Source organism: Coenobita brevimanus, chromosome 66 (genome assembly GCF_032717465.1).
Source record: "Coenobita brevimanus isolate Jiangsu-jjx chromosome 66, ASM3271746v2, whole genome shotgun sequence".
NCBI lineage: Eukaryota > Metazoa > Arthropoda > Malacostraca > Decapoda > Coenobitidae > Coenobita > Coenobita brevimanus.
This window is the reverse complement of record NC_137019.1, coordinates 21407377-21695734: the sequence shown is the minus strand read 5'-3', so window position 1 is coordinate 21695734 and position 288358 is coordinate 21407377. Positions and strand designations below refer to the sequence as shown.

Sequence of the window (288358 nt, the reverse complement as noted above, 5' to 3'; positions counted from 1 at the left end):
TTTATTATTATTATTATTTTCTATTATTTGTAATTTGCGCAAGTGCAATGTCGCAAAGCACTAGTGCAAATCATTTGCATATATTTGTGGGAATTACTGTAAAATATATATTGGTATAATTAAATAAATTACTAAATCAGCAACCTGCTCACCACCCGCAGCGACTGAGGTACAGTAGGTCATTGTCCAGGAAAAACAGCCTATATTTACCAAGGCACTGGCAAAGATCACTTGATTATTGCATCATCAACTTTCTCTCTCTCTCTCTCTGACAGAGGAGGGAGGGAATGGAGAATAAAAGAGACAGGAGGGAAGGAATGGAGAATAAGAGAGAGAAGAGGGACGAAGGTTATGCCTTATCTCCTCACTCAAAGGCATGCTCCTTTGCCATTCCCGTATTTATTCTCTCTCTCTCTCAGAATAATGCTCTTTATCTCTCTCTCTCTCTCTCAGAATAATGCTCTTTATCTCTCTCTCTCTCTCTTGTCTTGTCAAGACAGTTTATTTAATAATTCAGTACAGATATACAATAGCATATGTAATTCATTACAAAAAATAAAAAATCATGAAAACAGAATATTTAAATCAAATATTCACAGCCTAATAAATTATTAGGCTGTGGATATTTGATTTAAATAATGTTTTAATGGTTTTTGTAAGGAATTGCATATGCTAATCTTAATAAATAATGTATATTTATTATTATTTACTAATAATAATAATTTAAAAAATATTAAAAATACATTATCTCTGTTGAAGCATATTAAGAAATGCTACTACCCCCTTCCCTCTCGCCTCCCCCCACCAACCCACCCTCGCAACCCGCCCCAGCCTCCCCCATCCATTGTCCAGCCATGCGGGAAGCTCCCAAGACCATGTGTCCCCTGGAAGACCATGTGTCCCCTGGAAGACCACGTGTCCCTTGGATTGCGCAGTGCGCAATCCACAGGGCAGGTGCACAAGGCAGGTGCGCAAGCGCAAATTTAGCTGTGCAAGCACAATTAAGTTTGCACTTGCGTACCTGCCTTTACATGTGCGCAAGCACAAAATTGCACATATATATATGTATATATATATATATATATATATATATATATATATATATACTGTACAGTAATCCCTGTACTTTCCGGACTCCCCATTTACCGGACATTGTGGGTCTGGACCTTCAGGGGGGGGAAAAAAAAAAAAAAAAAAATCCAATTTTTTTTCCCACCCATAATTTGAAATTGCCAAGCACAAAGCAGCACCAAGCAGCTGTTTACACCACGGCCCCTTCAACCCTTCCTTCCTCCCCCCTCCCCAGTCATGGTTGCCATTTGGTATTTTTCATTACCAAATGTGGGCCAATTTGGTACTGAAAAGTTCGTTTGGTAGTGAATCAGCATGATCCATTACCAAACAGATTTTTCACATGTATGAAGATATAGAGACTGGAGACAGTGGACTGTCTGCTTTCATTGATTAACCCCTTAACCGCAGGGTTGTTGGGAGTGTGCCATGCGTGTCCCGCGGAGATATTCGCGCTCCGACCGACTTTTTAAAAATACAGTAATCCCGCATATTTCGCAGTAGTTACGTTCTTGTAACCCCTGCGAAGAGCCAAATTCGCGAATACTCTATTAACAATTGAATCTTGCACTTGTTCCACCATGCTACCCATCACACAGTCCATGTCCATACTGGTTGCGAGACAATTCGCCATCAGACAATTCCCTTTCAAAACATGGACGATTCCCCGCCATTCAATAAATATACTTATTATTAATTAATCAATACTTTAATAACTATATTTCAGGGGGATCCAGCAAAGTCTATGTTCAATAGCGTAGGCTCTGGATATTATTTATTAGTTGCACCTTTAGTCAATAATTGTTTCTTCCACGCTGTAGTTGCCTTTGAATTATATTCTAGCGTCATCCATAGCTATCTTCATTAATGAAGGCGAATTGTCTTGTTTTTGTTGTGACGGCGATTTGACTTGACAGCAAATTGTCCCAAAACCTCCATACTCATCCCGAAATACCTTCTTACAAGATTGAAAGTACATACTCCATCATATCCTTTGACTAACGCAAGAAAGCCTTGGTTTAATCACGCTTGTTCTAATGCTGTCCGCAACAAGGAGAAGGCCTACAAAAGGTACCGGAGCCAACCCACCCCTGAATCACATCATCTTTACGTTTCTGCCCGGAATCGTGCTAAGTCTGTTCTTCGCTCTACTAAAAATAATTTCATCCATACTAAATGCTCTCAACTCTCCAACTCGAATTCTTCCCGCTCCTTCTGGCACCTTGCCAAAAATCTTTCTAACAACTTTACCTCATCATCCTTCCCTCCTCTTTTCTACTCTGATGGTTCTGTAGCTATTTCTTCTACTGATAAAGCAGATCTCTTCGCACAGTCTTTCTCCTCCAATTCCACCTTAGACGATTCCGGTGCTGTTCCTCCATCACTTCTCCCCTCTGACTTCCTCATGGCTGACATTAAAATTTCTTCAGTTGATGTATTTTCTGCCATCACTGGCCTCAGTACTAACAAGGCATATGGGCCTGATAGGGTCCCTCCTGTTGTTCTCAAGAACTGTGCTTCTGTGCTTACACCCTGCCTAGGCAAACTCTTTCGCCTTTGTCTGTCAACTTGTACCTTTCCTTCTTGCTGGAAGTTTGCTCTCATTCAGCCAGTCCCAAAGAAGGGCGACCACTCCCAACCCTCCAACTATCGTCCAATTGCTTTGACGTCCTGTATTTCAAAAGTTTTCGAGTCAATTCTTAATAGAAAAATTTTAAGGCATCTTTCCTATCACAACCTTCTTTCCGATCGTCAGTATGGGTTCCGTCAGGGACGCTCCACTGGCGATCTTCTCACCTACCTTTCAGACTCCTGGTCATCCTCCTTTCGGGACTTTGGCGAAAGCTTTGCCATTGCACTTGACATCTCAAAGGCTTTCGATCGAGTCTGGCATAAATCTTTAATTTCCAAACTGCCCTCCTACGGTTTCTATCCTTCTATCTGTGCCTTCATCGCTAGCTTCCTTTCTGGTCGTTCTATAGCTGCTGTTGTAGACGGCCATCGTTCTTCTCCTAGATCTATCAACAGTGGTGTTCCTCAGGGCTCTGTCCTATCACCAACTCTCTTCCTTTTATTCATCAATGATCTTCTAAGCTGTACATCTAACCCTATCCACTCATACGCTGATGACTCCACCCTTCACCTTTCCATTCGGTTCCCGCAACACCCATCTCAACAGTTACTTCAACAAACAAGGGATGAGGCTATGGCACACCTAATGTCTGACTTGGCTCGTATCGCTGACTGGGGTAAAAATAATATGGTTGTCTTTAATGCATCTAAGACTCAGTTCTTACACCTATCAACCCGACAAAATCTTCCACAGGTATACCCATTAATGTTTAATAATATTCAGCTTAATCCTGCATCATCCTTGAACATGCTTGGGGTTTCATTTACTCGGGACTTAACTTGGAAAGACCATATTACATCTCTTGTAAAATCTGCTTCCAAGAGATTGGGTGTGCTAAGCCGACTCCGCTCTTTCTTTACCCCTGCACAATTGTTGACTCTATACAGAGGTTTTATCCGCCCCTGTGTGGAGTACAACTCTCATGTGTGGGGAGGCTCCCCACATGCAGCTCTTCTCAATAGGGTGGAGTCAAAGGCTTTTCGTCTCATTAACTCTCCTCCTCTTACTGACTCCCTTCAACCTCTGTCTCTTCGCCGCACTGTTGCATCTTTATCTCTTTTCTATCGCTACTTTAATGGTCACTGCTCCTCTGAACTGTCTGCTTGCATTCCTCCACCTCTACGACGGGCGCGTAGCACCCATCTGGCAGCAAACTCTCATCCCTTTTCTGTCCAGCTCTCTAATGCAAGAGTTAACCGTTACTCCCAGTCTTTCATTTATGCAACAGGTCAGCTCTGGAACTGTCTCCCTCTATCTGTATTTCCTGCTGCCTATGATCTCCAGTCTTTCAAACGCAGTGTGTCCAGGCATCTCAAAATGATCGGATCTTGAATTTGGCTCTCTTTTGTATTTTGTTTTTCTCTTGGAGGGAACTGTTACTGCGGGCCATGGCCTTTGGTTCCTTCTTCCTCGCATAAAAAAAAAAAAATAAAGGAAAAACGTAAACACCGTACTGTAATACACAATTATCTACACATTTATTCACAAAACAGTACAAAATACAATGATGCAGTAACTGGTGATAGCAAACACTCGCATGGTCTCATGTCCCCCCACTCACACAGTCGCACCTTCCCCGACCACTGCCAGCCATTTACTGTATGCTGCCAGCCACCAACGCCACTCAAAGACACACAATCTGACAAAATAATTTTTCAATCATTACACCACAAGTTAAGTTGAAATTATTAAACTTGTTACCTAACAAATATATTTTTTGCTCAGTATCACGTACTGTATGTAGTATTTCTTTTTTTTTTTTTTTTAAAGGTATGCACCACATAAAACTTTAATTCACGTCTATAAGTACGGTAATATTTTTAGTTAATGTCTGTTTGTTATCACTTAACATACCTTTAGTTACAGATGAGTTTCATTCAGAGACATCAAACGAGGCAGGGGAGTTAGGAGAGGGATCATCAGCTAACTCGTCCTCCATGCGTGAATCATCCATGCGTGGTGAGGCAGGAGAGGATAAGTTGCCATATGTAGATGGCAGGGCAGATGCAGGGCTGCGTTGGTTTTTCTTCGAGAAAAACATAGTTATTAGAAGTTGCTCCCTTTCACGCTTCATCTCCTTCATTATTTCACGGTAGGGAGCAAACACAGCTTCCGTCCCATTTTTTACTTTTATTGCCCTGTCCAGTGATGGGTGATACGACATTGGCAGGGAGATGGTATGCCTCATACTGCGAGTGATTTCCCCAAGCTTTTCTAGTGTTCACGCCTGTGGTAAATCATTTCTACCAGATTCCTCTTCCTCTTCATCTTTCTCTTCTTCAATGAGCAGTTCTTCCAATTCTTGTGTTGTTAGTTCTTCTCCTGCATTCCCCAGCAGTTCCTCCCGAATTTCATTTTCTCGCAGGTCAGAAAACCCTTCACCTCCGACAGGCCTCAAGAGATTTTTTATTCTGACAAGTTCAGCATCAACAGTTGGGAATCCTGCAAAGTCATTCACGACTGAAGGCCACAATTTCTTCCAACAGGAGTTGATGCAGCTAGCAGAGAGTTCTTCATGGCACTATTGAATTAACATGATGCAGTTGACTATGTTGAATTTCTTCCACCACATTTTGATGTTATCTCCTTCTTCTATGGCTTGTCTAATCATAGCAAAGCTTCATGCCACGTATTTTGCCTTGAAAACAGCAATGATGCCCTGATCAAGTGGCTGAATGAGTGATGTGGTGTTCTTTGGTAGAAAAACTACCTCGATGTTAGGGTGTGCAAATTTAATTGATTCAGGGTGACCTGGGCAGTTATCTATTATCAGCAGCACTTTAAAGTCTATCTCCTTTGCCTTCAAGTATCTTTCAACCTTGGGAACAAAACAGTTATGGAACCAGTCACTGAACAATGCTGCTGTCATCCACGCTTTCTTGTTACAGTAAAACACTGGCAGCTGACTTAAGTCTTTCCCTTTAAGTGCACGTGGTTTTTTAGCCCTGTATAGCAGCATAGGCTTGATCATATGACCAGCTGTGTTCCCATAGAATAGCAGCGATACTCTGTCCTTCTGAGCTTTAAATCCAGGTGCCTGTCTCTCCTCTCGAGATATAAAAGTTCTGCTGGGCATTTTTTTCCACCACAGCCCAGTCTCATCGGCATTGAAAACTTGTTCCAGCAGATACCCTTTGTCCTTCACTAATTTTTCAAATTCTGCTGGATAAGTTTCTGCTGCCACATGATCAGCAGAGGCTGATTCGCCAGTAATCCTGAGATTATGGAGTGATAATCTCTTCTTAATGTTCTCAAACCAGCCTTTGCTAGCCATAAATGTGTGCTTCCCATCTCTCTCTCCATCACTGAAATGATTGTACAAATCCTTGGCCTTTTCTCTTATCGAATTTGTGTCAACAGGAATATCTCGGTGGTTCAAATCGTCAATCCATATGTTCAGCGCCTTTTCCATTTTAATCAGAGCATTATCACGAACATCTTGTGACACCTTTGGTGACATTGATGCACAGCTAGCAACTGCATGTCTTATTTCTTTTTCACTTTTCTTAAAGTAATGCACTGTCGACTCATTCACTCCATACTCACGACTACATGCAGCGTAGCTCATGCCACTTCTTAGCTTGTCCAGTAACACAATTTTCTCTGTTAAGTTCATAACTTTTCTTGATCATTTTGTCACTTTGGAGTTCTTACTGATTGTATTATTAGCTTTCAGTGAGGCTGGCTTAAGTCCTGGGGCCATGTGGAAAGCACGTGGGAGGCAAGTGGCTTGAATCACAGCACGGTTACAAGTGCACCAGGCAGGTGAGACAGACAGGCGTGGACTAAGGGATGCGGGGCAGAGGGGCCGCAGGAAAGGGATAGAGGGTGGCGTGAGTTTACCGCACTACAATTGGAAGCGGCGGGAATTTCAAATTTTTTGTTTTCCGTATATTCAAGGATATTTTAGTTGAACTTGTTAATGCTAAGAAAATCCATGAGGGCAAAACCGTAAAAAAAAAATCCATGAAACATACGGGATTACTGTATTTGCCAAAAATCAGTTAATAGTCCTACCATTCCATTCCTCCTCTAAACCTCACCTTCTTTTTCTAACGGAGACTCAGCTGTCTGAGGCAACTGACAGCAAACCCTTTTCTGTATCCTCCTACTTTCTCTATACTCATTTCAAAGCCAAAGGTGGCTGTTGTGTATACATACGCAACGACTTATCTTGCTCTCGTGTTCCTGAACTTGATTCTTCTGAATTCTCCACTCTCTGGCTTCGGCTTTCCTGTCATTCTCTGACTAAATATATCTGTGCTGTTTACTTATCCCCTAATTCTACTGACTATCAAAAATTCTTCGACTATCTTACTTCTACGATGGAACACATTCTGTCCATTTCTCCTTTCTCTGAAATCTCCATTCTCGGAGATTTCAATGTTCACCACCACCTTTGGCTCTCCTCTCCTTTCACGGATCCACCTGGTGAACAAGCCTACATCTTTTCTATCCTTAATGACCTAGAGCAGCTTGTACAGCACCCTACCCGTATCCCTGACCGCCTTGGAGAGAGCTCCAACATACTTGACCTCTTCCTCACAACCAATCCTTCTGCTTACTCTGTTAATCTTTTCTCTCCGTTGGGCTCCTCCGATCACAACCTTATTACCTTAACCTGTCCTATCGCTCCAGTACGGCCTGCGGACCCTCCAGGGAAACGATCGTCTCTGGCATTTTGGAGCTGCGAACTGGGAGGCCCTCAGGCAGTACTTCTTTGATTTTCCCTGGAATGATTATTGCTTCCATGGCCGTGAGACATCTGAGTGTGCCTTGCGCATTACGGAGGTTATTCTCTCGGGCATGGAAGCATACATTCCTTTCTCATATCCTTTGACTAACGCAAGAAAGCCTTGGTTTAATCACGCTTGTTCTAATGCTGTCCGCAACAAGGAGAGGGCCTACAAAAGGTACCGGAGCCAACCCACCCCTGAATCACATAATCTTTACGTTTCTGCCCGGAATCGTGCTAAGTCTGTTCTTCGCTCTACTAAAAATAATTTCATCCATACTAAATGCTCTCAACTCTCCAACTCGAATTCTTCGCTCCTTCTGGCACCTTGCCAAAATCTTTCTAACAACTTTACCTCATCATCCTTCCCTCCTCTTTTCTACTCTGATGGTTCTGTAGCTATTTCTTCTACTGATAAAGCAGATCTCTTCGCACACCACTTTCTCCTCCAATTCCACCTTAGACGATTCCGGTGCTGTTCCTCCATCACTTCCCCCCTCTGACTTCCTCATGGCTGACATTAAAATTTCTTCAGTTGATGTATTTTCTGCCATTACTGGCCTCAGTACTAACAAGGCATATGGGCCTGATGGAGTCCCTCCTGTTGTTCTCAAAAACTGTGCTTCTGTGCTTACACCCTGCCTAGGCAAGCTATTTCGCCTTTGTCTGTCAACTTGTACCTTTCCTTCTTGCTGGAAGTTTGCTCTCATTCAGCCAGTCCCAAAGAAGGGTGACCACTCCCAACCCTCCAACTATCGTCCAATTGCTTTAACGTCCTGTATTTCAAAAGTTTTCGAGTCAATTCTTAATAAAAAAATTTTAAGGCATCTTTCCTATCACAACCTTCTTTCCGATCGTCAGTATGGGTTCCGTCAGGGACGCTCCACTGGCGATCTTCTCACCTACCTTTCAGACTCCTGGTCATCCTCCTTTCGGGACTTTGGCGAAAGCTTTGCCATTGCACTTGACATCTCAAAGGCTTTCGATCGAGTCTGGCATAAATCTTTAATTTCCAAACTGCCCTCCTACGGTTTCTATCCTTCTATCTGTGCCTTCATCGCTAGCTTCCTTTCTGGTCGTTTCTATAGCCGCTGTCGTAGACGGCCAATACGTTCTTCTCCTAGATCTATCAATAGTGGTGTTCCTCAGGGCTCTGTCCTATCACCAACTCTCTTCCTTTTATTCATCAATGATCTTCTAAGCTGTACATCTAACCCTATCCACTCATACGCTGATGACTCCACCCTTCATCTTTCCATTCGGTTCCCGCAACGCCCATCTCAACAGTTACTTCAAGAAACAAGGGATGAGGCTATGGCACACCTAATGTCTGACTTGGCTCATATCTCTGACTGGGGTAAAAATAATATGGTTGTCTTTAATGCATCTAAGACTCAGTTCTTACACCTATCAACCCGACAAAATCTTCCACAGGTATACCCACTAATGTTTAATAATATTCAGATTAATCCTGCATCATCCTTGAACATGCTTGGGGTTTCATTTACTCGGGACTTATCTTGGAAAGATCATATTACATCTCTTGTAAAATCTGCTTCCAAGAGATTGGGTGTGCTAAGCCGACTCCGCTCTTTCTTTACCCCTGCACAATTGTTGACTCTATACAGAGGTTTTATCCGCCCCTGTGTGAAGTACAACTCTCATGTGTGGGGAGGCTCCCACATACAGCTCTTCTCAATAGGGTGGAGTCAAAGGCTTTTCGTCTCATTAACTCTCCTCCTCTTACTGACTCCCTTCAACCTCTGTCTCTTCGCCGCACTGTTGCATCTTTATCTCTTTTCTATCGCTACTTTAATGGTCACTGCTCCTCTGAACTGTCTGCTTGCATTCCTCCACCTCTACGACGGGCGCGTAGCACCCGTCTGGCAGCAAACTCTCATCCCTTTTCTGTCCAACTCTCTAATGCAAGAGTTAACCGTTACTCCCAGTCTTTCATTTATGCAACAGGTCAGCTCTGGAACTGTCTCCCTCTGTCTGTATTTCCTCCTGCCTATGATCTCCAGTCTTTCAAACGTAGTGTGTCCAGGCATCTCAAAATGATCGGATCTTGAATTTGGCTCTCTATTGTATTTTGTTTTTCTCTTGGAGGGAACTGTTACTGCGGGCTCATGGCCTTTGGTTCCTTCTTCCTCGCATAAAAAAAAAAAAAAAAAAAAAAAATTCCATTCCATCATCCAATCCTACGCTGCCCCATGAGGAGCGTAGGAACCCGGGGCTAGGCAGTTGGTCCTGACATTTAAGATGAGAGTGACCAACCTCACTCATCCCTGAGTGGCATTCCTACAATATAATTAAATAAGCTTATGACACATACCTTCAGCTTTATCCTGGGATGTTTGTTGAGCCTTCATCGTCTACCGTAGGACTTGTGGAGATTTCTGAAGTTGGGTAACGAAGTCTTCACTTTACACTTTCCGATACTCCGTAGTATGGTTATCACTGCCTGATACTATTACAACAAACACTATTCTATGAATTTCAAGTAGTTTGGAATCCATATTAAAAAAAAAAAAAAAAAAAAAAAAAAAAAAAAAAAACTGTGAAAGCAATGTAAATTATGAGAGCATACGAGCTTTCCTCCCGTGCTCGTTCCTCGATGGTATTCTGAGGCGGAGCTGTCATTTACTATTTATAAACACATACACACTTTATATTCCTAGTACTTCATTACACTTATTTATATATACAATATTTAACTACAAGTTTCTTTCAGTACTAGTAGTTTATTTTCACTCCAGGTATTCACTTTCTTGTTCCGTAAACTAGCGTAGAAAGCGAACCTGTCACTTCCACTTTCATTACTCCCAGTATTTATACATGCTAGAGCGAAGCTTACACTTTCACTTTCATTACTCCTAGTATTTATACTCGTGCAGTGCGTGCGGATGGTGAACTAAGTGAATTTTTCTCTTTGAAAGTTGGTTTGAAACAGGGATGTGTCATGTCTCCATGGTTGTTCAATCTGTACATGGAAGGGGTAATAAAAGAGGTACAAGGTAGGGTAGTGGATGTTGGAGTGGCCCTGGTGAGAGAGGATAGTGTTTGGAAACTCCCTGTACTGTTGTTTGCAGATGATACGGTGTTGTTGAGTGAAGACGAAGGGGAGCTGCAAGGCTTGGTGGATGAGTTTGAGAGAGTGTGTAAGAAACGGAATCTAAAGGTGAATGTAGGGAAGAGTAAAGTGATGGTCTTTGAGAGAGGTGAAGTTAGTGAATGTACAGCAAGGTTGGATGGTGAGGAATTGGAAAATGTGAGTACATTTAAGTACTTGGGTAGTGTGATGAGTAAGGATGGAGGTTTAGAGGGTGAAGTGCTTGAAAGGGTACAGCAGGGAAGAAAGGTTGCTGGTTCTTTGAAAGCAGTGATAAGAAACAGGGAAGTGAGCATGGAAGTGAAAAAGTTACTACATGACAGTATTGTGATACCAACTCTAACATACGGAAGTGAAGCTTGGACACTGTTGGAAGGACACAAGTCAAGAGTGAGAGCCGTGGAAATGAGTTATTTAAGAGGAGCCTGTGGAGTCACGTGGAGAGACAGGCTGACGAATGAGGATATAAAGAAGCGTTGTGGTGTTGATGTGGATGTGATAGGAAGCGTTATGAGGAACACACTGAGGTGGTTTGGCCATGTGGAGAGGATGGAGGATGAAAGGCTGATGAAGAGAGTGTATGTGAGTGAGGTGGAGGGGGAAGAGGGAGGGGGAGGCCGAGGATGAGATGGAGGGATGGGGTGGAGAGGTATATGAGAGAGGGGGGTGTGAGTTGGGAGCAGAGCAGTGAAATGGCAGGGGACAGAGCGACTTGGAGGCGATTTGTTCGTGGCCACCCCAAACGGGATTGAGGCGTCTGGCAATAGATAGATAGATAGATTTATACTCGTATTCTTATATTACTACTACTTTACATTTCTATTTACATTCTCTATTATATTTACATTATTTACATTTCTATTATATTTACACTATGTTAAGCACTGTCACTTGCAGTAACTCATAAAACTTTTTTCCACTGTTCAGATATACTTAAATTCATTGCTTTCACTTGCTGTTTACACATTATTTACATTTCCACTTGCACTGTTTTAGAGTCATCAGAAAGATTGTAGTCACTGTCCATCATTATCATTGATAAATTAGCCAGTTCATGTTCCACAACAGAGTCACTTAGCCCTTTACCCCTTCCCACATGAGGTTTAGTAGGGTTAGAGGTCACGGGGCCCTTTGCAGGGGGCTAAAAAGTGGCGGAATTGGACAGGCGCGAATCCGACGTGATTTCACCTTGAAAGATGACAGTAAACTGAATGCTGTGGCCTATGGGCAGTGAAGAGTTGACAATGTCAGGGTGGTGACAGCTGTTAATTTATACACTATGAAATGATTGGCAGGAAATCTAGACAATACATAATAAATTAGGTATTTCCAGGTGAATGTAAATATCACTTAGGCTTCTCCCTTCCATTCTTACATATATTTTTATTATGAAACAGGTCATACGGCATATTTCAAGGGGAAATAAACAGGGAAAATTAGCAAACAAGTGCACGTGAGGTGTTGCCAGGTGATAGTTAGCCCATTCCAGATGTATGGCAGTATCAATTACCTTTTCTCTTTCTTTTATATATTATTTTGTATAAGAATAGGGCACAGGGCACATTTCAATGGATAAAATGAGTGGAAATATTCTTCCAGGATTTGTGTAGCGCAGCGCAGCTGGTCAGGATGGGAGGAGAGGGTAATGGAGGGGAGGTAAGGAGGGGAGTCAAGGACAGGAGAAAAATGGCTGAATTGTCAACAGTGGATGGGAGTACACATGACATTAGCAGAACTGAGTACAACTGGACTCTGGCAGGACTGGTAGATGATACAAGCCACCACTTGAAAGCCCGGGCGAATTCAAAATAACACAGAATCACAAAAGTGACGCCCCGCGGTATGATCCCTTGTTCCCAAGTGTTATGAAAGTGACGCCCCGCGGTATGATCCCTTGTTCCCGAGCGTTATGAAAGTGACGCCCCGCGGTAAAGGGGCTAATCTGCTAGCATACATAAAGCAAAAATAAACATGCTGCTGATCATAAGGAGAGTGATTATTTCCATTTGTACATATAATTAGTGAAGAATAAATGCTTCCATTAAGAATTTGGTAATGAAAAATTAAATTTGGTACCGGTAATGAAAATTGAGGAGTTTCGTAATGTGGCCGAGTTCAGATCTGGCAACCCTATCCCCAGTTACTGCCTAACCTTCGTTCAGGGAAGATGTCCTTTGCAGAGGATGCCACATGTGCTTGTTTTTTATGAATAAACAGTGAATAAACTGCAATACCTCGCCACTAGAGTACATGGGATTTTTACAGTGTTGTGCAGTGTTAAGAAATAAGAATTTAGAGTGCAAAGGATTAAGTGTGGCGTGAGTGTGGAGAGCAAAGTGGCGGTTGAAACTGGCGTGGTGCAATTAAGAAGAATGTGTAGTGTTAAACAATTATAACTAACAGTGCAAAGAATTAAGCGTAGCACAACACTGGATTACTATATGTGCTTCAAGAACATATTCAAAACTACCAGAGCATTAGAGACTTAGAGGAGGCGGCCACAGACGTGCTGTAAGTACAGTACCCTATACACTGCTAGGCCTACATATTTTCCATACTCACTTCAAATTCTCTGGTTCCCTTCCATTTATATCATGCTTTATGTCCATTATTGGTGTGAATAGGGTCTAAAATAGGTTTAAATAAGTGCTATGCATGCACAGTAGGGAGTTATTTAGGTAGCTTTCAAAGTTAGGCTGGGTTAGGGTCCTTAAGTACCAGACCAGGAGCCAGGGGCCCACTTTCCGAACATGCCTTTGGCTCTATTACATCGGATAGTGATGGGATTACTGTACAGTAATCCCTCTAATATCCGAACACCCAATATCCGAACATCCCCACTAACCGGACATAATCGTCCCGGAACCAATATTCCCAAAATGGGCCAAAAACTGCAAAAAATTCGAAAAAAATCTGTCTTTTTTTCCCACCCGTACTTTGAAATTGCCGCGTGGTGCCGAACAGCTGTTACACCATAGTCCCTTCACCCCCTCCTTCCTCCCCCCTCCCCTGTCAGGTTGCCATTTGGTATTTTTCATTACCCAGTGTGGGCCAATTTGGTAATGAAAAATTCGTTTGGTAATGAATCAGAATAATGCATTACCAAATGGATTTTTCACATGTATGAGGATACACAGGATGGAGATGGTGGATTGTTTGCTCTCTCTGATTAATTTGGTAGCCTATATAGCATGATAATAATCAACATGCTGTTAATTATAAGAAGAGTGATTACATGTATTTCCACTTGTGTATATAATTAGTGAAGAACAGACGCTAGCTTTACGAATTTGGTAATGAAAATTAAAAATGGTAATGAAAATTGAGGAGTTTGGTCATGTGGTCGTTGCGATCTGGCAACTCTGTTACCCCGCCATCATCAACAGTCACAGCCTAACTCCAATTGAGAGCAGATGCTTATAGCAGTGCAAGCCACAGGTGCTTGCTTTTTGTGAATAAACAGTGAATAAACTGCAATACCTCGCCACTAGAACACACGGGAATTTACAGTGTTGTGCAGTGTTAAGAAATTAGAATTTAGAGTGCAGAGGATTAACTGTGAACTGCAAACTGGCGGTTCAAACCAGTCCAGGAGCCAGGGACTTGTAAGTACCCAGAATGTTTAATATTGTATAAACTCACCTCTAAAACCTCATTTTATGGTTCTTTTGCATTTATTTCAGTCTTTTATGTCCCTTATTGGTGTGATTTGGGTCTTAAATAGTGCAATGCATGTCCAGAGGGAGTTGTATAGGTGTTTTTCTGAGTTAGGGTCCATAAGTACAAGTCCAGGAGGCTGGGGCCCAATATCCGGACAGGATCATTATCCGGACATGCCTTTGGCTCTATTACATTGGATATTGGAGGGATTACTGTATATATATATATATATATATATATAGTCATCCCTTAACATACGCGGGGGTTAGGTTACAAAGACACTTGTGAATGTTAAAAATCCACTGATATCTGCGGCCCCCCCTTAAAAACACCTCTGGACCCCTCATTTCCTTATATAACTAAAGAAAAACCCTATGTGCATGTTTACAACCACTTTATTTAATACAAGACACTAAACAACTAGTTTATTTAATACAAGAATGCTAAAAGTTATAAATAATGAATACTGCACTCCTGCCTGGCCTCTTCTGATTACTGTGCTCATCCCAGCTCCCTCCAAAAGGAAGAGTGTTACAGTATATTTCACTCAATGGATAATGCCATTACTGTAATAAAACAGCCACAAACTGTGCCTGGGATAATGTTACAGAGTCAGCAGAGTTCAACAAGATTTTTTTTTTTTTTTTTTTTTTTTTTTTTTTTAGCCATCCACGGATACTCAAAACTGTGTATGTTAAAACCACGGATGTTAAGGGATGACTGTACATACAGTGGGCTCGCATAGCAAGCGAGTGGATGGGCAGTCCATGACCTCACGCAATGTGATTTTGCATACTGTGAATACATAATCTTAAGGGAAAAATAAAATATGGGTGGGACCCCCTCAAACGTGGATATAATTTTAACCTTACAGATATAATAAAGGGAAAATTTTTAACCCCTTAACTGCGGGGCATCACTTTCGTGATGCTCGGGAGCAAGGTATCATACCACGGGGCGTCACTTTTGTGATTCTGTGTTATTTTGAATTCGCCCGGGAATTCTAGTGGTGGCTTGTATCATCTATCAGTACTACCAGTGTCCAGCTATACTCAGTTCTGCTAATGTCACCTGTACTCCCATCCACTGTTGACAATTTAGCCATTTTTCCCCTGTCCTTGACTCCCCTCCTTAGCTCCCCTCCATTACCATCTCCTCCAGCCTGCCAAGCCGTGCTATGCTACGCAAAACCTGGACAGATTTTTCCACTCAGTTTATCCATTGACATGTGCCCTATGCCCTATTCTTATACATAATAATATATAAAAGAAAGAGAAAAGGTAACTGATACTGCCATACATCTGGAATGGGCTAACTATCACCTGGCAACACCCCATATGCACTCGTTCGCTAATTTTCCCTGTTTATTTCCCCTTGAAATATGCTGCATGACCTATACTTGTAATAAAATATATATAAGAAAGGCAGGGAGAAGCCTAAGTGTAGTTACATTCACCTGGAACTACCTAATTTATTATGTATTGTCTAGATTTCCTGCCAATCATTTCATAGCATATAAATTAGCAGCTGTCACCATCAACCATTCACTGCCCATTGGCCACACCATTCAGTTTACTGTCGCCTTTCAAAGTGAAACCATGTCGGATTCGCGCCTGTCCTATTCCACCGCTTCTGAGCCCCCTGCAAAGGGCCGTGACCTCTATCCCTACTAAACCTCATGTGGGAAGGGGTAAAGGGCTAAGTGACTCTGTTGTGGAACATGAACTGGCTAATTTATCAATGATAATGATGGACAGTGACTACGATATTTCTGATGACTCTAAGACAGCGCAAGTGGAAATGTAAATAATGTGTAAATAGCGATTGAAAGCGATGAATGTAAATACAACTGAACAGTGGAAAATAGTTTTATAAGCTACTGCAAGTGACAGTGCATAATATAGTGTAAATAAATAGAAATGTAAATAATGTAAATAAAATAGAGAATGTAAATAGAAATGTAAATAATTAGTATAAGAATACAAGTATTAATACTTGAAGTAATGAAAGTGAAAGTGAAAACTTCACTCTAGCATGTATAAATACTTGGTGTAATGGACCTGGAGCAGTGGCGTCTTCGTTGTGGGTCTACCCCCAGAGGCTGTCGAAGAGAATAGGAGGACAGCATGGGGGCCAAACCACTGCAAACCCCCCCTGGCCCCTCACAGGGCTCGAGTACCTGGGAGTGGCTTCGGTCTCCCAGGCAAGTACCACATCTCCCAACACAGCACACAACAACACCGTTTTTTCTACACAGAGAAATGACTCCCCGGCTGTCATTTCTTGACGACTTCTTCTAGCTGGGGACATTGAAAGCAATCCAGGACCCACCAACAAATACATATGTCCAACATGCTCAAAACCTATCACGTTGAGCCAACAGACAAAGGGTTCAGTTCAGTGCAATTCCTGCAAGAAATGGACCCATTACACCTGTACAACACTTGCATCCAGAAAACATTACACAAACACCTGGACCTGCTCCTTATGGTCCTTCCCCCCACCCACCAACCCCACTACCAATCCTACTCCTACTTCCTTCACACCTCCACAGCCAAATCCACCGATCCTTCCCACACTATCCAGTCCCCCAACTCCTCCCATTATAACCCATCCTAATCCACCTCAACCCTTACCTCCATCATAACCTCCTCCTACCCCTTCCACTCCACCCACACCACCTCCCCCCCATGCTGCAGCAGCCAACACACATCACACAAACAACATAAACATCCTTCAGTTAAACATAGATGATATAAACACCAAAAAACAAAAACTCACACAACTCATCAAACAACAGAACATACACATTGCCATCTTACAAGAAACAAAACTACATAGAGCACAGAAAACACCGACATTTCATAACTTCACAACCATATGACAAGACCGGGCCGACGGCGGTGCAGATGGACTCATCACCCTGGTACACAAATCCATCAACTTTGCAGATACTAGTGCACACACAAAGTCACTTCTCCCCCCACATGACACCACAACAGAAATACAATCAATTAAAATACGCACTGGTAACAAATCACACATAACAATCGCTAACACGTACATTCCCCCCCAATCGTCCCCCACAGTACCACACAATTACTCTCCATAGATACACCACATCACTAACATACCCAACATCGTCGTAGGTGGTGATTCAACGCCAAGTCGTCGGCCTGGCATGTCAACAACCCTGACAGACAGAGGGCTGGTACTACAAACCCAGACAGATCACCTTTTCATACTGAACAATCTAGACCAACATACCCATATCCCACACCAAGCCCTCTTCCTCCCATCATCTCCAGACATCGCCTTCTGCTCCCCAAACCTTGTCCCCACTACATCATGGAGAGTGGTCAAAACCCTAGGTTCTGATCACCTCCCAATCATCATCACTACCAAAACCAGAATCACCCCAGCTGGTCACAAACACACAGACACTAATTATAAGAGAGCCAACAGGAAGGCCTTTGTAATTGAAACAGAACAACGTTTTGAAACGCTAAACAGTACACCCATCACAAACATCAACACTAATGTGCACACTTTCAATACAATTATACAAAATACAGCGAGAGACATCCCTAGAGGCAACAGAAAGAGACACACCCCAACTTCACAGCAGAAATTCAAGGCCTCATCAGACAACGGGACACACTGCGACACTCCCCAACACCCCATACACAAGACACCGTACAACAAATACAAGAACTCAACACTCAAATAAACAATAAAATATCAGAACAGCAAACACTGAACTGGAAAAATTACCTCCAAACACATGACTACAAAACAAACATCAGCAAACTCTACAAAACACTAAACAGCATCATACTTTCCAACAGCAACAGCACACAATCACACGCTGCCATCACAACAACAGACACCATACCCTCAAACAAACAACAAGCAAACTCTCTCATCAATCACTTTTCACAAGTCAGCCATCTAAACCCCCATCCCGAAGACCGATTTATCATCTGTTGTAAGAGACAGTTCCGCACAGACCCAGACCACGCACCTTTCACTTACAACCAGATGAAGCACATCATTAACAACCTCAAGCACTCATCCGCCTATGGATGAGACAACATAAGCAACACTCACCTTAAACACGTAGGACCACAAGGCCTCACACCACTCCATCACACTCCTCTGCATCCCGTCTAAAGTCACTGAATGACTGGTACTACAACTAGTCACACCTCACATTCCCCTAGCCCAGTCACAACATGGCTTTAGGCCACTACACTCCACAAACACCCTTCTTACAGACCTTACACAGAGAGTTTTTGATGGCATGAATTCAGCTAGGCCACCACACAGAACACTACTAATCACACTAGACATTAGCAAAGCTTTTGATGCCATTCCCCGCCACAACCTCACAAACAAAATACTCAACACAAACATGCACAATAACACAAAAAGATGGCTGGCAAACTACTTAGCAGGCAGATGTGCACACGTAGCACTTGCCGCTCAGTCGTCTAACATCAGAAACTTCAGAAACGGTGTCCCCAAAGATCTGTTTTGTCCCCTACACTCTTTAACCTATACATGCACAACATACCCACACCACACACACCACAGATACACATAGCTTCCTATGCAGATGATATAACATTTACATGTATGCACCAAAATGCAAACACAGCTGCACACATCATTCAACCTTACCTCAACACACTACATAAATGGTTCACCACAAACAGGCTCAAAATAGCCCCAGCCAAATCTGCAGTAACCCTTCTCACAAACTGGACAGCAGAACACAGTCACATCCCACACCTCACCATAAACAACACTCCCCTACCACACACACACACACACACACACAAAATCCTTAGTGTAACATACATCAATGTCATTTAAACAACACATCACAAACATTAAAAATAAAATAACACCAAGACTAAATGCTTTGAGGTAACTCGCCCATACAACATTCGAACACAACAAAGAAACCACCACCACAGTACATGTATACAAACAATATACAGTAAGAGTCCTATTATTCGGCAGCTGATTGTTCGGTAGATCCGACATTTCGGCAGTTTTGAGAAAAAGTCCCATTTACGAAAATCATTGATTGTTCGGCAGATGTCCGGAATCATCTCGGCAGTCTAGGAAGTGTTATCTGTGGCTTGTAGGCCTAATGTTTCATTACACTTCTGTATGTTCACTAATTTCTATATGTTTATTCAGATTCAGGTATAGTACTGTATTGATTACAATATTGCACAGTATCATACACTACAGTAACCACCCCCACCAAATTAGCGAGGGTTACGTTCCAAGCCCCCAAGCTAATTCTTGAAATTCTTTCATTCTTGATGCCTTCCTGAAAATGACACCGGTAATTGAGTAGCCCATGAACCACGGACACTGTAATGCATTACCTATAAATAATTGTTGCTTGTTAAATCAGTTTCCCCGTTGTTTTTAGCTGTACGGTTGTGACAGCTCTAGTATTTTTATTCCTCAGCATAATGGTGGAAGGGTCTGTCCTATTTAACTGAATCAAACCTTACCGAGTTTAACTGTACCTTATAATTTAACCAAACCTAACCTAACCTAAAGTCAGAAAAATAGTTAAAAATAAACTGGAGGAATATGAATTGCTAAGGTCTCTCTGATGAAAGTTAAACGTACATTTAGTGCTCATTCTTTTGTTTGTTTTTGTGCTTAACGTGAAAGAGAGAGCAGTGATGCAAACAGTAATATATCCCATTAATCCTTTAATAACCTCCGGCACTTAACAACCTTTTACAGTACCGATGTCAGTGATGTTAAGTTAGTGTGAGCTATAAAGAAAACTGAACAATTATGGGGAGGGAACGAAGGTCAGTGGTATGTTTACATGACTACGCTACGATTCCAAGCAGTTAGGCGGTCGGTTAATCTCAGATGTTTTCGCCCATTTGGTAAATACACCGTAACTTTATCAATCTTTCCGTGACTCATAGCGAATCATAGCATGGGTTTAGGAAGCTAAATAACACATTGCTAGTTGAGCCAGACGATTATCTTCCCATCTTTAAGAAAAATAAATTGATTTCAGAAGAATGGAAGAACTTTACGTACTCAGAAAGGGATTTAATTTCTTCCATTTTCTTATAAGATGTGAGGATAATCGTCTGGCGCACCTAGAAATGTGTTATTTAGCTCCCTAAACCCATGCTATGATTCGGTATGATTGATTGGAGAATTGATAAAGTTACGGTGCATTTACCAAATTGGCGAAAACATCTGAGATTAACTGACCCCCTGACTGCTTGGAATCGTAGCATAGAGTCGTGTAAACATACCAGTGACCTTCGTTCCATCCCCATAATTGTTCACAGTTTTTCCATAGCTCACTAACTCGACATCGGTACTTTAAAGGGTTGTTCAATGTCGGAGGTTATTAAGGGGTTCATGGAATACATTAATGTTTCCATCAGTACTCTCCTTTCACATGTAAAAAAAAAAAACGAACAAAAGAGTGAGTGATAAATGTAATTTATGACTTTCATAAGAAAGACCTTACCAGTTCAGATCCCTTTATTTTATGCAATTTTCCGACTATTTTATTTTGTTTGGAAAAAGTACTGTATACAGTACTCACTCCAAACATATTTGTAATAATATACGTAGTGATGAGTTCGCCAATACAAGTGATGTACTGAGCTGGTATGTAATATTCCGTATCATTTCGGCCATCCAGGAAGTGTTATCTAACTTGTAGGCCTACTGTGTCATTACCCTTGTATATGTTCACTAATATATATATATATTTCAGATTCAGGTATAGTACTGTATTGATTGCAGTATTGTACAGTATACAGTACTCTCTCCAAACACAGTTGTAATACCGTACCATAAGTGGTGATAAGTGTTCACCAATATATTTAAGGTACTGAGTGGGTAGATTTTTTATTATTCGGCAAATCTAATTTCTCGGCATCATCCTGGTCCCATAGATGCCGAATAATGGGACTTGTACTGTATATGTTCATTGATGAATTATGCAAGCCCTGCCTGGGCTTCTAACCTCACCAAAACACACTACAACACTCTACAGACCATACAGAACAAGGTCCTAAAAATTATCACAGGCTGCACAGCTACTACACCCACAGAACACCTACACCAAGAAACCAGAGTCCTCAAAGTCAAGGATCATATAGACATGAGAGGCACCCAGTTTCTTGCTGCAGCCTCCACAAACCCACAACATCCACTATATTACATGGCAGCACATTCTCCCACACCAAGGAACATCAAAACAACACCCAGCACATGATACCATACACAAATACTGTCATCTCTCCCCCCTCCCCCACCTCAGACCAGCTTCCAGAAGCATATCCACACTCAGATCACTCGCCGCTCCATTCAGTCATTTAAAGACAACACACAGCTGCATGCACAGCCTCCTGACATCCACCCTTCTGAATCCTATCTCCCTCGTGAGGACAGGATCCATCTAGGCAGGCTGAGATGCGGGCACCATCCAGCCCTCTTAAGCTACCAGAAGAGACTGGATGACTCTGTCGCTAATGCCTGTCCAGGATGCAACACAGCACCCCATACTATTATGCACATTATGGAAGACTGCATTGCACACAATCACCTACACCACCAACACAACATACACTCTTTGCGAGCTCTGGGGAAAAATCCCGGTCTCGGCCATGGCCTTCCTAAGGGACTTGGAGCTGTTCGGCCAGACTGCCTAGGGAACAACTACTACTACTACTTGGAGTAATGAAAGTGAAAGTGAAAGTTTCGCTCTCTACGCTAGTTTACGGAACAAGAAAGTGAATACCTGGAGTGAAAATAAACTATTAGTACTGAAAGAAACTTATGGATAAATATTGTTTATATAAATAAGTGTAATAAAGTACTAGGAATATAAAGTGTGAGAGTGTTTATAAATAATAAATGACAGCTCCGCCTCAGAATACCATCAGGGAATGACCACGGGTGGAAAGCTTGTATGCGCTTGTAATTTACATTGTTTTCACGTTTTTTTTTTGGGGGGGGAATATGGATTCCAAACTACCTGAAATTCATAGAATAGTGTTTGCAGTTATAATATCAGGCAGTGGTAACCATATTATGGGGTACCGGGAAGTGTAAAGTGGAGACTTCGTTACCCAACTTCAGAAGTCTCCGCAAGCCCTACAGTAGTCGACAAAGTCTCAACAAACATCCTAGGAAAAAGCTGAAGGTATGTGCCATAAGCTTATGTAATTATAATACTCTAGGACTAATAACTGATTTCTGGCAAATATTTTTAAAAGGTCAGTCGGAGCGCGATTTTCACCACAGGACACGCACAGCACACTCCCGACATCCCTGCGGTTAAGGGGTCAAGACATATACTACAGATATAGTTAAAATAACAAAAATATGGTCAGTCACCTTAAAAACAGTAGACAACAGGCCTGATGGACTTAAATAGCAGGGGTTATGAAGAGCGGCAACACAATTAGAATGTACCCGCCACACCACCCGTGTTTAAAGGTTGCCGATATTGTATTATTCCAGGCATTGACGAAGAAATTTACAGTCTGACAAATGTTATATTTCTTCCAGAACACAGCAACAGTCATCATGGTGGGGCTTGCAGGTATACCAGGTGGGTCAAGTGGAGCTGTGGAGGTCGAGGGGGAGGCGGCTGGTGAGTCAGGTAGGGCAGTGGTGGTGGAAGGGATGGCGGCAGGCGAGTCAGGGGAGGCTGTGGGTGTAGGATCCTCCTCCTCGCTACTGCTCACATTTTTGGCAATTTCCTTTATCTCTTCTTGTTTGTCTGTTGTATTATTCCAGGCATTGACGAAGAAATTTACAGTCTGACAAATGTTATATTTCTTCCAGAACACAGCAACAGTCATCATGGTGGGGCTTGCAGGTATACCAGGTGGGTCAAGTGGAGCTGTGGAGGTCGAGGGGGAGGCGGCTGGTGAGTCAGGTAGGGCAGAGGTGGTGGAAGGGATGGCGGCAGGCGAGTCAGGGGAGGCTGTGGGTGTAGGATCCTCCTCCTCGCTACTGCTCACATTTTTGGCAATTTCCTTTATCTCTTCTTGTTTGTCTGTTTCACTCCTCATTTTGTTATGGACATATTTGCAGTATAACAACTTGGCATTCACAAAATAGCTGTTATTTCAAGTGAATCCAAACATTATTATAGAAATTGGGTATCTATTCTAACTTACCATTACTGCCTTAACCCTTTAACCACGGGTGTCATCCCAGAATGACATTCCAAAAACTGGACCAAACCGCGGGTGTCACTCGAATGTTTGTGAATATTTTGAATACCGCGCGTTTTTTCCGCGCGCCAATTGTTTCAAGGGAGAGTAGCTATTAAGTTCTTTCACTCCAGCCGACCTCCACCTCCCTCCTCCCACCCCCCGGGCCCCCACCTCCCTCCTCCCACCCCCCGGGCCCCCACCTCCCACCCCCCCACCCCCACCCCACCCCTGACCAAACACGCATCAGTATCTGTCCAGCTGTGTGAATGACAACACCGCTGATGTGGCAATGAAGTGCAGGCAATTGCAGTGCCTTTTACCTGCCTCAGTGAACACAGAGTGGGTGTTTATCGTATGTGCAGTGTTCATATATGTTTATAGTATTATTATCAGAATGAGGTTGGCATTTGGTAATGGTGTGTGAGCGAAAAATAGTGATTTTAGATCGCTCACTTCTAATGCCACTGCCCATCCAGTGATAGTCAACAAAATCATGAAACCTACATCATTGCAAAGCCGAAGGTTAGTACTTTCTAATAGTACCTTATTTTTCGCTCTAGATTTATTCTGTGCAGAGTTATAAAGGTTTAAAGTTTGTTTACATTTTGGCTGGAACCCCCGTGGGGGGGGGGGAGTCGGGTCAAAACAATGCCTGCGGTTAAAGGGTTAAACGTTACTGTCAAAGTTATTTTTTGGCAAGATCTTACTGTAGACTCCTCTTAACCCCTACACTGCAGGCTTGTTTACCAATGACTTGCATGTGCCGCGGGGTTATTTGGGCTCCGACAGACTCTCAAAAAATATTTGCCAAAAATCAGTTATTAGTCCTAGAATAATAAAATTACATATGCTTATGGCACATACCTTCAGCTTTCTCCTGGAATGATTGTTGAGCCTTCGTCAGTTACCGTAGTACTTGTGGAGACCTCTGAAGTAGGGTAACGAAGTCTCCACTTTACACTTCCCGACAACCCATAATATGATTACCACAGCCAGATACAAACACTATAAACACTATTCTACAATTTTCAAGTAGTTTGGGATCCATACTAAAAAAAAAAAAAAAACACTGTGAAAGCAATGGAAATTACGAGCGCGTCTGATCGTCGCACTGGCACTAGTTCGTTCTTAGTAGTCTGTCATTTATTATTCATAAAACCCCTCACACTTTATATTTCTATTACTATGTAACACTTATATATATCTACAGTCTTTATTCATAAGTTTCCTTCAGTAGTATTAGTTTATTGTCACTGTAGGGATTCAATTTCTTTCAGTAAAATACGTAGCATTCACTTTCTCGTCCTGTATACTGGCATTGAGAGTGAATGTCACTTTCATCTTCACTCTCATAACTCATAGCATTCAGACATGCTAGAGTGAAACTTTCACTTTCATTACTCCTAGGGTATATACTCGTATTCTTATAATACTACTCATTTACATTTCTATTTACGTTCTCTATTTTATTTACGTTATTTACATTTCTATTTTATTTACACTGTGTTGTGCACTGTCACTTGAAATAACTTATAAAACTGTTTTCCATTGTTCACGTATATTTACATTCATTACTTTCACTTGCTGTTTACACATTATTTACACATTATTTACAATTCCACTTGCACTGTTTTACTCAATAGAAAGATCGTAGTCACTCTTTTATCAATTGTCAGCCCTTTACCTCTTTCCACACGAGGTTTAGTAGGGAGTAAAGGTCACAGGGCCATTTGCATGGGGGTGAAAAAAAGGCCTTGAAGTCAGCATGAAGAAACATACGTACTCTCACTTCGGAAGTTGAGAGTAACCTGATAACGGAGGGCTAGCGTGGAGGCCTGCTAAGGGGTTATTCAGGGTTACCAATATTACTTCTTGAAACAGCTAAGTCTAGCACTGATATGATTGGCAGGAAATCTAGACAATACATTATAAATTTGGTAGTTCCAGGTGAATGTAAATATCACTTAGGCTTCTCCCTTCCCTCCTTACATGTATATTTATTTCGAAAATAGATTAGAGGCCTACTTAGGAGATATATTTTCAGAGCTACCAATGTTAGATCTTGAAACATCTTTGTTTAGCACTGATATGATTGGCAGGAAATCTAGACAATACATTATAAATTAGGTAGTTCCAGGTGAATGTAAATATCACTTAGGCTTCTCCCTTCTCTCCTTACATGTATATTTATTACGAAAATAGATTATAGGGCATATTCAAGGGGAAAAAAACAGCGAAAATTAGCGAACGAGTGCACGTGAGGTGTTGTCAGGTGATAATTAGCCAATTCCAGGTGTTTGGCACTCTCACTTACCTTATTTCTTTCTTGTATATATTACTTGGTATAAGAATAGGACATAGGGCTTATTTCAATGGATGAAATCAGTGAAAAATTCCAGGGAAGATTTACTTAGCGTAGCACGGCCGGGCAGGCGAGAGGATAGGGTAATGGAGGGGGGGTAGGGAGGGGAGTCAAGAACGGGGAGAAATGGCTAAATTGTCAACAATAGATGGGAGTACAGATGAGATTAGGAGTGCTGACTAGTGTTGGACATTGACAGTACTGATAGATGATACAAGCCCCCACTTGGAAGCCCGGGTGAATTCAAAATAACACAGAATCACAAAAGCGACGCCCCGCGGTATGATCCCTTGCTCCCAAGCGTCATGAAAGTGACGCCCCGCGGTTAAGGGGTTAAGCACCTTCCCTACAAACCCCTAATGTCACAATTGGGGGGGGTCGTCACGAAGTCTGGGAAAACAGCGGTTTTGGGTCACTCCTTGCCTCTGCCTCCTGTACTGTGGGCTAAACTCATGCATTCAAAGTTTAATAGTTATGCTTTTTGATCACTCGTGTAATATGCGATTCGCGCACTGTGATCACGGGTACAGTGCACCCTCACACAATGCGAGTTTATGGGCAGCATAAACCCTCGCATTCTACAATTTCGCAATCTGTGAACCAAAGAACTTATGGGAAAAATGGTATACGGTGGACAGCCTACCCAGGGCTTAGTCTTTAGGTCCCCTTCCAGCCTAATCTACCCCGCTAATACTTTGTCTAATAGTATTTCTGGATGGACCAACAAATAAAACAACAAACAGAACACCATGTACCTTCAATGAAGTGACTTCTGGGCTTGTTAAGGTGGGAGGGGGGTTGGTATCTGAGGCTAGGGGCGTCTAATCTTGCCCTGTGGGGCTGGGCGCCCCGTTGTCACTCTCAGTCACTGCTGAGGTCTCCTGGAGGTGCAATAAAGCCTTCAAAGTCGACAGCCGAGACCATGATGAAAGATGGGTACTGCTATGATGCTAAAACGGACTACAAGATGCGAGGTACAGCATGTGTTCTTCCGGCAATATGGAGGAGAAGTGTCTGTTTACCCAAGAAAGTCAGTGGATGTCATGCAGATAGCTGGCCAGCTGCCCATCATTTTGAATCTAGCTCATTGCCAGCCACCTGCCTTCATGTGACTATACTCGCATTGTCCAGCCAGACACTCGTAGTAGTGGCGAGAAGTTCATTTTTCCCTTGGAATCATACAGCCTCTTTGCACGTTAGGTGGTTCAATTCGGAGATTTCACATTCAATAAAAATAAGCATTTTCTGGGTTGACCTCGCACTGTTGGTGTATCTCACCGTGTGAGTTCGCATTGTGTGGGGGTGCAATGTACTATGCAAGCCCACTGTGTGTGTGTATTTACCTATTTGTAGTATACAGGAATTGAGCAATGCTTGTGTTGTCCTGTCTCCATATCCACATTTATCAAGTCTACCTTTACACACATGAATGTTTTTCTCATGCACCACCTCTTTGTCTAAGTCGTTCCAAGTATTTAAGTATTTACCTAATATACCTAATTGTGATATACACGGAATGTACTATGCTCGTGGGTTTCCGTCGCTGTTTCTCAATAAGTCGAATTTAGCTTTAAACTCGTTTAAGTTTTTAGATTGGACGATCACTTTGTCCAGGCTATTCCATAAGTCTATACTTCTGTAAGGAAAGCTATATTTCTTGATATCCTTCAAGCAGCTTGACTTTTTCAATTTCATTACGTGTCCTCTTGTTGCTCTCTTATCCCATACAAACAGATCTTCTTTGTCAATTTTATCTACTCCCACCATGGTTCTGAACACCGCAATCATGTCTCCCCTCTTTCTCCTTTCCTCTAACGAAGGCAAATCCAGTTTTTCCAGCCTCTCTCTGTATGACAAGTCTGTCAGACTGGGGACCATCTTGGTTGCTGTTCTTTGTATTCTCTCAATCTTGTTTATATCTTTCTTTCTGTGTGGGGACCACACTACCGCTGCATATTCTAACCTGGGGCGGATCATGGCCACTATCAATTTTTTCATCATTTCCTCATCCATATAATGAAATGCTACTCTTATGTTATTCAAGAGTTTTTAAGTCTCTCCAACTATCTTGTTAATGTGCTTTTCTGGTGACAAGCTATCTTGGACCAGCACTCCCAAATCTTTCTCTTCTCTCCTTTTTGTGATTAATTCATTACCCAAAAAATAATTCAGTGATGGTCTCCTGGTACTTTTACCCATTTCCAATATTTTACATTTCTTTAAATTAACTTTCATTTCCCACGTCCGGCTCCAATTGTGTACCCTATCCAATTCCTCCTGCAGTATTTTACAATCCTCCTCAACCTCTATCTTCCTCAAGATCTTTACATCATCAGCAAACAGACTCGCATAACTGTTCACTCCATCTACCATATCATTTACGTAAATCAGGAACATTACTGGCGCCAACACTGAGCCTTGAGGGACTCCACTTGTTACTTCCCTCCATCCAGACATCTTTTCCTTTATTACTGTCCTCATTTGTCTGTCTCTCAAAAAGTCTCTCATCCATTCCAGAAGTTTCCCCTTTAGTCCTCCTATATATTCTAGTTTCCACATTAGTCTCTTATGAGGTACCTTGTCAAAGGCCTTCTCTAAGTCTAAGTACACACAATCCACCCAACCATCTCTCTCCTGTACCACATCAATCGCTCTTGAGTAAAAGCTCAACAAGTTAGAAACCCATGACCTTCCACTTCTGAATCCAAACTGACATTCAGCCAAAATATTCATCTCTTCCAGATATTTTATCCGTCTGTCTTTCAGGATTCTCTCACACAATTTTGCGACCATGCTGGTTAGAGACACTGGCCTATAATTCAGGGGTTCTTCCCTGTTTCCTCCCTTGTAAATTGGTACCACATTTGCCCTCTTCCATTCTTTTGGCACTTTCCCCTCTTCCAGTGAGCATACAATTAAGCTGTGAATTTTATCCGCCAGTTGTTCTCTGCATTCCTTCAGTACCCAATTAGAAATTCCATCAGGTCCTGGGGCCTTCCTTACATCTTGAGTTTCCAGTAATTTATACACTTCCTGTAACTCCACTTTTATATCTTTCATCACCGGAACATTTCTAATCACTCCCTCCCCTTCCACAAGCTCCTTTTCTTTAGTGAAAACTGACTGTAAACGTTTGTTCATTATTTCTGCTTGCATTGCCGCATCCTTAAAGACCTCTCTTTCTACTTTCAGCTTGGTGATTCCTTCCTTTTGTTTCAGTTTGCCATTAACAAATCTATAAAACAGTTTGGGTTCATCCTTGCATTTGTCAATTATACCTTTTTCAAAATTCCTTTCTTCTTCTCTACGTATTCTTGTGTATTCATTTCTTGTTCTTTTATATTCTTCCTTTGTTCTGTCGTTACCTCTCTTTCTCCAATTGTTCCACGCCTTATCTCTCTCTTTTTTTGCTATCATACACCTTCTATTAAACCACTCCTTTTTCCTGTTTTCTTTCCCTCTTACTCTTGGTACAAATTTTTCCACTCCCAAATTATAGAGGTCTAGAAAGATATCCCACTTCCTCTGTATCTCTCTTGTTTCTCTGAATTTTCTCCAATCCGCATTTTCAAAAAAGTTTCTCAATCCTGTAAAATTTGCTTTGCCAAAGTTGTATCTTCCCTGTCTATGAAGCTCGTCTCTTGGCTCGACGTTTCCTATTAACATCTGGAACTCAATGACCACGTGATCACTTTTTCCCAAAGGACAGAGATATTTCAATGATTCTATTACATCGGGTTCTTTGGTGAACAGTAAATCTAACCTTGCTGGTGTGTCCTCACCTCGAAACCGTGTCTCTTCTTTGACCCATTGTCATCACATTATTCATTATTATATGTAATAACATAGTGCCTCACGAATCCTCGCCGCCTCCCGAGTACCATTCCTCCCAGTTCACCTCTTTACAATTAAAGTCACCCACCAAAATTATATTATTGCTTTTCTCAATTATTTTTTGCAAGTAGCTAGCCATATCTGACAACATCTCATGGTATTCGTCATCCTTCCATGCTCTCGTCTTTGGGGGAACATACACTACCGCCATATCTCTCTTAACATTCTCTCCAGTTTCTAATTTCATATATATCACTTCAGCCCTGCCTTCTCCCATTTCCACAGTATCTACATTTATGTTGTTCTTCACTGCTATCATCACTCCTCCTCCCTTTTTTTCTTTTCTGTCTTTTCTCCACAGTTTGTATTTACCATCTCCCAAATGAACATCAATATCTTCTCTTAATTTGGTCTCTACAAAGCACATGACATCAGGTTCATGTTCTCTCAAGAAATCATTAATTTCGATCCTTGTCGATATGAAACCATCAACATTAGTATATATCACCTTCAAATCATTTTTGACATTATTATTACCCTCTTCTCTCCTACTCTCTGTCCGTACCACTTCCTCAACTTCTGATCTTTCACAACCATCCCCCTTAGTTTCCTTCACTTCTATTTCCTTAAATACCATTTCCTTACTTTCATATCCAATACTCTCCAAAAAAAAGTATTACATTCTTCCTCTGTCCTCTTATCATTTTTTTCCTTTACTTCTTCCTTTAATGATTTTAAAACTTCTCTTTCTTCTTCATTCAAATCTTTTCTTATTATAATATTTTCCATCCCCGTCTCTTTGCTTAATTTCCAGGTCACTTTAAGTATCTCATTTATTACACTTTCTGATGTAAACTTGACTCTCATTGGTCTTGTTTCCCCTTTCTTGTAAGGCCCTATCCTCCTTACTTCCTCAATTTCTTTTACCCACTTGTCTCCTTCGGGGTCAATCTTGCCTAATATTCCTCTCACCAGGTTCGTGTCTCTCTCGAGTCTTACGAACCTAATCTTTTCTTCCTCTTCCCTGTTTCCAAATACTACCACACATCTGTTGCTTTCTACAGTTTCTCTCACTATTTTCTCTTTTTTCTTCAGTATTTTCACTACATTTTCTTCCATTTCTTTCTTGTTCATTTCCCTTTCTTCCTGGATGATCTCTCTTAAGCTGACCACTTCTTTCTGTTCTTCTTCTACGTGTGCCCACTTTGCCTTATGTTCTTCTAATACATTATTCACCTTCTCCGTTTTATTAGTACAGGTAACTCGCACGGAACACGTGGGTTTCATTCCTACCGTGCCGTGTTCCGTGCGAAATCGCGTATATTTAAACTACTCCGTATTTTGCTCCCTAGACCCCCCAAATGTGTTGTTTTGCTGTTATCTGTCACTGGTAATCACTAGAAAGCACTTTAAGTGGTTAGAAGGTTTATTTAATGTTATAATTCACAAATACAGTACTCCAGAGCAAAACTTCAACACACAAATACTGTACGTAAACACAACGAAACATTCCGACGCCGATCGTAGGTAATCATATAAATCAGGTTAACTGGTACCAGTGCTTTAACTTACAAGTACATACCAGAACAGTACATATTTAACTTAGAAGTGCAGTACTGTGATATCGAATGATTTCAGTACATAATCTGTTAGGAATGGCTGAAAAAAAAAAAAAAATTATGAGTACATTTTCACTTTTTAGATATATATTTATGGTAGTTTCGAGTTATTTTTTTATGTTATCGTTGTGCCCATGCTTGGAAAAGGGAGCGAAAGAGTTGAATTTTCAGTCCTAAATGAGAAAACTGCACGTCTTCCAAGGCTAGACTCTGCCACGGGAGAATAAAGTGGAGGGTCAGTCCGATTAGCAATAAGGAAGTTGTGTCACAACTTCCAGCTCCCACACCACGAGAATGGCTAAAAATAGAATCGTAATGCAGTTTCAGAACTAACAATAAGTCTAATTATTACGAATACAGATACAAAGCAGAAATAAATACATTTACAGACGGGGAAAACGTACTTCTTCCGTCATAACATGTTCATCTTTCTCTATCATTTTACGTTCATCTTTATCATTTTACCTTGTTATTTTCGCAATATATATTGCTGTCTCGTAAACAGGGTGGTTGTTTGTGTTTTGCAAGAGAGGAAAAAGATTGTATTTTCTGTCTGGGTCGAGATAATGGGTGTACCTGTGTGTGGTTAGGCATGGCCACGAGCGAAAAAATCGTACATCCACTCATCACGATAGCAGGTGGTCAACTGACAGATGATACATGAGAGGCCCGAGGGTGAAGTCAAGGTCAGTCTCATGTCCCAGATTTTCGTTCACTTTCCGAAAGTTTATTCACAGTTTTCTACAAGTTGCATTGCATCAAATGATCCAAACTATTAAAGCAAACCTGAGCAAATAGGTAAAGATACCAAGACAAAAATGTATTTTTCTTTTATTATAAGTCTTTAACGAACAAACAAAAAAGGCAATAATCCGACCCCGATCATGGGTAATCATATAAATCAGGTTAACTGGCTACAAGGCTTTATTTAATGCTTTAATTGCTTACAAGTACATACCAGAACAGTAAATATTTAACTTACAAATACAGTACTGTAGAAAAGCAGTACAGTAAGAGTTTAACGAACAAACAAAAAAGGCAATATTCCGACGCCGATCATGGGTAATCATATAATTCGGGTTAACTGGTTACAAGGCTTTATTTAATGATTTAACTTTATTTAAGTGCTTACAAGTACAGTACATACGAGAACAGTAAATATTTAACTTACAAATACTGTACAGTATTGTGGAAAAAACGAACAAATAAAAAAGGCAATATTCTGACGCCTATCAGGTAAACTGGTTATAAGACTTTATTTCTTGCTTTAACGTTATTTAATAGCACTTTAAGTTGCACATAAACTTACCAAAACAGTGCAGTACTGTAAATATTTAACTTACAAATACTGTGCTACTGTACTCGGGAATGTCTCACTCACTGAATAATTTCCCGCCTAGATCGTCACGTAATCAAAACAAACCGCGCGCTGCAGTGACGTTCGAGGATTTGATCTTTCAAAGGCCTCTCCTGCGTTAATTTGTAGTTTTCATAATGGTTTTTTAATCTTACGTTGTCTTATATGTATCCCAGCCCTTACCGTGTATAATTGCGAGCGCGTTCCGTGAGATCGTGTTCCGTGAGAGTTACCTGTACTCTCTTCTAGTTTCCTCCTCAGTTCAACATTTTCCCGCTTCAAATTCTTAATCTCTTCATTGGCTGTTTCATTGGACTGGATCAGACTCTGTATGGTAGTTTCCGTATTTACTGACACATCCTTTATCACTAGATTCTCTACTTTCTTTTCGAGTTCACTAATCCTCATAATTAGTGTTTTAACCCCTTAACCGCGGGGCGTCACTTTCGTGACGCTTGGGAGCAAGGGATCATACCGCGGGGCGTCGCTTTTGTGATTCTGTGTTATTTTGAATTCACCCGGGCTTTCAAGTGGGGGTTTGTATCATCTATCAGTACTGACAATGTCCAACACTCGTCAGCACTCCTAATCTCATCTGTACTCCCATCCATTGTTGACAATTTAGCCATTTCTCCCCGTTCTTGACTCCCCTCCCTACCCCCCCTCCATTACCGTATCCTCTCGCCTGCCCGGCCATGCTACGCTAAGTAAATCTTCCCTGGAATTTTTCACTGATTTCATCCATTGAAATAAGCCCTATGTCGTATTCTTATACCAAATAATATATACAAGAAAGAAATCATGTAAGTGAGAGTGCCATACACCTGGAATTGGCTAATTATCACCTGACAACACCTCACGTGCACTCGTTCGCTAATTTTCGCTGTTTTTTTCCCCTTGAAATATGCCGTATAATCTATTTTCGTAATAAATATACATGTAAAGAGAGAAGGGAGAAGCCTAAGTGATATTTACATTCACCTGGAACTACCTAATTTATAATGTATTGTCTAGATTTCCTGCCAATCATACCAGTGCTACACAAAGCTGTTTCAAGATTTAACATTGGTAGCTCTGATTATATATCTCCTAAGTAGGCCTCTAATCTATTTTCGTAATAAATATACATGTAAGGAGGGAAGGGAGAAGCCTAAATGATATTTACATTCACCTGGATCTACCAAATTTATAATGTATTGTCTAGATTTCCTGCCAATCATATCAGTGCTAGACTTAGCTGTTTCAAGAGGTAATATTGGTAACTCTGAATAACCCCTAAAGCAGGCCTCTAGGCTGACTGGCCTGGCCCCTGTGTTATCAGTGTACTCTCATCTTCCGAAGTGAGAGGACGTATGTTTCATCTTGCTGACTTCAAGGCCTTTTTTCACCCCCATGCAAATGGCTCTGTGACCTTTACCCCCTACTAAACCTCGTGTGGAAAGAGGTAAAGGGCTGACAATTGATAAAAGAGTGACTACGATCTTTCTATTGAGTAAAACAGTGCAAGTGGAATTGTAAATAATGTGTAAATAATGTGTAAACAGCAAGTGAAAGTAATGAATGTAAATATACGTGAACAATGGAAAATAGTTTTATAAGTTATTTCAAGTGACAGTGCATAACACTGTAAATAAAATAGAAATGTAAATAACGTAAATAAAATAGAGAACGTAAATAGAAATGTAAATGAGTAGTATTATAAGAATACGAGTATATACCCTAGGAGTAATGAAACTGAAAGTTTCACTCTAGCATGTCTGAATGCTATGAGTTATGAGAGTGAAGATGAAAGTGACATTCACTCTCAATGCCAGTATACAGGACGAGAAAGTGAATGCTACGTATTTTACTGAAAGAAATTGAATCCCTACAGTGACAATAAACTAATACTACTGAAGGAAACTTATGAATAAAGACTGTAGATATATATAAGTGTTATATAGTAATAGAAATATAAAGTGTGAGGGGTTTTATGAATAATAAATGACAGACTACCATGAGCGAACTAGTGCCAGTGCGACGATCAGACGCGCTCGTAATTTCCATTGCTTTCACTGTGTTTTTTTTTTTGAGTATGGATCCCAAACTACTTGAAAATTGTAGAATAGTGTTTATAGTGTTTGTATCTGGCTGTGGTAATCATATTACGGGTTGTCGGGAAGTGTAAAGTGGAGACTTCGTTACCCTACTTCAGAGGTCTCCACAAGTCCTACGGTAACCGACGAAGGCTCAACAATCATTCCAGGAGAAAGCTGAAGGTATGTGCCATAAGCATATGTAATTTTATTATTCTAGGACTAATAACTGATTTTTGGCAAATATTTTTTGAGAGTCTGTCGGAGCCCAAATAACCCCGCGGCACACGCAAGTCATTGGTAAACAAGCCCGCGGTGTAGGGGTTAACTAGGTCCATGACATTGGTATTAGCATCAAATCCTTGAAATTCTAGTCCCTCATTGTTTATATTTTCGGCCATGTTTGATGTTGGTTAATTACAAAACAGCTGTTACTGAAAAAAAAAACTACAAACATTCATGTACAATCTAGTCAATAAATCTTTACATTTTTGGTAGTCTATTAACTTTCATTATTTTGAATTTAAAACAAGACCTTAGGAGACAGGACAGACAAAATTCCTGAAACTACTTAAGGTTAGCGCGATGGCTGGGACGTGTGCTCTCTCCGGCTGTTCGTTTGTGTGTGTGTGTGTGTACAGTAAAAGTCCAATTCTTCGGCATCCAATTCCCCGGCAAATCTGACATTTCGGCAGTTTTGAGAAATAGTCCCATTTACGATAATCTCTGATCGTTCGGCAGATTTTCCGATTTTTTTCGTCAGTCTTGAAATTCTCCATGAGTCCTTAGAGCCTATTGCAGGACCTTCTGCTGCTGGGGACTTCTTCCAGCAGTAGCAGACTCCAATCAACCCCTTCTATTGTACATATGGAAAAAAGGAACCTACTATAAGTTTAGGTAAGTGCATGTGAACTTGTAGGCCTACTGTACCATTACATTTATATACAGTATATTCACTAATTTCTTTATTTTTCATATTCATGTATAGTACTGTATTCATTACAGTATTGTACAGTATCAAACAGTATACAGTACTCTCTCCAAACACATTTGTAATGATATGAATGGTGATGATAGAGTTCACCGAAACATATAAGGTACTGAGTGGGTAGGGTTTTTGATAATTCGGCAATTTTGATTTTTCGGCACTTGCCTGGTCCCATAGATGCCGAAAAATCGGACTTCTACTGTAGATAGATACATAGATAGATAGAGATAGACAAATAGATGTATGTAGATAGATAGATATATAGATATACTCTGTACATAGATATAGATATAAATATACAGTACAAGTATATATATATATATATATATAGATAGATAGATAGATAGATAGATAGATAGAAAGACAGATGGATATATAGATATATATATAGATAAAGATATAGATATAGATATAAATAAATACAGATAGACAGATATAAAAATAAATATATATATATATCAATTCTCTCTCATCAGCCATTTGAGTGTCCACTGCAGGACTGGCCAATCCCAACCGAAGTGGTATGTATATATATATACTGTATATATATATATATATAAATATATATATACAGTAATCCCTGTACTTTCTGGACGCCCACTTTCCGGACATCCCTACTTACCGGACATTGTGGGCCTGGACCATCAGAAACGAAAAATGGCCAAAAAAAGAAATAAATCCCCCTAAAATTCGAATTTTTTCCCATCCGTAATTTTACATTGCCACGCGACGCCAAACAGCTGGCTTACACAATGGCCCCTTCACCCCTTCCTTCCTCCCCTCTCCCACCTTCCCTGTCACGGTTGCCATTTGTTATTTTTCATTACCAAATGTGGGCCAGTTTGGTAATGAATAATTCATTGGGTAATGAAACAGAATAATGCATTACCAAAAGGATTTTTCACATGTATGAGGATACACAGGATGGAGATGGTGGATTGTTTGCTCTCTCTGATTCATCTGCTACCCTACATAGCATGAAAATAATCAACATGCTGTTAATTATAAGGAGAGTGATTACATGTATTTCCACTACCCTTGGGGGTAGTGGGGTTTCAAGAATACTCCCCCAGTATCCCTGCTTGTCGTACGAGGCAACGAAAAGGGTTGGTGGTGGGTTAGTGCCCCACCCCGTAAAAAGAACTAACTAAAAAAGCAAATAAAGCGCCTCGGACCCGGACGGACCATACGTTGACGACTAAGAAACAGACAAAGGACATTCTGAGGATGGGAACATGGAATGTGAGAGGAGTGAATGATGAAGTGAAAGAGAGAGAGATTGTCCAGGTGCTTGAGGATGCAAAAGTGGATATATGTGGAGTGACTGAAACTAAATGGAAAGGTGAAAGGATGAGAGAATGGGAATATGGTGTAGGTATATGTGCGAGAGTCAGTGAGAATGAGAGGGCAGGAGAGGGAGTATGTCTGATGATAAGCAAGAAGTGGAAGGAGAATATAAGAGAGTATGGAACAGTGGGTGCAAGGATTGTATGGGTGAGGATGAAAGTAGGTATACAAGCATGGGCGATTGTATGTGTGTATGCTCCAACAGAGGATCAAGTGGCAAGAGTGAAAGATGAGTTTTGGGCGAGAGTAGAAGCATGTATGGACAAGTTTGAGAGGAGCGAGAGAGTGCTGTTGATTGGAGACATGAATGGCAAAGTTGGGAATGTACGAGTGGATGGAGTGGTTGGTCAGTGGGGTGTGCCAGCTGAAGTAGATGGGAATGGTAGTGCTTTGGTGGACATCTGTGCTGGTAAGGGGTTGGCAATAGCCAACACCTACTTTCGTCATAAGATGATCCACCGGTATACATGGAGAGTAATGAGGAGGATGGATGGTGAACTTGTTGAACGAAAGGCAATGATAGATTACGTGTGTGTGGATGAGCAAATGAGAAGACAAGTGTTGGATGCAAGAGTGTGGAGAGGGTGGGGGAATGGAGTCTCGGACCATCACTTGGTGATGGCCAATGTAGAGCTGCAAAGAAAGTGGTTGAGGAGACGAAGGGGAAGACATGAGGAAGCAGCTCCTGTGAGAAGTGGAGAAATTGCAAGATAGTGAGAAAATGACAGAGTATAAGAGCATAGTGGAAGAAAGATTGGGAAGGTATGAGCTAGAGCAGATGGAAGGGGTGGAAGACGTATGTAAGATATTCACGGAAGAGATAAGCGCAGTGTGTGAGGCGGTTTGTTGAGTGAGGAGGAGATGCAAGGGTGTGCAAGGGACAGCGTGGTGGAATGATGAGGTGAAACGAGCTGTGGAACAAAAGAAGAATGCATATGATGAATGGTTGGCGAGTAGAGGTAGGGGAGAAGATGAGAGAGAGAAGAGAGAGGTATATGTGAGCAGGAGAAGGGAGGTTAAGAGACTGGTGAAGGAGAGTAAGAAGAAAGTGGATGAAGAGTTTGGGAGGAATCTGAGTGTGAAATGGAGGGAGAGTAAGAAGTTGTTTTGGAAAGAGGTAAAGAAAGTAAGGCAGTGTGAAAGGGGAAATAGTAGGGGAGTGAAAGATAGGAATAATAGATTGTTGGTGGAGAAGAGAGAGAAATTGAGGAGATGGAAGGAGCACTTTGAGGATTTGTTGAATGTAGAGAGTGAGAGCAGTGTGAGTATAAGTGGTTGGGGAATGGCTGGGAGAAGAAGAGATGAGAGGAGGGAGGAAGAGATCAATAGGTCGGAAGTAGTGGAAGCGATGAAGAAGATTAAGTTGGGAAAGACCCCAGGAATTGATAGAGTGTGTGGTGAAATGCTTAGGTATGGGGGTGAGATTGTTGTGGAGTGGATATGGAAGTTGTGTAGATTGGCTTGGGAAGAGGGAAGGGTTCCAGAGGACTGGAAATCAGGTGTAATTGTTCCTCTGTACAAAGGAAAAGGGGAGAGAGAAATATGTGGTAACCATAGGGGTATTTGCCTTCTTAGTGTGACTGGTAAAATATATGATAGAATACTCAATGACAGGGTTAGGCATATGACAGAGGAGCTAGTTGGAGAAGAACAAGAGGGATTTAGGAAGGGAAAAGGGTGTGTAGATCAGATATTTGTTCTAAGATGTTTAGTGGAGAAGTATCTAGAGAAGGGAAGGAAAGTGTATGCTGCCTTCATGGACTTGGAGAAAGCTTATGACAGAATAGATAGGAAAGGTATGTGGAAGGTATTAAGAATATATGGAGTGGAGGGGAAATTGTTGAGTGCTGTGAAGAGTATGTACGAGGGAGCTAGGGCTACGGTGCGAGTGGATGGTGAGCTGAGTGAGTTCTTTGATCTCAATGTGGGACTGAAACAGGGGTGTGTGATGTCTCCATGGCTGTTTAATATATATATGGATGGGGTTGTAAAGGAGGTGCAAGGTAGGGCAGTGGATGTGGGGGTGGCCCTAATGAATGAGGGTGAGATTTGGAAGCTTCCGGTGTTGCTGTTTGCTGATGATACAGTACCGTTGAGTGAAGATGAATGGGAATTGCAAGGTTTGGTGAATGAATTTGGGACAGTGTGTAGGAGGAGGAAGCTGAAAGTTAATGTAAACAAAAGTAAAGTTATGGTGTTTGAGAGGAATGAAGCCACAGAGTGTGCAGTGAGGTTGGATGGTGAGGATATGGAGAATGTGAGTGCATTCAAGTACTTGGGTAGTGTGATGAGTAAGGATGGAACTTTGGGGGATGAAGTACGTGAAAGGGTACAGCAGGGAAGAAAGGTTGTTGGTACACTGAAAGCAGTGATGAGAAATAGGGAGGTGAGTATGGAAGTTAAGAAGTCACTGCATGATGGTATTGTGATCCCTACCCTGACGTATGGAAGCGAGGCGTGGACCTTGCAAGAGGGGAACAAGTCAAGAGTGAGAGCAGTGGAAATGAGTTACTTGAGAGGAGCATGTGGAGTGACGTGGAGGGACAGGTTGACGAATGAAAAAGTGAAGGAACGTTGTGGGGTAGATGTGGATGTGGTTGAAAAGATTAGGAGAAATACACTGAGGTGGTTTGGACATGTGGAGAGAATGGAGAATGAAAGACTGACTAAGAGGGTGTATGTAGGTAGGTGGAGGGAGGGAGAGGGAGGGGTAGACCGAGGATGAGGTGGAGGGATGGAGTTGAGAGGTATATGAGGGAGGGGGGGGTGAGTTGGGGGGAGGGTAGTCGAATGGTGGGTGACAGAGTGACTTGGAGGAGTTTTGTCTGCGGCCACCCTTTGCGGGATTACGGCGTCGGGCTATAGATAGATATATAATTAGTGAAGAATAAATGCTACCTTTACGAATTTGGTGATGAAAAGTTAAATTTGGTAATGAAAGTTGAGGAGATTGGTAATGTGGCCATTGCAATCTGGCAACTCTGTTTCTCCGACATCAACAGTTACTCCCTAACTTCGATTGTGAATAGATGCTTATCACACTGGAAGCCACAAGTGCTCGTTTTTTGTGAATAAACTGTGAATATACTGCAATACCTCGACTCTAGACCACATGGGAATTTACAGTGTTGTGCAGTGTTAAGAAATTTGAACTTAGAGTGCAAAGGATCAACTGTGGAGTGCAAATTGGCAGTTTAAACTGGCGGTTAGAACTACAGTGGTGCATTTAAGAACGATGTGCAGTGTTAAAAAATTATAACTCGCATTGCAAAAAATTAAGTGCAGCACAACACTGGATTACTGTACGTGCTTCAAGAGCGTTTTCACCACTGCCAAAACCTTAGAAAGCCAGCCACAAACGTGATGTAAGTACCCTGGCTGAGGTACAGTTACTTCTAATTCCTCATTCTTTGGTTCCTTTTCATTTATTTCATCCTTTATGTCCATTCTTGGTGTGAATAGGGTCTTAAATAGGTTTAAATAGGTGCAATGCATGTCCAGTAGGGAGTTATTTAGGAGGCTTTCAAAGTTAGGCTGGTTAGGGTCCATAAGTACCAGTCCAGGATGCCGGTGCCCATTGTCCGGACAGGACCACTTTCCGGACATGACTTTGGCTCTATTACGTCGGAGAGTGGAGGGATTACTTATATATATATATATATATATATATATATATATATATATATATATTTATATACTGTATATATACCCGGTATATACTATATATAAATATATATATATATATATATATATAGTATATACCGGGTATATATACAGTACATATATATATATACTGTACATATACCCGGTATATACTATATATATATATATATAAGTAATCCCTCTGCTATCCAATGTAACAGAGCCAAAGGCATGTCCGGAAAGTGGGCCTCTGCCTGCTGGACTGGTACTTAACCCTTAACCCAGCCTAACTTTGAAAGCCACCTAAATAACTCCCTATCGGAATGCATAGCACCTATTTAAACCTATTTCAGACCCTATTCACACCAATAATGGACATATAAGCATGAAATAAATGAAAAGGAAGAGAGAATGAGGAATTACAAGTGAGTATGGAAAATATTTAGCAGTGTACAGGGTACTTACAGCACGTCTGTGGCTGCCTCCACTTAGGCTCTGATAGTTGTGAAAATGCTCTTGAAGCACGTACAGTAATCCAGTGTTGTTCTATACTAATTCTTTGCACTGAGTTATAATTGTTTAACACTGCACATTCTGTTCTTAACTGCACCATGCCAGTTTCAATTGCCAGTTTCTACAGCCACTTTGCACTCCACACTTAATCATTGACACTCTAAATTCTAATTTCTTAACACCGCACAACACTGTAAAATCCCATGTGGTCTACTGGCAAGGTATTGCAGTTTATTCACTGTTTATTCACAAAAATGAGCAATTGCGGTATCCACTGCAATGAACGACTTCCCTGGACAATAGTTAGGCGGTAACTGGGGACAGGGTTGCCAGATCTGAGCTCGGCCACATTACCAAACTCCTCAATTTTCATTACCAAATTCGTAAAGCTAGCATTTATTCTTCACTAATTATATATATAAGTGGAAATTCATATAATCACTCTTCTTATAATTAACCACGTTTATTATTTTCACGCTATATAGGCTAGCAGATTAATCAGAGAGAGCAAAACAATCCACCATCTCCATCCTGTGTATCCTCACACGTGTGAAAAATCCGTTTGGTATTGCATTATTCTGATTCATTACCAAAACTAAACACATTTTTCATTACGAAATTGGCCCACATTTGGAAATGAAAACTACCAAATGGCAACCCTGACAGGGGAGGGGGGAGGGGGGAGGAAGGAAGGGGTGAAGGGTCCGTGGTGTAACAGATGTTCGGCGCCGCGCGGCAATTTCAAATTACTGTTGGGAAAAAAATCGGATTTTGGGGGGATTTTTTAATTTTTTTTGGCCATTTTTGGGATCTGAAGGTCCAGGTCCACAATGTCCGGTAAGTGGGGTGTCCAGACAGTGGGTGTCCGGATAATATGGGAATTATTGTACTGGAAATGGGTAAGAGAATTAAGAGGCCACCACTGAATTACTCAATAGGAAAGGAACCTATCACAAAAGCGAGAAGAGAAGGATCTGAGAGTGTCGGTCCAGGATAATTTGTCATCCGAAAAACATGTTAACCCCTAAAGTACTAACAGGATGGATTGATCCTTTTTCAGGATTATGCTAGATGCCAAATGTGATCGATAGAGGAGCCTTTGTAAAAAAAAAACCCCCCGACGCTAAGCTTCAGCCCGATTGTGACGTATATCAATGCAAACCAATGAGAACTAAGTCCTGAGTAGGGAGGGGGGAGGATCCGGGCCCCTTCCCATGACGGGGGGAGAGATTCCCCCACCGTCCTCTCGCCATCTTCCTCTACCCCAAATACCTTTGTTCCTCTCCCCCTCCCACAACCTTGACCACCTCCTGCTCCCTCCCTCCCCCTCCCTCACCATCCTCCACCAAGCCACCGTGGTTCCCCCCCATTTCCCCCCCTCCCTGTCTCCCTCAGGAGGGTTATTTCCCCGCTACCCACCCTCCACACCCCTGTACTCCCTCTGCCTGTCCTCTTTGTCTTGTGGTGTGTCTCACACCTCTATACTCCAGAACCACCCTTCCAGGCCTCTCTTTGTCCAATCTCCACCCCCCCCCCCAGTAATACGCTGTCCGCTTACCGCTCCCCTCGCCTAGAATATCATACGTCATTGTTACTATTTATGTCGTGTGATTTCATTCAATACCAGATTATTGTATGTGTAATTGCATACACCAATACACACACACACACACACACACACAGTTTTTTTTATTTTGACAGCAACACAGCTGAGGGAAGGGGACAGGGGGAGGGAAGGTGAAAAGGGGAAAAGTGTTGGGAGTGAGTGAGGAACAAGGACATTATTATTTTGCATGCTACTGTTTGGGGGGGGGGGGGAGCTGGCAAGTTCTGAAGGGGGGTAGGGGTGGAGGGGGGATGGCTTTAGCATTTTTTTCCGTTTAAAATGCTTGTGATGTGGTGTGTGGGATGAAGAAAAGACGGAGGGGGGTGCAAGGAACAGCGTGGTGGAATGAAGAGGTGAGACAGGCTGTGGCGCAAAAGAAGAAAGCAAACGATGAATGGATGAGAAATAGGGGTGTGGAAGAAGTTGAGAGGCAGAAGAGAGAGATACATGTTGAAAGAAAGAGAGAGGTGAAAAGATTTGTAAGAGAGAGTAAGAAGAGAGTGGATGAGGATTTTCGAAGGAATTTGAGTGTAAAGTGGAGGGACTGTAAGAAAATGTTCTGGAAAGAGGTGAAGAGAGTACGACAGGGCGGAAGTGTAGTTAGCAGGGGAGTGAAATATAAAAATAGTAGATTACTAGTGGAGAAGGGAGAAAAAGTGAGCAGATGGAGAGAACACTTTAAGGAATTGTTGAACATAGAGGATGGAAGTAATCCGCGTATATGTGGCTGGGGAATGGCTGGGAGAAAGAGGGAGGTGAGAAGACAAGAAGAAATCAGTAGGATAAAAGTTGTGGAAGCAATGAAGAAAGTTAAAATGGGGAAAGCCCCAGGAATTGATGGCATGTGTGGTGCCATGCTGAAGCATGGGGGAGAGATAGTAGTAGAATGGATGTGGAAGATGTGCAGATTGGCCTGGGAGGAAGGTAGAGTCCCGAAGGATTGGAAGTCAGGTATAATTATTCCCTTGTACAAAGGAAAAGGGGAAAAAGAAGTGTGTGGTAATCATAGGGGCATTTGTCTTCTTAGTATAATAGGAAAAGTGTATGGTAGGATACTTATTGACAGAGTTAGAGAAAGAACAGAGGAATTACTTGGAGAAGAACAGGGAGGCTTTAGGAAGGGAAGAGGTTGTGTAGATCAGATATTCATTCTTAGATCTTTAGTGGAAAAATTTCTAGAGAAGGGAAAGAAGTTGTATGCAGTTTTCATGGATTTGGAGAATGCATATGACAGGGTGGATAGACAAGGATTGTGGAAAGTATTAAGAATATAAGGAGTAGATGGGAAGTTGTTGAATGCTGTGAAGAATATGTATGATGGTGCTAAGGCTGCAGTGCATGTGGATGGTGAACTGAGTGAATTTTTCTCTTTGAAGGTTGGGTTGAAACAGGGATGTGTCATGTCTCCATGGTTGTTCAATCTGTACATGGATGGGGTAATAAAAGAGGTACAAGGTAGGGTAGTGGATGTTGGAGTGGCCCTGGTGAGAGAGGGGAGCATTTGGAAACTCCCCGTACTGTTGTTTGCAGATGATACTGTGTTGTTGAGTGAAGACGAAGGGGAGCTGCAGGGCTTGGTGGATAAGTTTGGGAGAGTGTGTAAGAAACGGAATCTAAAGGTGAATGTAGGGAAGAGTAAAGTGATGGTCTTTGGGAAAGGTGAAGTCAGTGAATGTACAGCGAGGTTGGATGGTGAGGAATTGGAAAATGTGAGTACGTTTAAGTACTTGGGTAGTGTGATGAGTAAGGATGGAGGTTTGGAGGGCGAAGTGCTTGAAAGGGTACAGCAGGGAAGAAAGGTTGCTGGTTCCTTGAAAGCAGTGATAAGAAACAGGGAAGTGAGCATGGAAGTGAAAAAGTTACTACATGACAGTATTGTGATACCAACTCTAATGTATAGAAGTGAAGCTTGGACATTGTTGGAAGGACAAGTCAAGAGTGATAGCAGTGAAAGTGAGTTATTAAAGTGGAGCCTGTGGAGTCACATGGAGAGACAGGCTTACAAATGAGGATATAAAGGAGCTTTGTGGTGTGCATGTGGATGTGATAGGAAGCATTAGGAGGAATACACTGAGGTGGTTTGGCCACGTGGAGAGGATGGAGGGTGAAAGAGTGACGAAGAGAGTGTATGTGAGTGAGGTGGAGGAGGGGAGAGAGAGAGGGAGTCCGAGGATGAGATGGAGGGATGGGGTGGAGAGGTATATGAGAGAGGGGGGTGTAAGTTGGGAGCAGGGCAGTGAAATGGCGAGGGACAGGCCGACATGGAGGTGATTTGTTTGTGGCCACCCCGAACATGATTGAGGAGTCTGGCAAAAAATAGATAGATAAAATGCTTACAGCTACTTGTTTTGACAGCCCTGAGGAGAGAGGATGGGGTGGAAGGGGTGAGGGGTGAGGGGAGAGGGGATGGTGGAGTGTGTAACACCAAGAAAAAGATTTTGCATGCTTTTGCTCTCCCCCCCCCCCCAGCTACACAGCTATGAGGGTAGGGGATGGGGGGAGGGAAGAATTGTTGGGGGGGATAGGTGCTGGGAGTGAGTGAGGAACACCAACATAAATATTGTGCATGTTACTGTTTGGGAAAAAAAAAAAAAAAAAAAAAAAAAAAAGAGCTGGAAAATTCTGAAGGGTGGGGGTAGCTCTAGCTTTTTTCCCACTTGAAATTCTTACAGCTACTTGATTTGACAGCTCTGAGGGAAGAGAATGGAGGGGAAAGGGTGAGGGGAGAGGGTGTTGGAGTCTGTAACACCAAGAAAAAGATTTAGCATGCTTTTGCTCAATTTTTTTTTTTATTTGGACAGCTACACAGCTATGTGGGAAGGGGAGAAGTGTTAGGGGGGAAGGGTGTTGGGAGTGAGTGAGGAACACCGACATAATTACTGTGCATGCTATTGTTGGGGGGGGGGGGGGAGCTGGAAAATTCTGAACGGTGGGGATAGGGGGTTCATGGGGTAGGAGGAATGGGAGAAAGAGAGGGGATGATGGGAGTGGGTAAGGAAGGTCATGGGATGGGAGGAATAAGGGACGGAGCGCATAGAAAACTAGAGTCGCCCCCCTCTCCCCCCTGAAAGGGTAACTTTTCAACTTTGATGGGCTATAGCTCATGAACCAATTGGTCTAAAATACTCCGGTTCTGGCATAAGGTGTGTCAATTCAAGCTCTAAACCTTGTGCATAAAACTTTTTACTTCTGTAAGAGTCGAAAAATGGCTCCATATATAGGTTTTCAGGGAAGTTCGGTCGATCGAATTGCGTATCCTAGGGGTTAACAAGATTGTCAGAGAGACGTATAAACTGTTGACAAACATATGAGTAGCATTTCAATACATGGACAAGATGATGGAAAAATTGAAAGTGGCTCTGACCTGCCCCAGGTTCGAATATGCAGCAGTGGTGTGGTCCCCACATAAAAAGAAAGATATAAACAACATCAAGAGAATACAAAGAGCAGTAAGCAAGATGGTCCCCAGTTTGACAAAAGGAAGGACAAAAAAAAAGCTGAATCTGCATTCCTTCGAAGAAAGAATAGAGAGGGGTGACATGATTGCAGTGTTCAGGACCATGGAAGAAGACAAAATTGACAGAGAAGATCTGCTTGTATGGGATAGGCAAGCAACTAGAGGACATGGAAAATGAAAATGGCAAGTTGCTTGTAGGACATCAAGAAATACAGTTTTCCATACAGATGCAATGACCTGTGGAATAACCTGGACTAAGACATCGTCCAGTCCAAAAACTTAAATAAGTTTAAAGCAAAATTTGACTTGCTGAGACGTGGAGACGGGACCCCATGAGAGTAGCTCATTTCCTGTATATCACAACTAGGTAAACACACACACACACACACACACACACACACACACACACAGATTTTCCAACATGCTAGTATGGTGTTAGTACATTAATGAGCACTTGGACTCTCATGCCCAGTGATGTTATATGCAAACGAATGTTTTAGCTGGCCACTGCATGTTCTTGGCTGTGGCATCTCTCCCAGGACTCTACCAGAACTTCCCCAAATAACAACTCCCCCACCCCCTCAATCCACCCCCTCCCTAAATCAAATAAATAAATAAATAAATAAATAAAATAAAATAAAATAAAATAACTCATGCACATCTATGAAAGCAAACCACACTAATGTAAGTGTTCTGTGCCAAACCAATTTCCTGTTGTACTGCATATTTTGAATGTCTACTGTATTAACCCCTCTGTGGCCGCCGGCGTCGAATGATGTTTAGCCGATAAATGGCTGCAGGCGTCGTTTGAGTGCGGCCTATAAAAAAATGCAAAAATTTTTGGGAAATGAATGAACATTCTGAACGTCTTCACACTGACCTACACTACACTCCCATACACCTCATCAAACAGTTCAGAGCCTGCTGCTGTGACAAGTGGATTTTCGATTTTTTCGCTCCTGGCCATGCCTTAACAAGCACAACTACACCCATTATCTCAACCCAGGCAGAACATATCATCCTTGTCCTCTCTTGCAAAACACACACAGCCACCTATTTATGTTTATGAAATAATACAGGCACATACAAAAAAGACATGATAATAAGTGAAAAGTACATTTTTGACTTGGTATCTTTACCTGTTCAGGTTTGCTGTAATGGTTTGGATCATTAGATGCAGCGCAACTTGTAGAAAACTGTGAAAACCTTCGGGAAGTGAATAAAAATATGGGACATGATTCTGACCTTGACTTCACCCTCTCACATATCTGTCAGTTCACCACCTGCTGTCGTGACGAGTGGATGTATGATTTTTTCACTCGTGGCCATGCCTAAAAACACATAGTTACACCTATTATCTCGACCCAGACAGAAAAAAAAATTTTTTTCCTCCCTTGCAAAACACACACAACCACCCTGTTTACGAGACAGCAATATATGTTGCGAAAATAAGAAGGTAAAATGAGAAAGATGAACGTAAAATGATAAAGATGAACGTAAAATGATAAAGATGAACATGTTATTACGGAAAAAGGACGTTTTCCCCCGTCTGTAAATGTATTTATTTCTGCTTTGTAGCTGTATTCGTAATAATTAGACTTATTCTTAGGTCTGAAACTGAATTACGATTCTGTTTTTAGCCATGCTCGTGGTGTGAAAGCTTGAAGTTGCGACTCAACTTCCGTATTGCTAATCAAATCTGACCCTCCACTTTATTCTCCCGTGGCAGAGTCTAGCCTTGGAAGACATGCAATTTTCTCATATAGGACCGAAAATTCAACTCTTTCGCTCCCTTTTCCAAGCATGAGCACAATGGTAACGTAAAAAATAACTCGAAACTACCATAAACATATTTTATATCAAAAAAGTGAAAAAGCATTCATAACATTTTTTTTTCCAGCCATTCCTAACAGATTACGTACTGAAATCATTCGATATCATCATATCTCATATATGCACAACATTTCAGCACCATTTGCATTGTTTGGGAGGTAAACAAAAAAAATAACAACACCTGCCCAGTTGTGTTGCGGCATCGCCCCTGGGTGGCGATATCGGTTGCTGATATTTCTGCAACTTCCGCGCTCCATTGCAAGCCACAAAATGCATCTAGGAAGCTGGGATTTGCACTGTTAGCCTACGTGCATCCGAACTTTCTCTTCAATATGGCAAGAAAAAAAAATCAATTTTCGAAACTTCAAAAAATGGCCCCGGCGTCGGCCTGGCGTGCACTGAAAATTCTGGGCCTTCGGCCATGGAGGGGTTAAAGCTGATTAGTGTTAATGAAATTTGTCTGGACACAAGGTCACTCCCCTCCCTCATCTTTAGTTGTTATGGGAAAATTATGTTTAAATTATATGAAACTCACATTACATGACTGTTAGAGAACACAACCTTCATGCAAACTGAGAGGTCACTGTATATTTTTAAATAAAAGCTTGCAACAACTGTACATGCTACCGAAAACACTTTTTATAAAGTAAATGAAATCAGAACAAATAATCTACTCACTTGTTTATAATGACTCTTTGTGAGGACACATGGACACACTGTATCCCCCCACCACTATCACCAACAATGAGAAAGTCACCCTGGGGGATCCAAAATACCAAATCTATCTGAGCTTCAAGGGAAAGCTGCATAACCATTGATGAACATCCTTCATTGAACACAAACAGTGTGCAGTCCAAGGCCACAGCAACTCGACTCCAAGCTGCACTGGCACACAGCTGAGGTAACTTCATCAACTGGAAGAATGGGAGTGTTGAATTAATTATGATGGCAATGGAGATGCACTTGATGGATGATATACACTCAAACCTCGATTTAAGAGACCTCCATTTAAGGGATTTCGGATTAAAGGGACTCCATATTCTAGCTGACAAGCGGACAAGGCCATTAAAAAATTATACATAATGTCTAGGTTATACACATTAATAGGTTTCTTTATACAGTAACCGTAAAATAATACTCATAATCATATAAATTTGTAAGATTAGTGAAACAATCATTGTATTTCATAATAAGATTGTCTTTATATGTGGTAAAACAATGGACATTTTTAAGTAAGGGACATGTTGATTTCCCATTTAGTCCCTTAAATCGAGGTTTGAGTGTATTTCCATTTATACAGTAATCATGTGCTTATGAAGACTAGCTTTGATGAGACATACATACTGTACTTACAACTACCATAGATTACTGTCATAACTTATGATCCATAACCATCAAATCAAGATGCATGTGCATCATGTATAGGTTTGAAATGTGAAAAATGGTTCTAATTAATGCATATTCCCCTTTCAATGGGAGGAACACGGGAGAGAAGGCGAGACCAACTGATCAAGTACATACAAGAGAATTACTGTATACAGTGTTTGTGAAGAGAAATATCAATGAAAGAACTGATACAAGTCCTATAAATGATGTACAGTACTAGATAATTCTGGTAGGCATGGGTAAAACAATAATGCACATCAACTGAAATGTGTTACAAAAGAAACACAGGTTTGCAAGGTCAAAAACCCATATTTAACTTCCAGAATATGAAACTGGAGGCACCTTCAGAAGGTGGTGTCAAGCCACTTGCAATGCCACACAGATATTAAAAAGGGTGATGGAAGGCATCATCCCAGACTTGGACAGCTGAGGAGAGGGTGCAATGTATGTCTCCTTATTTAATTTCTCATGAAGCATCATGGCCTTCCTCCAAAGTCATCACTCCATCAGACACTACTTCTGTGCTCACCAAGTGCAGAAGCATCAAAATGCACACTCTTGCAGGATGTCAATTACTGCTTTAAGCCTACTAGAGCTAAAAGCATCCTTGCTTAGAGTATTTTTAGTAGTTAATGCATGAAACAAGAAGCATCTTTGTTACTGTAATGCTAGAACCCTGTACAGCTGGTAGCAGTACGGGTGTTCAACCTAAGAGAATCTAATACTCTGGAGGCAGTAAATAGCTGAGAGAGCATGTTGTTCATGAGGTGAGGGTTGGATTGAATTTTACAGAACACAGATTATTAACAGCATGATGATAATCAAAGTCACGTAATGCTTCGCTTCCACAAAAGATTTTTTGTGCTAAAGACTGTCGAGTACTATGAAATGAGAAGGAACACAAGAGAACAATACAACTCAAGTTGTTGTTGCCGTTGCTCAACCCCTGTCTGCCTGGCCTATCAACTACTCCTATGGGGCTGTTTCATAGGTTCCCTATACCACTGATGTGTCCGCATGTTAGTGTGGGATGTGCTGTGCATTATCAGTAATATGTTGTGTGGGCCTATTCTACAAGTGAGGCAACTGTCATCTGTAACTCCACCAAATCCAAATTTAATCCTAGCTAAGTGAACCTGATTAGCTCTATTTAAGGATACTATACCTCTGATACGTAGACATCAAGGGGGAAAGGGGGGGGGAAGGTATGACGTATAGTGTTCTGACTGAGGTACTATACTGCCATATGCATGAAGTGAATATGAAGGTGTTTCTTCTTTCCTAGTCTTCATATATCTTGTGGTGGGATGATGTTGAAAAGAGTTTGGTAATGCTGCTGTGTATAACTGTGTGTGTCTCACATCAAGATATACTAAGACTGGGAAGACTTTCATTAGAACATATAAGTGAGCTGTGGGAGTGTTATTAGCGCAGCCAGTGATGATGCACAGAGTGTTGTTCTGAACGGCCTGCAAGGTGTTGAGGTGGGTGTTAGATACGATGGGAATCGATGCTGGAGAAGCATAGGCCATTACAAATCTGATACTCTGCTTAAAGAAGAGGATGAGTGTTATATTTGCTGACCAAAGTCTGTTTCTATAAGTTCTGAGTGCAATGAGTCTAGGAGTGAACTGCCTCGATGTCTTGTGTTTGGTCCTTTAAAGCGAATCCAGTTATATCAATCCAAGGATCTTAGTGGAAGGTGTCTGGCACTGGTACATTGTGAAGTGTGATGTTAGGGGCGTACTTGTGCTTACATTTGCTAATAATGATAAGCACAGTGGAGGATTTGGCTGGAGCAATCAGCAGCCTGTCAGCCTCGATCTATGCCTGAAGTGTGTTGAGGTAGCTCTACTTCAATATACCGTACAGGTAAAGATAAAGGTGGGAGCAGACCCCATGAAGCAATTACCTGCAGTGCTCATCTCCGTAACCTTGGCCTCTGAGCACGTGGCAGGTTTTTCACCAAATATCCTAGGATACAAGCCCATTGCATCATCCAGGTTACCACAGTTACCTCCCCTAGGTATTCATTTTACCTGCCAACCCACAAAAGAGCAGGTGGACACCTGAGCCAAGTGATGCCAGCTGCCCACACCAGGATTCAAACCCTGGCACTAACAGGCTGGCAGCTTCACTGTCAGTGACACTGACCACTCAGTCACCACAGCTACATCTGCATTTTGGTGTGTGGATGTTCTGGTAATGTCAACTACATACAAGGTTTGTCCAAAAAGAAAAACCTGAAAAAAAAAAAAAAAAAAAATTATTGCTTACTTACAACTTAATCAGACTTGTCTCCTTCAAAATACTCCCCTCCACTGTTCATAAAATGTTCCCAATGATTTTTCCAGTTCTGGAACACATTCTCAGGATAGTGTGCAATTCTTGTAGTGAATTTTCTTTATCTATTCTATTGTCTGAAATCTACAACCTTTCAGGGTGAATTTCTAATTTGGGGGATGAGGAGGAGTCCACCAGGTGAATGACAGTCATCTCATGCTTCACCAATAGGTCACGGATACGGAGTGACACATAAGCAGGTGCACTGTCATGGTGCAGCATCCAGGTTATGTTGTCCATGCCTCAGGCCTCTTCCTCCACACTGCCTCCCTCAAATTCTTCAGGATGTCCAGGTAAAACTTTTTATTAACTGTCTGCACAGCCTTTCTCAAATGCTTCAGGACGTCCAAGTAAAATTCTTAACTGACTCTTTGTACTGGCTTCCTCAAACACTGAAGGACATCTAAGTAAGGTTCGTTTTTACTGACCGTCTGCACTGAATCCCTAAATGGATTCAATGCATCCAAATAAAACTCTTTACTTACTGTCTGACCATATGGAACAAATGCATAATGAATGAGAGCCTTCCTATAAAACAAGATGATCAACATTACCTTCACATTTGAGTGACTGATGTGCTTTTTTGGGGGGGTCACAGAGACTATGTTCCAACCAACTGCAATGACTGCCTTTTTGCTTCAACATCGTAGCCCTATACCCACACTTCACCACCTATTACGACATTTTTCAGAAACTTCTCATCAGCATTCAAACAATCAAATGGCTCCTGACTGATTGTGTCACAGTTCTATTTTTGCTCATCTGTCAGCAAACATGGCACAAACATTTTGCCAAAGGATATATCTTCAGTTTTTTGGTTAAAATTGTTTGGCATGAGCTTTTACAGATGGCCATTCAACTGGAAACTTTGTGGACAGTCACGCAATGATTTTCGTAGATCACAGCACACATTGTCTCAACATGACTGTCATTTGTTGACGTGGAAGGCTGTCCTGATTTGACAATGTCCTAGGTGGATGTTCTTCCTGACTCGAGCCACTGGAACCAATTGTGACATTGTGTATGGCTCAAACAATCCTATCCTTAAGCCTGTTGCAACATTTGAAACACTGTAAAAGTGTTCCCCAACCTGAAACAGAATTTCACGCAAACACATTGCTCTTCAAGGTTCTTCATTGTTCGATTTACAACAAATCACAGAGTGCACTAAACACACTTTCACTCAAGGGCATGTACACCCATACCCTGTTATCTGGTGCAACGATAACTGGCGCTTCGCCAGACCGAACACAAGAAATTGGGGAACATTCTCACAATCTGAACAATCTGAATGTCCATCGCCTCACTAGTCCAACACCCGGCCTCTCCCTAGGTTTGAAACGAGACTTTCCTGTTCCTCCCACCCTCCCCCTATCCCCTCTCTTCTCCCCCCTCCCCCTGTCCCTCCTCCATCCCCCACCACACTCAGCACTGCCAAGCATGTCTCTCTCCCTGTCCCCTTCCCCTCCCCAACCCCTGGTTGTCTCCCTCTCCATCCCCTCACCCTCCCCCACCCTGCTTGTCTCCCGTGTGTGTGTGTGTTCTTACCTAATTGTATCTTTACAGGAATGAGTCAAGCTCGTACTGTCCCGTGTCTTAAACCATATTTATCGTACATATCCTTAAATTTGTGAATTGTTTTGGCACACACTATTTCATTCGGTAGTGCATTCCATTGATCAATTGCTCTGTTTGGGAAACTGAATTTCCTTATGTCTTTATCACCTCTCTTCTTATGCAGTTTTTTGCAGTGTCCTCTTGCTGATGCTTCTCCATATGTTAAGTAATCATTTATGTCTATTTTCTCCTTTCCTGATATGCACTTATATAGCATTATCATGTCACCTCTTTTCCTTCTCTCCTGTAGTGTTGGTAGATTCAGTTTATTTAGTCTTTCTTCGTAGCTTAGGTCCCTTAAGCTTGGTATCCATCTTGTAGCGGCCCTTTGAACTTTTTCAATCTTGTCTATATGCTTTTTGAGATGAGGACTCCAGACTACTGATGCATATTCCAGGGTTGGTCTAATGAATGATGTTATTATTCTTCTTAGCATGTCTTCATTTATGTATGTGAATGCTATTCTCATATTTGCAAGCAGTGTATACATGTTCCGTACCTTCTCGCTGATGTGGTCAGCCGGAGATAGTCTGTTATTGATAATCACATCTAGGTCTTTCTCCCTTTCTGATGTGTATAGGGTTTTATTTCCTAACTTATAATCCCAATCAGGTCTTTTTCCACTTTTACCAAACTTGATTACATGACACTTGTCGACATTGAATTCCATTTGCCATGTACTACTCCATTCATGAAGTTTATTTAATTCTTCTTGTAGCTCTTTACAAGAGTCTGTGTTAGTAATTCCCCTTTGTATTTTTGCATCATCTGCAAACATATTCAGATAGCTCTCATTTCCAGTGTTACTGTTTATATCATTTATATACACTAAAAACATGATTGGTGCCAGCACTGAACTCTGTGGTACTCCACTAGTCACTTCTTTCCATGATGAGTAGTTTCCTCTTAGTACTGTCCTCATTTCTCTTTTTATGAGAAAGTCTTGCATCCAACAAAACAGTTTGCCTCGAATTCCTCCTTGATGGTACAGTTTCCATAAAAGTCTTTGGTGTGGTACTGTGTCAAAAGCTTTCTTGAAATCTAAATAGATACTGTCCACCCATCCTTCCCTTTCCTGTACTGTGTTTGTTACTCTGTCATAGTAGCTCAACAGATTAGTAACACATGATTTTCCTTTTCTAAAACCAAACTGTCTTTCTGTTATCATACTGTGTTCTTCTAGATGATTTACCCAAGCTTTTCTTATAAGTTTTTCTAATACCTTGCTTACAACACTGGTCAGTGATACTGGTCGGTAGTTGAGTGGATTTTGTCTATTTCCTTTCTTGAATAAGGGGACAGTATTTGCTTTTTTCCAAATATCAGGTAGTTTACCTTGACTCAAGGATTTCTTGAAAATTAAAAATAATGGTTTACTTAACTCCTTTGCACATTCTCGTAATACCCAACATGAAATTTCATCAGGACCACTTGCTTTTCCTCTGTCTAATCTACTTAACTCCTCCTGTATTACTTTTTATGCTATTTGTATATCTGGTAGTATGTGTGGACATGTGTGTTCCACATAGTCCCTCTCAAAATTTTTTTTTTCTGTAAAAACTAATTGGAAACTCTTATTTAGTGCTTCACAAATATCTTTCTCTTGTGTATAAGTGATTCCCTCGTCCGTAATGGATTGTATTATATCTTTTACTTTAGTTTTGCTTCTGATATAGCTGTAAAACAGCTTTGGTTGATCACTACTTTTATTTATGATATCCTCCTCAAACTGTTTTTGGGCTTCCCTCCTTATTCTTGTACTGTATAGTCATTTCTTGCCTGTTTGTAATTATTATATGCCCTTTCACTATTGTGTCTTCTGTATCTATTCCACAACAAATCTCTTCTTTCTTTTGATTTTTTACACTCTGTATTGAACCATTTCTGTATTTTCTTATCTGCTTCTTTGTGCTGTGGGATGTACTTCTGGACTCCTATTTCATAAAATTCACAAAATTTTTTATATACAGCATTTAAATCTTGTCCTCTAAGCTCATTTTCCCAATCAACTTCTAAGAAATACTTCTTTAGGTCTTGATAATTTCCCTTTTTATAGTTTAGGCTCTTTTTGTAACTATCATTGCTGTTTACTATGTCATATGCTATCCTGAAGTTATAATTTAGTACTGCATGATCGCTTTTGCCGAGTGGAGGGTGATATATTAAACTGTCAATGTCATTTTCTTGCCTTGTAAATATTAGATCTAGCACTGAAGGTACATCAAGTCCTCTTTTTCTGGTGGTTTCTGGTGGTGTGTGTGTGTGTGTGTGTGTGTGTGTGTGTGAATGAGAGTGAGTAAGTAAGAACTGTGAGTGAGTGGAGAGAGAGAGAGAGAGAGACTAAGGGGGGGTTCTTGTCTCCTTCCCTGTTCCCCCAGCCCAACTTCTCCCCCTCCTCCACCCCTGCTTGTCTCATGAGAATAACACCCATCTCTGCTACTTTGCTAGATATAATTGTAACCAACAAGCCTGACTTTGTAGTTCATGCAAACACAGTTCCCTGTCCTGTAGCTGATCACGACCCCATCAGAGTTGCAGTAGATTTATGTAAACCTAAACGACAACCTTCAGTTAAAACTTACCGACATAAGAGAGTCCCAGTCTAAATAAGATACTTGCAACTGACGATACTGACACGCAGGTTATAATACTCAACTACGTTTTTAATAAAAATCTAGACGTGTGCACCAATGGTGACAAAAGAAGTTAAACGACCCTTCTGCCTTTGGATAACAGGTGACATAAGAGCTTTGATGAAAGAGAGACAATGTACGATATAATCTTAAAACTGATAGAAATAATGTAGACTTGCATGACAAAAACACCAAAAAAGCAGGTTAGAGGGCAGGTTCGCAGAGCTAAATCAGAGTATTACAATAATAGATTAGAGGAAACCAAAGGTAATACTGTAGCCACCTGGAGAACCTTAAGAGAGTTGGTTCCTAAAGCTAAGAAAAATAACCGTAAGCTTCTCACTAATGGCAATGCTGAAATTGTACTCAAGGTGAATGAGTTTAACAGATACTTTGCAAATGTGTGAAAAAACACTTTTGAGAAATCTCAACAATATTTAGGAAATCATAACAGCATGCCACAACTCAGTAATAATGAATCACACAGCCCTACCAATGCGAATCATATGTTTCGACCTGAACCCGTAAATACTAATACAATTATTCTTGTGATAAAGCATCTAAAAAATACTGATCCCTGCGGCTCAGATGGTTTTCAGTTGCACTTCTTGGGAGATTCCCTCCCTGTGATCATCCCATATCTCAGTTGCATAAAAAACACCTCAATTGTAACAGGAGTTTTCCCAACAGCGTGGAAACAATCCAGAGTGGTCCCGGTTTTTAAATCAGGAAATGTGGATGAAGCTTCCAACTATCATCTAATATCTTTGTTACCTATACTTTCCAAAATACTGGAAAAGATTGTAGCATCGCAACTTATGGATCACTTAGAAGGGAATCATCTCCTCAGTAATTCTCAGCATGTCTTTAGACATAATCTTTCTACTGAAACTGCTCTTTTAACACTCTCTTGTAAGCTATATGAAAACCTAGACAATAGAAAAGTATCTCTGATTGCGCTCTGTGATCTTTCCATGGCATTTGCTAGTGTTTGTCACAGTGTATTACGTAACAAATGTCTAAAAGTATATGTACATTCCTTCTGGTTTAAAAGCTACTTAAGTAAGAGAATTCAATCTGTCTGAATTGGCAATTTTGTCTCAAACTTGAAATCTCGTATGGAGTACCCCAGGGATCGGTGCTTGGCCCTATTCTATTTTTTTTTTTTTTTTTTTTGGGGGGGGGGGGGGGGAACCAAAGGCAATGAGCCCATATTTTTTTTTTTCTAATGTGGGGAAGAAGGAACCAAAGGCAATGAGCCCATAAAACTGTTCCTTCCAAGAGAAAAACAAAATACAAGAGAGAGCCAAATTCAAGATCCATTCATTTTGAGATGCCTTGACACACTGCGTTTGAAAGACTGGAGATCATAGGAAGCAGGAAATACAGACAGAGGGAGACAGTTCCAGAGTTGACCTGTTGCATAAATGAAGGACTGGGAGTAACGGTTAACTCTTGCATTAGAGAGTTGGACAGAAAAGGGGTGAGAGTTTGCTGCTAGACGGGTGCAACACGCCCGTCGTAGAAGTGGAGGAATGCATGCAGACAGTTCAGAGGAACAGTGACCATTGAAGTAGTGATAGAAAAGAGATAAAGATGCAACACTGTGGCGAAGAGACAGAGGTTGAAGGGAGTCAGTAAGACAGGGAGAGTTAATGAGACGAAAAGCTTTTCACTCCACCCTATTGAGATGAGCTGTATGTGGGGAGCCTCCCCACACATGAGAGTTGTACTCCACACAGGGGCGGATAAAAACCCCTGTATAGAGTCAACAATTGTGCAGGGGCAAAGAAGGAACAGAGTCGGCTTAACACACCCAATCTCTTGGAGGCAGATTTTACAAGAGATGTAATATGATCTTTCCAAGAGAAGTCCCAAGCAAATGAAACCCCAAGCATGTTCAACGATGATGCAGGATTGAGTTGAGTATTATTAAACATAAGTGGGTATACCTGTGGAAGACTTTGTCGGGTTGATAAGTGCAAAAACTGAGTCTTTGATGCATTAAAAACAACCAGATTATTTTTACCCCAGTCAGAGATACGAGCCAAGTCAGACATTAGGTGTGCCATAGCCTCATCCCTCAGCAGTAACTGCTGAGATGGACGTTGTGGGAATCGAATGGATAGGTGAAGGGTGGAGTCATCAGTGTATGAGTGGATAGGGTTAGATGTACAGCTTAGAAGGTCATTGATGAATAAAAGGAAGAGAGTTGGTGATAGGACAGAGCCCTGAGGAACACCACTGTTAATAGATCTAGGAGAAGAACGATAGCTGTCTACAACAGCTGCTACAGAATGACCAGAAAGGAAGCTAGAGATGAAGGCACAGATAGAAGGACAGAAACCGTAAGAGAGCAGTTTGGAAATTAAAGATTTATGCCTGACTCGATCGAAAGCCTTTGAGATGTCAAGTGCAATGGCAAAGCTTTCGCCAAACTCCCGAAAGGAGGATGACCAGGAGTCTGAAAGGTAGGTGAGAAGATCGCCAGTGGAGCGTCCCTGACGGAACCCATACTGACTATCAGAAAGAAGGTTGTGATAGGAAAGATGCTTTAAAATATTTCTATTAAGAATAGACTCAAAAACTTTTGAAATACAGGATGTTAAAGCAATTGGACGATAGTTAGAGGGTTGGGAATGATCACCCTTCTTTGGGACCAGCTGAATGAGAGCAAACTTCCAGCAAGAAGGAAAGGTACAAGTTGACAGACAAAGGTGAAAGAGTTTGCCTAGGCAGGGTGTAAGCACAGAAGCACAGTTCTTGAGTACAACAGGAGGGACTCCATCAGGCCCATATGCCTTATTAGTAGAGGCCAGCAATGGCAGAAAATACATCAGCTGAAGAAATTTTAATGTTAGCCATGAGGAAGTCAGAGGGGGGAAGTGATGGAGGAACAGCACCGGAATCGTCTAAGGTGGAATTGGAGGAGAAAGTCTGAGCAAAGAGATCTGCTTTATCAGTAGAAATGACCTCTCACAATTAATAACTGACTGTCAAATAATACAATAAGCAGAAGACACTCAATTTATCCACACTGGCAGCACTGATGATAAAAGTGAATTAATTCATAGATGTTAGTCAACCTTATCGCGTGCTGAAGAATACTTTCACACTAATGGTTTAATGTTAAACACCAATAAAACCCAATGTATGTTCATAGGCACAAGAGGACTATTGTCACGGATTCCACCAGACACTCACATGCAGAACATGCAGATTGATGGCACCCAAATCTTTCCCAGCAGTTCCTTTAAAAATTTAGGTGTGTACTTTGATAATACTATGACATTCAACACCTACTGACGAAATGAGTAAAGTGGTTTTTAATATTCTAATGTACATTAATCGCATAATTGATAACTTTGATAAGACCAAAAGAATAACTGTAGTACAGTCACTAGCATTAAGTATTATCAATTATGGCTTTATGATATGGGGTGCGACAAACTTAACACAACTAGAACGGGTATAAAAATTCAAAACTTCGCCGCTAAAGTAGCAGTAGGCGGTATCACTAAATACGACCTTGTTACACCCTGTATAAAAGAACTAAGATGGCTAAGACTTCATCAGAGATGTTAGCATGCTTTAGGAATAACAGTTTGCAACATAATAAACAAAACAGCTCCAAACTGGCAATTCTCGCTCCCTAAAGTACAAGAAATCAATACTGCTAATACAAGACAACAACAGATGTACGTCCCCAAAACAAACACTAGCATCGGAGCAAAGTCCTTTAACCCATCATGTCCCGAGCTATTTTGCACCTCCGACACCCCCCAATCCTGAGGTATTTTCGAAAAAAAATTTTTTTGGCTAAAACCTCCACTTTTGGTGAGAAACATCGAAAATTCATAGAGAAATCGCTCACCTGAGGTTTAAAATACTCGATCCAGGTAGCAGTACCTCCTTACCTTATTGGGTTTTCTAACAGGCTGGCACCAAAGAAAACGAGTTCTATGGGACGGTAACTATTTCATACCACTCATAAACGGTATTTATTTATTTACTTGGTACGAATTTATATGTAGTACAAGGGTATATTGGTTTTCAAACAGTAATATAGGCATTATAAGCATTGTTTCACTCACTAACTCATCACCATACCTGACCTTTTTTTGCCACATTACTTGATCATCATTTCTGACTGTTTCTTCCTCTAATGCTATGTAAACTTTGTCCTCCACATTGTCATCGATTGGGGAATCACTCTGGCCCTGAATGTCTTTATTGGTCAGGTCACTGGTAACACGTGAATTGCTGAGACAATGGCGTGCAGGGGGGGGGGGGAGGTTATGCGGTGTAAGGCATTATCCCTGCTTGGCATCTTGTAGAGGAATAGAGGAAGGTGTCCCGTGTATACGTATGAAAAATCACCCGCGAAAATTGAAAATTGTGCAAATTATGAACCTAGCAATTGCGCAACATACCAGTACGTCGTCAGGACTGGCAAATGCAAAATGTTGCACCGTATCCATACATCAACGGGACGGCTCGGGTTAAAGTGGCTGGACCTAAATTCTGGAACAGTCTCCCATCTAATGTTTCCAGTACCCACACAATATATTCCTTTAGAAAACAACTGAAAATTTTTCTTTTAAACACCCAGTTTAAATAGTAACATTTCCAATAATATGCCCCTTGCTACGACAACATGCATGTAAATACTGTAGGCCTATATATATGTACAGATGTCTATGTGTGTACATGTATGTACATGTGTGTATGCATATGTGTATATATGTACCTGTATATGTATGTATGTACATGTGTCTATAGGTGCATGTGTATGTGTGTATAACTAAGTATAGGTATATATGGGTATACAGTAATCCCTCCACTATCAGATGTAATAGACCCAAAGGCATGTCCGAAAAGTGGGCCCCTGGCTCCTGGTCTGGTACTTAAGGACCCTAACCCAGCCTAACTTTGCATGCCACCTAAATAACTCCCTACCAGACATGCATAGCACCTATTTAAACCTATTTAAGACTCTATTCACACCAATAATGGACATAAGGCATGAAATAAATGAAAGGAAACCAGAGAATGAAGAGTCAGAAGTGAGTATGGAAAATACTTACCAGTGTACAGGGTACTTACAGCACGTCTGTGGCTGCCTCCTCTAAGGCTCTGGTAGTGGTGAAAATGCTCTTGAAGCACATATAGTAATCCAGTGTTGTGCTACACTTAATTCTTTGCACTGTGAGTTATACCTGTTTAACACCGCACATTCTGTTCTTAACCCTTACACGTACCAATGACGTGCTAACCCGCCATGCATTTGTCAATCTTTGATGTTAATATGGCAACTTTGCCCACCATCCAATGTAATCTCAACGCAAATATTCAGGGAGTCGTCATTTTTGTTGGATGACAGGCAAAAGTAGGCGAAGCTATGCCTGCCAAGCTAGTGCGTGCGTTCTCACTTGTTTTCGTCCGCTCAGTGCTGTGTGAGGTTCCTCACAGGTTGGACATACCCCTCTTGATCTCCCACAGTAAGTGCCCATTTCTCTGGATCTACTGCATTTATTTCCCAGAAAATTTCTGTGAATATAGTTGAAAGCTTGTGGTAGGTGGTGGCGACCATCATCCACTCACTTGATGTAGTGCTGCCTACTTCTTCCTTAGCCTTTATCATTCTTTTTCTGTGCCTGCCCTCCTCTCTTCCTATTTCTCCCATCATTCCTGTCACTTCTTATTGCTTTTCTTTCCCTTACGGGTGGCTTTACATCGAGTGACAAGCCAAATGGTTTCATGTAAGCCAAGAAACCATTTACAATGCTGGGTGGTGACCATATAACCAAACCATACGTGCTCCCTACGTGTCAACAAGTGGGTTGGTGGAGGGTTAGTGCCCCTCCCCATAAAACAAATAACTCAAAGTCAAATGACCACCCCTTACGGGAGTATGGCATTTAGCAATAGATAGAAAGATAGTTGAAAGCAAGTGTGTGAAAGCTAGCAAAATGCCTAAGGCAAAGAAGTCGTTGTTTAAAGGCAAAGGTCCCACTAATATTTGTGGTGAGGAAGAGCCTGGCACCTCTGATTCAAGTGTGCATGTATGAAGCCTTTCACACTGGGAAAAGAAAACTCTTACACCTAGAGAAAAATATGGATTACCTAGCATTGTGAGTGATGTAAGTGAAAGTGATGATGATTACCATCCCACTGATGTTAAAAGTGATGACTCTTCAGTGGAAAGTACGATACTGACACTGATAAACATGTCTTTTATTTACCTTACCATGGTGAACATTGCTGAAGTGGTCAGGCAGTCCGGACTATTTCTGCCTTTATTGGATGTTTTCCAATTTAAAAGAATCCTGTCTGCTCCTCGAGTCTGACAAAAACAAATTTCAGTATTTTGCCGTCTGTTATATCGAGGTTATACTGTATTGTAATGTTATGGGTCTGTACAAAGAAGGGTGTGTTGGCTCCTTGTTTGGTTGGAGTATCTATCTATTGCGAGACACCTTAAAGTAATCCCATACAGGGTGGCCACAATCCAATCACCTCCACGTCGCCCTGTCCCCCGCTATTTCAATGCCTTTCTCCCAGCTCACACCCCCCTCTCTCATATACCTCTCCACTCCATCCATCTCATCCTTGGCCTCCCCCTCCACCTCACTCACATACACTCTCCTCGTCAGTCTCTCACTCTCCATCCTCTCCACATGGCCAAACCACCTCAATGTGTTTCTCCTAATGCTTCCTATCACATCCACATCCACACCACAATGCTCCTTCACATCCTCATTTGTCAGTCTGTCTCTCCAGGTGACTCCACATACTCCTCTCAAATAACTCATTTCCACTCCTCTCACTCTTGACTTGTGTCCCTCCAACAAAGTCCAAGCTTCACTTCCATACATAGAGCTGGTATCACATTACTGTCATGTAATAACTTTTTCATTTCCATACTCACATTCCTGTTTCTTGTCACTGCTTTCAAGGAACCAGCGATCTTTTTTCCTTGTACTCTTTCAAGCACTTCACCCTCCAAACTTCCATCCTTACTCATCACACTACCCAAGTACAGTACTTAAACATACTCACATTTTCCATTTTCTCCTCGTCCACCCTCAATGTACATTCACTGACTTCATTTCTCTCGAAAACCATAACTTTACTCTTCCCTACATTCACTTTTAGATTCCGTTTCTTACTCTCCCAAACTCATCCACCAAGCCTTGCAGCTCCCCTTCGTCTTCATTTAACAACACAGTATCATCTGCAAACAACAGTACAAGGAGTTTCCAAATACTGCCCTCTCTCATTAGGGCCACTCCAACATCCACTGCCCTACCGTGTATCTCTTTTATAAGATATACTGATGAATATTCCATGTTTCCAAATACTGGTAATGTTATAATATGTGTATGAGTAGTAGCTGATATATTTCATGGCCTGGATGCTGCATGGTTCTAAATGTTAAGATGCTGGTTCCTGATACCCTCCATTCCCGTGTTAATAAAAATGCTTGCTTTCTTAATGATGTTATGTCTCTCTTTTGGACTGAAGAGGGTTATGTTATGGTCAAGTGCAAAAGAACTTATAAAGAGAAAGTTGATTTTTTGAGTCAGTGCATGTTGGTGTAGGGTCAATATGGATGCTTAGTGCTTTACGACTGCCTGTGTGTTCTACATAAGAAGAAATGTGTTGAGAGTTGGAGGTGTTGGTGGCATGAGTCTTAAGCCCCGTCTACACTTGGGGTCTTGGTATATGCTCTATTGTGTGTTGTGTTGCTCAGCTCAGGTTTTCATGCCATGCGATTCTTGCAGATCTTGGCTGAAGGGTATTTCATGGTGACAGCGCATGCCACAATGAGGCAATGCCCTCAGTAGCTGACTGGCTTCCGTTGAGAGGAGTTGTATTGTTTGTTATTTTTGATCCAGTACAATGCAATGAAGAGTTTGGGAGGAATCTGAGTGTGAAATGGAGGGAGAGTAAGAAATTGTTTTGGAAGGAGGTAAAGAAAGTAAGGCAGTGTGAAAGGGGAAATAGTAGGGGAGTGAAAGATAGGAATAATAGATTGTTGGTGGAGAAGAGAGAGAATTGAGGAGATGGAAGGAGCACTTTGAGGATTTGTTGAATGTAGAGAGTGAGAGCAGTGTGAGTATAAGTGGTTGGGGAATGGCTGGGAGAAGAAGAGATGAGAGGAGGGAGGAAGAGATCAGTAGGTCGGAAGTAGTGGAAGCGATGAAGAAGATTAAGCTGGGAAAGGCCCCAGGAATTGATGAAGTGTGTGGTGAAATGCTTAGGTATGGGGGTGAGATTGTTGTGGAGTGGATATGGAAGTTGTGTAGATTGGCTTGGGAAGAGGGAAGGGTTCCAGAGGACTGGAAATCAGGTATAATTGTTCCTCTGTACAAAGGAAACAGGGGAGAGAGAAGTATGTGGTAACCATAAGGGTATTTGCCTTCTTAGTGTGACTGGTAAAATATATGGTAGAATACTCATTGATAGGGTTAGGCATGTGACAGAGGAGCTAGTTGGAGAAGAACAAGGGGGATTTAGGAAGGGAAAAGGGTGTGTAGATCAGATATTTGTTCTAAGATGTTTAGTGGAGAAGTATCTAGAGAAGGGAAGGAAAGTGTACGCTGCCTTCATGGACTTGGAGAAAGCTTATGACAGAAAAAACAGGAAAGGTATGTGGAAGGTATTAAGAATATATGGAGTGGAGGGGAAATTGTTGAGTGCTGTGAAGAGTATGTACGAGGGAGCTAGGGCTACGGTGCGAGTGGATGGTGAGCTGAGTGAGTTCTTTGATCTCAATGTGGGACTGAAACAGGGGTGTATAATGTCTCCATGGCTGTTTAATATATATATGGATGGGGTCGTAAAGGAGGTACAAGGTAGGGCAGTGGATGTGGGGGTGGCCCTAATGAATGAGGGTGAGATTTGGAAGTTTCCGGTGTTGCTGTTTGCTGATGATACAGTATTCTTGAGTGAAGATGAATGGGAGTTGCAAGGTTTGGTGAATGAATTTGGGACAGTGTGTAGGAGGAGGAAGCTGAAAGTTAATGTAAACAAAAGTAAAGTTATGGTGTTTGAGAGGAATGAAGTCACAGAGTGTGCAGTGAGGTTGGATGGTGAGGATATGGAGAATGTGAGTCCATTCAAGTACTTGGGTAGTGTGATGAGTAATGATGGAACTTTGGGGGATGAAGTACGTGAAAGGGTACAGCAGGGAAGGAAGGTTGTTGGCACACTGAAAGCAGAGATGAGAAATAGGGGGGTGAGTATGGAAGTTAAGAAGTCACTGCATGATGGTATTGTGATCCCTACCCTGACGAATGGAAGAGAGGCGTGGACCTTGCAAGAGGGGAACAAGTCAAGAGTGAGAGCAGTGGAAATGAGTTACTTGAGAGGAGCATGTGGAGTGACATGGAGGGACAGGTTGACGAATGAAGAAGTGAAGGAACGTTGTGGGGTAGATGTGGATGTGGTTGAAAAGATTAGGAGAAATACACTTAGGTGATTTGGACATGTGGAGAGGATGGAGAGTGAAAGACTGACTAAGAGGGTGTATGTGGGTGAGGTGGAGGGAGGGAGAGGGAGGGGTAGACCAAGGATGTGGTGGAGGGATGGAGTTGAGAGGTATATGAGGGAGGGGGGGGGGTGATTTGGGGGGAGGGGAGTCAAATGGTGGGTGACAGAGTGACTTGGAGGCGTTTTGTCTGTGGCCACCCTTTGCGGGATTAGGGCGTCGGGCTATAGATAGATAGATAGACAATGCAATAACAAAAGAAAGTCTATCTATCTATCTATCTATAGCCCGACGCCGTAATCCCGCAAAGGGTGGCCGCAGACAAAACGCCTCCAAGTCACTCTGTCACCCACCATTTGACTCCCCTCCCCCCAACTCACCACCCCCCTCCCTCATATACCTCTCAACTTCATACCTCCACCTCATCCTCGGTCTACCCCTCCCTCTCCCTCCCTCCACCTCACCTACATACACCCTCCTGGTCAGTCTTTCATTCTCCATTCTCTCCACATGTCCAAACCACCTCAGTGTATTTCTCCTAATCTTTTCAACCACATCCACATCTACCCCACAACGTTCCCTCATTTCTTCATTCGTCAACCTGTCCCTCCACGTCACTCCACATGCTCCTCTCAAGTAACTCATTTCCACTGCTCTCACTCTTGACTTGTTCCCCTCTTGCAAGGTCCACGCCTCGCTTCCATACGTCAGGGTAGGGATCACAATACCATCATGCAGTGACTTCTTAACTTCCATACTCACCTCCCTATTTCTCATCACTGCTTTCAGTGTACCAACAACCTTTCTTCCCTGCTGTACCCTTTCACGTACTTCATCCCCCAAAGTTCCATCCTTACTCATCACACTACCCAAGTACTTGAATACACTCACATTCTCCATATCCTCACCATCCAACCTCACTGCACACTCTGTGACTTCATTCCTCTCAAACACCATAACTTTACTTTTGTTTACATTAACTTTCAGATTCCTCCTCCTACACACTGTCCCAAATTCATTCACCAAACCTTGCAACTCCCATTCATCTTCACTCAACAATACTGTATCATCAGCAAACAGCAACACCGGAAGCTTCCAAATCTCACCCTCATTCATTAGGGCCACCCCCACATCCACTGCCCTACCTTGCAACTCCTTTACAATCCCATCCATATATATATTAAACAGCCATGGAGACATCACACACCCCTGTTTCAGTCCCACACTGAGATCAAAGAACTCACTCAGCTCACCATCCACTCGCACCGTAGCCCTAGCTCCCTCGTACATACTCTTCACAGCACTCAACAATTTCCCCTCCACTCCATATATTCGTAATACCTTCCACATACCTTGCCTATCTATTCTGTCATAAGCTTTCTCCAAGTCCATGAAGGCAGCATACACTTTCCTTCCCTTCTCTAGATACTTCTCCACTAAACATCTTAGAACAAATATTTGATCTACACACCCTTTTCCCTTCCTAAATCCCCCTTGTTCTTCTCCAACGAGCCCCTCTGTCATATGCCTAACCCTATCAATGAGTATTCTACCATATATTTTACCAGTCACACTAAGAAGGCAAATACCCTTATGGTTACCACATACTTCTCTCTCTCCTTTTCCTTTGTACAGAGGAACAATTATACCTGATTTCCAGTCCTCTGGAACCCTTCCCTCTTCCCAAGCCAATCTACACAACTTCCATATCCACTCCACAACAATCTCACCCCCATACCTATGCATTTCACCACACACTCCATCAATTCCTGGGGCCTTTCCCAGCTTAATCTTCTTCATCGCTTCCACTACTTCCGACCTACTGATCTCTTCCTCCCTCCTCTCATCTCTTCTTCTCCCAGCCATTCCCCAACCACATATATTCACACTGCTCTCACTCTCTACATTCAACAAATCCTCAAAGTGCTCCTTCCATCTCCTCAATTTCTCTCTCTTCTCCACCAACAATCTATTATTCCTATCTTTCACTCCCCTACTATTTCCCCTTTCACACTGCCTTACTTTCTTTACCTCCTTCCAAAACAATTTCTTACTCTCCCTCCATTTCACATTCAGATTCCTCCCAAACTCTTCATCCACTTTCTTCTTACTCTCCTTCACCAGTCTCTTAACCTCCCTTCTCCTGCTCACATATACCTCTCTCTTCTCTCTCTCATCTTCTCCCCTACCTCTACTCGCCAACCATTCACCATATGCCTTCTTCTTTTGTTCCACAGCTTGTTTCACCTCATCATTCCACTATGCTGTCCCTTGCACACCCTTGCATCTCCTCCTCACTCCACAAACCGCCTCACACGCTGCGCCTATCTCTTCCGTGAATATCTTACATACGTCTTCCACCCCTTCCATCTGCTCTAGCTCATACCTTCCCAATCTTTCTTCCACTATGCTCTTATACTCTGTCCTTTTCTCACTATCTTGCAATTTCTCCACTCTTCTCACAGGAACTGCTTCCTCCTGTCTTCCCCTTCGTCTCCTCAACCACTTTCTCTGCAGCTCTACCTTGGCCATCACCAAGTGATGGTCCGAGACTCCATTCCCCCACCCTCTCCACACCCTTGCATCCAACACTTGTCTTCTCATTCGCTCATCCACACACAGGTACCTATCATTGCCTTTCGTTCAACAAGTTCACCATCCATTCTCCTCATTACTCTCCATGTATACCGGTGGATCATCTTATGACGAAAGTAGGTGTTGGCTATTGCCAACCCCTTACCAGCACAGATGTCCACCAAAGCACTACCATTCCCATCTACTTCAGCTGGCACACCCCACTGACCAACCACTCCATCCACTCGTACATTCCCAACTTTGCCATTCATGTCTCCAATCAACAGCACTCTCTCGCTCCTCTCAAACTTGTCCATACATGCTTCTACTCTCGCCCAAAACTCATCTTTCACTCTTGCCACTCGATCCTCTGTTGGAGCATACACACATACAATCGCCCATGCTTGTATACCTACTTTCATCCTCACCCATACAATCCTTGCACCCACTGTTCCATACTCTCTTATATTCTCCTCCCAAAAGAAAGTACAGGTACTAAATGGTAAAGGGGCAATGCCCTACACTTTTACAGAACTGCTGAAGATGCATCCATATATCTGGCAGGCGAAAAACAAGCAATACAAGGATAAGAATGTAAGAAGTGCAAGCATAAAAGTACACTTGCACCACATCTTGTTCTTCCTATTCTTTTTTTTCTTTTTAGCAGAACATAGTGTCACAATGCTCCAGATTGCAGTCTCTTGAACTGCTGCAGTGTTGGTATCCATCCCCCCGCTTTCCTAACTGGTGCATGCTGCCCGCTGTACTAGCAAAGACATCACTGGCCTCAGCAACATGATTTAAGAAACACAACACGCAACAGAACACGTGCCATGACCACTAATATGAAAGGGGCTTTAGAGGTGCTTGCTTGTGAATTTATGATATTAAAAAGCATTCTGTAGAGCCAAGAGTGGTCTGTGGAGTGGCTAAGTGTTGGCACAAAAGCTTTCCAGTGTTCTATTTTCTTTGTGTAAATGTTGAACATAGCCAGACGCTGTAATCCCATAAGGGACGACCACAAAGAAATTGTTTCCATGTCGCCCTGTCCCCCACCATTTCACTGCCTTGCTCCCAGCTCACACACCGCTCTCTCATATACCTCTCCACTCCATCCCTTCATCTCATCCTTGGCCTCCCCTTTTCTCTCCCCCTCCTCCACCTCACCCATATACACTCTCCACGTCAGTCTATCTCTCTCCATCCTCTCTACATGGCCAAACCACCTCATTGTGTCTCGTAATGCTTCCTATCACATCCACACCACAATGCTCCTTCACATCCTCATTTGTCAGTCTGTCTCTCCATGTGACTCTACAGGCTCCTCTCAAATAACTAATTTCCACTGCTCTCACTCTTGACTTGTGTCCCTCCAACAAGGTCCAACCTTCACCCCCATATGTTAGAGTTGTTATCACAATACTGTCATGCTGTAACTTTTTCACTTCCATGCTCACTTCCCTGTTTCTTATTCACTGCTTTCAAAGAAGTCAATTTCATTTATTAACAGATGAAGCCTTCTGATGGTGTCGTGTGTGTGTGTGTGTGTGTGTGTGTGTGTGTGTGTGTGTGTGTGTGTGTGTGTGTGTGTGTGTGTGTGTGTGTGTGTGTGTGTGTGTGTGTGTGTGTGTGTGATATGAGAACCAAGTTTAAGCCACACTGCTTTATGAGGTCAGCAGACTCTGGTGAAAAGCTTGGGTTTTACCATCTCCTGCTTGTCTGCATTTAGAATGATGTTAAATTTTGTAATGTGGGTATCAATGTTAGCGATGGGTGTGTTGTTTAGTATGCTGAAGTTATTATCAAGTGTGTTAGTGAATTTTGTCCAGTCTGCTTTTATTTAGTATGTGTATGTGATGTGCAACTGCTATGGTTGCACATCACATACACTGCTACTTTTGTACGAGTAGTGATAATGATAAGATGGTGATCCACAGGGAGTCTGGGTTCTACCTGCCGGGTGGCGGTGTAAAAGTGTGGGCAAACACAATGTGATATCTAAGGAAGAGTGGGGAGTGGTATGCTTGGTATGGAATGTGGGTGTATTCTGTGATGTTACTGAGGATGTACAGACAAAGACAAAAGTATAGATGAATAAACAGCAGAAAAATTGAGCCATCCGAAATACCCGCTAGCAGAGACAGGGTTTTCATTGTATTTCGCCTGTTGTAAATTTGCTTCAAATGGAACTGGGAAGATACTTGTGTCTTTGACTGTACGCGTTGAGCAGTTATAGAATGTCAAGACCTTGGGAACTGCTTTCACTGTGTTCATGCCAGGCAGCAGTTTTTTAGCATGCTATGGGATTCTTGTATGCAGCATGTTTTAAGAGTGTAATGCTGTATGGTAGTGAGACCTGAGCAGTAAAGGAAGAGGATATTTGTGAGCTCAAATATACAGAAATGACAATGATTAGACAGATGTGTTGTGCTCCCTTGAATGCGAGATCTGGGAGGCCATTGTGATTGAAGAGTTGAGGCAATGGATGGGATTAGAATGTATTGGTGTTGTGATGATAAAGGGTAGACTGAGATGGTTTGGGCACGTTGAGAAGATGGATGACAACAGGGTGCAGAAGGTGAGAGGTGAGAACATTGAGTGTTGGGTTGCAAGAAGCAGACCAAAAAAGACCTGGGATGAGGTGACAGTGTGACCTCAGAGATAAGGGACTGAAGAGGGAAGTTGTCAGAGACTGAGCAGCATGGACAGCTGCCATTAGGTGACCAAGGCTGATGCATGCAAGCATATTGGAACCCTTATAAACAATACAAAAATCCTCAGGAATGACAGAATTAAATGTCTGTGTATGATGGAGGAGATGAGGGTTGTACTGCACTGTATGGTATGAGAGGCGTTATGGGAAACGGTGAATGTTGAGGTTAATAATGTTAATTTTGTTGTGTGTGACCACAACTGACATGTGGTGACTGTATTTACAATGTGGTGTTAGAAGAGTGATTGTGTTGTCTGTTTTGTGCCTTGTACAGGATGGATGTGTGGCTGTAACTGATGAGACATTCTCCATGGGCATCAGCTCTGTGTGCATGGATGCATGAGTAGTATCTGACATGTCATCCTGTGTGTGCATGTGAGCTGTTTTCTGCAAGAGTACAATATACTCAACCCCCAGGGGGTAGGGGGGTTTCAAGAATAATCCCCCAGTATCCCTGCTTGTCGTATGAGGTGACTAAAAGGGTTGGTGGTGGGCTAGTGCCCGACCCCGTAAAAAGAACTAACTAAACAAGCAAACAAAGCACCTTGGACCAGGACGGACCATACACTGACAACCAAGAAACGGACAAAGGACATTCTAAAGATGGGAACGTGGAATGTGAAAGGAGTGAATGATGATGTGAAAGAGAGAGAGATTGTTCAGGTGCTTGAAGAAGCAAGAGTGGATGTATGTGGACTGAGTGAAAGTAAATGGAGAGGTGAAAGGGTGACAGAATAGGAGTATGGTTTAGGAATATGTGGGGGAGTTAATGAGAATGAGAGGGTAAGAGAGGGAGTACCAGGTATGTCTGATGATAAACAAGAAGTGCAGGGAGAATATAAAGAGTAAGGAGCTGTGGGTGCAAGGATTGTATGGGTGAGGATGAAAGTAGGTATACAAGCTTGGGCAATTGTGCGTGTGTATGCACCGACAGAGGACCAACTGGCAAGAGTGAAAGATGAGTTTTGGGCAAATGTAAAAGCATGTATGGACAAGTTTGCAAGGAGCGAGAGAGTGTTTTTGACTGGAGACATGATTGGCAAAGTTGGGAATGTACGAGTGGATAGATTGGTTGGTCAGTGGGGTGTGCCAGCTGAAGTAGATGGGAATGGTAGTGCTTTGGTGGACATCTGTGGTAGTAAGGGGGTAGGCAACAGCCAACACCTTCTTCTCGCATAAGATAATCTACAGGCATACATGGAAAGCCATGAGGAGGAAGGACAGTGAAATTGTTGAACGAAAGGCAATGATAGATTACGTGTGTGTGTGGATGAACGAATGAGAAGACAAGTGTTGGATGCAAGAGTGTGGAGAGGGTGGGGGAATGGAGTCTCGGACCATCACTTAGTGATGGCCAAGGTAAGGCTGCAAAGAAAATGGGTGAAAAGACGAAGGGGAAGACAGGAGGAAACAGCTCCTTTGAAAAGAGTAGAAAAGTTGCAAGAGAATGAGAAAATGGCCGAATATAAGAGCATGGCAGAAGAATGATTGGGAGGGTATAAGTCAGAGTGATGGAAGGGGAGGAGGAAGTATGCAAGATAATCACGAAAGAGATACGGGCAGCGTGAGAGAGAGAGGGTTTGTGGAGTAGGGAGGAAATGCAGGGGTGTGCAAGGGACAGCATGGTGGAGTGATGAGGTGAATTGAGCTGTGGAACAAAAGAAGAATTCATATAGTGACTGGCTCGTGAGTATAGGTAGGGAAGATGAGATAGAGAAGAGAGAGGTATATGTAAGCTGAAGAAGGGAGGTGAAGAGATTGGTGAAGGACAGTAAGAAGAGTAGATGAAGAGTTTGGGAGGAATCTAAGTGTGAAATGGAGGGAGAGTAAGAAATTGTTTAGGAAGGAGGAAAAGAAAGTAAGACAGTGTAAAAGGTGAAATACTAGGGGAGTGAAAGATGGGAATAATAGATTGTTGGTGGAGAAGAAAGAGAAATTGAGGAGATGGATGGAGCACTTTGAGGATTTGTTGAATGCAGAGAGTGAGCAGTGCAAGTATAAGTGGCTGCAAGAAGAGATGAGAGGAGGGAGGAAGAGATCAGTAGGGCAGAAGTAGTGGAAGCAATGACGAAGATCAAGATGAGAAAGGCCTCAGGAATTGATGGAGTGTGTGGTGAAATGCTGAAGTATGGGGGTGAGATTGTTGTGAAGTGGATATGGAAGTTGTGTAGATTGGCTTGGGAAAAGGGAAGGGTTCCAGAGGACTGGAAATCAGGTATAACTGTTCCTTTATAGAAAGGAAAAGGGGAGAGAGAAGTATATGGTAACCATAGGGGTATTTGCCTTCTTAGTGTGATTGCAAAAATATATGGTGGAATACTCATTGATACGGTTAGGCATATAACAAAGGAGCTAGTTGAGAAGAACAAGAGGGATTTAGGATGGGAAAAGGGAGTGTAGATCAGATATTTGTACTAAGATGTTTAGCAGAGAAGTATCTAGAGAAGGGAAATAAAGTGTATGCTACCTTCATGGACTTGGAGAAAGCTTATGACAGAATAGATAGGCAAGGTATGTAGAAGGTATTAAGAATATAAGGAAAGGATGGGAAATTGTTGAGCGCTGTGAAGAGTATGTACGGGGGAGCTAGGGCTACGGTGTGAGTGGAAGGTGAGCTGAGTGAGTTCTCTTATCTAAATGTGGGACTGAAACAGGGATGTGTGACATCACCATGACTGTTTAATATATTCATGGATGGGGCTGTAAAGAAGGTGCAAGGTAGGGCAGTGGATGTGGGGATGGCTCTAATGAATGAGGGTCAGATGTGGAAGATTCCAGTGTTGCTGGTTGCTGATGATACAGTATTGTTGAGTGAAGGTGAAGACGAATGGGAGTTGCAAGGTTTGGTGAATGAATTTGGGACAGTGTGTAGGAAGAGGAATCTGAAAGTGAATGTAAACAAGAGTAAAGTTATGGTGTTTGTGAGGATGAAGTCACAGAATGCACAGTAAGGTTGGATGGTGAGGATATGGAGAATGTGAGTGCATTCAAGTTCCTGGGTAGTGTGATGAGTAAGGATGGAAGTTTTGGGGATGAAGTGCTTGAAAGGGTACAGCAGGGAAGGAAGGTTGTTGGTTCACTGAAAGCGGTGATGAGAAATGGGAAGGTGAGTATGGATGTTAAGAAGTCACTGTATGATTGTATTGTGATCCCTACCCTGATGTATGGGAGTGAGGCATGGACCTTGCTAGAAGGGAACAAGTCAAGAGAGAGAGCAGTGGAAATGAGTTGCCTGAGAGAAGCATGTGGAGGTAACATGGAGAGGCAGGTTGATGAAAGAAGAAGTGAAAGAAGGTTGTGGTGTGGATGTGGATGTGGATGTGACTGAGAAAATTAGGGGAAATACACTGAGGTGGGTTGCACATGTGTAGAGAATAGAGAATGAAAGATTGGCTAAGATGGTGTATGTAGGTGAATTGGAGGAAGGGAGAGGGAGGAGGAGACCAAGGATGAGGTGGAGGGATGGAGCTGAGAGGTATATGAGGGAGGGGAGAGTGAGTTGAGGGGATGGCAGTCAAATGGTGGGTGACAGAGTGACTTGGATGTGTTTTGTCTGCGGCAACCCTTTGTGGAATTAGGGCGTCGGACAGTAGATAGATAGACAGACAATGTGTCTGCTGTGCTCGTGAAGATCCTTCAATTTAAGATGCTTTGGAGTGAATGCCATCAACATTCAGGTGCAATATATTTATGCTCTGTGTCTGGGACAGTGTGCCTCGAGTGTGGGTATATTAAGTCAGTGTACTGCTTGTATACAAGCATTCAGCTGCAGTGGTAGTGGTTGTGTGTGTAGGGGGTATTATGGGGGGGTAGGGTGATGGGAGTAATGTCTGTGGTGCTGCTGCACCTGTTGCATACACATGCATTATGGTGTTGTCTGATAATTATTTGTAACTGTAGGACACGTATGAGTCCATTCTCTGCAAAAATCCAGTGAACTGATCCATGTGTTCATTTAGCACTTGTGATGTGTAAGAAGCAAATTGGGGAAAAAATGCACTATCGTCTTTGGGACCTGCAATTCCTCTCAATGTGTGGAGGAGAGAAATGACTGCCAGAGTCATTACTCTTTAGCAAAAAATGGCACAGGGAGTAGCTGCCCCATGTGGGAGATAGCATTCCACCAAGCTAACTAAGGTCAATCCTCTTAGCAGGATGCTGGGCAGACTGGACAGGTTCTACTCTCAGGATGAAGTTGCTGCTGCTACAGTTCACCTTGGGTGCACAGCATCACCACGAGTAGGCTCCTCTCCAGCACCACTCAAGGAGGTAAGACCGAGCAATGAAAACACATAGCTACTGAAAACAGCCAGGTCTCAAAAACCTTGTACAGTACAGTACTATGTCTTCTTTATTTTTCAAAGCATTAAGCAATTATTGTAACTATGCAAAAAATGCATGTTTCAAAAGCAACCTTGGAAAAACAAATACAGGCCCAACTAAAATGTCTATCCATCCATCCATCATCCAGTCTGATTCTCTGAAAATGATGCCATCAAGATAAATTTTTTCACAATAAGTATAACTTGAATTAAATCGGCTAACATCCACTACCTGTATTTAAATTTTGGACAAATTCAGTTTCATGTACCAGGCATTAGACTACACCAAAAATGTTAACAAAGTCTGCATCTGTAGTGCCAAACAATGCCTTATAAACAATGAGAAGATACAATGGACAAGTGTCACAGCATCAGCATATCAGAATACTGTACTGTACAGTAATTCCTCATTTATCGGCCATAATTAAGTCAAGGCCCTGCTGAATAAGGTATTATTCCTATGCGGTTCATGGTGTTTAAGACAATTTTACAGCTCTGTTCCCTTCGTGAGTAGGGGTGAAGGGGAGGGTCCTGGTGACAGGGCAAGCAACATAAGCCCCTGTAAAAGCTTTCGTACATTAACAAAGGCCCATCATAAACTTAACACGCATCAATACTGGATAGCTTACTCTCTGTGACTGAATTCGAGAGGTAGTGGCCTGTGTTTTGGTGGGGCATCGTCAGTGGTGGGTGGGTAGGAGGAGTGTTATGAGAAGCTGTATGTGGTTTGAAAATTTTCAGTTTCCAAGCGTGTGCATGCAGGGGTGCAGATGGGGTGTGGGGTGGACGCTTAACTGTAATTCAACCAGATTTCTTGCTTTGTCGGATAATGACATATGTAGAGTAATGCTCCACTGAGTAAACAAGGAACTACTGAAGTCCACTGCTAACAACACTTAACATATCACTACTGTAATGTATAGTGGCAGTGACTGAACAAATTAAACTCACAGTAAAGTCAAAACAGCTACTTACCACATCATCAGGCTGAAAATAAGCTAGCTTGACGACCTCGTACAGTGAGATGAGAGAGCCCTCATCTCCAGCCTGCCTTGTTTCCTCATCGCATTCCGCATCCAACACCTCCCATCGAACCATCCTACCGAGAAAAAGTGTACACCTCTGAAGCAATTTCAGTAAAGGAGTGACAACACCACCCCCTAATGCCGTACCAGTACCCTATTTTAGCCAGACATGCACTTTGATACCAAATGTTGCTTTTCAACACAACTTCCACTTATAGTTATCACCCTTAGCCACATATGACGCTGATATGCACTTACGTTCTTGGTCTTATCCTAAAAGAATACTTCACTTTTAAACTTTACACAACTCCCACTACTACTAACCTACAATGCTCACCTATACAAGGCATGTTCCTCCTCTCATGACATACTATCACTCCAACTAATCACATCGTTTCGTTTCAATTTTAAAGGCTCCAACATGCTTGCATGCGTCAGCCTTGGTCACCTAATGGCACCTCTCCATGATCCACGATCCATTGCAGCCTCCCTGTTCAGTCCCTTAACTCTGAGGTCACACTTAATGACCTCGTCCCATGTCTTTCTCGGTCTACCCCTCATAACCCCACCCCCAATACTAACACTTCTCACTTTCCTCACCCAATTATCATCCCACATCGTCTCCATATGTCCAAACCATCTCAATCTACCTCTCCTCATCACAACACCAATACACTCCAGTCCCATCCTACCTCTCAACTCTTCCATCGTAAACCCAGCCCTCCCAGACCTTGCACATAGGGACGCACTACACATCCACCTAATCATTGTCATTTCTGTACGTCTGAGCCGGCGAATATCCTCCTCCTTTACTGCCCAGGTCTCACTACCATACAGCATTATACTCCTAACACATGTTGCATACAAAGACCACTTAGCACGTAGGGAAAGTCCTCTCAATGTCAGGAGAGGCAACAGCTCCCTGAACTTCTTCCAACCACTTCTCACCCTAGCCACAGAGCTAGCTCCAGCCCAAGCACACAACATGTCTCCCAAATAACAAAACTCTTCCACACACAAAGAGATTCACCAGCAAGTTCAATCCTGACAATCTCCATCTGCTCTCCCTGACACGCCATACACATAAAATCAGCATTATCTCGCAGTCTACCTCTGATACCACTACATATCTTGTGCACCCATTTATCACAAACACCGCACAAGATGGAATTACTTCCCACTCTTATTTGTTAATGTCATTTATTTCTGCTGGCTCTCTCTCTCTCTCAACGTTCTTGAGTCTGTTCACTGCCAGTACTGCCATACATACATGGTAATTATCACATGTTCCTAATGCCCTGCCTCACCACTTTCCACTATTCCATCCCACCCTGCTTCCTATATTTATCAATCTGTTAAATAACATTCCTAAGTTGCCCACAATACTGAAAGCTCTATGTGTATATGTGTGTGTGGGAATAACTATGGGATACACATGTATATGTGGGAATAACTGCAGAATGCACCATGAAAGTGTGGAAATACCGGTAATTGTAGGATGCACTATTTTCGTGTGGGAATAACTGTTAAATGCAATGGTTTAGGGTTGGTGAGAACTTCAGTATTCTCCATGACCCAAGCTACACTTCTACACAAATCCTGTTCCTCCTCTATGACCTGAGATTCCCCAGTGACGTGATGTATACTCCCATCTAAATCCTGTCCCTCATCCATGGCATGAGCTACCCTAGGGACCACAGTGACCTGTCATTTTCCAGCCATAATCCTGTCACTCACTTATGACCTGAACTTCCTCAGTGACATGATGTACATTCCCACCCATTTCCTGTCCCTCATTTATGACCTGAGCTTCCCCTGTGGCCTGACTCTCCCTAAAGTACCCATTCTGCCCATGGATTATGAATCTGAAATAAGCTCTTAATCCATCAAAACCTACTAGACGAAAATTAGGAATGAATGAGTGGCATTTAGTAGAACCAACATCCCAACTATAGTTGAACTTTATTTATTCATGACTGCTATCACCAAGTCATCTGCCAACTTCTATACCACTAATGACATATTCTCTATTAGATAAAGCCAAATCAAGCATATTATTACCTAAAGTGGGCTCCCTGATATATCAGAGAAAGTTATATTGTACTACCTCCACAAATTCTTCTAACTTGGCCTGTACTATTCCTGTACTGATCTTGATTAAGTCAGGCACCAGTGACTGGCTTTAGTTACAAGGCAAATATTTAAAAACAGACGAAATAAGGCTCTTTGATAATAGCAATAAATGCTCTCACTAGGAAAGCCTTTAATGCATCAGGTCTTATCAAGCTGTATTGCAACTTTTGGGAAATAAATGTCTATCTATCTATCTATCCATTGACAGACGCCTTAATCCCGTTCAGGGTGGCCCCAAACAAATCGCCTCCACGTCACTGTCCCCCGCCATTTCACTGCCCCGCTCCCAACTCACACCCCCCTATATCATATACCTCTCCACCCCATCCCTCCATCTCATCCTCGGCCTCCCCCTCCCTCTTCCGCCCTCAACCTCACTCACATACACACTCTTCGTCACTCTATCACCCTCCATCCTCTCCACATGGCCAAACCACCTCAGTGTATTCCTCCTAAAGCTTCCTATCCCATCCACATCCACACCACAATGCTCCTTTAGATCCTCATTAGTCAGCCTGTCTCTCCATGTGACTCCACAGGCTCCTCTTAAATAACTCATTTCCACTGCTCTCACTCTTGACTTGTGTCCTTCCAGCAACGTCCAAGCTTCATTTCCATACATTAGAGTTGGTATCACAATACGGTCATGTAGTAACTTTCTCACTTCCATGCTCATTTCCTTGCTTCTTTTCACTGCTTTCAAGAAACCAGCAACCTTTCTTCCCTGCTGTACCCTATCAAGCACTTCACCCTCCAAACCTCCATCCTTACTCATCACACTACAAAAACACTTAAACGTACTTACATTTTCCAATTCATAACCATCCAATCTCGTTCTACATTCACTGACTTCACCTCTCTCAAGGAATATCACTTTACTCTTCACTACATTCACCTTTAGATTCCGTTTCTTACACACTCTCCCAAACTCATCCACCAAGCCTTGCAGCTCTCCTTCGTCTTCACTCAACAACACAGTATCATCTGCAAACAACAGTACAGGAAGTTTCCAAACACTACCCTCTCTCACCAGGGCCACTCCAACATCCAAAACCATACCTTGTAACTCTTTTATTACCCCAACCATGTACAGATTGAACAACCAAGGAGACATGACACATCCCTGTTTCAACTCATCTTTCAAAGAGAAAAATTCACTCAGTTCACCATCCACATGCACTGCAGCCTTAGCACCATCATACATACTTTTCACAGCATTCAACAACTTCCCATTTACTCCATATATTCTTAATACTTTCCACAATCCTTGTCTATCCACCCTGTCATATGCTTTCTCCAAATCCATGAAAGCCACATACAACTTCTTTCCGTTTTCTAGAAACTTTTCTACTAAAGATCTAAGAATGAATATCTGATCTACACAACCTCTTCCCTTCCAAAAGCCTCCCTGTTCTTCTCCAACTAATTCCTCTGTTCTTTCTCTAACTCTGTCAATAAGGATCCTACCATACACTTTTCCTATTGTATTAAGAAGACAATAATAAATGTCTATCTATCTATCTATTCCTAGACGCCTCAATCAAGTTAGGGGTGGCCACAAACAAATCGCCTCCACGTCACCGTCCCCCGCCATTTCACTGCTCTGCTCCCAACTCACACCCTCCTCTCTCATATACCTCTCCACCCCATCCCTCCATCTCATCCTCGGCCTCCCCCTCCCTCTTCCCCCCTCCACCTCACTCACATATACTCTCTTCGTCAGTCTTTCACCCTCCATCCTTTCCACATGGCCAAACAACCTCAGTGTGTTCCTCATAACGCTTCCTATCACATCCACATCCACACCACAATGCTCCTTTATATCCTCATTTGTCAGTCTGTCTCTCCATGTGACTTAACAGGCTCCTCTTAAATAACTAATTTCCACTGCTCTCACTCTTGACTTGTGTCCTTCCAACAACGTCCAAGCTTCACTTCCATACGTTAGAGTTAGTATCACAATATTGTCATGTAGTAACTTTATCACTTCCATGCTCACTTCCCTGTTTCTTATCACTGCTTTCAAAGAACCAACAACCTTTCTTCCCTGCTGTACCCTTTCAAGCACTTCACCCTCCAAACCTCCATCCTTACTCATCACACAACCCAAGTACTTAAATGTACTCACATTTTCCAATTCCTCACCATCCAACCTCGCTGTACACTCACTGACTTCACCTCTCTCAAATACCATCACTGAACTCTTCCTTACATTCACCTTTAGATTCCGTTTCTTACACACTCTCCCAAACTCATCCACCAAGCCTTGCAGCTCCCCTTCGTCTTCACTCAACAACACAGTATCATCTGCAAACAACAGTATAGGGAGTTTCCAAACACTATCCTCTCTCACCAGGGCCACTCCAACATCCACTACCCTACCTTGTACCTCTTTAATTACCAAATCCATGTACAGATTGAACAACCATGAAGACATGACACATCCCTGTTTCAACCCAAATTTTAAAGAGAAAAATTCACTTAGTTCACCATCCACACGCACTGCAGCCTTAGCACCATCATACATACTCTTCACAGCATTCAACAATTTTCCATCTATTCCATATATTCTTAATACTTGCCACAATCCTTGTCTATCCACCCTGTCATATGCTTTCTCCATATCCATGAAAGCCGCATACAACTTCTTTCCCTTCTCTAGAAACTTTTCCACTAAAGATCTAAGAATGAATATCTGATCTACAAAACCTCTTCCCTTCCTAAAGCCTCCCTGTTCTTCTCCAACTAATTCCTCTGTTCTTTCTCTAACTCTGTCAATAAGTATCCTACCATACACTTTATTATATTAAGAAGACAAATGCCCCTATGATTACCACACACTTCTTTTTCCCCTTTTCCTTTGTACAAGGGAATAATTATACCTGACTTCCAATCCTCCGGGACTCTACCTTCCTCCCAGGCCAATCTGCACATCTTCCACATCCATTCTACTACTATCTCTCCCCCATGCTTCAGCATTTCACCACACACTCCATCAATTCCTGGGACTTTCCCCAATTTAACTTTCTTCATTGCTTCCACAACTTCTATCCTACTGATTTCTTCCTCTCTTCTCACCTCCCTTCTTCTCTCGTCATTCCCCAGCCACTTATACTCGCATTACTTCCATCCTCTATGTTCAACAATTCCTTAAAGTGTTCTCTCCATTTCCTCACTTTTTCTCCCTTCTCCACTAGTAATCTACCATTTTCATCTTTCACTCCCCTGCTAACCTGACTTCCACTCTGTCTTACTCTCTTCACCTCTTTCCAGAACATTTTCTTACAGTCCCACCACTTTACACTCAAATTCCTTCCAAATTCCTCATCCACTCTCTTCTTACTCTCTCTTACTAATCTTTTCACCTCTCTCTTACTCTCTACATATAACTCTCTCTTCCGCCTCTCAACTTCTTCCACGCCCCTATTTCTCATCCATTCATTATACGCTTTCTTCTTTTGTGCTACAGTCTGTCTCACCTCTTCAGTCCACCATGTTGTTCCTTGCACACCCCTCCGTCTTCTCTTCCTCCCACACACCACATCACATGCTGCACATATTTCTTCTGTAAATATCCTGCACACACCTTCCACATCCCCCATCTGCTCCAATTCATATTTGCCCAATCGTTCCTCCACTTCTCTCTTATACCCTGCCTTTTTCTCATCCTCTTGTAATCTTTCCACTCTCCTTGCAACTACTCCTTCCTCTCGTCTTTCCCTTCTTCTATTCCTCCATCTTACTTGGATCCTAATTCTGGCCACCACCAAGTAGTGGTCAGAAAGTCCACTCCCCCAACCTCCATAAGCTCTTGCATCCATTGCACATCTTCGCATCCTTTCATCCACACACACATAATCAATCATTGCCTTCCTTTCATTCAGTTCACCACCCACCCTTCTCATCACTCGCCATGTATACCTTTGGATCATTTTGTGCCTGAAGAGGGTATTGGCTATCACCAACCCCCTCCCAGCACAAATGTCCACTAACGCACTGCCAATCTCATCTATCTCACCAGTCACACCCCACTCACCGACTATTCCATCCACCTTCACATTCCCTACTTTACCATTTATATCACAGATCAAAAATACTCTCATTCCTTCCAAGCTTTTCCATGCAATGGAAGAAAAATGAATGCGAACTGCTCTGAAAATAGAAAGTAATTGTGGAAAGAGGTGCGGAAATGTAGAAGTGAAAGCGGAAAGAAATGGGATGGTGTGAAGGATGCAGGTAGTAGATTATTAACCCATGGAGATGAAGTAAGGACCAGATGGAAAGAATATTTTGAAAGCCTGATGAATGGGGATAGAGAGAGCAGAGCAGCTGTAAACATAATTGGTTTTGGGGGTGTGCAGAGAAGGAATGCAGTGCCAGGAGATGTGACACTCGCATAGGTGAAGAGTGCTGTGAAGCGGCTGAAAAATGGGAAAGCAGCTGGGGTTGATGAGGTGTATGCAAAGATCCTTAATTGTAGTGGAGAGAATAAAATGAAGTGCTTGTTGGAGATATATAAGAAGGCATGGATGAATGAAACTGTGACTGCAGAGTGTACCCCTGTACAAAAATAAAGGTGAACGAAGTGAGTGTAAGAATTATCGTGGCATATGCTTACTGAGTGTGGTAAGGAAGGTAGATGGAAGAATTATTATAGAAAAAGTAAGAGAGATATCAGAAGTCCTAGTGAGTGATGAACAGGGTGGCTATAGGAGTGGCAGAGGACGGGTGGACCAAATATTTGCAGTGAGACAGATAGTAGAGAAGGCTTGTGAGAAGGACCATAAGGAGTTTATGGCATTCATGGATCTGGACAAAGCATATGACAAAGTGGACAGAGAAGGATTGTGGAAAATTTTGCGCATGTATGGTGTAGAGGGTAAGCTGCTAGGTGCCGTCAAGAGTTTTTATGATGGTAGTGAAGCATGTGTCAGGGTTAATGGGCATCTAAATGAATGGTTCACGATCAGTGTGGGCGTGCGACAAGATTGTGTGATGTCCCCATGGTTGTTCAATGTATATATGGATGGGGTGATGAGAGAAGTGAAAACACAAGTAATGGAGAGAGGGATGGCACTGGTAATCAATGGTGATGGATGGAATATCTCATATTTGTTGTACGATGATGATGCAGTACTGCTTGCAAGTACCGGACAAGAACTTGGTAGGCTAGTGCAGAGATTTGCTGATGTCTGTAAGCGTTGTTACTTGAGAGTAAACGTGGAAAAGAGTAAAGTGATGGTTATTGAGAGAGAAGGTGACTCCCAGTGCAATGTAAGTGAATGGAGAGAGACTGGTATTGGTGAGAGAGTTCAAATACCTGGGTACAATGATAGAAAAGAGAGGAAAATGTGCAAAAGAAGTTGAAAGTGAGTGACACAAGGAAGAAAAGTAGCTGTTGCAATGAAAGCCTTGATAAGATACAGAGGCTTGAGTGTTGCAGCTGCACGAGGCTTACATGAAGGAGTGTTAGTGCCAACTTTAACTATGGTGTGGCATGAAAATGAAAAGTCAAGAGTAAGAGCAGTGGAGATGGGACTGCTGAGCAATGTATGTGGAGTACAGAGGGTGGATAGGATACGAAATAATGTGATCCGTGAAAGGTGCTGAGTGAGGAAGTCGGTGGACACCAAAATTGAAGAGTGTACTGAGATGGTATGGTCATGTGGAGAGAATGGATAACAACAGAGTGGTGAAGAAGGTATATCGGAGCTAATTCGAAGGAGGGTGGAGGTGAGGTAGGCTTAGGAGAAGGTGAAGAGATATGGTGGATGAATGTGTGAGGAAGAGAGGTTTGGAAGTCGGTGAGGCTAGGGAACTGACAGGAGATCAAGCTGGCTGGATGAATTTTGTGAGGAGAAGTGCATGATCAGGGATTTTTGGCACCCCTTATTAACGTGGCAGCGTCCGGATTGACTCTGACGGATATGATTATGTGAAGCTACAGAACGTGGTGAATGTTTTTGGCATATCCGATAGAGCCAGGATTCCGGGGGCTTGAATGATGAGTGAATGGAAGCATGGCCCATTGGATTGGGCAATTTGTGGGCTGTCTGGACATTGCTACTCCTCACCCTGCACTTGGGTGGGAAAGGAGGTCCAGATGATGATGATGATGATGATGATGATGATATATATATGTATATGCATATGTATATACAGTAATCCCCCCAGTATCCGATGTAATAGAGCCAAAAGAACGTCCAGAAAGTGGTCCTGTCTGGATAGTGGGCCCCAGCCTCCTGGACTTGTACTTATGGACCCTAACTCAGAAAAACACCTATACAACTCCCTTTGGACATGCATTGCGCCTATTTAAGACCCAAATCACACCAATAAGGGACATAAAAGACTGAAATAAATGCAAAACAACCATAAAATGAGGTTTTTCAGGTGAGTTTATACAATATTAACCCCTACACCGCGGGCATGTATACCAATGTTTTGCGTGTGCCGTGGGGTTATTCGGGATCCGACAGACTCTCAAAAAATATTTGCCAAAAATCAGTTATTAGTCCTAGAATATTAAAATTACATATGCTTATGGCACATACCAAGCTTTCTCCTGGAATGTTTGTTGAGCCTTCGTCGGTTACCGTAGGACTTGTGGAGACCTCTTAAGTTGGGTAACGAAGTCTCCACTTTACACTTACCGACAAACCATAATATGATTACCACAGCCAGATATTAACACTATAAACACTACTCTATGATTTTCAAGTAGTTTGGGATCCATACTCCAAAAAAAAAAAAACCACTATGAAAGCAATGAAAATTACGAGCGAGTCTGACCGTCGCACTTGCGCTAGTTCGCTCTTGGTACTCTGTCATTTATTATTCATAAAACCCCTCACACTTTATATTTCTATTACTATATAACACTTATATATATCTACAGTCTTTATCCATAAATTTCCTTCAGTAGTATTAGTTTATTGTCACTGTAGGGATTCAATTCTTTCAGTAAAATACGTACCATTCACTTTCTCGTCCTGTATACTAGCATTGAGAGTGAATCTGTCACTTTCAGTTTCACTCTCATAACTCATAGTATTCAGACATGCTAGAGTGAAACTTTCACTTTCATTACTCCTAGGGTATATACTCGTATTCTTATACTACTACTCATTTACATTTCTATTTACGTTCTCTATTTCATTTACGTTATTTACATTTCTATTTTATTTACACTGTGTTATGCACTGTCAACTGAAGTAACTTATAAAACTATTTTCCATTGTTCACGTATATTTACATTCATTACTTTCACTTGCTGTTTACACGTTATTTACACATTATTTACAATTCCACTTGCACTGTTTTACTCAACAGAAAGATCGTAGTCACTCTTTTATCAATTGTCAGCCCTTTTCCTCTTTCCACACGAGGTTTAGTAGGGGGTAAAGGTCACAGGGCCCTTTGCATGGGGGTGAAAAGTCCCTGAAGCTAGAAAGAGCGAAAAGACGTACCCCCACACTGGAAGATGAGAGTGAACTGATAAGGGTGGGCCGGGGTGGTGGCCTACCTAGGGAAAGCAGTACTCCAAACGTTAGCCTCTTGACACAGCTAATTTATAGCAGTGAAATGATTGGCAGGAAATCTAGACAATACATTATAAATTAGGTAGTTCCAGGTGAATGTAAATATCACTTAGGCTTCTCCCTTCCCTCCTTATATGTATATTTATTACGAAAATAGATTATATGGCATATTTCAAGGGGAAATCTATCTGTCGATCTATCTATAGCCCGAAGCCCTGATCCCGCAAAGGGTGGCCGCAGACAAAACGCCTCCAAGTCGCTCTGTCACCCACCATTTGACTACCCTCCCCCCAACTCACCCCCCCCTCCCTCCTATACCTCTCAACTCCATCCCTCCACCTCATCCTCGCTCTACCTCTCCCTCTCCCTCCCTCCACCTCACCTACATACACCCTCTTAGTCAGTCTTTCATTCTCCATTCTCTCCACATGTCCAAACCACCTCAGTGTATTTCTCCTAATCTTCTCAACCACATCCACATCTACCCCACAACGTTCCTTCACTTCTTCATTCGTCAACCTGTCCCTCCACGTCACTCCACATGCTCCTCTCAAGTAATTCATTTCCACTGCTCTCATTCTTGACTTGTTCCCCTCTTGCAAGGTCCATGCCTCGCTTCCATACGTCAGGGTAGGGATCACAATACTATCATGCAGTGACTTCTTAACTTCCATACTCACCTCCCTATTTCTCATCACTGCTTTCAGTGTACCAACAACCTTCCTTCCCTGCTGTACCCTTTCATGCACTTCATCCCCCAAAGTTCCACCCTTACTCATCACACTACCCAAGTACTTGAATGCACTCACATTCTCCATATCCTCACCATCCAACCTCACTGCACACTCTGTGACTTCATTCCTCTCAAACACCATAACTTTACTTTTGTTTACATTAACTTTCAGATTCCTCCTCCTACACACTGTCCCAAATTCATTCACCAAACCTTGCAACTCCCATTCATCTTCACTCAAAGATACTGTATCATCAGCAAACAGCAACACCGGAAGCTTCCAAATCTCACCCTCATTCATTAGAGCCACCCCCACATCCACTGCCCTACCCTGCACCTCCTTTACAACCCATCCATGTATATATTAAACAGCCATGGAGACATCACACAACCCTGTTTCAGTCCCACATTGATATCAAAGAACTCACTCAGCTCACCATCCACTCGAACCGTAACCCTAGCTCCCTCGTACATACTCTTCACAGCACTCAACAATTTCCCCTCCACTCCATATATTCTTAATACCTTCCACATACCTTGCCTATCTATTCTGTCATAAGCTTTCTCCAAGTCCATGAAGGCAGCATACAATTTCCTTCCCTTCTCTAGATACTTCTCCACTAAACATCTTAAAACAAATATCAGATCAACACACCCTTTTCCCTCCCTAAATCCCCCTTGTTCTTCTCCAACTAGCTCCTCTGTCATATGCCTAACCCTATCAATGAGTATTCTACCATATATTTTACCAGTCACACTAAGTAGGCAAATACCCCTATGGTTACCACATACTTCTCTCTCTCCTTTTCCTTTGTATAAAGGAACAATTATACCTGATTTCCAGTCCTCTGAAACCCTTCCCTCTTCCCAAGCCAATCTACACAACTTCCATATCCACTCCACAACAATCTCACCCCCATACCTAAGCATTTCACCACACACTCCATCAATTCCTGGGGCCTTTCCTAACTTAATCTTCTTCATCGCTTCCACTACTTCCGCCCTACTGATCTCTTCCTCCATCCTCTCATCTCTTCTTCTCCCAGCCATTCCCCAACCACTTATACTTGCATTGCTCTCACTCTCCACATTCAACAAATCCTCAAAGTTCTCCTTCCATCTCCTCAGTTTCTCTCACTTCTCCACCAACAATCTATTATTCCTAACTTTCACTCCCCTACTATTTCCCCTTTCAACTGCCTTACTTTCTTTACCTCCTTCCAAAACAATTTCTTACTCTCCCTCCATTTCACACTCAGACTCCTCCCAAACTCCTCATCCACTTTCTTTCTACTCTCCTTCACCAGTCTCTTAACCTCCCTTCTCCTGCTTACATATACCTCTCTCTTCTCTCTCTCATCTTTTCCCCTACCTCTACTCGCTAACCATTCATTATATGCCTTCTTCTTTTGTTCCACAGCTCGTTTCACCTCATCATTCCACCATGCTGTCCCTTGCACACCCTTGCATCTCCTCCTCACTGCACAAACTGCCTCACACGCTGCGCCTATCTCTTCCGTGAATATCTTACATACGTCTTCCACCCCTTCCATCTGCTCTAGCTCATACCTTCCCAGTCTCTCTTCCACTATGCTCTTATACTCTGTCATTTTCTCACTATCTTGCAATTTCACCACTCTTCTCACAGGAGTTGCTTCCTACTGTCTTCCCCTTCGTCTCCTCAACCACTTTCTTTGCAGCTCTACCTTGGCCATCACCAAGTGATAGTCCGAGACTCCATTCCCCCACCCTCTCCACACTCTTGCATCCAACACTTGTCTTCTCATTCGCTCATCCACACACACGTAGTCTATTATTGCCTTTCGTTCAACAAGTTCACCATCCATCCTCCTCATTACTCTCCATGTATACCGGTGGATCATCTTATGCCGAAAGTAGGTGCTGGCTATTGCCAACCCCTTACAAGCACAGATGTCCACCAAAGCACTTCCATTCCCATCTACGTCAGCTGGCACACCCCACTGACCAACCACTCCATCCACTCGTACATTCCCAACTTTGCCATTCATGTCTCCAATCAACAGCACTCTCTCGCTCCTCTCAAACTTGTCCATACACGCTTCTACACTCGCCCAAAACTCATCTTTCACTCTTGCCACTCGATCTTCTGTCGGGGCATACACACATACAATCGCCTACGTTTGTATACCTACTTTCATCCTCACCCATACAATCCTTGCACCCACTGTTCCAAACTCTCTTATATTCTCCTTCCACTTCTTGCTTATCATTAGACATACTCCCTCTCTTGCCCTCTCATTTTCATTGACTCCCGCACATATACCTAAACCATATTCCCATTCTCTCACCCTTTCACCTTCCCATTTAGTTTCAGTCAATCCACATAAATCCACTTTTGCATCCTCAAGCACCTGAACAATCTCTCTCTCTTTCACTTCATCATTCACTCCTCTCACATTCCACGTTCCCACCCTAAGAATGTCCTTCGTCCGTTCCTTAGTCGTCAACGTATGGTCCGTCCGGGTCCGAGGCACTTTGTTCGCTTTTTTAGTTAGTTCTTCTTACGGGGTGGGGCACTAACCCACCACCAACCCTTTTAGTCGCCTCATACGACAAGCAGGGATACTGGGGGAGTATTCTTGAAACCCCCCTATCCCCAGGGGGTAGTGGAACGCGAGACACCTTTGTTAGAATCCCAGGCGGCTCACGGGGAAATAAACAGCGAAAATTAGCGAACGAGTGCACGTGAGGTGTTGTCAGGTGATAATTAGCCAATTCCAGGTGTATGGCATTATCATGTTATTTCTTTTTTGTATATATTATTTGGTATAAGAATAGGGCATAGGGCTTATTTCAATGGATGAAATCAGTGGAAAATTCCAGGGAAGATTTACTTAGCGTAGAATACAGTGTGGTGGCCTGCAATAATTAGGTAGTTCCAGGTGAATGTAAATATCACTTAGGCTTCTCCCTTCCTTTCTTATATATATTTTTATTACAAAAATAGATTATACAGCATATTTCAAGGGGAAATAAACAGCGAAAATTAGCAAACGAGTGCACGTGAGGTGTTGTCAGGTGATAATTAGCCAATTCCAGGTGTATGGCACTCTCACTTACCTTATTTCTTTGTTGTATATATTATTTGGTATAAGAATAGGGCATAGGGCTTATTTCAATGGATGAAATCAGTGAAAAATTCAAGGGAAGATTTACTTAGCGTAGCACGGCCGGGCAGGCGAGAGGATAGGGTAATGGAGGGGGGGGTAGGGAGGGGAGTCAAGAACGGGGAGAAATGGCTAAATTGTCAACAATGGATGGGAGTACAAATGAGATTAGGAGTGCTGACTAGTGTTGGACATTGGCAGTACTGATAGATGATACAAGCCACCACTTGAAAGCCCGGGTGAATTCAAAATAACACAGAATCACAAAAGTGACGCCCCGCAGTATGATCCCTTGCTCCTAAGCGTCACGAAAGTGACGCCCCATGGTTAAGGGGTTAAAAACGCCATTTTCCATCGGAACGCAACCCTCACCCCCACACAATGTGCCAATAGTGACCTAGAGGCTCGTGAGGAAGGTGCTCAAGAGGAGTCTACAGTAAGATCTCGCCAATAACAGTAAGTTAGAATGGATACCCAGTTTACATTTATTTCGAGAATACCAAGATGTTATACTGCCAATACATCCATAAAAAGATGAGGAATGAAACAAATAAGCAAGAAGAGATAAAAGAAATTGCCGAAAATGTGAGCAGTAGCGAGGATCCTCCCCTCACCACCTCCGAGACTCGCCCGCAGCCGTCCCCTCCTCCTCCATTGCCCCACCTGACTTACCAGCCGCCTCCCCCTCCATCTACACAGCCCCACTTGACTCACCTGCTTCACCTGGCATCCCTGCAATCCTCACCATAATGACTGTTGCTGTATTCTGGAAGAAATGTAACATTCGACAGGCCGTAAAATTTTTCATCAAAGCCTGGAATAATACAACATTGGTACCGGTAACTGTTAAACAAGTGTGGTGTGGCCACGGTGGCAGCAGGGGCACTCTAAGAGTGTTGCCATGCCTCAGAATCCCTGTTGTTTAAGGCTCGCTTCACACGAGCGTTTTTTTCTCGCTCGGTAGTATGGCCGCGCAGGTGGGTGTACAAGAGGCATGTCTTCACACGAGCGTTTTTTTCCCGCGCGGTTCGCATGCAGCAGTGCACAGAATACCTCTCAGTTTGTCGGTGTTTGCTGGAGATGGAGGACGTAAAGAAGAGAGTGATTTATGTGTACTTAATGAACAAGATGTTAAAAAAGAAGAGACAACATAAATGGTGGACCCACCCAATAAACAGCTCTAGGCTCCTTCAAGGAGCATTCTACACAATATATTCTGAGCTGAAAGCTGATGAAGCAAAGTTCTTCAATTATTTTCGCATGTCATCTCCTACATTTGAAGAACTTGAGCAAACTGAAAGATGGTATTATAAGGCAAGACACAGTTATGAGATCATCCACTTCTCCTGAAGAAGCTGTTGCACTGACTGTGAGGTAAGTGTAAGTGTAAGGTAAATGAAAAAGTAATATGTAGCACAGTAACTTTATTTGCCTTTATATAGGTAAACGGGAAGTGGAACTGATTTGCAATGGTTATGCATGAGAAAGTAATTCCGTTGAACATGGACATGAACACCTCTGCCACAGATGAACCACGACTGCCGCTTGGGGAAAAACCGCCCGTCTGAAGGGCTCCATAGACTTCTAGAGTATTCCAAACCGCCTGCCGCCGCACGGGTTGGCAGTGCGCGCGGCTGGTAAATCATTGCCGCGCGGGCAGCATGTGAAGGGCCTCATTGAACTTCATTGATTTCTAAACCGCGCGGGAAAAAACCGCTCGTGTGAAGCTAGCCTTAGTCCATCAGGCCTGTTGTCTACTGTTGTTAAGGTGACTGCCCATATTTTTGTTATTGTAGCTATATCTGTAGTACAATGTCTGAAAAATTTGACCTTTATTATGTCTCTAAGGGCTCAAAAATGTCCTGGTATTAGGGGCTACTGCCCATATGTAATTTTTCCCATAAAATTATGTATTCTCAGTGAGCAAATTCACAATGCGCGAGGTCGTGGACCACCTAATCTCTCGCGCACTGTGCGAGCCTACTGTGTGTATATACAGTATATATATATATATATATATATATATATATATATATATATATATATACATGTATACAGTACTGTATATACTTACAGTTATATATGTGTACAGTATACACACTCACACACACATTTTTTAAGCCCTCCAGCTAGGACCAATGGACCATACACCTCTGCAGGGTAAGGAGAGATCCTTGATGAAACTGCTAAATCTCTAACCATAGATAAACCCTGGTGCTAGCTCGAGCTGCCAACCCTACAGGAGGGGGAAAAAAAAAAAGAGGGGGGGGGGGGCAATTCTTTACCAAATGGGCACGGTGATTCCACCTTTATTAAAATGAACTCACAATCTCAAGGGAAGTAATTTTGGTACATAAGCAACACAGATAGTCAACTTTTCCAATGTGACTGAAAGAAGTGATTGGAAAAAGACAAAATACAGGGCCTACATATTTGGGGTATTTAAGGAAGCAACCAGGTCACCCATGGCACAGTTTACCAACTATCTCTCTGACTGGCTACATTGTTGTTATTGGTGCCTACTCCCATCTGGGAGTTCCTGTCTTTAAACAAGAGCCTTTTTTTTTTTTTTTTTTTTTGTTCATTTCTATGTTGCTCCTTATATTCATACGGTAAATACTTCTCTTCAGTATTCTGCCCACTGTATTTGCTACCACCTGTAATTCATTTTGTTTTAGTATTTCTATCATTGATTCTTTTCCCTTGATTTCTCGTTACCATATCTTCGTATGCTGCTTTCTTTACCAACCATTGTTCCAACTGGACATGTCAGTGAATCCCACATCACAGCAATGGGAAATTTAGTAATCTAAACAAATCTAACTTAGCCAAACCAAACCTAAACCAACCTAACCTCACTTGCATTTGACAGCCAACTTTCACATTTAAAAATACCCATTAGGAACATAAAATACAGCCAGCTCCTGATAAACAGTGGAAATTTTACACATTCTAAATCCTCATCTATAGCTTCCAGAGGATAGTTTATGAAAATCCCCAGTAGCTGTGGTAATCCTGAAATAATAACAAGTAACCTGTGACTCATTTCAATAGAAAATATGGAAAGGCTGCGCCCATTTGATAAAGAAAAAAAAAAACGAAAATGGCAAGTTCTGTGGGAGCAAAATAATAAATCTGACACATCATTTGATGAAATACACCTCTTCATATCTGCCGGCACTTGTGAATACTGCTGCACAAGCTGCGTGGATACAAACCGAAAATATCTGCCGATTACCCAATCAGCGAGTGTCAGCTGTTACCAAAATCAGACAATTTAAATACACCGCGATATTCTGATAACCTTACCTTCTCAAGTTATTGAGTATGCGTATGCACACCAGTGACTAAGGGGAATTTCGACTGTCAATCTCAGACATCAGTCAGAACAACCATTTGCACAATAACGTTCACTCGTACAGCGATGATCTCCCGCCAAAATCGTTTGTTTATATTTTGACGTAGTTGATAGATGGCACTGTTGTCCTGGTCTAGCCATAACTCTGAAGCAAAAATGTCGCCATATTGTTTTACTAAGTTTGACGAGCATACAATTTTATATTTATATTTATTTAAATCCAAATACACGCTTCATACATCACTTGATGAGTCATCATAGTGTCGAACTAATAATGTAATCACTGGATGTAATATCTTGTATATAGGCTACTATACCTTCTAAAGATATATTACTACATCTCTATTTGCTGAAAGTGTGGCAAGACCTCCTCCCCCTCCTTTTTTGTACATTATGCACAAATTTGTACCATTGACTCTATAACTTTTTGCTGAAAGAGGTATGTAACAAGACCACCTCCTTTTGTTGTTCTTACCTAATTGTACCTAATTGTTCTTACCTAATTGTATCTTTACAGGAATGAGTAAAGCTCGTACTGTCCCGTGTCTTAAACCATATTTATCGTACATATCCTTAAATTTGTGAATTGTTTTGGCACACACTATTTCATTCGGTAGTGCATTCCATTGATCAATTGCTCTGTTTGGGAAACTGAATTTCCTTACGTCTTTATCACCTCACTTCTTATGCAGTTTTTTGCAGTGTCCTCTTGCTGATGCTTCTCCATATGTTAAGTAATCATTTATGTCTATTTTCTCCTTTCCTGATATGCACTTATATAGCATTATCATGTCACCTCTTTTCCTTCTCTCCTGTAGTGTTGGTAGATTCAGTTTATTTAGTCTTTCTTCGTAGCTTAGGTGTATGTATATCTATGTATATCTATGCTTGTGCCCTTGTAAAGATGGTAATATTCATTCATTCATTCATTGCCAGACGCCATGTATCCCAAACGGGGTGGCCAAGGGCTTGGAGTTAATTGTTTTACAGGGAGGGGCACTAATACTCCACCAACCCCACTTGACACGTAGGGAGAACGTTATGCCAACAGCATCTGGTGTTCCCAGGCGGTCACCCATCCAAGTACTAACCAGACCCAACGTTGCAGATGGTAATATAATTCTAATATTAAACACCTGTGAAGAAGGATTTATATTTTACAGTTTGAGAGGAGCGAGAGAGTGCTGTTGATTGGAGACATGAACTGCAAAGTTGGGAATGTACGAGTGGATGGAGTGGTTGGTCAGTGGGGTGTGCCAGCTGAAGTAGACGGGAATGGTAGTGCTTTGGTGGACATCTGTGCTTGTAAGGGTAAAATGCCCGCCGCCGGACCTCCCACCTCGCCACCCCCCACCCCACCACTGGGCTCCTACCACACCACCACCCCAGGAGGAGACAACGGTGGGGCTAGTGACCCAGGTCAAGAGGGCCACCGGGACACTACTGTCCTGAGCCCCTGTTCCCCGCAAGCGCCCCAACACCAGGTGACCGGAGAAAATCAATTACCTTGCAGGCGGGACAACCATCGTCAGAATTGGGGTGGGACTGAACAAGATTCAGTCCCAGGTAACACCGTGTTGATGGCTATTGTTACACCTTCAAGGGCAGGAGGCCCAAGGCTACGGCCTATAGAGTGTACCAGGGTAAAGAGACCCTCGGCTACGGCCTTAGTACACTCCGGAGAGAGAGTTGCCCCAGTGCATCCCTCTCCTGCTGTTCTATCCTACGGGAGCAACACCACACCGACGGCCCCTATACGTGGCGGGGAAGGAGCGGCCACTGTACACCCTTCAGTTGCTTCTGGTCGGGAAGATCAGCTCCCGGCTACGGCCAAAGTACGTACCAGGGTAGAGAGGCCCTTGGCTAACGTAAGTGCAGCTTTTCCCTACTACGGGAGCAACACTGTGCCGACGGCCCCTATACGTGGCGGGGAAGGACCGGCCATTGTATGCCCTTCAGTTGCTCCTTGTAAGGCGGGTAGATTTACGGCCCCGGCCAAAGCACGTACCAGGGTAGAGAGACCCTTGAAGATCGCATCAGTATGTACCGGAGAGAGTGTGGCCCCTGTGCCCCCTACTCTTGCTTTTCCCTACTACGGGAGCAACACGGCGCCGACGGCCCCTATACATGGCGGGGAAGGAGCGGCCACTGTACGCCCTTCAGTTGCTCTTTGTACGACGGGTAGGCTCACGGCCACTGCCAAAGTACGTGCCAGGGTAAGGCGACCCAAGGCTCCGGTCTCAGGACGTACCGGAGAGGACACGGGCTACGTGAATCCTTCTCCTGCCTCTTCCCCCTGTGGGAGCCCTTCATCACCACCTGGGAGTGTTGCCCCGGAGGTGTCACTAGAGTGATGGCAAGGCCCGATACCGGACCTACCTCCTATGCCTGGGAGATCCTTGTTCCTGCCCAAGACCCGACAAAGAAGTTGCCGCAGCCCAGCCCTGTCGGTGCCTCTCCCCATAGGTGACCGCAGTCCCAGGACCCCCAGGCCAGACCCACAGGCTCCCGACAAGGGCAACCCAGGCTCCCTCACCCCACGGAGCCAGAGACGACAGGCCCGACTCCTCCAGCTGTTCGGCCCCAGTCACAAGGGCCACCTCTCAGGTCGAGGTCCCCAGACAGGAGGGCCTCCCTGCACCCCACCGACGTCGAGGCTCCGACTCGAGGGCCACCTCTCAGGTCGAGGCCCCCAGACAGGAGGGCCTCCCTGCACCTCACCGATGAGCGGGACCCGGGCAGTGACTCCCCTACGGTTAGTATATTGCCCTCTGGAGGCCGGGTCCCCCTAGGGTTCTCCCCTCACGCCCCTGCTACGGAGTGAACATTACCCAGGAGATACAGGTAAATAGTGACGCCCCTTGTGCCGAGAACAAACCAGGGGAAATAACAGTGAACAGTGACCGAGTGAAGACCAGTGTAAAACCAGTGACAGTTACTATTAGTCCAAAAGAACTCAGTGCCCGGCAGGAGAGACAGTGAACATTAACGTAATTGTATGAGTCCCCCAGTAAAAGAACTTTCTGTGACTGAATAGAGACTAGGGTGCACGGGCAAACCAAAAGCCTGTGTGTAAGTGTCGCCGTGACTAAGTGACTGTGTCAAGTGTCGCGATCCGCACCCTGCCTTATTTATAGTAGTATTTCCCCCACGGACTATTAATCTTGTTTATTCCCTTTGTTTTCGGCTAAGTGTATATCCTGCCTAAAAGTGACATACGGGTATTAACATATATAATTCAGGACATCAATGTATGTGCATTGTATTGTGTACTAAGCGTGACTGTATCTTGTGGTGTTGAAGGTTAACTCTGTGTCCCTGTCTCCTGTAACTCAAATATCACCCTGTGTTTTATTGTAACGGTTAGAATTAAGGCAATAGATGTGTTAAGGTATACTGCCTGGTTTTTATGTCCTGTTCCTTTGTGGGTGCTTTACTTCCGGTCCGGAAAGAGGACCCCGCTTCAGTCGCTAGTGTTTTTGGGACGAGAAGTCGACCTAAAAACACCAGCATAACACTGGTGGCAAGCGGTGGTTCTGGATCCGAGTAAAAGCACGGAGGAACGATAAAAGGAAACTTGCACAATGGCAGCCAAACCGCACATTCAGTTGCCGAAATTCAACCCGGACCAATGTGACATTGAAGTGTATTTAGATATGGTCAAACCCTTCTTAGACATAGGGTTCGACTCGGACAAAGAAAAGATTGCAGTCACATTGCCTAACCTGGGTAAAATAATCGCCACTGTCGCACCAAAAATCGTCCCAGAACTGACATGGGACCAATTCTCACAAATTGTGAGACAGGCTTTCATGCCTTCCATAGCCAGAGTTGTCGCTCTCTCTCAACTCGACGTCCTCACCTACGATGGTAACCTAGATGACACATTTGTCCAGGCTTGGTCCCTCATCAGCGCCGCTTATCCCGAGTCAACCACAAATACTCGGGGTATACACACATTCAATGCCCTGCTGAGGATTCTCCCTAGCACTGTCAGGGAGCATTTCTCCATCTATGATCCCTCGGGGAACATGGACCAGGACCTGCAACTCGTCGACGTCTCCTCGTCGCCCGTCCCATACCACAACCACTGCACGCGGTGACAAGATTCCCCACAAACCAGAACCCCCCACCAAAACCAAAACTGGCGCCTCACCAGTCACCCACGGAGCCGCCTCCTTCTACGGCCAGGGCTTACCCGCAGAAGAAACGCCCCAACCCCAGGGATCAAGGCAACCTCATCACGATAAATCCTTGGGAGTTTACGGCTTGCAGTCGCACCTGCCCCCTGCACGACATGAGAGAGCAGCTCAAGGCAAGCAGGCGCAGGAGTTTTAACCAAGGGCGTAAGAAAGTCTCCTCCTAGGACGACGACGCCCTGGAAGACGACCCGCCGCCACTAGCCCAGGACCCATATACATACATACATATGTATATGGGTCCTGCACTAGCCTACCCAGGACCGGACGACGAGGAACTCGACGACCACGCCCAACCTCAGCGGATGGATTTTTAGGCCCACCCCCGCACCTCCCCACGGTGGCGGGGGCCACCTCACACAGCTACAGACCCCCAGTTTACAACAAAATTTGGCTGAACGGTGTCAAGGCACGACTACTGGTAGACACGGGAGCAGCCAGGTCATGCCTCTACTCCCACTTCTACTCCCGCCACACCTCTGCCTTCTGCCCTCTTCTTCCCACCTCAGCCAACCTCGTAGACGCGGGGGATGGCCCCCTACCCATCCGTGGGGAAACACGGGCCCTTCAAACCAACACTCACCAACGAGTATCCACCAACCACCCATTCATCATATTTGATTCCACCTGTAATCAATATGATGGATATCTTGGGCTGGACCTCCTCCAAAAACTCCACGCGACCATTGACTGTCATCAGCGCCGCCTCCACTTCAGTCCAGCCCGCCCCAACCAAGCATCAATTAACAAGAAAAAAAAATCTGGAAGAAAAAAGAACAACACCACCTCCCCCACACCACCCAGACACACACACTCCCCGGACACTCACCTGCCCCAACCCACCTGTACATATGACCCCAACCCAACCTCACTCATCACCTCACTTTATCCCCCTCCATCCCCACCCCCCACTCCACGTCTTCTGGACCCCTCCCCATCTTTTCCTGCCACTATCGCTTCCCTATTCACCATTCCACCCCACACCGAAGCTTGGGTAAAACTTAACAGACCCTCAGGTACCTCCGTCCTTTTTTCACCATCTATACCCACTGGACCACTCTCCTCCTGTTTGGTGTCCCCCACCTTCCTTCCCCCACATGCCCATGAGATCTTATCGCAAACCTCGCCACAACACCACTAACTCTACCGCGAGGACTCATCACTGGTGACACGGAAGAAGCCGAACCATGCCAAGCACCACTCCCTGATCATCCCACTCTCCCCGACTTACCATCACATCTATCCCCTTCCCAAACCAACAGCCTCCGACAACTCCTCCTGGAATTTCAGGACCTATTCTCCTCTGGCCTAACAGACCTTGGCCACACTACTTATCTCAGCCACGAGATACGACTGGACCTCCCATTCGCCAACTATCACGCCGAAAAAATCCGAAACAACGGGCAGAAGAAGACCGGCAGGTCCAGGATATGCTTGATGCCGGTGTTATCTCCAACTCCACTAGCCCATGGTCCTCAACTGTTGTACTCGTGCGAAAGAAAGACGGGACCATGCGCTTTTGCGTCGATTACTGCAGAGTGAACGACGTTACTATCAAAGACGCTACGCCCCTACCCAGGATTGACGACTTGCTTGACTCCCTGCACGGATCGACTTGGTTCTCTACCCTAGATCAGCAATCAGGCTATTGGCAAGTCCCCGTCCACCCAGACGACAAGCACAAAACCGCCTTCCCAACATCGAACGGGAAGCATTACGAATTCAATGTTCTTCCCTTTGGACTCTGCAACGCCCCCGCCACATTTTCCTGCCTAATGGAGTCTGTTCTGAGCGGGCTAACCTGGGAGACTTGTTTGGCGTACCTAGACGACGTCATCGTTTTCAGTCACACCTGGGCCGACCACCTCCACAGCCTCAAACAGGTTTTCCAACGCATATGCCAGGCTGAGCTCAAACTGAAACCCACAAAGTGCGTCTTGGCCGAAAGATCAGTCTCCTTCCTTGGACACCTAATTACCGCTGAAGGCATCTCCCCTGACCCAGACAAACTACGTGCGATCGCCAACATCCCCCTACCTCGCGACGTACATGAAACTAGAGCCTTCCTAGGCCTAACTTCATACTACAGGCGGTTCGTAAAAGGATTTGCAGACATCGCCAAACCCCTACACGACCTAACAAAGAAAGGCGAACCATTCATATGGACAGAACCATGGAAAACTGCATTCACCACCCTCAAGTCCAAGCTGACCTCTACCCCCATCATCACTTTCCCAGATTACAACCTCCCGTTCCGTCTATATACCGATGTCTCGCTCATTGCCGTAGGGGCTGTCCTTGCCCAAGTGCAAAACGGCCGCGAGCATATCATCGCCTGTGCCAGCCGCACCTTAAACCCTGCAGAAAGAAATTACGCGGTCACCAAATCGAGTGCCTCGGAATCATCTGTTCCCTCGATTACTTCCGTTCCTATATCTCAGGTACCCATGTGATAGTCATTACAGACCACCAATCCCTACAGTGGTTACGCCAGTCCAACACCACCAACGCGCAACTCATACAATGGCGAGAAGCACTCGAGGAGTACGATTTTGAGATTTCATACCGACCAGGCAAGCTCCACACAAACGCCGACGCCCTGTCCCATCTACCCATCAATGCAATTTCTGCAGAGCCAGACCTGATCCAAATGTGGCACAACAAACAACGCCCGACCTGGATCCCACCGAACACATTCGCCAAACTCCACCCTCACGGCGAGCACCTGTTCAATCCCAACGGACACATCGTCCTAAGCCCTACCACCGCCCACGACACTATGCTGCACCTCCACGCCAACAATGGCATCCACCTGGGGACTAAGAAACTCCTACAAGTCTTTAGTGACATGTACTGGACCCCTAACCCATCTACCATTGCCAAGAACATCATACAATCCTACCGCGCCTGTGCTTTGGGGAAGGACATCACTCGCACACCCGGCCCTTCAGGAAAATTAACAGCACAGAAACCTTGGCAATTGCTTTCCCTAGACGTCGTCGGCCCCCTCACACCCAAAGCAGGGTACAAATACATTATCACATTCGTGGATGTGTATTCAAAGTTTATCATCGCATGCCCCGCCAAAGATCACAGTGCAGTATCAGTCACCGACGCCCTCATTCGCCATGTCTTCCCTTATTTTGGCACTCCCCAAGCACTGCAATCGGATAATGCCCCAGAATTCACTGGCAAAGTCTGGGAAGAACTGGCGAATATATTTGGATACCATATCTCCCACTCATCCCCCTACTGGCCCCAAGGTAACAGCATCTGCGAGAGGAGCCATCGCTCCCTCATGAATCAGGTCCGCACACGCATTATGCAAACAGGGAACGACGATTGGCCTGCCCACGTCAAGATTATCCAATGGGACCTAAATACATGCCCATGAGAAGACGGGATAACACCACATGAGCGAGTTTTCGAGGAAACCCCGCTCCTCCTACCCCTCCGCCACCACCTCCACCCACCCACCCCTCCCTCCACTACCGACCCTCTCCACCACCTCAAACGCCGCCTCCACCACCTACACACCCAACAGGACCTGGCGCCCGACACCAACCACTCCAACCCAGTCCGTCGTCGTAGTGCACCTTCCCGCCCCCACCAAGACCTCCCCACGGTTCAATGGCCCCTTCAGAATTATTCGAGTCCCCAACCCCTACCAAGTAATCATTGACCAACAAGGACAACACCGCACATACCGAAATTGCCACATACGACCCTTCCACCCACCCAACAATGACCACCCCGCACCCTCGTGTCCCGCACCTCTTCCCACACACCTGTCCACACCGAGCCTTCCGAGAATTACCCCCCAGACTCCTACTCCTACTCCTTCTCACCCCCACCCTCCACCTCACCAATGGCCAGCCCACCCCCCAACACACCCAATCCCGACACATCACCACCACCGTCTACACCACCGCCACCTCCTCACAGCTCACAACTCACCTCCCTACCACCTGTCCACCCACCACCTCCCGCACCACACCGCCTCCACTGCCTACATCACCACCACCGCCCAAAGCCACCACCTTCTCACAGCTCACCACTCACCACCCTACCACCTGTACACCCACCACCCCCTTCCCCCATGACCATTCTCATTATACGCGCCACACCGCATCCCCACTCGCCTCCCCCCCTAACGGCCGCACGCCCTCACCACCGCCACAACCACCCTCACCACCCACACCCACACTCACTGCCACCACCACCAGATCAGGATGCCTTTCATGCCCACCCTCCAGGTACACTCCAACACCACCTCCCATTGCATGCCCATCCCGCCATCCACCACCACGAACCCCCCCTACCCCAAACACCTTCCCCATAACCCTCCCCCTCCACCAAGCATGATGGAATCCTCCCAAGTCCCAATTCCCCAAGGTACAACGCTCCTCCCTCCGACCCATCCCCCATAAAGCCACCAATCTCCTGTCACTCTCCAGCATTCAACTTCTATCTCCTTACCAGGCACCATTCCCCGAGATGAAAGTCACCAGGGTGCACTGGTTACCCCACGACCGCCCACATGTCAGAATCCGAGGGACCCCCCCCACCTTCTCCGCCTCCTACGCCGGACCGACCACCAATCCTCCCTCCGGCTCACTCTCAACCCCCACCAGGAGCCTAACACCTTCACCTACCACTGGGTCAGCCTCCTACAGCACCTCACCCCGGCCCACCAGACATCCACCTCCACGACATACCACCTCCAGTCACGGAGTCGTGACTTTTCCACAACGGAGGGTGGTAAAATGCCTCGCCACCCCCCACCCCACCACCGGGCCGCTACCACACCACCACCCCAGGAGGACACAACGGTGGGGCTAGTGACCCAGGTCAAGAGGGCCACCGGGACACTACTGTCCTGAGCCCCTGTTCCCTGCAAGTGCCCCAACACCAGGTGACAGGAGGAAGTCAACTACCTTGCGGGCGGGACAACCATCGTCAGAATTGGGGTGGGACTGAACAAGACTCAGTCCCAGGTAACACCGTGTTGACAGCTATTGTTACACCCTCAAGAGCAGGTGGCCCAAGGGCAGGAGGCCCAAGTCTACGGCCTAAAGAGTGTACCACGGTAGAGAGACCCTCGGTTATGGCTTTAGTACACTCCGGAGAGAGACTTGCCCCTGTGCATCCCTCTCCTGCTGCTCTATCCTACAGGAGCAACACCGCGCCGACGGCCCCTATACGTGGCAGGGAAGGAGCGGCCACTGTACGCCCTTCAGTTGCTTCTAGTCGGGAAGATCAGCTCCCGGCTGCGGCCAAAGTATGTACCAGGGTAGAAAGGACCTTGACTATCGTACGTGCAGCTTTTCCCTACTATGGGAGCAACACTGCGCCGACGGCCCCTATATGTGGCGGGAAAGGAGCAGCCACTGTATGTCCTTTAGTTGCTCCTTGTAAGGCGGGTAGGTTTACGGCCCCGGCCAAAGCACGTACCAGGGTAGAGAGGCCCTTGAAGATAGCATCAGTACGTATCGGAGAGAGTGTGGCCCCTATGCCCCCTGCTCTTGCTTTCCCCTACTACGGGAGCAACACCACGCCGATGGCCCCTATACGTGGCGGGGAAGGAGCGGCCACTGTATGCCCTTCAGTTGCTCCTTCTATGACGGGTAGGCTCACGGCCACTGCCAAAGTACATACCAGGGTAAGGCGACCCAAGGCTCCGGCCTCAGGACGTACCAGAGAGGACACGGGCTACGTGAATCCTTGTCCTGCCTCTTCCCCCTGTGGGAGCCCTTCGTCACCATCCGGGAGTGTTGCCCCGGAGGTGTCGCTAGAGTGATGGCAAGGCCCGATACCGGACCTACCTCCTATGCCTGGGAGATCCTTGTTCCTGTCCAAGACCCGACGGAGAAGTTGCCGCAGCCCAGCCCTGTTGGCGCCTCTCCCCATAGGCGCCCGTGGTCCCAGGACCCCCAGGCCAGACCCACAGGCTCCCAACAAGGGCAACCCAGGCTCCCTCACCCCACGGAGCCAGAGATGACAGGCCCGACTCCTCCAGCTGTTCGGCCCCAGTCCTGAGGGCCACCTCTCAGATCAAGGCCCCCAGAGAGGAGGGCCTCCCTGCACCTCACCAACGAGTGGGACCCGGGCAGTGACTCCCCTGCAGGTAGTATATTGCCCTCTGCAGGCCGGGTCTCCCTAGGGTTCTCCCCTCACGCCCCTGCTATGGAGTGAACATTACCCAGGAGATACAGGTAAATAGTGACGCCCCTTGTGCCGAGAACAAACCAGGGGAAATAACAGTGAACAGTGACTGGGTGAAGACCAGTGTAAAACAAGTGACAGTTACTATTAGTCCAAAAGAACTCAGTGCCCAGCAGGACAGAGAATGAACATTAACGTAATTGTATGAGTCCCCCAGTAAAAGAACTTTCTGTGACTGAATAGAGACTAGGGTGCATGGGTAAATCAAAAGCCTGTGTGTAAGTGTCGCCACGACTAAGTGACTGCGCCAAGTGTCGCGATCCGCACCCTGCCTTATTTATAGTAGTATTTCCCCCAGGGACTTTTAATCTTGTTTATTCCCTTTGTTTTTTGCTAAGTGTATATTCTGCCTAAAAGTGACATACGGGTATTAACATATATAATTCATCAGGACATCAATGTATGTGCATTGTATTGTGTACTAAGCGTGACTGTATCTTGTGGTGTTGATGGTTAACTCTGTGTTCCTGTCTCCTGTAACTCAAATATCACTCTGTGTTTTATTGTAACGGTTAGAATTAAGGCAATAGATATGTTAAGGTATACTGCCTGGTTTTTATGTCTTGTTCCTTTGTGAGTGCTTTACTTCCGGTCCGGAAAGAGGACTCCGCTTCAGTTGCTAGTGTTTTTGGGACGAGAAGTCGACCTAAAAACACCAGGATAACAAAGGGGTTAGCAATAGCCAACACCTACTAAAATACCCGCCGCTGGACCACCCACCCCGCCACCCCCCAGCTCACCACCGAGCCGCTACCACACCACCACCCCAGGAGGACACAACGGTGGGGCTAGTGACCCAGGTCAAGAGGGTCACCAGGACACTACTGTCCTGAGTCCTTTTTCCCCGCAACTACCCCAACACCAGGTGACCGGAAAAAGGCAATGACCTTGCGGGCGGGACAGCCATCACCAGAATCGGGGTGGGACTGAACAGGATTCAGTCCCAGGTAACACCGCATCGACGGCCACTGTACATGACGGGGAAGGAGCGGCCACTGTACGCCCCAAGGGCAGGAGGCCCAAGGCTACGGCCAGAAGTGTACACCAGGGTAAGGGGACCCTCGGCTACGGCCTTAGTGTGCACCGGGGAGGGCGCTGCCTCTGTGCATCCCTCTCCTGCTGTTCTCTCCTACGGGAGCAACACCGTGTCGACGGCCAGTGTACGTGATGGGGAAGGAGCGGACACTGTACGCCCTTCAGTTGCTTCCCAAAGGGCAGGCAGGCTTATGGCTACGGCCGAAGTACACACCAGGGTAAGGGGACCCTCGGCTACGGCCTTAGTGTGTACCCGAGAGGGCACGGCCTCTGTGCACCCCTCTCCTGCTTTTCTCTTCTCCGAGAGCAACACCGCGTCGATGGCCACTGTACATGACGGGGAAGGAGCGGCCACTGTATGCCCTTCAGTTGCTTCTCTAAGGGAAGATCAGCTACCAGCTACGGCCAAAGTACGTACCAGGGTAGACAGGCCCTTGGCTACAGCCTCAGCACGTACCGGAGACGGTGCGGCCTCTGCGCACCCCTCTCCTGCTTTTCCCTACTACGGGAGCAACACTGCATCGACGGCCACTGTACGTGACGGGGAAGGAGTGGCCACTGTACGCCCTTCAGTTGCTTCTCGTAAGATGGGTAGGCTTACGGCTACGGCCGCAGTACATACCAGGGTAAGGCGACCCGAAGCTACGGCTTTAGTGTGTACTGGAGAGGACATGGACTCCGTGTACCTTTCTCCTGCCTTTTCCTCCTGTGGGAGCCCTTTGTCACCATCCGGGAGTGTTGCCCCGGAGGTGTTGCCAGAGTGGTGGCAAGACCTGATACCGGCCCTACCTCCTACCCCTGGGAAATCTCTGTTCCTGTCGGACACCAGACGGAGACGGTGCCGCAGCCCAAACCTGTCGGCGCCTTTCCCTACAAGGGACCGCAGTCCCAGGACTCTCAGGCCCGATTAGCAGCCTCCAGACGAGGGCAACCCAGGCTCACTCACCCCACGGAGCCAGAGGCGACAGGCCCGCCTCCTCCAGCTGTTTGGCCCCAGTCCTTGAGGGCCACCTGTCAGGTCGAGGCCCCCGGACCGGAGGGCCACCTGTCAGGTCGAGGCCCCCAGACCGGAGGGCCTCCCTGCACCCCACCAACGAGGCTCCAGTACGAGGGCCTCATCTCAGGTCGAGGTCCCCAGACAGGAGGGCCTCCCTGCACCTCACCGACGACCAGGACCCGGGCAGTGACTCCCCTGCGGGCAGTGTATTGCCCCTTGCAGGAAGGCTCCCCCTAGGGCCTTCCCCTCACGCCCGTACTCCAGAGTGATCTATACCCAGGATACACGGGTAAATAGTGACGCCCAGGGGAAATAACAGTGAACAGTGACCAAGTCAAGTCCAGTGTAAAGCCAGTGACAGTTACCATTAGTCTATAAGAACCCGATACCCGGCAGAACAGATAATAACGTGAACTAAATAAGAGAACTCATAGTGATTGTGTGAGTCCTAAATAAGAGAACTTTCAGTAACTGTGAACGGAGACTAGGGTGCGCGGGCGAATCAAAAGTCTGTGTATAAGTGCCGCCGCGACTATAGTCGGATTCCCGCCTGTTTGCGGCGGGGGTGTGGCCAGCACCTGTGGGCAATGGTGCCACGTTTCCCCAACTTGCGATGTGAAACGGAAGCTATTTATGTACAAGGCATCACAAATTCGATAAATTCAGATGAATAAAACTTACACTTGTGTATTTTGATGGATGAATCAACAGTAATCTTATTATGCATAAAATATTTATACAGTAACACAGAAACATGGCACACATATTGTACGGTGTTGCTAAAAGATATTGTAGTCACTTTTAATGGTTTTTAGCGTAGTTTTAGGGTGGGTAATAATATCACAGTTATGGATATAAGATAATGAGCCTGAAAAAAGAAGAAATATGCCAATATCCAAAGTAAAAGAAATAATTCATGTAATTCTTGTGAGTGGCAATACTTACACATCCATCTGGCCTAAAATAAATGTCCCAAGGGAGAATGAGGAGATTCAATGTCCCAAGAGAGAGAGAGAGAGAGAGAGGGAGAGGGAGAGAGAGAGAGGCATGCATTGAATGCATTGTCGGCATCACTTAATATAACAAAACCAAATTAACAAATGAAAGCACAATTATAAATAACTTATAAAAGAATCAAAAGTACTCAGGGTGGCTCACATTTCCCGCCAGGAGAGAGAGAGAGAGAGAGAGAGAGAGAGAGAGAGAGAGAGAGAGAGGGGGGGAGGGGGGAGAGAGAGAGAGAGAGGTCTGTCACTGCCTTCTTTGTATTCATTTGTTCCTTTGTACATACTGCACACACTGATATACATTGTTCCTATTGATGCACATATCTCTATACACGTAATTTCTCTCTCTCTCTCTCTCTCTCTCTCTTCTAATACTGACCACGTGGTAGGTGAATCCAGCCCCCCCTTACCCTCTCCTCCCTTCTTAATCCCTCCTGGGTGTCTCAGGTCAAATCCCCCTTCACACTTCCCCTCCCCCCTGGACCACTACGTCGGGGTGTATGAATCAGTAACGTAACAAACCTCTCAGCAGACAGTAACTTTGACACTCCATCTACTACTAAATATGACAAAACCAAATTAACAAATGAAAGCACAATTATAAATAACTTATAAAAGAATCAAAAGTACTCAGGGTGGCTCACATTTCCCGCCAGGAGAGAGAGAGAGAGAGAGAGAGAGAGAGAGAGAGAGAGAGAGAGAGAGAGATAACGGTATAGAAAACGTGGCAACACTGTACACAGGTGCGGGCCGCGCCACGGCCGCGAGCGCGCGCGAGTCCTACTATAAGTGACTACATCAAGTGTCGCGATCCGCACCCTGTCTAATTATAGTAGTATTCACCCCACGGACCTTAATCTTGTCCATTCCCATTGCATCCCATTTAATATATATTCTGCCTAAAGATAAAATATGGGTATCGATACATATAACTAATAACATAAGTGTACATGCATTATACTGTATGTTAAGTGTAACTGTGCATTGTGGTGTCTAAGGCTAACTCTGTGTCCCTGTCTCCTGTATATCAAATATCACTCTGTATTATATTGTAACGGTGTAGAAATTAAGGCAATAGATGTGTTAAGGTATACTGCCTGGTTTTTATGTCCTGTTCCTTTGTGGGTGCTTTACTTCCGGTCCGGAAAGAGGACCCCGCTCAGTCGCTGGTGTTCTTAGGACGAGAAGTCGACCTAAAAACACCCAGCATAACACCTACTTTCGTCATAAGATGATCCACCGGTATACATGGAGAGTAATGAGGAGGATGGATGGTGAACTTGTTGAACGAAAGGCAATGATACACTACGTGTGTGTTGATGAGCGAATGAGAAGACAAGTGTTGGATGCAAGAGTGTGGAGAGGGTGGGGGAATGGAGTCTCGGACCATCACTTAGTGATCGCCAAGGTAGAGATGCAAAGAAAGGGTTGAGGAGACGAAGGGGAAGACAGGAGGAAGCAGCTCCTGGGAGAAGAGTGGAGAATTTGCAAGATAGTGAGAAAATGACAGAGTATAAGAGCATAGTGGAAGAAAGATTGGGAAGGTATGAGCTAGAGCAGATGGAAGGGGTGGAAGACATATGTAAGATATTCACGGAAGAGATAGGCACAGCGTGTGAGGCGGTTTGTGGAGTGAGGAGGAGATGCAAGGGTGTGGAAGGGACAGCATGGTGGAATGATGAGATTAAACGAGCTGTGGAACAAAAGAAGGCATATAGTGAATGGTTAGCGAGTAGAGGTAGGGGAGATGAGAGAGAGAAGAGAGAGGTATATGTGAGCAGGAGAAAGGAGGTTAAGAGACTGGTGAAGGAGGGTAAGAAGAAAGTGGATGAAGAGTTTGGGAGAAATCTGAATGTGAAATGGAGGGAGAGTAAGAAATTGTTTTGGAAGGAGGTAAAGAAAGTAAGGCAGTTGAAAGGGGAAATAGTAGGGGAGTGAAAGATAGGAATAATAGATTGTTGGTGGAGAAGAGAGAGAAATTGAGGAGATGGAAGGAGCACTTTGAGGATTTGTTGAATGTAGGGAGTGAGAGCAGTGTGAGTATAAGTGGTTGGGGAATGGCTGGGAGAAGAGATGAGAGGATGGAGGAAGAGATCAGTAGGGCGGAAGTAGTGGAAGCGATGAAGAAGATTAAGTTGGGAAAGGACCCAGGAATTGATGAAGCCTGTAGTGAAGTGCTTAGATATGGGGGTGAGATTGTTGTGGAGTGGATATGGAAGTTGTGTAGATTGGCTTGGGAAGAGGGAAGGGTTCCAGAGGACTGGAAATCAGGTGTAATTGTTCCTTTATGCAAAGAAAAAAGGGAGAGAGAAGTATGTGGTAACCATAGGGGTTTTTGCCTTCTTAGTGTGACTGGTAAATTATATGGTAGGATACGCATTGATAGGGTTAGGCATATGACAGAGGAGCTAGTTGGAGAAGAACAAGGGGTATTTAGGAAGGGAAAAGGGTGTGTAGATCAGATATTTGTTCTAAGATGTTTAGTGGAGAAGTATCTAAAGAAGGGAAAGAAAGTGTATGCTGCCTTCATGGACTTCGAGAAAGCTTATGACAGAATAGATAGGCAAGGTATGTGGAAGGTATTAAGAATATATGGAGTGGAGGGGAAATTGTTGAGTGCTGTGAAGAGTATGTACGAAGGAGCTAAGGCTACGGTGCGAGTGGATGGTGAGCTGAGTGAGTTCTTTGATCTCAATATGGGACTGAAACAGGGTTGTGTGATGTCTCCATGGCTGTTTAATATATACATGGATGGGGTTGTAAAGGAGGTGCAAGGTAGGGCAGTGGATGTGGGGCTGGCCCTAATGAATGAGGGTGAGATTTGGAAGCTTCCGGTGTTGCTGTTTGCTGATGATACAGTATTTTTGAGTGAAGAATGGGAGTTGCAAGGTTTGGTGAATGAATTTGGGACAGTGTGTAGGAGGAGGAATCTGAAAGGTAATGTAAACAAAAGTAAAGTTATGGTGTTTGAGAGGAATGAAGTCACAGAGTGTGCAGTGAGGTTGGATGGTGAGGATATGGAGACTGTGAGTGCATTCAAGTACTTGGGTAGTGTGATGAGTAAGGATGGAACTTTGGGGGATGAAGTGTGTGAAAGGGTACAGCAGGGAAGGAAGGTTGTTGGTACACTGAAAGCAGTGATGAGAAATAGGGAGGTGAATATGGAAGTTAAGAAGTCACTGCATGATAGTATTGTGATCCCTACCCTGACGTATGGAAGCGAGGCGTGGACCTTGCAAGAGGGGAACAAGTCAAGAGTGAGAGCAGTGGAAATGAGTTACTTGAGAGGAACATGTGGAGTGACAGGTTGACGAATGAAGAAGTGAAGGAACGTTGTGGGGTAGATGTGGATGTGGTTGAGAAGATTAAGAGAAATACACTGAGGTGGTTTGGACATGTGGAGAGAATGGAGAATGAAAGACTGACTATTATAAGAGGGTGTATGTGGGTGAGGTGGAGGGAGGGAGAGGGAGGGGTAGACCGAGGATGAAGTGGAGGGATGGAGTTGAGAGGTATATGAGGGAGGGGGGGTGAGTTGGGGGGAGAGTAGTCATATGGTAGGTGACAGCGACTTGGAGGCGTTTTGTCTGCGGCCACCCTTTGCGGGATTAGGGCTTCGGGCTATAGATAGATAGATAGATAGACTTTAGAAGAGAAACCATACAGTGAACCTGAAATTTTCTATTTATTCAGTTTTTACTTCCACACAATCCACTATGCCTTGTAGAAAAGTATGTTCTAACTACTATGGATTTAAAGTAATGGATATTAAACATTTCATTGAGTATAAATAATGGAAACAATAACAAAAATTTATAAGCTTAACAAATGAAGAAGTGGTACATGACCAGAACAAAAATTGATATTTGTTCATAATGAAGATGTTAAAGGGTGCGGACATGAAAAGTTTATGACTATAAGCTAGTTCTGTCTCCATACTTTATTCTTTATGAATGCGTCTGTGCGCAGTGCGGCTCGCGTGAGTATCAGCTGATGTTGGTCTACGCTGTGTGGTGCTTGGGCAAGTTCTAACTTATGAGAGCTAATTTTAAGGTATGACAGTGTACTTCACTCTCGTTCTGTGTAATCAGCTATATATCTTATCCGTGAGCTGTACTGGTAGGTAACGTGAAAAGAGTGGTATGCGTATAGTTGGATTATCGTTGAGAACCTGAGAGGCTTCGACAAGAAACCGATATACAGGTAGCTCAGTATGATACTAATAAGCTAATGGCACTATTACCCTCAAAACAACGTAGTTGATTTATATAGAGTTCACGGTGTTTGAGTGATGTTAGATTGATGATGGGAAGTGAAACAATGTATTTGATGAAGAGGGTAGAATATAATAGCCCAGTGAAACTTATGAAAGTTTATGGGAAAAGCATATGAAAATGTAAAAGTAGCCGTCATATACGAGACCCAGAAGTGCTGTGTGGATCACACTTAGAAATTAAATTTTTAGAAGTAACCAACGTTTTCTTTTATTATCATTTTTATGGTTTCCAATGCAAAATAGTGTATTTTAGTTAATTTTGAACTTCATTTGGGTGGAATATCCCCCCTTTTGAAATACTTAGTAATATTTCCAAAAGTGTGTTTATCCCCCAAAATCAAGCTCAGAATTATTTAAAAACACACTATTTTGCATTGTACTAACATAACCAAACCCAACCTAACCTATGGTCTGACATAGACCGAGTGCACACGGCTGCGCCAGCCAATATGTTGCGACATTCATCCGCTACCAAGTGATGGCCTAAGCCACTACATGACCACCCCTACAAAATTTGCTCCCCCAGCTCTTACTAGGCTTTAAAGGTAAGTCTTAGTTAGAATAGTTCAGTGACGTAATACAATGAAAATCGGTAATGTTGGTTACAACTATAGTTCAATCTATCTATCTACTGCCAGACGCCGTAATCCTTTAAACGGGGTGGTCACGAACAAATCACCTCTATGTCACCCTGTCCCCCACCATTTCACTGTCCTGCTCCCAGTTCACACACCCCTCTCTCATATACCTCTCCACCCCATCCCTCCATCTCATCCTTGGCCTTCCCCTCCCTCTTTCCCCCTCCAGCTCACTCACACTTACACTTACAGTATTATAGGTTTTGATGTTAGACTCCAGGTCTAGTTGAGTACCCATGTCCCATACTTTTCCCAAATTTGTCAAGTCTGTTCTTGAAAACAGTAATGGATTCAACTTGGACAATGTATTCAGGAAGCCTGTTCCAGTCATTCACTACTCGTTGAGTAAAAAAGTCTGATCTTACTCATTTTCTTAATCTTGAAACTGACCTCTTGTTGTCCCTCCTGTTTCATATGAAAAAAGTTGATCTCTGTTTATGTTCTCCAGCTTCTTGGTTATTTTAAAGGCTTCTATTAGGTCTCCTCTCTTTCTCCTCATAAAATGCGAATACAAGTTAAGAAACTTCAGCCTCTCTTCATATGTAAGATGACTACATTCCCCTACAGCCTTTGTAGCTCTTCTCTGAACTTGCTCTAAGATGTCTACATCCTTGGCAAAGTAGGGACTCCAAGCCTGGACTGAAGTTTCCATGTGTGCTCTCACATACCCTGGATATATTTTCATGAATATGCCTGCATCCATATGCTTCAAGCTATTCTTCACTCTCCTCATTGCAGATGTTGCCTTCGCTGCTGCTACTTGGCACTGTCTGGATGGCCTCAGGTCATTTGTTATATAGATCCCCAGATCTTTTTCCTCTGTCGTTGTTGTTATTTCATGCAGGACTTCATCACCTTTATATTCTTTCATTTGATATACTTTACTTTCATTCTGTCTGCCAATATGCATTACTTTACACTTATCCACATTAAACTTCATATGCCACTTATCTGACCATTTACATAATTGAAATATATCTTCTTGTAACATGTCTTGGTCTTCCTTTGTTGTGGTTCTACTGTACACTTTTGTGCCATCGGAAAAATCTTGATTTGTGACTATTTGTTGTGGCAGATCATTGACAAATAATATGAAAAGTAATGGACCCAATACAGACCCCTGTGGAACACTGCTCTTGACCGGTGCCCAGGATGACATTGCACCACTGACCACAAGTCTCTGTGTTCTGTTGCTTAGAAAGTTCTCAATCCAGTTTATCACCTTTCCTTTGATACCATAACCTTGTAGTTTAATGCATAGTCTTTTGTGTGGGACTGTATCAAAGGCTTTCTGGTAGTCCAAATATACAACGTCTACTGCATCCCCTTCATCTACTGCCTTTGTCCAGTCCTCCCGAGTCTCCATCAGGTTTGTCAAGCACGACTTCCCTTTAATGAAGCCATGCTGATTACAAATTACTAGCCTGTTCTTCTCTATGTGTTTCCACAGGTGATCTTTTATGCAGGCCTCCATTGTCTTACTTGTGACATCAAGCTTACTGGTCTATAGTTTTGAGGTAACCTGTTGCTGCAGGAATGCATGGCTTTATGTTAAAAAACCAATAGACTACATAAAGTTTCTTCTTAAAACTCGTTTGTACTGGTAGGATATGGGATTTTTATGTACAGTACAAGCTAATAATACTTGCCTCCCATTACCCTGCGAAGCTCCCACCAAATGACACATACCGTACAAGCCACAGAACTTTTACACATAAACAGTCCAATGCTGGGTACTGAACTGGGGGTGCAGAGAGTATATGTTTATAGAGCAAAATATACTCAAAATTGCATGATAGATCATTGATGTAAGTTACTGTCATACATCACATTATTTATATATATATATATATATATATATATATATATATATATACAGTAGAACCTCGGTCCTCGAACACAATCCGTTCTGGAAGGCTGTTCCAGGACCGAATTGGTTGAGGACCGAACTAATTTTCCCCATAAGAAATAATGTAAATCATTTTAATCCGTTCCAAGACCCCAGATGCTTACCTATTTAAGTTTCAGCACTGGTACCAGTGCTTTCCTTTACGAGGTGACTGTATATTTCTCTTGCCTTTTCACAAATTATATACTCACTAACACTGTCTCCTGCTAACTGTTTCTCATTGATGAAGTTAAGCAATAATTTTTCCACTTCTTCAATTATTTTCCGCACTACTTTCCTCTTTTCACTGCCAGTAGCCGTACTGGATGAACTTGCTTTCTTTGGAGCCATTATTAGGGGCTAATACTGCACTGAATCAAGAAAAATGTGAAGCACAGCAGGACGACCACGTTGACGAACAACAAAGGTGGACATGTGACTGTCGGTCGGCCAGCTTCCCTTCGTTTGGCTACGTTCAGGTTGGTCGAGGTCCAATATTTTGGTCGACCTCTGGAGCAAAAATTTCTTGAATTTTTTGGTCGAGGTCTGATTTGTTCGACATGTGAGACGTTCGAGGACCGAGGTTCCACTGTATATATATATATATATATATATACAGTATATATTGTATATGGCACCTGGTGGTTTAGTGGGTAATTACAGAGCTCCAGTCGGATTGAGCTGGTGAAGGTTTATATCCAAGGGATGGTTGGGGTTTATTGCTCACATAATGCCACTGAGGGATGAGTGAGACTGGTCACTCTCATCTTAAATGTCAGGACCAATTTGCCTAGCCCCGGGCTCCTACGCTCCTCGTGGGGCAATGTAGGATTGGATGATGAATGAATGAAGGAATATATATACAGTAATCACTCCAATATCCGGATCAATAGAGCCATCGGTAGGTTCGGATATTGGTTTTGTCCGGATATTGGGCCCCAGCTTATGGACTTGTACTTACGGACCCTAACACAGAGAAACACCTATACAACTCCCTCCGGACATGCATAGCACCTATTTAACACCCAAATCACACCAATAAGGCACATAAATGACTGAAATAAATGCAATAGACACATAAAATGTGGGTTTAGAAGTATGTTCATACATTAATAAACATTCTGGTACTTATGGACTCTAACCGAACCTAACCTAACCGAACCTAACCGAACTCTGAAAAACACATTCCTACTGCACATGCATGAGGTAAGTTTAGTATGGAAAGAAGTACAGTATGACACTTTCTGGTAAGTATAGTATGGGAAAAAATACAATATGAAACATTCTGGTAAATATAGTATGGAAAATAGTACAACATGAAACATTTTGGCTACTTACAGCAAGTCCCTGGCCACCTCGATGAATAACCGCCTCCTCTCGGACTCTGACAGTAAGAACGATTTCCTGAAGCACTTGCACTACACTCTTCCTGAAGTCTTGCACTGAACTTAGTCACTAACACACAGAAGTCCGTTCTTTTCACAGTGTTCACTTTAGTCCAAATAATGTTCCATTAAATAAAAGTGTAGCAAATTAAATATACACAATTTTTAATAAGTTTCCAAAGCCAAAACAAAGAAGGTAAGAAACGTAAAAATTCTTTACTACTTAGTCTTTTCTCCCAACATGAAAACCTAAACACAACACACCGATTTATTCACTGCACAACACTCAAAATTCCCGTGTGGTCTAGTGGAGAAGTTCTTGCTGTTTATTCACTGTCAGAGCCCGAGAGTATCACTGGCAGGCGTCCAAGGGGTGCATCGGTGGGTAGTGGTGATGGCGTACCGACTACAGAAGACTCTGAAGACAGCCGCAAACTCACGTCGAGCGGTGACTCCACTGTAGCTGATGTGCTGGGCTGTGGCTCGGAGCATGAGGGCCTGTCTTGGGGAGGCAACGGAGTGGAACCAGGGCTTGGCACAGCGGGGGTCACGGGCCTGAAAAAACTGTCAATCGTTGACTGACGCAAGGACCGACGATTCTGGCGATTGATGATGCGCTGCCGGAAAGCACGCACTTCCTCCACGAGTCCCAAGGGCCCCATCTCCCTGTCGCAGTCCGGGTGTTCCAGGTAGTCTAGGACGAACTCTAGATGTTCCCGGAGTGCGCTCAGCTTGGGGATGGCTGGAGTAGTGTCCTGCTGGGCGGAGTCTGCATCATCATCGCCTTCGTCGTCGGAATCTTCAAGTTCGGGACTGACACCAGCAACCGAAGACGCGATCTCGATATCAGACAACGTCTGATACCCAGGATCGCCCTCGTCGTCGTCCAACCACTCACGAACATCGTCCACATCAACATCGTCGCCGTGCGTACGTAGCCGTGCATGGAAGTCATCCACGTCAAACCCTAGGAAATCGTACTCCACATCTGTTCCGAGAAGCAGACGAGACCAACCATTTTCAAGAGTTTTCACAGGGACTTCCTTCCATGCACTAGCCCAGTTGTACAGCGCAGACTTGATGTTGTAGCGGCGAAGGTTTTCCAAAGTCCGCTTGCCTCGAGTGTCACGTCCTTCCCTGCGCTCGTCCTCGTCCTCGAGAACCACCATCACCTCGTCCAGGAACTTCCGACGGTACAGGCGCTTTGTTGCCACGATCACTCCTTGGTCCATTGGTTGAATGAGAGCAGTCGTATTAGGTGGCAGAAACATGCACCTAATACGGCCATTCTCAGCAACCAAGTCCTTGTCGCACGGGTGGGCAGGTGCATTGTCGAGGAGAAGGAGAGCCTTTACCTGGTCGCGAGGAATTCCCAGTGTCTTCGTCTGGTAATGTATGACCTCCTTGACGAAGTGATGGTGAAACCAGTCTTTGAAAATCACAGCTGTGAACCATGCTTTCAAAGAATGGTACCATACGACAGGAAGGACATCCATCACCCCACGAAGGCACCGAGGCTGCTTTGCACGGCCAACAATAACGGGCTTAAGCCGGTGCATGCCGTTAGCATTGGCACAACACAAAGCAGATATCCGTTCCTTAGAAAGCTTGCGGCCAGGTACACGCTTCTCCGTCTCATCGGTGAGAGTGTTCGTTGGCACCGAGCGATAGAATAGGCCAGTTTCGTCAGTGTTATAGACTTGACCGAGAGTGAGGCCCTCCCTGTCGATCAAGCCTTTCACCTTGTGCCGAAACTCGTCCACTCCATCCTCGTTAGCGTCCAATGCTTCGCCATGTGCTTTACGGTTAGTAAGGCCATGTCGCAACTTGAACGCGAAGAGCCAACCCTCGGATGCCTTGAAGTCTAGGGCGTCGTGAAGCCTTGCAAACTTCTCAGCAGCAGCCTTCAGCTCCGTTCCACGTACCATCACACCAGCTGCACGTTGCTGTCGATACCAAATCAACGTGGAGCGGTCGATCTCTGCATACTTGGGAGTAAACATAACCTTCCTCTCCACGTTGCGTTTGCTTCTCGACGAGAAGTCAGCCGTGTACTGCATGAGCTTGTCTCGGGAACGCTTGATATCAAACAAAGTCGACCGGGCCAGGTTGAACTCGCGGAGTATGCGAGAGGAAGACCAACCCGCATCAACCTTCTCCAATATCTCCCGTTTCTTCTCCAGAGTCAACACCACTCTCTTCCTTTTCTCAGGAGGCGGGGCCATCATCACACACACTAAGAGTAGGGCAGAGAGCAGCAGGAGGCCTTGCAGCAAGTACGGCACCACCACAAAAGCGAGCACGTGGGCAGCCATTACGAAGAGCGCAGGTCCAGTCGCGGTGAGAGACAGGCGGGAAGTGGGGAGGATGCAGCGGCGCTCTATCGGACGTCGGAGGAATGACGAACCAAAACAATGCTCTCACGCGGCGCGCGCGGCAAGTTCAAATTACGGACGGCAAAAAATCGTTTTTTTTTCCAATTTTTTTGGATTTTCGGACCATTTTGGGAATGTTTGATCCCAGGACGATAAGGTTCGGTTAGTGGGGATGTTCGGTTATTGGGCGTCCGGATATTAGAGTGATTACTGTATCTATCTATATATATATAGATAGACAGACAGATACAGATATACAGTAATCCCTCCACTTCCGATGTAATAGAGCCAAAGGCATGTCCGGAAAGTGGTCCTGTCCGGATAGTGGGCCCCAGCCTCCTGGACTTGTACTTATGGACCCTAACTCAGAAAAACATCTATACAACTCCCTCTGGACATGCATAGCATCTATGTAAGACCCAAATCATACCAATAAGGGACATAAAAAGACTGAAATAAATGCAATAGAACCAGAGAATGTGGTTTTAGAGGTGAGTTTATACAATATTAAACATTCTGGGTACTTAAAACAAGTCCCTGGCTCCTGGACTTGTACTTATGGACCCTAACCCAGCCTAATTTTGAAAGCCACCTAAATAACTCCCTACTGTACATGCATAGCACATATTTAAACCTATTTAAGACCCTATTCACACCAATTATGGACATCCATCCATCCATCCATTGCCAGACGCCATGTATCCCAAATGGGGTGGCCAATGGCTTAGAGTTAAATGTTTTACAGGGAGGGGCACTAATCCTCCACCAACCCCACTTGACGTAGGGATGCCAACAGCATCTGGTGTTCCCAGGCGGTCACCCATCCAAGTACTAACCAGACCCAACGTTGCTTAACTTCGCTGATCGGATGGGAAGCGGTGTACTCAACGTGGCATGGCCGTCTGGAAATAAATGAAAAGGAACCAAAGAATGAGAAAGTAGAAATGACTGTACCTCATCCAGGGTAATTACAGCACGTTTGTGGCCGCCTTTTGTAAGGTTTTGGCAGTGGTGAAAATGCTCTTGAAGCACATATAGTAATCCAGTGTTGTGCTGGACTTATAGTAATTCTTTGCACTGTGAGTTATACCTGTTTAACACTGCACATTGTTAATTGCACCAGGCCAGTTTCAGCCACCATTTGCACTCCACAGTTAATCCTTTGCGCTCTAAATTCTAATTTCTTAACACTGCACAACATTGTAAATTCCCGTGTGGTCTAGTGGTGAGGTATTGCAGTTTATTCACTGTTTATTCACAAAAAAATGAGCATTTGTGGCTCCCATTATGATATGCTACCACTCGTGATCGAAGTTAGGCAATAACTGATTGGTGTGAGGGGGAAACAGAGTTGCCAGATCGCAATGGCCACATTACCAAACTCCTCAATTTTCATTACCAAATTTAACTTTTCATTACCCAATTTGAAAAGCTAGCATTTATTCTTCACTAATTATATAAAGTGGAAATACATGTAATCTATCTATCTATAACCCGACGCCCTAATCCCGCAAAGGGTGGCCGCAGACTAAACGCCTCCAAGTCGCTCTGTCACCCACCATTTGACTACCCTCCCCCCAACTCACCCACCCATCCCTCATATACATCTCAACTCCATCCCTCCACCTCATCCTCGGTCTACCTCTCCCTCTCCCTCCCTCCACCTCACCTACATACACCCTCTTAGTCAGTCTTTCATTCTCCATTCTCATCACATGTCCAAACCACCTCAGTGTATTTCTCCTAATCTTCTCAACCACATCCACATCCACGCCACAGCGTTCCTTCACTTCTTCATTCGTCAACCTGTCCCTCCACGTCACTCCACATGCTCCTCTCAAGTAACTCATTTCCACTACTCTCACTCTTGACTTGTTTCCCTCTTGCAAGGTCCATGCCTCGCTTCCATACGTCAGGGTAGGGATCACAATACTATCATGCAGTGACTTCTTAACTTCCATACTCATCTCCCTATTTCTCATCACTGCTTTCAGTGTACCAACAACCTTCCTTCCCTGCTGTACTGTTTCACGCACTTCATCCCCCAATGTTCCATCCTTACTCATCACACTACCCAAGTACTTGAATGCACTCACATTCTCCATATCCTCACCATCCAACCTCACTGCACACTCTGTAACTTCATTCCTCTCAAACATCATAACTTTACTTTTGTTTACATTAACTTTCAGATTCCTCCTCCTACAGACTGTCCCAAATTCATTCACCAAACCTTGCAACTCCCATTCATCTTCACTCAACAGTACTGTATCATCAGCAAACAGCAACACCGGAAGCTTCCAAATCTCACCCTCATTCATTAGAGCCACCCCCACATCCACTGCCCTACCCTTCACTTCCTTTACAACCCCATCCATGTATATATTAAACAGCCATGGAGACATCACACAACAGTGTTTCAGTCCCACATTGAGATCAAAGAACTCACTCAGCTCAACATCCACTCGCACCGTAGCCCTAGCTCCCTCGTACATACTCTTCACAGCACTCAACAATTTCCTCTCCACTCCATATATTTTTAATACCTTCCACATACCTTGCCTATCTATTCTGTCATAAACTTTCTCCAAGTCCATGAAGGCAGCATACACTTTCCTTCCCTTCTCTAGATACTTCTCCACTAAACATCTTAGAACAAATATCTGATCTACACACCTTTTCCCTTCCTATATCCCCCTTGTTCTTCTCTCTGTCATATGCCTAACGCTATCAATGAGTATTCTACCATATATTTTACCAGTCACACTAAGTAGGCAAAGTGGTGACATGTAGAGGTGTATGGTATGTAGGAGGACTGCTGGGCCTTGATAGCTGGCTGTGAAGCCTATGCCCAGAGTCAGACACATAAAAAAAAAAAAAAAAAAAAAAAAAATACCCCAATGGTTACTACATACTTCTCTCTCCCCTTTTCCTTTGTATAAAGGAACAATTATACCTGATTTCCAGTCCTCTGGAACCCTTCCCTCTTCCCAAGCCAATCTACACAACTTCCATATCCACTCCACAACAATCTCACCCCCATACCTAAGCATTTCACCACACACTCCATCAATTCCTGGGGCCTTTCCCAACTTAATCTTCTTCATCGCTTCCACTACTTCCGCCCTACTGATCTCTTCCTCCCTCCTCTCATCTCTTCTTCCCCCAGCCATTCCCCAACCACTTATACTCGCACTGCTCTCACTCTCTACATTCAACAAATCCTCAAAGTGCTCCTTCCATCTCCTCAGTTTCTCTCTCTTCTCCACCAACAACCTGTTATTCCTATCTTTCACTCCCCTACTATTTCCCCTTTCACACTGCCTTACTTTCTTTACCTCCTTCCAAAACAATTTCTTACTCTCCCTCCATTTCACACTCGGATTCCTCCCAAACTCTTCATCCACTTTCTTTTTACACTCCTTCACCAGTCTCTTAACCTCCCTTCGTATAATCACTTCGTATAATTAACAGCTTGTTGGTTATTTTCATGTACGTTAGCAGATTAAGAGAGAGAGCAAACCATCCACCATCTCCATCCTGTGTATCCTCATACATGTGAAAAATCCGTTTGGTAATGCATTACTCTGATTCATTAGCAAACAAATTTTCTATCTATCTATCTATCTATTCTATCTATTGCCAGACGCCTCAATCTCGTTTGGGGTGGCCACAAACAAATCGCCTCCAAGTCGCCCTGTCCCACGCCATTTCACTCCCCTGCTCCCAACTCACACCCCCCTCTCTCATATACTTCTCCACCCCATCTCTCCATCTCATCCTCGGCCTCCCCCTCCCTCTTTCCCCCTCCACCTCACTCACATACACTCTTTTCGTCAGTCTTTCACCCTCCATCCTCTCCACATGGCCAAACCACCTCAGTGTGTTCCTCATAACGCTTCCTATCACATCCACATCAACACCACAACGCTTCTTTATATCCTCATTCGTCAGCCTGTCTCTCCATGTGACTCCACAGGCTCCTCTTAAATAACTCATTTCCACGGCTCTCACTCTTGACTTGTGTCCTTCCAACAACGTCCAAGCTTCACTTCCGTACGTTAGAGTTGGTATCACAATACTGTCATGTAGTAACTTTTTCACTTCCATGCTCACTTCCCTGTTTCTTATCACTGCTTTCAAAGAACCAGCAACCTTTCTTCCCTGCTGTACCCTTTCAAGCACTTCACCCTCCAAACCTCCATCCTTACTCATCACACTACCCAAGTACTTAAACGTACTCACATTTTCCAATTCCTCACCATCCAATCTCGCTGTATATTCACTGACTTCACCTCTCTCAAAGACCATCACTTTACTCTTCCCTACATTCACCTTTAGATTCCGTTTCTTACACACTCTCTCGAATTTTTCATGACCAAATTGGCCCACATTTGGTAATGAAAAATACCAAATGACAACCCTGACAGGGGAGGGGGGAGGAAGGAAGGGGTGAGGTCCGTGGTGTAACAGCTGTTTGGCACCGCGCAGCAATTTCAAATTACGGGTGGGAAAAAATTTGGATTTTGGGGGGATTTTTTCTTTTTTTGGCCATTTTTGGGTTCCGAAGGTCCAGGCCCACAATGTCCAGTAAGTGGGGATGTCTGGAAAGTTGGCGTCCGCATAGTACGGGGATTACTGTATCTATGTATAGATATATATATACATATACAGTATATCCATATGTGTATACATATATATATATATATATATACATATATATATACGGATATATATGTATACGTATACATATACAGTAATCCCTCCAGTGTCTGACGTAATAGAGCCATAGGCAGGTCCGGATATTGGGCCCCAGCTTATGGACTTGTACTTATGGACCCTAACTCAGAGAAACACCTATACAACTCCCTCTGGACATGCATAGCACCTATTTAAGACCCAAATCATACTAATAATGCACATAAAAGATTGAAATAAATGCAAAAGAAGCATAAAATGAGGTTTTTGAGGTAGGTTCATACAATATTCAACATTCTGGGTACTTACAAGTGCCTGGCTCCTGGACTGGTACTTATGGACCCTAACCTAGCCTAACTCAGAAAAACACCTTCCTACTGCACATGCATAGCTCCTAACACCCTATTCACACCAATAAAGGACATTAAAGAGTGAAATGAGGTGTTTGAGGTAAGTATAGTATGGAAAAAAGTACAGTATGAAACATTCTACCTACTTACAGCAAGTCCATGGCCATCTCGATGAATAACCGCCTCCTCTCGGACTCTGACAGTAAGAAGGACTTCCTGAAGCACATGCAGTACACTGTTCATGAAGTCTTGCACTGAACTTAGTCAATTGCACTCAGAAGTCCGTTCTCTTCACAGTGCACATTCTTGTCTAACTTATGCTCCATTGTAACTTACTAAGTGTTGCACTCTGCACTTTAACTTTTCCCACTCTTCTAACAATTTTCTAAAGCAAAAACAAACAAGTCTATTTACGTTAAATGTTGTTCCGAAATTGTATTCTCACTCACAACTGTAAATCCTTAACACAACACACTGTTTTTTTCACTGCACAACACTGTAAATTCCCGTGTGGTCTAGTGGAGAAGTTCTTGCTGTTTAATCATTGTCAGAGTCCGAGAGTATCACTGGCAGGTGACCTAGGGGTGCGTCGCTGGGTCGTGGTGATGACATACCCACTGCAGACAACTCTGAAGACAGATGCAAACTCACGTCGAGTGGTGACTTCCGTGGCTGATGTGCTGGGCTGTGGCTCGGAGCATGAGGGCCTGTCTTGGGGAGGCAACGGAGTGGAGCCAGGGCTGGGCACAGCGGGGGTCACGGGCCTGAAAAAACTGTCAATCGTTGATTGACGCAAGGACCGATGATTCTGACAATTGATGATGCGCTGCCTGAAACCATGCACTTCCTCCACAAGTCCCAAGGGCCCCATCTCCCTGTCGCAGTCCGGGTGTTCCAGGTAGTCAAGAACGAACTCTAGGTGTTCCCGGAATGCGCTCAGCTTCGGGATGGCTGGAGTAGTGTCATGCTGAGAGGAGTCCGCATCATTGTTGCCGTCCTCGTCGGAATCTTCAAGGTGGGTACTGACACCTGCAACTGATGATGCGATCTCGATATCAATGTCTGATACCCAGGATCGCCCTCGTCGTCATCCAATCACTCACACACATCGTCCACATCAACATCGTCGCCATGCGTATGTAGCCGTGCATGGAAGTCATCCACATCAAAACCTAGAAAATCGTACTCCACATCCGTTCGGAGAAGCAGACAAGACCAACCATTTTCTAGGGTCTTGACAGGGACTTCCTTCCATGCACTGGCCCAGTTGTAGGTTGCAGACTTGATGTTGTAGCGGCGAAGGTTTTCCAAAGTCCGCTTGCCTCGTGTGTCCCGTCCCTCCCTGGCTCGTCCTCGTCCTCGAGAACAACCATCACCTCGTCCAGGAACTTCCTTCAGTTTAGGCGCTTTGTTGCCACGATCACTCCTTGGTCCATTGGTTGGATGAGAGCAGTTTTATTAGGTGGCAGAAACATGCACCTAATCCGGCCATTCTCAGCCACCAAGTCCTTGTCGCACGGGTGGGCAGGTGCATTGTCGAGGAGAAGGAGGGCCTTTACCTGGTCACGCGGGATTCCCAGTGTCTTCGTCTGGTAATTGATGACCTCCTTGACGAAGTGGCGGTGGAACCAGTCTTTGAAGATCTGGGCTGTAAACCATGCCTTCAAAGAATGGTACCAGACAACAGGAAGGACATCCATCACCCCACGAAGACACCGAGGCTGCTTTGCACGACCAACAATAATGGGCTTAAGCCGGTGCATGCCGTTAGCATTGGCACAACACAAAGCAGATATCCGTTGCTTGGAGAGGTTGCGGCCAGATACACGCTTCTCCGTCTCCTCGGCTGGAGTGTTCGTTGGCAAAGAGCGATAGAATAAACCAGTTTCATCAGCATTGTAGACTTGACCGAGAGTGAGGCCCTCCCTGTCGATCAAGCCCTTCACCTTGTGCCGAAACTCGTCAACTCCATCCTCGTTAGTGTCCAAAGCTTCGCCATGAGCTTTACGGTTGGTAAGGCCATGCCATAACTTGAACGCGAAGAGCCAACCCGCAGATACCTTGAAGTCTAGGGCGTCGTGAAGCCTGGTGAACATCTCAGCAGCAGCCTTTAGCTCCGTTCCATGTACCATCACACCAGCAGCACGTTGCTGTCGATACCAAATCAACGTGGAGCGGTCGATTTCAGCAAACTTGGGAGTAAACATCACCCTCCTCTCCACATTGCGTCTGCTTCTCGACGAGAAGTCAGCCGTGTACTGCATGAGTTTGTCTTGGGATCTCTTGATATCGAACAAAGTAGATCGGGCCAGGTTGCACTCGCGGAGGATGCAGGAAGAAGACCACCCCGCATCTACTTTCTCCAATATCTCCCGTTTCTTCTCCAGAGTCAACACCACTCTCTTCCTCTTCTCAGGCGGCGGAGCTATCATCACACACACTATTAAGAGGCCCGAGAGCAGCAGGAGTGCCTGCAGCAGGTAAGGAACCACCACAAAAGCAAGCACGTAGGCAGCCATGACGACGAGCGTGTGCTCGCGACGAGAGACAGGCGGAAAGTGGGGAGGATACAGCGACGCTCTATCGGACGTCGGAGGAATGACATGCCACAACAAAGGTGTCCCGCGCCGCACGCGCAAAGTTCAAATTACAGGCTGGAAAAATTCAGTTTTTTTTTTTTTTAATTTTTTGCGGTTTTCGGACCATTTTGGGAATATTGGATCCCGGGACGATTATGTCCGGTTAGTGAGGATGTTCGGATATTGGGCATTCGGATATTAGAGGGATTACTATATATATATATATATATATATATATATATATAGTTACATAGCCTATGATTTCATCATCCTTTGTGTAATTTTAACGCACAGTTGCTGCATGTTTGATCACGAGCGTGTTCTGCCTCAGTCCCCCCCTTCTACCGTTATAGTAGAGTAAGTCGTTCTCTCTGTTATACAGTGCGGGATTTTCATCTCTTTGTCCCCGTGGCTTCATTTGCGCGTCCTTCTTACAAGTTGTATCAGGCTCTCCTGGCCCCTATATAATGAGCTCAGTCTCTGCATCATTGCCACTTAGATCTGCTCCTCATTTTGTTCACATCTCTGTCCTCCCCTGTACAGATATTATTATTGTGAGTGCTCAAGAAATCTCCAAACATCTAGCAGCTGTGTGTAATTTGAGTATTACTGTTATTGCATTTTTTCTTGTGCTGTGTAGCATAGGGTTAGTTCTTAGGCCTAGTGAGGTCTTTGTGATTAATGTTGGGTTTTATGTCAGTCATTTTTGATAATAGTTTGTATCTGTAATTATTTATCTGGCATTCACTGAGTATTATCTGGTATCTCATTTTATCAGGGCTGACTTAGATAAATTTACTCTTGCTAATTTCGTGTTAATAGAGGCTATTGCAGTTAACCATATATTTAACCTGTTTATTTGCCATTACATTATCCTTATGAGTCCTGAATGTTTTGTTGTTAGTTTGTGCATTAAACTTTAACTTGTAATTTTATCTAACTCTTTTGTTTTGAACCTGGAACTTTACGGGACAGTAGTGATTTTTTAGTATTCTCACTTAAAGTGTACATTATCTTTCTCTGTTCCATAACATAAATTTGGCGACCTCATATCAGGATATTCAGGATATTATCATAAGGATATTGTTTGATATTTTGTGACTGTTTCTTATTAATTATGTCTACTATTACTACACTCGATGAAGCCAAGGACTTTTTGTCAAATGTGCAAACAGTGTGTGATATAGAAAACAGAACAAAGAATGAACTTAAGCTTGTTGCTCAACAATTGGGAATTGTTGTTCGCTCTCATCATTCTAAAGATCAGATTGTTGACATGATTAATGAAAGCTTGTTTAATGTAACTCCTCCAAATGAGCAAACGCAGATTGAATTAGCTAAGTTACAGCTAGCCCTGCAGGAGGCTCGTGTTAATGAGGCAAATGCTCGTATTCAAGAGGCAGAGGTACAGGCTCAGGCACAAATTGAACTTGCCAGGATTCAGGCAGACCATGAGTATCGCATGAAACAAGGTGGAACTGGATCATCTAGCTCTGATGATTTTGATGTGGCTAAAAATGTTAAACTTGTCCCTCCTTTTAATGAATCTGATTTAACAAAGTATTTTCAGTTGTTTGAGAGGGTAGCTACAGGTTTTAATTGGCCTAAGGAGTATTGGCCAGTACTCCTTCAAACTGTTCTCACCGGTAAAGCTCAAGTAACTTATGCATCTTTGCCTCAGAATCAGTCTGATAATTATGATGTAGTTAAGAGCTTGATTCTTAAGGCCTATGAGCTTGTTCCTGAAGCCTATAGAGTAAAATTTAGGACAACTTACAAGCAAGATAAGCAATCCCATGTTGAGTATGCAAAAATCAAAGAAGATCTGTTAGAGCAGTGGTTAAATTCTAAGAATGTGGATTCTGATTTTGATAAATTTAAGCAGATGATTTTGCTGGAGGACTTCAAAAGGTGTATTTATAAAGATGTAAGCCTATATCTTGATGAGAAAAGAATAGATAATTTGTCTGATGCTGCAGTTTTAGCTGATGAGTATGTTCTCACTCACAAGAGATATTCTAGAGACAAAGGGAAAGCTGAGAGTAAGTACGTTGCCTCTACTCAGAGTACAGGTAACAGGAAAGAGAATAAAGATGATGTTTCTCAGGAAGTAAATACCAGCTTCACCTCTAGATTTCAGAAAAGTAAATGTACTTATTGTAGTAAGCTTGGTCATACTACGGAGAGATGTTTCAGGAGACAGCGTGATGTGAACAAAAAGGAGTCTTTAAATATTCAGTCAATTGGTCTAGTGTCCACTCTTGAGAGTTCCCAGAATTCTTTAACTGAGTTAACTGAACCTGCTTTGAGGGGTAACTTAAATTCTCATGATGGAGCTCCTCTTTTGAGCAGTAACGTGGGTGACACTCTCAAGAGTTCATGTGCTAATTTCCTGTCTGATGGTTTTGTCAGTCCTCTGGACAGTAATGACAGGAAATCAGTTAAAATATATCGTGATACAGGTGCTTGCCAATCCCTTATGCTGACCAGTGTTCTAGGCTCTAATGTTAATTCCTCTGATGAAACTGTAATCTTACAAGGTGTAGGGAAATAATTACTTCTCTGTCCCTCTGTGTAGAGTGAATTTAGAGTCTGGTTTTGTTAATGGTTCCGTTATGGTTGGGTTGGTTGAGACACTCCCAATGTCAGGTGTAACTTTCTTACTTGGAAATGATATTGGTGGAAGTCAAGTGTGTCCAGCTCCTCAGTTGTCTAGTGAGCCAGTGGCTGCGTCCCAGGATTGTGATGTCCCTGATGTGTTCCCTGCATGTGCTGTCACTAGGGCTAAGTCTAAAGTTACTGGTGATTTAGAGGATAATGATGATGATGATGTTATCCTAGCTGACACTTTTCTTGCTAATTTGGACCACTCACCAGATGAGGCAGTACCCCGTAGTGTTGATAATTTGTCTCGTCAAGAGTTGGTTGAGTTGCAGGTTGCTGACCCTGAGTTGAAAGGTCTAGCTAACTCTGCTTACAGTGAAGAAGAGTCAGCCGGTGCTTCTACTTGTTATTATGTAAAGTCAGGAGTACTTATGAGGAAGTGGAGACCCCCAACAGCATCAGCCGACTGTGAATGGGAGGTTGTACATCAAGTTGTCATCCCTCGTGTTTGTAGGCAGGATATCATTCGAGTGGCTCATGATTCCAGTTTGGCAGGACACCTTGGAGTGAGGAAGACTGTGGCACGCATTTTGAAACACTTCTACTGGCCAGGTATCTTCAGGGATGTTTCCTGGTATTGTAAGTCTTGTCACACCTGTCAAGTTGTGGGGAAGTGTAATCAGACCGAAAAGGTTGCACCTCTAGTTCCCATTCCTACTTTTGAGGCGCCTTTCACCCGTGTGTTGGTGGATATTGTGGGCCCTCTTCCTAAGACTTCTTCAGGATTTTCTTATGTGTTGACCATGATTGATATGGCTACTCGTTATCCTGAAGCCATTCCACTTAGAAACATCTCAGCAAAGAACGTGGTTAAGGAAATGCTAGGGTTCTTCACAAAGTTTGGTCTGCCCAAGGAGGTACAGTCAGACCGGGGAAGTAATTTCATGTCAAACGTTTTCAAGCAGTCTCTGAAAGAGTTGGGCATCACCCAGATCACGTCTTCAGCTTACCATCCCCAGACCCAAGGAGCGTTGGAGAGATATCATCAAACACTCAAATCGATGCTCAAGAAATACTGTTTGGAACATCAGAAAGACTGGGATAAAGGTCTTCCATTTGTTGTATTTGCCGCAAGAGAATCTCCAAATGAATCACTGGGCTTCTCACCTTTTGAACTACTGTTTGGCCATGAAGTAAGAGGACCCCTTAAGTTACTCAAGGAATGCTGGCTGTCGGAGGAAGATGACGTCAACCTGCTGGAGTATGTGATGAAGTTCAAAGAACGGCTGTCCACTGCTTTACAGCTAGCGAGAGAGAATTTAGGAGCTGCTCAGGAGAAGATGAAGACTTGGTATGATGGGAAGTCCAGGTTACGCCACTTTCAGCCAGGAGATCAGGTTTTGATTCTGCTACCAGTTCATGGGCAACCTCTTCAAGCCAAGTTTAGTGGCCCTTATTTCGTGGAGAAGAAACTCAGTGATGTCAACTATGTCATCGCCACACCAGATCGTAGAAAGAACAAGCAACTATGTCACATCAACATGTTAAAGTTATATCACAGGCGGGACGAAAATAATCCAGTCTGCACTGTAGCTGTTCCACCCGAGTCTGCAAGTGAAGCTCTCCCATGCAGTATGAATCTGAGTGATAGTTTGGGGAAGAATCCTGATATCATGAATGATCTCCAGACTAAGCTTTCTCATCTACCTCCCAAGGAAAGGCAGGAGTTTTCGGCATTACTGCAGGAGTACCCGCAAGTGTTCCGTGCTACTCCAGGAAGAACCACTGTGTTGATGCATGATGTCGATGTTGGAGACGCAAAGCCAATTAAATTGCCTCCTTACCGTGTGAACCCAGTGAAAGTTCCTCTCATCCAGAAGGAGCTTGGCTGCCTGTTGGACCACAAGATGATTGAGCCCTGTCAGAGCGAGTGGAGTTCTCCTGTCACTCTAGTCCCTAAGCCAGGTGGGTCACAGAGGCTTTGCATTGACTACAGACGTGTTAATCAGATAACCAAAACAGACACTTACCCTCTCCCTCGCGTGGAAGATTGCATAGACAAGATCGGAAAGGCTAGGTACATAAGTAAGTTTGATTTGTTAAAGGGATACTGGCAAGTACCTATGACTGAACGTGCTAGGGAGATCTCATGTTTTGTAACACTAGGAAAGGCTTTTGCATGTTCGGTAATGCCATATGGTATGAAAAATGCACCAGCCACATTTCAGAAGCTCATGAATGTTGTAACAGAGGGTTTGGCAGGGTGTGTTGTTTATATTGATGATGTATTAATCTTCAGTGACAACTGGAAAGATCACCTATGCCATGTCAGTAAATTTCTTGACCGTTTAGTTCAGGCTAATCTTGTAGCTAATTTATCAAAGTGTGAGTTTGGTCAAGCTAAAGTTCAGTACCTTGGGTATGTAATTGGTGATGGACATGTTGCACCACCAGGAGCTAAGGTTCAGATTATAAGTGATCTTCCCAGACCTAAAAGTAGGAAAGAGCTACAAAGATTTTTGGGAATGGTAGGTTATTACAGGAGATTTGTTCTTAACTTTTCTATTCTTGTATCACCACTTACAGACCTACTGAAAAAGGGAGTTAAATTTGTCTGGACCGATAACTGTGAATCCTCTTTCAACAAACTTAAAGCTATTCTATTAAGTCAGCCAGTGCTCGCTACTCCAAATTTTGCTAAGCCTTTTAAGATGGCTGTTGATGCAAGTGATACAGGAGCTGGGGCTGTTTTGCTGCAAGTGGATGATCAGGGTATTGAACATCCTGTATCTTATTACAGTAAGAAGTTCACTCCACCTCAAAAGAACTACTCAACTATTGAGAAAGAGCTTTTGGCCTTGATTTTGGGTTTACAGCATTTTTCATTTTATTTGTGTTCTGGTTTTGACCCCATAGTCATTTATACTGATCATAACCCACTGAAATTCCTTAGTAAGTTTAAAGATAAAAATCAGAGATTGACAAGATGGAGTCTACTTCTTCAGGAGTATTCATTAGACATACAACATGTCAAGGGGAAAGAAAATGTTATTGCAGATTGCTTATCTAGACTTTAGACAGATTGTTTTAGAGTAATAAGAAATTTCCTTTGTAAATTTCTTTTTCTTTGTGGGGAGGTGTTACATAGCCTATGATTTCATCATCCTTTGTGTAATTTTAACGCACAGTTGCTGCATGTTTGATCACGAGCGTGTTCTGCCTCAGTCCCCCCCTTCTACCGTTATAGTAGAGTAAGTCGTTCTCTCTGTTATACAGTGCGGGATTTTCATCTCTTTGTCCCCGTGGCTTCATTTGCGCGTCCTTCTTACAAGTTGTATCAGGCTCTCCTGGCCCCTATATAATGAGCTCAGTCTCTGCATTATTGCCACTTAGATCTGCTCCTCATTTTGTTCACATCTCTGTCCTCCCCTGTACAGATATTATTATTGTGAGTGCTCAAGAAATCTCCAAACATCTAGCAGCTGTGTGTAATTTGAGTATTACTGTTATTGCATTTTTTCTTGTGCTGTGTAGCATAGGGTTAGTTCTTAGGCCTAGTGAGGTCTTTGTGATTAATGTTGGGTTTTATGTCAGTCATTTTTGATAATAGTTTGTATCTGTAATTATTTATCTGGCATTCACTGAGTATTATCTGGTATCTCATTTTATCAGGGCTGACTTAGATAAATTTACTCTTGCTAATTTCGTGTTAATAGAGGCTATTGCAGTTAACCATATATTTAACCTGTTTATTTGCCATTACATTATCCTTATGAGTCCTGAATGTTTTGTTGTTAGTTTGTGCATTAAACTTTAACTTGTAATTTTATCTAACTCTTTTGTTTTGAACCTGGAACTTTACGGGACAGTAGTGATTTTTTAGTATTCTCACTTAAAGTGTACATTATCTTTCTCTGTTCCGTAACAATATATATATATATATACACACACACATACATCCATACTATATTCATGGATCTTTATTAATATATTTACAGTATAGAGAGGGGGGGGTCTGCAAGGCTTGGTGGATAAGTTTGGGAGGAAGTGTGTAAGAAACGAAATTTAAAGGTAAATGTAGGGAAGAGTAAAGTTATGGTCTTTGAGAGAAGTGAAGTCAGTGAATGTACAGTAAAGTTGGATGAGGGAATGGAAAATGTGAGTGCATTTCAGTACGGTACTCTGGTAGTGCGACGAATAAGGATGGAGGTTTAGAGGGTGAAGTGCTTGAAAGGGTACAGCAGGGAAGAAAGGTTGCTGGTTCCTTGAAAATGGTGATAAGAAACAGGGAAGTGAGCATGGAAGTGAAAAAGCAACTACTGTACATGACAGTATTGTGATACCAACTCCAAAATATGGAAGTGAAGCTTGGACCTTGTTGGAGGGAGTGAAGTCAAAAGTGAGAGCAGTGGAAATGAGTTATTTGAGAGGAGCATGTGGAGTCACATGGAGAGAAAGACTGAAGGAGCGTTGTTATGTGGATGTGATAATATGCTTTAAGAGAAACACATTGAGGTGGTTTGGCCATGTGGAGAGGATGGAGAGTGAGAGACTGACAGGAAAGTGTATGTCAGTGAGGTGGAGGGGGAGAGAGGGAGGGGGAGGCCAAGGATGAGATAGAGGGATGGAGTGGAGAGGTATATGAGAGAGGGGGTTGTGAGCTGGGAGCATGGCAGTGAAGTGGCGGGGGACAGGGTGACATGGAGGCGATTTGTTTGTGGCCATCCCTCGTGGGATTAAGGCATCTGGCAATAGATAGATAGATATACAGTATATATATATATATATATATATATATATATATATATATATATATGAGGCCCCGCGTGCAAGAGTATACCCATGCACCATTTTTTAAAAGTGGCAGAAATCGTATTTAAAGTTTTTACAACTTTGAAAAACGATACCGCAAAAACTATTATACTTAGGATAATGGCGTTTACATCATTTTAAAGCTAATTGTCTCTACTGAAAAACTTTTTGGTAAAGATATTATTGTTTTTACCCCCCCCCAAAAAAAAAAAATCAACATATTAGCATACTATACAATGCTGCTACTTTTATTCATAAACTAGTACCGCAGGCCAATAGCTAGTGAGTTCCTTTATTTTGTAAGATGAAGTTGAATGTCTGTAGAGTGGTTGGATATGAATTTGCCTGGTTATTGTTATAAAAAGTACCGGGTAAGTTTTTTAAATTTTTCAAAGTAATTATCAATACACAGCATTTTTTTTTTTTTTTTGGTCCTCGTTTTCATGTGAACAGTAGACACTTTACATCTACTAAATCCAATAAAACAAAATAACACCAGTAATACTATGAATAATGATGTTTTACATTAATAATCTTATTAATGAATACAGTGGTTGCACTTGATAAAGGGTGGCGATGTAAACCCGATTTTATTTCTATGGGTGTTTGCCCTTATGTCTTGGGTCATACATCACATCCACCAAGTCTACATGAAAGTACATACTCTGAGGGACCATGAGATAGCATTATTTTAATTTTCGAGAAGGTGGTGCATGGGTATACTCTTGCATGCAGGGCCTCATATATATATATATATATATATATACATATATGTGTGTGTGTGTGTGTATGTAGTATATGTATTTATGTATATTAGGGTTATGACTAGAAAAAAAATAGTTAGCCTGCAGTGGGAATCGATGAGCATTTTGGTACATAATACTGTTAGGACTCCATATTATAATTACAAATCATAAGCAACGTTGGGTCTGGTTAGTACTTGGATGGGTGACCGTCTGGGAACACCAGATGCTGTTGGCATCCCTACATGTCAAGTGGGGTTGGAGGAGGATTAGTGCCCCTCCCTGTAAAACAATTAACTCTAAGCCCTTGGCCACCCCGTTTGGGATGCATGGCGTCTGGCAATGAATGAAAAAAATGAATAATAGATAGATAGATAAATAGATAGATAGAGAGACAGATAGAAGCAGGAAGTCGGATGATGAGAAGGTACTGTGTCTGCAAGCATCGAGCAATGCTAAACATGCTTACACACTCTTAACTCAAGGAATGCTTTATAGGCACACGACAGCACCTAGTGACCATGCACACACATACACACATACTCACACACAGGCTTCTAGAACTTTCCAACCACAGGGAACACACGTGACACAACTCCTGCTACACCAGAATTTAGGAAAGAGAGCTCAGATGGAGGCTAGCCATAGAACAGGCAGGTCGTAGGGAGAAGGGCTTAGCAACATGGAGGAAGAGTGAGAGAGAGAGCGAGACAGGGAGATAGCTCCCGGGACTCTACCTAACTTCACTCGTGTGTGAGAGACTTGTTAATATTTCCAAGACAAATAAAAATAGTCCCATACTATTCTTTACCTCTCCTTGTATTTTGCTTCATTCCATCAAAAGATCCCCCACACTAAGTCAAACTGTTTCCCAAAAAACACAAAAATCATAAAACGTAGGATGCACACTAAATAATTACAGTGTATTGGTTGCCACAAACTTCACATCTAAGTATGTCCTTCATTTTCCACTCAACTCCTCCATCAGTTTTATTGCTCTTTCAACAATGATGTTGGTCCATGGTATGCTCAGAGTAGATCTTTCCTTGCACCAGTGGGTTTCAAGGCACTTGAGTGCACTAGGGCACTAGAGTTCTTTATTGCTTGTCAGTAGGTTTTCATAGGACATCTCTTTGAATTTCTGATCAGAAAACCATGCCTTTTGCCATCGATAGGCAATAAAGTGTGCTGGTATCTCCAATGTGCCTCTCGAGTTTGGAAGCAGAAAATACACAGTTAGGGTGTAAGTTGCCCTTGAATTCCAGTGGGCACAATGTAATGATGGTAGTTTCCTCCTTTTGATTTCTGGAAAGGCCCCTTGTTCCCTGTAGCGGCCATGATCTGCCCCATTTTGGAATATGCGGCAGTAGTGTGGTCCCCACACATGATGAAAGATACAGAGATAGCCCGGTTATCCGGGCTATATGGTGTTAAGGGGTGCCCGATTGGTCCGAAAACACGATTAATCTGGCGGAACCAAAACACAAGTACTGTACTGTTAGACTGATTTATTTACCGGTAAATGTACATTTTAAGTACCAGAAAGACTTTTCCAGTACAGTGTATATTCCTCCAGCTTGTTTCAGTATTTTTCAGACTATATTCAGTTCTTTAAATCACGTTTTCTTACGGAAAGATTTCCTCCTTGTTATTATCGTCACGTTCTAAAGCTGTACCTATGATTGTTTCCAGCACAATGGACGAAACTCATCGAACTCAAATGTGGACTTCGTTTCCCAACTGAAGATTAGGTTAGGTTAAATTATTAGGTGCAGTTAAGCTAGGTTAGGCCAGGTTTAAACACTTAGATTAGAACTGTGTCTTCTGGCAATAAGTTAACGAATCAAAGAGTCGTCACACCAGAACAGTTAAAAATATCGGGGAAACAGATTTAACAAGAAATGTTTTTTTACCAACCCAGAAATAATCAGAAAAATGTATTAGACTATCAGGATGAACTGATTTGGTAAGGTGCTTTTACTGCTTACAGCAAAGCGGATGTTTTCTCCCCTCAAATCCTCAATGTTCATGAGTTCAGAAATTTGTATGCTCCCGTGGAAGACCTTGAAACCATTTTTTCAAAGTTATAAAGTCAGTTTCTTTTTCTTAGATGTGAAAAGACTCGGCTGGTAAACCTGGCTTTTTCCCCTCCTCCCTAAACCCATCTTGTGATTTGCTATGATTCATGAAAGAATTAATAAAATTAGGGGGCATGGTACATTAGCATTTAAACATAATATTAACCTAACCTAATCTTCAGTTGGGAAACGAAGTCCACATTTGAGTACGATGAGTTTCGTCCATTGTGCTGGAAACAATCGTAGGTACAGCTTTAGAACGTGACGATAATAACAGGGAGGAAATCTTTCCGTAAGAAAACGTGATTTAAAGAACTGAATATAGTCTGAAAAATACTGAAACAAGCTGGAGGAATATACACTGTACTGGAAAAGTCTTTCTGGTACTTAAAATGTACATTTACCGGTAAATAAATCAGTCTAACAGTACAGTACTTGTGTTTTGGTTCCGCCAGATTAATCGTGTTTTCGGACCTATCGGGCACCCCTTAACACCATATAGCCCGGATAACCGGGCTATCTCTGTATCTTTCATCTTGTGTGGGGACCACACTACTGCCGCATATTCCAAAATGGGGCAGATCATGGCCGCTACAGGGAACAAGGGGCCTTTCCAGAAATTTGGAGAAAGCATATGACAGGGTGGATAGACAAGGATTGTGGAAAGTGTTAAGAATATATGGAGTAGATGGAAAGTTGTTGAATGCTGTGAAGAGTATGTACGATGGTGCGAAGGCTGCAGTGCGTGTGGATGGTGATCTAAGTGAATTTTTCTCTCTGAAGGTTGGGTTGAAACAGGGATGTGTCATGTCTCCATGGTTGTTCAATCTGTACATGGATGGGGTAATAAAAGAGGTACAAGGTAGGGTAGTGGATGTTGGAGTGGCCATGGTGAGAGAGGATAGTGTTTGGAAACTCCCTGTACTTTTGTTTGCAGATGATACTGTGTTGTTGAGTGAAGACGAAGGAGAGCTGCAAGGCTTGGTGGATGAGTTTGGGAGAGTGTGTAAGAAACGGAATCTAAAGGTGAATGTAGGGAAGAGTAAAGTGATGGTCTTTGAGAGAGGTGAAGTTAGTGAATGTACAGCGAGGTTGGATGGTGAGGAATTGGAAAGTGTGAGTACGTTTAAGTACTTGGGTAGTGTGATGAGTAAGGATGGAGGTTTGGAGGGTGAAGTGCTTGAAAGGGTACAGCAGGGAAGAAAGGTTGCTGGTTCCTTGAAAGCAGTGATAAGAAACAGGGAAGTGAGCATGGAAGTGAAAAAGTTACTACATGACAGTATTGTGATACCAACTCTAACGTACGGAAGTGAAGCTTGGACGCTGTTGGAAGGACACAAGTCAAGAGTGAGAGCAGTGGAAATGAGTTATTTAAGAGGAGCCTGTGGAGTCACATGGAGAGACAGGCTGACGAATGAGGATATAAAGGAGCGTTGTGGTGTTGATGTGGATGTGATAGGAAGCGTTATGAGGAACACACTGAGGTGGTTTGGCCATGTGGAGAGGATGGAGGGTGAAAGACTGACGAAGAGAGTGTATGTGAGTGAGAGGGAGGGGGAGGCCGAGGATGAGATGGAGGGATGGGGTGGAGAGGTATATGAGAGAGGGGGGTGTGAGCTGGGAGCAGGGGAGTGAAATGGCGGGGGACAGGGCGACTTGGAGGCGATTTGTTTGTGGCCACCCCAAACGGGATTGAGGCGTCTGGCAATAGATAGATAGATAGATGTTACTTTACCATTTAAACATATCGGCGAAAACTTCTGGGATGAAAGGACCGCCTAGCTGTTTGGGATGGTAGAGTTGGGTCGTGTAAACATACCAGTGACCTTCGTTCCCTTCCCAAAACTGTTCACAGTTTTTATGGCTCTCCCTAACTCAACGTCACTGACACCGGTACAGTAAAGCATTGTTCAAGGCTGGCAGCCATGAAGGGGTTAATGGAATACATATCAATACTCTCTCTTTCACACATACACGAATGAACAAAAGAATGTGCAATAAATGTACACTTAACTGTAAGGAGCAGAAATAACTGTATGCTCTGTCGGTCCAAAATGTGTTGGGAAGCAACATCGAACAAAGAATGTGGAACTGAATGCCACCTTACGAGAACACGTGAGATGAAAGTATTTTTTCTTATTAGTAAACATGTTTGTTCCATTTCGTCCCCTATAATTGTGAAACTCATAAATTTTCCTCCAAGCATACAGCCTAATAACCTTACCAAATCAATTCATATTGCTCTAGTTTGTTTTCTGTATTTTTCTGCCTATTTTGTGGGTGGTAAATTACGTTTGGCTGAAAGATTTCCCCTCTTATTATCATAACATTCCTTAAGCCTTGCTTACGATTGTTTCAGGCATAATGGAAGAAACTTACTCATAATTAGGGTGCATGTTACATTAGCATTTAAACATATAGGCGAAAACATCTGAAATGAAGGGGCAGACCACCTGACTGTTTGAGATGGTAGAGGAGGGTCGTGAAAACATACCAGTGACCTTCGTGCCCTTCCCACAATTGTGCGCAGTTTTTATAGCTCTCCCTAACCCAACATCCCTGACACCGGTACAGTAAAGCATTGTTCGAGGCTTGCAGCTATGATGGGGCTAATGGAATGCATTATTGTTTGTATTAATACTCTCTTTCAAACATACAGTACACCTAAGAACGAACAAAAGAATGAACAGTAAATGTAAGAGGAAGAAATAACTATGCTCTGTCGGTCCGAAATGTGATTGGAAGCGCGACATCTAACGAAGAATGCAGAACTGAATGCTAACTTACGAGAACACATGAGTAATTTTTTTTTTTTTTTTTTTTTTTTATGATTAGCAGACATTCTTGTTCCATTTCGTTTCCTAAAATTGGGAAACCTATTACTTTTTGTCTAAGCATACAGCCTAAAGACTTCACCAATTCACATCATATTCCTCCAGTTTGTTTTCTGTGTTTTTATATTTTGAGGGTAGTAAATTGCCTTCTCTTGCTGAAAGATTTTCTCTTTTATTATCACGTTCTTTAAGCCGTACCTACGATTGCTTCGGGCATAATGGAAGAAACTCATCGTACACAAAAGTGGATTAAGTTTCCCAATTTCCCAATTGGAGCCCAGGTTAGGTTGAATTATTTAAAATTATTATGTAGTTAAGCAAGGTTAGGCTAGGTTAGGAGTATCAGTTGCCTCACCAAACTCCACCCTACCACCCTTGTGATCGAGTTGTGAGAGGAGGTGTGGGTGGGGGCAGGGTGAGCAGACTCTCTCTGGTTTACCCATGCCTCGCTTCCTAGCAACTGGATGCTTCCTGTTTAAACCGGAGCTATCGTACGGATAATTCTATGTATTACTGTACCACTGAACCATTCGGTCACGGCCCGGATTTACCGAAAGCTGGATAATCCGAGCCTGGATAATCGAGCTTCCACTGTATAAATAAGATCGAGAGAATGCAAAGAACAACAACCAAGATGGTCCCCAGCCTGGCAGATCTGTCTTACGGAGAAAGGCTGGAAAAGCTGGACCTCCCTACACTAAAAGAAAGGAGAGAAAGGGGCGACGTGATTGCAGTGTTCAGGGCCATGTTGGGTCTAGATAAAATTGATAAAAATGATCTGTTTGTATGGGATGGGAGAGTAACAAGAGGACATGGTATGAAACTGAAAAGCCAAGTTGTTTGAAGGGTATCAAGAAATATAGCTTTCCATATAGATTCATAGACCTGTGGAACAGCTTGGACAAAGAGATCGTCCAGTCTAAAATTTTAAATGAGTTCAAAGCAAAATTTGACTTAATGAGAATAAGAGATGGGACCCCATGAGTTTAGCTCATATTCTGTATATCACAACTAGGTAAATACTATCTATCTATCTGTAGCCCGACGCCCTAATCCTGCAAAGGGTGGGCGCAGACAAAAATCCTCCAAGTGGCTCTGTCACCCACCATTTGACTACCCTCCCCCCAACTCACTCCCCCCTCCCTCATAGATCTCTCAACTCCATCCCTCCACCTCATCCTTGGTCTACCTCTCCCTCTCCCTCCCTCCACCTCACCTACATACACTCTCTTAGTCAGTCTTTCATTCTCCATTCTCTCCACATGTCCGAATCACATTAGTGTATTTCTCCTAATCTTCTCAACCACATCCACATCCACCCCACAACATTCCTTCACCTCTTCATTCGTCAACCTGTCCCTCCATGTCACTCCACATGCTCCTTTCAGTTAACTCATTTCCACTGCTCTCACTCCTGACTTGTTCCCCTCTTGCAAGGTCCACGCCTTGCCTCCATACGTCAGGGTAGGGATCACAGTACTGTCATGCATTGACTTCTTCACTTCCGTACTCACCTCTCTATTTCTCATCACTGCTTTCAGTGAACCAACAACCTTCCTTCCCTGCTGTACCCTTTCACGCACTTCATCCCCCAACGTTCCATCCTTACTCATCACACTACCCAAGTACTTGAATGCACTCACATTCTCCATATCCTCACCATTCAACCTTACTGTACATTCTGTGACTTCATTGCTCTCAAACACCATAACTTTACTTTTCTTTACATTAACTTTCAGATTCCTCTTCCTACACACTGTCCCAAATTCATTCATTAAACCTTGCAGCTCCAATTGATCTTCACTCAACAATACTGTATCATCAGCTAACAGCAACACCAGAATCTTCCAAATATCACCCTCATTCATTAGAGCCACCTCCACATCCACTGCCCTACCTTGCACCTCCTTCACAACCCCATCCATGTATATATTAAACAGCCATGGAGACATCACACAACCCTGTTTCAGTCCCACACTGAGATCAAAGAACTCACTCAGCTCACCATCCTCTCGCACCGTAGCCTTAGCTCCTTCGTACATACTCTTCACAGCACTCAACAATTTCCCCTCCACTCCATATATTCTCAATACCTTCCACATACCTTGTCTATCTATTCTGTCATAAGCTTTCTCCAAGTCCATGAAGGCAGCATACACTTTCTTTCCCTTCTCTAGATACTTCTCCACTAAACATCTTAGAACAAATATCTGATCTACGCACCCTTTTCCCTTCCTAAACCCCCTTTGTTCTTCTCCAACTAGCTCCACTGTTATATGCCTAACCGTATCAATGAGTATTCTACCATATATTTTTGCAGTCACACTAAGAAGGCATATACCCCTTTGGTTACGACATACTTCTCTCTCTCCTTTTCCTTTGTATAAAGGAACAATTATGCCTGATTTCCAGTGCTCCGGATCCCTTCCCTCTTCCCAAGCCAATCTACACAACTTCCATATCCACTCCACTACAATCTCACCCCCATACCTAAGCATTTCACCACACACTCCACCAATTCCTGGGACCTTTCCCATCTTGATCTTCTTCATTGCTTCCACTATTTCTGCCCTACTGATTTCTTCCTCCCTCCTCTCATCTCTCCTTCTCCCAGCCATTCCCCTGTCACTTATACTCTCACTCCTCTCACTCTCTGCATTCAATAAATCCTCAAAGTGATCCTTCCATCTCCTCAATTTTTCTCTCTTCTCCACCAACAATCTATTATTCCCATCTTTCACTTCTCTACTATTTCACCTTTCACACTGCCTTACTTTCTTGACCTTCCAAAACAATTTCTTACTCTCCCTCCATTTCACACTCAGATTCCTCCCAATTTCTTCATCCACTATCTTCTTACTCTCCATCACCAATCTGTTCACCTCCCTTCTCCTGCTCACATATACATCTCTCTTTTCTCTCTCTCATCTTCTCCCCTACCTCTGCTCGCTAGCCTTTCACTATATGTCTTCTTCTTTTGTTCCGTAGCTCGTTTCACCTCATCATTCCACCATGCTGTCCCTTGCACACCCCTGCATTTCCTCCTCACTCCACAAACCAGCTCACACGCTGCACCTATCTCTTCCGTGAATATCTTACATATGTCTTCCACCCCTTCCATCTGTTCTAACTCATACCTTCCCAATCTTTCTTCCACTATGCTCTTATACTCTGCCATTCTCTCACTGTCTTGCAATTTCTCCACTCTTCTCACAGGAGCTGTTTCCTCCTGTCTTCCCCTTCGTCCCTTCAACATTTTCGTTGCGGCTTTACCTTGGCCATCACTAAGTGATGGTCCGAGACTCCATTCCCCCACCCTCTCCACACTCTTGCATCCAACACTTGTCTTCTCATTCACCCATCCACACACGTAGTCTATTATTGCCTTTCGTTCAACAAGTTCACCATCCATCCTCCTCATAACCCTCCATGTATACTTGTGGATCATCTTATGCTGAAAATAGATGTCAGCTATTGCTAACCCCTTACCAGCACAGATGTCCAACAAAGCACTACCATTCCCATCTACTTCAGCTGGGACACCCCACTGACCAACCACTCCATCCACTCGTACATTCCCGACTTTGCCATTCATGTCTGCAATTAAAAATGCTCTCTCTCTCATCTCAGACTTGTCCATACATGCTTCTACACTCGTCCAAAACTCATCTTTCACTCTTGCCACTCGGTCCTCTGTCAGCAGATACGCACACACAATCGCTTGTATACCTACTTTCATCCTTACCCATACAATCCTTGCTCCCACTCTTCCATACTCTCTTATATTCCCCTTCCACTTCTTGCTTATCGTCAGACATACTCCCTCTCATTCTCATTTACTCCTGCACATATTCCTAAACCATATTCCCATTCTCTCACCCTTTCACCTTTCCATTTAGCTTCAGTCAGTCCACATATATCCACTCTTGCATCCTCAAGCACCTGCACAATTTCTTTCTCTTTAACTTCATCATTCACTCCTCTCATATTTCACGTTCCCACCCTAAGAATATCCTTTTTCCGTTCCTTAGTCATCAACGTATGGTCCGTCCTGGTCCAAGGCGCTTTATTTGCTTGTTTAGTTAGTTCTTTTTACGGGGTTGGACACTAACCCACCACCAACCCTTTTAGTCGCCTCATACAACAAGCAGGGAGCTACCGGACTAAATTCCTATATATCGGAAAAAGTCTGATGAAGCCAGAAGCAGTCCGGACTGCCTGACCACTTCAGCCATGTTGACCACAATAAGGCTAATAAAAGACATGTTTGTCAGTGTACAGCATAGTATTATTATATATATTATACTATTTGATGTATGTAGTGAAGTTATAACATAGTACAGTATCGCATTGATACTCAAAACAGTTTAAAAATCATTCATGCTATCCGGGTTTATGTCTGATATATCGGAAAAAGTCCGAGTTAGCAGTGGGAAGTCTGGATGTCGCTTTTATTGGAATTTCGCATTTTTCGGAGTGGCTTGGGCCCCAATTAGTCTGTTATAATGAGGTCTTATTGTAAGTGGATATACATATATATATATATATATATATATATACATACTCTGTATAATTATACAGTATATGTGTGTGTGTGTGTGTGTGTGTGTACAGTAAATCCTTGTTTTTTGCTGCTAAGATGTTCCACCAAAACCTCGCGAACTGTGAAACATCGAAGTGTGAAGTTAAGAATCAATGGGAAATATAGAGGAGAAATCCTATAGGATACATACCTACCCTATCAGAAAGTACAGTGGGGCACCAATTTTCGCGCCTAATTGGGTCCAAAAATAATGCGCGAAAGTGGAATTAGCGAAAGTTGGGGCATTGTCTTTATGGCAAAAAGGCTAATTGGTTCCCGGTTATCCTAAAGTAACATCAGATTTTCATTTTCACTTGCAATACAGTACATCAAATCACTATTGTATATAGCATTGTGAGATACAAACAATAAAAACTGTACAGTACACATTATATGAGGAGAAACATAGCACAGAGACCAGATTGAGGTGTTTAATGGATGTTGGGGGTAAGTATCCGAGGCGCGTGGCGGGCTTATTTAGCCACGCCAGACGTATTGGCGCCACCTCTTGCTGCCTCGCTACCACTCTCTCTCTCTGCCTCCTCAGATGCAACTTGATGCACTGTCGATTCTGGGATGTTAAATATACGGCAGATTTCACTGTTTTTTGCGCCCTTGTCCATGTGCTCAACTATCTTCCTTTTCATTTCATTATTATACTGCCGTTTCTTCACTCCAACACGATACTCTCTTTTAGCCTTGGCCTTTCCTTCCGACTTTGAATGTCCCGGCCACTTTTTATCATCACCACTGCCTCCCGGCCCTCCCCCCACACCACCAGGCTCTCCCCCCACACCACCAGGCCCTTTCCCCACACTACCAGGTATAGTAGAGGCCATTGAACCATGAGAATCCAACACAATGGAGCTAGCACGCTCGTACACAATGGCGGGAATGGGTGGACAGAGTGTTGACATCACGTCATTCAAGATGGCGGTGGGTTGCGGGCGGGCGGTGCAGGAAATTCAAAGTTCAAAATATTGTCCCAAACCCAAAATTTGTGCGCAAAAATCGATTTTTTTCAAGCGAAAGTGGAAGTTAGGGAATATTTGGTGCATGCCGCGAAAGTGGATTCCGCGAATCCTGCTGTAGCGAAAGTTGGTGCACTACTGTACTGTAACACCAAACAGGCCCTACCCAAAATTAAATGAAGAGTGTTTGCCACTGTTAAAACAGCATAACGCAATAAATGTGTGCCTGAAAAGACATTAAAACTGTTATAATGATCTGCAACACCAAAACTCCTTACCAGAAATAAAGTGAAGACTGGCTTGAGTGGCAAGTGAAGGTGTGTTGAGAGTGGACGGGCTAGTTCCCAATGTCACCAACCAAGGAAAAGCTGCCATTTTTCACCAGATTATTTAATTTTCAACATCAAAGTAGGTCAACTAAACCTTAGTCATTTTATGTCCCCTCTTTTTCACTAAAAGGAAGGGAGAAATTATAACAATATTATTTTACGCACTACTACAAGGAAGAGAGGCTGTAATATAGTCAAATAGAATAAAAAATTGGTGGGGTGAGTCTACTATCTCTGTATTGGGACAGTCATTATTCTTTCCTTCCTTAACCCCTACACCGCGGGCATGTTTACCGATGTTTTGCGTGTGAAGCGGGGTTATTCGGGCTCCGACAGACTCTCAAAAAATATTTGCCAAAAATCAGTTATTAGTCCTAGAATATTAAAATTATATATGCTTATGGCACATACCTTCAGCCTTCTCCTGGAATGTTTGTTGAGCCTTCGTCAGTTACCGTAGGACTTGTGGAGACCTCTGAAGTTGGGTAACGAAGTCTCCACTTTACACTTCCCGACAACCCGTAATATGATTACCACAGCCAGATATTAACACTATAAACACTACTCTATGATTTTCAAGTAGTTTGGGATCCATACTCCAAAAAAATACCCACTGTGAAAGCAATGAAAATTATGAGCGCGTCTGACCGCTGCACTTGCACTAGTTCGCTCTTGGTACTCTGTCATTTATTATTCATAAAACCCCTCACACTTTATATTTCTATTACTATATAACACTTATATATATCTACAGTCTTTATCCATAAGTTTCCTTCAGTAGTATTAGTTTATTGTCACTGTAGGGATTCAATTTCTTTTAGTAAAATACGTAGCATTCACTTTCTCGTCCTGTATACTAGCATTGAGAGTGAATGTCACATTCAGTTTCACTCTCATAACTCATAGTATTCAGACATGCTAGAGTGAAACTTTCACTTTCATTACTTCTAGGGTATATACTCGTATTCTTATAATACTACTCATTTACATTTCTATTTATGTTCTCTATTTTATTTACGTTATTTACATTTCTATTTTATTTACACTGTGTTATGCACTGTCACTTGAAGTAACTTATAAAACTATTTTCCATTGTTCACGTATATTTACATTCATCATTTTCACTTGCTGTTTACACATTATTTACAATTCCACTTGCACTGTTTTACTCAATAGAAAGATCGTAGTCACTCTTTTATCAATTGTCAGCCCTTTACCTCTTTCCACACAAGGTTTAGTAGGGGGTAAAGGTCACAGGGCCCTTTGCATGGGGGTGAAAAAGGCCCTGAGGTCAGCGAGAGGAACAGGCGTACCTCCTCTTGGGAAGATGAGAGAGAACTGATAAGGGAGGGCCAGCCCGGGTAGAGGCCTACTTAGGGGATATTCAGTACTACCAACGTAGCTCTTGAAACAGCTATGTATTTCACTGAAATGATTGGCAGGAAATCTAGACAATACATTATAAATTAGGTAGTTCCATGTGAATGTAAATATCACTTAGGCTTCTCCCTTCACTCCTTATATGTATATTTATTACGAAAATAGATTATATGGCATATTTCAAGGGGAAAAAAACAGCGAAAATTAGCGAACGAGTGCACGTGAAGTGTTGTCAGGTGATAATTAGCCAATTCCAGGTGTATGGCACTCTCACTTACCTTATTTCTTTGTTGTATATATTATTTGGTATAAGAATAGGGCATAGGGCTTATTTCAATGGATGAAATCAGTGAAAAATTCCAGGGAAGATTTACTTAGCGTAGCACGGCCGGGCAGGCGAGAGGATAGGGTAATGGAGGGGTGGTAGGGAGGGGAGTCAAGAACGGGGAGAAATGGCTAAATTGTCAACAATGGATGGAAGTACAGATGAGATTAGGAGTGCTGACTAGTGTTGGACATTGGCAGTACTGATAGATGAAAAAAGCCCCCACTTGGAAGCCCGGGTGAATTCAAAATAACACAGAATCACAAAAGAAACGCCCCGCGGTATGATCCCTTGCTCCCAAGCGTCACGAAAGTGACGCCCCGCGTTTAAGAGGTTAAATATCGATAGACTTTATTTTACATCCATTTCAGGTATTTGTCCATCAAAACAAAAACAGTGTTACAAGAAAAATGTAACGATTCTTTGTTAACTCCTAAAACGCGGCCATGGACAGCCGACCCCCTCCCGGGTGGCGGGGTTGAATCACGGTCTGAGTACCTGTAGGAAGATATTAGCCAAAAATCAGAGATTAACCCTAGAACATTATACTTGGTATGGCAGATAGTACTTACATTCAGCTTTCTCCAGAGACAGATGTTGAGCCTTCGTGGACTACCCAAGGACTTGTGGAGACTTGCAAAGTTGGGTAACCAAATCTTCACTTTCACACCTCCAGCAACCCGGTTTCCCCTCTACCACAGCCTCATTCTGTCACAGTAAACTTTATACTACAACGTACAGGTAGTTTGGAATCCGTATTTGTACAATAAGCACTGAAAATAAGGCTAAAATCAATGAAGCGTATGGCTGACATGCAGCGCGGCGGCGGTCTTCCCGTCACTCAACAAACATTTCCATTTTCACAGCTAAAAACACGTATACTACATTATTTTCAATCATATTACTTCCCAAAAGATCACCGCGGCGCGCTTTTATTCTGCCTTACACCCGTCACTTTATTCTCGTTCCTGTCGGCCGCTCGCACTGACTCGGAAGAGCTAGAACTCACCATAATGTCACTTTGAAAGCCTGTGGTAAACTGACGCTAAACAGGGGCAAACCGCGTGAAAAAAAGCTAGTGTGACAACTGGGGAAACAAGCGTTTCCTATTAGCATAAACTGCTTGTGAGAGGAGAGCGCGATTTACAGTTCTGAGCAGTCAGAGCGCTGCCATATATCACAGCCAGGCTGGCTGGGCTGTGGTGGGGGGGAGGGGGGAAAAAACGCGATACTTGGCAACAAGGGAGGTCAGTAGTACAAAGGTCAGGTATGCTAATTGTAGCTAAAGGGTGGTGGTACTGATAGACAATACCAGCTGGAACATCCTTGCCCGCATTTATTCAAAATTAACTCGAATCGCAAACGTGACGATCTGCCATTATGTCCTTTTTGGCGATCGTCGCAAAAGCGACGATCCGCGTTTAAAGGGTTAAGAAATACAGGTCTCCTTCGTTTTACGTTTGGTATGCGTTCCTAGAGAGGCAATCGTAAACCGAAATATCATGAAGTGAAATTAAGGATTAATGGGAAAAATAGGGATGCGTTCCTGGACTCATGTATGAGGAACCGAAGACCCATACAAGTGATCTAATATGCAATAATAAAGATGATGTTTTATGTATTGTAGTGCATCTGAATCACATATGTATGTACATTTGCAAACATAAAGACATGAAATAGCAAAAACAACATGAGATACAGCTGTACTGTACTGTAGCTCCGTCCACCCTTAGTCGGTCCCCCCCGAGGCTGGAGGACGTAATGCCTTAATGTCTCTTCCGAGGCTAGGAGACATCCTGGGCCATAGCCCATCACTCGTCAACACAAGAGGTGGAGAGGGAGGAAGCAGGGGTGGTGGAGGTTTGGATGGCAGGGGTGGATGACTCAGGAGAATGAGAGGTGGTGGAGGTTTGGGTGGCAGGGCTGGATGACTCAGTGGTAGCAGAGGCAGATGGACTAGCAGTGGGTTTGAAGAAGCTGGAAATTGTTGTTTGCTTTGCCAGCCTCCTCCTGGCCTCGCGGGATTTGCACATGCCCAGTCGTAAATGCGAGGGAGCTCAATCGTAAAATGAACACTTGGTACTAAAGAAGAAGGATCGTAAATGCGAAATATCATAAAACGATACAGCGTAAAACGAGGGAGACCTGTAGTAGCACGACACTTCTGAAGATCGTATGTTACAGTCACAAACAATAACAAACTCACGTGTGTCTACTGCTCCACTGGACCTGCTGAATAAAGATAATGGAAAACTGTTTCTTGGAAAAATGGACAGTGCCTAGACTGAGCATCGGTACGCATCGTCTATTGAGTGTCGGCTGCTGGCTGGGAGCGTCGAATCATGGGGAAATTCGCGAATTGTGAGACAACTCGGAAAGTTTTTTCTTGTGCGAAAAATGAGGCGTTGAAGTAAAATGCGTCCAAATATGAGGATTTACTGTATATATACTGTTTATATATACACTGTATACACACACACACACACAACAGGTATACCTTGATTTATGATACCCGTAGATGCGATTCACCTGCTTAACCATGCCCTGCCCAATGATGGCTAAACCCCGGTTTACGGCTGAGTTTTTATTTTATTTTTTTTTACCGATTTTGATATTTTAGACTAAAATTGTGTGTTTAGGTTAATTTATAAACTGTTTTTAGACTTAGATTAATGTGTTTTAGCCATCGGTGGGGTGAACATTGTCATTTTGGGGTACAGTTTACTAATCTTGATTTTTTTCCAGACTTATATTTGATGATTTTCAGATTATATTTGTTGGTTTTAGTGAGTTATTTACAGGTGTTAGGCTTCAGCTAGCTTCATTTATGGCTATTAGGCCATTTAGATTGGCTTCAAACTTGTTTTTGGGCTAATTTGGTGGGTTTAGGACTTGATTGCAGGGGAAACCCAAGGTTCAAAAATGCATCCCTATACTTTACATGTTAAATTTACCATGATTTGCTTAATGAGTTGCATCATTAAACTGCAGTATACCTGTACTGTATATAATATACAGTATACCCTTGCTCTTCTGTAACCCACTAGACTGGGTATTTTCTTGTAAATCACATGTGTGTAAGTGGATTGGCAGAGGGTTAGTACCTCTCCCCGTCAAACAACTAACTCAAAGACAGATGACCACTCCTTAACCCCTATGTGCCAAGTGTCGATATGGGTCGCTGCAAAAGGGGTGGACAGAGCCCACTGGGTGTCGGTAGGAATTGCAAATTCTGTCCTGCCACAGTTTGAACTGGCTGCCACATGATTTCGTCACGAAAGGGTAGGGAGAGACTCCCACTACATGATGCAAGTGTACCTCAGTCTTCTCTGTGACTCGGCCAGGTGCTGAAAGCAGTTTTCTGAAACCTTTTCGTCTGATTCCGTTATTGTTTCACTTGGACCATTTGCCTCATCCATCCCTGCCAAGCCCCTGCTCGGGGATACTAGGAAAGGGCTCAGTGATAGTGCCATGGGGCATGCCTTGAACACCACTGTGTCTAGTTTATCAAGTAGTGGAGAAGTTATCATGACGAGAGTGAAGCCAAAGTCGGAGCCATGCGCACACTCATGAACACATACGCCTTTGAGTGGCAAAAGTTACTCATCTTCTTCATGTCTTTACTCATTGACATGACCACCTGCAGATATGGGGATGCTTTCATTTGCAGGAAGAATAGTTGGTAAGTAATATGGTATTTAATTTTCTTAACTGCTATACTTTCTCAGATAAGAAGGTTTGAAAAAAGGCTATTTTAGGAAATATTGCTGTAGTTAGAGGGAGGCTGCACCCAGAGCATTCCTGGTGTCTAGGGGTTAGGGGACTATGGTTTCAGGCTATAGATAGAAATACAATAAGTCCTTGCTTTACTGTACCCTGCTAGACTGGATATCAGACTTAACAGGCACTTTGAGGTCTTCAGACAAACTGTCCGACCTACTGGATACCCTCTGGTAAATGGGAAAAACTGTGCAAACCTACCAGACTACTTTGGGCCCAATGGACATGCTTTTGCATTTAACATAACACTGTTTGTTACATGGGGCCTATGACGTGGGCCTACCTGATCCTCCCCCTGTGCTAGGAGACTCAGCACAGTTATAATGCTGGTGGCAGTTTTTCCAACCCACTAGGACTTGGTTGGGGAGGACAAGGGTGTGAAATTATGGGTGAAGTTAGTGTGAAATGAGTACAGTGCTTGAAATCCCACGTCATGGGGAGGGTGGGACCACTGGATTTACTGTAGTATTGGCTTTCTTGGACTGGGCTTTCCCAATTGATCTGTTGTAGAGAGCTTTTACTGTATGTATTTATATGTACATATGCACACAGTAACAACCTGATTTACATTCAGGTTACGTTATGTAAGAACCCATCACATACTGATTCATCGTGAATTGGTGCTGAATTAACTTGGGGATACATTGGGGGTCAAGGGCCATGTAACCTAAAATCACAGAAAGTATTTCTGCCACCCATCTGAACTATGTTTAGACTGGTATGAGCTCCCCCCCCTCCCCATGAGCTTGTTTCATCCATGATGACTGAGTCTGATTAACCCCTTAAGTCCTAATCGCATCAATTGATGCAATTTGAGTTTTATGCCAAAATGCCTAATCACATCAATTGAGCACGGCCTGTAAAAAACTGCGGAGAGCTTGCTCCACCCCGATTATGACGTACATGGCTTCAGGCCAATGAAAACTCGCCCCTGATGTGGCGTGAGGTGGGATCGGACCAACCTGGGTGGTGGGGGTGCCCCCTCTCAGCCGCCTCCATGCCACCCTCTACTCCACTCCCTCACACCCTCCTTGTCCCCCATCACTCTCCCACCCCTCCACACAACTGCATCTCTCCCCCCACAACAACCTGCATCCCTTCCCACCCTCTCTTGCCCCTCCTCCCTCCCTGCTAGCCTCATCCCTCCCTGCTAGCCTCAAACCCCACCCCAAACCCCACCCCCTCCATGTCCCTCGCTACCCTTCCAACCCCCAACAGGCCCCCCGAGTGTCAGGCCTGATGTACATACCTGTTTCATATTATTTCTACTTCTTCCCAAATTTTTACACCTCATTCTGTTCATTTCTTACTTTGTACCTACCAGTTTCTGTACGTACATAGATGGAGAATGCTGTATGTTGTACTACATACGACGCATCTTATTGTTATTATTATTTTTTTCATTCTCCCTACCTGCCCAGATTAGCACCTCTGAGTAGTGTCCGTCTGTGTTAGTTTTCGAAAGACTATGAGGCCTTGTAGGGCTACTCCCCGCTCGTACAAACACACCTGTTTTCATGGCTGGTGTGATAAATTCCAATGAAATGGAGAATTTCCACAAGAGAAGTTGGTTGTTGCTGAAACTGTAATGATAAATGTGATGAAGCGTAATGATAATGTGATAATTGTAATGTTGTGATAAATGTGTAACAAGAAGTTGGGACAGTAAAAAGAGAAATCGGAAACAAATAATTGTTTTTTTTCTTTTCTTATGCATGCATTTATAGCATTATTCAACTTTATTTTCATGTCCTTGATGGTTATAAACATTTATATGCGTCTGTGTTAGTTTTGGAATGACTATGAGGCTTTGTAGGGCTACTCCTCACACCTGTTTTTTCTCCCCACACCTACATACACACCTGTTTTTATGGCTGGTATGACAAATCCTGTTGAAATGGAGGGCTTCCACTAGAGAATTTGGTTGTTGCCAATATTTTTCTCCCCAAGTACCACCAAGGCCTTGGACGCTTACTCCCCACACTAGTTATCTCCCCACATCTACATACAAACCTGTTTTCATGGTAGATGTTACAGAACACACTGAAGTGCTTTCTTTCCATGCGAAAAGCTGGTTATTTCCAACCCCTGTGCCTTTAGGCCTACTCTCCACAGCCAACTTTATCTCCCCAGTCTAGTAATCTCCCCACACCTACATACACCTGTTTTCATGGTTGGTGTGACAGAACACTTTGAAATGACCTGTTTCAATAAGAAAAATAGGTAATCAAAATTTTCATGTTTTTGATGTTTTCGAGGGGTAACTATCATAAACTTTTTTTTAACTTTGACACGCGATTGTGCGGTAACCATTAGGCCTATGGGGTGCGGATTGCATTGTCAGGTATGTAAATTCTTCCTCTTTAGCTAGAACACAGTCAATTTGCCCTTGGTGAAAGTCGCCACAACGCCCCCGAATTGCGGTTGTGGGAGGTACCCTGCCTGAAGCAATTACGGTCTTAAGGGGTTAAGGAAAAGAAAATGTGGTAGGTCTAAGGTGTGTGATGAAAACAAAGTCAGATATATGGACATTATACTGAATAGAGTGTGGTAAGTCTAAGGTGTGTGATGAAAACAAAATCAGATATACTGACATTATACTAAATGTGTTGGTGTGTCATGGTATGCATGTGTGGTTATATTGGAATGGCCAGCTAGCACATAGTCAAGTGGTTAGAGATTTAATCTCCGCTTTCTAAAGACACAAGTTTACAGAGAGCAGCTTGAAGATTTGAAGTCCATTGAAACTGAGGATAGTGCACTGATATTCCACAAGACCCACCAGTGTCATAAAAACAAATAGCCTACGGTACCATTGTACCATTCCTAAATGAGATAATCCTATTGTATAATCAGTGTAATGTAATTGGTGGGTATTAGCCCCAAAATAGATGAGATGCAAAGGAGCTGATGTATAGGAAAACTGCCAGGCTTCAGGGAAGAGACTGTCAAACCTATGCATGGAGTTGGACATTTAAAAAAAAATGGTGTTTTAGCTGGATAGTCTATCTATCTATCTATTGCCAGACGCCTCAATCCCTTTTGGGGTGGCCACAAACAAATCGCCTCCAAGTCGCCCTGTCCCCCGCCATTTCACTGCCCTGCTCCCAACTCACACCCCCCTCTCTCATATACCTCTCCACCCCATCCTTCCATTTCATCCTCGGCCTCCCCCTCCCTCTTTCCCCCTCCACCTCACTCATATACACTCTCTTCGTCAGTCTTTCACTCTCCATCCTCTCCACATGGCCAAACCACCTCAGTGTATTCCTCATAACGCTTCCTATCACATCCACATCCACACCACAACATTCCTTTATATCCTCATTCGTCAGCCTGTCTCTCCACGTGACTCCACAGGCTCCTCTTAAATAACTCATTTCCACTGCTCTCACTCTTGACTTGTGTCCTTCCAACAATGTCCAAGCTTCACTTCCATACGTTAGAGTTGGTAACACAATACTGTCATGTAGTAACTTTTTCACTTCCATGCTCACTTCCCTGTTTCTTATCACTGCTTTCAAGGAACCAGCAACCTTTCTTCCCTGCTCTACCCTTTCAAGCACTTCACCCTCCAAACCTCCATCCTTACTCATCACACTACCCAAATACTTAAACGTACTCACATTTTCCAATTCCTCACCATCCAGCCTCGCTGTACATTCACTAACTTCACCTCTGTCAAAGACCATCACTTTACTCTTCCCTACATTCACCTTTAGGTTCCGTTTCTTACACACTCTCTCAAACTCATGCACCAAGCCTTGCAGCTCCCCTTCGTCTTCACTCAACAACACAGTATCATCTGCAAACAACAGTACAGGGAGTTTCCAAACACTATCCTCTCTCACCATGGCCACTCCAACATCCACTACCCTACCTTGTACCTCTTTTATTACCCCATCCATGTACAGATTGAACAACCATGGAGACATGACACATCCCTGTTTCAAACCAACTTTCAAAGAGAAAAATTCACTTAGTTCACCATCCACACGCACTGCAGCCTTCGGACCATCGTACATACTCTTCACAGCATTCAACAACTTCCCATCTACTCCATATATTCTTAACACTTTCCACAATCCTTGTCTATCCACCCTGTCATATGCTTTCTCCAAATCCATGAAAGCCGCATACAACTTCTTTCCCTTCTCTAGAAACTTTTCCACTAAAGATCTAAGAATGAATATCTGATCTACACAACCTCTTCCCTTCCTAAAGCCTCCCTGTTCTTCTCCAACTAATTTCTCTGTTCTTTCTCTAACTCTGTCTATAAGTATCCTACCATACACTTTTCCTATTATACTAAGAAGACAAATGCCCCTATGATTACCACACACTTCTTTTTCCCCTTTTCCTTTGTACAAGGGAATAATTATACCTGACTTCCAATCCTCTGGGACTCTACCTTCCTCCCAGGCCAATCTGCACATCTTCCACATCCATTCTACTACTATCTCTCCCCCATGCTTCAGCGTTTCACCACACACTCCATCAATTCCTGGGGCTTTCCCCGATTTAACTTTCTTCATTGCTTCCACAACTTCTATCCTACTGATTTCTTCCTGTCTTCTCACCTCCCTCCTTCTCCCAGCCATTCCCCAGCCACTTATACTCGCATTACTTCCATCCTGTATGTTCAACAATTCCTTATAGTGTTCTCTCCATCTGCTCACTTTTTCTCCCTTCTCCACTAGTAATCTACCATTTTTATCTTTCACTCCCCTGCTAACTTCACTTCCACCCTGTCTTACTCTTTTCACTTCTCTCCAGAACATTTTCTTACAGTCCCTCCACTTTACACTCAAATTCCTTCCAAATTCCTCATCCACTCTCTTCTTACTCTCTCTTACCAATCTTTTCACCTCTCTCTCCCTTTCCACATATAACTCTCTCTTCTGCCTCTCAACTTCTTCCACGCCCCTATTTCTCATCCATTCATTGTATGCTTTCTTCTTTTGTGCCTCAGCCTGTTTCACCTCTTCAGTCCACCATGCTGTTCCTTGCACACCCCTCCGTCTTCTCTTCCTTCCACACACCACATCACATGCTGCACATATTTCTTCTGTAAATATCTTACACATACCTTCCACGTCTCCCATCTGCTCCAATTCATATTTGCCCAATCGTTCCTCCACTTCTCTCTTATACTCTGCCTTTTTCTCATCCTCTTGTAACCTTTCCATTCTCCTTGCAACTACTCCTTCCTCTCGTCTTTCCCTTCTTCTATTCCTCCATCTTACTTGCATCCTAATTCTGGCCACCACCAAGTAGTGGTCAGAAAGTCCACTCCCCCAACCTCTATACACTCTTGCATCCTTTACACATCTTTGCATCCTTTCATCCACACACACATAATCAATCATTGCCTTCCTTTCATTCAGTTCACCACCCACCCTTCTCATCACTCGCCATGTATACCTGTGGATCATTTTATGCCTGAAGAGGGTATTGGCTATCACCAACCCCCTCCCAGCACAAATGTCCACTAACGCACTCCCATTCTCATCTATCTCAGCAGGCACACCCCACTCACCAACTATTCCATCCACCTTCACATTACCAACTTTACCATTCATATCACCAATCAAAACACTCTCTCATTTCTTCCAAACTTTTCCATGCACACTTCCATATTTGTCCAGAACTCTTCTCTCACTCTTCTAGCACGATCTTGCGTTGGCACATACACACACACAATCGCCCACATTTGTATTCCAACTTTCAACTTTACCCACACAATCCTTGACCCAACTGATCCATACTGTCTTATGCTCTTCTTCCATCTTTTACTCACAACTATACACACTCCTTCCTTTGCCCTCTCATTCTCATCTACTCCTGCACATATACCCCATCCATACTCCCATTCTCTCACACTTTCTCCTCTCCATTTTGTTTCAGTTATTCCACATACATCCACTTTCGCATCCTCAAGCACCTGGACAATCTCTCTCTCTTTCACCTCATCATTCGCTCCTCTTACATTCCATGTACTCATTACCAAGTCCTTTGTCCGGTCCTGGGTCGTCATCGTTTGGTCAGTCCTTGTCCGAGGCTTCTTGTTTGTTTTTTTAGTTAGTTGTTTTCCGTGGAGGGGCACTAACCCTCAGCTGGATAGTATTAAAAAAAAAAAACATGTTTCAGTCTCATGGGAGTGTGTCAGACTTTTCCCCAGAATAATGGATTGTAACCAAGTTTAACCAGAAAACATCCAGAATTGTGACTGCTCTTATACATACAGTAATCCCTCAATTATCCGTACGTCCATTATCTAAGATATCCATTATCCAGACACTGATCTGGCTGTTTGAAACCATTATTCATATATTTTTCAATTTTATCCAGACAAAATGCTTGCATCTGAGTGGAAGTTATGGCCATATGAACATTTTTATCTGGCATGCCCCCCCCCCTTTTTTTCCCCCCCCCCCACTGCAGAGTATTGCCCTGCAGTGGTGAATGCTTGTCTGTGGTTGATGGGTCTGGGTCTACTTGACCATGGTAATTGCTTGGCTGTGGTTTATAGGTCAGCTTGACCAGATAGTGTAAAACATCAGGAATAGCCATTGTTTGATGTACTGTAGTGGTCTTTTATGGTGGCTTTCAAAGTTAGGGTATGTGCAAAGGGGGGCCAAGGGAGAAGTCCATTATCCAGATGTATCCACTATCCAGACATGCCTTTGTCTCAGCTGTGTTGGATAATTAAGGGATTACTGTATTTGTATATCAGACTAGGTCATCCCACCAATAACTCTGGTAGCCTGATGCAAGGGTAGTTTTTATCAGATTGGGTCACCCCAGTTTACTCAGAGGTGGATTATTGTGCTGTTATGAGAAAAAATATATATATAGCTACAGTAGGTTGAAAAAAAAAATCTTTCAGATGAAGTTGTTAATCCTTTTGCTGTATGGGCAGTTCTTGATGATAGGTATCTGTAAATTAACATTATGTAAGCTGATTGGTTATCAGTAAGTGACCACAGTGACCGGTCACTAAGTGTTTGGTTATCAGTGAGTGACCACAGTGACTGGTCGCTAAGTGCTCTTGGCTATGATAAGATGTCAGTATTGAACTGCCTGTCATCAGTGAAATCTTTTAGAGTGTTGTTTGGTATAACATACGACAGTACAGTAGCTGTTTTTCGTAATTCCCAGGACCTGTATGAACTTCTGTCAGAGCATAATAAGGTGTTTACCTTAAACATATTTTGCACAGTTGATTATGGTAATTGGTGTTCATGGGTGTTTGGCTTGTACAGCAATAATGAAGGAAAAAGTAGGGGACGATTATTGTGAAAAAAAAAAATATATATATATATATATATATATATATATATATATATATATATATATACTGTATATATGCATGCATTAATTTTTGATGTAATTAGTCTTTCTTTCTACCTACATAGCATTAAAGTCTCTTATTTCTTGGATATACCAGTAATTGATAACATACTATAAGTAACACACAGTCATTGAAATTTATTGATGCTATTTTATTGAATGATACATGACAACAACTGGTCTCATATATCCCCGAATGAGGTGTGGAGGTCAAAGGCTAGGCCACTACTGTATAGTTTTGAATACAGTATTTAAGGGTAGGTGACCAGTTCATACCCTTGGTTTGCACTGTGGTTTAACAACATATATATATATATATATATATATATATATATATATATATATATTATATATATATATATATATATATATATATATATATATATATATTATATATATATATATATATATATATATATATATATATAGCTTTTTTTTTTTTTTTCAGCTAAGATGTGGGAACTGGAGGACTTTACCAAGATCCGTAGGTGGTATGCCTTGCACCTGCTACTGTGTGTCACTTTCTTCATTTCGGGCGTGATAATTAATGCCATCCAGTTCCTGTTGTACGTTACCATCAGACCCGTCAACAAGTCCTTATACTGCAGTATCAATTACTACCTCATGTACTCCCTCATGTCCCGTGAGTCTCAGTGGTTGTTATTCTGTACTGTTGCTGAGGAATTTTTAATTTCTGAAACCATATGTTAGGCCCTGTTCACACGAGGCGTTTTCAAACGCGCGTTAGCAAAGACAGTGGTAATATATTGGACCATACACACGCTACCGGGCGTTTTTCTCAACCTCTGGTCCAAACGCGAGATCCGATATTTCCCTTCCAACCATGCATTTGTTCAGCGGTTCGAGGTTTTCATATGGTTGACTGTTTCTGCCAGGGAATTATGGCATCTACCACCGCGTTTCCCTGGCGGAAGACGCTGTGTTTAAAAATGCCTCGTATGAACAGGGCCTTATATGATGATTTTATATTTTTATTTCTTATTTATTTAATTGATTTTGTTAAATATTTTATTTATTTATTTATGTATTAGTACTGCCAGATAATTTTATTCAGCTTTAAGAAGGACTTACAATTGTTTTAGCTGTCATCACATGCCTTTTCAAATTAGGAAAGACTTTCAAGGGGTTACAAGAGTGGGATGCTGGATGATTTTAGGGAAGTTGGAAATCAGTATGATGTGAAATTCTTAATAGTTATGCTGCTATGGTGTAGACATGCATTTATGGTCACGGTTGACAGTTGTGTTTGCAAAGTTTTCATATATCATGCGACATTCAGAGACCCGTGTAAGGGTAGCACAATGTCATTTTGATGTCATTCAGCTGTGAGAGAGAATATTAGTCTTACCATGATTTTGGAAGGTATACAAAACAGAAGTAATGTACTGGCATACATGGTGATGGAATTGGCTTTATTGGGGTAATGATTACTGTGCTTTCGTTTGATGTATGGATATTGTTGTGAGTCTTGGAAAGGTTAAGGATTTCATTGAAAGTATTTGTGGCTGTGGGGCTGAAATGTAAGCGGTAATTGTTTGTGATCTGGTGGTCTTGCTGGTTTGGAATCTTTTTGCATTTTTCATCATCGGCTGAGTTATGGGAAGTAAATAGGGAGGGTGTTTGTATGTTTTATTTGGTTTTCCTTGTGTGTGTGTGTGTGTGTGTGTTCTTATCTACCAGATTGTTGTTAATTGTATTTTTACAGGATTGAGTCAAGTTCATTGTGTCCTGTCTTTCAGTACTATTATCATATATTTTCTCTAGCACTGTGAATGTTTTGGACACGCATGACTTCATCTGGTAATATATTCCAGTGATCTATTGTCCTGTCTGGAAAGCTGAATTTTCTCGTATCTTTGAAATATTAATTGCATGGGCTTACTTAATTCTTCCGCACATTCTGTTAACACACAATTGGATACTTCATCTGGGCCGTTTGCTTTCCGTTTATCAAAATTTTTCATTTCTTTTTCAGTTTCTCTTTTATCAAGATAAATGTTTCCTGGTCTGTGTGATGTTGCTTGTAGAATTTCATCCATTTCAAATGGCTGTTCGTTAATGAATACTGACTGGAAGCTATTATTTAGAACTTCGCAAATTTCTTCCTTCTTATCATAGTTCATATCTTTGTCACCAATACTCTGTATCTTATCTTTGAACTTACCTTGCTTTTTGTATAGTTGTAAAAGAGTTTTGGTTTGTCCTTACTTATATCTATAATGTTTTCCTTTTCGTTTTTGTTTTTGAAGGCTCCAACATGCTTGCATGCGTTGGTCTTGGTCACCTAATGGCGGCTTTTCATGTTGCTCAGTCTGTGGCAGCCTCCCTGTTCAGTCCCTTAACAGTGAGGTCACTCTAATGACCTTGTCCCAGGTCTTCTTCGGTCTGCCCCCCCACAAGCCCACCTCCAGTAACTCTCTGCACCCAGTTATCATCCCCAATCTCTCCACATGCCCAAACCTCCTCAATCTACCTCTCCACATCACAACACCAATACACTCCAGTCCCATTCTACCTGTCAACTCTTCCATCATTAACCTAGCCCCCTCAGGCCTTGCACTCAAGGACGCACTGCACATCCACCTAATCATTGTCATTTCTGTACGTCAGCCTGTGAATATCCTCTTCCTACACTTCCCAGGTCTCACTACCATACAGCATTACACTCCTAACACATGCTGCATACAAAGATCCCTTAGCATGTAGAGAGAACCTTCTTAGTGTCATTTTCAAAAGTCATTTGAGCTTCCCTCTGCTCATGATGTCATCATTTCATGCCTGTTTATACTTCTCATATGCTTGTTCACTTCTGTGTCTTTTATATGTAGTAGGTCTCCTTTTTTTCTTTGGCTTTTACAAACTGGTTATTAAACCATTCGTTTAACCTTTTCACTTTATCCTTCTGGTGGGGAATGTGCCATGTTACTCCTGCTTTACAAAATTTTAAGTATTCAGTGTCTACATCTACTTCTGCAAATTCTTGTTCCCAGTTAACTTCTTCAAAATATTTCCATAGTTCTTCATAGTTTCCTCTTTTATAGTTCAGTGGGTTCTTATAGGCTTCCTCATCATTAATTATTTCATGCTGCATTAATATTATATTCTGGTAATACATGGTCACTCTTTCCAAGGAAAGGACTAAAAATTATGCTTTCACTATCATTCTTCTGCCTTGTGAATACCAAATCTAACAAGGATGGTTCATCTAGTCGTCCCTTCCCGGTACAGGCATACCCTGGTTTAATGATGCAATTGGTTAAGTAAAAACCCATCGCTAGGTGGGGTATCGTATCTCTGGGTATATTTTACACGTAAAGTAATGGGATGTGTTTTTGAGCCTTGGGTTTCCCCCCAACCGAGTCCTAAACCCACCGAGATGAGTCAAAAAATAAGTTTCCAGCTAACCTAAACTCCCAGTAGCTTTAGAACAAGCTAAACTAAACCTAAAAGCAGTTCGTAACTTACCTATACCCCAAAATAAAATCTGAAAGTCATAAAAAATAAGTATGAAAAAAAATCTTTCTATTTGTCTTTCTATCTGTCTATCTATCTATCTAGCTATCTATTGCCAGATGCCTTAATGCCATATGAGGTGGCCACAAACAAATCGCCTCCATGTTGCCCTGTCCCCCGCCATTTCACTGCCCTGCTCCCAGCTCACACTCCCCTCTCTCATATTCACACCAATAAAGGGACATAAAAGAGTGAAATGAGGTGTTTGAGGTAAGTATAGTATGGAAAATACAGTAAAGTACAGTATGAAACATTATGCCTACTTACAGCAAGTCCGTGGCCATCTCGATGAATAACCGCCTCCTCTCAGACTCTGATAGTAAGAAGGATTTTCTGAAGCTCTTGCAGTACACTGTTCATGAAGTCTTGCACTGAACTTAGTCATTCGCACTCAGAAGTCTGTTCTCTTCACAGTGCGCACTCTTGTCTAACTTATGCTCCATTGTAACTTACTAAGTGTTGCACTCTGCACTTTAACTTTTTCCACTCTTCTAACCATTTTCTAAAGCAAAAACACACAAGGCTATTTATGTTAAATTTAGTTCAAAAACTTTCTTTTCACTCACAACTGTAAATCCTTAACACAACGCACGTTTTTTTCACTGCACAACACTGTAAATTCCTGTGTGGTCTAGTGGAGAAGTTCTTGCTGTTTAATCACTGTCAGAGTCCGAGAGTATCACTGGCAGGTGACCTAGGGGTGCGTCGCTGGGTCGTAGTGATGGCGTACCCACTGCAGACGACTCTGAAGACAGATGCAAACTCACGTCGAGCGGTGACTCCACGGTGGCTGATGTGCTGGGCTGTGGCACGGAGCATGAGGGCCTGTCTTGGGGAGACAACGGAGTGGAGCCAGGGCTGGGCACAGCAGGGGTCACGGGCCTGAAAAAAATGTCAGTCGTCGATTGACGCAAGGAACGACGATTCTGACAACTGATGATGCGCTGCCTGAAAGCACGCACTTCCTCCACAAGTCCCAAGGGCCCCATCTCTCTGGCAGTCCGGGTGTTCCAGGTAGTCGAGAACGAACTCTAGGTGTTCCCGGAGTGCGCTCAGCTTCGGGATGGGTGGAGTTGTGTCATGCTGAGGGGAGTCCGCATCATCGTCGCCGTCCTTGTCGGAATCTTCAAGGTGGGTACTGACACCTGCAACTGAAGATGCGATCTCGATATCAGACTGGGTCTGATACCCAGGATCGCCCTCATCGTCATCCAACCACTCACGCACATTGTCCACATCAACATCGTTGCCATGTGTACGTAGACGTGCATGGAAGTCATCCACATCAAAACCTAGGAAATCGTACTCCACATCCATTCCGAGAAGCAGACGAGACCAAACATTTTCTAGAGTCTTGACAGGGACTTCCTTCCATGCACTGGCCCAGTTGTAGATTGCAGACTTGATGTTGTAGCAGCGAAGGTTTTCCAAAGTCCGCTTGCCTCGCGTGTCCCGTGTCTCCCTGCGCTCGTCCTCGTCCTCGAGAATAACCATCACCTTGTCCAGGAACTTCCTTCGGTATAGGCGCTTTGTTGCCACGATCACTCCTTGGTCCATTGGTTGGATGAGAGTAGTTGTAAGGTGGCAGAAACATGCACCTACTCCGGCCATTCTCAGCCACCAAGTCCTTGTCGCACGGGTGGGCAGGTGCATTGTCGAGGAGAAGGAGGGCCTTTGCATGGTCGCGCGGGATTCCCAGTGTCTCCGTCTGGTAATGTATGACCTCCTTGACGAAGTGGCGGTGGAATCAGTCTTTGAAGATCTGGGCTGTAAACCATGCCTTCAAAGAATGGTACCAGACGACAGGAAGGACATCCATCACCCCACGAAGACACCGAGGCTGCTTTGCACGACCAACAATAACGGGCTTAAGCCGGTGCATGTCGTTAGCATTGGCACAACACAAAGCAGATATCTGTTCCCTGGAGAGCTTGCAGCTAGGTACACGCTTCTCCGTCTCCTCGGCTGGAGTGTTCGTTGGCAAAGAGCGATAGAATAAACCAGTTTTGTCAGCATTGTAGACTTGACTGAGAGTGAGGCTCCCCCTGTCGATCAAGCCCTTCACCTTGTGCCGAAACTCGTCAACTCTATCCTCGTTAGCGTCCAAAGCTTCGCCATGAGCTTTACGGTTGGTGAGGCCATGCCGTAACTTGAACGCGAAGAGCCAACCCTTGGATACCTTGAAGTCTAGGGTGTTGTGAAGCCTGGCGAACTTCTCAGCAGCAGCCTTCAGCTCTGTACCACGTACCATCATACCAGCAGCACGTTGCTGTTGATACTAAATCAACTTGGAGCGGTCGACTTCAGCAAACTTGGGAGTAAACATCACCTTCCTCTCCATGTTGCGTTTGCTTCTCGACGGGAAGTCAGCCGTGTACTGCATGAGTTTGTCTTGAGGTCTCTTAATATCAAACAGAGTAGATCGAGGCAGGTTGAACTTGCGGAGGATACGGGAAGAAGACCACCCCGCATCTACTTTCTCCAATATCTCCCGTTTCTTCTCCAAAGTCAACACCACTCTCTTCCTGTTCTCAGGCGGCGGGGCCATCATCACACACACAAAGGAGAGGCACGACAGCAACAGGAGTGCCTGGAGCAGGTAAGGCACTGCCACAAAAGCGAGCACATGGGCAGCCATGACGACGAGCTTGCACTTTCGGCGAGAGACAGGCGGAAAGTGGGGAGGATGCAGGGGCGCTCCAGTGGACGTCGGAGGAATGACGCGCCACAACAAAGTTGTCCCGCGCCCCAAGTTTAAATTACGGGTGGGATCCCCCCCCCCCCCGAATTTTTTGTGGTTTTTGGACCATTTTGGGAATATTGGATCCCGGGACGATTATGTCCGGTTAGTGGGGATGTTCGGATATTAGAGAGATTACTTATATATATATATATATATATATATTGTTACGCTGTCCGCCTTTCCGTTCCCACGGGTGCAGCCGTTACAGCTGGGCTAGGGGATTATGCAGTATGTATCCGTGTCATTCGCGGAGTTTACATTAGCGAGTGTTACAAATTCTTTTGTTTCTTTCGTTCCTGCCATGAGGGCAATTTTATTTAATACCATGCTGAGAATGCATTTGATTATTTTGATTGTCTTGTGTGAGCTACCAGTATATTTAATGATGTTTTGCTTGCATTAGAAGTACCAATTTATTGTAGAGAGAGAGGGGCACGAATATAAGTTCTTATTAATTAATTTGATTCATGCGTTCGCGCTTGGCTGCACACGAGCCTGGCATCGGGGCAGTGTCTTCCCAACCAGGTTCAGTATCGGGTGTTGGTACACTCTCTCTCTCCCCAGTCATTTTTATGCCGAGCTGGCGTTTTTGTTTAAGTTTATTTTTACTCATTTGTTTGTTGACTGAGGAAAGTAGTTATTTTATTTTGTTTTTGTAACCGTGTTGTCTTTGGAAGGCCAGTTTGGCTCACCGTGGTCCTCTCGCTGCCTTTGTTAACGTTCCCCAACACACGTACATACACACACACCCCTAACCCCTACACAGTTAATCCCATCTCTTTGCACAAGGCTAGTGAGAACCATCGTGAGCTATTAACTGCGTTCCCCCTTGGACACGGGTTAAGTAGAAAGTCGTCACCACCGGAAGTAAGTGGGAGGTGTTCCTGTATACTGTCTCGGGCGGTATTACTTCCGGTAGTGACGATAGTAGGCTAGATCTATAGGTAGGCTGTTCCGTTTTATTATCAAAGTACAGAGTGTTGCGTTCTTAAGTAAGTACTTTTCCGTTGCGCAGTTTTTCTCTAGTTTGCGGAGTGTCAGTGCCGGGGTCTGCGTTATTTTTGCAACGCAGTGGAGGCCGACCATCTAAGGCTGCCTTGTGGTCTTTTTGTAATAGCCCCGGGCCGGCGCTACCGTAACAATATATATATATATATACAGTATATATATACAGTAATCACTCTAATATCCGGACGCCCAATAACCGAACATCCCCACTAACCGAACCTTATCGTCCTGGGATCAAACATTCCCAAAATGGTCCGAAAATCCAAAAAAATTGGAAAAAAAATCGATTTTTTGCCGTCCGTAATTTGAACTTGCCGCGCGCGCCACGTGAGAGCATTATTTTGGTTCGTCATTCCTCCGACGTCCGATAGAGCGCCGCTGCATCCTCCCCACTTCCCGCCTGTCTCTCACCGCGACAAGACCTGCGCTGTTCGCCATGACTTCTGTGTGTTAGTGACTAAGTTCAGTGCAAGACTTCAGGAAGAGTGTAGTGCAAGTGCTTCAGGAAATCGTTCTTACTGTCAGAGTCCGAGAGGAGGCGGTTATTCATCGAGGTGGCCAGGGACTTGCTGTAAGTAGCCAGAATGTTTCATGTTGTACTATTTTCCATACTATATTTACCAGAATGTTTCATATTGTATTTTTTCCCATACTATACTTACCAGAAAGTGTCATACTGTACTTCTTTCCATACTAAACTTACCTCATGCATGTGCAGTAGGAATGTTTTTCAGAGTTCGGTTAGGTTCGGTTAGGTTAGGTTCGGTTAGAGTCCATAAGTACCAGAATGTTTATTAATGTATGAACATACTTCTAAACCCACATTTTATGTTTCTATTGCATTTATTTCAGTCATTTATGTGCCTTATTGGTGTGATTTGGGTGTTAAATAGGTGCTATGCATGTCCGGAGGAAGTTGTATAGGTGTTTCTCTGTGTTAGGGTCCGTAAGTACAAGTCCATAAGCTGGGGCCCAATATCCGGACGAAACCAATATCCGAACCTACCGATGGCTCTATTGATCCGGATATTGGAGGGGTTACTGTATATATATATATATATATATATATATATATATATATATATATATATATGTAACTTATATCTATATCTGTCTATCTATCAATCTATCAATATATTTAAATATACACCCCCCCACACACACACACACATATATGTATATATATATATATATACAGTATATACATACATACAGTATATATGTATAGACAGGTATTTATATCATCTTATCTCATCTTATCAGCCATTTGAGTGTCCACTGCAGGCCTGGCCTATCCCAACCGAAACGGGGACGATACAGCCAATGGATCTCTACTAAGTGGCTTAGGCTGTCTGGAAGAGATTGTATATAGGGTGAGAAGTGCTTGTGAGTGTATTGTAGTGTTGGAGAGGCTTTGGATGTGTGTAGCCTGTGAACCACGTGTAATCGGCCCACACGAGCCGACTGGGTGCAAGGATACAGTATATATAGATAGATAGATACATATATACACTATATATATATATATATATATATATACAGGTAACTCGCACGGAACACGATCTCACGGAACGCGCTCGCAATTATACACGGTAAGGGCTGGGATACATATAAGACAACGTAAGATTAAAAAACCATTATGAAAACTACAAATTAACGCAGGAGAGGCCTTTGAAAGATCAAATCCTCGAATGTCACCGCAGCGCGCGGTTTGTTTTGATTACGTGACGATCTAGGCGGGAAATTATTCAGTGAGTGACATTCCCGAGTACAGTAGCACAGTATTTGTTAGTTAAATATTTACAGTACTGTACTGTTCTGGTAAGTATATGTGCAACTTAAAGTACTATTAAATAACGTTAAAGCAAGAAATAAAGTCTTATAACCAGTTTACCTGATAGGCGTCAGAATATTGCCTTTTTTATTTGTTCGTTTTTTCCACAGTGCTGTTCAGTATTTGTAAGTTAAATATTTACTGTTCTCGTATGTACTGTACTTGTAAGCACTTAAATAAAGTTAAATCATTAAATAAAGCCTTGTAACCAGATAACCCGAATTAAATGATTACCCATGATCGGCGTCGGAATATTGCCTTTTTTGTTTGTTCGTTAAACTCTTACTGTACTGCTTTTCTACAGTACTGTATTTGTAAGTTAAATATTTACTGTTCTGGTATGTACTTGTAAGCAATTAAAGCATTAAATAAAGCCTTGTAACCAGTTAACCTGATTTATATGATTACCCATGATCGGCGTCGGAATATTGCCTTTTGTTTGTTTGTTCGTTAAAGACTTACAATAAGAGATAAATACATTTTTGTCTTGGTATCTTTACCTATTTGCTCAGGTTTGCTGTAATGGTTTGCAACTTTTAGAAAACTGTGAAAACTTTCGGGAAGTGAACGAAAATCTGGGACATGACCTTGACTTCACCGTCTCATGTATCATCTGTCGCTCTGTCAGTTCACCACCGGCTATCGTGATGAGTGGATGTACGATTTTTTCGCTCGTGGCCATGCCTAACCACACATAGTTACACCCATTATCTCGACCCAGACAGAAAATTCAACCTTTTTCCTCCCTTGCAAAACACAAACAACCACCCTGTTTACGAGACAGCAATATATATTGCGAAAATAACAAGGTAAAATGATAAAGATGAACGTAAAATGATTGAGAAAGATGAACATGTTATGACGGAAGAAATACGTTTTCCCTGTCTGTAAACGTATTTATTTCTGCTTTGTATCTGTATTCGTAATAATTAGACTTATTGTTAGTTCTGAAACTGCATTACGATTCTATTTTTAGCCATTCTCGTGGTGTGGGAGCTGGAAGTTGTGACACAACTTCCTTATTGCTAATCGGACTGACCCTCCACTTTATTCTCCCGTGGCAGAGTGTAGCCTTGGAGGACGTGCAGTTTTCTCATTTAGGACTGAAAATTCAACTATTTCGCTTCCTTTTCCAAGCATGGGCACAACGATAACGTAAAAAATAACTCGAAACTACCATAAACATATATCAAAAAGGTGAAAATGTATTCATAACATTTTTTTTTTCCAGCTATTCCTAACAGATTATGTACTGAAATCATTCGATATCACAGTACTGCATTTCTAAGTTAAATATGTACTGTTCTGGTATGTACTTGTAAGTTAAAGCACTGGTAGCAGTTAACCTAATTTATTACCTATGATCGGCGTCGCAATGTTTCCTTGTGTTTACGTACAGTATTTGTGTGTTGAAGTTTTGCTCAGGAGTACTGTATTTGTGAGTTATAACATTAAATAAACCTTCTAACCACTTAAAGTGCTTTCTAGTGACATAACAGCAAAACAACACATTTGGGGGGTCTAGGGAGCAAAATACGGAGTAGTTTAAATATACGCGTTTTCGCACCTAACACGGCACGGTAGGAACGAAACCCTCGTGTTCCGTGCGAGTTACCTGTATATATCTATTGTTTCGTCTTTAAAGGCTCCAACATGCTTGCATGCGTCGGCCTCGGTCACCTAATGGCTGCTTTCCATGCTGCACTATCTATTGCAGCCTCCCTGTTCAGTCCCTTAACCCTGAGGTCACACTTAATGACCTCGTCCCGTCTTTCTCGGTCTACCCCTCATAACCTCACCCCCAATATTAACACTTATCACCTTCCTCACCCATTTATCATCCCCTATTCTCTCCACATGCCCTAACCATCTCAATCTACCTCTCCTCATCACAACACCAATACACTCCAGTCCCATCCTACCTCTCAACTCTTTCATCGTAAACCCATTCCTCCATTCCTTGCACGCAGGGACGCAGGGACCACCTAATCATTGTCATTTCTGTACATCTGAGCCAGCGAATATCCTCCTCCATTACTGCCCAGGTCTCACTACCATACAGCATTGATCTCCTAACATGCTGCATACAAAGACCTCTTAGCATGTAGGGAGTACTCTCATTTTCAGGAGAGCAAGAGCTCCCTGAACTTCATCCAACCAGTTCTTACCCTAGTCACAGAGCTAGCTTCAGCCCCACCTCCAGCACACAACATGTCTCCCAAATAACAAAACTACTCCACACACTCAAGAGATTCACCAGCAAGCTCAATCCTTTCACACCTGACAATCTCCACCTGGTCTCCCCGACACGCCGTGCACATGAAATCAGCATTATCTCGCAGTCTACCTCTGATACCACTACATTTCTTGTGCACCCATCTGTCACAAACACTGCACAAAATGGAATGACTTCCCACGCCCTTGTGGCAAACTGCACATGGCCACTCTCCCTCATCTTTGACAGTACTGCCACCAACCCTAGATATCATCACTTTTGTTTTATCTGCATTTACCCTTCAGTCCTTGTACCCCATATCAACTCTCCACTTCCTGAACCTTTCTTCCACCTCCCTTTCGTTCTCTGTAGTCAACACCAAATCATCAGCATACAACATTTCCCACTGGAGTCCATTTCTGAAGTCACGTGAGAGGGCTTCAGATACCATGACAAACAACATTGGACTCAAAACTGACCCCTGATGCACACCAACGTTCACGAAAAACTCATCACTCAAGTCTTCATTCACTCTTACCTGGGTGTGAGCACCCACATACATAGCCATAACCACCCTAACCAGACACTCTTCCAAGCCAAGCTTTCTCATTGCCCACTTCACCACCTCCCTAGGGACTTCGTCAAAGGCCTTTTCCAAATCAACAAAAACAAAATACAGATCCCTTTTCTTACCACTATATTTTTCCTGAAGCTGTTGAACAATGAAAATGGGATCAGTGGTCCCCCTACCTGGCATAAACCCAAACTGCAGCTCATCAGTATTCACTATTTCTCTAGTCATACCTTCTAAAACTCACTCCATTACCTTCATTATCTGATCTAAGAGCTTTATACCTCTATAATTTCCTATTTCCAGGGCATCACCCTTCCCTTTGTACACATTTACAGTTACACTCTTCAGCCAGTCATCTGGGACAACATGCTCATAAATAATCCTATTTATCAGGTCAGTGACTAACCTTACCCGTATATCTCCTTAGGCCTTCAGCATTTCAGCAGTCAACATGGACACACCTGCTGCCTTCCCCACCTTCATCCTTCCTATTGCCTCATTCACAGTAGCAGCATCAATCAAAGGCCAAGGGCTAAACACTGGATCTGCTGGCTCCAAACCTTCCCTGTCCCAGTCAAACTCCTTGTTCAACAACCGTCTATAATGCTCTCTCCATGCATCTTTAATATCCTCACTGTTCACCACTACGCTTCCTTCATCATTCTTTACACACTTCTCACCTATAAAATCCCGATTATCCCTCTTCATCTCATTTGCCACCTTAAATATCATATTTTTCCTTTCCCCATGATTTAGGTTATCAAGTAAAAGTGTCTATGACTCAAACTTCGCCCTGTATATCTCTCTTTTAGCCTTACGCTTGGCTACTAAGTATTCCTCCTGTTACCATCCTTCTTCCATTCCCGGAAAAGCCTTGTTTTCTTATTAACTGCAGCTCCTACACCCTTATCCCACCACCAAGTTACTTTATGTCTTGGTGGTCCTCTTGTCCAACCGCATTTTACATCAGTAACTCTCAAGAGATCGTTGTTGAGGGCTCTGTACTGTTCATTAACGCCTCTGTCTACCGCACCCTGTTCAGCCACCACTCTCCTCATCTCGCTATAGAAAGCATCCTTTACTACTTGATTTTCCAGGTTCCTAATTTTTTCCTCCTAGGTACATAAGTCCTCTTTTTTATCACTCGTTCTTCAACCTGAGGCATCCCGTCGACGTATGAATACGTTGCAACATTTTGCATTTGCCAGTCTCGACGACATACGGGTACGTTGCGCAATTGCAAGGTTCATAATTTGCACAATTTTTAATTTTCGCGCGTGATTTTTCGTACATATACACTGGACGCCTTCCTCTATTCCTCTACAAGATGCCAGGCAGGGACAATGTCTTTCACCGCATACCTTCCCCCCCCCCCCCTGAATGCCATTGTCTCGGCAATTCACCTGTTACCAGTGACCTGGCCAATAAAGATATTCAGGGCCAGAGTTACTCCCCAATTGATGACAATGTGGAGGACAGAGTTTACATAGCATTAGAGGAAGAAACAGTCAGAAATGATGATCAGGTAATGTGGCAAAAAAAGGTCAGGTATGGTGATGAGTTAGTGGGTGAAACAATGCTTATAATGCCTGTATTACTTTTTGAAAAGCAATATACTCTTGTACTACATTTAAATTCGTACCAAGTAAATAAATAAATACCGTTTATGAGTGGTGTGAAATAGTTACCCTCCCATAGAACTCGTTATCTTTGGTGCCAACCTGTTAGAAAACCCAGTCAGGTAAGGAGGTACTGCTACCTGGATCGAGTATTTTAAACCTTAGGTGAACGATTTCTCTATGAATTTTCGATGTTTCTTACCAAAAGCGGAGGTTTTAGCCAAAAAAAATTTTTCGAAAATACCTCGGGATTGGGGGGTGTCGGAGGTGCGAAATAGCTCGGGATGTGACTGGTTAAGCACTATATCACAAATCAATATCGTGTGCCGCTGCACACACTCCTCACTTCCTGTAACTTTAACATTCCTCACTAACCTCCTGTCAACCCTCCTAATCAGAAAATAATCAATCCGACTGCTATTTTCCCCAGACTCATACGTAATTAACCTACTCTCTCTTTTCATTAACTGTGTGTTACACACAATCATGTCCGTTGCCTCCCCAAACTCGAGTATCTTTTCCCCTTCCTCACTCCTTATACTATAAGCACATCCCCCATGTACTCCTTCATAACCTTTTGCTGCTTCACCTTCATGAACATTTAAGTCCCCTCCCAAAACCACTATCTCATCATCCCGCATACCACCTACTAGACGTATTAAATAATCCCCAAATCTGTCTTTCTCTGCGTCATCCAATCCTGCCTGTGGAGCATATGTCAGTATATATATACAGTAAAACCTCGATATAACAGACTTCAATAGACCGGAATTCGCTTTTATCGGACTCGAGGAGCTACCAGACTAAATTTCTATATATCGGAAAAAGTCCGATAAAGCCAGAAGCAGTTCGGACTGCCTGACCACTTCAGCTGTGTTCACCACGATCAGGTAAATAAAGGACATGTTTATCAGTGTATAATATAGTATTATTATATATATTATGCCATTTGCTTAATGTAGTGAAGTTATAACAGTACAGTACCGCAATGGCAGTCAAAACAGTTTAAAAACTGTTCATGCGATCCGGACTAATGTCTGATATATTGGAAAATGTCCGGATTAGCAGGGGGAAGTCCGGATGTCGCTTTTATTGGAATTTCGCATTTTTCGGAATGGTTTCGGCCCCAATTAGTCCATTATAGTGAGGTCTTATTGTGTGTGTGTGTATATATATTCACTAAAAGATCAAACTCTCCAAAATGGTTTGATGGCAATTGTGCCAGAGCAACAGCCCAAAAGTCATTAGCATATAACTCTTACTTAAAATAAAAAACACCTGAATCACTCTCCCAATTTAAAATTGCTAGAAATCATGCAAAAGCTGTATTAAATCTATCTAAATCAAACTTTCTTCAAAAGCAAGCATCAAAACTACTTAACAACCCTAATGACAATAGAATATTCTGGTCAACTCTTAATTCTTTCAATAATAACTTTAACAAGTCATCTTCCATTCCCCCACTAAAATCTTCAGATGGCAGTATTACAAATGACCCACGTGGGAAAGCAGATATCTTTGCTAGTACCTTTGCAAGAAACTCTACCATAGATGATACCAGCCAGAATGTCTCAGTACTGGAACTTGATTCTCCCGAAATTGGCCCACTTAAAATACAGACAAGATTTGTAAAATCCATCCTAGGCAATTTACCTACCAACAAAGCTCCAGGTCCAGATGGAATTCCGCCAATTGTTTTGAAAAAGTGTTCCCCTGAACTTGCCTCTGTCCTAGCTAAATTATTCAGACTATGCGTACGTACTTCTTTATTCCCAAATTCATGGAAAGAAGCCAATATCCACCCAGTTCCGAAGAAAGGAAGTTCGTCTGACTCCTCCGATTACAGACCAATAGCTATCACATCTTCTCTTGGTAAGGTATTTGAAACTTTAATTAATAAGCATATTGTTAAACATCTTGAATCCAACAACTTAATTAATGATAGACAATACGGTTTTCGCCACGAAAGATCCACCATTGACATACTCAATCTCTTAACTCATACCATCCATCAATCAATAGATCTTTTTGGAGAAACTCATGCAGTAGCTCTTGATATCTCTAAAGCTTTCGACAGAGTATGGCACCGTTCCCTGCTGTCCAAACTCCCTTGCTATGGACTAACATCTTTTGTTCCTTTGATTTCTTCTTATCTTAGTGACAGGAAAATAAGAGTAAAAGTAGATGATGTATATTCGAATTTCCACTCAATTAACGCCGGCGTGCCGCAGGGATCAGTTCTGGCGCCAACCCTATTTCTGGTTCATATTAATGATCTCTTATCTGTCACTCACAATCCCATTCACTCATATGCAGATGACTCAACACTACATAGTTCATTCACACTCAGACATCCATTTACAAAATCTAATATCTCTACCTCTCAACTCAGTACACCCATCTCCATAAATGAAGATCTATCTACAATCAGTGACTGGGGACAAAACAACCTTGTCTCTTTTAATGCTAGTAAAACTAAATATATACAGTTTACTAATAGACAGATATTGCCAGACTCGTACATTACCTTCAGTGCTACTAATATTCCCATCCCCAAAAGTATTGAAATTCTTGGTGTCTCACTTAACAGTGCCCTCAGCTGGACCTCTCATGTCAGATCACTTGCTAAAACCGCCTCAAAGAAACTTGGATTATTGTACAGAGTCCATAACTTCTTCGCCGATGAGCAGTTAGCTATAATTTATAAGAGTCATGTGCGCTCTCAGCTTGAATATTGCTCACCCTTGTGGAATGGTTGTGGAGAGGTTGCATTAAGGCAACTAGACAAAATTCAGAATAAAGCTGTTAGAATCATTAACAACCCTGCCATTACATATAAACTACCTCCCCTGCAAGTAAGAAGGAATGTTGCCTCCCTTGCATTATTTTACAGATATTTTTTTGGCAAATGCTCAGACGAAGTTGCGTCCATGGTGCCACCTCTCCATGCCTTCCCTCGTGCTACACGGGCATCTGGTAGCGCTCATGACTGGAATGTCACTCAACCATATTGCAGAACTTCTGCCTATCAGAATTCTTTCATTCCCCGAACTGCATCTCTCTGGAACTCGCTTCCCCAGAGTTGTTTTCCTCCAAATTTCAACCTACAACTGTTCAAGTCTAACTGTTACAGATATTTTATGAACAGAGGACACCAGTAATCTGGTGTATGGATTATTTTTTTTTTCTCCATTTTTTTTTCCTTCCTCCGTTCTGTTGTTAAAAAAAAAAATATATATATATATATATATATATATATATATATGTACAGTAAGCTCGCCCGGAACACGTTCTCGCCGAACGCGCTCGCAGTTATACACGGTTAGTGCTGGGATATGTATAAGATAACATAAGATTAAAGAACCATTACAAAAAATATATATTTACGCAAGAGAGGCCTTTGATAGGCCAAATCCTCGAACATCAGCTCAGCATGCACGGTTTGTTTTGATCACGTGATGTGATTCGCTGTACTGCTTTTCCTCAGTGCTGTATTTGTAAGTTGAATATTTACAGTACTGTCCGGGTAAGTTTATGTGTAAGTTAAAGTACAGTACTATTAAATAACGTTCAAGCAAGAAATAAAGTTTTATAACCAGTTTTCTGATAGGTGTCAGAATATTACCTTTTTTATTTGTTTGTTAAATATTTGCTGTACTGCTTTTCCACAGTACTGTATTTGTAAGTTAAATATTTACTATTCTGGTATGCACTTGTAAGTTAAAGCACTTAAAGAAAGTTAAAGCATTAAATAAAGCCTTGTAACCAGTTATAGATTGCACACGATCGGTGGGTTCCAAGACAATTCGCCATCATGTCAATTCCCCGTCAAAACATGAACGATTCCTCATCAGGACAATTCGCACCCTGTATGATTCCCCGTCATTCTATAAATATATTAATTAATCAGTGCTTTTATAAATATACTTATTATTAATTAATCAATACTTTAATAACTATATTTCAGGGGGATCCATCAAAGTATATGTTGTCTTGTTGTGGCGGCGAACTGGCATTACAGCGAATAGTCCAGAAATCATTTCGCTCCCTAGACTCCCTAAACGTGGTATTTTGCTGTTATCTGCCATTGGTAATCAATATGAAACACTTTAAGTGGCTAGAAGGTTTATTTAATGTTATAACTTACAAATACAGTACTGCACAGCAAAACTTCTACATACAAATACGTAAACACAAGGCAACATTCTAACGCTGACTGGTTTCGGCATCGGAATGTTGCCTTGTGTTTAGGTATTTGTATGTTGAAGTTTTGCTGTGCAGTACTGTATTTGTAAGTTATAACATTAAATAAACCTTCTAACCACTTAAAGTGCTTCATATTGATTAACAATGGCAGATAACAGCAAACGACCACGTTTAGGAGATCTAGGGAGCAAAATAAGGAGTAGTTAAAACTTACGCGGTTTCGTGCTGAACGCACCACGTTAGGAACGAAACCCACTCGTTGGGGGCGAGCTTGCTGTATATATATATATATATATATATATATATATATATGTATGTGTGTGTCTATATATATATATATATATATATATGTGTGTGTCTATATATATATATATATATATATATATGTGTGTGTCTATATATATATATATATATATATATATATATATATATATATATACAGTATATGTATATGTATATAATATATTATATATATATATATATTTATATATATATTTTATATAATATATATATACACACTATACTATATAGATATCTCTTGTATATATATATATATATATATATATATATATATATATATCTATCTATCTAGCTATTGGCAGACGCCATAATCCCGCATGGGGTGGCCATTGGACTCTGAGGTATCTGTTTTACAGGGAGGAGCACTAACCCTCCACCAACCCACTTGACACTTAGGGAGCACGTATGGTTTGGTTATATGGTTACTACCCAGCGTTGTAAATGGTTTCTTGGCTTACAGGAAACCATTTGGCTTGTCACTAAATGTAAAGCCACCTGTAACGGAAAGAAAAGCATTAAGTAGTGACAGGAAAGATGAGAGAAATAGGAAGAGAGTAGGGCAGGCACAGAAAAAGAATGATAAAGGCTAAGGAAGAAGTAGGCAGCATTACATCTAGTGAGTGGATGATGGTCGCCACCACCTACCACTAATATATATATATATATATATATATATATATATATATATATATATATATATATATATATATATATATATATATATATATATATATATATATATATATATATATATATATATATATACTGTATGTATATATATATATATATATATATATATATATATATATATATATATATATATATATATATATATATATATATATATATATATATATATATATATATATATATATATATATATATATATATATATATATATATATATATATATATATATATATATATATATATATATATATATATATATACAGCTACTGCAAATTGACTTAGGACCTCCCCCCACAAGGTAATAAAAAACACAGAAATCATTGTAATGTATATCGCAATGTTTGTTCATGAAATGCCATTCATTAATGTGAAATCATGTTTTCCTTATTTTTCAGGACCAATTGGATGCATTTTGGCATGGAATCACTAAGATCTCTAAAGTAATCTAAGGACATTTCTTTGCACCAAACATTTGTCAGTTCAGTCATCCAGTTGTCCAGATTGGGTGTCTTGTTCTCTGCCATGATTTTCTTCATCTTTGCCCAGCAGTTTTTTATCGAATTTAGATCCAGACTTTGTCAGGCCAGTCGAGGACCTCAGTCTGATTATCCTGAAGCCATTTTGTCACCTTTCTTGACTTGTGACATGGCCTGAATCGTGCATGAAAAAGTCGCACCCATGAAATACAAAAAAGTTTAACAAATGATCTTTCAGAACTTGAATATACCGGCCACCATTCATCATCAAGTTTTTAGGAAGAAAGTAGAGGCCTCCCCTTGCCGTTTCACCTGAGAAACTCCCCCATACCATTACTGGTTGTGGGTGCGTTAAAGTCGGCACTGTGTAAGCAGGGTCATATCGACTACGGGAGGCAGGGCGACAAACCTTTTCAGAATGCACCTGGAACACTTGAAATGTGCTTTCATTGGAGAACATAACTTTTCTCCACTCATCCGATGTCCAGTGTCCATATTTCTTGGCAAACTGAATGCGCTGCTTCTTCATGCTGTCACTGAGAAGCGGTTTCTTGGCAGCGGTGCGGCTTGGCAAACCCAGCTCCTTCTGCAAGCGGTGTTGGATAGTTCAAATTGAGACATCTTGTAACAGCTGGGGATGCATTCTCTTCAATTCTGCTGCTGTCAGTCGAGGATTCTTGATTACTTCCCTCTTCAGAAGCGTCTCTGTACCTCTGAAAGTTGTCCTCTTCTTTCCACCGCTGTGCTTGTTGTCTGGTACGACGTCAGGTGGCAGCCCGAGCTCTGCAGCAAGAATCTTCTTGACGGTTGACTATGTGCATCCAGTACGTTTACAAATCATGTTAATACGGACATTATCCTGCCTCGATGCAATGATACGGACCCTCTCATCCCTTGAGCGGTACTTTCCAGGCATGACAACTTGACTCTAGAAAAATAACAGGGCAAACAGCAATGCATATGAAAGAAAGAGGGAGGTGCAGTCTCGATGGGAACATATACTCCCACTTTCGCTCTGGGCAAGTACTGACGTGCTGAGTGTTCCACCACCTCCTGCCAATGCCAGAGGAGTTGCCAGTTACTTCTTGCCCAAAAAATTTACTTGGTAGAGGTGGAAACACAAAGCAAAGACAGAAAACTCTCCCATAGCAATTATGTGTGAAGGTCCCAAGTCAATTTGCGGTGTGTATATATATATATATATATATATGTATATATTATATATTATATATATATATATATATATATATATATATATATAATATATATATATATATATATATATATATATATATATATATATATATATATATATATATATATATATATATATATATATACAGTATATATGTATATTATATATATATATATATATATATATATATATATATTTATATATATATATATATATATATATATACTGTATATATATATATATATATATATATATATATATATATATATATATATATATATATATATATACAGTATATATGTATATTATATATATATATATATATATATACATGTATATATATATATACACAGTAGAACCTCTCTCATTCGGACTATATGGGGGGAAGGGTTGTCCGAATTAGCAGATTGTCCGGACCATCAGGGTAATCTCCAGTTCATACCAAACTCTATCTACATATGGTATGTTTGTTAATTATTAACATATGTGGCATGTGTTAACCCTACGTAACTGCAAAAGATGAAAGGATACCGGTACTAAAATAACAAAACTAATCATGTACGATAGTTTTGTATTGCATAATTTACAGGTAAGGCCATGACAAGAAACTAGCCCACATTTTAAACTGTAGTAAGTGACTAAGGCCCGTGTAGGCAAAAAAATAAATTAATTAATTAACTGTAATATTTGGAATAAAAATAAATCTTATGTAGGCAAAAAATACATTGTCATCTTTGGCATATTGATAACACCCATATGGGCAAGAAGCTAATGTCTGATGTACAAGTAAAGCACATTTAAGTACAAAAAATAACCTACAGTAATCACTAAACACTGCAGAATATTCTGACCCATTTTTGTGTAAGCAAACTCCTCCTTTTAACACCTTTATTCATTACAGAAGCTACACTTGCATTAAGGGGCATGGTAAGGAGGATTAACTTTTGAATTACAGCGTAAAAATATAAATGGTTGGTGAACTAGTTGATGGAACGAATGCAAGTGTGTGTTTAAACAGGTGCCCATGTTGCGACCTAGCGTGATCCGAGAGTAAATGAATGACGATCGCTTTCCGCGCCGATACTGAAAATGACTTTAGAATTACTTTCAACATATTTTTGGAGCTCATTATTTTTAAATTTTGTCCGGATTAACAGAAATCCGGATTAAAGGGGTCCAGACCAAAGAGGTTCCACTGTATATATATATATATATATATATATATATATATATATAGGTATATGTGTATATACCATATACAGTAATACCTCAATATATGATACTCTAAGATGCGATACCTTGGCTAGACGACTGGGGGTAGAAATACCACCATACCCCGCCTAACTATGGCCAAACCCCGGTTTAATGATGGGTTTTGATTTATTCTTTAACCAATTTTGGTGATATTTTAGACTAAAATTGTGTGTTTAGGTTGATTTATAAACTGTTTTTAGGCTAAGATTAATGTGTTTTAGCCATAGGTGGGGTGAACATTGTCATTTTCTTGTATAGTTTACTAAACTTGATTTTCTCCAGATTATATATGACAATTTTTAGATTGTATTTGTTGGTTTTAGTGAGTTATTTACAGGTGTTAGGCTTAGGTTAACTTCTTTTACAGTTGTTAGGCCATTTAGATTGGCTTTAAACTTGTTTCTGGGCTCATTTGGATGGGTTTTGGACTTCATTGAGGGGGGGGAACCCAAAGCTGGTAAACACTCCCCATTACTTTACATGTTAAAAGTACCCCATTATACAGTACCCCTCCTAACAATGGGATTTTACTTCTCAATAGGGTGGAGTCAAAGACTTTTCATCTCATCAGCTCTCCTCCTCTTACTGACTCCCTTCAACTTTGGCCTCTTCGCTGCACTGTTGCATCTTTATATCATTTCTGTCGCTACTTTAATGGTCACTGCTGCTCTGAGCTGTCAGCTTGCATCCCTCCACCTCAACGATGGGCGCGTATCACCCGTCTAGTAACAAACTCTCATCCCTTTTCTGTCCAGCTGTCTAATGCAAGAGTTTACCTTTACTCCCAGTTTTTCATTTATACAACAGGTCAGCTCTGGAACTGTCTCCCTCTGTCTGTATTTCTTACTTCCTATGATCTCCAGTTTTTCAAATGCAGTGTGTCCAGGCATCTCAAAATGATCAGATCATGAATTTGGCTCTCTTTTTTATTGTTTTTGTTTTTTTTCTTGGAAGGCATGGTTTCTGGGCTTATGGCCTTTGGTTCCTTCTTCTATCTATCTATCTGTCTATCTATTGCCAGATGCCTTAATCCCGTACGGGGTGGCCACATACAAATTGCCTCCACGTCGCCCTGTCCCCCGCCATTTCACTGCCCTGCTCCCAACTCACACCCCCCTCTCTCATATACCTCTCCACTCCATCCCTCCATCTCATCCTCGGCCTGCCCCTCCCTCTCCCCCCCTCCACCTCACTCACATACACTCTTCTTGTCAGTCTCTCACCCTCCATCCTCTCCACATGGCCAAACCACCTCAGTATGTTCCTCCTGACGCTTCCTATCACATCCACACCACAATGCTTCTTTATATTCTCATTTGTCAGCCTGTCTCTCCATGTGACTCTACAGGCTCGTCTTGAATAACTCATTTCCACTGCTCTCACTCTTGACTTGTGTCCTTCCAACAATGTCCAAGATTCACTTCCATATGTTAGAGTTGGTATCACAATACTGTCATGTAGTAACTTTTTCACTTCCATGCTCACTTCCCTGTTTCTTATCACTGCTTTCAAGGAACCAGCAACCTTTCTTCCCTGCTGTACCCTTTCAAGCACTTCACCCTCCAAACTTCCATCGTTACTCATCACACTCCTCAAGTACTGTACTTAAACGCACTCACATTTTCCAATTCCTTACCATCCAGCCTCACTGTACATTCACTGGCTTCACCTCTCTCGAAGACCATCACTTTACTCTTTTCTACATTCACCTTTAGATTCCGTTTCTTACACACTCTCCCAGACTCATCCACCAAGCCTTGCAGCTCCCCTTTGTCTTCACTTAACAACACAGTATCATACGCAAACAACAGTACAGGGAGTTTCCAAGCACTATCTCTCTCACCAGGGCCACTCCAACATCCACTACCCCACCTTGTATCTCTTTTATTACCCCATCCATGTACAGATTGAACAACCGTGGAGACATGACACATTCCTGTTTCTACCCAACCTTCAAAGAGAAATATTCATTCAGTTCACCATCCACACACACTGCAGCCTTAGCACCATCATACATACTCTTCACATCATTCAACAACTTCCCATCTACTCCATATATTCTTAATACTTTCCACAATCCTTGTCTATCGAATCTTTGATATGGTTTCTCCAAATCCATGAAGGCCGCTACAACTTCTTTCCCTTCTCTAGAAACTATTCCACTAAAGATCTAAGAATGAATAATTGATCTACACAACCTCTTCCCTTCCTTAAACCTCCCTGTTCATCTCCAACTAATTCCTCTGTCATTTCCCTAACTCTGTCAGTAAGTATCCTGCCATACACTTTTCCTATTACACAAAGAAGACAAATGCCCTTATGATTACCACTCACTTTGTTTTCCCCTTTTCCTTTGTACAGGGGAATAATTATATCTGACTTCCATTTCTCTGGGACACTACCTTCCTCCCAGGCCAATCTGCACATCTTTCATATCTGTTCCACTACTTTCTCTCCCCCATGCTTCATCATTTCATCACATACTCCATCAATTCCTGGGGCTTTCCCCAATTTTACTTTCTTCATTGCTCCCACAACTTCTGTCCTACTGATTACTTCCCTTCTCACCTCCCTCCTTCTCTCAGCCATTCCCCAGCCACTTATACTCACATTACTTCCATTCCCTATGTTCAACAATTCCTTAAAGTGTTCTCTTCATCTGCTCACTTTTCCCCCCTTCTCCACTAGCAATCTACCATTTTTTATCTTTCACTCACCTGCTAACTTCACTGCCACCCTGTCTTACTGTCTTCATCTCTTTTCAGAACATTTTCTTACAGTCTCTCCACATGACACTCAAATTCCTTCCAAATTCCTCATCCACGCTCTTCTTACTCTCCCTTACTAATCTTTTCACCTCTCTCTTCCTTTCTACATATAACGCCCTGTTCTGCCTCTCAACTTCTTCCACGCCCCTGTTTCTCATCCATTCATTGTATGCTTTCTTCTTTTGTGCCATAGCCTGTCTTACCTCTTCATTCCACCATGGTGTTCCTTGCACCCCCTTCCATCTTGTCAACACCCCACACACCACATCACATGCTGCACATATTTCTTCTGTGAATATCTTGCACACACCTTCCACGTCTCCCATCTGCTCCATTTCATATTTACCCAATCATTCCTTCCTCCTCGCATTAAAAAAAAAAAAAAAAAAAAAAAAAAAAAAAATCGTTGAACTGGGGTATATCTATATGTGGTCATGTCGAGAGGATGGAGAGTGAGAGACTGACAAGGAGAGTGTGTGAGGTGAAGGGCAGGAGAGGGAGGGGGAAGCCAAGGATGAGATGGAGGGATGGTGTTGAGAGGTAAATGAGATAGGGGGGTGTGCGCTGGGAGCAGGGTAATGAAATGGTGGGGGACAGGGCGATATGGTGGAAATTTGTTTGTGGCCACCCCTTAGGGGATTAAGGCGTCTGGCAATAGATAGAACGATAGATATGTTAAACCTTGCAACATCCCTCCTCTTCTACCCAGTGCTACATTTCTTAAACATATAATCATGTAGTCACCACAAAACTTTCATCCAAGTACTGTAGCATCTTTCATGAACCACCTGAGAAACTATTGTACCCAGAGAGACGTGTACTTGTAGCCAGACTATGCTGTGGTCACCACCCTTCCCTGCTGCAGTACCTATACAAAATACAACTTGCTGAATATCTAGTGTGTCCATACTGAAGTGCAGCCCCACACACCACAACACAGTTCCTCACCTCACATGCCACACTATTGCATCACAGTTCGTCAGCATAACCTCAACAACATACTCTGGGAGCAGCCAGATGTAGTGGCTGGCTTCCTGCAATTCACTAGGTTCACATCCAGATGAGGCTGGAGTTGCAAGAGTAACAATAACAATAAGCATTTGTACATAAGAGAGTTTTGCTGGTATAGAAGCAGTTGTAATCTGTTGTGTGATTAAAGAACTTTTACACATTGCAGAGGTCCTGTTCCTGGCTGAGTGGTGGTCTGGGTCTGATGTGAGAGTGTTCACTTCTGATGAATCATATCAGAACTGGGGCAAGGAGCATGCACTTATCATCATGAACCACACCTTTGAGGTCGACTGGCTCATGGGATGGATGGTAGCAGATCGTAGCACCACTCTTGGGGTATGGCTTATTTGATAACTTCTGTTTTTTTAAATTTATATATGTTGATTGAAGAGAATGAAAGGGAGATGGAGGAAAGATTTAGGAAGTGGAGAAATGGTATAGGGCACAAGGGCTTGAAAGTATTCTTTCATCCATCATCCAATCCTACTTTGCCCCATGAGGAATGTAGGAGCCTTGGGCTAAGCAAATTGGTCCTGATATTTAAGATGAGAATGACCAGCCTCACTCATCCCTGAGTGGCATTACATGAGCAGTAAACCCCAACCACCCCTTGGATATAAACCAACACAGGCTTAATCCGATTGGAGTGCTGTAATTACCCACTAAATCACCGCCAAAATTTGGTTACTTGGTTACCACCCAGCATAGTAACCATTTGGCTTGTCACTCATGTAGAGTCACCCACAGGCAGAAGGAAGAGGAAAGAATGAAGGAAAGAAAGACAGAAGAGGGAGTGGTAAGTCACCTGTAGGCAGAAGGACGAGGAAAGAATGAAGGAAAGAAAGACAGAAAAGGATGGAAGGATAGAAGGATGGAGAAGAGGAAAGGGCTGACATCCGAGAGCAGCACTACATCGAGTGTGAAAGTAAATGCATATAAAACAAAGGTGATGGTATGTAGGGTTGGTATTGGGAGAGTGGCCTTGTGCATTTTGCCACAAGGGCGTGGGAATAAATTCCATCCTGTATAGTGTTTGTGATAAGTGGGGACATTAGGGATGTAGTGGTATTAGAGGTAGACTGCGAGATAATGCTGATTTCATGAGTGCAGTGTACAGGGAGAGCACGTGGAGATTGTCAGGCATGAAAGGATTGATCTTCCTGGTGAGTGTCTCAGGTGTCTGGAAGAGTTTTGTTGCTTGGGTTACATGTTATTTGCTGTAGGTGGGGCTGGAGCTAACTCTGTGGCTAGAGTGAGGAATGGTTGGAAGGAGTTCAGGGAGCTGTTGCCTATCCTGACAGTGAGAGGGGTTTTCCTACGTGCTACGGAATCATTTTCTGTGACAAGTATTAGGAGTGAAATGCTGTATGATAGTGAGACCTGGGCAGTAAAGGAAGAGGATATTTGCAGGCTTAAATGTACAGAAATGGCAGTGATCAGGTGAATGTGTGGTGCATTCTTGAATGTGAGGCCTGGGGGAGCTAGGTTTATGGTGGAAAAGTTAAGAGGAAGGATGGGACTGGAGTGTATTGGTGCTGTGATGAGAAGTAGATTGAGAAGGTCTGTGCATGTGGAGAGGATACGGGATGACAGTTGGGTGCAGAATGCGAGAAGTGTTAATGTTTGGGGTAGGGTTGTGTGGTCTTAGGGATGAGGGACTGAGTAGGGAGACTGCCAGAGATTGAGTAGCTTGGAAGGTCATCATTATGTGACCATTGGTGATGCAAGGAAGCATGTTGGAGCCTTAGAAATGCAATGAAAACACATTGCTAAGTGAGGGCACCTGCTGTCCAATCATTCAATGTAAAGCTGCCTTCAGGTGCCTCGACATGATTGACAAGCCAGATTGTTTCTTGTAAATCAGACAAGCACATGATTTTTAATAAACTAACACTATACAGCAGATGTCTGGTGGTCTAGCTAGTTAACCCCTAAACCGCGGAGTTGTTTTTGCTTGACTTGCGTGTCTCACGGGCATATTCGCGCTCCAACACACTCTCTAAAAATATTTGCCAAAAATCACTTATTAGTCTTAGATTATTAAAATTACATATGCATATGGCACATACCTTCAGCTTTCTCATGGGATGTTTGTTGAGCCTTCGTTGAGTATCGTAGGACTTGTGGAGACCTCTGCAGTTGGGTAACGAAGTCTCCACTTTACACTTCCCAACAACCCGTAATATGATTACCACAGCCTGATATTATCACTAGAAACACAATTCTATGATTCTCAAATAGTTTAGAATCCATACTCCAAAAAAAAAAAAAACACTGTGAAAGCAATGAAAATTATGAGCGTGTATGACCTTCCCACTTGCGATCGTTCGCCGCTGGTATTCTGTCATTTATTATTTATAAAAACACTCACACTTTATATTTCTAGTACTGTATAACACTTATATGTATCTACAGTACTCGTCAGAAGTATTCAGCGTTGTCCGCCGGGCGCGCAATACTTATGGCCCAAAAAGAATCACCCATTTTTTGGGGTAAGAAATGAGCCACAAGTTTGAGCTCCGAGCATGACGTCACAGTAGCCTGAGGCCTTCCGACACGCTGGTTGGTTCCCGCCTCAGTTGCCCACGGGCTGCCTGAGAGAGAGGAACTCCGCTGAGTGTCCCTCTCAAATTGCGCCATTTTTTACCGAGTGTCCCGCAGTGTTTTGGCCTTTAAAACTTTGTTATGGCACCTACCCGTGAACTATCGAGTGAAATCATATCCCAGATCATTGCTCTAAAGGAGGCAGGCCACCAGACAAAGGAAATTAGTGAATTGGTTGGTGTGGCACGATCGACAGTGCGTCGTTGGTGTGCGCGGTTTCGGGAGGAAAACAGTGGTGAAGTTCCCACAAAGAAACCGAGGTCTGGTAGGCCTAGGAAAACTTCTCCAAGGTCTGTTAATGTTTTAAAACGTGCAGTGGAGTTTAATCCTCATGTGAGTGCAAGGAAAATTAAGGAGAGCAACCCAGAAGTGTTTGGTGAGGTGTCAGTGAGAACAATGTCTCGTAGGGTGCATGAGCTTGGTTACACAAGTCACAGGCCTGTGAAAAAGCCTCTTCTCTCTAGCAGCCAGAGAATTCGTAGGCTTGCCTTTGCTAATAAATATCTAAATTGGGGTGAGGAGCAATGGTTGTCAGTGTTGTGGTCTGATGAGGCAACGTTTAGTGTTACCTGTAACAGAGGAGCACGAAAAGGTAGTAACCCACTTGACCCACGGTATGTAGAAAGCACAGTTAAACATCCTGATTCACTCATGGTATGGGGTTGTTTCTCAGGGAAGGGTTTGGGGAAGCTTGTTGTACTTCCCAAGAACCTCAGAGTGAATCAGGATGTTTACCTGGAGCTTCTGTGTGATCATTTACCAGACTCCTTCGAGCTAACAGGTGCACGAGTGTTTCAGCAGGATGGTGCACCTGCTCACAAGGCCAAATCAGTCACCAATTGGCTTCGTGACTGCGAGGTATCATTCATGACAGACTGGCCAGGAAATAGCCCAGACCTCAACCCGATTGAAAACCTCTGGTACCTCGTAAAGAAGAGTCTCCAAGGGAAGGACGTGAGCTCTCTGCCTAAGCTGGAAGCCGCCATTCGTGACTCCTGGGACAAAATACCGCTCCAGCACCTCAGGAGCCTCGCCCTTTCACTTCCAAGACGTCTCAGGTCCGTGAAGAAACGTAAAGGCTACCCTACAAAGCACTAAAGGTAAATACAGTAATCCCTCTAATATCCGAACGCCCAATATCCGAACATCCCCACTAACCGGACATAATCCTCCTGGGATCCAATATTCCCAAAATGGGCCAAAAACCACAAAAAATTCGAAAAAAATCGGAATTTTTTCCCTCCCATAATTTGAAATTCCCGCCTGGCGCCAAACAGCTGTTACACCATGGTCCCTTCACTCCTTCCTTCCTCCCCCTCCCCCCTCCCCTGTCAGGTTGCCATTTGGTATTTTTCATTACCAAGTGTGGGCCAATTTGGTAATGAAAAATCGTTTGGTAATGAATTAAAATAATGCATTACCAAATGGATTTTTCACATGTATGAGGATACACAGGATGGAGATGGTGGATTGTTTGCTCTCTCTGATTAATCTGCTACCCTACACAGTGTGAAAATAATCAACATGGTGTTAGTTATAAGGAGAGTGATTACATGTATTTCCACTTGTATATATAATTAGTGAAGAATATATGCTAGCTTTACAAATTTGGTAATGAAAAGTTATATTTGACAATGAAAGTTGAGGAGATTGGTAATGTGGCTGTTGCGATCTGGCAACTGTGTTACCCCACCAACATCAACAGTCACAGCTTAACTCCGATGGAGAGCAGATACTCATAACAGTGCAAGCCACAGGTGCTTGTTCTTTGTGAATAAACAGTGAATAAACTGCAATACCTTGCCACTAGAACACACAGGAATTTACAGTGTTGTGCAGTGTTAAGAAATTAGAATTTAGAGTGCAGAGGATTAACTGTGGACTGCAAACTGGCGGTTCAAACCAGTCCAAGAGCAAGGGACTTGTAAGTACCCAGAATGTTTAATATTGTATAAACTCACCTCTAAAACCTCATTTTATGGTTCTTTTGCATTTATTTCAGTCTTTTATGTCCCTTATTGGTGTGATTTGGGTCTTAAATAGGTGCAATGCATGTCCAGAGGGAGTTGTATAGGTGTTTTTCAGAGTCAGGGTCCATAAGTACAAGTCTATAAGCTGGGGCCCAATATCCGGACAGGACCACTATCCGGACCTGCCTATGGCTCTATTGATCCGGATATTGGAGGGGTTACTGTAAAATGCATTATTTTTATGTTTTTTCAATGTTGAAAGGTTTGTTTCTCAGGAGGGACGCAGGGCGCTCCATACTTCTGACGAGCACTGTACAGTCTTTATCCATAAGTTTCCTTCAGTAATAGTAGTTTATTGTCACTGTAGGCATTCAGTTTCTCTTTTAGTAAAATACATAGCATTCACTTTCTCGTCCTGTATACTAGCGTCGAGAGTGAATCTGTCACTTTCACTTTCATAACTCATAGTATTCATACATGCTAGAGTGAAACTTTCACTTTCATTACTCCTAGTATATACACTCGTATTTTTATATTACTACTCATTTACTTTTCTATTTACATTCTCTATTTAATTTACATTACATTTCTGTTTTATTTACACTGTGTTATGCACTGTCACTTGCATTAACTTATAAAACTATTTTCCACTGTTCACTTATATTTACATTCATTGCTTTCACTTGCTGTTTACATATTATTTACACATTATTTACATTTCCACTTGCACTGTTTTACTCACCAGAAAGATCGTAGTCACTTTCTATCATTTTCCTTGATGAATTAGCCAGTTCACGTTCCACAGCAGTCACTTAGCCCTTTACTCCTTTCCACACGAGGTTTAGTAGGGGGTAGAGGTCACAGGGCCCCTTGCATGGGGCTTAAAAGCGGCGGAATTGGACAGGCGCGAATCCGACGTGCTTTCACCTTGAAAGACGAGAGTAAACTGAATACAGTGTGGTGGCCTGCCTAGGGGGAGTGCAGTGCTGCCAATGTCAGCTTGGTGACAGCTGCTAATATATATGCAGTGAAATGATTGGCAGGAAATCTAGACTATCTATCTATTGCCAGACGCCTCAATCCCGTTCGGGGTGGCCACAAGCAAATCGCCTCCATGTCGCCCTGTCCCCCGCCATTTCACTGCCCCGCTCCCAACTCGCACCCCCCTCTCTCATATACCTCTCCACCCCATCCCTCCATCTCATCCTCGGCCTCCCCCTCCCTCTTCCCCCGTCCACCTCACTCACATACACTCTCTTTGTCAGTCTCTCACCCTCCATCCTCTCCACATGGCCAAACCACCTCAGTGTATTCCTCCTAACTCTTCCTATCACATCCACATCCACACCACAACGCTCCTTTATATCCTCATTTGTCAGCCTGTCTCTCCATGTGACTCCACAGGCTTCTTTTAAATAACTCATTTCCACTGCTCTCACTCTTGACATGTGTCCTTCCAGCAGTGTCCAAGCTTCACTTCCATACGTTAGAGTTGGTATCACAATACTGTCATGTAGTAACTTTTTCACTTCCATGCTCACTTCCCTGCTTCTTATCACTGCTTTCAAGGAACCAGCAACATTTCTTCCCTGCTGTACCCTTTCAAGCACTTCACCCTCCAAACCTCCATCCTTACTCATCACACTACCCAAGGACTTAAATGTACTCACATTTTCCAATTCATCACCATCCAACCTCGCTGTACATTCACTGACTTCACCTCTCTCAAAGACCATCACTTTACTCTTCCCAACATTCACCTTTAGATTCCGTTTCTTACACACTCTCCCAAACTCATCCACCAAGCCTTGCAGCTCTCCTTCATCTTCACTCAACAACACAGTATCATCTGCAAACAACAGTACAGGGAGTTTCCAAACACTACCCTCTCTCACCAGGGCCACTCCAGCATCCATTACCCTACCTTGTACCTCTTTTATTACCCCATCCATGTACAGATTGAATAACCATGGAGACATGACACATTCCTGTTTCTACCCAACCTTCAAAGAGAAAAATTCACTCAGTTCACCATCCACACGCCCTGCAGCCTTAGCACCATCATACATACTCTTCACCGCATTCAACAACTTCACATCTACTCCATATATTCTTAATACTTTCCACAATCCTTGTCTATCCACCCTGTCATATGCTTTCTCCAAATCCATGAAAGCCGCATACAACTTCTTTCCCTCTCTAGAAACTTTTCCACTAATGATCTAAGAATGAATATCTGATCCACACAACCTCTTCCCTTCCTAAAGCCTCCCTGTTCTTCTCCAACTAATTCCTCTGTTCTTTCTCTAACTCTGTCAATAAGTATCCTACCATTTACTTTTCCTATTATACTAAGAAGACAGATGCCCCTATGATTACCACATACTTCTTTTTCCCCCTTTTCCTTTGTACAAGGGAATAATTATACCTGACTTCCAATTCTTCGGGACTCTACCTTCCTCCCAGGCCAATCTGCACATTTTCCACATCCATTCTACTACTCTCTTTCCCCCATACTTCAGCATTTCACCACACACCCCATCAATTCCTGGGGCTTTCCCCAATTTAACTCTCTTCATTGCTTCCACAACTTCTATCCTACTGATTTCTTCCTGTCTTCTCACCTCCCTCCTTCTCCCAGCCATTCCCCAGCCACTTATACTCGCATTACTTCCATCCTCTATGTTCAACAATTCCTTAAAGTGTTCTCTCCATCTACTCACTTTTTCTCCCTTCTCCACTATTAATCTACCATTTTTATCTTTCACTCCCCTGCTAACTTCACTTCCACTCTGTCTTACTCTTTTCACCTCTTTCCAGAACATTTTCTTACTGCCCCTCCACTTTACACACAAGTTCCTTCCAAATTCCTCATCCGCTCTCTTCTTACTCTCTCTTACTAATCTTTTCACCTCTCTCTTTCTTTCTACATATAACTCTTCTCTTCCTCTCAGCTTCTTCTATGCCCCTATTTCTCATCCATTCATTGTATGCCTTCTTTTTTTGTGCCACAGCCTGTCTCACCTCTTCATTCCACCACGCTGTTCCTTGCACACCCCTCCGTCTTCTCTTCATCCCACACACCACATCACATACGTGCACATATTTCTTCTGTAAATATCCTGCACACATTTTCCACGTCCCCCATCTGCTCCAATTCGTATTTGCCCAATCGTTCCTCCACTCCTATCTTATACTCTGCCTTTTTCTCATCCTCTTGTATCCTTTCCACTCTCCTTACAAATACTGCTTCTTCCCGTCCTTCCCTTCTTCTATTTCTCCATCCTAATTGGACCTTGATTCTGGCCACCAAGTAGTGGTCAGAAAGTCCACTCCCCCAACCTCTATAAGCTCTTGCATCCAGTACACATTTTCGCATCCTTTCATCCACACACACACAATCAATCATTGCCTTCCTTTCATTCAGTTCACCACCCACCCTTCTCATCACTCGCGATGTATACCTTTGGATCATTTTGTGCCTGAAGAGGGTATTGGCTATCACCAACCCCCTCCCAGCACAAATGTCCACTAATGCACTGCCATTCTCATCTATCTTAGCAGACACACCCCACTCACCAACTCCTCCATCCACCTTCACATTCTCTACTCTAACATTCATATCACCGATCAAAAACACTCTCTCATGCCTTCCAAACTTTTCCATGCACACTTCCACATTTGTCCAGAACTCTTCTCTCACTTTGCTTGCACGATGTTGCGTTGGCGCATACACACACACAATTGCCCACATTTGTATTCCAACTTTCAATCTTACCCACACAATCCTTGACCCAACTGATCCATACTCTCTTATGCTCTTCTTCCATCTTTTACTCACAACTATACATACTCCTTCTATTGCCCTCTCATTCTCACCTACCCCTGCCCATATACCCCATCCATACTCCCATTCTCTCACACTCTCACCTTTCCATTTCGTTTCAGTTATTCCGCATACATCAACTTTCGCACCCTCAGGCACCTGGACAATCTCTCTCTCTTTCACCTCATCATTCGCTCCCCTTACATTCCATGTTCCGATTACCATGTCCTTTGTCCGGTCCTTGGTCGTCATCTTTTGGTCAGTCCTTGTCCGAGGCTTATTGTTTGTCTTTTTAGTTAGTTGTTTTCCGGGGAGGGGCAGTAACCCTCCGCCAATCCTTTTAGTCACGTTTTACTACAAGCATAATAAATTAGGTAGTTAGTTGTTTTCCTGGGAGGGGCACTAACCCACCGCCAACCCTTTTAGTCGTCTTTTACAACAAGCATAATAAATTAGGTAGTTCCAGGTGAATGTAAATATCACTTAGGCTTCTCCCTTCCAATCTTATATATATTTTTATTACGAAAATAGATTTTACGGCATATTTCAAGGGGAAATAAACAGGGAAAATTAGCGAACGAGTGCACGTGAGGTGTTGTCAGGTGATAATTAGTCAATTCAGATGTATGGCACTATCACTTACCTTGTTTCTTTTTTGTATGTATTATTTGGTATAAGAATAGGGCATAGGGCTTATTTCAGTGGATGAAATCAGTGGAAAATGTCAGGGAAGATTTACTTAGCGTAGCATGGCCGGGCAGGCGAGAGGAGAGGGTAATGGAAGGGAGGTAGGGAGGGAAGTCAAGAACAGGGAGAAGTGGCTAAATTGTCAAAAATTGGTGGGAGTACAGATGAGATTAGGAGTGCTGACTAGTGTTGGACATTGGCAGTACTGATAGATGATACAAGCCACCACTTGAAAGCCCGGGAGAATTCAAAATAACACAGAATCACAAAAGTGACACCCCGCAGTATGATCCCTTGCTCCCAAGCGTCACAAAAGTGACGCCCCGCGGTTAAGGGGTTAAGGTACTCTAACCACATGCGATGCTTAAGGATTTTTATCTGAGGGTGAGGGATGGTTAGGGTTCATTGTTCATACAGTGCTACACAGATGAGTGACAGGTCACCTTTTCCTTAAATTTTGGGACTCAATAAGCTAGCCCTGGTTCTCTCTTCTTTGGGGGGGGGGGGGAAGAGAGAGAGAGAGTTCAATAGATAGAAAACCCATTAATATCTCCTTACAAATGGTGCTGTGAAAATGCTATTGAATACTGTACTACAGAGCTGCATTTTTGAAGGTGAGCAAGAAGCTTGGTGATACATATAATAATACTGTAGGTGTAAGATGAAGCTGTATGTCACCTTGGTTTGTTTGGTATATATATGTAGGGGGCAGTAAAAGAGTTGAAAGTGGGAAAAGCAGATATATGAGCAAAACTAGAGTTAATTGTTAGTATATAGAAATTGTTGGTTTGTTTGATGATTGTATTATTTTGATGGCAGAAAGTGAGTCATTCACAAAGAGCAGTGATCAAGTTTGCTAAAAATATCATTGAAAGTGAGTCCAAGCAAAAACAAAATAATAATATTTCCAAGGAATGTATATGACATTGTAGCATGCAGTATCGGACAGAGATAGGAGGTAGACTGAACTGCAGGGTAGTAGTAGTAGTAGTATGTGTTCCCTAGGGAGTCTGGCCGAACAGCCTTGAATCCCTAAGGAATGCCATGGCTGAGACCGGGCTTTCCCACAGAACTCTCAAGGAGTGTATGTTGTATTGTTGGCGTAGGTGATTGTGTGCAATGCAGTCTTCCATAATGTGCTTAATAGTATGGGGTGCTGTGTTGCATTCTTGACATGCATCAGCGAAGGAGTCATCCACCCTCTTCTGGTAACTTAAGAGGGCTGGATGATGCCCACATGTTAGCCTGGCCAGGTGGACGTTGTCCTCACGAGGGAGTTAGGATTCAGATGGGTGGATATCAGGAGGCCGTGCATGCAGCTGCATGTTAAGTGACTGAATGGAGCGGCGAGTGATTTGAGTATGGATATGCTTCTGGAAGCTGGTCTGGGGCGGGCGAGTGGGGAGAGATTACAGGATTTGTGTATATCGTGTACTGGGTGTTGTTTTGATGTTCCTTGGTGTGTGTGTGGGTGTGTTGCCATGTAGTGTAGTGGATGTTGTGGGTTTGTGGAGGCTGCAGTGAGAATTTGAGTGCCTCTAATGTCTAGGTGATCCTTGATTTTGAGGATTTTGGTTTCTTGATGTAGGTGGTTTGTAGGTGTAGTGGCTGTGCAGCCTGTGATTATTTTTAGGGCCTTGTTCTGTATGGTCTGTAGAGTGTTGTAGAGTGTTTTAGTGAGGTTAGGAGCCCAAGCAGGGCTTGCATAATTCATCACTGAACGTATATATTGTTTGTACAATGTGGTGGTGGTTTCTTTGTTGTGTCCAAATGTTGTATGGGCAAGTGACCTCAGGGCATTAAGTCTTGGTGTTATTTTATTTTTAATGTTTGTGATGTGTTGTTTAAATGATGTTGATGTACTTTATGTTGCACCAAGGATTTTATGTGTGTGTGTGTGTGTGTGTGTGTGTGTGTGTGTGTGTGTGTGTGTGTGTGTGTGGTAGGGGAGTGTTGTTTATGGTGAAGTGTGGAATGTGACTGTGTTCTGCTGACCAGTTTGTGAGAAGGGTCACTGTAGATCTGGCTGGGGCTATTTTGAGCCTGCTTGTGGTGAACCTTTCATTAAACGTGTTGAGGTGAGGTTGGAGGATGTGTGCAGGTGTGTTTGCATTTTGGTGTGTACATGTGAGTGTTATATCATCTGCATAGGAAGCTATGTGTATCTTTGTTGTGTGGGGTGTGGGTATGTTCTGCATGTATAGGTTAAAGAGTGTAGGGGACAGAACAGATCCTTAGGGGACGCCATTTGTGAAGTTTCTGATGTTCGAACTCTGACCAGCAAATGGTATACGTGCACATCTGCCTGCTAAGTAGTTTCCCAGCCATGTTTTTGTGTTATTGTGCATGTTTGTGTTGAATGTTTTGTTTGTGATGTTGTGGCGGGGGAGGGCATCAAAAGCTTTGCTAATGTCTAGTGTGACTAGGTGTGTTCTGTGTGGTGGCCTAGCTGACTTGATGCCATCAAAAACTCTCTGTTTAAGGTCTGTAAGAAGGGTGTTTGTGGAGTGCAGCAGCCTAAAGCCATGTTGAGATGGGGCTAGAGGGGTGTGAGGTGTAACTAGTTGTAGTACCAGTCATTCAGTGACTTTGGAGGGGGTGCAGAGGAGTGTGATGGGGCGGTGTGAGGAAGGTAACATGGGGTCTTTGTTGGGTTTAGGGATAGTGATGATAATGCCATGCTACCAGACGTTGGGTATTGCGTAGTTTGATATGTTGGTGAGTGCTTGTATGCCTTGTGGTCCAAAGTGTTAATGTGACTGTTGCTTATGTTGTCTGGTCCACAGGCAGATGAGTGCTTGAGTTTGTTAATGATGTGCTTCGTCTGGTTGTAAGTGAAAGGTGCATAGTCTGGGTCTTTGGGGAACTGTCTCTTACGTCGGATGATACGTCAGTCATTGTGATGGGGGTTTAGGTGGCTGACATGTGAGAAGTGATTGATGAGAGAGTTAGTTTGTTTTTTTGAAGGTATGGTGTCTGTTCTTGTGATGGCAGCATGTGATTGTGTAGTGTTGCTGTTAGATAGTGTGATGCTCTTTAGTGTTTTGTAGAGTTTGCTGATGTGTGTTTTGTAGTCAAGTATCTGGAGATAATTTTTCCAGGTTGGTGTTTGCTGTTCTGATATTTTATTGTTTATTTGAGTGTTGAGCTCTTGTATTTGTTGTACAGTGTCTTGTGTATGGGGTGTCGGGGAGTGTTGTAGTGTGTCCCGTTGTCTGAAGAGGCCTATAAATTCTGGTGTGAAGTTGGGGTTGTGTCCCTTTCTGTTGCCTCTAGGGATGTGTCTCTCTGTGTTTTGTATAATTGTACTGAAAGTGTGCACAGCAGTGTTGATGTTTGTGATGGGTGTACTGTTTAATGTTTCGAAATGTTACTCTGTTTCAGTTGTGAAGGCCTCCCAGTTGGCTCACTTATAATTAGTGTATATGTCTGCGGCCAGCTGGGGTGATTCTCGTTTTGGTAGTGATGATGATTGTGAGGTGATCAGATCCAAGGGTTTTGACCACTCTCCATGATGTTGTTTGGGGGGGGGGGGGCAAAGTTTGGGGAACAGAAGGTGATGTCTGGGGATGATGGGAGGAAGAGTGCTTGGTGTGGGATATGGGTAAGTTGATGGAGATTATTCAGTATGAAAAGATGATCTGTCTGGGATTGTAGTACCAGTCCTCTGTCTGTGTCAGTATTGTTTACATGCCTGGCCGATGCCTTGACATTGAAATCACCATCCAGGATGATGTTGGGTAAGTTAGTGATGTGATGTATTTGTGGAGAGTAATTGTGTTGTACTGTGGGGGACAATTGGGGGGTGGAATGTATTGCAGGGTGGAAATGGGAGGTGAGAGTGCCTGAGATGGTTGATGGTTTTAAATATCCAGGAACTGTATTATGTAAACCAGACATGGGTAAGGGGGAGGCGGTGGCTGAATCGGTAGAGAGGCAGCCTGCAGTCCTGATGGACGCAGGTTCGAATCCTGGCTGGGTCAGGGAACAGTTTAAGGATTTGAATTTCATAAAAAGCAGATTTTCCTGATCTACCAGATGATCCGCCGACATGTCGTAAAAATACCCCCGCTAATACCAATACACCAGTCCTGTATGAGACAGCCCTAGCATGTATTCAATATGGACGGTGGGTGTTAGTGCCGAAGTGGTGACATGTGGAGATGTAGGAGGACTACTGGGCCTTGGGATAGGCTACTGCCCCCGAGATATAGGCCCTGAAGCCTTTGCCCAGAGTTGGACACATAAAAAAAAAAAAAAAAAAAAAAAAAATTGTAATTGATTACAGACTTTTGTGTAATCTTAATCGTAATCGATTCCTAGGCTTTTTTTTTTTCAAAGTAATCGCAATCGTAATTGATTTTTCTCTTATTGTAATTGTAATGATGGTTACTTTACCGATTACAAGGCCCCAGATAAGTTCTTCTTCCACAAATACTTGTTAAGAAAAAAAATACTGTAGTTCAGTGTCAAACAGTCAAATATACACCATAAAAGTCCATAGGTAATATGAAAACAAAAGTGAATTACGGCCATGCCACGTTGAGTACACCGCTTCCCGTCCGATCAGCGAAGTTAAGCAACGTTGGGTCTGGTTAGTACTTGGATGGGTGACCGCCTGGGAACACCAGATGCTGTTGGCATAACGTTCTCCCTACGTGTCAATTGGGGTTGGTGGAGGATTAGTGCCCCTCCCTGTAAAACAATTAACTCTAAGCCCTTGGCCACCCCGTTTGGGATACATGGCGTCTGGCAATGAATGAATGAATGAATGAAACTTAGAAGCTTCCATATAATATCCTACCTGAGCTAGAATAATATCACCTGAGAAGATCTCAGTTGGTAGAAAAGTTAATAGAATGAAAGGGGCAAGGGCAAAATGAAGAAAAGTCTCAGTGCTTGAATTATTAAAACACAGTTTTATTGCAAATTGGCAAAAAAATAAAGGAACAGCTTACCGGATATAGCACTGTACAGTATATTTTTATCCAGAGTAACAGTCGCCTGGAGGTTTAGTGGGTAATTATTGCACTCCAATCGGATTGAGCCATTGAAAGTTTATATCCAAAGGGTGGTTGGGGTTTATTGCTCATGTAATGCCACTCAGGGATGAGTGAGGCTGGTCACTCTCATCTTAAATGTCAGGACCAACAGCCTAGCCCCGGGCTTCTACGCTCCTCATGGGGCAGTGTAGGATTGGATGATGGATGGATGGATGAACAGTTGCCATAGCTTCTGCAGAGTTTTTTTTTTTTTTTTTTTTTGTTAAGGCAAGAAAGGAGGTACCAAAGGCCGAGCCCACAATGTGTTTCTTCCAAGAAAAAACAAAAACAATAAAAAAGAGAGCCTGGACACACTGTGTTTAAAAGACCGTGGATCATAGGAAGTAGGAAATACAGACAGAGGGAGACAGTTCCAGAGTTGACCTGTTGCATAAATGAAAGACTGGGAGTAACGGTCAACTCTTGCATTAGAGAGCTGGACAGAAAAGGGATGAGAATTTGTTGCTAGGCAGGTGCTACGCACCCGTTGTAGTGGTGGAGGGATGCAAGCAGACAGTTCAGAGGAGCAGTGACCATTGAAGTAGCAATAGAAAAAAGATAAAGATGTAACAGTGTGACGAAGAGACAAAGGTTGAAGGGAGCCAGTAAAAGGAGGAGAGTTGTTGAGACTAAAAGCCTTTGACTCCAGCCTATTGATAAGAGCTCTATGTGGGGAGCCTCCCTGCACATGAGAGTTGTACTCTAAACGGGCGAATAAAACCCATGTATAAAGTCAACAACTGTGCAAGGGTAAAGAAGGTTCGGAGTTGCCTTAGCACACCTAATCTCTTGGATGCAGATTTTACAAGAGATGCACTATGATTTTTCCGAGATAAGTCCCGAGTGAATGAAACCCCAAGCTTGTTCAAGGATGATGCAGGGTACTCCTGTTGAAAATTGTGTCGGGTTGATGGGTGTAAAAACTGAGTTTTTGATGCATTAAAAACAACAAGATTATTTTTACCCCAGTCAGAGATACAAGCCAAGTCAGACATCAGGTGTGCCATAGCCTCATCCCTTGTTTGTTGAAGTAACTGCTGAGATGGACATTGCAGGAACCAAAGGGAAAGGTGAAGGGTGGAATCATCAGCGTACGAGTGGATAGGGTTAAATGTACAGCTTAGAAGGTCGTTGATGAATAAAAGGAAGAGAGTTGGTGACAAGACAGAGCCCTGAGGAACACCACTGTTGATAGATCTAGGAGAAGAATGATGGCCATCTACAACAGCAGCTATAGAACGACCAGAAAGGAAGGTATTGATGAAGGCACAGATAGAAGGATAGAAACTGTAAAAGGGCAGTTTGGAAATTAAAGATTTATGCCAGGCTCGATTGAAAGCCTTTGAGATATTAAGTGCAATGGCAAAGCTTTCGCCAAAGTCCCGAAAGGAGGATGACCAGGAGTCTGAAAGGTAGGTGAGAAGATCGCCAGTGGAGCGTCCCTGACGGAACCCATACTGACGATCAGAAAGAAGGTTGTAATAGGAAAGATACTTTAAAATTTTTCTGTTAAGAATTGACTCAAAAACTTTTGAAACACAGGATGTTAAAGCAATTGGACAATAGTTTGAGGCATGGGAACGGTCACCCTTCTTTGGGACTGGCTGAATGAGAGCAAACTTCCAGCAAGAAGGAAAGGTACAAGCTGACAGACAAAGGCGAAAGAGTTTACCTAGGCAGGGTGTAAGCAATGAAGCACAGTTCTTGAGGACAACAGGAGGGACTCCATCAGGCCCATATGCCTTGTTAGTACTGAGGCCAGTGATGGCAGAAAATACATCAGCTGAAGAAATTTTAATGTCAGCCATGAGGTAGTCTGAGGGGGGAAGTGATGGAGGAACAGCACCAGATTCATCTAAGGTGGAATTGGAGGAGAAAGTTTCAGCGAAGAGATATGCTTTATCAATAGAAGAAATAGCTACAGAGCCATCAGAACAGAAAAGAGGAGGGAAAGATGATGAGGTAAAGTTGTTTAAAAAGGTTTTTGGCATGGTGCCAGAAGGAGCAGGAAGAATTCGAGTCGGAGAGTTGAGAGCACTTAGTACGGATGAAATTATTTTTAGCAGAGCAAAGAGCAGACTTAGCATGATTCCATGCAGAAACATAAACAAGATGTGATCCACGGGTGGGTTGGCTCTGGTACCTTTTATAGACCCTCTTCTTGTTGCGGACAGCATTAGAACAAGCGTGATTAAACCAAGGCTTTCTTGCATTAGTTAAAGGATATGAGAAAGGAATGTATGCTTCCATGCCCGAGAGAATAACCTCCGTAATATGCAAGGCACACTCAGATGGCTCCCGGCCATGGAAGCAATAATCATTCCAGGGAAAATCAAAGAAGTACTGCCTGAAGGCTTCCCAATCTGCAGCTCCGAAGTGCCACAGACGACGTGTCTTTGGAGGTCCACAGGCCGTACCGGAGTGATAGGACAGGTTAAATTAATAAGTTTGTGATCAGAGGAGCCCAATGGAGAGGAAAGATTAACAGTGTAAGCAAAAGGATTAGTTGTAAGGAAGAGGTCAAGTATGTTGGAGCTCTCTCCAAGGGAGTCAGGGATACGGGTAGGGTGCTGTACAAGCTGCTGTAGGTCATTAAGGATAGAAAAGATGTAGGCTTGTTCACCAGGTGGATCAATGAAAGGAGAGGAGAACCAAAGGTGGTGGTGAACATTGAAATCTAGAATGGAGATTTCAGTGAAAGGAGAAATGGATTGAATGTGTTCCATCATAGAAGTAAGATAGTCAAAGAATTTTTGATAGTCAGTAGAATCAGGGGATAAGCAAACAGCGCAGATATATTTAGTCAGAGAATGACAGGAAAGTCGAAGCCAAAGAGTAGAGAATTGAGAAAAATCAAGTTCAGGATCACGAGAACAAGATAAATCGTTGTGTACATATACACAACATCCACATTTGGATTTGAAAAGAGTATAGAGAAAGCAGGAGGAAATAGAAAAGGGTTTGCTGTTAGTTGCCTCAGACAGCTGAGTCTCTGTCAAGAAGAGAAGGTGAGGTTTAGTGAAGGAGGTGGTGTTCAACAGAGAGAAAGTTAGAGGAAATGACACGAATGTTGCAGAAATGAAGAAGAAGCGAGTCAGTGGTTCCAGACAAGTCGAGGAGTCATCACCGGGAGAGGGGCTGATGGCGGGGGAATTTATGGTCCCCCCTCCCTGGGGACTCCGAAGCCAGATTTGCAGAAGCCATTTTACTTTTAATTTTGAGAAGGAAGTGTAGTGTGTACTGTGCATGTAGTTTGGTGTTGATAGAGAAACTTGTATTGGAGAGCATGCTGGCCTACTCTCTGTGTTAAGGAGACACTGAAATTGTTCAGCAAAGTGGGATGGTCAGGAACTAGTCCCGAGGGCTGATGAAACGGGTGCTCCAGCTCTCCCTGTCATCAGCTTTCCATCCACCTTGGGACCACTGCCCTGCTGGACTGGTGCTGCAGTCTACTTCTCCCTATGTTCTTCTTTACACAGGCAATTCTTATTAAAATTATTTGCATATAAGATATATATCCCCGGAAAATCTCAGTTTTATATTACGGGACAATGTTTTTGCTTTTAAAAACTAACTTCATCTATTTACTTAATCAATGTCAAGTACAAAAGGAACGTGCTCATTATTATATAGTGCATAACAGTACATGTAATCATGATTGTAATCATGATTACTTCTCATGTAATCGCAATTGATTACTCTTATTTTTACTGTAATCATAATCGTACTTGTAATCTGAAGTTTGCAAAGTAATCGTAATCGTAATTGATTACCGTACCCCTGTAGTCGCCCCATGCCTGATGTAAACATGGCAATATAGAACATGAGGTTAAAGAAACATGGTTTATGGTGAGAAGAATATAGTAATCCCTTTAAAACCTAGATGCCCAAGTCCCAGACATTTTGGGCTCTGGTATTTGGGCACTAAAAAAAAAAAAATGAAAGAAAAAAAAAAAAATTTGTTCATCCCTACTTTAAATTTGCCATTCTGTGACAAACAACTGTGTTTTGGCGGGTAATTCCTCTGACTTCCGTTGGAGTGCCCCTGCATCCTCCCCACTTCCTGCCTACCAACCGTCGTGACTGCACGGTTGTCGCCACGGCTCCCCACGTGCTCGTTTTTGGAATAAACAGTGAATAAACTGCAATACCTCGCCACTAGACCACATGGGAATTTACAGTGTTGTGCAGTTTTAAGAAATTAGAATTCAGAGTGCAAAGGTTTAAGTGCCGAGTGCAACACGCCAGGCACAAGCAAGAACGGAATGTGCAGTGTTAAACAATTATAATTCACAGTGCAAAGAATTAAGTGCAGCACAACACTGGTTTATTGTACATGCTTCAAGTACACCTTCACCATTCTTATGCCATAGAGGAAGTGGGTTAATTTTCGTGATGGCCATGGATGTGTCGTAAGTACCCTGTACACTGCTAAATATTTTCCATACTTCTTAATTTCTCATCCTTTGGTTCCTTTTCATTTATTTCATGGTTTCTGTCCATTGTTTGTGTGCATAGGGTCATAAATAGGTGCTGTGCCTCTCCGGTAGGGAGTTATTTAGGTGGCTTTGAAGTTAGGTTGGGTTGGGGTCCATAAGTACTTGTCCAGGGACATTTTTCTCAAGTCCTGGACATGCCTTTGGCTCTGTTACTTCAGATCTTGGAGGGATTACTGTAATCAGAGGACCTGCAGTATTTTCAAGGGTAGGGTGGTGTGTATGAAAGTGATGAGTACCCTAAGGGAAGATGTATTACCGTCAGCCAGGGTTGTGAAGTCGGTGATAATATTTCCCAATTCCGATTCAGCCTTAAGTGTATTCTTTACTAGTAATATGGCAAATGGACATGATGCAGGTAAATAAATGATATTCATGAATTTTGATGGATTCAATTTTTATATCTTCATTTTAAAATCTCTGCTTAAAGTGCCTGCATAATAAATAAACTGTTATACATGGTTGAAAAAATCTGTAACAGTTGGGCTTGACCAGTCACAGGTTAAAGGTTGGGGAGAAACCACTGTAGGGAAGTGAGTTCCAATGAGATGCATTTCAGGGGATAAAATAATTCTGATTGGAATAAGTTCTGCGGTATGAGTGCTACCAGGTGCTCGTGTAGTGTGGGGGAAGGCTTGGAGAGGTGGCACAATGGATGCAACTTCTGAGCATTTGTCATAGAAGTATCTATAAAGTAATGTAATGCAAAGGAGGCGACATTTCATCTTACTGGACGGGAAGGTATTTTATTTGTAATAGTAGGGTTATTAATAATTCTGACAGCCTTGTTCTGATTTTTGTCTAGTTGTTTTAGTGCTACCTCTCCACATCCAGTCCACAAGGGTGATCGGTATTCCTGTTGAGAATGCACATGACTTATGTAAATTACAGGTAGCTGCTCGTCAGCGAAGAAGTTACAAATTGTACAATAATCCAAGTTTCTTTGAAGCGGTTTTAGCAAGTGATGTAACATGAGAGGTCCAGCTGAGGGTGTTAAGTGAAATGCTGAGAATTTCAATACTTTTAGAGATAGGAATATTCATAGCACTGAAGGTAATATAGGAATCAGGCAGTATCTGTCTGTTAGTAAATTGTATGTACAGTGTTTGGTTTTAATAGCATATTAAATGAGACAATGCTATTTCATCTCCATTCAGTGATGTTAGATAAATCTTGATTTATGAAGATGGCTGTACTGAGTTGTGAGCAAGAGATATAGAACTTTGTTAATGGGTGTTAGTGTGAATGAACTGTGAAGTGTTTAATCATCTGCATCTAAATGGATGGAATTATGGGTGACAGATAGATCATTAATATTAATGAAGAATAGTGTTGGAGCCAGAAGAGATCCTTGTGACATGGTGGCATTAATCGAGTGAAAATTGGAATGCCTGTATACATCATCTACTTTAACTCTTATCTCTCTGTCGCTGAGATGTGAGGAAATCCGAGGAACAGAAGATGTTAGGCCTTAGCAAGGGAGTTTGGATAGCTGGGAATGGTGCCACACTCACTCAAAAGCTTCAGAAATATCGAGAGCTACTGCATGAGTTTCTCCATGTTGGTCAGTTGACTAATGGAGAGTATGAGTCAGGAGATTGAGTATATCAATAGTGGATCTTTCGTGATGAAAACCATAAAGTCTATCACTAATTAAGTTGTTGGATTCACTATGTGGGTATTAATTACAATCTCAAATACTTTATCAAGGAAGATGTGATAGCTATTTGTCTGTAATCAGAGAGGTCAGAGGAACTTCCTTTCTTTGGAATCGAATGGATATTGGCATCTTTCCAAGAACCGGGAATGAAGACATGTATGCATAGTCTGAGTAATTTAGCAAGAACAGGAGCAAGTTCATGGGAACACTTTTTCAAAACAAAAAGGAATTCCAACTGGACCTGGAACTTTGTTAATTGGTAAATTGTCTAGAATGGATTTTACATATTTAGTGTGTATCTTAAGTGAAGCATTTTCTGGAGAGCCAAGTTTTAGTACAGGGACGTTCTGGCTGACTTCCTCTAAAGTAGAATTACTGGCAAATGTACAGTATTGGGGAATGGGTGATGACTTGTTAAAGTTACTATTGTAAGAATTGAGAGTTGACCAGAATATTCTATTGTCATTAGAAGTGTTTAATAATTTGGATACTTGGTTGTGAAGAAAGTTTGATTTAGTGATAATTATTAAAGCTTTTGCATGGTTAATAGCAATTTTAAATTGTCTGAATGATTCAGGTGTTTTTTTTTTTAAGTAAGAGTTATATGGCAATGACTTTTGGGTTGTTGTTCTGACACAATTACTGTCAAACCATTTTGGAGAGTCCAATCTTTTAGTGAAATTTTGACTTGGTATGAATGATTCCATACCATGTTGTACTAAGTCATTAATGTGGGACTTGGTAGAATTTATGTCACTGGACAAGAAAGACTGCCATGGAATATTAGCAAGATAATTTCTAACCCAGTCTGCCCAGTCAAAGTGCCATCTAGTCATCCTGACAGGTTCAGAACAAGGATGTTTGGGGGAACTGACTAATGAGGCTTTGATGAGGTTGTGGTCGGAGGAACCAAGTGGTGACAGTTCTTCTGTCCTCTATTGATCTGGATTATTTATCAGGAATAGATCCAAGAGACAGGGTTTTGGTCAGGATTATCGGGTATTGTGGTTGGTTGTTTTATGCGTGAGATTAAATGATTCAGCAAACAGCTCGCTTTCTAGACCAGTATCGTCAGTCCTAGAATGCAATAACCATTCTACATAACGTTAAAGTCGTCCAAAATGGTAATTTCACTGCAAAGCGTGAGGGCAGTGTTAACCAGATGTGTGGATCTGGAGTCTGATCTGCTGGATTCTGAAGAAGCATTTTGGGAGCAATAAACGACAAAGATATATTTGGTAATACAGTTACCTCTTAACTAACGTGAGATTAAAAAACGCGTTTTTGTTTTAACACGAGCAAATATTTATGGAGATATGTTTAACTAACAAAGGTTTCTCAATTTAACGCGAATTTACACGTACGTGATGGTTTCAAATTAGCCCCGCGCGCCTTGGACAGTCCCGAGCTGATAGACTGTGTGTGACAGTTTATGCCTAAATACAATTTTTTATTTGCCTGTTGCTTAAACCGGTTTTATTCAAACTATATTATTCGAAAATGAAGTTTGGCCCCATTCTGAGCAATTTGGCTCATTTTTGGACAAAATTTGACCAGGAAAGTGATGACAGATCTAAATTGTTACAACTTGATGCAGCAGAACAGAAAGAAGAAAACCACTCAGACCAAGATAGAGCAGTACTTTATGAAGAAGACGAGTTACCTTCATCACCAGTAGCATGGGAGTCAGAAGAAGAGGAAGAGGAAGGACAGCAGAGCGAGGAGGGACAACAAATTTAGGGGGGGGAGCGGCAGGAGGTGGAGAGAGGGGGGAGGAGGGACAGCAGCAGACGACGAGTGATGCATAGATGAAGTGAGGCTGTGTGTTGATATTGTTTGTGACCTACTTACTGTAATGAAAATGTTGCTTTTACTGTAGTGTTTTTATGACCTACTAATGCATTAGTAATGTTAAGGAACTTTCACAATGCCGTGAATGAAGCAGAATTGAAAGAGAATCCACATAAAAAACGAAAACAGTATGCATTTGGGGAGAAGTAAACAACGCTTCGGCCTAACTAGGGCTTAAATATTGTTTATTTCTCCCCAAATATACTGTTCTTTCAAATTGCTATTGTTGCTTTTAAGTTTAGAGTAGCATAGCTCCCCAAATGGGTGGACCTTCCCAGAGTCCAGGAATGTAACCCCCAATATTACCATTGTTTATTATGGGAAATTATGTTTAAATAAAGCATTTTTAACTAACGTGACCTCTCCAGGAGCCTAACCCTCGGGTTATTTGAGAGGTTATTGTATTTAGATAATTTAGCTTATATAGTGAATAATCAAAATTAGTTGAATTGAAGTTCAAAACAAGTGTCAGCTGCAAATTCAGATTTGATATAACAACAGGTGCCACCCTTGTTACAGAAGTTTGTGAGGAGTTAGTAACCAGGAAAACAAAATGGAGATATTTCAGTAGAGGAAGAGATTTGGGGTTCTGTGAGGAACAGGGCTAGAGAGGATAATAACTGGAGAAAGAAGTGAATGGAATTCAAATTGGTACTTAGACCACAAATGCTTTAGTGAAATATAAGGCTGAACCCGCACTTCTTCGCGGACAATCATGAACAGTGTGTGCAAAATCTGCTGTCGGCACAGTCACTTGATGTCGACCAGGAGGACCCTTTTCCGCCAGCCCTACCCTTCCAGTGGTGGCAATCCGAGGTACATGGCCAAACCACCTCATTGTGTTTCTCCTGACGTTTTCTGTCACATCCACATTCACACCAAAATGCTCCTTCACTTGCTCATTTGTCAGTCAGTATCTCCATGCAGCTCCACGTGCTCCTCTCAGATAACTCATTTCCACTGCTTCCATGCTTGTGTCCGTCCAGCAGGGTCCAAGCTTCACTTGCACATGTTAGAGTTGGTGTCACAGTACAGTATAATCCCAGTTAACTGAGAAGCTTTGGGAATTTACCTTCCCAGTTATTGATTTTTCTTGAGTATCCGATATTACTGTATATAATCATACATAGACTATATCATTGCAGTTTATACAATACCAATCTTATCCAGGGACACACTAACATTTTTCCATTGAAATAACCTAAAACACACCCAACTGATGCAACACACTTGGTTGCAGTGTCTTGTGGCAGTGCAAAATGCACATTGTAAGTCTGTTTTAAATATTATTTCTGTCTGTCTATCTATTGCCAGATGCCTTAATCCCGTACAGGGTGGCCACAAACAAATCGCCTCCACGTCGCCCTGTCTCTTGCCATTTCACTGCCCTGCTCCCAGTTCACACCCCCCTCACTCATATATCTCTCCACTCCATCCCTCCATCTCATCCTCAGCCTCCCCCTCCCTCTCCCCCCTTCACCTCACTGACATACACTCACCTCATCAGTCTCTCACCCTCCATCCTCTCCACATGGCCAAACCACCTCAGTGTGTTCCACCTAATGCTTCCTATCACGTCCACATCCACACCACAACACTCCTTGATATCCTCATTTGTCAGCCTGTCTCTCCATGTGACTCCACGGGCTCCTCTTAAGTAACTAATTTCCACTGCCCTCACTCTTGACTTGTGTCCTTCCAAAAAACGTCCAAGCTTCACTTCCATACTTTAAAGTTGGTATCACAATACTGTCATGAAGTAACTTTTTCACTTCCATGCTCACTTCCCAGTTTCTTATCACTGCTTTCAAGGAACCAGCAACTTTTCTTCCTTGTTGTACCCTTTCCAACACTTCACCTTCCAAACTTCCATCATTACTCATCACACTCCCCAAGTACTTAAGTGTACTCACATTTTCCATTTCCTCACCATCCAGTCTCACTGTACATTCATTGACTTCACCTTTCTCAAAGACCATAACTTTACTCTTCCCTACATTCACCTTTAGATTCCGTTTCTTACACACACTCCCAGACTCATCCACCAAGCCTTGCAGCTCCCCTTCGTCTTCACTTAACAACACAGTATCGTCTGTAAACAAAAGTACAGGGAGTTTCCAAGCACTATCCTCTCTTACTAGGGACACTCCAACATCTACTGCCCTACTTTGTATCTCTTTTATTACCCCATCCTTGTACAGATTGAACAACCACGGAGACATGACACATCCCTGTTTCAACCCAACCTTCAAAGAGAAAAATTCACTCAGTTCACCATCCACACGCACTGCAGCCATAGCACCATCATACATACTCTTCACAGCATTCATCAACTTCCCATCTACTCCATATATTCTTAATACTTTCCACAATCCTTGTCTATCCACCCTGTCACATGCTTCTCCAAATCCATGAAGACTGCATTAAACTTCTTTCCCTTCTCTAGAAACTTTTCCACCAAAGATCTATTAATGAATATCAGATCTACACAACCTCTTCCCTTCCTAAAACCTCCCTGTTCTTCTCCAACTAATTCCTCTGTTATTTCCCAAACTCTGTCAATAAGTATCCTACCATACACTTTTCCTATTACACAAAGAAGACAGATGCCCCTATGATTACCACACACTTCTTTTTCCCCTTTTCCTTTGTACGAGGGAATAATTATACCTGATTTCCAATCCTCCGGGACTCTACCTTCCTCCCAGGCCAATCTGCACATCTTCCACATCTATTCTACTACTATCTTTCCCCCATGCTTCAGCATTTCACCACACACTCCATCAATTCCTGGGGCTTTCGCCAATTTGGCTTCCTCCTTTGCATCCACAACTTCTGTCCTACTGATTTCTTCCTGTCTTCTCACCTCCCTCCTTCTCCCAGCCATTCCCCAGCCACTTATACCTGCATTACTTCCATTCTCTGTGTTCAACAATTCCTTTAAGTGTTCTTTCCATCTGCTCACTTTTTCTTCCTTCTCCACTAGTAATCTACCATTTTTATCTTTCACTCCCCTACTAACTTCACTGCCACCCTGTCTTACTCTCTTCACCTTTTTCCAGAACATTTTCTTACAGTCCCTCCACTTTACACTCAAATTCCTTTCAAATTCCTCATCCACTCGCTGCTGACTCTCTTTTACTAATCTTTTCACCTCTCTCTTCCTTTCTACTTATAACTGTCTCTTCTGCCTCTCAGCTCCTTCCACACCCCTATTTCTCATCCATTCATTGTATACTTTCTTCTTTTGTGCCACAGCCTGTCTCACCTCTTCATTCCAGCATGCTGTTCCTTGCATCCCCTTCCATCTCTTCACCCCACACATCACATCACATGCTGCACATATTTCTTCTGTGAATATCCTGCACACACCTTCCACTTCCCCCCATCTGGTCCAATTCATATTTACCAAATCGTTCCTCCACTTCTCTCTTATATTCTGCCTTTTTCTTATCCTCTTGTAACCTTTCCACTCTCTTTGCAACTACTCCTTCATCCTGCCCTTCCCTTCTGCTATTTCTCCATCTTATTTGGATCTTGATTCTGGCCACCACCAAGTAGTGGTCGGAAAGTCCACTCCCCCAACCTCTATAAGCTCTTGCCTTCATTACACATCTTCGCATCCTTTCATCCACACACACATAATCAGTCATGGCTTCCTTTCATTCAGTTCACCACCCACCCATCTCATCACTCGCCATGTATACCTATGGATCATTTTGTGCCTGAAGAGGGTATTGGCTATCACCATCCCCCTTCCGGCACAAATGTCCACTAACGCACTGCCATTCTCACCCGTCTCACCAGGCACACCCCACTCACCAACTACTTCATCCACCTTCACAACCACTACTTTATCATTCATATCACCAATCAAAAACACTCTCTCATTCCATCCAAACTTTTCCATGCACACTTCCACATTTGTCCAGAACGCTTCACTCACACTGCTTGCATGATCTTGCATTGGCGTATACACGCACACAATTGCCCACATTTGTATTCCAGCTTTCAGTCTTACCCACACAATCCTTGACCCAACTGATCCATACTCTCTTATGTTCGTCTTCCATCATTTACTCACAATACACACTCCTTCTTTTGCCCTTTCATTCTCACCTACTCCTGCACATATACCCCATCCATACTCCCATTCTCTCACACTCTCGCCTTTCTATTTAGTTTCAGTTACTCGACATACATCCACTTTCACACCCTCAAGCACCTGGACAATCTCTCTCTCTTTCACTTAACCCCTGCACCGCGGGCATGTTTACCGATGTTTTGCGTGTGCCGCGGGGTTATTCGGGCTCTGACAGACTCTCAAAAAATATTTGCCAAAAATCAGTTATTAGTCCTAGAATATTAGAATTATATATGCTTATGGCACATACCTTCAGCTTTCTCCTGGAATGTTTGTTGAGCCTTTGTCAGTTACCGTAGGACTTGTGGAGACCTCTGAAGTTGGGTAACGAAGTCTCCACTTTACACTTCCCGACAACCCGTAATATGATTACCACAGCCAGATATTAACACTATAAACACTACTCTATGATTTTCAAGTAGTTTGGGATCCATACTCCAAAAAAAAAAACTCTGTGAAAGCAATGAAAATTACGAGTGCGTCTGACCGCCGCACTTGCGCTAGTTCGCTCTTGGTACTCTGTCATTTATTATTCATAAAACCCCTCACACTTTATATTTCTATTACTATATAACACTTATATATATCTGCAGTCTTTATCCATAAGTTTCCTTCAGTAGTATTAGTTTATTGTCACTGTAGGGATTCAATTTCTTTCAGTAAAATACGTAGCATTCACTTTCTTGTCCTGTATACTGGCATTGATAGTGAATGTCACTTTCATCTTCACTCTCATAACTCATAGTATTCAGACATGCTATAGTGAAACTTTCACTTTCATTACTCCTAGGGTATGTACTTGTATTCTTATAATACTACTCATTTACATTTCTATTTACGTTCTCTATTTTATTTACGTTATTTACATTTCTATTTTATTTACTCTGTGTTATGCACTGTCACTTGAAGTAACTTATAAAACTATTTTCCATTGTTCACGTATATTTACATTCATTACTTTCACTTGCTGTTTACACATTATTTACAATTCCACTTGCACTGTTTTACTCAATAGAAAGATCGTAGTCACACTTTTATCAATTGTTAGCCCTTTACCTCTTTCCACACGAGGTTTAGTAGGGGGTAAAGGTCACAGGGCCCTTTGCATGGGGGTGAAAAAAGGCCCTGAAGTCAGCAAGATGATGAGCCGTACCTCCTCTTCGGAAGATGAGAGAGAACTGATAAAGGAGGGCCGGCCCGGGTTGAGGCCTACATAGGGGTTATTCAGTACTACCAACGTAGCTCTTGAAACAGCTATGTATTTCACTGAAATGATTGGCTGGAAATCTAGACAATACATTATAAATTAGGTAGTTCCAGGTGAATGTAAATATCACTTAGGCTTCTCCCTTCCCTCCTTATATGTATACAGGTAACTCGCACGGAACACGTGGGTTTCGTTCCTACTGTGCCGTGTTAGGTGCGAAATCGCGTATATTTAAACTACTACGTATTTTGCTCTCTAGACCCCCTAATGTGTTGTTTTGCTGTTATCTGTCACTGGTAATCACTAGAAAGCACTTTAAGTGGTTAGAAGGTTTATTTAATGTTATAACTCACAAATACAGTACTCCAGAGCAAAACTTCAACACACAAATACTGTACGTAAACACAAGGAAACATTCCGACGCCGATCATAGGTAATCATATAAATCAGGTTAACTGGTACCAGTGCTTTAACTTACAAGTACGTACCAGAACAGTACATATTTAACTTAGAAGTGTAGTACTGTGATATCGAATGATTTCAGTACATAATCTGTTAGGAATGGCTGTAAAAAAAAATGTTATGAATACATTTTCACCTTTTTGATACATATTTATGGTAGTTTCGAGTTATTTTTTACGTTATCGTTGTGCCCATGCTTGGAAAAGGGAGCGAAAGAGTTGAATTTTCAGTCCTAAATGAGAAAACTGCACGTCCTCCAAGGCTAGACTCTGCCACGGGAGAATAAAGTGGAGGGTCAGTCCGATTAGCAATAAGGAAGTTGTGTCACAACTTCCAGCTCCCACACCACGAGAATGGCTAAAAATAGAATCGTAATGCAGTTTCAGAACTAACAATAAGTCTAATTATTACGAATACAGATACAAAGCAGAAATAAATACGTTTACAGACGGGGAAAACGTACTTCTTCTGTCATAACATGTTCATCTTTCTCTATCATTTTACGTTCATCTTTATCATTTTACCTTGTTATTTTCGCAATATATATTGCTGTCTCGTAAACAGGGTGGTTGTTTGTGTTTTACAAGGGAGGAAAAAGATTGTATTTTCTGTCTGGGTCGAGATAATGGGTGTACCTATGCGTGGTTAGGCATGGCCACGAGCGAAAAAATCGTACATCCACTCATCACGATAGCTGGTGGTGAACTGACAGATGATACATGAGGGGGTGAAGTCAAGGTCAGTCTCATGTCCCAGATTTTCGTTCACTTCCCGAAAGTTTATTCACAGTTTTCTACAAGTTGCATTGCATCAAATGATCCAAACCATTACAGCAAACCTGAGCAAATAGGTAAAGATACCAAGACAAAAATGTATTTTTCTTTTATTATAAGTCTTTAACGAACAAACAAAAAAGGCAATATTCCGATGCCGATCATGGGTAATCATATAAATCAGGTTAACTGGTTACAAGGCTTTATTTAATGCTTTAATTGCTTACAAGTACATACCAGAACAGTAAATATTTAACTTACAAATACAGTACTGTAGAAAAGCAGTGCAGTAAGAGTTTAACGAACAAACAAAAAAGGCAATATTCCGACGCCGATCATGGGTAATCATATAATTCGGGTTAACTGGTTACAAGGCTTTATTTAATGATTTAACTTTATTTAAGTGCTTACAAGTACAATACATACGAGAACAGTAAATATTTAACTTACAAATACTGTACAGTATTGTGGAAAAAACGAACAAATAAAAAAGGCAATATTCTGACGCCTAACAGGTAAACTGGTTATAAGACTTTATTTCTTGCTTTAACGTTATTTAATAGTACTTTAAGTTGCACATAAACTTACCAGAACAGTACAGTACTGTAAATATTTAACTTACAAATACTGTTCTACTGTACTCTGGAATGTCTCACTCACTGAATAATTTCCCGCCTAGATCGTCACGTAATCAAAACAAACCGCGCGCTGCGGTGACGTTCGAGGATTTGATCTTTCAAAGGCCTCTCCTGCGTTAATTTGTAGTTTTCATAATGGTTTTTTAATCTTACGTTGTCTTATATGTATCCAAGCCCTTACCGTGTATAATTGCGAGCGCGTTCCGTGAGATCGTGTTCCGTGCGAGCTACCTGTATTTATTACGAAAATAGATTATATGGCATATTTCAAGGGGAAAAAAACAGCGAAAATTAGCGAACGAGTGCACGTGAGGTGTTGTCAGGTGATAATTAGCCAATTCCAGGTGTATGGCACTCTCACTTACCTTATTTCTTTCTTGTATATATTATTTGGTATAAGAATAGGGCATAGGGCTTATTTCAATGGATGAAATCTGTGAAAAATTCCAGGGAAGATTTACTTAGCGTAGCACGGCCGGGCAGGCGAGAGGATAGTGTATTGGAGGGGGGGTAGGGAGGGGAGTCAAGAACGGGAAGAAATGGCTAAATTGTCAACAATGGATGGGAGTACAGATGAGATTAGGAGTGCTGACTAGTGTTGGACATTGGCAGTACTGATAGATGATACAAGCCCCCACTTGGAAGCCCGGGTGAATTCAAAATAACACAGAATCACAAAAGCGACACCCCGCGGTATGATCCCTTGTTCCCAAGCATCACGAAAGTGACGCCCCGCGGTTAAGGGGTTAATCATTCACACCCCTTACATTCCACGTTGCGATCCGTACCATGTCCTTTGTCTGGTTTTTGGTTATCATCTTTTGGTCAGTCCTTGTCCGAGGCTTCTTGTTTGTCTTTTTAGTTAGCTGTTTTCCGGGAAGGGGCACTAACCCTCCGCCATCCCTTTTAGTCGCCTCATACAAAAAGCAGGGATACTTTGGGAGTATTCTTGAAAATCCCCCTATCCCCAGGGGTATAGAATGTAAGCCTTCATAAACGTGGACTGAACTCCAGACTTGTTTAACAATTGCAGGCCTCTCCACCTTACTCCACCATTCATTACAGTATTTTATTGATCAAACAGAAAAGTTAATTAAAGTAATATATCTTCAGCAGTTATTGGTGAACAGATGATTTGGAAAGATGTGTCCTACAGTACAGTTATCACAACTCCCTTGCTCACAGTTGTGTATACGTGCTGTAGCCTAGCCATTTATTCCCCACTTGACCGACGTCACCATCCCTCACTCACCACTCAGCTGTTTTGCAGATAACACAGTAAATACGAAGGAATTGCAACCACAGTAATTTTGTCAAATGGCCTAAAATAAATGCTTCATCTGCTAGTTTTTCTTCCCTGCCAATGCAAATGTGTTTTAAGTTGACATCATCTTTGAACGCATTTGATGACGATGCTGATGCAAATGCGTTGTAGTATGACATCATCTTGAAACATTTGATGACGATGCTGGTGCATATGCATTATAGTATGACATCATCTTGAAACATTTGATGACAATGCTGATGCAAATACGTTGTAGTATGACATCATCTTGAAACATTTGATGACAATGCTTCCACAGTACGTTCTAAAATGACATACTCTTAGAACACATTTGATGACTGCTGATGGATATAAGTGGCTGGGGAATGGCTGGGAGAGGGAGGGATGTGAGAAGAGAGGAAGAAATCAGTAGGATGGAAGTTGTGGAAGCAATGAAGAAAGTCTATCTATCTATCTATCTATTGCCAGACGCCTCAATCCCGTTTGTGGTGGCCACAAACAAATCGCCTCCAAGTCGCCCTGTCCCCCGCCATTTCACTCCCCTGCTCCCAACTCACACCCCCCTCTCTCATATACCTCTCCACCCCATCTCTCCATCTCATCTTCGGCCTCCCCCTCCCTCTTTCCCCCTCCACCTCACTCACATACACTCTCTTCGTCAGTCTTTCACCCTCCATCCTCTCCACATGGCCAAACCACCTCAGTGTGTTCCTCATAACGCTTCCTATCACATCCACATCAGCACCACAACGCTCCTTTATATCCTCATTCGTCAGCCTGTCTCTCCATGTGACTCCACAGGCTCCTCTTAAATAATTCATTTCCACGGCTCTCACTCTTGACTTGTGTCCTTCCAACAACGTCCAAGCTTCACTTCCATACGTTAGAGTTGGTATCACAATACTGTCATGTAGTAACTTTTTCACTTCCATGCTCACTTCCCTGTTTCTTATCACTGCTTTCAAAGAACCAGCAACCTTTCTTCCCTGCTGTACCCTTTCAAGCACTTCACCCTCCAAACCTCCATCCTTACTCATCACACTACCCAAGTACTTAAACGTACTCACATTTTCCAATTCCTCACCATCCAACCTCGCTGTACATTCACTGACTTCACCTCTCTCAAAGACCATCACTTTACTCTTCCCTACATTCACCTTTAGATTCCGTTTCTTACACACTCTCTCAAACTCTTCCACCAAGCCTTGCAGCTCCCGTTCGTCTTCACTCAACAACACGGTATCATCTGCAAACAACAGTACAGGGAGTTTCCAAACACTATCCTCTCTCACCAGGGCCACTCCAACATCCACTACCCTACCTTGTACCCCTTTTATTACCCCATCCATGCACAGATTGAACAACCATGGAGACATGACACATCCCTGTTTCAACCCAACTTCCAAAGAGAAAAAATTCACTTAGTTCACCATCCACACGCACTGCAGCCTTTGCACCATCGTACATACTCTTCACAGCATTCAACAACTTCCCATCTATTCCATATATTCTTAACACTTTCCACAATCCTAGTCTATCCACCCTGTCATATGCTTTCTCCAAATCCATGAAAGCCGCATACAACTTCTTTCCCTTCTCTAGAAACTTTTCCACTAAAGATCTGAGAATGAATATCTGATCTACACAACCTCTTCCCTTCCTAAAGCCTCCCTGTTCTTCTCCAACTAATTTCTCTGTTCTTTCTATAACTCTGTCAATAAGTATCCTACCATACACTTTTCCTATTATACTAAGAAGACAAATGCCCCTATGATTACCACACACTTCTTTTTCCCCTTTTCCTTTGTACAAGGGAATAATTATACCTGACTTCCAATCCTCCGGGACTCTACCTTCCTCCCAGGCCAATCTGCACATCTTCCACATCCATTCTACTACTATCTCTCCCCCATGCTTCAGCATTTCACCACACACTCCATCAATTCCTGGGGCTTTCCCTGATTTAACTTTCATCATTGCTTCCACAACTTCTATCCTACTGATTTCTTCCTGTCTTCTCACCTCCCTCCTTCTCCCAGCCATTCCCCAGCCACTTATACTTGCATTACTTCCATCCTCCACGTTCAACAATTCCTTAAAGTGTTCTCTCCATCTGCTCACTTTTTGTCCCTTCTCCACTAGTAATCTACCATTTTTATCTTTCACTCCCCTGCTAACTTCACTTCCACCCTGTCTTACTCTTTTTACCTCTTTCCAGAACATTTTCTTACAGTCCCTCCACTTTACACTCAAATTCCTTCCAAATTCCTCATTCACTCTCTTCTTACTCTCTCTTACTAATCTTTTCACCTCTCTCTTTCTTTCTACATATAACTCTCTCTTCCGCCTCTCAACTTCTTCCACGTCCCTATTTCTCATCCATTCATTGTATGCTTTCTTCTTTTGTGCCACAGCCCGCTTCACCTCTTCAGTCCACCACGCTGTTCCTTGCACCCCCCTCCGTCTTCTCTTCCTTCCACACACCACTCACATGCTGCACATATTTCTTTTGTAAATATTCTACACACACCTTCCACGTCCCCCATCGTCTCCAACTCATATTTGCCCAATCATTCCTCCACTTCTCTCTTATACTCTGCCTTTTTCTCATCCTCTTGTAACCTTTCCACTATCCTTGCAACTACTCCTTCCTCTCGTCTTTCCCTTCTTCTATTCCTCCATCTTACTTGAACTTTAACTCTGGCCACCACCAAGTAGTGGTCAGAAAGTCCACTCCCCCAACCTCTATAAACTCTTGCATCCAATATACATCTTCGCATCCTTTCATCCACACACACATAATCAATCATTGCCTTCCTTTCACTCAATTCACCACCCACCCTTCTCATCACTCCCCATGTATACCTGTGGATCATTTTATGCCTGAAGAGGGTATTGGCTATCACCAACCCCCTCCCAGCACAAATGTCCACTAACGCACTCCCATTCTCATCTATCTCAGCAGGCACACCCCACTCACCAACTATTCCATCCACCTTCACATTCCCAACTTTACCATTCATATCACCGATCAAAAACACTCTATCATTCCTTCCAAACTTTTCCATGCACACTTCTACATTTGTCCAGAACTCTTCTCTCACTCTTCTAGCACGATCTTGCGTTGGCGCATACACACACACAATCGCCCACATTTGTATTCCAACTTTCAACTTTACCCACACAATCCTTGATCCAACTGATCCATACTGTCTTATACTCCTCTTCCATCTTTTACTCACAACTATACATACTCCTTCCTTTGCCCTCTCATTCTCACCTACTCCTGCACATATACCCCATCCATACTCCCATTCTCTCACACTTTCTCCTCTCCATTTTGATTCAGTTATTCCACATACATCCACTTTCGCATCCTCAAGCACCTGGACAATCTCTCTCTCTTTCACCTCATCATTTGCTCCCCTTACATTCCACGTTCCAATTGCAATGTCCTTTGTCCGGTCCTTGGTTGTCAACGTTTGGTCAGTCCTTGTCAGAGGCTTATTGTTTGTATTTTTAGTTAGTTGTTTTCCGGGGAGGGGCACTAACCCTCCGCCAACCCTTTTAGTCGCCTTTTACGACAAGCAGGGATACTGGGGGAGTATTCTTGACAAACCCCCCTACCCCCAGGGAGTAGAAGAAAGTCAAAATGGGGAAATCATCAGGAATTGATGGAGTGTGTGGTGAAATGCTGAAGCATGGGGGAGAAATAGTAGTAGAATGGATGTGGAAGATGTGCAGATCAGCCTGGGAGAAAGGTAGAGTCCCGGAGGACTGGAAGGCAGGTATAATTATTCCCCTGTACAAAGTAAAAGGGTAAAAAGAAGTGTGTGGTATTCATCAGGGCATTTGTCTGCTTGGTGTAATAGGAAAAATATATGGTAGGATGCTTATTGACAGAGTTAGGGAAATAACAGAGGAATTAGTTGGAGAAGAACAGGGAGGTTTTAGGAAGGGAAGAGGTTGTGTAGATCAGATATTCATTCTTAGATCTTTAGTTGAAAGTTTTTAGAGAAGGGAAGGAAGTTTTATGCAGCCTTCATGGATTTGGAGAAAGCATATGACAGGGTCGATGGACAAGGATTGTGGAAAGTATTAAGAATATATGGAGTAGATGGGAAGTTGCTGAATGCTGTGAAGAGTATGTATAAGGGTGCTAAGGCTGTAGTGCATGTGGATAGTGAACTGGGTGAATTTTTCTCTTTGAAGGTTGGGTTGAAACAGGGATATGTCATGTCTCCATGGTTGTTCAATCTGTACATGGATGGGGTTATAAAAGAGATGCAAGTTAGGGCAGTGGATGTTGGAGTGGCCCTAATGAGAGGGGGCAGTGTTTGGAAACTCCCTGTACTGTTGTTTGCAAATGATACTTTGTTGTTAAGTGAAGACGAAGGGGAGCTGCAAGGCATGGTAAATGAATTTCGGAGTGTGTGTAAGAAACGGAATCTAAAGGTGAATGTAGGGAAGAGTAAAGTGATGGTCTTTTGAGAGAAGTGAAGTCAGTGAATGTACCATGAGGTTGGATGAGGTGGAAATGGAAAATGTGAGTACATTTAAGTACTTAGGTAGTGTTATGAGTAAGGATAGAAGTTTGGAGGGTGAAGTGCTTGAAGGGTACAACAAGGAAGAAAGGTTGCTGGTTCCTTGAAAGCAGCGATTAGAAACGGAAGTGAGCATGGAAGTGAAAAAGTTATTACATGACAGTATTGTGATACCAACTCTAATGTATGGAAGTGAAGCTTGGACATTGTTGGAGGGACACTAGTCAGGAGTGATAGCAGTGGAAATGAGTTATTTGAGAGAAGCCTGTGGATTCACATGGAGAGACAGGCTGACAAATGAGGATGTGAAGGAGCATTGTGGTGTGGATTTGGATGTGACAGGAAACATTAGGAGAAACATACTGAGGTGGTTTGGCCATGTGGAGTGGATGAAGAGTGAGAGACTGATGAGGAGAGTGTATGTGAGTGAGATGGAGGGAGAGGGAGGGGGAGGCTGAGGATGAGATAGAGGGATGGGGTGGAGAGGTATATGAGAGAGGGGGGTGTGAGCTGGGAGCGGAACAATGAAATGGCGGGAAACAGGGCGACATGGTGGCGATTTGTTTGTGGCCACCCCATATAGGATTAAGACGTCTGGCAATAGGTAGATAGATAGAAATGGATTCTAAGATGACACTCTTAACCCGTGCCGTCCCGGCGACGTGAATTAACGTCCGCACATGATGTGCACTCATGTCCCGGCAATGTGAATTAACGCGGCAACATTGCAAGGTCCCTAATTTGCACAATTTTCAATTTTTGCAAGTGAATTTTGGCACGTATACACGGAACACCTTCCTCTATTCCTCTACAAGATGCCAAGCAGGGACAATGCCTTACACCCATAACCTCTCCCCCCCCTCCCCTCCCTGCACGCCATTGTCTTGGCAATTCACCTGTTACCAGTGACCTGGCCAATAAAGACATTCAGGGCCAGAGTGATTCCCCAATCGATGACAATGTGGAGGACAAAGTTTACATAGCATTGAGGAAGAAACAGTCAGAAATGATGATTAGGTAATGTGGGAAAAAAAGGTCATGAATGGTGATGAGTAAGTGAGTGAAACAATGCTTATAATGCCTATATTACTGTTTGAAAACCAATATACTCTTGTACTACATATAAATTCATACCAAGTAAATAAATAAATACTGTTTAAGAGTGGATAAATAGTTACCCTCCCATAGAACTCGTTTTCTTTGGTGCCAGCCTGTTAGAAAACCCAGTCAGGTAAGGAGGTACTCGTACCCAGATCGAGTATTTTAAACCTCAGGTGAGCGATTTCTCTATGAATTTTCGATGTTTCTCACCAAAAGCAGATGTTTGAGGGGGGGGGGAAAAAAAAAAAAAAAAAAAAAAAAAAAAAAAAAAAAGGTCCAAAAATGTCAGGACTGGGGCGTCCCATTGCCCAGAAAACGTCGGGATGGGGCGGGTTAAAACACATTTGATGCCAATGCATCATCTTAGAACGCATTTGATGATAATGCAAATGCATTCTAAGATAGTTTTGGAACACATTTGATGACAGTGCCGGTGGAAATGCATTCTAAGATGATATAATCTTAAAATGCACTTGATGCCAATGCAAATACGTTCGAAGATGGTATCATAGAACACATTTGATGAAAATGCAAATGCGTTCTAAGATGACACAATTTAGAACATATATTTGCATTGGCAGAAAACATAAACTCAGGTAATAGAAATGAACCATTTTTTTTATTTGATGAAATTACTGCACCTGGAATCCCTACATATTTACTGTAGTATTTGTGAAACATCTGAGCGGCGAGTGATGGGTGGAGTGAAGGTGGTCTGTGAGGGCACATACACAAAACTAAGAGAGTTGTGAACTCGTGATAACTCTGCTGCAGAACACTTCTTCCCAAATCATCAGTTCACAAATAAATGCTTATGATTTATTTCTATAGTTTATTTTCCATGTTTTTATGAATAAAATTAATAATATTTAATAGAATGGACTTGTCAAGGTACGTTTTGTAAGATGCTGAAAGCTTGAGGGAGATTAGAATTGGTTGGTTAGGTAGAAAACTGCACTGGTACCACACATTTTCAGCCATTGAAGAATATACCTTTTTTCAGTGGAATTATTCATCTGGCTTTTCACACAGACAGACAGACAGACACACACACACACACACACACACACACACACACACACACACACACACACACACACACACACACACACACAAATAGCTTGGGTTCCTAGGATTTCGTATCATAACTCGTGGAATTTTCCTACATTAAATTTTTATCAGTCTTGCAATGTTGACTATTTTCAAGACTTGCATTTGTACAACTTTTGTCTCAAGGTGACCACAGTGTGTTAAGATTAGTTTGCACTTAAGGCTTCAGAGTACAAATTACGAATCAAAACAACACAACAACAAGAGTACTTGTTTACTGACTGACTGCAGAAAACTGGCTGGTGAATTGTGGACGTATGTAGGGTGACTAAACAAGAGAAGGGGGACTGGGGGGAGGAGGGCTGGAAAGGGGATTAACTAGGAAACTATCTTGACTGGAAATGCCTTCACTTCACATCCCCCGACTTCACCCAGTTTCACGTGACTAACCCGCGCTGGGGTGGCCAATGATAGTGGCACACACGTATATTATTTATATACGTCAGTCCATGAATTTTTCTGTTTGTCTGAGAATTCCAGTTGCCTGGTAACCCGATAATTGGGATTGTACTGTACTACCATTCAGCGAATTTTTTACTTCCATGCTCCCTTCCCTGTTTCTTACCACTGCTTTCAAAGTACCAGCAACTTTTTTTCCCTGTTGTACCCTTTCAAGTACTATATCCTCTAAACTTCAGATGATTAGGGAAAACAAGGATATCATAAGTGATCAATGTGTATGAAGAATGATGAAGGAAAGATAGTTGTAGACAGTGAGGATATTAAAAACTTGTGGAGAGAGCATTATAACCAGTTGCTGAATAAGGAGTTTTACTGGATCAAGGAAAGTTTGGAGTCAGCAGTTCAGTGTTTGGTCCATGACCTTTGATTGATGCTGCTACTGTAAGGAAGCCAATAGGCAGGATGCAGTTGAGGAAGACAGTGGGTGTGTCTGGGTTGACTACTGAAATGTTGAAGACCTCAGGAGCTGCATTAGAGGGTTTAGATACTTATTTGATAAAAGTGATTGTATATGAGTGTGTTGTCTCAGATGAATACCTGATGAGGTGACTTTAAATGTGTATAAGGAGAAGAGTGGTGACCAGGAAATACGGAATTATAGAGGCCTAAAACTTTTGGACCAGATAATGAAGGTAATGGAGAGAGTTGTAGAAGGTATGATAAGGGAATGAAAGAATACTGCTAAGATTCAGTTTGGTTCATACCAGGCAAAGGGACAGCTGATGCCATATTCATTGTCGAACAACTTCATTTAAAATATATAAGAAAGAAAAGCTGTACTTTGCTCTTGTTGATTTGGATAAGGCCTTTGACACAGTCCCTAGGGAGGTGGTGACGTGGGCAGTGAGAAGGCTTGGGATCGAGGAGCGGCTGGTTGGAGTGCTTATGGCTATGTATGTCACCCAGGTGAGAATGATTGGAGATTTGATTGATTGGTTTTCCCCTGAATGTTGGCATGCATCAGGGGTCGGTCTTGAACCCCTTGTTTGTTTGTCATGGTGCTTGAAGCTCTCTCACTTGACTTCAGAAATGGACTCCTGTGAATGATGTTGTATACTGATGACTTGTTGATTGCAGAGAATGAAAGGGAGACGGAGGAAAGCTTTAGGAAATGGAGAAACAGAGCAGATCACGAGGGTTTTAGAGTAAATGCAGATAAAAATAAAGTGATGATATCTAGAATTGATGGCAGTACTGTCAAAGTACAGGCAGTGTGGCCATTATGCAGTTTGGCACAAGGGTGTGGCAAGTAACTCCATTGTGTGCAGCATTTGTGATAAGTGGGTGCATAAGAGGTGTAATGGCAGTAATGGTAGGTTGTTTAATAATGGTGATTTTGTGTGTGCAGTTTGCTGGGGAGAGTATGTAGAGATTGAGAGGCATAAAAGGATTGTTCTTGCTGGAGAGTCTTGAGTGTGGGAGGGAGTTTTGTTATTTGTTAGGCATGTTTTGTGCTGGAGGTAGGGCTAGGGTTAGGAGTGGTTGGAGGAAGTTTATGGAGCTGTTACCCCTCCTAATATTGAGAGGGCTCTCCCTCTGCACTGATGGATCCTTGTATGCATCGTGTTCTGTCCAATGGTGAGACTGGGCAGTAAAGGAAGAGGATATTTATAGGCTCACACATACAGAAATGGCAGTGATTAGATGGCTTAGCAGTATAGGAATGGGATTTTTGTAGGCACAGACATACAGAAATGACAATGATTAGAGGGATGTGTAGTGTGTCCAGGAATGCGAGGCCTGAGGGAGTTAGGATTGCAATTAAAGAATTGCGAGGAAGGATGGGACTTGAATGGATTGGTGTTGTGATGATTAGGGGTAAGCTGAGATGGTTTGGACATTTTGGGAGGATGGAAGATGACAGTTGGGTATGGAAAGAGAGAGGTGTGAATGTTGAGAGTTGGGTAGTGAGTGGCAGACCAAACAAGGCCTTGGGTGAGGTCATAGAGTGTGACCTCAGGGATAAGGGACTGAATAGGGAGGCTGTCAGAGATCGAGCAGCATGAAGAATTGACAGTAGGTGAGCAAGGCCAACACATGCAAGCACGTTGGAGCCATTATGAATGATAGAAAACAATATAAACAATTATTTTTCCCATTGTCAAACTTTACCTGGTAACACTTACTGCTCTTACTTCTCCTAACTGTTCTTATTATTAAACAATACCATCCTTTTTACTGTACCCATCCTGGCCCAAATGACCTGTTGTTACATGTAGATACACTGGTGATGGCCAGAGAGAGAGAGAGAGAGAGAGAACATTATGTAGCTTGTTGGTTAAACCAATAATATTATACAGACATGGATTGAACCTAATTGTTGTGCAGAGTTGGAATGTTTTGGACTTTTTGAGCAACCAAGTGTAGATGACAACAGAAATAGGTCATAGCTTACTCATAACCTGTTCATGTCCTATTCTTGTGCATAGATGTGCAGATTGATGAATCCATGTTTATACGAAATATAGAGCAGCATCAGGGTAAAAATGTGGAGAGTTCACCATGAAAGAACTTTGAACCAGGCACAACCTTTAGAACAAGGGTGGGGAGTGCTGTATATTGACATCGTGCACCTCGACCCATGTTTGACTTCCATATGTTCTATGAGCACACCATCACATGAGTGACATCAGTCTTTTAAAACACTTGGTGGAGAGAGAGTGAGAGAGAGAGAGAGAGAGAGAGAGAGAGAGAGAGAGAGAGAGAGAGAGAGGGAGTACAGTAATAAAGAACAGTGTACTGTAATAGACCAAAATATGGATGGATGGACAGATACATATACATCTATCTATCTATCTATTGCCAGACGCCTCAATCCCGTTTGGGGTGGCCACAAACAAATCGCCTCCAAGTCACCCTGTCCCCCACCATTTCACTGCCCTGCTCCCAACTCACACCCCCCTCTCTCATATACCTCTCCACCCCATCCCTCCATCTCATCCTCGGCCTCCCCCTCCCTCTTCCCCCCTCCACCTCACTCATATACACTCTCTTCATCAGTCTTTCACCCTCCATTCTCTCCACGTGGACAAACCACCTCAGTGTGTTCCTCATAACGCTTCCTATCACATCCACATCCACACCACAACGCTCCTTTATATCCTCATTCGTCAGCCTGTCTCTCCATGTGACTTCACAGGCTCCTCTTAAATAACTCATTTCCACTGCTCTCACTCTTGACTTGTGTCCTTCCAACAACGCCCAAGCTTCACTTCCATAATGAAATACATGAGAGAGGAAAAATTTTATTTGTCGGTAAATAAAAGCACTTAAAGATGTTTATGTAAAGGGAACATGAAAGGGAGATTGCAGGTTATCATTCATATGGATTTGCAGTGTTGTCACCAGGTAAAGTTTAAATCAGTGAAACCATGTATGTGTGTGAAAACCTGAGTCCAATAGCTCAAAATATATATTAGCTAAATAATTTGATATTGTGTCATCAAAAAGTTAGTGTTGTCACAATCATAATTCATTCCACTGACAAAAATAGCTATGAACATTTGTAGTGTGCTCGTTTCAGTAACCAGCTGTTTTCAAACCTGAATAATGAAGAAATCTTACAACCTGCAAGAACCTAACAGTGTTACCTTCCAGTCTTTCAGAAAGTTTTACAACATGATTATGTTAAATTTTTTTCCAGTCTGCTAAAGTGTTTGTAAAGAAGATGATGCAGTATGTACCAACGATAGGCTGGGCCTGGCGGTTCTCTGACACCATATTCTTGAATCGGAAGTGGGAAGAAGATAAAAGCGTTATGCAAACTCAGATTAAAGAGTTCTTTGATTATCCATATCCAGTTTGGGTAAGTTCCTTATTTTTGTATTATCTAGTTCTTTTATTTTGTAGGATTTTTATCTCACATAGTATACTTTTTTAATATTTTACCTGTGCATGACTGAATATAGTCTAAAAATAGTTTATCCAGACAACAGCGAATTATGTGATCCTAAACTAGATCCCATGCATTACAGCCACAAACATAGAAAAGTTTCACAAAACACCTGTACAGAACAATAAAAGGTGGTACAAAGGCCTAAAGTACAGATAATTTTCACCAAGAAGCAAAATTATTTCCACCCTCATGCTATATGTGCATGAGAGGAACACAGTTGATCTCTTAAGCACAACATCCATTCCCTCCTTGTACTTCTGTGCTCAACCATCCCCAAATGAAAAGGTAAGTATGTAAGGGAATTAGAGTATGGACTGGGTACTTGTGCCGCAATGGACATGAATTAGAATTAGAGATTGATTGAGAACACAAGAGAGAATGGATCAGGCAGATCAGTATTGCATGGGTAAGAATGAATGTTGGAATACAAATGTGTTGGATTGTGTGTGCTGATGCTCTAAATGAAGACCAAGAGGCTAGAGTGAAAGTGGTGTTTTAGGAGACTATCAGAGCATGCTTAGAGAAGATTGATAGTAGTGAGTATTTTTAATTGGAGACATGAAAGGTAAAGTTGAGAATGCTGCACTAGATGGGGTTGTTGGCCAGTGGGGTGCACCCACTGAAGTGGTCAGAAGGACAAAAGCTCATAAAATGTAGTACCATATTAGCTATGACTTTCTGATTCTTTTCAGAAGGTATTTCTTGTAGGATGTGGTGTGTCTTCCAGAATCAGTTTAGTTCTCCCTCTGCTAATCCTCCCACATCCACCCTCATGATTTATTATTGGTAGTATGGTATTTTGCAAGACTAAGGCCATATGATTTAAGGTTCTGAAGTTCAGAAAATCTTAAACACTGGAATTGATCCCTAATGCTTTATGTATTGTATGCACATTGTAGAAACTGTATTGCTTTAATGTTCCAAGTGGTTAGTAGTTTGATAAATCTACTTTTACTGTGTTGTACAGTTGCATTTTTATTATTACTGTATTATTATTATTATTATTATTATTATCCATCCATCCGTCCATCCATCATCCAATCCTATGTCGCCCCATGAGGAGTGTAGGAGCCCAGGGCTAGGCAAGTTGGTCCTGGCATTTAAGAGGAGAGTGACCAGCCTCACTCATCCCTGAGTGGCAGTACGTGAGCAATAAACCCCAACCATCCTTGGATATAAACCTACACAGGCTCAGTCTATTGGAGCACCTTAACCCTTTAACCGCGGGTATTGTTTTGGTCTGACTGTCCTCTCCCGCGGGGGTTTCAGCCAAATGTAAACAAACCTTTAAACCTTAATAACTCTGCACAGAATAAAGCTAGAGAAAAAAATAAGGTACCATTAGAAAGTACTAACCTTCAGCTTTCCATTGATGTAGGTTTCATGACTTTGTTGACTTTCACAGGACGGGCAGTGCCGTTAGAAGTGAGGGGTGTAAAATCACTATTTTTCGCTCACACATCATTACCTTCGCTCATACAACATTACCAAATGCCAACCTCATTCTGATAATAATACTATAAACATATATGAACACTGCACATACGATAAACACCCACTCTGTGTTCACTGAGGCAGGTAAAAGGCACTGTAATTACCTGCACTTCACTGCCACATCAGCGGTGTTGTAATCACTATTTTTCGCTCACACACCATTACCAAATGCCAACCTCATTCTGATAATAATACTATAAACATATATGAACACTGCACATACGATAAACACCCACTCTGTGTTCACTGAGGCAGGTAAAAGGCACTGTAATTGCCTGCACTTCACTGCCACATCAGCGGTGTTGTAATCACTATTTTTCGCTCACACACCATTACCAAATGCCAATCACATTCTGATAATAATACTATAAACATATATGAACACTGCACATACGATAAACACCCACTCTGTGTTCACTGAGACAGGTAAAAGGCACTGTAATTGCCTGCACTTCACTGCCACATCAACATGTGTTGTCACTCACACAGCTGGACAGATGCTGATGCGCGCTCGGTCAGGGGTGGGGTGGGGGGCCCAGGGGGTGGGAGGTGGGGCCCCAGGGGGGGGAAGAGGGAGGTGGGGGTCGGCTGGAGTGAAAGAACTTAATAGCTACTCTCCCTTGAAATAATTGGCGCACGGAAAAAACGCGGGGTATTCAAAATATTCACAAACATTCGAGAATGACACCCGCGGTTTGGTCCAGTTTTTGCAACGTCATTCTGGAATGACACCCGCGGTTAAAGGGTTAATAACCCACTAACCACCAGGCACCACAGTTTGGTTATATGGTTACCACCCAGCATAGTAAATGGTTTCCTGGTGTACAGAAAACCATTGGCTTGTCACTTAGTGTAGAGTTACCCATAGGCAGAAGGAAGAGGAAAGAATGAAGGAAAGAAAGACAAAAGAGGGAGTGTAAAGTCACCTGTTGGCAGAAGAAAGAGGAAAGAGTGAAGGAAAGGAAGACAGAAGAGGGAGGATGGAAGAGAGGAAAGAGCAGACACCCAAAGCAGCACTACATTGAGTGAGTGGATGGTGAGTACCCCGACCTACCACGATATTATTATTATTATTATTATTATTATCATCATCATCACTTGATGTACTGTCGCTATCGGTTGACTGCCCTTTCCTCTCTTCCTTCCCTCTTTCCTTCCATCCTCTTCTGTCTTTCCTTCATTTTTTCCTCTTCCTTATATCTGTGGGTGACTACGTTCCCTCTTCTGTCTTTTTTTTTCCCTTCATTCTTTGCTCTTCCTTCTGCCTATGGGTGACTCTACACTGAATGACATGTCAAATGGTTTCCTGTACACTTGGAAACCATTTACTACACTGGGTGGTAACCATATACCCAGATAATGATGCCTGGTAGTTTAGTGGGTAATCAGGGTGCTCCAATCAGATTGAGCCTGTGCAGGTTTATATCCAAGGGGTGGTTGGGGTTTATTGCTCACGTAATGTGACTCAGGGATGAGGGAGGCCGGTCACTTTCATCTTAAATGTCTGGACCAACTTGCTCTACACTCCTTATGGGGCCACAGAGGGTTAGATGATGATGATGATGATGATGATTACTGTAAATCTTAGACTTGTAGTCAGCTTCATTTGATCTCACCAATGACAAATGACAGGGATATAGAATAAAAACATGTTCATCAATTTAATGATTTTGGGATACATTAATCTCAGACCTAGTACCTTCATACTGTCACTCACTGAATATATTCAGATGATAGCTGATGCATGTTTAGTTGACTGGGAATCATTACACACCACGGACATATAAATCTGCGACATGTCAAGTGACTGGTTGGCGATACCTGGTAACGTGTCGTAGTAAAGTAAAATTCAGTGAATGAACTTCGGTCCTTGAATGGTGATCTTTGTTGGCTGAAGTATTTTTTGCTGTAGTTATTGCAGAAAAAAAGGATTAATTGTCGACAAAAATGTTTGCACATTTGTTAAATAATTATTCGTACTAGAATTCCTCACAAGCTTTTTATCTTAAAGGTGTGATACAATTTTATCAGAAAGAAAACACCAGATTTGGCAGTTTTATTAGAAAGAAAACACCAGATTTGGCAACATCTTAATCCCAGGCTTACCACATGATATTGTAAGGCTAGCATATATATAATATTTGGTCATTGGATTTCACGAGGTTTTAATAAATGTGTCTTTTACAGTTTGTAGATTAATACATTCATATTGTTAAAGCAACGGCTGCCATAATATAATGAAGGTAACTAACTGAAATTAAACAGTGACAACAGTTTACCATTCTGAGTTACCACCTCTTCACCACAGCAGGTCAGAGGCCAGTAGAGTCAGAGTGACCAATTGTTCCATCCCATACCACTTAGACATATGATGCGCTTCTATATTAACACTAAATTTATTAGTTAGTGACCTCATTATGTCTCCCATAATATAAAGAATGTTAGTGTTACTGCCTGGTTCCTCTGCAAAAGTGATACATCTCCATACTACAGTAAAAGTCCAATTATTCGGCAGCTGATTATTCGGTAGGTCCGATATTTCATCAGTTTTGAGAAATAGTCCCATTTACAAAAGTCTTTGATTGTTCGGCAGATGCTTGGAATCATCTCGGCTGTCCAGGAAGTGTTACCTCTGAGTTGTAGGCCTACTGTTTCATTAGACTTGTATATGTTCACTAGTTTCTATATTTTTCAGATTCAGGTATAGTATTGTATTGATTACAATATTGCACAGTATCATACAGTACAGTAACCCCCCCCCCCCCAATTAATGAGGATTATGTTCCAAGCCCCCTTGCTAACTCTTGAAATTCACTAATTCTTGATGCCTTCCTGAAAATGACATTTATCAGGTAATTGCGTAACCCATGAACCACTGATACTGTAATATACAGTAGTCCATCCATCCATCCATCATCCAATCCTATGTTGCCCCATGAGTAATATAGTACCAATAAATAAACTTTGCTTGTTAAATCTGTTTCCCCATTGTTTTTAGCAGTATAGTTGTGAAAGTTCTTGTTTGATTCCTCAGCCTAATGGTGGAAGGGACTGTCCTAAGTGTTTAACCCCTAAATCGCGGCTGTGTACAGTCGATCCCCCCCGAGTGGCGGGGTTGTATCGCGGTCTGAGTGCCTGTAGGAAAATATTCGCCAAAAATCAGAGATTAACCCTAGAACATTATACTTGGTATGGCAGATAGTACTTACATTCAGCTTTCTCCAGAGACAGGTGTTGAGCCTTCGTGGACTACCCAAGGACTTGTGGAGACTTGCAAAGTTGGGTAACCAAATCTTCACTTTCACACCTCCAGCAACCCAGTTTCCCCTCTACCACAGCCTCATTCTGTCACAGTAAACTTTATACTACAACGTAAAGGTAGTTAGGAATCCGTATTTGTACAATAAGCACTGAAAATAAGGCTAAAATCAACGGAGCGTACGGCCGACATGCACTGTGGCTGGCGGTCTTCCCGTCACTCAACAAACATTTCCATTTTCACAGCTAAAAACATGTATACTACATTATTTTCAATCATATTACTTCCCAAAAGATCACCACGGCGCGCTTTTTATTCTGCCTTACGTCCGCCACTTTATTCTCGTTCCTGTCGGCCGCTTGCACTGACTGGGAAGAGCTAGAACTCGCCATAATGTCACTTTGAAAGCCTGCAGTAAACTGACGCTAAACAGGGGCAAACCGTGAGAAAAAAGCTAGTGTTACAACTGGGGAAACAAGCGTTTCCTAGTAGCATAAACTGCTTGTGAGAGGAGATCGCAGATTTACAGTTCTGAGCGCTCAGAGTGCTGCCATGTATCACAGCCAGGCTGGCCGGGCCGTGGTGGGGGGGGGAAGGGGGGAAAACGCGATATTTGGCAACAACTGAGGTCAGTAGTACAAAGGTAAAGTATGCTAGTTGTAGCTAGAGGGTGGTGGTACTGATAGACAATACCAGCTGGAGCCTGCTTGCCCGCGGTTATTCAAAATTTACTAAAATCGCAAACGCGACGACCCGCCGTCCTGTCCTTTTGGCCGAGCGTCGCAAACGCGACGATCCGCGTTTTAGGGGTTAACTAAACCTAACCCAACTGAATTTAAATGTACCTAAAAATTTAACCAAACCTAACGTAGCCTAAAGTCGGGAAAACATAAAATAACTGGAGGAATATGAATTGGTAAGGTCTTTTTGATGAAAGTTAAATGTACATTTAGCACTCATTCATTTGTTTGTTTTTGTGTTTATATATGAGAGTATTGTTGCAAACAGTAATGTATTCCATTAACCCCTTAATAACCCCCGGCGATGAACAACCCTTTACAGTACTGGTGTCAGTGACGTCGAGTTATTGGATTCCATTAACCCCTTAATAACCCCCGGCGATAAACAACCCTTTACAGTACTGGTGTCAGTGACGTTGAGTTAGTGTGAGGTATAAAAAACTGTGAACAATTATGGGAAGAGAACGAAGGTCACTGGTATGTTTACACAACTCTACGCTACCATTCCAAGCAGTCTGGTGGTCGCTTAATCTCAGATGTTTTCATCCATATGACACATGCACCGTAACTTTATCAATTGTTCCATGAATCATAGCAATACATAGCATGGGTTTAGGAAGCTAAATAACACTTTGCTAGGTGCGCCAGATGATTCTCTTCACAGCTTTAAGAAAATTATATGGAAGAAATTTAATCCCTTTTTAAGAGAGATTGGGTAAATATGGATTGAAGCAGATGGGGGACCTGGAAAGTGTGTGCAAGATATTCACAGAAGAAATCTGTGCAGCATGTGTGAGGTGGTGTGTGGGGTAAAGAGAAGTCGAAAGGGGGTGCATGAAGCAGCTTGGTTGAATGAAGAGGTGAGACAGGCTGTGGCACAAGAGAAGAAAGCATATAGTGAGTGAATGAGAAACAGAGATGTGGAAGAAGTTGAGACATGGAAGAGAGAGTTAGATATAGAGAGGAAGAGAGAGGTGAAATGATTAGTAAGAAAGAGTAAGAAAAGAGTGGATGAAGAATTTGGGAGGAATTTGAATGTAAAGTGAAGGGAATGTAAGAAAGTGTTCTGGAAAGAGGTAAAGAGGGTTAGACAGGGTGCCAAAGACATTAGTCATGGAGTGAAAGATAAAAATGATAGATTACTAGTGGAGAAGGGAGAAGAAGTGAGCAGGTGGAGAGAACACTTCAAGGAATTGTTGAACATAGAGAATGGAAGTAATGTGAGTGTAAGTGGCCGGGGAATGGCTGGGAGATGAAGGGATGTGAGAAGGGAGGAAGAAATCAGTAGGATGGAAGTTGTGGAAGCAATGAAGAAAGTTAAAATGGGGAAAGCCCCAGGAATTGATGGAGTGTGTGGTGAAATGCTGAAGCATAGAGGAGAGATAGTAGCAGAATGGATGTGGAAGATGTGCAAATTGGCCTGGGAGGAAGGTAGAGTCCGAAGGATTGAAAGTCAGGTATAATTATTCCCCTGAACAATGGAAAAGGGGGAAAAAAAGTATGTGGTAATCATCAGGGCATTTGTCTTTTTAGTGTAACAAGAAAAGTATATGGTAGGATAATGTAACAAGAAAAGTATGTGGTAGGATACTTAATGACAAAGTTAGGGAAATAACAGAGGAATTAGTTGGAGAAGAACAGGGAGGTTTTAGGAAGGGAAGAGGTTGTGTAAATCAGATATTCATTCTTAGATCTTTGGTGGAAAAGTTCCTAGAGAAGGGAAAGAAGCTGTATGCGGCCTTCATGGATTTGGAGAAAGCATATGACAAGGTGGATAGACAAGGATTGTGGAAAGTATTAAGAATATATGGAGTAGATGGGAAGTTGCTGAAGGCCACAAAGAGTATGTATGAGGATGCTAAGGCTGCAGTGCGTGTGGATAGTGAACTTAGTGAATTTTACTATTTGAAGGTTGGATTGAAACAGGGATGTGTCATGTCTCCATGGCTGTTCAGTCTGTATATGGATGGGGTTATAAAAGAGATACAAGGTAGGGCAGTGGATGTTGGAGTGGCCCTGATGAGAGAGGGCAGTGCTTGGAAACTGTACTGTTGTTTGCAGATGATACTGTGTTGTTAAGTGAAGACAAAAGGGAACTGCAAGGCTTGGTGGATTAGTTTGGGAGAGTGTCTAAGAAATGGAATCTAAAGGTGAATGTAGGGAAGAGTAAAGTTATGGTCTTCCAGAGAAGTGAAGTTGGTGAATGTACAGTGAGGTTTGATGAGGAGGAAATGGAAGATGTGAGTGCGTTAAGTATTTGGGTAGTGTGATGAGTAAGGATGGAAGTTGGAGGGTGAAGTGCTTGAAAGGGTACATCAAGGAAGAAAGGTTGCCGGTTCCTTGAAAGCAGTGATAAGAAACAGGGAAGTGAGCATGGAAGTGAAAAAGTTATTACATGATACTATTGTGATACCAACTCTAATGTATGGAAGTGAAGTTTGGACCTTGTTAGAGGGACAAAAGTCAAGAGTGAGAGCAGTGGAATGAATTATTTGAGAGGAGCCTGTGGAGTCACATGGAGAGACAGACTGACAAATGAGGAAGTGAAGGAGCATTGTGGTGTGGATGTGGATATGATAGGAAGCGTTAGGAGAAACACATTGAGATGGTTTGACCACGTGGAGAGGATGGAGAGTGAAAGACTGACGAGGAGAGTGTATGTGAGTTAGGTGGAGGGGGGGAGAGGGAGGGGGAGGCCAAGGATGAGTTGGAGAGATGGAGTAGAGAGGTATATGAGAGAGGGGGTGTGAGCTGGGAGCAGGGCAATGAAGCGGCAGTGGACAGGGCACCATGGAGGCGATGTGTTTGTGGCCACCCCTTATGGGATTGGGGCGTCTGGCAGTAGATAGGTAGACAAATAGTTTTGCTTCTTTTTTGAAGGCTCCATCATGCTTGCATGCGTCCACCTTGGCCACCTAATGGGAGCTCTCCATGCTGCTCGATCTGTGGCAGCCTCCCTGTTCAGTCCTTTAACCCTGAGGTCACGCTTAATGACCTCGTCTCATGTCTTTTTCAGTCTACCCCTTTCAGCCCTACCCCCAGTATTAATGTGTCTTACTTTCTGCTCCCAATTATCATCCCCCATCCTCTCCACATGCCCAAACCACCACAATCTACCTCTCCTCATCACAACACCAATACACTCCAGCCCCATCCTACATCTCAACTCTTCCATCGTGAACCCAGCAACCCCAAGCCTTGCCTGCAGGGACGCACTGCACATCCACCTAATCATTATCATTTCTGTACGTTTGAGTTTGAGCCTGCGAATATCCTCTTCCTTTACTGCCCAGCTCTCACTACCATACATTATTACACTCCTAACACATGCTGTTTACAAAGATCCCTTAGCACATAGGGAGAGCCCTCCCAGTGTCAGGAGAGGCAACAGCTCCCTGAACTTCTTCCAACCACTTCTCACCCTAGCCACAGAGATAGCTCCAGCCCCACCTCCAGCACATAACATGTTTCCCACATAACAAAACTCTCCCACACAATCAAGAGACTCACCAGCAAGTTCAATCCTTTCACACCTGACAATCTCCACCTGCTTTCCCTGACATGCCGCACACATAAAATCAGCATTATCTCGTAGTCTGCCTGTAATACCACTACATCTCTTGTGTACTCATTTATCACAAACACTGCACAAGATGGAATTACTGTACTTCCCATGCCCTTGTGGCAAACTGCACATGGCCACTCTTCCTCTTCTTTGACAGTACCGCCACCAACCCTAGATATCATCACGTTTCTTTTATCTGCACTCTCCCTCTTCTTTGACGATACTGCCACCAACCCTAGATATCATCACGTTTGTTTTATCTGCATTTACTCCTAAGCCCTTGTGCCCCATACCATCTCTCCACTTCCTAAATCCTTCCTCTGCCTCCCTTTCATTCTCTGCACTCAACACCAAATCATCAGCATGCAACATCTCCCACAGGAGTCTGTTTCTGAAGTCATATGAGAGGGCTTCAGGTACCACGATAATCAACAAGAGACTCAAAACTGACCCTTGATGCACACCAACATTCACAGAAAACTCATCACTCAAATCTCCTTTCACTTTTACCTGGGTGCAAGTACCCACATAACTGGCCATAACCATCCTAACCAGCCCTCCTCCATCCCAAGCTTTCTCATTGCCCACTTCACCACCTTTCTAGGGACTGTTAAAGGCCTTCTCCAAATCATGCACTCATGTTCCTGAACTTCATTCTTCTGAATTCTCTACTCTCTTGCCTCGGCTTTCCTGTCACTCTCAGACAAAATATATCTGTGCTATTTACTTATCCCCTAATTCTACTGAAAAATTCTTTGACTATCTTACTTCTATGATGGAACACATCCTATCCATTTCTCCTTTCTCTGAAATCTCCATTCTAGGAGATTTCAGTGTTCACTACCACCTTTGGCTCTCTTCTCCTTTCACTGATCCACCTGGTGGAACAAGCCTACATCTTTTCTATCCTAAATGACCTAGAGCAGCTTGTACAGCACCCTACCCATATCCCTGACCGCCTTGGAGAGAACTCCAACATACTTGACCTCCTCTTCCTTACAATTAATTTTTCTGCGTACACTGTAAATCCTCCCTCTTGATTGTGCTCATCCGATTACAGCCTTGTTACCTTAGTCTGTCCTATCGCTTCAGTACAGCCTGTGGGCCCTCCAAAGAAACATCGATTGTGACACTTTGGAGTTGCTGATTGGGAGGCCTTCAAGCAGTACTTCTTTGATTTTCCCTGGAATGATTATTGCATCCATGGCCAGGAGCCATCTGAGTGTGTCCTGCGCATTACGGAGGTTATTCTCTCAGGCATGGAAGCACATGTTCCCTTTTCATATGTATTGTCTGATGCAAGAAAGCCTTGGTTTAATCATGCATGTTCTGTTGCTGTCGACAACAAGAAGAGGGCCTATAAAAATTACCGGACTAACCCATCCCTGAATCACAGCTTTATGCTTCTGCTCAGAATCGTGCTAAGTCTCTTCTTCGCTTTGCTAAAAATAATTTAAACCTTACTAAACGTTCTCATCTCTCCAACTCGAATTCTTCCCGTTTCTTCTGGCACCTTGCTAAAAACCTTTCTAACAAGTTTACCTCATCATCCTTCCCTCCTCTTTTCTACTCTGATGGGTGTGTAGCTATTTCTTCTATTGATAAAGCAGATCTCTTCGCTCGGACATTCTCTTCCAATTCCGCCTTAGACGATTCCGTTGCTGTTCCTCCATCACTTCCACCCCTCTGACTTCCACATGGCTGACATTATAATTTCTTCAACTGATGTATTTTCTGCCATCACTGGGCTCAGTGCTAACAAGGCATATGGGCCTGATGGAGTCCCTCCTGTTGTTCTCAAGAACTGTGCTTCTGTGCTTATACCCTGCCTAGGTAAACTCTTTTGCCTTTGTCTGTCAACTTGTATCTTTCCTTCTTGCTGGAAGTGTGCTCTCATTTAGCCAGTCCCGAAGAAGGGTGACCATTTCCAAGCCTCTGACTATTGCCCAATTGCTTTAACATCCTGTGTCTCAAAAGTTTTCGAGTCTATTCTTAACAGAAAAATTTTAAAGCATCTTTCCTATCACAACCTTCTTTCTGATCGTCAGTATGGGTTCCATCAGGGATGCTCCACTGGTGATCTCACCTACCTTTCAGACTCCTGGTCATCCTCCTTTCGGTACTTTGGTGAAAGCTTTGCCATTGCACTTAACATCTCAAAGGCTTTTGATCAAGTCTGGCATAAATCTTTAATTTCCAAACTGCCCTCTTATGGTTTCTATCCATCTATTTGTGCCTTCATCTCTAGTTTCCTTTCTGGTCATTCTGTAGCTGCTGTTGTAGGTGGCCATTGTTCTTCTCCTAGATCTAACAATAGTGGTGTTCCTCAGGGCTCTGTCCTATCACCAACTCTCTTTTATTCATCAATGACCTTCTTAGCTGTACATCTAACCGTATCCACTGATACACTGATGATTCCACCCTTCACTTTTTCATTCGGTTCTCTCAACGTCCATCTCAGCAGTTACTACAACAAACAAGGGGTGAAGCAATGGCACACCTAATATCTGAGTTTTCGTTTTTCGTTTTCGTTTTTCAAGGCTCCAACATGCTTGCATGTGTCGAATATCTTCCTCCTTCACTGCCCAGGTCTCACTGCCATACAGCATTACACTCCTAACACATGCTGCATACAAAGACCCCCTAGCACTTAGGGAGAGCCCTCTCAATGTCAGGAGAGGCAAGAGCTCCCTGAACTTCTTCCATCCACTTCTCACCCTAGCCACAGAGCTAGCTCCAGCCCCACCTCCAGCACACAACATGTCTCCCAAATAACAAAACTCTTCCACACACTCAAGAGATTCACCAACAAGTTCAATCCTTTCACGTCTGACAATCTCCACCTGCTCACCCCGGCACGCCGTACACATAAAATCAGCATTATCTCGCAGTCTATCTCTGATACCACTACATCTCTTATGCACCCATTTATCACACACCGCACAAGATGGAATTACTTCCCACGCCCTTGTGGCAAACTGCACATGGCCACTCTCCCTCGTCTTTGACAGTACCGCCACCAACCCTAGATATCATCACTTTTGTTTTATCTGCATTTACCCTTAAACCCTTTTGCCCCATACCATCTCTCCACTTCCTAAAGCTTTCCTCCGCCTCCCTTTCATTCTCTGCAATCAACACCAAATCATCAGCATACAACAACTCCCACGGGAGTCCGTTTCTAAAGTCACATGAAAGGGCTTCAAGTACCATGATAAACAACATGGGACTCAAGACTGACCCCTGATGCACACCAACATTCACGGAAAACTCATCACTCAAATCTCCATTCACTCTCACCTGGGTGTGAGCACCCACATACATGGCCATAACCACCCTAACCAGCCACTCCTCCAAGCCAAGCTTTCTCATTGCCCACTTCACCACCTCTCTAGGGACTCTGTCAAAGGCCTTTTCCAAATCAACAAAAACAAAATAAAGATCCCTTCTCCTACCAATATATTTTTCCTGAAGCTGTCGAACAATGAATATGGCATCAGTGGTCCCCCTACCTGGCATAAACCCAAACTGCATCTCATCAATATTCACTCTTTCTCTAAGCATACCTTCTAAAACTCTCTCCATTACCTTCATTATCTGATCTAAGATATTTATACCTCTATAATTTCCTCTTTCCAGGGCATCACCCTTTCCTTTATACACATTTACAATTACACTCTTCAGCCAATCATCTGGGACAACACACTCATAAACAATCTTATTTATCAGGTCAGTGACTAAACTCACCCCTATATCGCCTGAGGCCTTCAACATTTCGGCAGTCAACCCAGACACACCTGGTGCCTTCCCCACCCTCATCCTGCCTATTGCCTCACTCACAGTAGCAGTATCAATCAAAGGCCAAGGGCCAGACACTGGATCTGCTGGCTCCAAACCTTCTCTGTCCCAGTCAAACTCCTCATTCAACAACCGATTATAATGCTCTCTCCATGCATCTTTAATATCCTCGCTGTTCACCACTACCCTTCCTTCATCATTCTTCACACACTGCTCACCTATGATATCCCGATTATCCCTCTTCACCTGACCTGCCACCCTAAATATATTTTTCCTTTCCCCATGATTTAGTTTATCAAGTAATTGTCTCTGTGACTTAGACTTTGCCCTGTATACCTCTCTTCTAGCCCTACGCTTGGGAACCAAATATTCCTCTTTGCTACCACCCTTCTTCCATTCCCGGAAAAGCCTTCTTTTCTCCTTAATTGCAGCTTCTACACCCTCATCCCACCACCAAGTTACTTTATGTCTTGGTGGTCCTCTTGTCCAGCCGCATGTTACGTCAGTAACTCTCAAGAAATTGTTCTTGAGGGCTCTGTACTGTTCATTAACGCCTCTGTCTACAGCTGCCTGTTCAGCCACCACTCTCCTCAACTAGCTGTAGAAGGCATCCCTTACTACTTGGTTTTTCAGCTTCCATATTTTCCTCCTAGGTACATAAGTCCTCTTTTTCATCATTTGTTCTTTAAGCACCATATCACAAATCAATAGTTTGTGCTGCTGCACACACTCCTCACTTCCTATAACTTTAACATCCCTCACTAACCTCCTATCGGCCTTCCTAACCAGAAAATAATCTATCTGACTGCTATATCCCCCAGACTCATACATAATTAACCTACTGTCTCTTTTCCTAAAATATGTGTTGCACACAATCATGTCCGTTGCCTCCCCAAACTCTAGTATCCTTTCCCCTTCTGCATTCCTTAGACCATACGCACATCCCCCATGCACTCCTTCATAACCTTGTGCTGCTTCACCTACATGACCATTTAAGTCCCCTCCCAAAATCACTATCTCATCATCCTGCATACCACCCACTACACGTATTAAATCATTCCAAAATCTATCTTTCTCTGATTCATCCAATCCTGCTTGTGGAGCATATGCCGATATAATCGCAGCTATCTTTCTTCCCAACAGAATTTTCACTACCAATATCCTATCGCTTACTCTCAAAACATTCATAACATATTCCACCCATTTCTCCGCAACCATCACACCAACACCTCCATATCCGTCTGTCCCCCCCTGCCAAAACAACTTATAGCAACAGTCCTTCCCAACAATCTTTCTGGCTGATCCACCCCTGTACCGGACTTCCTGCAAACATGTCAGATCCACCCACCTCCTACTGAATGCCTCAACGACTTCCCCTGCTCTTCCCCTCAAACTTCCCACATTCCATGAACCCACCCTCATCCCCATGGGTGATTTACTGTCCTCAGGCTTGCTTTGAAACTTATTTTGTTTTGTCATCTTCAGTATTAATAAAGGGGGACAGACACAGCACAGGTCCACCTCACTGCACAGTCCCAGGTCCAGGCAATGGATCTGGGACCCGTAGCCCAACAGCTTACCGGTGGCTGTGGTAGTGGCCTCGGGGCACCCTGCCAGGACAGCTGCAGGGACACCCTCCAAGCGCGTCTTGGCACTGCAACTATCCCGCCATTATACACCCACTGATAGGGCAGCCTCCTGGGACGCTACTCCCAGGTTCGGGCCCCTCTCTATTGGGCAGAAGCGGCAGCCTGGGAACCGCAATGCCCTGTACCCTCTAGCACAGGCCCGAGCCCCATCTCGCCCTGGACCCACGATCTATGCTGGCTAAACCCCCGCCACGCCTCCCCCCCAGAAGTCCGGCACTTGGCTCATATCTCTGATTAGGTTAAAAATAATCTTGTTTTTAATGCTTCAGAAACTCAGTTCTTACACCTGTCAGTCTGACAAAATCTTGCACAGGAGGACCCAGTAATGTTTAATAATATTCAGCTTAATCCTGCATCATCCTTGAACATACTTGGGATTTTATTCTCTCGGGACTTAACTTGGAAAGATCATATTACATCTCAAGTAAAATCTGCTTCCAGGAGATTAGGTGTGCTAAGCCAACTCCTTACCCTCTTTACCCCTGCACAGTTGTTGACTTTATACACGGATTTTATTTGCCCCTGTGTAGAGTACAACTCTCATGTGTAGGGAGGCTTCTTACATACAGCTCTTCTCAATAGGGTGGAGTCAAAGGCTTTTAGTCTCATCAACTCTCCTCCTCTTACTGGCTTCCTTCAACCTCTGTCTCTTAGCCGCACTGTTGCATCTTTATCTTTTTTCTATCACTACTTCAATGTTCACTGCTCCTATGAATTGTCTGTTTGCATCCCTCCACCTCTACGGCGTGCGTGTAACACCCTTCTAGCAGCAAACTCTCATCCCTTTCGTGTTCAGCTCTGTAATGCAGGAGTTAACCATTACTCCCAGTCCTTCATTTATGCAGCAGGTCAGCTCTGGAACTTTAACCCCCTGTTTGTATTTCCTTCTTCCTATGATCTCCAGTCTTTCAAACACAGTGTGTCCAGGCATCTCGAAATGAACGGATCTTGACTTTGGCTCTCTTTCATATTGTTATTGTTTTTTTCTTGGATGGAACGGTTTGCAGGCTCCTGGCTTTCTGTTCCTTCTTCCTTGCATTAAGAAAAATAAAAATCAACAAAAAGTAAATACAGTTCTGTTTTCTTTCCTATACAGTATATTTTTACTGAAGCTGTCGAACAGTGAATATGGGATCAGTGGTCCCCCTGCCTGGCTTAAACCCAAACTGCATCTTATCAATATTCACTCATTCTCTAATCTTACCTTCTAGAACTCTCTCTCCATTACCTACATTATGTGATTTACCTCTATAATTTCCTCTTTCAAGTGCATCACCCTTCCCCATGTCAAATTACACTCTTCAGCCAATCATCTGGGACAACACACTCATATATATAATCATATTTATCAGGTCAGTGACTAACCTCATTCCCATATCTCCCGAGGTGTTCAACATTTCAGCAGTTATCCCACACACACGAGGTGCCTTCCCCACCTGCATCCTTCCCATTGCTTTACTCAGTAGGAGTGTCAATCAAAGGCCAAGGGCCAAACACTGAATCTGCTGGCTCCAAACCTTCCCTGTCCCAGTCAAATTCCTCATTCAATAACCGAATGTAATGCTTTCTCCATTCAACTACACCAAAAAATACAGCAGCCAACCAGGATCACCATTACAAGATGAAGTTCATTCATAGAATTCTGTGCTTTGCAGTGGCAGGTTGCCAGGTATTGCCAACAAGTTACTTGACATGTAGCAGGCTCGTATGTCCGCGAGTGTTCATTGCATGTGAAAATAATTAGCTCACTTGAGAACTTGATACTTAACAGTACAAGGAAGTTAGACCAATCAGCCACTACATGTTCTCGTCATTTGTTTAATTTTTATTTCTTTACTGGTGCCTAATCCCTTTTTAACATTTGAACAGATGTTGTTGTTTGCTGAAGGAACACGTTTCACACCGGCAAAACACAAGGCCAGTATGGAATTTGCCCGCAAAAGAGGCCTACCAGAACTTAAAAGACACCTCATACCACGCACACGTGGCTTCATCCAGTGCATCCAGTCATTAAAAGGAAATTTCCCAGTAATATATGATGTCACCATTGGCTTTAATACGTAAGTCAGATCGTATATACTTTATTCTAAGGTAGATGTACAGTGGCCTCTCATCCAGTACTGCAATTAGATCAAATAACACAGCTGTATTGGACAAATAATAAACCTTATGGAGAAAATTATTTAGATCAGACAAGGCTAATTTTAGGCACAAGAATCCCTAGAATGTTGTAAACAATGAGAGGCGAACACATAAAATTGCAATATGGCATGATGATTAAGGGAAACAAAAAAAAGTACTGTCTGACACACCATCATGGTGTTAGCACACTGGCAGGCACAAGGAGACCGACGCTTAAGTGACGTCACCTCTCCTGGTGAATGTATGTTCCCATTGGCTGTGACACCTCTAAACTTCCCAGAATATCAGACCACCATCCCCCAACTTAATCAGATTTTAATCACATCTGTGTAAGCAAACCATACTAACGTAAGTTTTTCATACTAAACTACTTTTCCTACTGAATATTTTGAGTGTCTACCATACTAAAAGTGATTAGTACTAAAGAAACATATGTTAGACATGAGGCCACAGTACATAATATTTATACATGAGAGGGGGGACCCAGAAATTCCCAGAATAGGTAAATAGTGTGGGAAAAAGTAGTAGTTCCCCATTGTGCTAGTCGGCTCCACTTGTGTGCAGTCTGGTGAAATCATTCTACCATTTGGCACCGCACTGAGAGGGTTGAGTCCACATTTCTGGCGTTTTCCTTTGTTTGTGCACGTCTGTGATTTTTTATTCAAAACACTTTGGCAGATTTAAAGAAGTTGTCCATAAAGAATTTGTTCTCTGTGGACAGACTGAAGTAGCAGTCTTACATTAGAATGCTGTGGCATCTGTGGTAAGCATCAGGTGCAGTCATCCAGACAGATGGCACACCCAGAAATGGTTTTTGCATCTCGACAACGTCCCATCACACAGCGGGTTTTCAGTTCAGAAGTTTTTGGCTAAAAACAGCGTCGTTGTTGCTCAGCATCCCTTGTACTCACCAGATCTCACTCCCTGTTATTTTTTTTCTTGTTCCCCAAGATTAAGTCTGAACTGAAAGGCAGAAGATTTGACAACATAGAAGAAATTCAGGAAAAATTGCAGGTGTCTGTGGATGAGGTGGCAAAAGATGACTACAGGAAGTGTTTCCAGGAATGAGAAAAGTGCTGGGACAAGTATATAGCATCTCAAGGGGAGTACTTTGATGGGAACTAAAATGGTTTTGTTGTAAGTTTTCAATGAAGTTTTTTGTTAACATTTCTGTGAATTTTGGGGTCCCTCCTTGTGTGTGTGTATGTGTATATATTGACAGATAGATAGATAGATATAGATGTACAGATATACTGTATTTGTACTGTCATTCCATGAGTTACAATTTCATCATGTTTATGATGTATGCATACTTTGTCGATTTCTCGAGATTCGATCTGACTTCGCATTTACGATGTACAGATTGGCCGCGTTTCAGCCAGCCAGCCTTATGGATCACGATGGTAGCTTGTCGGAGCTAGGATGGCGATGTTGTGTTTACTATGTGCAGAACACTGTTTTAACTTATCTGCGCACAGCCAAAACTCCCACCATCTCCCCAATAGACGAGTTTCTGGTCAAAATTTTTTTGAAGTTAGATACTAGTATGGGTAAAAAATACGCAGAAAATAACTATTTCAACCCATATTTAAAAAAAAAAAAAAAAAAAAAAAAAAAAAAATGCAGAAACATGATAAAATAATAGATAAAGTAGCCGAATAATCATGTGACTCAGAAACGGTGTCTGAGTGGTCGTGACGTCACTATTCACACTGGGGCAGTATATTCTGCTTTGTTTACGTTTAGCCAGTGTACATTGTGCATATTTCTGACCTCTAAGAATGTCCAGTGACAAGAGGAATAATTGCTAATGTTTCGTTCCAATGTGTAAGTGCACTGACGAAAGCACAGTAGGGAAATTATTCCTCTGTATACCAGCCAATAACAAAAAAACAAAAGCATTGGTGGCTGGCTGCTAGAATGCAGTCTTTACTGTTGTTAAAATATTATGTTCTTCACCATATAGGTTCATACACACCTGATTATCTGAAATTCAGTAAAAAAAACTATGCTTAATTTAACTGTTAATAGAATATTAGGAGTCAAAGCAAAAATGTGCTAAGGTTAGTGGGTATTTCTACTTTAGATCGCCAACATGCCTTGACAGACTTCTATTTTGCACAGATACTGATTTAAAATGCAAATAAATGCATTTGTATGTTAAATTAATGTTTATACAAAGCAGAAGTCTGCCAAGGCAAGCTGTTGAGCTAAAGGAGAAACACTTCCGCTGATTTTTGCATGTTTTCACTGTGAATCCGGATGGATGAGTGACCGCCTGGGAACACCAGATACTGTTGGCATCCCTACGTGTCAAGTGGGGTTGGTGGAGGATTAGTGCCCCTCCCTGTAAAACAATTAACTCTAAGCCCTTGGCCACCCCGTTTGGGATACATGGCATCTGGCAATGAATGAATGAATGAAAATTAAATACAAAAATTTGACGGGATTTCGGATAATTAGATGAGTATGAACCTCTATGGTGATAAAACCTATAACACTTACCAATTATAAAGTGCCAATTTGGTGTTGATACGGTAAATGACCACCGATTCGGTATTTTGTCACACTCCCCTGAAGGTACTTTACAATCAAGTTCAGAGTCACTGAAACTGTTTTTTTCAGAAAAATTATAATGATGAGGTCAAATATTAAATATTCATGAGCATAATACCATTATGAACTCATACAACTGATGCTGTACAGCATACATTTAACACTTTCCACCTCATGAGGTATGAGCACTGCTCGGGAATGGTGTAGCTGTAAGCTACTTCTGGTCGATTTCACCACAATTTACTTACCTAACAGGTACCATCCATTTACACCATGAAGAGTATTCCTTCGCAACATACCTGAAGGGGGTAGTTTGGATCTGCGGTGGCCATGTAGGTACAACTGTTATCTCTGTTACTGGGAAAGTATTGTGTGAAGGGTAGGAGCGTCATCTGCTGTATGAATGTTGATGTCATCAACAACATGGTGGCTGCTTCCCTCCAGTCTTGTTCATTGCAAATGATAAATTAAAGATACATATCATCATCATCATCATCCAGACCTCCTTTCCCACCCAAAGGCAGGGTGAGGAGCAGCAATGTCCAGACAGCCCAAAATTGCCCAGTCCAACAGGCCACGCTTTCATTCACTCATCATTCAAGCCCCCGGAATCCTGGCTCCATCCAATACGCCAAAAACGTTCACCATGTTCTGTAGCTTCACATATCGTATCCAACAGAGTCAATCCAGACGCTGCCACATTAAAAAGGGGTGCCAAAAATCTCTGATCATGCTTATCTCCTCACAAAATTCATCCAGCCAGCTCGATCTCCTGTCAGTTCCCTAGCCTCACTGACTTCCAAACCTCTCTCCCTCACACATTCATCCACCATATCTCTCCACCTTCTCCTTGGCCTACCTCACCTCCTCCCTCCTTCGAATTCGCTCAGATATACCTTTTTCACCACTCTATTGTTATCCATTCTCTCCACATGACCATACCATCTCAGTACACTCTCTTCAATTCTGGTGTCCACCGACTTCCTCACTCCACATCTTTCACGAATCACATTATTTTTGTATCCTATCCACCCTCTGTACTCCACATACATTCCTCAGCAGTTCCATCTGTACTGCTCTTACTCTTGACTTTTCATTTTCATGCCACACCATAGTCTCACATCCATATGTTAAAGTTGGCACTAACACTGCTTCATGTAAGCCTCGTGCAGCTGCAACACTCAAGCCTCTGTTTCTTATCAAGGCCTTCATTGCACCAGCTACTTTTCTTCCTTGTGTCACTCTACATTCAACTTCTTTTGCACATTTTCCTCTCTTTTCTATCACTGTACCCAGGTATTTGAACTCTCTCACCAATTCCAGTCTCTCTCCATTCACTGTTACATTGCACTGGGAGTCACCTTCTCTCTCAATAACCATCACTTTACTCTTTTCTACATTTACTCTCAAGGAACGACGCTTACAGACATCAGCAAAACTCTGTGCTAGCCTACCAAGTTCTTGTCCGGTACTTGTACTGCATCATCAGCATACAACAAATTTGAGATATTCCATTCATTACCAGTGCCATCCCTCTCTTCATTACTCGTGTTTTCACTTCTCTCATCACCCCATCCATATATACATTGAACAACCATGGGGACATCACACAACCTTGTTGCATGCCCACACTGATTGTGAACCATTCACTTAGATGCCCATTAACCCTGACACATGCTTCACTACCATCATAAAAACTCTTGACGGCACCTAACAGCTTACCCTCTACACCGTACATGCGCAAAGCTTTCCACAATCCTTCTCTGTTCACTTTGTCATATGCTTTGTCCAGATCCATGAATGCCATAAACACCTTATGGTCCTTCACACAAGCCTTCTCTACTATCTGTCTCACTGCAAATATTTGGTCCACCCATCCTCTGCCACTCCTAAAGCGACCCTGTTCATCACTCACTAGGACTTCTGATATCTCTCTTACTTTCTCTATAATAATTCTTCCATATACCTTCCCTACCACACTCAGTAAGCTTATGCCACGATAATTCTTACACTCACTTCGTTCACCTTTATTTTTGTACAGGGGTACAATCACAGCCTTTTTCCACTCTGCAGGCACAGTTTCACTTATCCATGTCTTCTTACATATCTCCAACAAGCACTTCATTCCATTCTCTCCACTACATTTAAGCATCTGTGCATACACCTCATCAACCCCAGCTGCTTTCCCATTTTTCAGCCGCTTCACAGCACTCTTCACCTGTGCAAGTGTCACGTCTCCTGGCACTGCATTCCTTCTCTGCACACCCCCAAAACCAATCATGTTTACAGCTGCTCTGCTTTCTCTATCCCCATTCATCAGGCTTTCAAAATATTCTTTCCATCTGGCCCTTACTTCATCTCCATGGGTTAATAATCTACCACCTGCATCCTTCACACCATCCCATTTCTTTCCACTTTCACTTCTACATTTCCGCACCTCTTTCCAGAATAACTTTCTATTTTCAGAGTAGTTTGCATTCATTTTTCTTCCTAGATCCTCATTTACCTCCTCCTTTTTCCTCTTCACTAGTCTCTTTATGTGCTTCATGCTCTCAACATATTCAGTTCTTATTTCAACTGAACCCTTATCCTGTAACCACTTTAGCCACTCTTTTCCTCCACCACTCTCTTTACCTCCTCATCCCACCATGCCGTACCTTTCTTCTTTGTTGTTACTCTTGTTACACCACATACCGCTTTAGCATTCCTGACTAAGCAATCCCTATATGCATTCCACAGTCTGTCCAGATCCATTTCATTCCAATTCAGTAACTCTAGCTCGTCCTCTACTTTGGTCCTATATTTATCTGCCATTTATTTGATCCTCAGCTTCTCAACTTTCAGTCTTTCTCCCTAACTGCTTCTCTCTTTCCTGATCCACCTCACTCCTTTCAGCTTGATCTTGCATACCACAATCATATAATCTGACAGACCTCCACATCGTCCTCTCACAGCCCTCGTATCAGCAACCATTCCCATCATCAACCTCTCTATGAGGACGTAATCAATCAGGCTTCTTTCAACACGATACCCGTTCCCTCTATACCATGTACAGTATATTTATGTGCATCTCTGTTTGAAATACAAGTTACAAATGCACAACCTCCTCTCCTGACACATATCCTTTAGTCTTTTCCCATTATCATTTTCTCCTGGTACTCCATAGCAACCCATTATGTCATCCTCAGGACCAGTACCTACTCTTCCAGTCATATCCCCCATAACAATCACTTTATAGCTCCTGGGCATTTCTCCCACTACTTCACCCAGCTCATCCCAAAACCTGTCTTTCTCTCTCTCACTCCTGTCCTCACATGGTGCATATGCTACAGTCACTGCCACTTTCACCTTCCCAAACTTGAACTTGACATACATACATCTCGAGCTAACACGTTTGTAGTCTCTCATTCCCCTCTGCCTCACTTCATTCATCAACAGAGCAACTCCTTCCTTGCATCTTCTTCGCCCATTCGTTCCTGATCTTACACATTTCACACCCTCCCACTCCTCCACTTCGCACCCTTTCATCTTCGCGTCACACGATGCCATCAGAGCATATCTTGCACTCTTGAACACATTCACCACTTCCATCCTCTTGCTCTCCTCATTCACACCTCTTACATTCCACATGGCCACGCGAGTCTGCCCATTTGGTTGGGGCCCTGGGCAGGTATTGGGCCCTCCGAGGCTCTCTGAAACAACTGCCATGATTAAGTGATTTTGGATAGGGGAATCTGGGGGACACTTAACCCTGCCAGAAACCCCGGTTATATGGTTACCACCCAGCGTAGTGAATGGTTTCCTGGGTATTGGAAACCATTTGGCTTGTCACTCTGTGTAGAGATCATATGGCAGCTCTACATTGAGTGAGTGGATGATGGGCGCCCCCACCTACCGTAATTTTTTAAGTATATAGCAGAGTGCACTGGGCATGTTTACCCAGAACCAGCAACACCTCTATTGCCCCTGTGGAGTACCAACGATCGTGTGCTCTGCAAACTCCCGTACGAAACCTTGCATTGTACCACCTGTTGGCATGGTAATACCATCACAGTGCAGTGCAAGTGTACTCAGTGCAGTGTTGCAATCATTCTGGTGTGTTTCAGTGCCTGTGTTTTGGTGTTTTGTGTTTGATTGTGTGCTTAACTCAGTACTTGAAAATCATGTCAGTCAAGCTCTGGCCCACCCTATCCTGCTGCCTCTTCCCTTCGTTTAACAGTGGATTCTGAGGATGCCGATTAGTGCCTGTGGACACTAGTTGTCCCCCAGCCTTGGGGGGGATGACCCCTGATGACTTGGACTGGCAAAGGAACTGAGTTGTGAGTTTTTTCTTATATTACGTGGGTGAGAATAAAAAACATGTAAAGAGACTAGTGAAGAGGAAAAAGGAGGTAAATGATGATCTAGGAAGAAAAATGAATGTATATTATTATGAAATTAGGAAGTTATTCTGGAAAGAGTTGCAGAAATGTAGAAATGACAGTGGAAAGAAATATGAAATTGTGAGGGATGTAAGTGGTAGATTATTAACCATAGAGATGAAGTAAGGACGAGATGGAAAGAATATTTGAAAGCCTGATGAATGGGAATAGAGAGAGCAGAGCCACTGTAAACATGATGGGTTTTGGGGGTGTGCAGAGAAGGAATGCAGTGCCAGGAAATGTGACAATCAAACAGGTGAAGAATGCTGTGAAATGGCTGAAAAATGGGAAAGCAGCTGGTGTTGATGAGTTGTATGCAGAGATTATGTGTAGTGGGGAGAGCGGAATGATTGCTTATTGGAGATATGTAAGAAGGCATGAGTGAAATTGTGTCAGCAGAGTGGAAAAAGGCTGTGATTGTACCCCTGTACAAAAATAAGGTGAGTGAAGTGAGTGCAAGAATTATTGTGGCATAAGTTTATTGAGTGTGGTAGGGAAGGTATATGGAAGAATTATTATAGACAAAGTATGAGAGTTATCAGAAGCCCTAGTGAGTGATGAACAGGGTGGCCATAGGAGTGGCAGAGGATGTGTGGATCAAATATTTGCAGTAAGACAGATAGTGGAGAAGGCATGTGAGAAGGACTATAAGGTGTTTACGGCATTCATGGATCTGGAAATAGTATACAACAGAGTAGACAGACAAGGATTGTGGAAGGTTATGCACATGTACGGTGTAGATGGTAAGCTGCTAGGTGTCATCAAGAGTTTTTATGATGGTTGTGAGGCATGTGTAAGGGTAAATGGGCATATAAGTGAATGGTTCGCAATCGGTGTGGGCATGCGACAAGGATGTGTGATTTCTTAATGGTGGTTCAGTATATATATCTATATGGATGAGGTGGTGAGAGAGGTAAAAACACGAGCAATTGAGAGAGGGATGGCATTGGTAATGAATGGTGGTGGATGAAATATCTCAAATTTGTTGTATGCAGATGATGTAGTACTACATGCAAGTACCGGACAAGAACTTGGTAGTCTAGTGCAGAGTTTTGCTGATGTCTGTGTGTGTCATGTCTTGAGAGTAAATGTAGACAAGAGTAAAATGATGGTTTTTCAGTAGAGAGAAGTTGACTCCCAGTGTAATGTTAGAGTGATTGGAGAGAGACTGGAATTGTTGAGAGAGTTCCAGCACCTGGGCACTGTCACAGGGGATGTGAATTTGGGAATTAAAAATGCCAAACATTGCTCATAAGTAGAGACAAGGAATTGACTTGTGAAAATCAAGTAGTAAGGTTTACTTTATTCTGGCTTACTTCGCCGATTCTCTGAGGACGAGAATTTTGTAAACTTTCTCAACAGTACATAGCAGAGACTAATCACTCACAAATGCTGAGTTTTAGTACTGTTAGTCTCTTGAGAAAGTGACTTCACCCCTGACAATCAATAACTAATACTAATAATAATGGACAGGTTCTTGCTGGTGCTTAACTCCTGGCTGGCACAACGGATTTAAGTTTGATACAAAAGAACTGGCCTAAATATCAGTTGTAAGTAATGTAAGGAGTTTGGCCAAACTAGGAGTGGCAAACTAAAGTTAACTTAATGTGGAGAAATAGAACACGATTCTAATTACAGTAAGCTCAAAGAAAAGAACTGTAAATTTATTGTTTACAGTAAAATAAATTTACAGTATATGAATCTCAAAATGAACTCAAAAGGGGAATTCACGGTCACAGAGGGACTCATGAATTCAAATAACAAAGGAAATACACTCACTCGCTCGTTCAATAGCTGATCAGACTTAAGCCTAGAAAAAAAGAACGGAAATAATGGTCAGTGGAGGGAATGGGGCTGAAGCCACGAAAGACTGGGCATCTGCGTGTTGAAACACCAAGCGCTGCTAATCGCTGCTAAGCTCACTTCGTTGATCACCGTCTTGGTGGAGATCCAGGAAATCACCGTACAATGGAGACGCCACTCTCTACACTGGGCACAAACGATCCTACGCTTGAGGCGGTCCAAAGCTGACTGAGTTCAAACTGGGAACGGGGGGTAAGAGATGGCCGTGTTCGCCGAAAGTAGGTGTGGCCTAACTTCAACGGTCAATGGAGAGAGGGCGAACGATATACACATGCAATAAAATAACTCAGTGAAAGCACTAATGTCATGCATAAGAATGGTCACATATGAAACAGTGACAAATGTTCTGAAAACCATCCCGATTGAAGTGCATACGAGGACAGTTGAACTGAGTGATGCCCAGTGGGAATTCCACTAGAGTTCGTGGTTTTCTCACCAAAGTACAATGTCACGAATTTGTATAAATACACAGTCGCGTGAATTCGTGACAGGCGTAGTGATTGAAAAGAGAGGGAAATGTGCAAAAGTGGAAAGTAGAGTGACACAAGGAAAGAAAGTAGCTGGTGCTATGAAGGACTCAATAAGAAACAGAGGCATGAGTGTTGCAGCTGCATGAGGCTTTCATGAAGGAGTGTTAGTGTCAGCTTTAACATATGGATGTGAGGCTGTGGTGTGGCATGAAAATTAAAAGTCAAGAGAGAGAGCAGTGGAGATGGGACTGCTGAGGAATGTATGTGGAGTACATAGATTGGATAGGATATGAAATAATATGATTCATGAAAGATGTGGAGTGAGGAAGTCTGTGGAAACCAGAACCAAACAGAGTGTACTGAGATTGTATGGTCATGTAGAGAGAATGGATAACACAGAGTGGTGAAAAAGGTATATCTGAGCGAATTTAAAGGAGGGAGGAGGCGAGGTAGGCCAAGGAGAAGGTGGAGGGATATGGTGGGTGAGTGTGTGAGGAAGAGAGGTATGGAAGCTGGTGAGGCTAGGGGACTGACAAGAGATCGAGCTGGGTGGATGAATGTTGTGAGAAGAAGTGCATGATCAGGGATTTGACACCCCTTTTTAACACGACAGCATCTTGATTGACTCGGATACACTTATGTGAAGCTACAGAATGTGGTGAATATTTTTGGCATATCATATAGAGCCAGGATTCTAGGGGTTTGATTGATGAGTGAATGGAAGTGTGGCCCATTGGATTGGGCAAGCTTGGGCGGTCTGGATGTTGCTACTCCTCAGCCTTCCCTAGGGTGGACTTTGCCAACTCCACATGATGTAACCCCCTAATTATAATGGAAGTTTACCCCCGATTTATGATCGAATCATTTTACAATCTGTCTTTACTTGACGCAACCCAATCGTAAATCTAGGACTGACAGTATACAGGTATACTTCGATATGTGATACCTCTAGATGTGATACCCCGGCTTAACAGTGGTGGTAGATATACCATCATACACCTCCTAACGATGGCCAAACCCCGGTTTAATGATGGGTTTTGATTTATTTTTTACCGATTTTGATGATGTTTCAGACTAAAATTGTGTGTTTAGGTTAATTATAAATGATTTTAGACTTACATTAATGTGTTTTAGCCATAGGTGAGGTGAACATTGTCATTTTGGGATACAGTTTACTAAGCTTGATTTTTTGCCAGACTTATATATGACGATTTTCAGATTTTATTTGTTGGTTTTAGTGCATTATTTACAGATGGTAGGCTTAGCTTCTTTTACAGCTGTTAGGCCATTTAGATTGGCTTAAACTTGTTTTTGGACTCATTTGGGTGGGTTTAGGACTTGGTTGGGGGGGAAACTCAAGGCTCAAAAATGCATCCCCATACATTTTAAATCTTTCCTGAGATATGATACCCTGCCTAACGATGGGATTTTACTTAACCAATTGCATCGTTAAACCGGGGTATACGTGTACAGTGGAATATCCTAAATTGCATGATACTAAATAGCAGATTCATAAAACCTGTACACAGCAGCTGTTTGCAACATTATTAAATCACAGAAACTATGTGAAATTTGCAGATGCAGTCTTACAAGTGATGCTTTTCCAATGCCTCGTGTAATACGCACCACCATTATCTCAAGTTCACGCGTCTAGCCAGGTGTAAACCAATTGAAGTCAAACATGGCAATTTGTAAACCAATCATATTCAAGCATAGCACTTACTATAAGCCAGTCACGGTGCTTCCCTCCCACGCCAGGCATGAAGGACACGTACGTCTCGTGCCCCAGCCCCCAGCTCAGTGCATTGCCTCCTCTCTCTTGTTAGTGTGTGGTTCTGTTGTAGTTTACGAGAGAATCCCCCCCCCCCTCCCCTGTGCTTCCTGTTCCTGCCCAGTGTTACCATGGCTGATGATAACCCTCCTAAGTATGCAACATCTTCAAGGCAGGAGAAAAAGAAGCCAATATTAACTTACACCCAAAAGTTAGATGTAGTGAGGAGGATTGATGAAGTTCAGAATAGAGTCAAAATTGCCCACCGTTAGGGACTCAACGAGGTAATTCTTTACCAAATGGGTGCGGTGATTCCACCTATATTATAACAAACTCATGATCTGAAGTTAAGTAATTTTGGTGCATATGCGAACACAGATACTTAACTGTTAAATTGTGAGTGCAAGAAATAAGTGGGTGAAAAAAAAAGGTATCTGTTTTGGAGTATTTAAAGAAATGGACAGGTTACCCGCAGCAGAGTGGCCACTTTGTTTATCAACCTCCTCTCTTGACTGGATGCTTCAGTGTACCATGCATTGTAAATCCTGATTTATAGCTTTCAGAGGTAAGTTTATAAAAATGCCAAGTAGCTGTGGTAATCCAGGAATAATAACAAGTAACCTGTGAAAGACTCATTGCAAGAGAAAATATGGAAAGGCCACACCTGTTTAGTAAAGAATTAATCACAGCGATTGGACAACTTTTATGACGAAACGAAAGCAGCTGAGGGCGATGACAACACCACTTCTGTTGTTTCCACACTGGACTTTGGGATGTTGATGTGGAGGAAGAAGCACAGAGGCGGCAGCACACTCACCATGTGCTGAGAGTCCATAGTCCGCCTCAAGCCTCGGGACTCCTCCTCCTCCTCCTCGTGCCTTCCCCATCCATTAAAGTAGTGTTGTCAGTCAGAGTCAGGTAAGAATTTTACAATATTGTTCATGTCCATTAAATGTGCTTTAGTAATTTCTTTTCCAGGTTGTTAGTGTTCACTGGTGACCATTTTGATGTAGGTTTGGAGATAAGGGGGCAGCCTTTTCGAGATGACAAACCCTTAAGTGAATTTCCCCATAAGATTAACTATATCTAACATGCAGGATTCTCAGATCATGGCATGGGCATAGTACTGTAAAACTGCAATTTAGGAGATTCCACTGTGTACACTGGTAATTTTACAAAGTATTATTTTAATTTTTATTTTTTGTTATTTTTAAATATTTTTTAATGATGGTGGAGGTCTGGGTTTGGAGATTGCCATCAGGTAGACCATCAGTATGAGTGAGTTCCCTGTTTGTTGGCAAAAAGGAAGATACCAGGAGTGTTTGTGTGGAAAATGCTGCTGATTGCATGGATTACTATTTGTACACTACTCCTGATGGTTGAAACCACCTGCATGATTAGTTTTTTCTCCCTACTTGTTTTAAGCCTCCTTAATGCCTCTGTTTTATGTGTGCTTTACCTCTGTATAGTAGGCTATGCCTTTAGGAGGCATGTCTGCACCCTTCTTGGTATCATATAGGGTGTTTAGTTTGGAAGTTGGGTTCATGAGTGAGGATTGGTTAACAAATTAGATTATTATGGTTGGTTTTAAATCTTCCTGTGTGCAGCACCCTAGATTAACCCCTTAAACGCGGATCATCTCATTTGTGACGCTCGGCCAAAAGGACATAACGGCGGATCGTCGCGTTTGCGATTCTAGTAAATTTTGAATAACCGCGGGCAAGCAGGCTCCAGCTGGTATTGTCTATCAGTACCGCCACCCTTGAGCTACTTTTAGCACACTTGACCTTTGTACTACTGACCTCGGTTGTTGCCAAGTTTCATTTTTTTTACCCACCCACGCACCACTGCCCGGCCCTCCCTCGTCGTGCGATATGGCAGCGCGCGGACGGCTCATACGTGTCAATCTGCGCCTTCCTCTCGCAAGCACTTTATGCTATTTGGAAACGCTTGTTTCCCCAGTTGTCACACTAGCATTTTTTCGCGCGGTTTGCCCCTGTTTAGCGTCAGTCCACGCGAATCTTTCAAAGTGACACCATGTCCAACTCAAGCTCTTCCGAGTCTGTGCCTTCCAGCCCTCCGAAAAAGGGTTTTGTGACCTCCACCCCGTACAAACCCTTACATGGAACTGCTAAGGGACTTAGTGACTCGGCTATAGCTAGTGAGTTATTGAAAGCGTCCATGGATCATGGAAGTGACATCGGTGTCTTATCTAGCCTGGCAGAGTCGGACACGCTATCGAGTGCTGAGTCTGAGGTGCCAGAAGTGACTTTTCCTGTGCCAAGCACCTCAACAGGCAAGGCTCCTGTGAAAAGGGGCCTAGTGTATGGAAAGGGGGCCAAGAGGAGAAGAAGTGGTGACCCAGCTTCCCAGCCATTGTCCCCTACACCACGTCACGCCACCGCCAGCCCGCCACGCACTCCCAGCCCCATTCTCTCGTCGTCATCTTCAGCTGCCCTTTCTCCGGAGTCTTCGGGTCGCCTTCACCATCTCGGAAGGGAAGTAGGCAGTCTAGTTTACCTAGAGGTTTCCGTAGGCCCAGTGTTCGTGCTAGTAGGGCTAGAACTTTGTCTCCTAGTGTAAGACTAACTAAGGTTACTCGCACTAGGCAAGTCGCTAGTCACGCCACTGCGAGTGACCTTGAACTTTCAGCTTATCTCCCCACCACCACCACCACTACACCGACACGACCTAGGACAGCCTCTGCCTCACGCACTGCCTCACCCACTGCGACACGACCTGCCTCACCCCCCGCCGCCCCCAGCACCTCCCAGCCTAGGCAGGGCACTCTGAATGCCTTCGTGTGGTCAGAAGGCTCAGATTTTGTGCCGGAAGATCTGCCCTTTGATGCCAGTGGGTGTGGAATACAGGCTGACTTCCGTGTCCCAGAGGATGGTGAATGCTTGGACTACCTGTTGGCCTTCCTGGATAACGAAGCAATGGAGCAGATTTGTACCGAGACGAACAGGTACGAGGGGCAATCTGCTGCAGTTCGTGAAGGTGAAGGTGAAGCTGCAACGCCATCCACGTCGCGGATGGCAGCATGGGTTCCTGTAACGATCAGGGAACTGTTTGTATTTATTGGTTTGATGTTATTGATGCCCCACAATTGGAAGCATAAGCTCGAGGAATACTGGAGTTCAGACAATCTTTGCCCCACACCCATCTTCAATAAATACATGAGTCGCGATCGTTTCAGGCAACTCATGACTTACCTTCACTTTGCGAACAATGATGAGCCTTCCCAAACTGACCCATTATGGAAAGTGAGGGGAATCCTGAACTTGATCAAGGATAAGTTTACGAGGTTCCTGCGCCCCTTCAAGAAAGTTGTGATTGACGAGTCCTTGGTTTTGTTCAGGGGCCGTCTTTGGTTCGTGCAGTATATTCCTAGCAAACGCCACCGCTTTGGAATAAAGTTTTTCGTGCTGTGCGACTGCAAGACGGGGTTCATCTTAGACTTCGTTATTTACACCGCCAGCAATGTGGACTTGGACAAGACTGACCCCCTTGGATTCTCTGGTTCTGTGGTGAAAGTGCTGTTGGAAAAGTACTTTGGCGGGAATCATGTCCTGTATACGGACAATTACTATACAGCTCCAAAACTCGCCAAGTACCTTTCTGAACACGGCGTCGGATCATGTGGCACTGTCCGTAGCAATAGGGCACACTACCCTGCCTTCCCCGAGGCTGAAAGATCAAAGCGGGGAGACGTGCACCTGAAGAAAACTGATATGATGCTGGCGATCAGGTGGCACGATAAGAGAATCGTGAATGTGCTCACCACAGTTCACAAGGGGGAAATGCAAGCCACAGGGAAGGTCGACAGAAGGACTGGCGAGCCTGTGATGAAGCCTGATGCTGTTATTGACTATAACGTCAATATGCGGCTGGTGGACAAGTCTGACATGATGATCGGAGAGATAGACTGCCTGAGGAGGAACCGTCACTGGTACAGGAAGGTGTTCTTGCACTTGCTTGATATGTGCATGCTGAACGCCTTCATCCTGTATAAGATCAAGAACAGGAAGCCAGCAAACTACTCTCTCCGACGATTTTCAAAGACTTGTGTGCACCAGCTGCTTCAGCGTTTTGGGCAGGTACTGCCATCAGGTCCCAGGCGCCGCCCACACACACCTCCAGACCGCCTACAGTGTCAGGCCTACCTTCAGCGACACCGCCTGGAGCCACTGCCTGCCGCTGCCAAGAGGGGAAAAGCACTCAGGTGGTGTCATGTGTGCAGCCACACTACCAGGCAGGACAGAACATTTAGGCACACCTCCTTGCAGTGCAAAGAGTTCAAAATTCCCCTCTGTGCTTACCCGTGTTTCTTTGACTACCACAGCCTGACTAGATATTGAAAATAAAGGTAAGAATCTTGAAAATAATACTGAGAATGACAGTGATACTAGTGTTTAGTTTTCTTTTACGTACTGACAGTGACAGTCTGATGAGTGTAAATTAGTGTATGTACTTGTAAAAGCACTGACAGTGACAGTGTTTTTTTGTGTAAATAATTGTACATAATAATGATATAAGTATTGCGAGTGACAGTCACTCCAGTGTAAGAAGTTGAAAGCATATGTTTCTATTCTATGTTCTGACAGTGACAGTTTGTTGTGTAGAAAATATTATTTTTATTACAAATGACAGTGACACTGATGAATAAGGCAAAAAACTGACAGCTAGAGTGAAAGTGAGCGATAGAAATGAAGTGCGAGTGGCCGACCGGAGCGAGAATAAAGTGCCTGCCGTAAGGCTGAATAAACTCGCGCCGCGGTGGTCTTCCTCATTCCCGCTTCACAATACTGGCAGTGACAGTGATTTTTAGGGCCGTAATAGTGCCAAGCTAGCCTTTGCGAAGTACTATGAAGGAAAATAATGTAGTATTGTACGTGTTTTTAGCCGTGAAAAGGGAAATGTGTGTTCAGTGACGGGAAGATCGCCGCCGCGCTGCATGTCGGCCGTGCGCTCCGTTCATTATAGCCTTATTTTCAGTGCTTATTGTACAAATACGGATTCCAAACTACCTGTACGTTGTTGTATAAAGTGTACTGTGACAGATTGAGGTTGTGGTAGAAAGAAAACCGGGTTTCTGGAGGTGTGAAAGTGAAGATTTTGTTACCCAACTTTGCAAGTCTTCATAAGTCCTTTGGTAGTCCACGAAGGCTCAACATCTGTCTCAGGAGAAAGCTGAATGTAAGTACTGTATGCCGTAAAAATTTTAATGATCTGGGGTTAATCTCTGATTTTTGGCAAATATTTTCCCACAGGTACTCAGACCCCGCTACAACCCCGCCACATGGGGGGGATCGGCTGTACACGGCCGCGTTTAAGGGGTTAATATATTATTCATATGAGGAGGGTCTGCTGTGCATTAACCCCTAACTTCTGGGTGTTGGTCGGAACAGTGGTTGCCACTTTATCTTGTCACCAAAAGCTAGGGAGGGACTCCCACCAGCCGAGCCAACCATACCTCAGTTGTCTCTGTGACTTTGCCAAATGTAAGACGATCTTTTCTTAACCCTTTTTGTCTGATTCCGTTCTTGCGTCACGTGGACTTTTGCCTCATCCACCCCTGAGAAGCCTCTTTCCAAGGATACTAGGAAAGGACTTGGTGACAGTGCTTCAGGGCATGCCTTTAACACCACTGTGTCTAGTTTATTTAGTAATGGAGAAGTTAACACTTTGAGAGCAAAGCCTTAGTCAGGGCCGTGTGCAGACACACGAACTCATCCTGTTCTTGTGGCAAAAGTTAGTCCTCTTCCTCACATCATTACTCGTCGACGCAACAACATACAGACCTGGGGATACTTTTATTTGCAAGTGGAAGAGTTGGTGAGTAATATGATCTTCAGTTTGTTTCCCTAACTGCTATAGTTTCCAAGATATTAAGGTTTGAAAACGGGCAATTTTGGGGAAAATTCCTTAGTGAGTGAACAGCGGCACTATAAATAGCTCAGCTTGGAGGGGTAATTTGCTACAGTTGTGATCCAACATGTGACCAGGGGTTTTATATTATATGAGAAGCTTAGGAGTAACTCGGAGCATGCCAGACTTAAGTTGAGAAGATGAAGGTTTCTTGATATCATTGTTGCATTAGGAGTTACTACGCAGAGCTCCTCGTATAAACTCTGCCAGAGACATAGGATGGTTTTCTACGGCTTCAGTGACCAGGATCATAGTAGCCTAGCCTTGGGCCCTCCTACACCCCAGGCATGAGTATGATACAGTAGGTGATAATGCAGCATACCAGATGGAAAAAGAAAGGTGGATGAAGTGTGTAATAAACATGAGTGATGAGATGCTTCAGAACTTAGTTAACTGTACGTATCTGGAGATGTTTTCAGCTGATGACTTGGTGTTGATTGCAGATAATGTGAGGGTAGTAGAGGAGAGATTTAGGAGATGGAGAAATGAAAAGGGGCACAAGGAGTAAACACAGATAAAACAGAAGTAATGATAACTAGGGTAGGTGGTGGTAATGTCAAAGCAGAACTGTGTGCACCTTGCCACGAAGGTGGAGAAGTAACTCATTGTTGTGCAGTGTTTGTGACAAGTGGGTGCATAAGAGATTTGGTGGTATTAGAGGTAGGCTGCAAAATACAGTGATCTGGTTATAATGGTTTTCTTTATCACTGCAAGATGCAGATCAGTGCTCATGCCGTTATCACTCATTTTTAGGCAAAAAAACATTATCGTGCACCTGAGCTGGTTCCTACCAACAGTGATGGTGCAGTATCTGTGGTTTCTGATGGCTGTAAGAGATTCAAAGATGAGACCCTACTCGAGGAGTTAATTCAGGTGATGGAGAACAGTATGTCTTTTCCTCATAGCCTCAGAACCCCCTTTCCTCAAGTCCGTCTGAGGTCTCTGTGGTATGTGTTTCTTCCTTATAGTTTTGTGCCCTTTTCATTGCTTCCTGTTAATCTGACCATGCCTATGTGTGTTGCTGATACTTACCATAACAGTATGTATGTATTTAACCCCTGCCCCGCAGGCCATCACTACCATGATGCTTGTTACATAAGTACCATACCGCGGGGCATCACTTCTGTGATCCAGGGATTTTTTAAATTGCCTGTGCTTTCAAGTGCAGTCTTGTATCATCTATCAGTACTGCCAGTGCAAGGCAGCACTGCTAATACCACTAGTACTCGCATTCAGTGTTACCAATTTAGCCATTTTTCTGTGTTTACCTCGCCTCCACACCTCCCCTCCCTCACCCCCTCCCCCACCTAGCTACAGCCTGGCCACGCAAAGCAACTCGCGGCCAGTTTTATCCATTCTCTTTTTCCATTGAAATGTGCCCAATGTCCTATATTCATACCAAAAAATATATAAAATCTATAAACAAAGTAAGTCAGAGCCCTTTTTCTGTTTGCCTTGCCTCCCCACCTCCCCTCCCTTACCCTCTCCCCCACCTAGCTACAGCCTGGCGGCGCAGTGCACTCCCGGCCGGTTTTTTCCATTCGCTTTTTCCATTGAAATGTGTCCTGTGCCCTATTCTCATACTAAAAAATACATACAGTAGAACCTCTCTCATTCGGACTATATGGGGGGAAGGGTTGTCCGAATTAGCAGATTGTCCGGACCATCAGGGTAATCTCCAGTTCATACCAAAAACTGTCTACATATGGTATGTTTGTTAATTATTAACATATGTGGCATATGTCAACCCTACGTAACTCCAAAAGATGAAAGGATACTAAAATAACCAAACTAATCATGTACGATAGTTTTGTATTGCATAATTTACAGGTAAGGCCATGACAAGAAACTAGCCTACATTATAAATTGTAGTAAGTGACTAAGGCCCGTGTAGGCAAAAAAAAAAATTAATTAATTAACTGTAATATTTTGAATAAAAATAAAACTTATGTAGGCAAAAAATACATTGTCATCTTTGGCATATTGATAACACCCATATGGGCAAGAAGCTAATATTTGATGTACAAGTAAAACACATTTAAGTACAAAAAATAACCTACAGTAATCACTAAACACTGCAGAATATTCTGACCCATTTTTGTGTAAGCAAACTCCTGTGGTTAAAAAAAAAAAAAAAAGTGTAGTGTGGTGAGGAACTACGGGTAGCCACAGTCGCCCTGTGCTCACAATTGTCCTCAGCAGTTTATATAAATTATGACTGTACAGTACTAGTGTTCGAAGCCAGAGTTACCATCAGTCATTGCTACCTTTTGACATATCCATAGCAAGGAACTGTTAGGCAGTCATGAAAAAATAAAGCATTACGACATCCACTTGTGGTGCACTGCTGCATCGTTGTCTTGAGGAGTGTAGGGTTGCTATGACAACCATGCAATCGCCTGACTTTGTACTGTTGCTCACACGTTTCTGCAATTTGTTTTACATTCATGTTGCTAGAAAGAAATACCGCATGCCCATCAAAATACAGTATGTTAAAATCTATTGAAACCAATATTTGTCACGTCGAGTAATCATCCCTAATGAAGTCTTGTGATGAAAAATTACAAAAAACTGTGCTGTGGTAGCATCGGGTGGCTGGTGGTGTAGTGTGGAGAGACTTTGGAGCATCCATGCGTTACACAAGGCCAAACATCTGTTGACTGCACTGACCCCTCCATAATTTATAAAATGACAACAGCACTGTACTCACATAAAATTGGGCAACAGATTACAATATGCGGTACAGGACCTGCGAAGACAACAAAATGAATAGTAAAATAACAGCCCTCAGTGCGTAATCTCAACTTGTCCCTCAACGTGGGGAGTGAGGTGCAGTTGACATTTATAATTATGATGCTATAAATAATAAGAAATAAAATAAATTACTCAGAAAGAAACTGATATAGAAATTAATTGATTCTGGTTACTTACTAGTTATGTGTTAAGTGGAGGGTTGAGGCTCTGTAGAAGCAGAGCGTGATGAAGGACGTGGGTTGAAGAAATTATCAATCTTCGTTTGTGTCTTCCTATTCCACTGCTCCTTAATTACTATATCTCGTAGAGTCCTCATATGCTCGTAGTAAGGTTTCATGTTGCTGTAGGGGCAGTGATCGAGGAATTTCACTAGCCAATCCATGTGTTCCCGGGCTTGTGACAATGGTAATTTTTCAGGGAGATCATCATCATCATCACTGTTATCATCAGGGCTATCAACATTATCAGCTCCTACAACACTGTCTGCAATTTCTTTATCTGTTAGGTTTTGGCATCCAGGATCATCACCATCTTCATCCAACCATTCGTCCATATCCACGAGGGTTAAGGTCTCTCCAGCAGCCAACAGAGTTTTTATGATAATCCTGAGGCTGGAATCCTTCGAAGTCAAATTCAACATCGTCTGAATACAGCAACTGTTTCCAAGCATTCGTAGAGTAGTGGTTTTCAATTCTCTGCAAGCCTTTGCCCAGTTAAATATCATGGACTTAAGGTTGTAATTTCTAAGATTTTCGAGTGTCCTCTTGCCCCTTGTGTCATCAAATCTGTCCTCACTCGATTCCAACACCACCATTACTTCCTCCAAAAACTTTCTTTTGTAAAGTCTCTTACAGGCCACGATGATACCTTGGTCCATAGGTTGAATAAGAGAGGTTGTATTAGGTGGCAGAGCAAGACACCTAATTTTTCCATCTCTGCTACACAGTTTTTCAATGTTCGAGTGTGATGGGGCATTATCAAGAAGCAGTAATGCCTTAACATTTTCTGCAGGAATTTTAAGCACCTCTGTTTGATATTTTCTTACCTCAGGATCAAAATGATGGTAAAACCAGTCTGATGTTATCTCCCCAGTAAACCATGCATTTGCACTGCTGTAATAATGCACTGGGAGCTCATGCATGATATCTTTGATAGCTCGAGGTTGTTTTGATTTGCCAACAAGGACAGGCTTGAGCATGTGGCTGCCGTCGGCATTTGCGCATACGAGTGCTGATACTCTCTCCTTGCTTAATTTTCTCCCAGGGATTTTGGCTTGATTCACTGATGCCTGGGTATTTTCTGGCAAGGATCTCCAGAATATACCAGTTTCGTCAGCATTATAAACCTGACACAGACGTAAATCTGAACTATCAATGATGCCATTCAGTTTTTTTCGGAACGGTTCCACAGCTGCAGCATCAGCACTCAGGGACTCTCCACACACCTTCTTGTTCCGTATATTATGTCGTTTCCTAAATCTCCATAACCATCCACAGCTAGCTTTGAAATTGTTATGACCAAGATGTTTGCCGAGCCTTTCTGCTGCAGATTGGAGTTCAATTCCTCTCACTACCACTCTGCATGATCGCTGCTGTATGTACCATTTATAAACAGCCTCTTCTAGATTCTTGTCCAATGGCATTTTTAGAGTTTTTCTTTTATTTTCACCACAGTCACTGTTTGTAACATCAAATTTTAAAGCAAACTGTCTAATTTTATCTTTGTTTTTCTTGATGTCCAACACAGTTTGTCTGCCGATACCAAACTCGTTCACGAGTTTTCCTGGCGGAACACCAGCCTCTAGTTTATCCAGTATTTTCACTTTATCTGCAATAATTAGTGTTACATGCTTCCTTTTAACACCTTTATTGATTGCAGAAACTACACTTGCATTAAGAGGCATGGTAAGGAGGATTAACTTTTGAAATACAGCGTAAAAATATAAATAGTTGGCGAACTACTTGATGGAACGAATGCTAGCGTGTGTTTAAACAGGCGGCCATGTTGCGACCTAGTGTGGTCCGAGACTAAACGAATGACGATCACTTTCCGCGCCGATACTGAAAATGACTTTAGAATTACTTTCAACATATTTTTGGAGCTTATTATTTTTAAATTTTGTCCGAATTAACAGATATCCGGATCAAAGGGGTCCGGACCAAAGAGGTTCTACTGTACATAACAAACGTAAGTCAGAGCACTGCTATCCCCGCAGGAGGGGCACGGCGCAGTCCAGCCATCCCTGCGGGTGAGGGGTTAATGGGTTTGAATTGTTGTAAAAGGGAAAATTTTGGTACACGAGCAGGGTGCCCAGTATTAAGTAGGATAAATTCCTTTGGTTCTGTGCTTTTGTTATCACACAGTTTCAGTGTCATGCACTACACTTGGTATCAATTATGGGCGATAACCAAGGGATCACAATAATGCTGATTCTGTGTGTGGTATATAAAGGAAAGCATAGGCTTCAGAAGCAGAGATACTGGAAAGAGTTAATCTTGCTCAAGAGATTCTTCAGTGTATAGAGGAGTGTTGTTATTTGGGAGTGATGATATGTGCTAGAGTTGGGATTGGACCTAACTCAGTTGCAAGGATAGGGAGTGGTTGGAAGAAGTTCGAGAAACTGTTGCCCCTCCTGACATTGAAAAGCCTTCCCTTCCATGCTAAGAAGCCTTTATATGCTGCATGTGTTAGGAGTGTAATGCTCTATGGTAGTGAAAATTAGGCAGTAAAGGAGGATAATATTCATGGCTTGAAACATACAAAGATGAGAATGATCAGATGAATGTGTAGTGGGTCCTTGAATGACAGGTCTGGTTGGGGGGAAAGGTTAGGATTGCAAGAGGAAGGATGGAATTTTGGTGGTAGGTGGGGGTATCCATCATCCACTCACTTGATGTAGGGATGCCTTATGGTCTCTACACTGAATGACAAGCCAAATGGTGTCATGTACTCAGGAAACCATTTACTACATTGGATGGTAACCCTATAACTGGGATTTTCGGCCCGGTTAAGTGTCCCCTAGATTCCCCTATCTAAAAATCACTTAATCATGGGAAATGTTTCGCAGAGTAATGGAGGGCCCAATACCTGCCCAGGTCCCAACCAAATGGGCAGATTTGCATGGCCATGTGGAATGTGAGAGGTGTGAATGAGAAGAGAAAGAAGGTGGAAATGGTGAATGAGTTCAAGAGTGTGAGATATGCTGTGATGGCATTGTGTGAAACAAAGATGAAAGGGTGTAAAGTGGAGGAGTGGGAGGGTGTGAAATGTGTAAGATTGGGCATGAATAGGTGAGGAAGATGCAAGGAAGGAGTTGCTTTGTTGATGAATGAGGTGTGGCAGAGTAGCATGAGAGATTGCAAATGTGTCAGTTCGAGATGTATGTATGTCAAGTTCAAGTTGGAGAAGGTGAAAGTGGCAGTGATTGTAGCATATGCACAGTGTGATGGACAGGAGTGAGAGAGAGAGAAAGATGAGCTGGATGAAGTAGTTGGAGAAATGCCTAGAAGTTATGAAGTGGTTGTGAATGAGCGATATGAATACAGTAGAAGAGTAGGCACTGGTCCTGAGGATGACATAGTGGGTGCTAATGGAGTACCCAGAGAAAATGATCATGGGAAGAGACTGAAGGATAGATGTGAGGAAAGGAGGTTGTGCATTTGTAACTCATATTTCAAACACAAAGATACATTTGTTCATTATTTCAGCTTGCATTGCTGCATCTTTATAGACCTCTGCTTTTACTTTCAGTTTGGTGATTCCTTCCTTTTGTTTCAGTTTGCCATTAACAAATCTATAAAACAGTTTGGGTTCATCCTTGCATTTGTCTATTATACCTTTTTCAAAACTCCTTTCTTCTTCTCTACGTATTCTTGTGTATTCATTTCTGATTCTTTATATTCTTCCTTTGTTCTGTTATTACCTCTCTTTCTCCAGTTGTTCCATGCCTTATCTCTCTCCTTTTTTGCTATCATACACCTTCTATTAAACCACTCCTTTTTCCTGTTTTCTTTCCCTCTTACTCTTGGTACAAATTTTTCCACTCCCAAATTATAGAGGTCTAGAAAGATATACCACTTCCTCTGTATCTCTCTTGTTTCTCTGAATTTTCTCCAATCCGCATTTTCAAAAAAGTTTCTCAGTTCTGTAAAATTTGCTTTCCCAGAGTTTTATCATCCCTGTCTATGAAGCTCGTCTCTTGGCTCGATGTTCCCTATTATCATCTGGAACTCAGTGACCACATGATCACTTTTTCCTATAGAACAGAAATATTTCAATGATTCTGTTACATCGGGTTCTTTGGTAAACAGTAAATCTAACCTTGCTGGTGTGTCCTCACCTCGGAACAGAGTCTCTTCTTTGACCCATTGCGTCATCACATTATTCATTATTATATTTATTAACATAGTGCCCCACGAATCCTTGCCGCCTCCTGAGTACCATTCCTTCCAGTTCACCTCTTTACAGTTAAAGTCACCCACCAAAATTATATTATTGCCTTTCTTCCATTATTTTTTGTAAATAACTAGCCATATCTGACAACTTCTGGTATTCGTCATCATTCCATGCTCTTGTCTTAGGGGGAACATATACTACCGCCATATCTCTCTTGCCATTCTCTCCAGTTTCTAATTTCATATATATCACTTCAGCCCTGCCTTCTCCCATTTCCAAGGTATCTACATTTATGTTGTTCTTCACTGCTATCATCACTCCTCCCCCCATTTTTTCTTTTCTGTCTTATCTCCACAGTTTGTATTTACCATCTCCCAAATGAACATCAATATCTTCTTGTAATTTGGTCTCTACAAAGCACATGATATCAGGTTCATGTTCTCTCAAGAAATCGTTAATTTCAAGCCTTTCCGATATTAAACCATCAACATTAGTCTATACCACCTTCAATTTATTTTTGATGTTTTTTATACCCTTTTCTCTCCTTCTCTCCGTCAGTACCACTTCCTCAATTTTTGATCTTTCACAGCCATCCCCCTTAGTTTCCTTCTCTTCTATTTCCTTAAATATCACTTCCTTACTTTCATATCCATCACTCTCCAAAAATAAGTATTACATTCTTCCTCTGTCCTCTTATCATTTTTTTCCTTTACTTGTTCCTTCAATGATTTTAAAACTTCTCTTTCTTCTTCATTCAAATCTTTTCTTATTATAATATTTTCCATCCCTGCCTCTTTGCTTAATATCCAGGTCATCATTTACTACACTTTCTGCTGACAACTTGACTGTCATTGGTGTTGTTTCCCCTTTCTTATAAGGCCCTATCCTCCTTACTTCCTCAATTTCTTTTACCCACTTGTCTCCTTCGGGATCAATCTTGCCTAATATTCCTCTCACCAGGTTCGTGTCTCTCTCGAGTCTCACGGATCTAAGCTTTTCTACCTCCTCCCTGTTTCCAAATATTACCACGCATCTGTTCCTTTTTACAGTTTCTCTCACTATTTTCTCTTTTTTCTTCAGTATTTTCACTACAGTTTCTTCCATTTTTTTCTTGTTCATTTCCCTTTCTTCTTGGATGATTTCTCTTAAGCTGACCACGTCTTTCTGTTCTTCTACGTATGCCCACTTTTGCTCTTCCAATACACTGCTCACCTTCTCCTTTTTATTAGTACTCTCTTCTAGTTTTCTCCTCAATTCGATATTTTCACGCTTCAAATTTCTGATCTCTTCATTCGCCGTCTCATTAAACTGGATCAGACTCTGTATAGTAATCTCCGTATTCTCAGACACATCTTTTAACACTAGATTCTCCATTTTCTTTTCAAGTTCACTAATCCTCATAATCAGTGTTTTAACCAGATCCATGACATTAGCTTTTCTATCAAATCCTGGAAATTCGAGTCCCTTGGTGTTTACATTTTCGGCCATGTTTGAGGTTGGTTACAGTACCAAAATAGCTGTTACCGAAAATACTACAAACATTCATGTATACTCTTGCCAATAAATCTTTACATTTTTGGTAGTCTACAGTATATTAACTTACAATATTTTAAACTTAAAGCAAGACCGTAGGAGACAGGAGAAACATAATTCCTGAAAACTACTTAAGGTTTGCAGCTGTGGCTGGGCCTTGGCCTGGGAGCAGTCAAGAGACGTCCGTTCGCTGTGGCTGTTCGCTCGTGTGTGTGTGTGTGTGTGTGTGTGTGTGTGCACACAAATAGGCCTGCTGGAAAGATATTTATGATATTGATGAATAAAGAAAGAGTAAGAGTGTACTTGCTCAAAGAATGCTCCCAGATAGGGATGTCTAAGAAAGTCTCTGAAGGGAAGAGTGTGAATACTTCTGTAAGATGGAAACCACTGTTTGTGCACATGTGTGGCAGAAATTGCAGTTGACATGAATGAGGTGCTACAGATGATGAGGAACTTGGATGTGAGGAAAGCAATGGGACCAGATGATGTGGCTGGATGGATCCTGAATGAATGTGCTGACCACCTAGTGTGGCCTGTTTTTGTCATCATTAAGAGCTCTCTGGAAAATGGACAGTTACCTAAAGCCTGGAAAATAGCAAATACTGTGCCAATCTTCAAGGAAGGAGATAGGGTAGATCCACTCAATTACAGACCTGTATCACTTACTAGTGTTGTTTGTAAAATCTGTGAGAAAATTATTAGAAAAAGATGGATAAAGTATTTAGAGGAAAATTAAGTGATAACACAAAGACAACTTAGCTTTAGGGAAGGAAGATCATGTGTTACTAACTTATTTTCTACAGTAGGGTAATAGATGTCTTAAAAGAGAGAGAGGGATGGGCAGACTGTCTATTTTGATCTCATGAAAGCATTGACAGGGTGCTCTATAAGAGACTGCTGTGGAAGTTAGGAGACCTTTGGTGGGGTGCATGGGAAAGTATTAAAGTGGATGGGAGATTATCTGATAGGAAGGCAGATGAGAACAGCTATAAGAGACAAGGTTTCACAATGGAGAAATGTGACAGTACTCAATTTTGTTCCAGCTGATGATCAACTTTCGTGAATGTGGCACCTGCGCACTCCTGCCGCGTGATTGGTTGGTTTCAGTTTCATATCTTGGAGTATCATATTTACAAAAAAAAACATTGTACCTTATACCTTATATTCTGATACTCATAAATGCATTATCATTGTACTATACAAACAAACATGAAACGAGTATGTATCTGTGCTTCACCCAAACAGACAATGAATTTCAAGAAGTTGAGTTTGAACTGAAGTATTGTTGTAAAAGGTACAAAGTTGTTGCACCTCCCTATATTTTTTAAAAATAAAAGCATTTGGCTGGGTAATTGCAAACAGAAGGTATCTTAATACAGTACTTAGGCACTTGTTACGTTAGACAAAAGTACCATTCTAAGTACATTAGCAGTTTTGTCAGTGGTAAAGTGGTGGAAGTGGGGAGGCGAATGGAACAGTCATTACAGAGAGATGGCCAGGCAGGAAAAACAAGTTGTCTTGTCTCGCAAGATGTCAGACTTTATTATGGATCACACCTACTCCATTGCTTCGATACCTCTACTCCAGTGTGTGTGTGTGTGTGTGTGTGTGTGTGTGTGTGTGTGTGTGTGTGTGTGTGTGTGTGTGTGTGTGTGTGTGGCATATTTGTTCTCTCCTCCTTGCACTTTGTTTGCCTAACATGCGATGCACACTGATTTCTCCACGAACATTCACTGCACGACATATGTATATATATGTGGTTGTGTGGTGTATTTGTTGTCTCTGATCCTTGTGCTTGGTTTGCGCTAAGTCAGTCAATGCACGCAATATTACTCGGTGAACACCAGTGCACTATTTCATATGTATATTTCACACTAAACCATATGCAATATAGCACTGTCTGAGATTGATACAATACCTTTTCACTGAAGTCTGTGGCTGTGTGGCATATGTGTTGTCTCTGATCCTTGTGCTAAGTCAGTCAGTGCACGCAATATTTCTCGGTGAACAGTCACTGCACTATTTTATATGTATATTTCACACTAAGCCACGTGCAATATAAAACAATATCACAATGATTCCATCCCAGCCTCCTCTATTATTCCCTTCCTGACTCTATGGCATACGTGACTACTGTTCCCTTTGTGACTGTGGCATATCTCTATGGCGTACATAATGCCTGCTATGGTATCAGTTATTTCACTAATCCAGACACTATATGCTTCACAAATTGGCTTCACTATAAAGGCAAAATACTCACATCATTTACAGGCAGGGTGACACAGAGTGGAAACCCCGCTATAACAAACTAGACTCCTGCCTCTAGGCCTAACGGCTGATAATGGGCCCCAGTGCTTTATAGACAATATATCTATGTTCCATAGACATAATCACTTCACAGTATAGTCAGAAACACTGTACAATCACAATATTTCAATAATGGCGGGACAACTGATACAGTGCTACCCTTCAGCCCGTCAGGTTGGGAGGTACTGAGGTTTACTGCTGCACATTGTCTCATCAGAGCAGTCACAGTATTGCCAAGTATTTACTTTGGAGGTGAGACTGGCATGCTAGAACGCACCAAAATTTGACGCAAATTAGCCGAAAACTCCCCCCCCCCCCGCTTTTTCACGCGATTCACGTCAGTGTGCGTTTATGAGAAAAAAAAAACATGGAACATGATTCGCGTCAACGTGCCCGTGAGGGTTAATAATTTCAACAGCTTTGTTCTGAATTTTGTCTTTATTTTAGTGCAACCTCTCCACATCCATTGATATGATGTTTGCATGTATAATTTTAACATTTTTATTTTGTTTTTTATGTACTGGTATTAGAGGTAGACTGCGAGATAATACTGATTTTGTGTGTGCAGCATGCTGCAGAGAGCAGATGGAGATTGTCAGGTGTGAAAGGATTGATCTTGTTGGTGAGTCACTTGAGTGTGTGGAAGAGTTTTGTTATTTGGGAGATCTGTTATGTGCTGGAGGTGGGGCTGGAACTGGCTCTGTGGCTAGGATGAGAAGTGGGTGGAAGAAGTTCAGGGAGCTGTTGCCTCTCCTGACATTGAGAGGACTCTTCCTGCTTGCTAAGGGGTCTTTGTATGTAGCATATGTTAGGAGTGTAATACTGTATGGGTGTGAGACCTAGGCAGTACAGGAAGAGGATATTCGCAGGCTCAAACGTACAGAAATGATGGTGATTAGGTGGATGTGCAGTGCATCCCAGTATGCAAGGTCTAGGGTGGCTGGATTTACAATGGAAGAGTTGAGAGGTAGGATGGGACTGGAATGTATTGGTGTTGTGATGAGGAAAGGTAGATTGAGATGGTTTGGGCATGTGGAGAGGACGGGGGATGATAATTAGGTGCAGAAAATGAGAAGCTTTAATATTGGGGATAGGGTTGTGGGGGGAGAAAGATGTGGGACGAGGTCTTTAAGTGTGACCTCAGGGTTAAGGGATTGAACAGGGAGGCCACCATAGATCGAGCAGCATGGAGAGCCGCCAGTAGGTGACCAAGGCTGACACATGCAAGTGTGTTGGAGCCTTCAGAAATGAAACAAAACGAAACATGAGGAAGATGTTATGTCCATCACCAATCTGTAGTTAAGTTTGATTTTATTCATGTGTCGTTTCTCATTTCTTTGGGAATCCATTTTCAAATAACTCGGCTCTGTTGCCAGTTTATCACAGCATGTTGGTCAGAGGTTCAGCTTTGTGACCTTTTGCCCAAGAAGGATGCCGTTGGCAAGATTGCCATCCACTAGTTGTTGGGGAGGAACCTGGTATCACTGAAGGTTGCTGTCATGTACTGGCACTAATATAACTGGGTGGCTCTGCTGCTGAGTTGTACAAATGTCCCTCAGCTTCCTCTCTGTCTCCGGAAAGGAGGATGGTGGATTGCTAGAGATGGGCAGCTTCATTCACCAGACAACTGGGCTGACATTCAGATGAGCCTGGGACCATGACAGGTATACCAGCGTTACTCATAAAATTACAGCATCCCAAAGTAATGTACCCTTATGAAACCTTGACTTTTATTTTTATTTTATACCCAACATAGGAAAGAAGGTGAGGCCCCCACCATGCAGAATATGCTGAGGGGGCGCAAGGTTATGGGTGAGGCATACGTCCGTCGCATAAAGATTGATGACATTCCTGTTGATGATGATGGTTCTGCAGAATATCTTCAAGAACTGTACAGATCCAAGGTACTGGATGATGGAAGAGACACTCAGTTTCAGTTTCATAATCATCATGTATTCAGATATTGTTTCCTCCAGTTACAATGTTCTATTTATAATAGTAGTAACTCATATTTTCTTGGAGAAATGAATGAATAGATTGTGAATGCCAGCTTGGCTGTGTCTGACATGGATGGACAGCTTTGCTTTACACATTCTAGTTGTTTGATTAATTTTGAAAGGCTTTATCATTTTGTTTTGTTTCATTTTTGAAGGCTTCAACATGCTTGCATGTGTCAGCCTTGGTCACCTGATGGTGGATCTCCATGCTGCTCAAGCTTTAGCAGCCTCCTTATCCAGTCCCTTATTCCTGAGGTCACATGCAGTGATCTCATCCCAAGCCTTTTTCAGTCTACCTCTTGCAATCCTACCCTCAACAGTAACACTTCTCACTTTGTGCACCCAAATATCATCCTCCATCCTCTCCACATGACCAAACCACCACAATCTACCTCTCTTCATCATAACACCAATACACTCCAGTCCCATCCTACCCCTCAACTCTTCCATTGTAAACCTAGCCTCCCCAGCCCTCGCACTCAGGGACACACTGCACATCCATCTAATCATTGTCATTTCTGTACTATTTAAGCCCATGAATATCCTCTTCCGTTATTGCTCAGGTCTCATTACCATATAGCATTACATTCATAACACATGCCACATACAAAGATGTCTCAGCATGGAGGGAGAGCCTTCTCAGTTTCAGGAGAGGCAACAACTCCCTGAACTTCTTTCAACCACACCTCACTCTAGTCCAGCCCCACCTTCAGCACATAACATGTCTCCCAAGTAACAAAACTCTTCCACACACTCAAGAGACTCACCAGGAAGTTCAGTCCTTTGATGTCTGGCAGTCTCCACATGCTTTCCCTGATACACTGTGCACATGAAATCAGCGTTATCTCATAGTCTACCTGTAATACTACTACATCTCTTATGCACCCACTTATCACAAACACTGCACAAGATGGAATTACCTCCCAAGCCCGTGTGGCAAATCACACATGTCCACTCTCACTCTTCTCTGACAGTATTGCCACCAACCCTAGATACCATGGCATCACTATTGTTTTATCTTTGTTTACGCTTAAGTCCTTGTGCCCCATACCATCGTTCCACTTCTTAAATCTTTCCTCCACCTCCCATTCATTCTCTGCAATCAACACCAAATTATTAGCATACAACATCTCCCATGGGAGTCAATTTCTGAAGTCACATGAGAGGGCTTCAAGTACCATGATAAACAACAAGGGGCTGACCTGGAGTGGTGGTGTCTTCATCGTGGGTGTACTCCCCAGAGGAGGAGGACAGCATGGGGGCCAAATCATCACAACCCCCCCATCCCCCCACGGGGCCCGAGAACCTGGGAGTGGCTTCAGTTGCCAGGGCAGGTACCACATCTTTCAGCACAACACATACAACGACATTGTTTTTTCTACACCGAGAAATGACCCATTTCTCGAAGACTTCTAGCTGGTGACATTGAGAGCAGTCTAAGACCCATCAACAAATACACATGTCCAGCATGCTCAAAACCTATCACTTCAAGCCAGCTGGCAAAGGGTTCAGTTCAGTGCAGTTCCTGCAAGACTGGACCCATCACACCAGCACAACACTTGCATCCAGAGAATATTACAGTAAACTCTCACATTCGGCAAGTTTTTATTTGGTGAATTCACTTTTGACGATGGGATGGGATGGTACACAACACTCTAATTTGGCGACAGAAATCTCTCATTTGGCGACTTGTTTATAATAAAAATACACTGTAACTATATTCTATAATTTTATCCCAATTAATTTCAATTTTTTTTTATTAATCTGAATTAATATCAACAAAACCTAGTTTGTATTGCAAAATTCGTCTCGTCTTCTTGACAACGAACAAGTAGATAAACCCACGCAGACTCCCAAGCAACTGACAATGACGAAACTCTCGCATATTGAGTGACTGTTCCCGTCTCCAAGAAGAAGTAGAGACTGTTGTAGCCAGTGAGAGTGATTGTGTTCAGCTGGTACAGAAAGTGAATGAAATATCTTCCTTCTTCTTGAAGGAATACAAGAAGAAAATAAATGAACAACAGCAAGCGCTCATCACTCGTTGCCTGGGCTGACAACAGAGTGAAAATACTGCACCAGCTGAAGCTTCGCTCTCCAGTGATCCTGGCCCAGTTGATGACAACATAGACACTGCAAGCATTTCAGATGACTTTGATTTTGAAGGATATGGCTCAGATGAAGATCGACGGGAGGGAGGGAAAACAGAAGCTACAGGGAGTGAGGCGTCAGGGCCCGTATTAGCAGTGATTCTCAAAATGTTCCTTAATTCATTACTTAGCTTGTCGTCTTCACTTAGCTGAAAGAGCTTAAGAATATTTCACAGAGGACTTAAGTCATATTCCCAGCTATGGTTAACCCCTACTCCGCGGGCATGTTTACCGATGTTTTGCGTGTGCCGCGGGGTTATTCGGGCTCCGACAGACTCTCAAAAAATATTTGCCAAAAATCAGTTATTAGTCCTAGAATATTAAAATTATGTATGCTTATGGCACATACCTTCAGCTTTCTCCTGGAATGTTTGTTGAGCCTTCGTCAGTTACCGTAGGACTTGTGGAGACCTCTGAAGTTGGGTAACGAAGTCTCCACTTTACACTTCCCGACAACCCGTAATATGATTACCACAGCCAGATATTAACACTATAAACACTACTCTATGATTTTCAAGTAGTTTGGGATCCATACTCCAAAAAAAAAAAAACACTGTGAAAGCAATGAAAATTATGAGCGCGTCTGACTGCCGCACTTGCGCTAGTTCGCTCTTGATACTCTGTCATTTATTATTCATAAAACCCCTCACACTTTATATTTCTATTACTATATAACACTTATATATATCTGCAGTCTTTATCCATAAGTTTCCTTCATTAGTATTAGTTTATTGTCACTGTAGGGATTCAATTTCTTTCAGTAAAATACGAAGCATTCACTTTCTCGTCCTGTATACTGGCATTGAGAGTGAATGTCACTTTCATCTTCACTCTTATAACTCATAGTATTCAGACATGCTATAGTGAAACTTTCACTTTCATTACTCCTAGGGTATATACTCGTATTCTTATACTACTACTCATTTACATTTCTATTTACGTTCTCTATTTTATTTACGTTATTTACATTTCTATTTTATTTACACTGTGTTATGCACTGTCACTTGAAGTAACTTATAAAACTATTTTCCATTGTTCACGTATATTTACATTCATTACTTTCACTTGCTGTTTACACATTATTTACAATTCCACTTGCACTGTTTTACTCAATAGAAAGATCGTAGTCACTCTTTTATCAATTGTCAGCCCTTTACCTCTTTCCACACGAGGTTTAGTAGGGGGTAAAGGTCAGAGGGCCCTCTGCATGGGGGTGAAAAAAGGCCCTGAAGTCAGCAAGAGGATGAGCCGTACCTCCTCTTCGGAAGATGATAGAGAACTGATAAAGGAGGGCCGGCCCGGGTTGAGGCCTACTTAGGGGGTTATTTAGTACTACCAACGTAGCTCTTGAAACAGCTATGTATTTCACTGAAATGATTGGCAGGAAATCTAGACAATACATTATAAATTTGGTAGTTCCAGGTGAATGTAAATATCACTTAGGATTCTCCCTTCCCTCCTTACATGTATATTATTACGAAAATAGATTATATGGCATATTTCAAGGGGAAAAAAACAGCGAAAATTAGCGAACGAGTGCACGTGAGGTGTTGTCAGGTGATAATTAGCCAATTCCAGGTGTATGGCACTCTCACTTACCTTATTTCTTTCTTGTATATATTATTTGGTATAAGAATAGGGCATAGGGCTTATTTCAATGGATGAAATCAGTGAAAAATTCCAGGGAAGATTTACTTAGCGTAGCACGGCCGGGCAGGCGAGAGGATAGTGTAATGGAGGGGGGGTAGGGAGGGGAGTCAAGAACGGGGAGAAATGGCTAAATTGTCAACAATGGATGGGAGTACAGATGAGATTAGGAGTACTGACTAGTGTTGGACATTGGCAGTACTGATAGATGATACAAGCCCCCACTTGGAAGCCCGGGTGAATTCAAAATAACACAGAATCACAAAAGCGACGCCCCGCGGTATGATCCCTTGCTCCCAAGTGTCACTAAAGTGACGCCCCGCGGTTAAGGGGTTAAGTGAAATCTTGTGACAAATTACCCAAGTATGAAACACCTCACATAGCAAAATTTACAATATGAAATTTTATGGTTTAAAAGCAATAACAACCATAATACATAAGGAAAATATTAATAAAATTTAAGTTTTTTATTCTACCAACTCTTCTGTGATGAAATGTAATAAAATTTTATTTTCATCAATTATCTGTTTTCCAATATCGAAAAAGGCGCAGACAAATCCTCAATGCCCTGTATGTAAACAGTCACTCCAGCTAAGGCATCCACCTACCATACACCACTTGTACATTAAGCCCAGTATTTTATTTTCTTATGTGAGCTTTTCTGTTTTATATTATTCCTTTGCTAAAATAAATTGAATCATGTTATGTGTGTTTATCACATGATTTCCACCCATCCATCCATCATCCAGTCCTACACTGTCCCATGAGGAGCCTAGGAGCCCAGGGCTAGGCATTTGGTCCCGACATTTTAGATTATAGTGACCAGCCTCACTCATCCCTGAGTGGCATTCCGTGAGCAGTAAACCCCAACCATCCCTTGGATATAAACCTTCACCAGCTCAATCTGATTGGAGTGCAGTAATTACCCACTAAACCACCAGGCGCCAAAATCTGGTTATATGGTTACCACCCAGTGTAGTAAATGGTTTCCTGGGGTACAGGAAACCATTTGGCTTGTCACTCAGTGTAGAGTCACCCACAGGCAGAAGGAAGAGGAAAGAATGAAGGAAAGAAGGACAGAAGAGGGAGTGTAAAGTTACCCGTAGGCAGAAGGACAAGGAAAGAATGAAGGAAAGGATGACAGAAGAGCATGGAAGGAAAGAAGGATGGAGGAGAGGAAAGGGCAGACACTCGACAGCACCACTACATCGAGTGAGTGGATGGTGAGCGCCCCCACCTACCCAGTAATGTTATAATACACTGTAGGTGGAAAATCAGTCCAGTCATGCATTCCCAGAACCAGTTTATTTTTTTCCAATTAGTTATTCAGTTCTGATTTGGCGAATTCCAGTTTGACGAAGTTTTTTTCACACCTATTACTCGCCAAATGTGAGAGTTCACTGTACACAAACACCTGGACCTGCTCCTTATGGTCCTTCCCCCCACCTACTAATCCTCCCACCAACCTCACTACTACTTCCTCCACACCTTCTCAGCCAAACCCACCAATCCTTCCCACACCATCCAATCTCCCAACCCCTCCCATTCCACTTCAGTCTAATTCACCCCAACCCTTATCTCCATCACAACCTTCTCCTACCCCTTACCCTCCACCCACACCCCCACCTCCCTCCATGCTGCAGCACCCAACACACATCGTACACACAACATAAACATTCTTCAGATAAACATAAATGGCATTAGCACCAAATAACAAGAACTCACACAATTCATCAAACAACAAAACATACACGTTGCCATCCCATAAGAAACAAAACTACGCAGAATACAAAAAACTCCTACACTTCATAATTTCACCACCATCAGACAAGAGAGGGCCGTCGACGGTGGCGGTGCATTCATTACCCTGATATGCCAATCCATCAACCTTTCAGATACTAGTGCACACCTAAACTCACTTCTCCTCCCGCATGATGCCACAGCAGAAATACAGTCAATTAAAATATGCGCTGGTAACAAATCACACATAACAATCGCCATTACATACATTCCCTCCCAGTCATCCTCCACAGTACCACACAATTACTCTCCTCAAATACACCACATCACTAACATACACATCATCATCCTGGGTGGTGATTTCAACGCCAAGGCAACCTGGCATGTCAACAACCCTGACACAGACATCCATCACAAATATCAGCACCACTGTGCACACTTTCAATACAGTTACTCAGAATGCAGACAAAAGACACATCCCGAGAGGCAACAGAAAGAGGCACAACCCCAACTTCATACCAGAAATTCAAGGTCTCATCAGTCAACACGACACACTACGACACTCCCCAACACCCCATACACAAGACACCATACAACAAATACAAGAACTCAACACTCAAATAAACAATAAATAAACAGAAGAGCAAACACTAAATTGGAATAATTATCTCCAAACACTTGATCACAAAACAAACACCAGCAAACTCCACAAAACACTAAACAGCTTCACACTGTCCAACAGCAACACAACACAATCACACACTGCCATCACAACAACAGACACTATACCCTCAAACAAACAATGTGCACTCTCATCAATCACTTTTCACATGTCAGCCATCTAAACCCCCATTGCGACGATCGATGTGTCATCCGACGCAAGAGACATTTCCCCACAGACCCAGACTCAGCACCTTTCACTTACAACCAGACGAAGCACATCATTAGCAGCCATAAGCACTCATCTGCTTGTGGACCAGACAACATAAGTAACATTCACCTTAAACACCTTGAACCACAAGGCATACAAGCACTCACCAACATATCAAACTACAGCTACTCACAGAACATAATACCCAACATCTGGAAGCATGGCACCATCATCACTATCCCCATGTGCAACAAAGACTCCACGTTACCTTCCTCACACAGTCCCATCACACTTCTCTGCACTTCGTCCAAAGTCACTGAACAACTGGTATTACAATTAGTTACACCTCGCATCTCCCTAGCCTCATCACAACATCATTTTAGGCCACTACACTCCACAGACACTCTTCTTACAGACCTTGCACAGAGAGTTTTTGATGGCATGAATTCAGCTAGGCCACCACACAGAACACTCCTAGTCACACTAGACTTTAACAAAGCTTTTGATGCCATCCCCTGCAACAATCTCACAAACAAAATATTCAACACAAACATGCAAAATAACACAAAAAGATCACTGCAAACTATTTAGCAGGCAGATGTGCACATGTAACATTTGCCGGTCAGTCATCGAGCATCAGAAACTTCACAAACGGCATCCCCCAAGGATCTGGTTTGTCCCCTACATTATTTAACCTATACATGCATGACATACCCACACCCCACATACCACAAATACACATTGCTTCCTATGCAGACAACATAACACTTATATGTACATACCAAAATGCAAACACAGCCACACACCACCTCCAACATTACCTTAACACACTACACGAATAGTTCACCACAAACAGGCTCAAAATAGCCCCAGCCAAATCTACAGTGACCCTTCTCACAAACCGGACAGCAGAACACAGTCACATTCCACACCTCACCATAAACAAGACTCCCATAACACACACACACACACACACACACACACACACACACACACAATTCTTGGTGTAACATACAATACATCAGTGTCATTTAAACAACACATCACAAACATTAAAGATAAATTAACACGAGACTCAACACCATAAGGTCACTTGCCCATACAACATTTGGACACAAGAAAGTAAACACCACCACAGTATACAAACAACATATATACGTTCAGTGATGAATTATGCAAGCCCTGCTAGGGCTTCTAACCTCACTAAAACACACTACAACACTCTCCAGACCATACAGAACAAGGCCCTAAAAATAATCACAGGCTGCACAGCTACTACACCCACAGACCACCTGCACCAAGAAACCAAAGTCCTCAAAGTCAAGGATCATCTAGACATGAGAGGCACACAAATTCTCACCTCAGACTCCACAAACCCACACCATATACTACACTACATGGCAGCACATCCTCACACACTAGGGAACATCAAAACAACACCCAGCACATGATATCACACACAAATACTGTCATCTCTTCCCCCTCGCTTGCCTCAAACCAGCTTCCAGAAGCATAACCATACTCAGATCACTCACCGCTCCATTCAGTCACTTAAAGACAACACACAACTGCATGCATGGCCTCCTGATATCCACCCTTCTGAATTTCTCTCTCTTAAGGACAGGGTCCACCTGGCCAGGCTGAAATGTGGGCATCATCCAGCCCTCTTGAGTTATCAGAAGAGGCTGGATGACTCCGTCGCTGATGCCTGTCCAGGATGCAACACAGCACCCCATACTATTAAGCATTTTATGGAAGACATTACACACAATCACCTGCACCAACAACACAACATACATGCCTTGAGAGCGCTGTGGGAAAGCCCGGTCACGGCCGTCGCCTTCCTTAGGGACTCAGGGCTGTTCGGCCAGACTGCTTCGGGAACAACTACTACTACTGTGACTTTTAACAACAGTCCCTCCCGGCAGTCATTCTGGCTGAACCTCCCCTATACCAGACTTCTTGAACACATCCCACATCCACCCACCTCCTACACAGTGCCTTAATTACTTTCCTTGCTCTACCCCTCAAACTTCCCACATTCCATGACACCACTCTAATCCTCTTTGGTGATATAGTTTCCTCAGGCGTTCTTTGAATTTCTTTTTTTTTCTTTGTCGTTAATAGAAAATAAATAATGGGAAGAGACATACTACAGGCCCCACCCACTCACAGTGTCCCAGGTCCAGGCATGGGATCCAAGACCCATAGCCCACCAACTGTGACCAGTGGCTGTGGCAGTGGCTTCAGGTCACCCTGCCGGGACAGCTACAGGAACACCCTCCAAGTGCGCATGTACATGTTAACCTTGTTCACTTGGTGATGCTTCAATACTACATGATCCTTGGCACAATCTCTGTCGAGTCCCATGATTCTTAGGCAATTTTGTAGGACCTCATCTTAATTCTTATGTGGTCTGCCTCCTGATACACTGACCTCCAGATTCACACGCTTATATCTATTCACACAATTTGTATTTCCCATACTCTTCACATGTTCAGACCTCCTCAGTCTCCCCCAATGTATCACATCACCAATGCCTTCAGTTTCCAGCCAGTGCCTCAGCTGCTCATATACAATTCTGCCATTTGCATCCTTGTCCTTTAGAAAAGCACCACAGATGCATATAGCCATCGTCATTGCTCTACACTTATATTTACGCATGTCCTCCTCCTTTACTGCCTAAGCTTCACTAACATAGAGCAGTATACTTCTCGTGTATGGAGCATACGATTTTCCCCTGAGAAGGAAAGTCCCGTCTATATGATGAGAGGTAACATTTTCCTAAACTTTGGTCCACTGTTAACCCTAGCTGTGGACCAGCTTCAGCTTACCTCTTCTTCCTCCCCCAGGCATCCCTCTTGATAACAGAATTTTTAACAGTGCTCCAGAAGTCATCTGTCAAGTCTGTCCAGACACATCTAACATTATCTCTTTGTTCACTGCCACACGCAGCACACACAAAGCCGTTCATATCCTGCCGTCGATATCTGACACCACAGTACCTCTATTTTTACCCATTTGATACAAATATTACATAAGCTTTAATTGCTTCAAACTCCCTTTTGACACAAGGCACATGGCCACACCTGCCACCATAGTGCCACCAGTCACTCTAGTGATCATCATTTAACCACACTTACTTTCAGTCACTTTGAGTGCATTCCATCTCTCACTGTCCTAAATCTCTATGGCCCTTCTTTCATTCTCTAGCAGTCAGCATCATCATCAGTGTACCCAGGCTTCCAAGAGATGTCAGTTCTAAAGTCCGTTGAGAGTGCCTCAAGCTCTATACTGTAGTAGCAGGAAAGGTGTAAGGACAGATCCATGGTGCATTAAAACATAACAAAGAATCTATCTCTCAGGCCACCATTCATTATTTCTTGAGTATTTGCTCTGTCTTATACAGTCATAATCATTTTGACAGTACATTCTTCAAAAACAACTTATTGCCCACCTTACCATATCCCCTGGTTACACTTGAACCTGGGACAGTGTCCGTGTGAAGTGGAGGTCTGGCTACATTTTCTGATGTTCATGCATCAGTTACTTTGCCATTCAACAAATATTTGATGCCTCCCTTCATTCACGTCAGTGCCACCAACAAACATGTGATTCTGTCAAGGTTGTCAAGTGTACCTCTGTTACATGTTGATACTGTCCCAGTTTCATATGTTATCCACAGTTCATATTCAGGAGGAACTTTTGTTCTCATATGTAGCCTTGATATCCTCACTTCTGACCACTGCCCTACCCTGCCTTCACCATTCTTCACACACACATCAATAATATCCTTGTTTTCACCCATTATCCGTATAGCTATTCTAAACACGTTATTCCTGTCATCAGCATGACAGGCCTTCTTATATAATTGACTGATTTGAAGTAATTTGCTCTTAAGATCTAGAAGATTTTGGCACCATATTTTGGTGTACAGTCACCATTTTCACTTTTATGATTATTACCATCCCATATGAAACAATGATAGATGTTCGATCACCATTTTCACTTATATAAACGCAATGATCACCGACAAAGTCTCAATACAGTAATCCTTGTAAGAACCGGACACCCAATTTCTAGACATTTTGGGCCTGGGCCTTTGGAACCCCAAATTGGCCAAAACCCGGGGGGGGGGGGGGGGTCCTACCCAAAATTTGAAATTGCCGCACGGTGCTGAACAGCTGTGTTTACACACAGCCCCTTCACCCTTTCCTTCCTCCCCCTTCCCCAGTTACCACCTAAATACCATTGTGAGTAGATGCTCATCACAATGGATGTTGCACATGCTCATTTTTGTGAATAAACAGTGAATAAGCTGCAATACCTCACTACTAGAATTTACAAAAGAAATTAGAACTTAGAATGCAAAGGATTAAGTGTGGAGTGCAAACTGGCGGTTGAAACTGGCATGGTGCAATTAACCCTCTTGCGCACACATAAGTTTGATAAGGTTTACGGAAAACGATTTTATTCAACCGGCTGCCTTGCCAGCCTGCGTGCACGCCGCTGAAAACACGTATTCTCGCCTTGTTTTCACCACCCAATTTATTGCCATGAAACTTACATCATCTTATTCGTCGGTTTGTTCTAGCCGATAAGCACAAAGAAAAAATAAATAATTAAAAAACAAAAACACGAATAAAAGTACATTAGGCCAACTTGAATAAACATTTCGGAACGTCAGTCTCACTTCCCAACATCACAGTTCGAATGTTTTCCATCATACAGAGAAGTGTTATTAGAAGTTTTGATAGAGAATTTCATCAGCTTTCTAATGAGCTTTGTCTGGTTGTGATACAGTTTTTAGTTTTCGAGAAAATAGCCAAAAACTGAAAGCCATAAAAAAAAAAAAAAACATTTTTGTTCAGGGAGCTCTACCACAATGCTTTTCTCTCACACCTTATGTTTTTATTCCATAATATTGTGTAGAATTTCATGAGCTTTCTCATGGTACCAGCTGATTTTTGATACACCTCATGGTTTCTGAGTAAATTGCAAAAAACTACTGGGTACTCACGGTCATGCTGCAAATTTGTCATGCGCACACAACAACCATTATACAGTATTCCTGCCTACGTAACAACGACTTTTTACCAGAGATATTACATTATTATGTCCTGTACATACGTAGAAGTAACTGATCTTTATCATGGTTCTTACAGGAAATCGATATGTTCAATAGCTTTTGAGTAATTGGATGACAAAGTTAGAATACTCCTCTGAGCCTTCCTAGTTTTACCACAAGTGAGAAAAAAACACTCGCTTTCCCTGCCTTTAATTTTAAAATATGCTCCCAGAGGCTTATATTTTGGTAATGAACATACGTATAATTCACTGATCTTTATCATGGTTCTTACAGGATATCGATTCATCCAATAGTTTTCGAGTAATTGAATGACAAAGTTAGAATACTCCCCTGGGCGCTACCTACTTTTACTGCAAGCGAAAAAAAAAAACATGCTTTGTTCCCCTGCCTTTACTTGCAAAATATGTTCCCAAGGACTTATGTTTTGGTAATGAACATATTCATAATTCACTGATCTTTATCACGGTTCTTACAGGAAATCGATACGTCCAATAGTTTTCGAGTAACAGGACGACAAAGTTAGATTACTCCTCTGAGTGCTGCCTAATTTTACCGCAAGTGAGAAAAAAAACACTCTCCTCCTGTCTTTACCTAATGACTATGCTCCCAAAGCCTTTTCTCTCTCTCTCTCTCTCTTTTTTTTTTTTTTTTGTACAGACAGTAAAATCTCCAAGGGTTGTTTTTATAGTGCTATAATCTACTTGACATGACCACAACCCTTTTTCCTAGTTACTGATAATGAAGCTGTACTTTCTGTCATATGTGTAATATGTAGAAGAAAATGATTATTTGTGTGAAAAATATCGGGGTATTAACCCTTTAACCGCGGGCATTGTTTTGCCCCGACTGGCCTCTCCCGCGGGGGTTCCAGCCAAAATGTAAACAAACTTTAAACCTTTATAACTCTGCACAGAATAAATCTAGAGCAAAAAATAAGGTACCATTAGAAAGTACTAACCTTCGGCTTTGCAATGATGTAGGTTTCATGATTTCCTTGAGTATCACTGGATGGGCAGTGCCGTTAGAAGTGAGCAATCTAAAATCACTATTTTTCGCTCTCACACCATTACCAAATGCCAACCTCATTCTGATAATAATACTATAAACATATATGAACACTGCACATACGATAAACACCCACTCTGTGTTCACTGAGGCAGGTAAAAGGCACTGTAATTGCCCGCACTTCACTGCCACATCAGTGGTGTTGTAATCACTATTTTTCGCCCACACACCATTACCAAATGCCAACCTCATTCTGATAATAATCCTATAAATATATATGAACACTGCACATACGATAAACACCCATTCTGTGTTCACTGAGGCAGGTAAAAGGCACTGTAATTGCCCACACTTCACTGCCACATCAGCGATGTTGTAATCACTGTTTTTCGCTCACACACCATTACCAAATGCCAACCTCATTCCGATAATAATACTATAAACATAAATGAACACTGCACATACAATAAACACCCACTTTGTGTTCACTGAGGCAGGTAAAAGGCACTGTAATTGCCCGCACTTCACTGCCACATCAGCGGTGTTGTCACTCACACAGTTGGACAGATACTGATGCGTGTTGGTCAGGGGTGGGGTGGGGGGCCGGGGGGGTGGGAGGTGGGGGCCCAGGGGGTGGGAGGAGGGAGGTGGGGGTTGGCTGGAGTGAAAGAACTTAGTAGCTACTCTCCCTTGAAACAATTGGCGCATGGAAAAAACGCGCGGTATTCAAAATATTCACAAACATTCGTGAATGACACCTGCAGTTTGGTCCAGTTTTTGCAATGTCATTCTGGGATGACACCCGCGGTTAAAGGGTTAATATAGGTCAATATACAGTACATATCAACAAAATTTGAAAAACTCACTTCCTCCAGGGGACCTTGTGGGATTTGAAGATGAGGGGTTATGTAGTTGTGAGTGTGTCTGTAGGTGTGCAATTGTGTGTGTGTGTGTGTGTGTGTGTGTGTGTGTGTGTGTGTGTATTTACCTATTTGTATTTACCTATTTGTAGTATACAGGAATTGAGCAATGCTCGTGTTGTCCTGTCTCCATATCCACATTTATCAAGTCTACCTTTACACACATGAATGGTTTTCTCATGCACCACCTCTTTGTCTAAGTCGTTCCAAATATTTAAGTATTTACCTAATGTACCTAATTGTGATATACACGGAATGTACTATGCTCGTGGGTTTCCGTCGCTGTTTCTCAATAAGTCGAATTTAACTTTAAACTTGTTTAAGTTTTTAGACTGGACGAGCTCTTTGTCCAGGCTATTCCATAAGTCTATACTTCTGTAAGGAAAGCTATATTTCTTGATATCTTTCAAGCAGCTTGACTTTTTCAATTTCATTCCATGTCCTCTTGTTGCTCTCTTATCCCATGCAAACAGATCTTCTTTGTCAATTTTATCTACTCCCACCATGGTCCTGAACACCGCAATCATGTCTCCCCTCTTTCTCCTTTCCTCTAACGAAGGCAAATCCAGTTTTTCCAGCCTCTCTCTGTATGACAGGTCTGTCAGACTGGGGACCATCTTGGTTGCTGTTCTTTGTATTCTCTCAATCTTGTTTATATCTTTCTTTTTGTGTGGGGACCACACTACCGCTGCATATTCTAACCTGGGGCGGATCATGGCCACTATCAATTTTTTCATCATTTCCTCATCCATATAATGAAATGCTACTCTTATGTTAGTCAAGAGCTTATAAGTCTCTCCAACTATCTTGTTAATGTGCTTTTCTGGTGACAAACTATCTTGGACCAGCACTCCCAAATCTTTCTCTTCTCTCCTTTTTGTGATTAATTCATTACCCAAAAAATAATTTAGTGATGGTCTCCTGGTACTTTTACCCATTTCCAATATTTTACATTTCTTTACATTAAATTTCATTTCCCACGTCCGGCTCCAATTGTGTATCCTATCCAAATCCTCCTGCAGTATTTTACAATCCTCCTCAACCTCTATCTTCCTCAAGATCTTTACATCATCAGCAAACAGACTTGCATAACTGTTCACTCCATCTACCATATCATTTACGTAAATCAGGAACATTACTGGCGCCAACACTGAGCCTTGAGGGACTGCACTTGTTACTTCTCTCCATCCAGACATCTTTTCTTTATTACTGTCCTCATTTGTCTGTCTCTCAAAAAGTCTCTCATCCATTCCAGAAGTTTCCCCTTTAGTCCTCCTATATATTCTAGTTTCCACATTAGTCTCTTATGAGGTACCTTGTCAAAGGCCTTCTCTAAGTCTAAGTACACACAATCCACCCAACCATCTCTCTCCTGTACCACATCAATCGCTCTTGAGTAAAAGCTCAACAAGTTTGAAACACATGACCTTCCACTTCTGAATCCAAACTGACATTCAGCCAAAATATTCATCTCTTCCAGATATTTTATCCATCTGTCTTTCAGGATTCTCTCACACAATTTTGCAACCATGCTGGTTAGAGACACTGGTCTATAATTCAGGGGTTCTTCCCTGTTTCCTCACTTGTAAATTGGTACCACATTTGCCCTCTTCCATTCTTTTGGCACTTTCCCCTCTTCCAATGAGCATACAATTAAGCTGTGAATTTTATCCGCCAGTTGTTCTCTGCATTCCTTCAGTACCCAATTAGAAATTCCATCAGGTCCTGGGGCTTTCCGTACATCTTGAGTTTCCAGTAATTTATACACTTCCTGTAACTCCACTTTTATATCTTTCATCACCGGAACATTTCTAATCACTCCCTCCCCTTCCACAAGCTCTTTTTCTTTAGTGAAAACTGACTGGAAACGTTTGTTCATTATTTCTGCTGACATTGCCGCATCCTTTAAGACCTCTCCTTCTACTTTTAGCTTGGTGATTCCTTCCTTTTGTTTCAGTTTGCCATTAACAAATCTATAAAACAGTTTGGGTTCATCCTTGCATTTGTCAATTATACCCTTTTCAAAATTCCTTTCTTCTTCTCTACGTATTCTTGTGTATTCATTTCTTGTTCTTTTATATTCTTCCTTTATTCTGTCGTTACCTCTGTTTCTCCAATTGTTCCACGCCTTATCTCTCTCTTTTTTTGCTATCATACACCTTCTATTAAACCACTCCTTTTTCCTGTTTTCTTTCCCTCTTACTCTTGGTACAAATTTTTCCACTCCCAAATTATAGAGGTCTAGAAAGATATCCCACTTCCTCTGTATCTCTCTTGTTTCTCTGAATTTTCTCCAATCCGCATTTTCAAAAAAGTTTCTCAATCCTGTAAAATTTGCTTTGCCAAAGTTGTATCTTCCCTGTCTATGAAGCTCGTGTCTTGGCTCGACGTTTCCTATTAACATCTGGAACTCAATGACCATGTGATCACTTTTTCCCAAAGGACAGAGATATTCCAATGATTCTATTACATCGGGTTCCTTGGTGAACAGTAAATCTAACCTTGCTGGTGTGTCCTCACCTCGAAACCGTGTCTCTTCTTTGACCCATTGTGTCATCACATTATTCATTATTATATTTAATAACATAGTGCCCCACGAATCCTCGCCGCCTCCCGAGTACCATTCCTCCCAGTTCACCTCTTTACAATTAAAGTCACCCACCAAAATTATATTATTGCTTTTCTCAATTATTTTTTGCAAGTAGCTAGCCATATCTGACAACATCTCATGGTATTCGTCATCCTTCCATGCTCTCGTCTTTGGGGGAACATACACTACCGCCATATCTCTCTTAACATTCTCTCCAGTTTCTAATTTCATATATATCACTTCAGCCCTGCCTTCTCCCATTTCCACAGTATCTACATTTATGTTGTTCTTCACTGCTATCATCACTCCTCCTTCCTTTTTTTCTTTTCTGTCTTTTCTCCATAGTTTGTATTTACCATCTCCCAAATGAACATCAATATCTTCTCTTAATTTGGTCTCTACAAAGCACATGACATCAGGTTCATGTTCTCTCAAGAAATCATTAATTTCGATCCTTGTCGATATGAAACCATCAACATTAGTATATATCACCTTCAAATTATTTTTGACTTTTTTAATACCCTCTTCTCTCCTACTCTCTGTCCTTACCACTTCCTCAACTTCTGATCTTTCACAACCATCCCCCCTAGTTTCCTTCACTTCTATTTCCTTAAATACCATTTCCTTACTTTCATATCCAATACTCTCCAAAAAAAAGTATTACGTTCTTCCTCTGTCCTCTTATCATTTTTTTCCCTTACTTCTTCCTTTAATGATTTTAAAACCTCTCTTTTTTCTTCATTCAGATCTTTTCTTATTATAATATTTTCCATCCCCTCCTCTTTGCTTAATTTCCAGGTCACTTTAAGTATCTCATTTATTACACTTTCTGATGTAAACTTGACTCATTGGTCTTGTTTCCCATTTCTTATAAGGCCCTGTCCTCCTTACTTCCTCAATTTCTTTTACCCACTTGTCTCCTTCGGGGTCAATCTTGCCTAATATTCCTCTCACCATGTTCGTGTCTCTCTCGAGTCTTACGAACCTAACCTTTTCTTCCTCTTCCCTGTTTCCAAATACTACCACACATCTGTTCCTTTCTACAGTTTCTCTCACTATTTTCTCTTTTTTCTTCAGTATTTTCACTACATTTTCTTCCATTTCTTTCTTGTTCATTTCCCTTTCTTCCTGGATGATCTCTCTTAAGCTGACCACTTCTTTCTGTTCTTCTTCTACGTGTGCCCACTTTGCCTTATGTTCTTCTAATACATTACTCACCTTCTCCGTTTTATTAGTACTCTCTTCTAGTTTCCTCCTCAGTTCAACATTTTCCCGCTTCAAATTCCTAATCTCTTCATTGGCTGTTTCATTGGACTGGATCTGACTCTGTATGGTGGTTTTCGTATTTACTGACACATCCTTTATCACTAGATTCTCTACTTTCTTTTCGAGTTCACTAATCCTCATAATTAATGTTTTCACCAGGTCCATGACATTGGTATTAGCATCAAATCCTTGAAATTCCATTCCCTCACTGTTTACATTTTCGGCCATGTTTAATATACCGGTAAAGTACCAAAACAGCTGTTACCGAATAAACCACAAACATTCATGTATACTATAGCCAACAAATCTTTACATTTTTGGTAGTCTAACTAACTTTCATTATTTTAAATTTAAAGAAAGACCCTAGGAGACAGGACAGACAAAATTCCTAAAACTACTCAAGGTTAGGAGCGATGGCTGGGACGTCTGGTCTCTCCGGCTGTTCGTTCGTGTGTGTGTGTGTGTGTGAGCATGTCTGTGTGAGTGTGTGTGTGTGTGTGTCTGTGAGTGTGTGTGTGTGTGTGTGTGTGTGTGTGTGTGTATACATTCCACTAGGGAATACTTTGCTTGATATGGTACCGTTCGAAGCAATCACTCACGCAAAGCGGAATATCACAAACAGGACACATGTGACTTGTGTCCCTCCTCATCTTCGCCAGGGCACACAGGGTGCACTGGAGCCTCCTCCGGTTGGGG

At 42.7% G+C, this 288358-nt stretch overlaps 1 protein-coding gene and 2 non-coding genes across 3 annotated transcripts; 2 read left to right on the top strand and 1 right to left on the bottom strand.

The window, feature by feature from the left end:
• Positions 1 to 117925: 117925 nt before the first annotated feature.
• LOC145405404 (5S ribosomal RNA) lies at positions 117926 to 118043 on the bottom strand. The gene has a single exon (XR_013898356.1). It is a non-coding gene; the product is annotated as a 5S ribosomal RNA (ribosomal RNA).
• A 38965-nt stretch (positions 118044 to 157008) lies between these two features.
• LOC145405306 (1-acyl-sn-glycerol-3-phosphate acyltransferase delta-like) lies at positions 157009 to 279171 on the top strand. The gene is made up of 6 exons (XM_080276727.1): positions 157009 to 157198; positions 182149 to 182318; positions 223488 to 223649; positions 240114 to 240304; positions 270144 to 270339; positions 279004 to 279171. Exons 1-6 carry the CDS (start codon positions 157009 to 157011, stop codon positions 279169 to 279171), a joined length of 1077 nt encoding a protein of 358 aa, XP_080132853.1.
• LOC145405407 (5S ribosomal RNA) lies at positions 195594 to 195712 on the top strand. The gene has a single exon (XR_013898359.1). It is a non-coding gene; the product is annotated as a 5S ribosomal RNA (ribosomal RNA).
• Positions 279172 to 288358: the final 9187 nt, after the last annotated feature.

Excerpts from the sequence above, each read along its gene's own strand:
- LOC145405306 (XM_080276727.1), top strand. The coding sequence starts at position 157,009 with ATGTGGGAACTGGAGGACTTTACCAAGATCCGTAGGTGGTATGCCTTG. Across the intron at positions 182,319-223,487 it reads ATCGTAGCACCACTCTTGGG|TCTGCTAAAGTGTTTGTAAA; the intron begins GTATGGCTTATT and ends ATTTTTTTCCAG. Across the intron at positions 240,305-270,143 it reads GTCACCATTGGCTTTAATAC|GAAAGAAGGTGAGGCCCCCA; the intron begins GTAAGTCAGATC and ends TACCCAACATAG.